Raw genomic sequence first — 231,894 nt, forward strand, 5'->3', positions numbered from 1 at the left:
TAAAGATTTCCAGAAAGAAATTGGATTAGTTGCTAGAGAGATTGTAGCAACTGTTTTTGATAACTTTCACAAGTGTTTGCTGTCCAGCATATCTACTGCATCAGACTCAACTAGCAGAGTTTCCAAATCAGAAAGAAATAGAGTCACACAATCTGAATTACCTGTTTACGACCCACACTTTTCTTTGGCTTCTATCGATAAAATAGCCAAAGAGACTGTTGAAAGTGTAATATTCACACTGGAATCATTTGTAGCCTTTCAGTTTAAACATGATTTTAAATGTAAATTTTCTGAAATAGTGAAACTACCTGTTGAAAATAAGTCTGGTGCTCAACAGAAACAATTCCTAAGACCTCTCTCAACTCAGGTAGCAAATGAAATAGAATTATCATTTGAACACAAAATGCCAGGAGCTACAAGTAAAAGAATACTACCCACATTAGAACCATTTCATAGTTTTTCTGACATCTCAAGGATCAGCAGTGTGATTACCAGGGAAAGCATACAGAGTGCGATTTTCCAAGTCCAAAGACTCCATTCAGAACTGAGCATTTACGCAAAAATTGCTGTTACCAAAATTCTGGAAATCATCAAGTGGAAACCTGAAAAAGAAATTAGCCAAAGGGAAACATCTCCATTTAGTGACATCTCTGAAGAAAACATCATGGCAAGTGAGATCACTGGTGCCATATTAGAGCAATGCAGTCAAAATCTGATGGAAATTACTTCGGAATCGAAGTTTGGAAATCTTCATATGGAAAAACCTGGACGAGCATTTGGAAATAATAAAATTCCTGGTCAGGGTGTTACAATCTCTGAAGGAATGAAAATGCCCACTAAAAAATTAAAAGTTGACCTAAAAGAAGCCTTTCCACCTATCAGTATTCCCGGAATGGTGATTAATTCAGAGGAAAAAACAGAAATGGAAAAAGAAATTCCACCTAATCTTCCAACTATCCCATGTAGCCAGTTCTCTGCACGGGATGCTCACACTACATCAGAGAGAATCAGAAAATCTATTTTCTACAAAACAGCTCCCAAGCCTAGATCTTCTAGACCAGCATTGGAAACAATAACTAAACAAAGAACACTTAGCTCCAGAATGACTCTACCTCCGATTGGAAGACAGTTTGCAAGAAAGTCATTCTGTAAAATAGGCATAAAGAAGTCTCCCAACGGGGAAGCAATGCATAGGCCAGTGTGTGAAGAGCATGGCGAGCTCATGCCAACATGTGAAACTGAGGATCAGCCAACACAGTCACAGGATGGCGTTAATTCTGCTGTTTTTTTAAAAAAAATGTGCAGTGAACTAATAAGCAAATTGATCACTTCTTCCCAAAACGTATACATCCAGGACAGAAAAACAGCTGAAACTGATCCTTCTCATGTGATGGCAAATTTAATCGATTCAATGTTACATGAGCTTTCAATCTCTCAAGCCAAAGAGCTGCAGCCTTTGGAAGGCCAGGTCCCCCCATCGCAGGTTAGCACACTAGCTGCTAAAATTATTCACTCCAGTTTATGTGACATTTTGAAAGAACGTGGTTCCGAAGCCTCAGATTATACAGACATAAGAAGTGACAACAGTGCTTCAGTAGAAACATTAGCTACTTCAGTAAGGAGAGAAGTTATTGATTACCAACTTCAGGGGCCATTGGTAAAAGCATCATCTTCTACTATATTTGAACCTCTAGAATCTGGGTTAATTGCTGAAGAGGTTTTACAGAAGGCTAACAAAATCAGCGCACAATGCCAGTCTTCCACAACACATACTATTAGGGTATCGCATGGATTTTTAGAAGACGTAATTACCAAGCTTTTATCTAAAATTCTCCCTGAACACTCCAACCTGTCTTCCTCTGCAGAAAAGGAAAATCAAATAGCAGAATTTGATTTTATTCACATGAAGCTAGTAAGTAAGGTCATGACAGAAATCACTAAAAATCAGAAACTGATTATTCAGTATGTTAAATGTTTGCATCAAAATGATGCCACCATTATTGAAAGAGTTGTAGAATCCGTCTATAATAAGCTTCTGCAACAGTTTGGATCCCTATTGACAATACAGAAGTGTGTAAAAAGTGGGTGCACGATTCTTTCTGAAGCAATAGCTGACTTGGTCTTAAGAGAGGTCTCAGGGAATCAATTGCAGACCCTTTTTTCTGGAGAATTAACGCCTCGCCAATGTGCTGAAGCTGACAATGTTGTTGAAGATATGCTTAGAGATCTCACTGAACCTTCTGATCACACAAACCCCATAACATCCGATATTAGTGAATTATCTTCTCTCATCATAGAAGAACTTTCAGCTAAACTTTTACATAAACTTTTGTCCATATTTCCCATTGTGCACTTGGATGCGCAAAATATTTCTTCAGTGACAGATATAACTTCCAAAATAATGAATTCACTGCAAGTGCTGCTTTCAAAAAATCAGATGAAGATTCATGAAAATATCAACCAACCAGACTCCTTACAAGATGACAGCAAAGCTATTGGAGACTTCATTAGTTCTGTTTACACGCGCATTATGAAACCATCTGACTCTGACATTTCTATTCACAAAGATTTAACAAGCAAGAATGATGTTTTAGCTAACAGAACATCTTCTTTAATGATAAGGGGTACTTCTAAACCTGAATTTCAACCCATTTCAGAGGAAGAGTCACCACCCAGTTCATCTTTAATGCTGGAGGCTGTCAATATTGTTAAAAAGATCCTAACCAATATGGAGATGATGAAGATTCAGAAACAGCCCTCGGCATCACATATTTCTGTATTACATGTGACATTTGTGGAAGAAATATTAAGTAGATTCTTGACTAAAATCTTAAAGTCAACTCATAGCACAAACCCAGAACAAAGAAGAAGTTTATCAAAGACTGAAGTGACTGAAGTTGCTGGGAAATTGAAACAGTCCATGGAAAACCTAATGTCCAAAAATAAAATCAGTCTTGTGGAAGCGGCGGGAGATATGGCAAATCCAGAGTACGATGACACTCTTAATCAAGTGGCTCATACCATTTACAATAACGTCCTGCAAATATCTGGATCTCAGCAAGACTTTTATAATGACGTAACAAGTTCCCAAACAAATATGCCTCAACAAATAGCTAGTATAATAATTAATGAAATCTCTAATTGCCATTTGGCACTGGCTTTTAAAGACAGTCCACCTATGGATAGCCAGAGCACTATAGCGCTTGACAGAATTGTTGAAAGAATCCGTGCACAAGTTTCCCTTAATACAGTGCCTGAGTCAGAATGGTCTAGAGAGCCAATTGGAGATGACAATGCAAATGAGCAACCAACAGAAACCATGTTACCCGTTGAAATAATCCCTCATATTGGAAACAAAGTATTACAAGTAGATCCGGACATCCTGTCAAAACACTTAGCAGTTATTTCCATAAAAACAGAGTCTCTTGCGGAGCTGAAAAAAGCATGCTTAGCTCAAACTGGACTGAGTCTAACCGACCTGAGAAGAGCATCAATGGCTGGGAAGGGTCCTGTAGATGAAACTAGTGGAGCTGAAGGAAAGAAAAAAAAAGAAATATGTCCCTCTCTGGATGTGTCAGGACGGCTGGATGTAAAATCAAAGGAGGTAAGTAAAAAGAATGAGCGTGGCAGTCTGGGGGATACGTCTGTGTCAACGTGCAAAGTCCATTTTGTTTTATGAATGTCATGCTTGTAACCTTCCCAATAACTTTCACTTTGCATTGTAACTTCCGTTTAGGCCTCCGACATCCCAGGGGTGGTGACAACTAGTCTATTCTGGGTAGTGTGTGCTCATGCAAAGAGGGTGGGAATGCCTCCTAGACAGATAGCAATTAGCCATTAGTCATGATGACTCTCCCCTGCGGGGTCACCAGGCTAGCTGCCAGTAGCGCCATTGACTTGGAATGGATTCCTCTCATGGAAATCTGTGTGGGGAGAAGGGGCAGCTGAACTCCGCCGTGCTCAGCCTACACTTGGGAAAACTGCCATTTCTCTGCTTGACCACCTGACCAAGCATGGCAGAGACTGGTGCTTTCTAAGCCAATGGGCTATTTCATCCCCAGAAAGAGGAGACCCACGTGGAGAGAGTGGAGGCTGGAGGGACCTGGCTTCCCCTAACCCAGGGACTCACAAAGGTGGTGAGATCAGACAGAGGGGTTGTGCTCAGGAGTTTGCTGTTGCATGTTATCATAGAATCCTAGAATATTAGAGTTGGAAGGGACCTCAGGAGGTCATCTAGTCCAACCCCCTGCTCAAAGCAGGACTAATCTCAGGTAAATCATCCCAGGCAGGGCTTTGTCAATCCGCATCTTAAAAACCTCTAAGGATGGAGATTCCACCACCTCCCTAGGTAACCCATTTCAGTGCTTCACCACACTCCTGGTGAAAACGTTTTTCCTAATATCCAACCTAGACCTCCCCCACTGCAACTTGAGACCATTGCTCCTTGTTCTGTCATCTACTACCATTGAGAACAGCCTAGCTCCATCCTCTCTGGAACCCCCTTCAGGTAGTTAAAGCTGCTATCAAATCCCCCCTCGTTCTTCTCTTCTGCAGACTAAACAAACCTAGTTCCCTCAGCCTCTCCTCATAAGTTTGTGCTCCAGCCCCCTAATCATTTTTGTTGCCCTCTGCTGGACTCACTCCAACTTGTCCACATCCTTTTTGTAGCAGGGGGCCCAAAACTGGACACAATACTCCAAATGTGGCCTCACCAATGCCGAATAGAGGGGAATAATCACTTCCCTCGATCTGCTGGCAATGCTCTACTAATGCAGTCCAATATGCTATTAGTGTTCCTGGAAACCAGGGCACACTGCTGACTCATATCCAGCTTCTTGGCCACTGTAACCCCCAGGTCCTTTTCTGCAGAACTGCTGCCTAGCTCATCAGTCCCCAGTCTGTAGTTGTCCATGGGATTCTTCTGTCCTAAGTGCAGGACTCTGCACTTGTCCTTGTTGAACCTTCTTTTGGCCCAATTCTCCAATTTGTCTAGGTCACTCTGTATCCTATCCCTACCTTCCAGGGTATCTACCACTCCCCTTATCTTAGTATCATCTGCAAACTTGCTGAGATTGCAATCTACCCCATCCTCCAGATCATTAATGAAGATGTTGAACAAAACCGGCTCCAGGACCGACCCCTGGGGCACTCTGCTTGTGACCGGCTGCCAGCTAGACATGGAGCCATTGATCACTACCTGTTGAGCCCTATGCTCTAGCCAGCTCTCGATCCATTTTATAGTCCATTCATCCAAACTATACTTTTTTAACTTGCTGATAAGAATACTGTGCGTGACTGTATCAAAAGCTTCGCTAAAGTCAAGGTATATCACATCCACTGCTTTCCCCACATCCACAGAGCCAGTCACTTCTTCATAGAAGACAATCAGGTTGGTCAGGCATGTCTTGTCCTTGGTGAATCCGTGTTGACGGTTCTTGATCACCTTCCTCTCTTCCAAGTGCCTTAAAATGGATTCCTTGAGGACCTGCTCCATGATTTTTCCAGGGATTGAGATGAGACTGACCAGCCTGTAGTTCCCTGGATCCTCTTTCTTCCCTTTCTTGAAGATGGGCACTATATTTGCTTTTTTCCAGTCATCAGGGACCTCCTCCAATTGCCACGAGCTTTCAGAGATAATAGCTAATGACTCTGAAATCACATTGGCCAACTCCCTCAGCACCCTCGGATGCATTGCATCCGGCCCCATGGACTTCTGTATGTCCAATCTTTCTAAACAGTCCTGAACCTGTTCCTTCAGCACTGAGGGATGTTCACCTCCTCCCCTTCTGTACTGCCCAGTGCAGAAGTCTGGGAGCTGACCTTGTCTGTGAAGACAGGGGCAAAAAAAGCATTGAGTACCTCAGCTTTCTCCACATCCTCTGTCACTAGGTTGCCTCCCCCATTCAGTAAAGGACCCACACTTTCCCTAATCTTCCTCTTATTGTTAACATATCTGTAGAAACCCTTCTTGTTCTTCTTGTTCCCTTTCACGTCCCTTGCTAGCTGCAACTGCAATTGTGCTTTGGCCTTCCTGATTTCATTCCTGCATGTTCAAGCAGTATTTTTATAATCCCCCCTAGTCATCTTACCAAGCTTCCACTTCTTGTAAACCTCATTTTTGTGTTTAAGCTCACCAAAGACTTCTTTGTTAAGCCAAGCTGGGTGCCTACCATATTTGCTATTCTTTCTGCACATTGGGATGGTTTGTTCCTGTGCCCTCAATAAGGTTTCTTTAAAATACAGCCAGCTCTCTTGGATTCCTTTCCCCCTCATATTAGCCTCCCAGGGGATCCTGCCCATCAATTCCCTGAGGGAGTCAAATCTGCTTTTCTGAAGTCCAGAGTCCATATCCTGCTGTTCTCCTTCCTTCCTTTTGTCAGGATCCTGAACTTGTCTCATGGTCACTGCTGCCCAGGTTACCACCCACTTCTTCTTCCCTTACCAAATCTTCCCTGTTTGTGAGCAGCAGGTCAAGAGGAGCACGGCCCCTAGTTGGTTCCTCCAGCTCTTCCACAAAGAAGTTGTCCACAACACTCTCCAAAAAGTTCCTGGATTGTCTGTGCTCTGCTGTATTGCTCTTCCAGCAGATGTCAGGGTGATGGAAGTCCCTCACGAGAACCAGGTCATGTGAACTGGAAACTTTCCCTAGTTGACTGAAGAAAGCCTCGTCTACCTCATCCTCCTGGTCTGTAACAGACACCCACCATGACATCACCCTTATTGTTCTTGCTTCTAAGCTTAACCCAGAGATTCTCAACTGGCTTATCTCCAGTTTCATACTGGAGCTCAGAGCAATCATAGTGCTCTCTTACATACAGTGCAACTCCTCCATCCTTTCACCCCTGCCTGTCCTTCCTGAACAGTTTATACCCATCCATGACAGTGCTCCAGCCGTGTGAGTTACCCCACCAAGTCTCAGTTATTCCAATCATATCATAGTTTCTTGACTGTGCCAGGACTTCCAATTCCTCCTGTTTGTTTCCCAGGCTTCTTGTGTTTGTGTATAGGCACTTGAGATAATTGGCTTGTTGACTTGTAACTCTCTTCTGTTTTTTAAGAGGAAACTGTGTGTGGATAAGACACGCCTTTGCTAAGTCTGGGTGTCCTTGCTTCACTGAAGGGGTTAACTAGAAACCAGAGCTTTCATGGCCAGATGGTCACCGGGGGCAACATATCTAAGCCCCGGGCGGGGGTGGGCAGGTTGGAAGACTGAGGCACTTTCTTCTGGGGTGTGGGGGGTCAGACTGCAGGGCCCAATATCCAAGAAAAGTGTCAGACCCAGGGTCTGCCCCTGGGAATGCACCTCAGAGATGCAAAGCTAGGAATCGTGCCAATCACTGCCAGCCCTGGAGGACTCCGCAGCATGTAGGGTTCAGCCGTTGGACCCCATCCCAACCGACTGGGCCCCATCCGGAGAACAGGACTGGAGCAGGCTGTGACATAGGAATTCTCACATGCAAATTGATTAAAAGATTGTTCCTCATAACCCTACCAGGGCCATGATCCCAACAGCATTTAAGCACATGCTTAGCTTTAAGCACGCGAATCCCACTGAAGTCAATGGCACTAAGAGCTTACAAGCTGTGCTGCATCAGTAAACGCCCTTCGTTTTCCGTTGTTACTGATTTTTACTGAACAAAATCCTGGGTTTTACAAAAGCCATTCTTTGGTTTTTACTGATTTTCACCCACATTTTGGAAGTGCTGGAACTTCCTGGGCTTGGCTCCCCGCTGCAGAAGGGGAGATGGCGACTCGGTAACCTCCCATTGATTTCAGCCAGACCAGCATTTCGTCCTCTGAGTGCCTCATTTTCTCATAGCCTTTGCTGTGGTACCGCCTCGCCGGCAGAGCAGATTCTTTAAAAAAGAGAGCGGGGCTCCATTTCCCATTCTAGAGTTTTACAGTTGATTGGCTTGGGGTTTCCCATGATTCTGTCCATTTAACATTTAGTTTCTCTCCAGGCCCTCCCTTGCCCAAGGGAGAATTTGTCCCTCTGCCTGTCCAGATCCCTGCCCTTGAGACATGTCCCCTTGGCACCGTGAGCTCTGAACCACAGAGAAAGTCGTTTCCATTGGAGCTACAGGCCACCTTGGGCACCCAGGCACAGGGCGCAAGGCTATAAAAGAGCCTAGGGCCCCAGTCACCCTTATTTCCTTTCTTGCTGCTGCTCCTTAGCCTGGTGTTTCTATTTTGCTGTTGCTGGTCATGTTAGTGTTATGCTGGTCTGTAGCTATTGTTAGAGGTTAGCAATACTACCTAAGTTCCCCAGCCCCTACCACGGTGCCCCCGATTGTCCTTCACCATTGCCTGACATCTAGCTGTTGTTTCAGTCCCTTCACTTGACTGTCTGGTTCTGGAGTGGTGGCCAAGTTGATCTGTTTCTAGCCCCAGCCTGCTTTTGATTTGATTCAGCTCCCTCTGACTGGTGAGCAGTTCCATGTCAATCTCATTCTTTTGACAAATGTGCCCAAAATTTCTGTTCACAAATCAGCTTGAAGACTAAGCTTGATAAGTTTCTGGAGGGGGTGATCCGATGGGACTGCCTACAATGGCATGTAGCCGATCTGCAACTGCCAGCAGCAAATACCTCCAACGGTCAGTAATGGGGCACCAGATGGGGAGGGCTCTGAGTTACTACAGAAAATTCTTTGCCAACTGTCTGGCTAGTGGGTCTTACCCACATGCTCAGGGCTTAGCTGATCACCATATTTGGGGTCAGGAAGGAATTTTCCTCCAGGACAGATTGGCAGAGATCCTGGGGGGGTTTCGCCTTTCTCTGTAGCCTGGGGCACAGGTCACCTGCTGATTTAAACTAGTATAAATGGTGGATTCTCTGTAACCTGATGTCTTTAAATCAAGATTTGAGGACTTCAGTAACTCAGCCAGGTTAGGGGTCTGGTTACAGAAGTGGGTGGGTGAGATTCTATGGCCTGCAATGTGCAGGTCAGACTAGATGATCATGATGGTCCCTTCTGACCTTAAAGTCTATGAGCCCATGACAAATGCGCCCAAAATAGCAAGTGAACGTGCATTGGATTTTTCCCATTTCTTTTCATATTCCCATGGGTTATTTTTAACAAAATATTTCTAATAGAAAAAACAGGAGTTTTCTGAGTTCTCAACTGAAGTGAAAGCAATGTATCTCAATGCAAGTCTAAAAGAACCTCCATTTATTTCCTCTCCAATTAGCAAACAGTAGAAAAAAATCATAAGAAAAATTACTCTGAAAATAAATTATCTTCCAAAGCTTTCTCTTCAATTCCAGCCTGCCAGCAGAAATTCCTTCTGGGACATGTTAAAACCTGACATAGCTCGAGTGGAACTTTTAAAAGATGTAGAAAATCAGCAGGACCTTATCATGCGACTAGTCACCCATGATATTGAGGCTAAGGCAATGCAGCAAGGAGAAGAGGGAGAGGCAGCTTTTGAAAAAATTGTAAAAGTAGAGTCCTCTCTGATTTTTGAGAGCCAACCGCTCCCAGACACTGAAGGGAGAGAGGACGCCGCACCTGCTTGTCCATTGGAGAAGCAGCGAAATGAGAGTGAAGCCTCATTGCCAGAAGTCAGGCCAAGCACCAGCAGCCAGAAGAAATTTCTGTCTTTGAGCAAGTGCTGTCAAGCTTTATCGAACTCGATTCCTGAAGATATTGAAGATATTGTCAGAGAAATCAAAGATGACCAGGATAATCTGAGGCTCGTCCCTTTGGCTAGCACACAGAATAGTGTAATGGCTTCCCCATCAGCTGGCAAAGAGGACCTGTACAAGGTAAGTGGAGCATGTGAAACTTTTCCTAGTTCCCCAGCCAAATCCCACTCCTGCAGGAGTCAATGATAAAACTCTGCCAAGCGCAGGGCCGGACACCATTATATGAAGTGCAGCTCACCTCAGTCTGGAAATGTTCATTGCAAGGGCGGTAGAGAGTTAACAGGGATCAGAGCAAAGATCTTGTTTAAGATGCCCCTTAATGATCAAGAAAAGAGGTCAACGAGCAGTTAACTTTGCAGTCAATGCCAGCCAGCACCTGAACCCATGACTTGTGGGTGGGATCCATGAAGGGGCTTAGGAGCTGCAATGCTGAGTGTCCCGGCGCCTAACTTTTTGGTGCCGAGCAAACCACAAGAACATCATTTGCAATCCACCACGCTGGGTCAGGTGCGTGAGCTCCTGTGCCATGAATGGGGAGAGGTGGGCACCTGAGAACACGATCCAGGTGGGGTGGGAAACGGCCTGAATTAGCCAGGGGGAGAGGTGCTAAGCCCCGCCCCCTCAAAGATGGCACCGGGACTCAGGCTGCAGGGAGGCGCCTATCTCTGCTTAGCGATCTGCCAACAGGAAGCCACTCCTGGAGACAGGCAGCTCTCGATGCTCAAGTCTTTTCTTGTGGGACAGGCGAGGCGCCTGCCTCTCGCCACACAGAAGAGGAAGAAAAGGAGGAGATGGAGTCCACCTTGTAACTTTTAGCTCCATGGTTATTCCGGGAGGTGGCAGAGCCAGGCTAAATTCCCTCTAGATTTGAACAGGGGCCTCCCGCCTCTCAGGGGAGTGCTCCCTCAATCCCCCCGCTCCAACTGCGCTTTCATTACCTGGCCACAGCAGAACAACTGCAAGAGGCGAGACCGAGGAAATGCCCCCTAACTCAGAGCACTGGCCAGAGAGGTGAGAGATCCCTGGTCAAATCCTCTCTCCCACTTCGGAAGGGGGGGCGGGGGAGCGAACCTGACTCTCCCACATCCCAGGCAAGTGCTCTAACCACTGGGAGAGAAGGTGTCTGCCTCCTTCTACCAGCTTCCAAAAGGGACCTGATCCAGGAGGCAGCCTCCGAGCACACCGACTGGTCTGGGCAGCCGAACGCCTGTCTTCCCCGGGCTGTGAATCACACTGGGGCTTAGGTGCCAGGACCCCTCGAGGGAGGCAGCAGTGTGAATGCTCAGAGGCAGAAACGCAGGCACCAAGGGAATTGTCACCCTGAAAATTTCAGCACCAAGTGAGTTAAGCCACCTACAGGGCTCGGTGGGAGATCTGTGGGTCAAAACCAGAATTCAGTTGCCTAAACCCAAGTTTTATGCGCCTAAGTCTGGGGTTTAGCCGCCGAAGCACTTTTGTGGATCCCACCCTGGATATCTTACTATACAATGGAGACATACAGAGCTTGTTTAGCTAGTCTAGATTCCTGCCTGTCCTCTCATCCTGCATGACCTCTCCCTCCTTCTTTCTAAGCCACTTTTTCTATCTCCTGATTATTTGCCCTTTAGGTTAAATTGATCTTTAATGCAGGTATTGCCCAGGTTATTTTCCAGCTCAGGATTAGCGCTTCCGAGGTGTTCATCCCCCTCATTGCCATATTGCTTTGTTGTAATATTGTGTAAACCTGAAAGTCCAGTGAAAAAAATTAATTTCCACAATGTAGAAGTGCTCTTAATGAGGGGAAGTGTTGTGAACACCATGGAGGTCAGAGCAATATGTGCATCACTGCTTTGGTACTAGCCCAATAATGAGATTCCTTTATTACCCTTGAGTTTCCTCTCTGGGGAAGTAACATTCAGGCGAGGTGACCAGGAATGTAACAAAAGGGGACGAAAAGAGGCCAGGGACAGAAGCAGGGCAAAGACGGGCGAACCAAAGAGTTGAAATGTTGCCTGAAATAAGTGTAATTATTCTCCAGAGCGTGAAAGACACAATATTAACTCACGGGCCCCTCCCCGCCTCAGACCAGCGAGTCCTCGGCTCAGCCTCATGCACGGATGTGTCTGCTTTAGAGGAGGACAGCAAACGTTCCAGGTAACTTCCACAGTGGAAACAAGAGAGGGTCTGTGTTTGAGTGTGGGGGTCTCCAGAGGTCCTGCCAGGGCTCACCATAGATTTGGGGGGGCTCTATGGGAGGTAACACAGGCGTCCAGCCAACTCCCAACTCTTCCCTCGCCCATGACCAGAGCCCTGCATCCTCCGCAGCTCAACAGGACCAAATGCCACAGGTGCGACCCCTCAATTCCATGGTGGCATTAATTTATTCTGTCACTGGGAGATATCGCCAGCCCCCCCCCCCCCCCCACACGCATACAAACACTCACAGTTGGAAATACTGACATCCAGTTTGTAGGTTATCACTGGAGGCTCATTTTCTTGGATCTGCTCGCCAGGGGCACTGGCCTCTCTTCCCTGGGTAGCGCTGGGCAGGGTGGCCCCAGGAGGCTAAAATGGGCATGCACGGTGGCACTCACCTTGCACCCACATCAGTCTAGCAGGAGCTGCAGTGTGGGCAATTCTTGTGAGGCCCGGAGCTTCCTCAACTGTGCTGCTTCAGGGGGAAGGGGTGGGCACAGCCCTCTCTTATGCTCTCTCCTGATCTGGGGGCTGCTATGTGCGAGACCAGTCCCTAGACCTGGGGACTGCTTCAATTTATATCAAATGCTAAACCCCCAGCGGGTATCGGTACAGCCTTGGGGCACCTGTGCCCCCTGGCACCAGGGGGGGTTCCCGTCTGGGGCTAGTTTCACCAGGTGTAGATCCAGAATCTACCAGTAGCATGAAACAAATCAGCTGCACTGTGCTGGACAATCCTGCCCTATGTATCAAACCCTGCCCCGCTGCTGCTTCCCCTCCCCATGCTCTCTCCCTCCATAGCACTTCCAAGCAGCAGCAGGCAGGATTTTGCCCTCAAGGTGAGACCCAAAACAGTAACGAGATGGAAGATCCTGGGCATATATAGGAAACAGGGAGTTCAACTTACAAGTGGAGGAGAGGCGAAGGGTTGGATGAGCCAAAACTAGACTGATGGACATTCTACAGAAGGATCTGTTTAGCTGCAGTGTTCCAAGGAAGAGCTTCAAGACAGCCTGGAAGAGGGACGATGGAGTTGAAGAGCCGACCCCAGACAGATGGGAGTCAGGCCAGAAGAAGAAGAATTAAGCTCTTGGGCGTGGCCCCTCTGATCTTTTCAATTGCTTGCAACTTTAATTTGATGAAACAACTTTCTTCAGTCCACAGGGAGGAGACCTGCCTGGATCTATTTAAAGGGTTGATCCTACTCCCAGGGATGCTACTTGTACAGAAAGGACACCTTGGACCAGAGATGAAGCATGAGAAGTTTCTATCATTTCTTACGAGGCAATGAATTAGTTAATGTGCCTGATCCCTCAGTGAGTTGTCACTGAAGTCAACAATAAGAGGGGGGGATTTTCAAAAGTGCCTAAGTGATTTAGGAACACGTGTCATCGAAAAGCTCCTAAATCAAAGCTCAGGTGATTTTCAATGGGCCCTGTGCTCCTAGATTACACAGGTGCCTTTGAAAATCCCACTCAACTATACCTAGCTCTCATGTAGGACATTTCAAACCTGTCTGAAAGTGTTCTACACAGGCAGGAAAGCAGCATTTGAGCTCCATTTCCCAGTGAGGAGAACTGTAGAACAAAGAGCCATTTGCCCATGGCCAGTGGCAGAGCTGAGAACAGAACCCAAGACCTCTGTCCCTCCCCAATCCACGTTGCCTCCCTGCGGCACTGCACCCGGAAAGCAGGGGGCAGGACTGGGCACCAAGTTTGTAAAGTGCTTGGACTGATTATTTGTTAAGCACCGACAATGCACTTGGCAGGGTACAAAAGACCCCGCACAGCTCACAATCAAAACAAGATTTGCAGATGGCACATGCTGTGTAAAAGCGAAGCGATGTTGTTATTGCTGCTATTGTTTATAACGCAAAGCACCGTTTCCTTTTGTTCTAGTGAGACTGAAGAATCATCATCAGTTCCTGTGGCACAGGACAAAGGTTTTCCTTTCCTTTATCTCAATAATGATTTTATTGGTAAAAAGCTTCCAAATAAAATAGAATATGCCAGAGGCAGATAAGCCTACAAGGGAGAGGTTCCCTGAAAGAGTGATGCTCGCTGCAGAAAGAAAAGTCACGCTTTAAAGGGACACTCTTCAGTCCTTCAATATAGTTTTCATTTTCTATTGTTAGCAAATCTGTACGGGGAATTGCAACTAACATTAATTCCCTTCCAGGGTTTCTCCTACTCTCTGTGGCAGAAAAGCTAAAACTGGACTGTGCTTCACTGCTTGCCAAAAGCGCTCTCATGATGTTCCCTGCCATTGCAGATGCCTCGAGCACTGATGCATCTCAGTCCCTCCTATGCTCTGCCTGAGGCACAAAATAGTTTCGTTTCTGAGGGCTGCAACACTTGAATCTAGTTCCAGTTACTGGCACAATACTGGGGTAGCTGGTGGGGTTTAGTGGCCTGTAATGTACCAGAGGTCAGACTACAGGATTGGTGATCCCTTCAGGCCTTGAACTCTAAGATCCCTATAGCATTAATAATGGCCCAGGTACTCAAAGGCTTTTAGGCACCTAACTCTCATTCATTTCAATGGGAGTTAGGCACCCAGATACCTTTGGGGATCCAGGCCAACATTACCAAACCGACCAATAACCTGATCAGTTGCACTGCTAATCTCTTATTGACAGCGTAGTAAGGAATCATTCGAGAGGCTAATTAAAAGGAAGTCTGGTGAGACTGCAAGTTAATTACATTGGGCAAAAGTACTGATACAACAGCCTTTCGGGGGGGTTGGATTATACTGGAGGTGGCATGTATGTCTGAGTAAAGGACTGCTTTTCACCTCCTCCTGCCGGGCTTTCCAGTTTGGGCCGCCTGGGAACACCATGCATGGTAAGCTCTGTGCACCAGGAATGGCTGTGGTGATAGAAATGGATAGAAACAGCTCCAACAATTGCACTAAAGATCTGCAAAAATGGAACATAAACTCTAAGGGTTTATTCTTCTGTAGTATCTCAGCCACTTACAAATCATTGTTATGGCAGAGTGCTTGGAGGCCAGGGCCCATTGTGCTAGGTTCTGTCCAGACAAGCCCCAAAGTAACGTAAAAACACATCAGTGCATACACAAGGCTCCTACAGTACCCACTATTTTTACATGCACATTAAGACAAAATGGTTGCAAGACCCTGCTCTATAATGACATTAAACAACACTGAAAGTGGAAATTAGCCATGGCTGAACAAACTATGTATGTCTTACAGGAATTTATGTTAACATGCACCAAGCTCGGGATACAGAAGACACTTCAGAGATTTTTGAGGTAAATATGTTCTAAAACAGCCAATAACAACATCCCAGGGGACAGAAAAGGTCTTTTTGCTTCTCCAGACTTCCACCTCCTTGCATTCTGCAGGTCTCTTCACTGCTCCAGTCCCTCTAACGTTTTACTGTAACCTGTTCTGTAATCTGTAGTGATGTTGCCTCCACCCAATCTACAGTGGTGTTTATGCCACTGTCCGTTTGATTTGTCTGTTAAAGTCTTTGGCCCCTACTTTGCTCTCACTTGAGTCAATAGGTATTTTTTCATTGACTTCAATGGGAGCAGGATTGGGCACTTTTTCCTACTCTCTATTCTAAACATTTCCTTCACTTCCCTCCCCTTCCATCTTCTGAGGTGGACGAATTCTCTTCCTTCCTGTTTATTGCTCCCTTAAAGAGATATTTATTCCCTGTGATACACTTATTTCTCATAAGCCCAGATCACATGTGCACAAAGTTACGGATTACACAGCAAGTAATAGTAAATGGGGAAATCATCATCCAGTGCGGCGTTTCAAGTGGGTTCCTGGAGGGATCTGTTCTTGGCCCTAAGTTGATGACCTGGGGAAAAACCCCCATAAAATCATTGCTGGTAGAGTTTGCAAATCACACAAAAATTGGTGGGGCAGTAAATAATAAGGGCAAGTCCTTTTCCCCTGCGTGATCTGGATCACATAGTAAACTGGGCTCACTGAAACACATGTATTTTAGCCCCTCTAAATGCAAGGTCCTACATCTAGGAACCACGAACATAGGTCACTCTTACAGGGTGCAAAGCAGTGCCTCAGAAAAGGACATTTAGGTGGAAACCAACAGGACAGGAGTGATCCCAATGAGATGTGGTGGCTAAGAAGTCAAATGCCGTCCTTGGATGTGTAAGCAGGGGGATACAGAGTAGAAGGAAGGATGTTGTTATTACTGTAGATGGCATTAGGGCGAGCACGACAGGATACAGAGTCCAGTTTTGGGGTCCATACTAAGAAAGATGTTGCCAAACTGGAAAAAAAAGTTCTGAAGGAGCTGTAAGAATGATTCAAGGTCTGGGAACCTGCCTTACAGTGAGGGGCTACAGAAGCTCAATCACTTTAGTTTAACAAAGAGCAGGTTCAAAGGTGAGTCGATCATGATCTATAAATACCGACAAGGGGAGAATATGTCTGATAGCAGAGAGCTCTTATATCTAGCACAGTGGCTCTCAACCTTTCCAAGGTACTGTACCCCTTTCAGGAGTCTGATTTGTCTTGTGTAGCCCCAAGTTTCACCTCACTTAAAAACTATTTGCTTACAAAAATCAGACATAAAAATACAAACGTGTAACAGCACACTGTTACTGAAAAACTACTTATTTTCTCTTTACCATATAATTATAAAATAAATCAACTGGAATATAAATAAGTATATAGAGCAGTGTAAACAAGTCATTGTCTGTATGAAATTCCCAGGTTGAGAACCACTGCTCTAGCAGCCAAAGGCAGAGAAAGAAACAAAGGTTTGAAGCTGAAACTAAACAAATTCAGACTAGAAATAAAGTGCACATTTTTTACAGTGAGGATAATTAACTACTGGGGACGTGGTGACTATGAAGTCTTTCAATCAAGATGGGATGTCTTTCTAGAAGAGAAACTAGTTCAGCCAGAGAATATTGGGCTCAGTGGAGGAACCACTGGGTGAAATGGTCTGGCCAGTGATCAGCTTAGATCAGGGGTGTCAAACATATGGCCCACGAACTTTTTTGCTCCGGCCCGCAGGTGGCCGGATGCGGCCCACAATCCTTTTTGGTGAGGCCCCTGGGTGCCCGATACCACCTGCCTATCTTTTTGTTCCGTCCCCTGGCAGCAGGTAAAATGCTGCGAGCTGCCGCCGAAAGGGATTTCTCGGCGGAAAGTAAGGCAGCGAGAAATTAATCTTAATTCAATGTGGCCTGACATAGGAAGTTACTTTGACACCCCTGGCTTAGATGATCATAACGGTCCCTTCTATGAAGGCTTTGTAGGATGCAGGTATTCTCTCCTCTCTTTTTTCCATCCTTGCATTCTTTTCGTTGCCTGTCTTTGTATTTTCTCTAGTTTCCCTATAGCTTCCTAAACAGTGGGGACTAGGGCTTCTCTCTACCCCCCCCCCCCCCCAAATGTATGAGAGACATACTCCTTGTGCACCACTGGGATGAGCGTGTCCTTCTGTTCGCAGCGGTGTCACACTGGGAGCTTCTAGTTTGCTCTCTCTCAACAATCAAGATTTCCTGCACTCTCTGCTTTCTAGATACAATGACGGGTATCTGTGCGGTGGATTTCCTCTGCTTGGGTTTACTCGTTTTGCAGGCTAGCATTGAAACTCATCTCATTTCATGCAGCCCTCTGCTAATCTCTCCGGCTCACTCACTAACTTGGGCTAAATGCTCAGACGGATCAGGGGCCTGAGTCCCAGTTTTGGGACCACTGCAGTGCACAAAACTCCCGCTGAAACCCTGCACGTCTTCAGCGCCTGAGCTCCAGCAGTAAAAGATCCCTAGGTGCTTATGTTTCTGCCTGTGGCGTCCTCACTGCTGCCTCCCATAGGCATGCCCAGAGGCTGCAAACCGGCTCGGGCCCCCATAGCCAAGCTTACACAAATCGGAGGGGGGTGGGGGGTCCCTCATCATTTTTCGCACAGTGGGGTAGGGACCCCCCCATTAGTATCCCCCCCACATCTAAATGGCTTGAACAGGCCTGTTATCACCCAGGTGTGTGCTCTAGCCACTGGGCTACGGGACATTCTGATATAGGGAGCCCCTCCCTCTCTCTGGGCCAAGTGAGCCTTGGAAGAGCTAGAGAGGGAAAGCACATGCAGGGGGTGAGCCTTAGCCTGCAAGTCGGAGCACTCAGCCAGGAGGAGGGAGACCCAGGGCCAGTCCTCTGCTCCGGTGATTCTTTCCTGATTTAGCCCCCGTGGAGCAGGGAGGGAGAAGGGCAGAGGTTCCTGTGCAAAAGGTGGATCCACGTCTGATATTAGGGGCTGTAATTCCATGTGGTGACTCAAGCTTCCCCCATGTCATTCACACCATCCTCAGGCACCATGGATGGAAAGACACCCTACCTCCCCCCCATTCACAGCTGCCTGTAACTCATTCTGCGGCTGCACAACCATGAAGAGCGTGAATAAAACAGAATTAGACACTGACTTTCTCTTCTCATGCTGCAGTTTGTCTCGCCCTATGAAGACGCTGGACACAAAGACTCCCCATTACCACAAAAAACAGGTATCTAAGTACTTATATGGCCCTTCTCACTGTAGGATCTGAGCACCTCCCACTCGTCAATGGAGTTTATCCAGGCAGAACTCCGGTGAGGCAGGAAGTGCTCTCTCTGTCTCGCCGAGGGGGAACAGACACAGAGGTTGGATTAAGTGACTTTCCCAAGTCACCCAGGAAGTCTGGGGCTGAGCCAGGGACTAAATACAGGCCTCCCAAGTCCCCCATCCACTACACCAACTGTCACCAACTGGCCCAGTACCAATCTGGATGGTTACCAGCCTATTGCAAACAGATCCAGTTGCTGACTCCCCCGTGCTTCCAAGCCAGGTGGGTCTGGGTCAAGTTTAGTTACAGTTCCTAGCTCTGAGGCTTTAGGGCTGAGACCTCTGATCTGATGCCTTTCTTGGGACATGGGTCGCTATCACCCTGGACCCTGAAATCAGTGTCTAGGCCTTCCTACGGCTACCCTCCCAGCCACTTACATGCGCTCCCCCAGAGCTCCACTTACGCTGTGAGAACTCAGGGACAATGTGGCAGAAAAGCAAGGAACACAGGCTCAGCAAAGGAGTTTCTTAACCATAGGGACTTCAATAGCACATGCGAGTTACAGATCTCTAAAAAGAAACCAAGCTCTGAGACACTCCTACCCCAATCTGTGCCTTCTCTCACCGGGTCACCTACTTTCCTACCCTAACTAGCATGTCATGTACACTATTTCAGCAGATGTACTAGTTGTCACACACTGAACTCTACAGAGATTGACCACAGCTGAGGATCCAGCTCTGTAGTTTATTAGTGGAATCCCTCACTTCCAATACATCTTGATAGTGCAGTTTACTCAATCCATTATAAGGTGTGTTACACCACCGTTCTGTTTTCTCCGCAGTAGCTGCTGCTGTTTCAGACTCCAGTGTTCCCCGACAACGCTCTTCATTGTTTAAGAAAGTACCTAGTGCTCTGTCCAGAGTCTTCTCCAGATCTTCTTCTATCAACCCACCTAACATGCCCCCACCAGATCCCAAGAAAACGTAGGAGATCCAGACAAGAAAGCATATATGTCAGCGAGAATAAATATTTTAGTCAAAAACGTGTGGGTTTGAGGTGGGGGGAGCCAGTTATTGCAGGGCTCACTTGTAGCTTAAACCTCATGGAGTTAAACAAAGCCCAACAGAAGAGAAGGAAGACGGCCGTGGGTAGAACAGACAAAGGGTCTAGTTATCTTGGACATAGGCCGTACAAGGAGGAGGGCCTCTGGAGGATCATAGACTCATAGAAGATTAGGGTTGGAAGAGACCTCAGGAGGTCATATAGTCCAACCCCATGCTCAAAGCAGCCCCAACCCTAACTAAATCATCCCTGCCAGGGCTGTGTCAAACGGGGCCTTAAAAACCTGTAAGGATGGAGATTCCCCCACCTCCCTAGGTAAACCATTCCAGTGCTTCACCTCCATCCTAGGAAAAAAGCTTTTCCTAATATCCAATCTAGACTTCCCCCACTGCAACTTGAGACCATTGCTCCTAGTTCTGTCATCTACTACCATTGAGAACAGCCTAGCTCCACCCTCCCTGGAACCCCCTTTCAGGTAATTAAAGGCTGCTATCAAATCCCCCCTCATTCTTCTCTTCTGCAGACTAAATAATCCTAGTTCCCTCAGCCTCTCCTCGTAACTCTTGTGCACCAGCCCCCTAATCATTTTCATTATCCTCTATTGGACTGTCTCCAATTTGTCCATATCTTCCTGGAGTGCAGGGGTGGGGAGGACGACACGACTGGATAAAATACTCCAGATGTGGCCTCACCAATGCCGAATAGAGGGAAATAATCACTTCCTTCGATCTGCTGGCAATGCTCCTACTAATGCAGCCCAATATGCTATTAGCCTTCTTGGCAACCAGGGCACACTGCTGACTCATACCCAGCTTCTTATCCACAGTAACCCCCCAGGTCCTTTTCTGCAGAACTGCTGCCTAGCCCATCAGTCCCCAGTCTGTAGCTGTGCATGGGATTCTGCACTTGTCCTGTTGAACCTCATCAGATTTCTTTTGGCCCAATCCTCCAATTTGTCTAGGTTACTCTGTATCCTATCCCTCTCCTCCAGCATATCTAGCACTCCCCCAGTTTAGTGTAATCAGCAAACGTGTAAATCCACCCCATCATCCAGATTATCAGTGAAAGATGTTGAAGAAAACCAACCCCAGCACCGACCTCTGGGGCACTCTGCTTGTTACCGGCTGCCAACTAGACATCAAGCCATTGAGCTAGCCAGCTTTCTAATCACCTTACAATCCATTCATCCAACCCATACTTCTTTAACTTGCTGATAAGAATACTGTGGGAGACTGTATCAAAAGCTTGGCTAAAGTCAAACTATATCACGTCCACCACTTTCCCCACATCCACAGAGCCAGTCACCTCTTCATAGAAAGCAATCAGGTTGGTAAGGCATGACTTTCCCTTGGTGAATCTATGCTGACTGTTCCTGATCACCTTCCTCTCCTCCAAGTGCTTCAAAATGGATTCCTTGAGCACCTGCTCCATGATTTTTCCAGGGACTGAGGTGAGGCTGACCGGTCTGTAGTTCCCCAGATACTCCTGCTTCTATTTTTTAAAGATGGGCACTATATTTGCCTCTTTCCAATCATCAGGGACCTCCCCCAGTCACCACGAGTTTTCAAAGACAATGGCTAATGACTCTGCAATCACACCAGCACCGTCGGATGCATTGCATCCAGCCCCATGGACTTGTGCATGTCCAGCCTTTCTAAATAGTCCTGACCCTGTTCTTTCACCACTGAAGGCTGCTCACCTCCTCCCCATTCTGTGCTGCCCAAGGCAATAGTCTGGGAGCTGACCTTGTCAGTGAAGCGCAAGGCAAAAAAAAGCATGGAGTCCGTCAGATGTTTCCACATTATCTGTCACTAGGTTGCCTCCCCCATTCAGTAAGGGACCCACTTTCCCTGACCTTCTTGTTGCTAACATACCTGTAGAAATCACATCCCTTGCTACCTACAACTCCAACTGTGCTTTGGCCTTCCTGATTTCACCCCTGCATGCTTGAGCAGTGTTTTATACTCCTCCCTAATCATCTGTCCAAGCTTCCACTTCTTGTAAGCTTCCTTTTTGTGTTTAAGTTCACCGAAGATTTCTCTGTTAAGCCAAGCTGGTCACCTGCCATATTTGCTGTTCTTTCTGCACATCAGGATGGTTTGTTCCTGTACCCTCAATAAGGTTTCTTTAAAATACAGCCAGCTCTCCTGGACTCCTTTCCCCCTCAGATTAGCCTCCCAGGGGATCCTGCCCATCAGTCCCCTGAGGGAATCAAATCTGCTTTTCTGAAGCCCAGGGTCTGTATCCTGCTGTATCCTTCCTTCCTTTTGTCAGGATCCTGAACTCGACCATCTCATGGCCACTGCTGCCCAGGTTACCACCCACCTCTACTTCCCCTACTAAATCTGCCCTGTTTGTGAGCAGCAGGTCAAGAGGAGCACGGCCCCTAGTTGATTCCTCCAGCACTTGCACCAGGAAGTTGTCCGCAACACTCTCCAAAACCTTCCTGGATTGTCTGTGCTCTGCTGTATTGCTCTTCCAGCAGATGTCAGGATGATGGAAATCCCCCATGACAACTAGGGCCCGTGATCTGGAAACTGTCATTAGTTGTCTGAAGAAAGCCTCGCCTACCTCATCCTCCTGGTCTGGTGGTCTATAATAGATACCCACCACAACATCACCTTTGTTACTCTTGCCTCTAAACATAACCCAGAGAGTCTCAATAGGCTTTTCTCTAGTTTCATACTGGAGCTCAGAGCAGTCATAGTGCTCTCTTACATACAGAGCAACTCCTCCATCCTTTCGCCCCTTCCTGAACAGTTTATATCCATCCATGACAGTGCTCCAGTCACGTGAGTTACCCCACCAAGTCTCTGTTACTCCAGTCACGTCATAGGTCCTTCCAGGATGTCCCATACAGGAGATGGGAGCTCTCAGCCAGCGGGCAGTGTCATGTGGAGGATGGGGAGCTATGCAAACTGGCCTGGTGCTCTGTGGGGGACACCATGAGCCCCCCAAGCCAGCAGGCACTGCCATGGCAGGACAGAAAATGCCACGAGCTAGCTGGAAGAGCTATGGAACAAGCGATAGGGAGTCCCAGCCTGTGAACAGTGCCATGGGGGAGATGGGGACCTTCTGCATCAGTATAACGGGAGATCGGGGCACCCCCAAACTGCAGGCGGTGACAGGAGCTCCCAGAGCCAGCAGAGAGAACAGAGGGTTCTGAGCTGTCAGACACAGCGGCTTGGGATTGATCAGGTCTAGTGGAGCAAACAGCCACAAAATCGGTCCCCGGCCGTAGCAGATGCCTTCATGTCATGACATTCTGGCCCCCAAGAGTCAGGACCAGCCTTTCTTGGCCTGGTAGCAAGGCAACAGAGAGTGCTGAGGGGAGGGAGGGCTCAGTGCTCGACTGGGCCTTTCTAGATGTTCCCCTACCACATCTCAAGTGGTTTTCCAGGCTTTCCCCCAGGACAGACAATGTTGAGACAGGCAGGAGTGTCCCACTGCGGCTGTGGCTAGTCCTCAGGAGCTGGTGACGGAGCAGGGTCATGGGGAGCACGCTGCGCCGGCTCAGGAGGGCGTGGGCAATCACTCTTAAAGCTTGATCCCCCCATCCCAGCGCTGCCCAGTTCACCAGTGACCCAGAGACACCCTGTGCTTGCCAAGAGTCGGCAAGATTTCCAAATACAGTAGAACCTCAAAGATACAAACACCAGAGTTACAAACTGACCAGTCAACCGAATACCATGTGAAACCAGAAGTAAGCAATCAGGCAGCAGTGGAGGGGGGGGAAAAAGAAAGCAAATACTATACTGTGCCTATATTGCATCTTAAAGGTCAGTATGCAGAGCAGAGACAGCCTGGGATCTGCGCTGTTTCCTGTAAGCCAAGGGCGCTGTTTCCCCCCCCTCCTAGCCCATCCCACTGGGACAGGGAAGTTGTTTTCACCATCAGCCCCAACCCCGGGAAAGAAAGCTGCCACAGGAAGCTGCTGATGCTGCAAGGAACTGAAGGTTGCAGTCAAAGCCTGGCCTGGAGTTGAAGTGGGAGTCAGAGTCCGAGAAGTTTTAAAGGGCCACAACCTGTGCACTGGTGCAGCCCAAGCTTTGCCCATGGTTGCACTCCTGGATCCTTCCAGCGCCTCTGGGAGTGCAAGAGGCAGGGGCGCTGGCATCTGGCTGGCATCAACCCCCTGCCACGTGCTGCCTCTGGAACACGGCGAGCTGTGCACTGAGCAGGGTGAGCCCGGGGGACAGGCAGCTGAGGGCTGGGGCTTGTAGCACCAAAGGTGCAGTTCAGCCCAAAGACAAGAAACAGGAATTGTGCAGGGAGCTGCTTGCAAACCAGGCAGTGCTGCCCAGTGCCACCTTTGCAGAGATCGCTCCCCACCTCAGCTGGGGGACACTGACTGCAGGGTGCCGTACCATACGTTTTGTTCAGAGTTATGAACATTTCAGAGTTACGAACAACCTCCATTCCTGAGGTGTTCATATCTTTGAGGTTCTACTGTACCCAAATTAAGGCAATTGTTTTGCACACAGATCGGGAGGCCCAAACCTCAGGGCAGTGTGCTGAATTCAATGTAAGGTCGTGGCTGCAGGGGGCACCCCTTACCAGCTTCTCAGTGTCCTGGGCCTGCCAGGCAGCACCAAGAGATTTCAGAATTCCCTGCTTTTTTAGCACGATTAGCAGCAGGGCAGCCAGAGATGCCCCAGCCCTGCTCCAGGAGCTCTTGTGACTGCCTGATGGTGCAGAGCATCCAGCTCCACCCCTGCCCCATCCTAATTCATTCATTTAGTGCCCCCCACACCTGCAGCCCAGCAATTCATTATACACCCCACATCAACTCTGCCCCTTGCCCCCAGCCTCGCCTCTGCTCCTTCTGGAGCTCCAGGGGTGCTTCAATCCCCTCTCCCAGGCCTGGGGCAGCTGCAGTGTGCCAGGGAGGGAGGGGAGCTGGCCCACTGCGGAGGGGGCAGGAGAAGTGGAGCTGCCCTGAGCGGCCAGGCTCCCAGGAGGTGGAATCGGGCCCTAAATAAAACTACTGTAATTATTGGGCCTGCCCAGCAGCCCAAGCCCCTCGGGCACCATGACTGGCCCAGTTCCTGCAGCTCGGGGCAAGTCCTGTTGGTGCTTCAGCAGCTAGGCTCATAGGCATTAGCTAGGGGGGGGAGGGAGTTCCAGTAATGCCCATGGCAACGGGAAGGGCATTTCCCGAGGGCTGGCAGGACAGGGGAAGGCTAAGTGAGCAACTGCAGTCCTGGGGGTTCGCTGGGCCAGTTCCGGGTTCGTGCATGGGGGCCCCTCCCCAGCCAAGCCCCATCACGTCTTTCCGTGGGCCCCTCGGCACTGGGTTCTCACCCAGCTGCTGCTGCTCCCCCAAAAGCCCCACACAGCCCTACCCCTGCTGTGCTGCCGGCACACACAGCCTGCCCCACGCACACCTCTGCAATCACTTCCTGGGGAATCTTCGCTGCCTCCAGCTTCTCTGCAGCTCCTGGCCAGCAAAGTCATCCACACTCAGCTTTCCTGCAGCTCCTGGCTAGCCACCTGGTCTCTGCATTCAGCTTCCCTAGCTAGTCAAGAGGGCTGCTGTCTTCCAAAGGGACCCCCCCAGCCACTGCCTGCTCCATGATCTTTCCCCTTACCTGGCCAGGAGGAAGAGGAAAGGGCTGTGCAATGGAGAGAGATCTGATGGCAGCTATAGCACCCAGCTCAGCAGATCCACCCGCTCAGAGCTGCAGCAGGCATCTGCACAGGAGGGAGCTAACGAGTTGCAGCTCATTAAAGCAGAGGGGAGAAGAGAAGGAGTCTGTGTCTGCTCCAGGGCACTACTCAGGCTGGCAGCTGAGGGCACAATCTGGGCACTAGCCTCCCTCTCTAGCCAGCTGGCTTCCATCCGCCCCCCCCCCCCCGTCTTTGTGTCCCTGAGCAATAGCTGCAGCCTGGCTCCCTCACTCTGCTCAGGGTGGCCCGTGGGCAGCATTTGTTCCCTCCCCAGGACCCCCACTGAGGAGGCTCTGAAAGGAAGCATCTCTGGATGGTGCTTCCCACTTTCACCTACCCATGTGGCCTGGCCTCAGCAGCAGGGGGGCTCCCAAGAACCCCTCATTGCTCAGAAAGACAGACACCTGCAGGGGAGAGGGACCCCCAGGGGACGGCAGGTGCAAACATCCTGAACGTGGCAGCAGCTGCAGTTGTGGTGCTTGTGCCCCTGCGTGCTGGGGGCAGTGATTTGCCAGAAGCAGGTTTAAACAAGGCAGAGGTGGGGGGAGAGCCCCCTCTGCCCCCTGGCCTGGGTAAGCAGCACCTCCCCAGCTCCCCCTCCCCTTGGCCTGGGTAAGAAGTGCCCCCCAACTGCCCCTGGTCTGGAGAAGCAGTGCCCCCCAAGTTTCCCCTCTGCCCCCTGACCCAGGTAAGCAGTGCCCCCCCCCCTGCTCCTACTCCTCCCCCTGGCCTGGTGCAGTGAAAGCGTCCCTGCAGCTTGTCTCCCAGGCAGGAGGGAGCTGAGGCACGGATAGTGTTACCAGGAGCAGTAGTGTTAGGAGCGCCCTGCTTAGCTCCATGCCTGAGGGCAGGTGGACATGGGGGGAGTTGCTGAGCTCTGGAGGGGGTGGGGAGACCTCACAGGACAGAGCTAAACCATCTGGAAGATGCATTAATACCCTCCTTGCTCATAGGAGCAGGATTTCCCCTTCCCCGGCTGGGTGAGTCTCCAGGATGGAGCCCAGGGAGGAGCTCAGAGCACCAGAATCCCAAGAGGTGAGGAATAAATTAAGCCAGGGGCTGGTTCTGTTACTCAAAGAAAGAAAAAAAGACAGATTCCTTCATGGACTGCACCCTCTCAACTCCCACTGCTTGGCTGCTAAAACGTTACATCCCAGAGACTAGAAAGGGCTTTGCAGGCCCTGGCCCTGGCCCAGCCCAGCTGATAGCAGCAGCAGAAGAGCCTGTGGGTGATTTCTCCCCAGGAGGAAGTGTGGGAAGGCATGGGAGGGCTCTGAGCACTGGAGTGGCTTAGCCTGCACCCTTGCTGCAAAGTGGGCAGGTTACCAGCAGCATTCAGGGTTAGCCTGTACACCCCAGCATGGACCAATTTACCCAGGTGCAAAGCATGGCTCTTGTGTGTGGATGGAAAACAGCTGAGTAAGAGCCCCAGGTAACTCTGCAGTGAAGACAAACCCTCAGTTACACTCTGTGAGTTGTGCTGTGATCCTGAGCCTTCCTCTCACCGCTGAGAGCCCATCTAGACTAGGAGCAAAGGTGATTCCCCGAAGGGAATTGCAGGTCTGTGACTAGCTGACACAGGCGAAAATACAACTTGTGCAGCTCACAGCAGGGTGTTAAAACATATTCCTTACCAAGCTTTTAAAGAACACCTGGGATCCCAATCTAGGGCCTGGCCTGCACTTAAAATGTAGGTTGGCATAGCTGAAAAACTCCACCTGGCTGAGTGCTGCAGCTATGGTGACCTCACTCCTGGGGTAACTGCAGCTAGGGCAACAGAAGGCGGCTTCCATCAACCTAGCTACTGTCCCCCAGGGAGGTGGAATCACTACAGCGATGGGAAACCCTTTCTGTTGCTGCAGTGTGTGTCTACACTGGCACTGTGGCTTCCATAGCATAGACAAGCCCTGGACATGCCCATAGGACCTAGTGCCTTCTAAGTTTAAGGGCAACAGACTAGCATGTTCTAAGACACTGCTCTGTGCAAAGAGAGCGAAGTGGTGTTTAAAACATGTGAATTACCACATCTTGGCTAATCTTAAAGCACCCCTGCGGGGGCAAGCGTAGCTAGACGCTATACGTCAAAAGCTTGTACAATGTTAGGCAGCTACAAGTGAGAAGTGTACAAAAATTCTTTGGTGTATAAAACAAACGTGTGGGGCTCTGCAAGAGTCCCAGAGGACAGGAAGAGAATGAAAAATTCCCAGGTAGGTGGATCTAAGCTGCAGGTAGGAATAGGGTGAGCAGATAAGTGTGAAAAATCAGGACAGGCTGGGGAGGAGAGGGGGCAATAGGCACCTATGTAAGAAAAACCCCAAATATCAGGACTGTCCCTATAAAATTGGGACAGCGGGTCACCCTAGATAAATTATTGTTCCAAGCTGAGTATAAATCTTGAGTGGAGTTAAAACTTCCTTCAAACTGAGGTGTAAATTTACCCTTCACTTAAAGCAATTACCAGAGACATTGAAGGGGCCACATGTAAAAGAAGGCCTACAGAGAAGCTATCCAGAAACAAGCACCTGGTGGACAGAGGTGTTGTGACCAGATGGGAGGTGAGAGAGATCACAGGGAAACTTAACATAAGAAAGATTTGTGTCAATTTCTGGTGCCATGTTTAGCCCTATTTCCATTTGATAGGTTGGGGGAGTAGCACTCCATGATCCTAGCTGGCCCACATTCAGAGAAAACTATCGAGTAGGACACAATGTTACAAATGTACAACCTGAGCTAACAGCAGTTTTGTCAAACCCGCCTCTTCTGCTTAGTCTCTATTCTAACCCATTTTGACAGGATACGCTGACTATCTGCATGATTTAAAGGTGCTGCGATTGTGCAGATATACAAAACAAGATGACCCTGTTTTGGTGGGAAGTAGTGCACAGCCTCAAAGAGGAAAAGCATTAGAGAAGGACTGTGGCTTCGTGAAGAAGCCTTCCTGAAAGTGGCCAGTCTTAGTAAGACCCCAGTAGACAGGAGTCCCCCCCAACTTTAGGTTAGATTTTTTTTTAAAGTAGCCCAGCTGCTTCCTTGTACATGTAATCCAGTATTCTAGAGTGACCAGAGTACCGTCACAGGGTAGCTTGCAATGCACTGCCAGCTTATCCGAGCCAGAGGACTGCCAGCGCTGGCATTCAGATTATGGGGGAAAGGCAGTGTTTTATTTGGTAATCATTTTATTTGACAAAGGAAACAGTGGTCTGTCTGTCCACTTTTTGAGGGTTTAACTGCTGCTCTGTTTGGCTGCCAGTCTCTTGTCTCTCTCTTCAGCAATGGTCAGGCGGATTCCCTTTCCACGGGGCAGGGAGATCCACGGCTTGTTACCCTAAAGCAAGAGGGGAGAATCACAACACGATACAATCAAGAAACCTTCACAGTATCAGTGGCTTCCCCATCTCCCAGCTACCCTCCACCCCACCCGTATGCAGTGCCTAGGAGAACCTCCCTCTTAAGGAGTAAACTCTACTCCCTTGGCAGCACTTCCTTGTGTTAACAAGCCCTAGAAAGTTGATTTAAAGGGCTGCACGGACACTCATTTCAGTTTAGCTTAAGTCTATTAGGAACAGATTTAAGCTAAACTGAAGTAAATGCTTCAAACCAGAATAAGAGCAATCATACAGGGGTTTGCATCAGTTTAACTAAACTGGTTTAAAAACATTGTTTCGACAAGGCTTGAGTCTTTCATAAGAAATCCATCAGGGAGCAAAGCAAAATTAATGCTGAAATGCTCTTAATGCTTGCTGTTTGCTCAGGAGCCTTTAGTGACTTGTGGTTAACAATTGGGCCTTTAGCTGTTATTAGCTACTCCACCACCTACTCACTGTTCCTGGGGTAACTGCACCTCTTTGCAGCCTTATTGAAGGCACCCCACTTTGGTCTCAGGCCAGGAGCCCATGAGAGTAATTAACCATTGAAACAATTTACCAAGAGCTGGGGTAGCTTTTGCCATTACTGGGAGTTTTAAAGCCAATACTGGATATTTTTCTAAAACAGGGAATTATTTCAGGGACGTTCTAGAGGTCTGACTAGAGGATCATAGGATCCCTTCCAGCCTTGGAATTTATGAAATGTGGTAAAAAGCAGGTGGGTTTCCATTAGCATAGCAGAGAGTCTCGTTGCTTTGTAAAATGACATTTGCTAGCTGATCAGAAGCCCCATTTAATCTGCTCTGAGCGAAGTTCAACTGGTGAAGTGCCACAGCAACAAGGGAAAGTGGTCTCCATGAGTGGACACGCTCAGCTTGTGCTTCACAGCCAGCACCGAGGTCACCCCTTTTCAATTTACCCCCATGCAGCGGTTTCTGTACATTTGCAAAGCCATTTGGCTTTTTTGGTCAAAAATGTTTATATTCCAACTAAAATGTGGGTCTGGGGGCAGCCACATGTGAACAAGCCATAGCCTGTAGGAGGTTGGGATCACATGGGGTGCACCCAGATGGCAGAAAGAGCTCAGAATTAGCTTGGGAGCACGTCTCTCTTGCAGAATCAGTGCCTTTTTTGCCCCTTCCCTCTACAGGAGAAATGTATCGAGCAGGCAGCTTGTTGACACAGCAACCCCACAGGCAGGAGAAGCAATACAGGTTCTAGTAGCTCACACTTACTTTGCCAATAACAAAAATGTTAGAGAGCCTGGTGGCAAAGCTGTTGCCATTGGCATCCTTCACGTGAACAACATCGAATGAGCCTGGGTGTCTCTCCCGATTAGTGATCACACCGATACGGCCCAAGTTAGCACCACCAGTCACCATACACAGGTTACCTAAGGGGAAGGAAAGCCATTAATGACAGTCTGCATGAATCTGTATCAACCACAATCCCCTTATGAGGACGTGCATATATCCCTTGTACCACATGTGGACCGCTGCTAGAGACAGCAACAACTGTATGGTCTGAGGCTGGTGCAATAAGGTAATGGCTCTGGCACAGCTTAACATTCCCACCCCCAAGCAAGGTCATGCAGAAACCCTACCAGTCAGACCAACCCACTACAAAGCCAAAAGCCATGGACAAGGAATGCTGTCTGATTAGTTGTGCTGGCACCAAAAGACGACCTACCACCATCAGGCTGACCATCCAACAAGTGAGACCACCTCAGACCATGTAATTCCATTCACAGAGGCACTAACAGCACCTGTTTAAGCTCACATCAAATGTAAACAGTTGCAGTGATGGACTGGTGTTCACTGCTTTATCCCACTGTCAGTCACATTTCATCGACTGTTTTATTCCTACTGTTCGTAGCATCATTTCTCCTACCCCAAACATTGTACTATAAAAAGGGCCCCTCAGTGCACCATCACAATTTAGAGACCATCAGGCCAACGTAAGTAATGTTTTTTCAAAGTGAGAAACATGGGAGGCAAGGGTGTATTATTTTGAGACCAGCTTTCACTGTGTTGACCTAGGTTTCTCCCCAACCCCATTACCACGGTACCACTTGAAGTGATGATCCAAGTGAAAAAGAAAATCAGCTAAAGAAATCAGAGTGCTAATTAAACTCCTGCATTGATCAATACTGAAGGCAAGAAGTAGCACATCAAATATGTGCCCCACATTTAGAAGAGCGTACGTATAACTGCACAGCGACCTTGCATGCGTTACTGCCTTAGCATGGCACAAGATATTACACGAACGGGGCTACTGTCAGCCCCCCCACAGACACAAATACATCACAGGGGAGAGGGATTATCTCAACACCAGGGATGCAGTAGGGACCAGACACCCCGTTCATATAGCCCCCCTTCCAGTTTGAGCAAGGGAAGAGAAAGAGACATTGTGCTGCTTCTGTTTTGGGGAGGGAAAACTATGCATTTTTCTGGTTGTAATTCAAGTGCAGGCACTGGGGCTCTGCCACTTACCCCTCTGAAGCCCCTGTACTCTCAGGCTGACCAAAGCCAGGTCAGTCAAGGCCTGGAAGAGTCCCCACTCCTCCCCCCAGCCACACATTGAAGGCACCTCCTCTGCTACGACAACTAGAGCACCACCTTCTCTCCTTGCGGGACTAGCAAAGGCCTGTTCCCCCTCCATTGTTACAGAGCAGCCTTGGAGACAAACCCTTACGCTGCCAATGGAGAAGACCCTAGTGACAAACAGAGCCACCACTAAAGTACAAAATTAAGTCGACCTAACTGACATCAGCATACAGCCGTTGCAGTAATTGCATCACTTATGCGTGTCTTCACTCTGTTCCTTGTGTTGGCGGCACGCATCACCAGGAACACTTGTATCGATTGTTCTTTCAGTGCAGGGCATTATGGAACGGCTCCTGAAAGCCAGTAACAGTCAACAAAAGCAAAAGAGTGTCTACACTGATACTGCATCAGCCTTTCCTCTATGCCGCTCATGGAGATGGAGTTATTAAGTCGGCATAGCAGAGCAGTTATGGCGGCGGGAGCAAAATTTAAGTGTAGACACTTCCACAGTTTGTCAACATAAGCTGCCTTGCTTTGACCTAACTCTGTAGTGTAGATCAGGCCTAAGATCAAGACAAAGTCTTTGGCAAGCTACATTTCAGAGAGGTGCCTCCATGTGAAACAGCACTAGACTCCATAAATAACATATACTGGGGAGCTTAAATCTTGAGTGCAACAAAGAAGAAGCAGTGACATTTCTATCTTTCCTAGCTCATCACAAGCCTGGAATCAAATGCTCCCCTTACAACAGTCAACTCCCTTGGGTTAACTGTTGCCTACTCTGTTCCCACATGGCAAAGGGATATATCCTGCATGTTAGATCTGCATCAGTTTTCACTCAGTAAATGCCCTATCAGTTGTAGTGCACGGGATCTAAACCCATGTAGTCAGTGTTGCCGTTGCACTTGGACACAGCCCTGTGAAACTGCTCTGGCATCTCCAAGCCCCTCTGTGCCCATCTAGTGAAATCAGATCCTGTAGATGAGGTAGTTCAGCTAAATGCCTTCTTCCCTTTGAAGGGGGATGCTAGCCTCATTTATCTGAACTCCTGGTCTCCAGATCTAACTCTCTTATTCTGGAGACAGCCAAGTGCATTGAAATGTGAGAGGAGATGGAGACACATACCTGTGTCAAACTTGATGAAGTCTGTGATCTTGCCAGTCTCCAGGTCAATCTGGATAGTGTCATTCACCTTGATGAGGGGATCAGGGTAGCGGATGGTGCGGGCATCATGGGTTACCAGATGAGGAATCCCTTTGGTGCCCACAAAGATCTTCCTCACCTTGCACAGCTTGTACTGTCAACACAAGCCAATGGCAATCAGTGCAAGCAGACTAGACTGACAGCTTATATGGCACAGGACAGGACGTGGTTACAACATAGGAAGGTAACACCTCCATCCAGCAGCATCAGCACCGCTGGATAAGCCATGTGCAGAGGACAGAGGCCAAGCTCCACTCCAGAGCAAAGTATCCCAAGAGGCTTTCAAAATACTCATTTACTCCCGAGTAAAGTTAAAGGGAGCAATTCTCCCTCCTCTCCAGCACTTCCACCATGACTGTCTTACCGCTGGCCCCGAGCAGGTTAGGCGAGAACTGCTGTTTCTGCCAGACGTGTTCACTGGCCTCCCAGCTCAGTAACAAGAGACATGACTTGAGGCCAAGTCCATTTTTAACACAAATTACACAGCACGTGAGGTTTTCAAATCTGAGTTCTGTGTTCCCCTACACAAGCTGAAAGTTTCCATTTGTAAGAGGTTGTGAATTTGGCAGGCAAGTAGAGGAGAAATTGATTTCCAGATTTTGCTTCCAGTGATGGCCCTCAGACTGTGGCCCATGACCTACAGCGGTTGCTAGAACCTTTTCATGTGGTCTACAAAGCTATTGCAGTCAGTCTTCAAGCTGTATCAGAGGCTTGTAACCCACACTAAGGACTCCGGGCTTCTACAGACTAACTTCTGAACCTACATGTCTTTGGTGTAAATTTAACCATGATCAAATTTGAGAGTCAGACCAGAGCCGAGAGGACAGCAAATACAGGAGAGAATTAGACAGCAGAGTAGTCTGGAGACGTTAGAGTATACCCATTGCTTGTAGCCTGATCAGACTCAATCCAACTGCAGCAAACCAAGTTTATATTCACCTCCTCTTAATGCTACTCTAATTTTACATTCTTAGATAACCCAAGTGCTCCAAAAGATCCAGATTAGGAGGGGAGGTGTCCATAAGCAGATTTCATCATGATTTTACTTAGAAGTATAACTAAATCTGTGAAAATCTGTCCATTGCCACTTTTAGATCAAAATTGCTTAGTTTACAAGTAAAATTGTTATCCTCTAACTAGCAGCCCTAAAATTTCCCCCTGGGATCTGGGAGTCAAGTTGAGGCCTTTCCTGCTCATGCACCATCATTAGGAGACACTGTAGACCAAATATGCCATCAGGGACACCTGTGCAACACTAAATGGCAATGAATGGGAATGGACAAGTGTCACCAATGGAGTGATTTAGCCTACAATATCTACTAGTGAGATGACATGTGTGCCAGAACTAACCCAGCAAGACCATAGGGCTTGCAGTTATGAGTAAAATGTTTGTCTTTTTCTCTAAACTAAGAACATCTAAGCAGTGTCATGGCCACACAGAGAGGACCACATGTATTTTCACAGAACAGCCACAGAACGGAAGTAAATTCTCTAATGTAAGAGTTTGAGAACCACTATTTTAGTGTGTCTCTAAGCTGGCACAGATGTTTTGGCTTCACATTTGAATTGGAGAAGCTTTGCTGAGATGCGTCCAGTTAACACCCACTCGGTTTTACAGCTCACACTGCCATTCCTCAGCTCCACGCCGACCATCAAGAGCAGATTTTGCATACAACACAAATAAGGCCGCCAGTTCTCAGACATCCTTGCGGCTTCCAATTTAAAAAGAGAGATGAAGCCACATAGCACTAGAGAGTCTGAGATTACTCCAGCAACCAGGACCCCAGAAACAACCCAATGGCCATTTCGTCTACAGATACCAACTTCCCCAAATACAGGACACTTAATTCACACACCACCAGATACAGAATATTGGTGCAGGCCTCTGAGCAATTCATTCCAGGTTTTACTGCTGCAAAATGGGCTTGAGTCTTAGAACTTGATCAGACAGTGTAAAATGGTTCATTTAAAAGCAAAAGGATCTTACAGGCAGGTTTGATATTTACTGCACCCTGAAAATTCTGCCTTGGGTTTTTGGGTTCTCCCTAAAATAAGGCTGTCTGTACTAGAACTGCACTGAATTTAAACTAAACTGATTAAGTAACAGTAACCTATATACGGGGGTTGCGCCAGGTTAACCAGAGCTCTTTAAAAGCAGTTTGTTAAACTACTGCAAGTTTCTAGCATAGACAAGGCGTAAGGTATCATTTTAGAGCCTGCTGAAAAGAAGGGACTAGTCTGACCACACATGCAGGGAGAGGAGCACGCTGCACAACCATCTGGGAGACAGCCAGACTGAACATTTGCCCACAGGTGATCCCATGTGACAGGTCTTCAGTGAAGCAGCAGACAGTTAATGCCATCTCAAGTGGTTCATTTTAGCATCAAGTAGTACAGCTAATCTGGTAGCCAACTGTATTTTGACCCTTTTCACTCTGTGGTGCTTGAATAAGCACTTTATAAACACCCCCAGGAAGAGCTGCACATCCATACCATCCAAGAGGCTCCAGGGAAGGCTTACAGCAAGGATAATAAAAAGTTTTAAACAGAGATCACTTTGGACCTCCACATACTGGACAGCAGCTGCACCCTTCTGTGTATGGAGACTACATAAGCCCTCCCCACTTCCCCTTTAACCCCACAGAGACTGCACCTGGTATGTTGAATGGCACAGATTAGCTCTCCGGGCAGTAGGACAGACATCCATGTTCAGAGTGAGGCCAAATTTTAGATTCAAGCACATTACAGTTTTGATACCCGTGGCAAAATCCAGCCTGCTGGCTACACCAAGTTCAAAAGCAAACAAAAGACTCCTGATCACTGCCAGAGATAGGGGCTCACCTTGGCTTCTTCTGCTGTGATGCGGTGAACGGCAAAACGACCCTTGGTGTCGTATACCAGGCGGAAGTGCTCACCTGTCTTCTCAATGCTGATAACATCTGGTTTCAAACAAAAATTAGAGGCATTATTAGAGGTGGCTTGAAAGCTACCCCACTCAGTAGCATTCACACTAGATGGCCCACCATTAGCGTGCAGTTCTCGTTTATACAGCACCGTGAAGTACTCAAAAATGCTGTACAGTGGGTCAGCCATGTCTGCCAAAATCCCCCACTTCTAATTCTAGCTGCTTGCCACTTAGGCCAGTAACTATTGAGAACGAGTCACGGAACAGTGGGCTATACAAAACTCAGGTCAGATAGGCTGGAAAATAGTTCCAGGTGCAAAGGACCACTTAGGGATTACAAATACTTGTTACTAATACTGGCAGCAGTACGCAGCTTAAAACGAAATCAGAACAACTACTGGCAGAGTCCAAGGCTTAAGCAAGGCTAACAACATGGTTTGGAAGTAATTTTCCCAGTACAACTGCAAGTCTCACAAAATATTGGACTTTCCTGGGTGTAATAAAAAGAATCATTCCTCATATAGTTGGTTTATTTTCTGTTTGAACAAACTGCCAAGTAGCAACAGCAAGTGTGCCAGTGATAACAGCTCTTCGCCCAAATCACTATCACCCCAGCATGCTCGGAAACCAATAGTTTTATGCAGTTTGGTCGAATGGGGACACAAGCCCCCAGTTCTGAAGACTCAGGTAGCTGCTCTCTTCGGTTTAATCTCTCTGTTGAGGGACACAGAAACTACCTTCAAACTCAGAATCAGGAACAAGAGTGTCAATAACAAACCAATTGCTGCAGCCTTTGGTTACAGACACACTTAAAACGTTAACCAACACAACCCACATTGCATAGCAGCAGCCACCCCATCCACCCAGGTGGGATAACCTCCAAGATCAAACACTTGCTTTCAGGGCATGGCGATGAAAGGCTCATTTTCTGGCTGTGCAGCATCTTACTATGCTGAGCATTTGCCTTCACTCACCCATGAAGCCAGCAGGATAGGTGATGTCAGTGCGAACTTTGCCATCAATCTTGATGAACCTTTGCATGCAGATCTTCTTGACCTCATCTCCTGTCAGGGCGTACTTGAGTCTGTTCCTAAGGAAGATGATGAGTGGAAGGCATTCCCTCAATTTGTGGGGACCCGTTGATGGACGGGGAGCCTACAAACAGAAGAAAAATTAAGTTTCTGCCAGATGTTCAATCAGGTCAGGAAATAGCAAAACCCATCTTCCCAAACAAAAAAATTGCAAATGCTCAATAAACAGTAGGTTAGACTTATCTCTTCACAATCTCAAAAAGTTTGGGTAACACTGGCTCACAGACAGCCTTGCTCCTTATATGTCAGAGACAGTTACAGTGGGGGACACAAATTAACAGTCCCGGAGTCTAAACATTTGGTGACTCGAGGCATGGAGTTCTCAATAGCGGACTCTGCTCCAATATCAACTCGCTAACCTCTAGGGCATAAAGCATGACCCATCTATTTTCTCAACTGTTGGCTGAGGGGGAGTAGAAATGAGTAGAAAGCTTAAAAAGACATTTTGGAATTGAATTTGCTACTGGTTCGAAATTGTATGTTGCATATTAAATTTTGTAAATGCACCTATAAAACCTAATGAGCATATTTTCTACATCACAAGCTAAGGCCCAAACTTTCAAAGTGAATGCACTCAAGCATGTACTTAAAGTGGGCTAAACATGCAACTTAATCTACACTTTGGGGGGCACACCACATTCTAGCAGGATGTGCTTGTTTCCCCATTGTTCCAAGGACAGCTAAAACATTCTAACATGCACCCCCTATTTGAAAATTGCAATCCAGTAAAGTTATGAAGGACTGAGAGCAATGGTGAATTTATATTTAGATTTTGAGTTTAGCGGATCTAACGTTTGAGTTATTCTGTGACAAGACAACCAAATACCTATACCCAATACCTATACAACCCACTAATGTAAAGTGCCTACCTCTCCTGCAAACTCCACTCTAAATCTCCCTGAACAACCCTTGCCAAGTTAACCAGATGGTTACCAACCAAGAGAATTTTCTCTTACTTGCCACTAATAGACAAAGTATGCCTAACATTTGGGGAAGGCAAAAAGGTGGAAACCTCACAGAAGCACCCAATCATGTACGAAACCAAACACAGGCTGATTTATCAGGGATCACAACTTAATTTATTTTAATTTAAAAAGGAAACGAACATTCCAGCTGTGAAACCAATGTTTTTGTTTTTATTTTAATCTGCAGAATTCAAGAAGTGATACTTACGAACACTCCTGTCAATTTATCCAGCATCCAATGCTTTGGAGCTGCTACACGCTTCAGGTGCTTCTTGGGACCGCGAGCCTTAGGGAGGAAAAAGATGGGTTAAGACACTGCTATGCTGCTCACCAGGTATTTGTTCCTAAGAACTGATGGTCCTGTTAACGCAGAGAAAGGTGAGTTGTGAAATAATGGGGTGGACTGCACCCTTAGCAAGTTCATGAATTACATTAAACTGGGGGGTACTGGAGGCTAGGGATAAAACACAGAGTAACCTAAGACAAATTGGAGGATTGGACCAAAAGAAATCTGATGAGGTTCAATAGGGACCAGTGCAGAGTCCTGCACTTAGGATGGAAGAATGCCATGCACAGCTACAGACTGGGGACCAACTGGGTAGGCAGCAGTTCTGCAGAAAAGAACCTGGGGGTTACAGTGAATATGAGTCAACAGCGTGGCCTTATTGCCTAGAAAGCTAAAGGCATATTGGGCTGCATTAGCAGCAGCATTACCAGCAGATAGAGGGAAGTGATTATTCCCCTCTATTCAGTACTGGTGAGGCCACATCTGGAGTATTGTGTCCAGTTTTGGGGTCCCCACTAACAGGAAGGATGTGGACAAATTGGAGATAGTCCAGTGGAGGGCAACGAAAATGATTAGGGGGCTGGAGCACATGATTTATGAGGAGAGACTGAGGAAACTGGGCTTGTTTAGTCTGCAAAACAGAAAAGTGACGGGGGATTTGAAAGCAGCCTTTAACTACCTGAAAGAGGGTTCCAGGGAGGATGGAGCTAGACTGTTCTCAATGGTTGCAGGTGACAGAACAAGGAGCAACAGTCTCAAGTTGCAGCAGGGAAGGTTTAGATTGGATATTAAGAAAACCTTTTTCGCTAAGAGGGTGGTGGAGCACTGGAATGGGTTACCTAGGGAGGTGGGGGAATCTCCATCCTTAGAGATATTTAAGGCCAGACTTGACAAAACCCTGGCTGGGATGATTTGTCAGGGTCGGCCCTGCTCTAAGCAGGGGATGGGACTAGATGCCGCCTGAGGTCCCCCCACCCCTCATCTCCGATGATTCGTGCCACTTTCTCGCCCCAGGTTACCCTCAGCCTGCACCGCTAACGCTCCCGTGTGACCCCACCCCCCACCCCGCCGCGCCCCCGTGTGCACGGGCGCTTCGCTCGGCCCTTCGCGCCCCGTGCTCGCCGCAGCCAGCCGCTTCCTGGGCCTGCTCCAGCCCAGTCCCCCGGGAGGGGAACTCGGGAGCCGTGGGGTGGCTCGGGGCACAGGCGGGGCCCAGCCCAGCTTTCCCCGGCCCCGTAGAGCGGGGCCCTCTCGCCCCCACCCCGCGGCGGCCGCAAGCCCGCGGCAAGCGGTGGATGGCAGCGGATGGCGGGGCCGCGGCCCGGAGCCTGCACTCACCATGGCTGCGTTCTGCGGAGGAAAGGGCCGCCCGTTTCCGCCTCGCCACGGATATCCGGACAGCTACGGCGGCCCGGTCAGGACAAACTCGGCGAAACGCGCGCTCGGAACAGCGCCCCTCCTGGCGAGGAGGCTACAGCGTAGCCAGGCGGACGCCTCTTGGCTACCACGTAGAGGCCGAGCCAGGCCCGGGGCGGAGGGTGGTAGCACAGCGGGGGGAGGCTCCTTGGGGTGTATCCGGCAGCTGGGGGCTACTGGATAACTCACCCCACCCCTTCCCAGCCCCAGCATCCCCTAGCAGTTATCAACCAGGGTCTCTCCTCTCCCTGGGAAATGCGAGGCAGGAGAGTTTATGTAGGGCCTACAGCTACACTTCATGGGCTGGGCCAGTAACCTGGGCTGACCCTAGCCGCTTAAAGCCCTGTCCCCTCCATGGACAAACACACAAGTCAGGGCACAAAGAGGCAGTGGTGTGGAGAAGGGGCACAGCAGGGGAGCCTTCACACTAGTGGGGTCTGATGGAGGTTTCGGGGAGAAAGGGAAATTTTAATTCATCCATGAAGGCAGGGGCCTGGGGTGGGGCAGGACTCCTGTATTCCATTCCTGGCTTTCCCCTCCTCTGCCTTGGGCAGGTCTCTTTGCCATTCCTGCCTTTCCCCCTCTGCAATAGTTGCCAGCTCCAAGCCCCTCAACAATCTTGAGGTTTGAAAGAATAATATTGGGGGGTTTGTTATTTGCCTTATGACATTGGAACCTGTGGGGATTTCAAGCCTTCCTCTGCAACCCATGAGGGCTGGGTTTTTCTGAAACAGTTAGAGCGGAGAGCCTCGATTCAAGTTACATGACTCCAGGAGCTGGGGCTTTTACAAAGCAACCCCAAAATAGTGCATGACTCGCCCTAAAATCATGAGCTTTGTCAACAGTGCTGATCAGTGGACTGAGAAGAATGGTACGTGTAAAACACTTGGAGACTGAGTATTGAAAATTTCTTTACAAGAAAAACAAGGTTACTTACCAGTAACTGATGTTCTTCGAGATGTGTTCTTAATGTCCATTCCACTATAGGTGAGTGCACACCACCGTTCATGGTTCCCAGAACTCTTTCCCCCTTAGCAGACCCCGCAGGGCCAGCTCTGGTGCCCCCTGGAGTCCCATGCGCATGCCGCGGTATATGAGGCACTGCCGGCCCTATGCCCCCTCAGTCCCTTCTTTTTGCCCTTTTTGGGGTGGGTTGTGGAATGGACATGAGCAACACATCTCAAAGAACAGCAGTTACTGGTAAGTAACCTTGTTTTCTTCTTCAAGTGCTTGCTCATGTCCATTCCACTATAGGTGATTAACAAGCCATACCTTGGAGGTGGGTAGGAGTTACCGGTGAGCTGCCCTCAGCACTGCTCTGCCAAATCCCGCATCCTCTCTCTCCTGCTGGATGATGGCGTAGTGCAACGTGAAGGTATGCACCGACAACGAGGTGGAGGATTCGCAAATGTCCTGGAGAGATTGCCCCTGCAGGAAGGCTGTAGACGAGGCTTGAGCTCTGGTTGAGTGCACTGTGACGGTTCCCGGAAGCAGCACCCTCGCCTGCTCGTAGCAGCACTTGATGCAAGATGTAATCCACGAGGAGATGTGCTGGGTTGAGACAGGTGAGCCTTTCATCCGGTCAGCCACTGCGATGAAGAGCTGAGTCGATTTCCAGAATGGCTTTGTACGCTCGATATAGAAGGCCAGGGCTCGTCTCACGTCCAGCGAATGCCATCTCCTCTCCTCCGAACCGTGCAGTTTGGGAAAAAACATGGGGAGAAAAATCTCTTGATTACAATGAAATTGGGAAACCACCTTGGGAAGGAAGGCTGGATGCGGCCTCAACTGCACCTTATCCTTATAGAGTACTGTATAAGGGGGCTCCGAGGTCAAGGCCCTAATCTTGGAGACCCTCCGAGCTGAAGTAATGGCCACCAGGAAGGCTGCCTTCCATGAAAACATGAGCAGAGGGCATGAAGCCATGGGTTCAAAGAGGGGCCCCGTGAGTCTAGAGAGTTTAGAGAGGACCAGCAGGACTTGTTGGACTTGCATCGAGCAGGCTCTCTCTCCCTCCGTCAGCCACATAGCCTCCAGGCCGTGAGGTGCAGGGAGTCCAGGTCCGAGTGCAACAGGTGACCATAGTCCTGGGAAAGAAGGTTGTGCTGCCTCGGGAGGTCCATGGGCAGGGCAATCGAGAGGTCCAGCAGCATGCTCAATCAGTGCTGTCTCGGCCAGGCTGGAGTGAAGAGTATGACGTTAGCCCTGTCCCTCTTTATTTTCAGTAGGACCTTGGGCAGGAGCGGAATGGACGGGAATGCGTACATGAGGGTCCCCATCCAGTTGATGAGGAACGTGTCAGAAATCGACCCAGTCGGGCACTTTGTGTTCCAGACCGACACGAATAGGTCCAGTTGGGGAATACCCCACTTTTGGAAGATCGTAGTCACCACCTCCGGGTGCAGCAACCAGTCGTGGCAGGATAGAAATGACCTGCTGAGGCGATCCGCCTCGTCGTTCCTCACTCCCGGGAGGTGAGAGACAGTCAAGTGGAAGTCGTGCCTCACAGCAAAGTCCCACAGATGGGTAGCTTCCTCGCAGAGAGCTGAGGAGCGCACCCCTCTCTGCCTGTTTATGTAAAACATGGCTGCGGTGTTGTCTGTCAACACCTGCAACACTCTGCCTGTAAGGAATCGAAGGAACACCCTGCACGCTAGGCGAATGGCCCTCAGCTCCTTCATGTTGATGTGCAGGCGCCTGTCCTCCCCGGACCAGAGCCCCTGAGTGCTCAGGTTGGTGCTGATGTGGGTTCCCCATCCCACATCCAAGGCATCGGAGATTAGGGTGACTGACGGGACCAGTTCCCTGAATGGGACGCTCTTCAACACTGCCCTGGGAGACCTCCACCAGTCTAGGGAGGCTGGGATGGGCGGGGGAAACTGTGACCACCCAATTCAGTGGGTGTCTGCTCCGCACATATACCGAGGCCAACCACGCCTGAAGTGGCCTGAGCCTCAGGCGAGCTAGTCTCACTACGTACGTGAAGGCCGCCATGTGGCCTAACAGCTGTAGGCAGTGCTTGGCTGTTGTCGTGGGGCATTGGTGCAGCTGGGAGACGATAGAGACCATCACCTCAAAACGTGGCTGAGGCAGGAAGTCTCTGGCCTGGGAAGCATCCACGGTGGCCCCAATAAATTCTATGCATTGCACTGGGGTTAGTGTGGACTTCTGTTTGTTTATGAGCAGTCCCAGCCTGCTGCACGTGGAGCAAGTGAGTGTCACGTTCTCCTGCACTTGGGACCTGGACCTGCCCCTGATCAGCCAATCGTCCAGGTAAGGGAAGATTTGCACACCCTTTCGTCTCAGGTGGGCAGTCACTACCACTATGCACTTGGTGAACACCCTTGGAGCCAAAGATAGGCCAAAGGGCAGGGCTGTAAACTGATAGTGGGAGCCAGCCACCATGAAACAGAGGAAATGCCTGTGGCTGGGGAGGATAGACACATGAAGGTATGCATCCTTGAGGTCGAGGGTGGCATACCAGCCTCCTGGATCCAGAGAAGGAATTATGGAGGCTAGGGAGATCATGTGAAACCTGAGTTGTTTGACATATTTGTTTAGACGACACAGGTCTAATATGGGTCTCAGACCCCCCCCTTCGCCTTGGGGATGAGGAAGTACCTCGAATAGAACCCCTTCCCCCTTCTGACTTGAGGGACCATTTCCACTGCTCCTATGTTGAGGAGGGTGTCCACCTTCTGCAAGAGGAGTTGCTCATGAGAGGGGTCCCTGAAGAGGGATGTAGGGGGAGGGGTGATGGGGGGGTAGATGTAAACAGTATGGCGTAGCCCCCAGAGACTATCCCAAGGACCCAACAGTCCAACGTAATCTTTGCCCATCCGGGGGACCTTAACCTGTTTAGGAAGGGGCGGGGCGGATCCAGGCGAGCAGTCGGGGCAGCATCCTCGGGCGCACCATCAAAACTGCCTCCTCCGGTTGCCCGATCCCCTGGGGGAGCGTTGCTGGGGTGCGAAGGATGAGCTGGGGGGCTGATTCTGTCTTCTAAACCCCCTATTTCTGTCCCTATTTCTGTAGGTTTGAAAGAGCCTAGGCAGAGGCCTTGGTTGGTGCTGCGCCTGGGGCCATGACTGCTGCCTGGAAGCCTGGGGCACGTATAGGCCAGGGAGTGAAGCATGGCCCTGGAGTCCTTCAGCCCGTGCAGCTTCGCGTCGGTTTGGTCGGAGAATAGGGCCGACCCATCGAAGGGGAGGTCCTGAATAGACTGCTGCACCTCCTGGGACAGGCCCTAGGATTGCAGCCACGAGCACCTTCTCATGGAGATGGCGGAGGCTATGGCCCTACCCGCCAAGTCAGCAGCATCACTGGACGTTTGGAGCGCTGCCCTGGCCACCGTGATTCCTTCGTCCAGGATGGTGGAGAAGCCTGCGGCCTGGTCCTGGGGCAGGGCCTCAGCAAACCACCTGAGGGAGTCCCACAAATTAAAATTATTTCTCCCCAGGAGGGCCTGATGGTTGGCAATCCTGAACTGCAGGGCTGCCGTGGAATAAATTTTTCTCCCAAACAAATCCAACTTTTTATTGTCTTTGTTCTTGAGTGTGGTACCAGGCTGACCTTGCCTGTCCCACTGGTTGGCTGCGTCCACCACCAGGGTTCCCGGCGCCAGGTGAGTGAATAGATACTGAACTCATCGGCTGGGACATAATACTTTTTCTCAGGCACCTTTGACGTAGGGGCAACCGAGGAAGAGGTTTGCCACAGGGCCTTAACAATTTTGAGGACCCTTTCGTGGACTGGTAGGGCCACTCTCGTTGGGGCAGCCGCCGCCAGCACATTGAAGAGGGTATCATCGGCCTCCACTAACTCCTTGACCTCCAGCCCTAAGTTAGAGGCCACCCTCTTGAGCAGCTCCTAGTGCGCCCTGAAATCGTCCAATGGTTCCATGTGGTCCCGGGAGACTGCCTCGTCCAGGGAGGAGGAAGAGGACTGCCAAGGCACGTCCTGTGGGTGCTCCCCTGCCTGCTGAAGGGATGCACTTGTAGAGGGTCCCTCCATGGGGTCCGACTCCTTGTCTGAGAAGTGGTGTCTATGGGCCTTCTCTTGTGCCATGGGCATGGACTGCACCCCCGCTGACAGGGTAGATTGGGACCCTGGTCCCATCTGGATACCCCATGGGGCCCAATAAGGCCATTGTTGCGACCATTGTCCCTGGGGCCAAACTGGGGCTGACTGTGCCACCTGTTGTGACGCCTTGTGGGGGCGTCGGCTGTCCTGATGACTGTCCCCCCTGTGGGACCCCGAGCCACTAGACCAGCAGTGCCATGCCCCTCCTCAGTCCCAGGTGCTGTGCCGTGCCAGGGACCGTCCTCTCGACACCTCTGATGCGGAGGACGATGAGGACCGCCTCCGTCACCATGAGCGGTGCCAATGGATGGAGGCGTGCTCCGAAGAGCTCTCAGTACTGGAGCGCCATCTTGGTACCGAGGACTTGCGGCGCCGCTTGTCCCTTGGTGATCGAGACGGGCGCTGCTCCGAACTCCGCGGTGCCGAGCCTGACTCTGGTGACCGGGTTCTGCATCGGGGACCACATGGTGCAGGGTCTTCATATGGTGACCAGGTTCCGCGCCACCTCGGTGCGGGGCGAACCCCTCGGTGCCGAGTCCTGTGACAGTGACCAGGTTCTGCGCTGCCTCAGTGCGGGAGAACTCGGTGCCAGGGATCTGGAACAGGAGCTGTCCAAGCACCACCTGGCAGACTCAACTAGTGCCGCCTCTTGTCCTGCGCTGCCTCCGGTGCTGGGGAACAACGTCGGTGCTGAGAGGGAGACTCGAAGCAGGCCAGCTCAACAACGCGGACCTGGAACGACTGCTGGGGGAATGTCCTCGCTCTACCCCCAGTGGCCATCTCCACTGCCCTTTGGGGGGACCCAATGCGGGCTTGCCCTGGGACACCGGCCCCTTCTCCCTCAGCAGGGTGGGTGGCGGTGTAGACAAGGTCAACAAGGCTCTTGCTGCCTGAAAAGCCTCCAGTGTCGACGTCATCGGCCGGGGCACTCTCCCACTTCCAGGAGTTGGGAAAGGCTCCCTGCTCGGAGATGCAGGCACTGGAGAAGACCGACAGGCTGTGGCCAGTGCATCTCTGCACTGGACCCTGCCCGTACCAACGACGCAGGGGAGTGTCCACGCTCCGCGCGCTGTCTCCTCTTCTTCAGCACCGGGGTTGTTGCTCGGTGCTGAGACAAGCCCGGTGCCAGTGGTGCGCTCTGCACTGAGGTGATGCTTGGTGCCGAGGTGGAGCACTGCCTCCATGAGCAGGGCTTTTAACCGGATCTCTCAGTCCTTCTGAGTCCACAGTTTAAAAGCCCTGCAGATCTTACACTTGTCTTTCCTGTGCTCTTCCCCCAAGCACTTAAGGCACTGATCGTGGGGGTCGCCGAACAGGAAAGCCTTCCCGCAAGAGGCACACGGCTTAAATCCCGGCCGCTCTAGGTCCCTCAAGGACTTCTTATCTAACTACACTTAACAACTACTTAAAACTAACTAAACTACTTCGAATAACAAAAAGTTCAAACAAGGGGAATAGTACTTGCAGAGAGCAAAGCTAGTTCCAGCAACTATCACGGGCGGAAAGAAGGGACTGAGGGGCGTAGGCCCGGCAGTGCCTCATATACCACGGCATGCGCGTGGGACTCCAGGGGGCACCAGAGCTGGCCCTGCGGGGTCTGCTAAGGGGAAAAAGGTTCTGGGAACCGTGCACAGTGGCGTGCACTCACCTATAGTGGATTGGACATGAGCAAACACTCGAAGAAGAAGCTGAGTATTGAAGGTTTCTTTACAAGTTTATGTTATTTCGGTAATTAATTAGAATCAATGTGAACAGTATTTGGACTCCTCTCCTGCAGTGTGTACCATCCAAATGGGTCAGCACTGCAGAGGACAGGGATTGTCATGGTTCTGTTCACAGCACACACACACAGACGTTAGATCAAGCTCTCTTCCTGGAAGGCTGCCACAGAATGTTCCTTTACTTCTCAGAGAGAGGAAACAGGCTGCTCTCTAAGACAGAGAGGAACAACAACGTCCCTTATGCTAGCCTGGCTCGCTGTAGCTTCACTGCCCCTAGCCTGAAAACAGGACCCAGAAACCCGCTGAGGAACGTAAAGGGATAGGTTACAATTTTCACACCCTTTCCAAGACACCACACACTCCCAAAGTAAATACAGCCAGCAGAGCCTGGCTTCCCTCCACCTTAATACGGAAGTGAAGCTGCGGAGACTACAGGCCCCATTCTCAGGCCCTCGGAGGGAATCTATGGGGACCAGGGTAGAAGTAGCCTGCCATTGCCTCCTCATCCTGAAGGCCTCACCCCAGGATGATGGTGTCCCAATCTGACAGGGTTTGTAATTCTCTATCACCCTCCTGATGCTTCCCAGGGAGTCTCCCCCCACCCAATCCTCACTCCTGCAGTCACTAGAGATTTACACTACTGTAAGTACAAAGAGAATCTGGCCCCTTGTGTGAGCTGGGAGGTAGAGACAAATGCTCTGGTTATCTCACCCCCACCCCCAGCTCTATCTTGAGCTGAGCAACCAGAAGCATAGCCTGCTGCCATCCAGAGTCAGAGTAGGAGCAACCCACCAATTAGAGCAAGGATCTACTCTTAAAAGTGACTGTGTAAACTAGCACCCAGCCAGAGCCAAGCAGCCCAGGGGAGCTCAGAGCCCTGTCTGCTGCTGGATTCCTACATGCAAAGCTCTGGGAGAGGGAGCCAGGGTCTAGCCTGGCCCATGCATCAGCAACAGACTTATTAACAAGCTCCAACTGCAAGACAAGATTCCACCCTGGATTACCCCGAGGCTGCCTGGGGGAGAGGTTGCTCCCAGCTTGGATGACCAGATGTCCCAATTTTATAGGGACAGTCCCAATACTTGAAGCTTTTTCTTGTATAGGCACCTATTACCCACCACCCCGTCCCAATTTTTCATATTTGCTATCTGGTCACCCTAGTCCCAGCCCACGCAAGCTGCAGGGTGGGGCGCTTCTGCCGCTTTCAATAGGCAGACAGGCCTGAGGGTGGGCTGGAAGAGGAGTTTTCAGCATGGCCGGCCAGACAACACATAGGGCACCACGTCAAGCTGGAGCCTTGGGGTTCTATTCCCAGCTCTGCTACTGACTTGCTGGGTGACCTTGGGACAGTCCCTCTCCCCCACAATGGGGAGGTGCACACTGACCCCACACTAGCACCATGTGGCTCTGCCCCCTGCCCAGGCTCGCAGAAACCTGACACTGAGGTCTCAGATCCAATTTCTGCTGCCAAGGAAGCACATGGGGTGCAGCATTAAAATACAACCCCCTGCCCGAGTGACATGCCCTGTGACTGATGGGTGACGAGTGCCACGTGCCTGCCAGGGAGGGTGGTTAGCAGGGCTCCCACTGAAGGGCTGATCTTTGAGACTCCACTTAAAAGCAAATTTCCCAGCTGCAAAGCCACTAACTACCCCTTAAGGCCTGCCTTGGCTGGCTAGCATGCAGACTCCAGTGCAGCTGCACAGACTGCTGCTTAGCCCACCTTGTCCCTCCCATCTCCCTGCTGTGCCTGTTCTCCATTGGCTACAGCTGTAAGCTCTTGGGGGCAGAGACTGGGGGTGTGATGGCATAGATAAGCCCCTACCACAACGGGGCTCTGAGCAGAGTCTCTAGCCACAAATTGTAACAAGCAGAAAGGTAAAAACTGCCCCTTCCAGAGCAGGTGAGGGACCCAGGCAGGCACAGATATTGCACCCTTCCCTGCACCGCCTTACTCACCGACAGGCTGGTGAATGTGGGGAGAGCTTGGAAAGGCTTCGAGGCTCTGGCTTTTGTTCTTCTCTGTAGCTGCCCAACCACCGGCTCTCCCCTTTATGCAACACATTCCCTTCTGCCCCCCAGCACCTTTTCCAGACAGACAGAGCTCCAGGGTGCACAGGGGGCTACTCACTAAGGAGACAAACCCAGATCTCCACCTGGGGGCTTTACAAACTGTTTTTCCCCTTTGCTTGGAAACTCCTGGAAAAGGGAGTGACACTAAACACACCACAACTCCCTGCAGCTGGGGGCTCTGCCCCACGAGGCATGTCCTGGGGCAGGGAATTATGGGAACTCTCCAAAGGCTTTATAAAGCGGTGGAGGACGGTGGGGGGCTGTATGATCATGTTCAGCTGATATATGTTGGCTGTGATGGCAGGTCAGCACCAGCACCACCTGACCGAAGATCCTGAGCCAGGCCCCCCCAATGATGATGGGCTTAAAAATCACCTGGGTTTTTTAATAAATGATTCGGGATCTTGTTGCCTGCTGGGGGCTGAGCCTCGAGGGTCCGCTCAGGTTCCCCGTTTCTGTCGAGGGGGGCTGGGCACGTCTTTAACACAAAAGAGGAGCCTCATGTAACCCCATGACACCAAGGGTGGTGGCTTTATGTAAAACACATAGGCAGCGAGTGGCAAGGGCTAATGGGGGCTCAGACCCCCCCAGTTTATCTCCGCCTTGTCACTTTCTGAGCCCCCCCCCCTCCGTTTGCATGCCTAGCTCAACCGCTGAAATGCCACATCCAGCAGTGCTGGGACCAGGAAGGGGGCAGGGCAGGAGAGGGCCCCACCGGTGTGGAGACGGCATGGCATGGCCGAATCTGTGAGTGGGGAGAACCAACAGGACAGAGCAGGGCCCAGTCCTGGGGAACAGGAGCTACCTCTGTGGGGGGAGTACAGGGCAGGCTGGCTCTCCAAATCCCCCTTGCCTGGGGCCTTCCCTCCACACCGGGCCAGGCCAGAGCCTGTACAGAGACCCCCGCACCCACACCAGAAAGCGGGGCCTGACATCCCTGCGCCCGGAAAGCAGGGCCTGTCCCCTCCATGCACCCCACAGAGCTGGGAGCCTGGCCCCATAAAGAGCTGCCCTCCACGAGCCGGGGTGTAGCAGGGCAGCTCCTCAGCCTGAAGGGCCAGGCCATGTTTGCGTCCCGATGGCCTTAGCTGGGAGTACCGCGGCAGACACCTCCGTTAGCCAGCTCAGTGTCTGGCTAAGCCATCTGGCATCTTAGCGGCTGGATCTTCTACAAATCAGAGACAGTCCTTGGGCTCTGAGCTAGGGCCAATGTGGGCACATCGGCCCTAGCACAAGAGCCAAATGAAACAGCCCCTGTTTCTTTCCCTATTTGAGCTGGGTATGACACGATCCTGAGTCTGTGGATGTCAACGGCCAGACTAGCACCAGTGCGAGGTCAGGCATCAGCCCCGCTCTGCAGAGCCTCCTTCGCACAGCTGAGCCGGAAGCACTTCACAAATAACATAGGAAGCACCCATGGTGCTGGGTTGGAGATGCAGAGAGCAGCACCGAGGGGGACTGGGCGCAAGGGGGGAGAGAGAACACTGGGGGGCAAAGGGTGAGGTGTTAAAGCGAGGTCTGAAGGGAGACCGGGATGAGGGCAGGGCAAAGGAACAGAGAGCGGAAATCTGACATGTAAGGCAGTTGCAGCGTGACATGGTCTGGAAGACAAGAGCGCTAGCCTAGGAGTCTGGAGCAGATGGGCCCAAATCCTGACTGCCGCTGCTTTCCTGTGTGACCCGCGGCAGTCACTGCCACTTGCCGTGCCTCCGCTTGTCCACCTGTAACACAGGGCTGCCAATAACCTCACCTACTTGGCAGGGCTGTTCTGAGGATGAATTAGCTCCTGTCTGCACAGCACTTGGACATTTAATGTACTAAATATTCCTATTTTATTCATCGCAGGTGGGGGAACAACTCAAGGCAGGGGCTTGGGTTATTAGTTATACGGTTTTGATCTTGCTGGTGTCCCTTTCAGTATGTTTCTCGCCTCTGCCAGGTTTTTGCCAGTTGATTTCTAAAATCCCCAGCACACCCAGAGTCTGGGGCTATCATTCCAGCCTTTTCAAGTGCTAAAAAAGAGGACTGAAATTTCCCAGGCTGGCTAGGGGCTTTAGACATGTAGCATCTAGTAGCTGAAATGCGTCCAAATCCCCCAAGTTGCTTTGCATATCTCAGCACTCAGCTGCTCTGAAGTGGATCACTGACCTCATGCTCCCTTCCTGCTCTTCCGCCCTGGGGCCCCGACGCCACAGCCCATCTCCCTCCCACGCCCAGCCTGCCCACAGCTAGCAGCTGATTCCAGCAAGGTGGGATGAGCACAACCTGCTCCATCCTAGAGCCCCTCCCCACCGGCCCAGCACTTCAGCCAGTTCCCACATGGCTTTGGGGCCGAGCCTAAGGGTGCAGAGATGGGGGAGGCCTCATTAAAGCGCAAGGGAGCCAAGGCTTCTAGCAGGTACTGCTGTGGGGCCCACCTGTGGCATCTGCAGGAGCTGTACAGGCGATTTGCCATGGGAGTAAGTGTCTGCTCTTGTCTAAGCCCAAGCTACAACCTCATTTCACAGGTGTGGACCCAGGGCAGAGTCCAAGGCCATTGCTCCAACGACATCACCCCCATTCTTTGCCAGCAGTGCTGCAGATAGCTGCCTCTTCTGCAATCCGCGACTGCCAGGGCATTGTCACAGCCACAAGCTTGGCCCCTCACTTCCAGGAGGTAGATGCAGCACCCAGTGTGCCAGGCTCACCTGTCCCTTTAGTCAAGGGCTCCACCTGAGAGAGGGCTTCCAGCCGGCGGGGCGTGCTAGCCAGCTATTGACACACACATGCAGTTTTCTTTGTGGTCACAACATTGAAATCTGGCCTCAGCTCAAAGCCTTCTCCTACACACCTGGTTGGTGAGGTTGGGCCTAGACAGTGGGATGATGGGTTCAAAATGTGCGGGTCATCCAAAGCAGACGCCTGCCCTGCAGGGTTAGCTTACGCTATGCACACCGGAATTACTCGTCTAGTGTTAGTAGATGGACCATGGGAGCCACTGCGTCCACATGGGCAGTAGAGTTGGGGGGCACAGCCACTATTGGGGGGCACGTCCTGTGTGTCTCAGCACTGCAGGGAAGCTGAGCTACACTGGGATTTCTTTCTCAGCCAAGCATGAGAGAAGGTGCACGTCCCTTCTGGGCACGCAGGAGGGCTGCCGTGGGTGCAGTGTAGACACCCCCTCTCACTGCAGCACCTTAGCAGTGGTTCTTTACACGGGTTCACCTGGCATGCGGGTAGAAAGGACAGTGGCAAGGGGGGGAATTTTCCCCTATGCTCAGTGCTGGGCCCCCCTGGAAAACCCAGCCCCAAGCCAGTTCCTGGCTTGGTCCATCCAGCAGGAAGGCCCAGTTGCCCTGGCTGGTCACCTTGCTCCTGTAAATGAGATGCTGGAGCTTTGGATCGGCTTGTTTCACCCAGTGTTTTTCACGGGTGTTACCACACGTTGCTGTTATGCCATGATCCCTCCCGCCAGCAATTATTCCTCCTCGCCCGCAGGGGTTTGGCCCTAGGCCCTGGTGGGGATGGGCACCACAGTCTGCATTACCATGGCCCTAGCCCCACCTAGGTCAGCTCTCCCTCAAGCTGCTGTAACAGCCACAGCTCACTGCGTTACAGCAGGGGAGGTCAGGAGCAGGCCCTGAGTGTGACCAGCAGAGCATGGCCCTAGAGCACAAGCTCCAGCCAGCCACTGGCCCGTTCCAGCCGCCCACCCAGGGGAGCTTGGGCAGCAGCTTCGGGGTATGACTTTAAATCAACACGGGGGCGAGACGAACCAGGTCAGCCTGCCACGCAGGCCCCTTCCTTCCATGGATTTTATTTAAAAGCCAAACAGGAGCAGCTGCATAGATGGGCCCTGCCCCCCTGGCCCAGCACCCCCAGTAGCACGGGTGTTGTCTCCTCCATAGAGTCACTTGGCCCTTGCAAGGGGGGAGAGACAGCTCAGGCCCCTGGGAGCTGCTTGAGGCACCCCTCTTTGGCAGCCCCCATCAGCTGCAGCAGGGGTGCATGTCTTGCGTGAGCTTCCGTTCCCCTATCTTCTGCTTTCTCGCCGCCATATTCTCCTGCCAGTCCCCCTCCTTCTCCAGCACCTGTTCTGGATTGAGCCACCAGCGCACCCCCCCTCCAGCGCCAGCTAGCCATCGGGAGAGTCGGGCCCTCCACAGCAAGGTGCAATCCCCGCGGGCGCCGGATCCCGGTGCTCAGGGCTGCTCTGAGCACCGGCAGAGTGGCAGTGTCTATGGCTGCACTGAGCTGCCCTGAGTGGCAGGCACACCCTCGCAGAGGGTAGGACGCGGGCCCAGAGCCCTCTCCATCAGCAGGAGGGGCCAGGTACATCACGCCAGCCTGCCCAGGGTGGCTTTAAGTCCCCTGCCAGGGTTGCCTGCGGTCGAGGCCCATCTGGCATCAGCAGCTGGACGGGAAATCTGCAGCAAAGTCAAACTCATTCTGGCCCAGCCACAGCTCCGGGAGCTCGTTGGCCCTGTCCAGGCCCAGTTCCACCACCAGCGACATCAGCACCTCTTCATCCACAGGATCAGAATCGATAATGCCAGGGCTGTGGGCTCCAGCAGGGGGAGCCAGAAGCCCTTGGCCCAGGGGCTGGGCCCCAAAGCCCCAGCTCTGGCGGGAGCCAGTCTCAGCCGGGAGCCCCGAGACGCCCATGGTGTGGTACTGGCTGTTGAGTTTCTGCAGCTGCATGCTGGCCAGCAGGTGAGGGGCCGTCTGCAGGGTGAAAGAGGGCTGCTTGGATGGCGGCGGGGTTGCAGAGGGGGCCAGCACGCCTGCACTGGCTATGTGGGGTCCCGTGCTGACCTTGCCGGCATTCATGCCCACGCCAGGGTAGTGCAGGAGGCTCACGGCGTTGCGGTCCTTCATGCCCAGGCTGGGATAAACCAGAGAGCTCATCTCCTGCGGGGTCCTGGAAGAGGAACAGGAGTTGTCACTACGTAGCACCACGCCCCAGTGCCCCTGCCTCGATCCCACCAGCCTCCTGTGCTTTTAGCAGAGGGCGCCCCAGACAACCACCCTGAATCCCTCCCCGTGCCCAGCCCCACAGCCGCCTGGATTCCTACAGGGGAGCCAGCATGCAGGGCTCTGCCTGGCCTTGCTGAGGGCCTGAACTGGGTGCAAGGGGCCGCCCCATTGCTGAGGAGCTCAGGCAGAGCCAGATGCATGGGGCTCTTGCATCGCCAGCCTGCCAGAAGTAGTACCTGTGGTGTCCCCAGCAGGATTTGCCATCCGTTCCCGCGCACCAGAGACACTCCGCCCTGTGGCAAGGGTCAGCCTCAGGCCTGGTACCGCTGGAGGCCCCTGTGCACAAGCAGAGGGACTGGAGCAGGGGGGCAGGTTACACCCAAACTCTGCCAGCAGCTAGCCAGGGCCCCACCACCCCGTGGGAGCCAAAAGCCAGCTGTGCCCATACATGCTATTCCAGCCCCATCACAGCCAGCTGCTGGCAAATTCCCTTTCAACCCAGCCCAGCCCCCACCTCCCCACTCTGCCCCTTCCTTCAGGTTTGGATGCCGGGGCAGTCACTGTTTCTTGCTGTTTAGTGCTAGTGAAAGCCACCACGCTGCTGCCCCTGGAGACTAGCGTTTAGCCCCAGACCTGGGGCACCAGCAGGGCGCATGCTCTGCCCGTTTCCCTGCCAGCCTGCCTTCAGGCTGACCTTGGGGAGAGGCCGAGGGGAGTTCTCAGGCTATGGCAGTTGGGCTTGGATGATGCCGGTCTCGAAGGGGATTGGATGACGGGCAACGGCGTCCCTTGGGATGGAACGTGCAGCGGCAGCCAAAAAAGCTAACAGGGTTAGCAACCATTAGGAAAGGGCTAGATAATAAGACAGTAAATATCACCCCACCACCAGAAAGATCCATGGCACGCTAACACCTTGGATACTGTGTGCAGTTCTGGTCACCCCATCCCCAAAAAAATGATTCAAACTGGAAAAAGTACAGAGAAGGGCAACAAAAATGATCAGGGGTATGGAACAGCTTCCAGACGAGGAGCGATTAAAAGGACTGGGACTGTTCAGCTTAGAAAAAGAGACGACTAAGAGGAGATATGATCGAGGTCTATAAAATCAGGACTGGTGTGGAAAAAGTGAATCAGGGAGTGTCATCTACTTCCTTCACATAACACAAGAGCGTAGGGGTCACCTATGAAATAGGCAGGTTTAAAACAAAGGATGCACTTCTTCATCCAGCACAGTCAACTTGGGGAACTCATTGCCAAGGATGTTGTGGAAGCCAAAAGTGTAACTCCACGTTCCGGGTGGCCCTAAGCCTCTGATTGCCAGAAGCTGGGAGTGCATGACGGGATGGATCACTCGCTAATTGCTCTGTTCTGTAAATTCTCTCTGAAGCACCTGGCACTTGCCGCTGTCAGAAGACAAGAGACATGAACCAATGGTCTGACCCACTATGGCCATTCTTATGGAGAAGCACAGAGATCATTCCCAGCATTGTCAACTCTTACAAGATCTCGTGCTCTTCTCAAAGCCCCAGCTCCTGGAGTCATAGATTAGAAGAGATGCCAGGCCTTTGTTTAAAAGAAGTACACATCTGGCCCCTGTGGCTGCAGAGAAAAGATGGGACGTGGGACCCACCCAGTACGGCCTAAGGCTCAGAACCCAGAAGACACTGGAACAGAACCACATTTCAAAGGCCTAGTCCACATCTCAGGAAGCAAGGTGGGGTAAATGCGTCTTGATTGCCTGGCCTGCAGTGCCTGAGACCCCTGGGTTGAGATCATCCCGCCAGGAGGGCCAGAGTCCTTGGGCAGGAAGGGAGCTCCTTGCTGGCTACTGCCAGACTGACCCCAGACAGCAAGGTTCTTTGACCATGAGCCAGTCAATGGGCAGCTCTTGGTAGAGGCCCCTGTCCCAGCCCCCTTCCTCGGCACCCCAGCCACAAGGAGCGTCACTCAGCTGGCTAAAGGGCATTTCGGGAAGACCGCAGGAGCATCCTGCACTGCAGGACCCAGCCAGGTCCCCCCCCCAATACACACACGCCTGCCCCCGCGCTGTTCTTATGTTCCACTTCCACTCTCTTCCCATGGCCACTGGGTGCCCCCGCAAGGGCCCCACATCCTCTGCCTCTGGGCGTCTTGGAGGGGCGCAGACACTGGGGGCAGGCCCAGGGATGGGGCTCCCAAGGTTGACCCCGCAAAAAAACAGCGAACGCAGACAAGGCGGGCCACTAGAGGGCCGAGAGAGGGAGCTGCATGCTCCGTCCGCTACAGCAGACTAGCCAGATGGTGGGACCCTGCCATTGATGCCCTTTCCCATCTCTAACTGCGCCAGTTCTCTGGCTGGAGCTTTGTCTGGACGCCCGCAGTCACCACCACTGCCCCTCCGCATCGAGAGCTGCACCCACTGGCTCTGCCACCCCGAACGGGGCTGGTTGACTAGGAGTCAATGCCCAAAAGGAAATGCCTGCAGGTCCCAAGCCAGGGACGGACAGGAAGACAGACAGATCTGGATTCTGCCTTTTCTCGGCTGCTAAAAACATGCCCAACCACAGTCGATTGTTGGTCCAGGACCCCCGGAGGTTTGGAAGCCATAGCCAAAGGGCTGGGATCTGCCCCGCCCCCTGGGGAAGGGGCCTCCCAGAGCAACACCCATCCACACCTCCCTTGATGATCATCACCACTGCAAATGCAAGGCCCATCAGTGCACCAGTGCCAGCCCCTCCTTCTCCAGGGACCAGCTGGCACAAGAGAGCAGCCGTCCCTCTAGTTAGGCCCCCCAGTAACAGCCTCCCCTCCCCCATGGAGGATCTTGATTTAACTGTCCAAGATGATGCTGGGACTGCACACGTCCTGTGGGTAGTGGAACACTTCCTCCAGCGCTGGTGCTGCAAGGGGAGGGGTGCCAGGGAACAGATGGCCAGCGGCCTGTTAAACTGACTCATGTTTCCGTTTGGACTCTGGGGGCCCAGACAACCCTGCCCCTGCCCCAAAGAGCTGGATGTAAAGGCATCTCCTTAGCCAACAGGGGCCAACACCTTCTAAAGCTCTAGTGTAGACAGGGCCGTGCAATGAATGGAACTGAGCCAGTTTTAGCCTCTGTGCTGCTTTTCGGGAGGTTTTTCATTTTGTGAAGAGCTGCTGTAAAACCCCCTTGAGATGCCAGGAAACTCCGGCTGAAAGCCGCAAGGCACAGCAGCGGCGAGGGTGGGACACGAGTGCCGGCAGGCAGCAGAGTCCAGCTGGGACTTCAGAGCCTCAGAGCCCACTGGAACGCCAGCTCGTGATGGTCAGGCGGGGCCGGTGCATGGGAGAAGCACGGCTCTCGGCAGCGGGAGGAAAGCTAGGATGAGTGCCGTCCTTTGCTGCAGGTTTGCTAGAGCGTGCCTGTGCCCACGCTGCTCACCAACAGCAGGCCCAGAACAGACGGCATGCCCCCGGCACTTTAGCAAGAGATTTGCCATTAGCTGTACAGGGTCTACTACACCCAGCTGGGCCGTTCTGATTCCAGCCAGCAGAGGGCAGCGGCAAGGCTGGCGATACAGGAGGCAGCTATAACCACCCCACATTCCTCCGTCCCTCCCCAGCCAGCCAGGGCTGCTCCAGGAAAGTATCTTGGATTCAGCTTCAGTGCAAGGCAGCTGCCCGTCCAACACCACGTCTAAAGAGCCTCCCTCCATGGCAGCTAAGGGGCCCTGGAAGCCAGGCTAGAGCAGCTTGGGATCCCAGGGTGAGCCTAGCAGAGTGCGGTGAGAGGCAGAACAGAGCAGTGGTTAGAGCAGGGTCCGAGTCGGGAGATAGGGTCACGTTTCGCCTCCTGGCTCTCTGCTAGGTGAGATGTGTCTAGCGTGCACTGACTCTCCTGGACGAGCCGTGCAACTGGTCTGTGCCTCAGTTTCCCCACATGGGGAAGGCACTGCTCACTTTCCTACAGCGGAGGGGGCTGCTGCTCACTTCACACCCGGAGACCGGGGCAGGTGCTCGCGCTACTCAGCCCGAAGCGGGCAATCCGGTGTCAGTCGCGGACCGGTAGCAGGTTTGAGGGGGTCAGCTCAGAAATGCAGCGTGTCCCGTCCCCCCCGACCTGGGAACAGCCACCGGAGCGCAGACGGTTCCCACACAGCTCCGGGCCGGCGGCCGCGAGGATGGGGATCCCTGGACCCCCAGATCGCGCAGACCCGGCCGGGGAGGGGCCGCTCACAGATGGCAGCTACCCTGCCCCCCGCACCCCCTTTGTCCCCGCCTCGCCCAGCAGGAGGGAGGCAGGCCCGGCCCCCGCCGCAAAGGGGCCAGGAGCGCGCAGCCGGCGCCCTGCTGCGGGCCCGATCCGGGGGCGCTGCCACGTGCTGGGCCGGGTCCGGGGTCGAGCCCCCGGGGCGTCGCTGCGAAGCGGAGCGGGCGCCTCGGTGTGAAGGGGCCGGGCGGGATGCGGCGACCCCGGGGCTCCGGGAGCTCCTGCCCCCGGCTCTACACTGGCCCCGAGCCGGCAGCGCCCCGGAGCCCGGCGCGCAGAGCCCGGCAGGGCAGCACAGCCCGCGCGGGAAATTGGGGGCTGAGCCCCGCCGCTCTCACCTCTCGCCGGCTCCCGGCCGGGCGCCCCGCCGCTCAGAGGCGCGCCCGGCTCCCCATGGAGGCTGCTCCGGAGCCACTTCGCCGCCCGCAGCTCAGCGCAACCCGCCGCGGCGGCCAGGGACAGCGTCGCCCCCGGGAAGGCGCAGGGAAGCCGCGGAGAGCGAGCGGGGCATCCACGGCCGGGCCGGGCCGCGCCAAACCGAACCGCTGCTCCACCGCTGCTCGCTCCCAATCCGAGTCCTAGCCAACAGCACCCGGGACGGGACGGGATCGAGCGGCGCAAACCCTGCCCGGACGGACACACGCAGCCTGCGCCGCGCTGCTGCGCTCCCCCTTTATAGCCGGTGTGATGATGCTGATGATTATTAGCACATGGCCGGGCAGGCTGGCTCTCAGCGCCGGGAGCCTGTCGCAAAACGCGGACGGTAATCCTGGGAGCGGGTCGCGTGTCCTGCCCATGCCTTGTTAGGCCCCTGTGATCCGGCCAGCAGCAGGTCCTTGTGGGGGACAATTTAATCCCACTAGTTCAGAGGGAGCTTAAGCCAGTTTCCATGGGGGCTAGGATGAGACTTTTGCTGGGGGGCAGATACATGATCCACCAGCTGCTTTCTGTGGGGCTCTTGCACCTTCCCCTGAAGCATCTGGTGCTGCTGGCCCCATCAGGGACAGGAGGTCCAGACAAGACCCTGGCTCTTAGCCTCTCTGGCACTTCCTGTGTTCCTATCCACCCAGGAGCTATCCAAGGATCTTCCAGGCCCTGGCCCTGCACCAGGACTGGAGGCAGTGACAGAAATGACACTGTGTGAGAAGAGGGGGCTCAGACCAGGTTCTTATCTTGTGCCTGAAGTTCAATAGCCAGGGCAGGCCTGGGCCTTTCCATCAGTGGCAGCAGCCTTCAGCTCAGCATGAAGCTGCCCAGGCTTCTTCTGCAGACTGGCTCCCTGACTCAGAGTAGTGCACTCACAAAATAGCAACTTGTTGCCAGCTCTCCTGATTGTATTAGGAGTCCCACAGGATTTGTTTTGTCTGAAAGTCCCAGCTCTTGGAGTCACATGATCATGGGAGACACTCAGCTGGCATTTTTTTTAAAGTACATTTCTAGCTCTAAGATCAGACACCAGAAGGCAAATATAAAGAACTCAACATTGACTGTTTAACGTCTCATGATTTTAAAGCCAAATTCATGAGTTTGGGAGCCCGACTCATGGTTTTTGAATGACTGGGGTTGGCAATGCTGACTTTGCTCCTACATCTCTCCTCCCCACATCCACTCTTTTTAGCTATTTTAAAGGTGACCTGCAAAGAATGTCCAAAAAATTGTGAGTATGGCCCTTTTTAATCTTCATACAACGTATAAAGAAGGCCTGGAAAGTTTTGTTTTATTTAAATTTTTGCTTCCCTTGTTTGTTTTTTACTGTACAGCTTGTCTATATAGGGAGTTATTCTGGAATAGCTATTCCTGATTAAAGCATTCCCAGTCAATGCCAGTGGATTTAGCTCAGCTGTATTTGTACAGCACCTAGCATGCTGGATTCCTTATCCATGAGGATGGCTTTTAGACACTGCATTAGTAAATAGTAATTAATAAGAAATGTTGGGTGCAGAACAGGGTTGAAAATCTGGTCCTTGTTTATCACAGGACAGGGCCCCTGACCTGGCTCGCTCCATGGAGAATTGGCTATGGCTTCAGGATGGTGTGATGGTGTCTTGATGCCAGGGCATAGCTGCACCCATCCTGTTGGCCTTGACACAGACTCTCTCATTCCCTTCACTGTTCCTTGAGGACCCTCGATTTCACCTTCCCCACCCCCTCCGTCGGTGAGATGTCTCCAGTAGTTCATGTGAATTGCAGCGATTTCTCTGGTACCTCTGATCTGTCCATTTCCACAGGCTAGGACCGTGACTCGGCCGAGAGGGGACTGGCTGTTGCTGGCTTCCAGCTGTGATTGCCTCTTCTCAGAGGGGCTGGCTGCTGGGCTGGACGTTGGTTTGGAATGGCTACCACAGCACTAGGTTTGTTTCCTTTGCCTTTCACAGGCCGATAGAAACTGCTAGATGGGATCACATCCCAACCCAAGGTCCAGCTCATCTGACAGTGACTGGTGCCATTTGTAAAGGCTTGTGTGGATGCTCTTCAAATGTTCGTGCCAGGCTAGGGGCAGCCTAGGCTAAATTACAAGCATCTGCAACCTGGAACACAGCTCTGGGGAGCATTCCTACTGGTCTTTACGAATTGATTAACGAGCTGGAGCTAACAGACAATCAGAACAAGCTTTGCGTTACATTTTTGTACAGCATCGCTGGACTAACACTGCTATGAGCTGCAGTGCCCGGTTTAAAATATATAATACTGCCATTGACATAGAGGTTTTTAAGGCCCGGCTTGACACAGCCCCGGCTGGGATGATTTAGTTGGGGTTGGTCCTGCTTTGAGCAGGGGGTTGGACTAGATGACCTCCTGGGGTCCCTTCCAACCCTGATCTTCCATGATTTAGTCACATTGGCCACTCTAAATCAATCTGCCTGGCTTTTTTCCAAGCACAGGGACGCTCTTAACCCTGGGATGTGTCTGAAATAGTTTTTCCATCATCTGCGCCTGGCCCTCCTCCCATGCCAATGCGTCCAACTCCGGCAATGTTGCTGGGCCTGCCCTGTGGAGATGTGGAATCACCTGCACGCAAGGAAGATCTGCAGCTCCAAGCGATGGAGTGATTCAGTTGGAGTTGATGGAGTTGATTCAGATGGAGTGATTCAGTTCCCTCCCTGCTTTGTGCTCTCTTTTCAGTTTGAGCTTTGTGGATGTCAACATCCAGCTGCTGGCGCGTTACGCTTTTCTCCGCGTGAGTAAAGAGCCCTCTAACAGCTGCTGCCTCGCTCTCAGCTGGTGAGCCGCACGTTGCTGCAGTTCCTAGGGATGGACGCGTACCGTGGATCACCGTGCTGCTGGCCAGGTACTCAGCTACTGCAAATCTTTGTAGCCCCATTGGCTTCAACAGAGCCATGCCAATGCATGTCAGCTGAGGGTTTGGTTCTGTAGTATTCATGTGCTCATTCCTGCACAGTAGGGCTAATGCCAGTGGGGCTGACCTCCTCCATCAAGTGCTTTGACATCTACTGGTGAAAAGTGCTGGATAAGAGCTAGGGCTTTTATTCTAATTGTCATTACCTTATGTCTCCAGCAGATCCTGGTTTTCCCACCCAATGTGCCTTTTCCTTCTGATAAGGGGAAGCAGCTAGCTGAGACCAGATCTCGAGTCGCGGTGCCAGGGGAAGCGCAGAGGGATGCCTGCTGTGATGCTCTGCAGCTGAACTGGAGCAGAAAATGGCAGCAGGGCTGGGCTGTCTCCGCCGCACTAAGAGAGATTCCCAGCACAGCAGCATAGCATGGCTGCTCCTTTGCTCGCCAGAGCCTCTCACGCAGCTCCCTAGTTGCACTGGGCTGCCAGGGCATGTCAGTAGAGCATTTGCATGCCGGCCCCTGGGAAATGCACCTGGGATTCAATAGGGAAAGTCCAGCTTGTTCTCTGGAAACCAGCTCTGAGCATGCAGCTCCTCCCTTGGGAGTAAATGCTGCCCTTCCTTCGGCCCTGCAGCACGCTGCATCCAGATCCAGTGTTACTCCCCTCCGGGTTTTGCAGGAGCCCTGGGAGATGGTTGGAAAGGGGCATCTGTTCAGTTTCTCTGCAGAGGTCTCCCTCATCAGTGGCTCAATAGCCCTTGAGCTCGGCATTCAGAGGCAGCAGAAAGGCCTCCGGGTGCAGCCCCTCCTAGCCCAGCTTCCACCCCCCCAGCCTGACAGCACAATGAGCATCAGGGAGATGCAGTCCTGCCCCTTCCTCAGCATCAGGTCACACACCTGCACCCAGGATGGAGCGGGACAAGGGGTGCTCCCCACACACTGTGCACACAGCTGCTGGGCCAGGCCCTGCAGGGACAGCAGAGCCCTTGGAACTGACGAGCGGATCCTTGCACCGTTACCCAGCACAGGCCTTACTGTACCCTGCCTCGTCCAGCTCCTAAGGCCGGGGTACCTGAGCCGGCCTTACAGGGGCGCCCGCGTGGGGGCAGCAGGAGGTCTGCACAGAGCGCACGGGGGGCTGGGGCCTGTGCACGTGGGAGCCCGCTCTCCTTCAGGCCCCTCGCTATTTCTGCCCTTTGTTTCTCTTCCTCCCGCACCCGCCTTTCTCGGTTCCTCTCCCTCTTCCCTGCCTCTCTCCTCCTTTCTTCCCTCTCCAGATCCTGCCTCCTCATGGGCGTCATTCGCATCCCCTGCCTCAGTCCACTGCTAGAAATAGCCAGTGCTGCCAGTTAAGGTGAATCGGGGAGGGGGGGAGAGGAAAGGAGAATAAACTCACACCTCTGAGCGTCATTGGTTCAGGCTGCCTGCAGACTCAGGCAGCCATCCCTGCATCAGCTGCACTCCACCCACATGTGGAAGGCTTCTTTGCAATTACAGACACTAGAGGCAGCTGCAATTCTGACAATGGTACCTGGGCCACATAACTACATTGTTTGGGTCAGCACCACCCAGATCTGTACGACTGACACCCCCCACGATAGCATTTTTCTGCCTGAAGGTCCCAAAAGCACTTAGCTGAAGAGTATATCCAGGAATCAGGTCGCCCTCCCACCCCCCACTGAAAGGCAGTCACCTCTGGGGTGGAACGCTGTTTAACAGTGCCCAGCAACACCCCAACATTGCTGTGCAAGCTCAGCAAGTTTAGTGCCCCTGCGCCCTGCTGTGTCTGCACTACGGAGCCTTTAGCGGTGTAGCTACACCTGCAGAGCCGCATAGCATAGATGCAGCCCACACTGGCAGACAGGGGTTTCTGTTGGTGCAGGAACACCAGCTCCCCAAACAATGCTAGCTGTGGTGATAGGAGGCCCTCTGTTGTTGGTGTAGTTGGGTCCACACTGGGGGTCATGGCAGCATAGCTATGGGGGGAGGGGAGTGTCACATCCCTTGCCAAGGTTGCGCTGTTGCTACAACGTTTCAGTGTGGACCCAGCCTAGGTCGGTAGGTGGCAGCGTAGAGCAGCTGTGACTTTAACAAAAACGTAGCTTTGCGACTGGTTAGTGCTTATTTTAGTTGTGATCTAACAGTTTTATGTCCCTGGGTCTGTCGAACATTGGTGGGCTTTTTAATCTAAAAGTTGGTACGATTCCAGCAGCTGTGAACGAGGGAAGATTTTCAGTGCAATAGGATGAGCTGAGAAGAGGGCCGGGACCGCACAGCTGGGGAAGCTCTGTCCCATGTTCCTGCATCTGAGGGGAAACGTCACCTATTGGTTGGTGCATACGTCCATGTGTGCAAGAGACACATGCAGAGGCTCCCCCCGCCGGCTACCCCAGCGCTCGGACTAACAAGCCAGGAGTTCGAAGCTCAGCTCTTGTCTGCAATCCACTGAGCTGAAAACTTGAATAGGAGCTATTAATTCATCAGAGGTGTACCTGTGTTCACATGTTTGTGTATAAACGACTGCAGGATGTGAGAAATGGAGGGCTCTAAAACTGCAGCGCTAGGAACTGGAGAACAGTCACATTCTAGATACAGAGAGTATCTAGAACAGAGGAGTATAAAAATGCTGCTCGAGCATGCAGGAATGAAATGAGGAAGGCCAAAGCACAATTGGAGTTGCAGCTAGCAAGGGATGTGAAAGGGAACAAGAAGGGTTTCTACAGGTATGTTACCAACAAGAGGAAGATTAGGGAAAGTGTGGGCCCCTTAAAGAATGGGGGAGGCAACCTAGTGACAGAGGATGTGGAGAAAGCTGAGGTACTCAATGTCTTTTTTTGCCTCTGTCTTCACAGACAAGCTCAGCTCCCAGACTACTGCACTAGGTGGCACAGAATGGGAAGGAGGTGAACATCCCGCAGTGCTGAAGGAACAGGTCAAGGACTATTTAGAAAGATTGGACATACACAAGTCCATGGGGCCAGATGCAATGCATCCGAGGGTGCTGAGGGAGTTGGCTGATGTGGGAGATGGCTGAGGACTGGAAAAAAGCAAATATAGTGCCCATCTTCAAAAAAGGGAGGAAAGAGGATCCAGGGAACTACAGACCAGTCAGCCTCACCTAACAATCCCTGGAAAAATCATGGAGCAGGTCCTTAAGGAATCCATTTTAAGGCACTTGGAAGAGAGGAAGGTGTTCAGGAACAGTCAACACGGATTCACCAAGGGAAAGTCATGCCTGACCAACCGGATTGCTTTCTATGATGAGGTGACTGGCTCTGTGGATGTAGGGAAGGCGGTGGATGTGATATACCTTGACTTTAGCAAAGCTTTTGATACTGTCTCTCACAGTATTCTTATCAGCAAGTTAAAGAAGTATGGGTTGGATGAATGGGCTATAAAATGGATAGAGAACTGGCTAGAGCATAGGGCTCAACGAGTAGTGATCAATGGCTCTATGTCTAGCTGGCAACTGGTCACAAGCGGAGTTCCCCAGGGGTCGGTCCTGGGGCCGGTTTTGTTCAACATCTTTATTAATGATCTGGAGGATGGCGTAGATTGCACCCTCAGCAAGTTTGCGGACGACACTAAGCGGGGGGGAGTGGTAGATACCATGGAAAGTAGGGATAGGATACAGAAGGACCTAAACAAACTGGAGGATTGGGCCAAAAGAAATCTGATGAGGTTCAACAAGGACAAGTGCAGAGTCTTTCACTTTGGATGGAAGAATCCCATGCACAGCTACAGACGGGACCGATGAGCTAGGCAGCAGTTCCTGCAGAAAAGGACCTGGGGGTAACAGTGGATAAGAAGCTGGATATGAGTCAGCAGTGTGCCCTGGTTGCCAAGAAGGCTAACAACATATTGGGCTGCATTAGTAGAGCATTGCCAGCAGATCGCGGGAAGTGATTATTCCCCTCTATTCGGCATTGGTGAGGCCGCATTTGGAGTATTGTGTCCAGTTTTGGGCCCCCCACTACAAAAAGGATGTGGACAAGTTGGAGAGAGTCCAACAGAGGACAACAAAAATGATTAGGGGGCTCGAGCACAAGACTTATGAGGAGAAGCTGAGGGAACTAGGCTTGTTTAGTCTGCAGAAGAGAAGAATGAGGGGAGATTTGATAGCAGCCTTTAACTACCTGAAAGGGAGTTCCAGGGAGGATGGAGCTAGGCTTTTCTCAGTGGTGGCAGATGACAGAACAAGGAGCAACGGTCTCAAGTTGCAGTTGGGGAGGTCTAGGTTGGACATTAAGAAAAAGTTTTTCACTAGGAGGGTGGTGAAGAACTGGAATGGGTTACCTAGGGAGGTGGTGGAATCTCCATCTTTAGAGGTTTTTAAGCTGCGGCTTGACAAAACCCTTGCTGGGATTATTTAGCTGAGGTTAGTCCTGCTTTGAGCAGGGGGTTGGACTGGATGACCTCCTGAGGTCCCTTCCAACTCTATGATTCTATGACTCAGACATGTAGACAGAACAGAAGATGGAACAATCTGGGCTGTGTTATGTCCTGCAGTGGTGTCAGAGAAATACGCATCCTCAGGTTGCTGAGACCAGGTGGCTGGAGACGTTGGAATTGCATCTAGGTCAGCCAGGGGATTTCTGGCACTTCTGTCAGCTCTTTCCCCACTGACTGACGTCCTGATTTAAGGGGCTGGTCCCCTGTGGCAAAGGACACACGTGAGCTGACTGAAAGGCCTGTCCAGGGAAGAACAAGCTCCAGCTGCAGGGGGGATTTAGGGAGAGCCTGGTGCGCTGGCCCAGGTTGGGTGATATGAGTTTCACATGCCATGCTTGGTGTCAGAGGGCTCTGCAGTGAAAGCGGCAACGCCTGGCTTGTGCCTCTGGAAAGCGAAAAGCTCAGTGCTGGGGTGGGCACGGCCAACAGAGCTGGGGGGATGCTGCAGGAGTCTCCTCCTGTGATGGGAATGTGCCTTTTCTAAGATACTCACCTTCATTCTGTCTCTGCAGCTGGCACTGCCCCACAGATCCTCCCCAGCTGCTGAGCAAGTGCCCGGAGCATGCCCAAGTCCCGGAGCTGCAGAGGGGCACATGTGGAACAGGAGGGGAGGTGCTCGTAGCGCTCAGGGCCAGGACTAAACTGAGCTGCAGAGCGAAGCTTGTCCTGGTTCCCTGCAGGCGCTGAGCCAGGCATCCCGACAGTGGCCTGAAGTCACCACCGCTCCCCCTGAGCTGAGCCTGCTGCACAGTGCGGCCCAAGAGGGGCAGCACAGAAGAACCTGGTCCAAGGTGCGTGTGAACGAGCCAGCCACCTCCTGATGTCCCCACGTGGCCTGAGGCTGCTCTGTCGGACATCCTGCCTCAGTTTCTTCACTTCTCAGGGCACGCTCAAATTGCCCCTGAAAGCTTCAGTGCAGCACACACCCCCTGGGGGTGCTGGATGTGCTGCATAATACATCATCCCCAAACTGAAGCTCTCCAGTCACCATCAGGTCCATTCTACCCACCTCCCCAGCTGCAGCCCCTGCCATGGGGCACCTGCTCACCCCCAGCCACCTCTGTGGTCTCCCCCAGCCTAAGCCTCCTGGCTGTTCTATACAGGAAATCAGTTCCTTCATCCCCTGCTGATTCTCCTAATTAAACCCCAGGGCAGTGCGACTGGTACAGGCCCGGTTGGTCCCTTCAAGGGGCAGGCCAAGCACTGAGCATGCAGTGGAACACCGCATGTTCCAGCAGCTGGGATCCTGTCGAGTTTCTGGGCTCCTAGGACACTGAGCCTCATGGAGGTTTGCCAGGGACTAAGGGCTGCTCCGGCTGTCCTATCGCCAGTGGCTCTGACTCCTGAGCTCTGAGCCATCAGCTTGGGTAGGGGAGGTGACGCAGGGGAGATCGTGGGTCCATTGGTATCACACTTGCTCTATCGCCTTCAGGCCTCACCAGATCTTGAATTCCCTTCAGGCACCACTTACCTGGAGGGGGTGTTGAGATGCTGATGAGGCCCCCCACAGGGGGAACCCTGTGGAATGTAAGAGAAGGAAGGTCTTTTCTAGGGGTGATTTCACCCCTCTGGAGCAGGGAAGCAGGCGATGGAATTCAAGCAGCCGCTCCAAGCACCTTGTCCCATGCTCCAGGCCAGCTGGCTGTGCCTTGTGCCCTCCTTTCGGGAGGGGCAAGCGGATCCCTGCGGAGAAGGAAGTTGCTAGAGCTCAAGGCAGAAGAGACTGTTGTGAGCATCCAGTGGAAGGCTGGACAGAGTCTCATTGTCCTGCCATTTCACCCTGGGGAGAGCGTTGTCCTCTACCATGCTGCTGGAAAAGCATCCTAGGGACTAGACCAGCTCCTACAGCATTTGTAACCACTAGATCTGACGTGTCAGTAACAGCTCTGCTCTTCCATAGCCTCTTCCACGTCCCGCCCCTCAGGGCTTTGCCAGCACTAAGAAGTGTGTCACTAACACGTGGTCTGTGCATAACTCTTTCCCCTCCTCAATGCACTTTGCAAAGGCGGGGCAGAATGGTACCACCATCTCCTTCTCAAGAGGGAAACGGAGGCCCAGAGGTGAAGGCATTTGCCCAAGGTCACTGGAGAAGCTCGTGGGAAAGCCGGGAAGAGAATCCAGACCTTAACCCTAGCTCGGTGCCGGAGGCGGGAGGCCACGATTGGCTTTAAAGAAGCATCCTTGGGAGTAGCCACGAATCTGTTGCCCAAACCATGTCCATGTCACCGAACTCAGAGCTCCATGTGGATTGAAGGGCTTGGGGTGAGGGTTGTCCCATGTCAATGGGCTCTTTTCCCTTTGCCCCTCATTTGGGGTGCCCTGGGCCCCATGTCTAGTGCTTGTTGGGGGAAAGATACGTTCAGTCCCACTGCTAGGCTGGAGGGCAATTGCCTGGCAATCTTGCATTCCAACCAATCAGCAGAATATGGGGGGGCTTTAAACTGGACACAAGTGTTTAAATAAAGACCAAAGGGAACAAATCTCCCCGCTAGGAGCTAAGGAAGGAGGCTCTCTAGCGCTCTGTGGCTGGCTGAGGCCTGGCTCCATGTCCCGTTCAGCGTGGCGGAGCACACACCAGGCAGATGGGGACACGGGAACTGCATCCAGCTGAATTAACTCCACATTTGATTTCCTGTTGTTTGCATCCAAAGGGAAAAACACCACAGATCAAAACAGAGCCCGGCCGCACTGGGAGTCCCATCGCCCTGCTAGTTATTCCTCCGCAATCTAATTAAAGCAACAGGAAATTAGCTTTCCTGGAGGAACTGCAAGAGGCAGCAACTGAAAATGCGTGAGTGGTTCTTTTTAAAGAAACGTGGCAAGAGGCACCATGGCCGGGGCGCACGTGGGGCGAGGCTGGGAGGATCGGGTCCTGGGAACACAGATTTAAAACCAGGCCCAGGGTGGGAATTTCCCCCATTCTGCCCACAAGCCTGTCCCAACCCTGCATTAACACTGGCAGCTGCCCCTAAAGCGCAACACACAGCAAGCCAAAGTCTCTAGGGTCAAGTGCTTCTGGGGACAGACACAACCAGGGCCTGCTCCAGTTGGTCCTGGGCAGGGAGCGCCTCTGCTGGTAAATCAGGCCAGCCACAGAGGAGGCTCCCGCTGTGCCACCCTTACTCCAGCTGACTGCAGGGGGGGCCAGAACCCCTGAGAATCAGCCCTTATGGCTCTGTGAGGGCTGCTTTTGAATAGTTGGCCCCACGCATGGCCAACGAGGCAGCAGGCACTAAATGCTCCCCCTGCTGACAGAGAGACAAAGTAGGGAGGGGATTTCTTTTATGGGCCCAACTTCTGTTGGGGAGAGAAAGCAGCTTTCAGGCCACAGGAAACTCTTCCCCAGGACTGGGAGAGGAAGAGGAGTTGAAGAAGAGGTATGTGTAAGCTCCAGATAAAAGAGAATCCCTCAACCACCCTGTCTCTCTAATAGCCTGGGGCTGACACAGCTACAACACTGCAAACCCCTGGGTACTGACAGAAAGGCTTTCCGCCAGGCGGTCAGTCCCTGCGGTGCCTTGCCAACCTGCGCTGAGCTGTGCCATTGAAAGCTGCCAACAGGCTCCCCCCAGCACCGCTGCTGCAAGCCAAGACCCTGCAAAGCAACCATCGATGGCCTTCTGGTAGCCGGGCATAAATCAAACTCAACGTTTCCATGCCCTTCACACCGTCCGTGAACGAGCGCACATGCAAACAAATGTACACACAGCCAAACCCATCGGCCAGCCACACCAGGACGGGCACACCGACTAGATAACCATCATTAAGCAGCTACTTGGTCCATTTTGGCAGTGCCAAGGCCCCCGTTTCTGTGGTTAAGTGGGCACCATTAGCAGAAGAGGCAAGTCGCACAGGGAGAAGGCAGGCAGGTGGGGGGGCCTCGTCTTTCTTCAGGGTCATAGATCTAGAGCAGCTGAAGCTGTCGTTTCACAGCTGACTACCCACATCATTTTGTTTTGCATCCAGACTTGAGGTATGGTTCCATCTTCCCCCGGAACTGGCGGGGGGCCTGTGGGCTGATGGGCTGGGAGGGCTTCCCCTGGCACAGCCCTGCCTTCCCACCTCCAGTAGCAGACCCAGGATGGCCGACAGTCCTGAGCCCTTGCTGCTTGGCTCCCTCTCTTTGGCACAGGCAATCTGCACATAGCACCAGCACATCGCTCTAGCAGCCCCAAGGAGGATTCATGGGTACGGCCCATCTCTCTGGTTTCAGCCAACGTTCATGCAAACACGGTCCCAGAGCTACGTAGCCGCCGTGGGCAAGGCGGCTTTCGGGGTCAGGACTGCTGCATCTTGTTAGCTGCCCCACCTCGGGACTCAGCCCCAGGGCCCAACCCCAGCTCCTGCCGTTTCAAACAGGTCTAAAAAGTTAACCCTTTCCTTTTCATGGCCTTTTCCACCTTTAAATGAAACCCAGGGATCTGCTCCCTCCCAAACTAGTTTTTCCTGCCCTGACATCCCAACAGCTTTGACACCTCAGGCTGATTTCCACGGCAGCACACTGACATCAAGCAACCCAGGATTGTGACTTCAGATCTGGGAGGGTGCAAGGGGGCAGCCCTCGCCGTCACGCTTTGATTCAACGAGAGCAAAGGAAACCCCCTGAGACAATCAATCCCCTTCCCCCTGCTGCAGGCCACTTTCCCCCTCTTTGCTGCATGCTATAGTTATTCCCTTAAGGATTCCAGGGTTAGTTGTTTTGGGGGATGGAAGGAGGTTCTCAACCAACAAATGAACCCACTAATGACAACTTGGCAGGACCCAGCTGAGTGCTTGGACCACCATGCTTCAGCCCAGGGGCAGGAGGCACTAACAGCTTTATACACAGTGCAAAAAACACTCTCCAGCTGGGCCGGGATTTGTTTTTAAAGGGCCACAACTAATTTTAAACATTGTTTCTCCCTGTTCCGTTTCCAATAACCCTTCAGAATCCACCCCCGGGGAACATGTTTTCCAGCTGAATTTCTGTCTTTCCAGATTCACAATTTGTTTTTCATCTGCTGATTCCTAGGGCAAAGGAGCAAGGTTAATGGCGAGTCCTGTCACGAGTTGTTTATCTGCATCAGGAGAGAGACCTCTGCAGGGCTGGTGTGTGTGAAGGGCACCGTTCAGAACTGGGGGGGGGGGGCAGCACACAGGATCTCACTCTTCATAGAACAGGAAGCACTTTTTAAGTGAAGTTCAGTTGTATTTGCACTAATTCTGAAACCTCCCCCCACCCCGTCTTCATCACCTTCTTCTAAAAATAACCTTCCACTGAGAGAGTTTTATAGGGGAATGCCCCACCTGCAACACATTCACTCTCAGGCCTTTGAGCCACAGCCTGGCAGCTGCCTGCCAGAAAGTCCTACACTGCCTGGCACAAAGAGGCAGGGCTCCAGGGCCAGGATTCTAGATGCCTGTTGTTTAAAGCTGGCATTGGCGAGCCACGCGGCCATTCACATCTATTTACACTGTGTTTTGACAGCAAATGTTCCTGCTGGCGCTGGCCACAGTTCATACATTTTCAGATCTGGAGTCAAACCCTGCTACATTTCGGGGTGTCTGGAGCTGGCGTGGCTGGCAAGGACACTGCTGTGACTCCTGCATGCAACACAGCCGAGGCACCTAGGCCAGAGGCCACCACACTTCAAAGGACGCTGGAGTCGCCTGGGAGTGATGAGCCCTGTCTGCAGAGAGGCCGCTATAGAGGTGCCAGCTTATTTGCAACCAGGGCCTACTGCTAACACAAGGCACTTTCTGCGGTGGGGCAGATGTTTATCAGCTGGATCCACTGCTCCAGCTGCTGGGACGATTATACAGTAACTGCCCACCCATTCAGGGGATGTGTCCCAGATATCAGTAACAGAAATAAACGGCCTCCTGGGGCTCGCAGGCAGCTTTGCTTGTCTCTCGGCCCCTAGCCAGGGTCTGAGTAAAAGCCGCCTGTTGGTTTCCTGGCTGCAGGACTGGGCTCTGGTGGCAAGGCACCGGCTATGAGGAGGGCCATGCTGGCAACTCAGGAGCCAGAGGGCTGCACCAACATGGTTACGGGTGAAAAGCACACCTGCACGTGTGTCTTTCATGGCAGCGGGAGGAGCTGTCAGCTCCCCAGCCAGGCCCTGCCACTCTGCTCACGCTACAGTTCCAGGGGAGGCGGGAATGGTCCCCAGCCAAGAGCACTGGGTGTTCAGCCTGCACTTGGCCCTACCCCATCAATGCAAGTGCCACTAGAGGAGGTGAAGCCAACCTCCTAACCTGGACACGTCACTGGGCAGAGGCCAATCCCCAGGAACGAAGGGTTAACTGTTGCATGCAGCTCCCCTAGCAGAGCACAGGAGTCTGGAGAAGAAGCTGCCCTCCTCAGGAAGCCACTTTCTTCCTCAGGCAACTACAGACCAATCAACCCCTCCCTCAGAGACAGAACAGACCCAGGGCCCAATCCCGCACAGAGGCAGTACAGCTGTAACCAACAGCCAGCAGTGCCCAGTTGGACTGCCTGTTATCTGTATTATAACAGTGCTGGGGAGCCCCAGTCATGGCCCAGGATTCCCCTGGTACAGCCCCAGGGCAAAAAAGACAGTCCCTGCTCCACTGAGCTTACAATAAGACAGCGGGGGCTGGGGTGGGGGGAGCACAAGGAAACAAGGAGCTGATATGCCTGAGGATGGACAGCCTGCAAGGACACGGGATGCAGCCGAAATATTTCAACGCTTTAATTTTTAAAAACACGGCAGTTTAAAAACAGGTCTGTGGCTCCCCAGATAAGGCCGCAGCCAGCAACACAGGCCCCATGCCCATTGCTCAATGCACCCCCTCTGGGGTTCACATCACAGCGTCTACACCTGCAGCCCAGCACAAGTGGCACAGGTGTCAGGCCGTGGAGGATTCACAGCTCAGAACGGCCCCTGGCCCAACACCTCCCTTAAAAAAAATAATTAGAAAAACCATCTGCAAGAATAAAAGCAGTTTTGTAAAAAATTAGCTGGAATCTGTTGGAAGAAGGAGCTGGAAGTTGGGAGCTCCCCCAGCCCCTCCCGCACAGGGGCCGATGTGTGCTCACAGCCACGGAGAGCCTCAGCCACTCACTGCTGCTTGGAAACTTAAAAAAAAAAAAAAAAAAAAAAAAAAACCTCACGTAATTTCTTCCAAATTTCCCCTGCAGCCACAAATTCCACAAGCTGCTCCCATAAACACACTGTCTTCTGCACAGGAAACGCTCCGCTGTTGTGGAAACATGAGCTTTCCTTGTCAGCTAAACCACATGCTTCAGATTCCCTGTAAACAAAGGGAGAGAGAAAACAACATTTACATTGAGATGAGCTGTAGGCACTCACAGGGAGGCTGACCGAGGTATTTTTTTGGCTGAGTACAGGCCAGGGCCCTTTGCTTTGTCTTCAGCTCTGCTATGCGATTCACGTCGGGTGTCGTTCCTCTCCTCCAAAAAGAAGGGATTTTCAAAGTGTGTGATGGAAAAGCTCTGAGCTGTAATCCAGCAGGGCTGCCTGCTGGGAGAGCAGAGATCTGCTCATGGCAGGGCCCTGCGCCCGTCCCTGGCTGAGCTGACGGATCAGTAAGTGATACAGAAACACTAACCGCAAAGCAGATCGAATTCCCAGCCTGCCAGACAACATCTTGTTCTCATTGAGGGCATTTGTGCAGAGTTCCACCGCTCTCTTTCCAACCCAGCGCTAAGGGGCTGCTGAGGGAAACGAATCGTTTTCATTAAACGTTCATACTGGAGACTAACAATTCATTCAGATGTCTCAGCCGTGCTGAACAGGGACCCTTCATTTCTTTATGCCCCCACTTGCATAGGATGCCCTAGAGGGCTGGAGGCATGGCAGGGATCAGAGGAGGTGCCTGGCCTCCTTACTCTGAAGACCCACCCCTAGAAGCCAATAATGATTCTGTCTGAGTGAGGGACACAGGATCTGGTTATTAACTGGAATCAGGTTGGATCACAACAAGCTTTGCATTTTTGTTCCCTCACTGATCTTCTGTTGGAATTTTAACAGCTTTGAGACAGGGGTTAGAAAAAGGTCTTAAAGATCAGGATAATTAAGAGGCATGTCAATTAAATGCCTGTGGTTTGAACCACAGGGCTGATGTGGAGAGAGTGATTCAGGAAGTGCTATTTACCCCTTCCCAGAACACAAGAACCAAGGGACACCCCATGAAATTAATAGGCAGCTGCTTTAAAACAAACAAAAGAAGGACTTCTTCACACAACGCACAGTCACTCTGTGGTACTTGTTGCCAGGAACATTTTGAAGACCAAAACTATAACTGGGTTCAAAAAAGAATTAGGTAAGTTCATGGAGGATACATCCATCAATGGCTATTAGCCAAGATGGTCAGGGATGCAACCCCATGAACTGGATGTTCTAAACCTCTGACTGCCAGATGCTGAGAATGGACGATAATTGCCCTGTTCTGTTCATTCCCCCTGAAGCATGTGGCCCTGGCCACTGTTGGCAGACAGGATACTGGGCTGAATGGACCATTGGTCTGACCCAGTATGGGCGTTCTCATGTTCACATAACCCCTAAACCTGCAGCCCAGCCAATAAAAGTGGTGATCGCAGGAGATCTGACCACTACCCAGTGTTAGGACTGGCCAGCACGTGGATGTGAGGCTGACAGGACACCTAGGTGCTACAGTAAGTGGTGGTGGTGATTCTCTGACTTCTCCTTTGTCTGTAGCTTGAAATTCTTCTCTGTCTCCTGTCAGCAAGGCTCAAAGGCCCAGGCCTCCCAACAGGAGCAGTGTGTTGCTGCCTGCCTATCGCACAACTCTGACTTCCCACAGAATACTAACTCAAGTTCCAGGTCTCGGTCCTTATCTTCAAGGTGCTCCAGGGCCTGGGCCCCAGGTATCTAAAAGATCAAACAGAGCTTTGGGATGACACCGTTGTCGACAGCTTCACTCCTCTGGCATGATGTAGTTCTCCACCATAAGGTTACAGCTCGGCTGTGCGGTCAGAGATTCTTGGGGGCTGGTCTGAGTCTGTGGAACGAACGCCTCCATTAAATAAGGCCCTCACAACCCTTCCCGCCTCCTGCTCCAAGTGCAAGGCACTTCTTTGGCCTGTCTTCTCTCATATAAACACGTGGCCACATGTCTATAATTATACAAAGCTCCAAGCCAGAGCACTGCACACTTCTCCTCCTAGGGGGTGGATGAGACACAAAACATGACAGATGTTAGCGCTGCTATTATGGAATGACTAGCAGGCACTCAGCTACCACAGCAATGAGCGTAGTAGGAGAATGCTGGATTTGCCCAGCAAGGATTAGGGGCCTGCTCCCATTGAAATCTAAGGGAGTTTTGCCATTTTCTAGACTTCAGTGGGCGAAAGGATCAGGCCATAAAATGGGGAAAAAGCCACGTGGGCTTCAATTGTGAAACCCAGGAGGCCCGAGTCCACATATGGACTGATAAGTTAATCTATTACTGGCTCGACAGCCCTACCTACAGATGGACACCCTCTCCACTGACCATGCAAGCTTCCTTCACATTGCCCTGCTGACACGCCTGATCCCAGACAAGACACTACTGGTTATTCAGTCCTAAGCCTCCATGCTAGGGCCCCAGGTTTAACAGTGGCTTTTGTGATGTGGATACCATCCACATTCATCCTCACAGCTCCCCTGGGAGGCGGAGGCAGAGCCAAGCTATTATACCCATTGCACGGATGGGGAACCAAGGCCCAGAGAAGCCAAGGGTATGGCCACATAGAAATGCTAGTAGTACAGCAGTAGGACTGCAGTTGCACTGCTGTAATGTAGACACTTACTACAGCAATAAAAGGGGATCTCCCATCACTGTTGTAAATCCACCCCTCCGAGAGATGGTAGTGGCGTCTACATCAGGCCGTGCTCAGCTTCATTAAGTCACACAGGGCATGAAGTTTTTCACAGCCCTGAGTGATATAGTTAAGCTGACCTTTCTTTGTGGTGACTTGCCCAAGGCCACACAGACAGTCTGGGATGGAGCGGAGAATTGAACGCAGAGCTCCAGGCTAATGCTGTAACTACTGAGCCAGCCTGGGAAACAGACAAACCATCTTATCTCCCTTTGATGAGCCCAGCCCCGTCAGCCATTGGATCGCCTCAAAGCAGCTGCAAGAAGATCAATGGCAATTCTGCATCTACACACAGGTGAAGCTCTGAGGTTAGACCCTCAGCAGATATAAAGTGGCATCCATGGCACTATGTCAATGTGAGATCCTCCACAAGCTGAGGATCTGGGCCTATCTACAACGTTTATTCTTTAGGTCTCAAACAAGGAGTGGCTGGGGGTTCCCAGGACTCTTGGCAAACGATCTGGCAACCCTGGCGCCTCAGTTACTTTCAAATATGCAATGGTTACAAGTTGATAAAGACAGCACACAGGTCTGTGCCGGGATTCCTTCTCTCCAATCTCAATGCTACCAGTTTCTCTGAGGACTCGCTGCTTTACATCCCAAACAGATCATAAAGGCTTTTATTGCATGCCAGAGGAATGGATGCACCACTGTGTATATTTATTGCTTTGCACAGTAGTTAGGGTCTGTTATTACCAGCACAGACTTGGTTTGGAAAAGCCGACAGCAGCCAGAACAACTGAGCAGTCAGCAAAGCAAAGACTGAAATTAAGACCAGACTTGACTGTGTTGCAGAATTGTTACTGTGCTAAGGCAGGATTCACACCCATGGTCATCACTGCCCTAAACACAACAGAGCAGTGGGACCATCTGTCTTTAACAGATGGAGAATCATGAAATTATCATCATCCTGCATCATCTTGCTAAGTGCATCACACTACAGCAGTCTAACAGTGTCACCTCTCTGGGTCCGTCTCCAGCTGCTGAGAGGAGAGAGGTTTCTGCTGTCCTCCTCCCAGCGCTGGATGTTGATTCAATACATGCCTGTTGGTATACAGGGGAGCACAGCATTTGAGAAGCTAATCCTAGTAGCATTCTGCTCTGCCTGAGCCACGTGGACACTAGGCAGCATAACACCATAACCCTGAGTTGGCGGACTTGAACCAGGATCTCACAGCGTGAGTCTCTCCGACCTGAGTTAAGAAACTAACCAAGGCTGGTGCTGGCCCAGACACCGCTAGAGGAGAACACTGCATATGGTGGGTGTTGTTACAGCAGCTCCAGGACATGCTGCTGTTGGTGGCCCAGGGCACTAAACCGAATGAGTTGAGTGCTGATCAGATACATGCACCCACGAAATGGGACAACTGCAAGTGCTTGTAAATGCTGGGCAGAGGATTGGTGCTGGAGGCCCTTTCATGGGTAGACAAAGATCTTGGCTCTGCGAAGCCTGCGTTGTTTGGCTTGCTCGTTCTCCAATTGATTTCTATTTATTAAATAATGAAATTAAAGCTCTAAAGAAGGCAAGCGCAGAAAGAAAACATTGTGCTGCAGAACAGAACGTTAGTCTGCGCTGCTCCCTGCGTGCCCTCCGAGCATTTGATGGTTCACTGTCTATGGTCTTCATTATTCTCCATTGTTCTGGGTTTTTGGCACCATGGAAAAGCAGTTTGTTTTATTTTCTGTTTCAGGCAGTCAGTTAAGCTCTCCAGGCACATTTAATCAGTGATGCTTTCATTTTATTTGTTTCAGCCAGACAGCCTCTAAACATTTGGGCAAGGCTGGTGCCAACTGGCAAGTACACGTTGCATTCTTACACCACGGCCAGCGGAGCCACCTATGTTTCAACAGACTTGCCCAAATCTAACTTCATTTAAAGAAACAAACCCTGGATTGGAACTGCAGAGAGAGGAGTGTGTTTATACACATACTACTCTCTGCTGGGAACACTGTGCCGCTCAAGACTATTTACATCCACCCTCAATCAAAAAATAATCGAAACCAGGAGTGGCCGAAGACTGGCTCACAGATCATTTATAGGATTTCATAATGTGATACATGGCTGCGTTCATCTTTAATACAGAACTACAGGCTCCCAGCATGCAATGCTCCACCTTGAGCTGCATTTGGGTCATGACAATGGAAAACTACATGGCAGGAGCTGTACTTTCTGCAGGTTGCACATCAATATTCAACATGGATTGAGCATGGATGCAAGGGGCTCCATTTGATGCAAATTAAGTGAGGTTCTCAGATTCCTGGCAAGTTACCAACACAGCTCTCAGTTGTTCTGAAGAGAGGGTTACCCACCCTATGCAGTAACTGAGGTTCTTCTTCGAGTGCTGTCCCTGGGGTACTGCATTTCAGTGACTGTAGAGCAGTGCCCCGTTGTGGACGGGGGGACTTCGGAGTGTTTTGAGTAACTGATGTTTGCACTGTAGAGCCTAACAGTGTGTCGTTGTCCACTTTAAGTGTGATTACGTAGTGTTTTATGAATGTGTGTTCAGAGGCCCATGTCACTGCTCTGCAAATGTCTGCAATAGGTGCATTGTTCAGGAAGGCGACGGAAATAGCCATCGCCCTCGTGGAATGGGTTCTGCTACAAGAGGGTGGTTTTACTTTGCATTGTTCAGAGTAAAGGTGCATGCAGCTCGATATCCATTTGGACAGTCTCTGAGCAGATACTGAGGATCCTTTGGTTGATACAAATAATCTCGGTGATTTGCGGAATGTTTTGGTTCTATCTAGATAGAACATCAGTGCTCGTCTGACATCCGGTCTGTGCCAGCTAGCTTCTTGTTGATTTTTATGTGGCTTGGGATAGAATGTAAGAAGGTGTATAACCTTTATATGAAAGGATGATGATATCTTAGGTAGAAATTTTGGGAATGATTTTGTCTCTAAAGAAGATGGTATATGGGGGATGTGCCATGAGGGTCCCTATCTCGACTATCCTTCTAGCAGACGTGATTGTGACTAAAAACAATACTTTCACTGATAGATGAAGGAATGAGCACGTAGTTAGGGGTTCAAACGGAGAGCATGTGAGAGCCTTTAGTACCAAGTTTAGATGCCAAGCCGGTGTGGGGTCATGAATTTCTAGGTATATATTCTGCAGTCTGGTTAGGAAAAATTTGGTTATTGGGTGTGAGAAAACTGATAGTCCTTCGATGTTTTGGTGGAATGTGTTGATGGCAGCAAGGTGCACCTTAATGGAACTCGTGGAAAGGCCAGCTGTTTTTAGTTCTAATAAGTAGTCTAGAACTAACAGAAGGAATGCTGAAAATGCGCTGGTACATTTTGCTTGGCACCATGTATAGAATCTATTCCATTTTTGGGTGTCGGTTTTCCATGTAGATTGTTTCCTGTTATTTAGTAACACGTGTTTGACGTGTTCCGAACAGTTCATTTCTAGTTGGTGGAACCAAGGTGGAGCCGAGCTGTCAGGTGAGGCCTGTCCAGATTGGGATGGAGAGTTCTGCCCCCATCTTGGGACAAGAGGTCTCTCTACATTGGAAGTTGTTGAGGAATACGAATCTACTTCTCATCAGGGAAGGGTACTACGGTTGTCTGGGCCATGTTGGAGCGATGAGTATGACACATGCTCTGTTGCAGCAAATTTTGTGTACTACTCTTGACAGTAGTGGAATTGGTGGGAACGCATATAGTACTGTTGTTTCCCATTTGTGGAGGAAGGCATCTCCTAGGGATCGATGTCCTACCCCTGCTCTCAAGCAGAAGTGTGGGCATTTGCATTTTTTGTTGTTGTTGCAAATAACTCTGTTGTTGGCACTCCCCATCATCTTGTGTCATTCAGTTCCCATTTGTGTTCTTGACCGAATTTCCGCTCAGCGTGTCTGCCATTGTATTCATACAACCAGGGAGGTCTGAAGCAGAGATGTTTATCTTGTGGCCTATGCACCAATTCCACAGTCTTATAGCTTCAGTGCATAGGGAGTGGGATCGAGCACCACCATGTCAGTTTATCCAGAATGTACAAGTGATGTTGTTGGTCATCACTTGCATTGACTTGCTTGCTATCTGTGGAAGAATGTGTGAACACGCATTGCGCGCTGCCCTTAGCTCATGTAGGGTGATGGGAAGACGGGCTTCTGTTGGAGAACACTGTCCTTGGATAATAAGATTTTGCACAGGGGCACCCCAAACAACTAGTGAAACGTCTGTAGTTATCACTGATGGTTGTTCTCATTGGAATGAAATACTGTTGTAGACATTATCTGGATTCAACCACCAGCGTAGTGAGTCTTTGATTTTGTGAGATAGTACCAGTCATTTGTGTAGGCTATGCCTGGTCGGTGTGTAGACCGAACGTAACCATGCTTGGAGGCAGTGCATGTGTAATCTCGCATGTTGCACTACCAATGTTGTGGCTGCAATATGCCCCAATAGTTGAAGGTAGGTACGCGCTGTGATGTACAGGTTGCTCATGCTTTCTGAAATTAGATTTGTTAGCGTAAGGAATCTTTGTGTCGGTAGTGACACCCTTGGTTCTATGGAGTCAAGGTGTGCCCTTTGAATTCCAGTTGAGGAGGTACCATGGTTGATTTCTGCTCATTTATTTGAAGTCCAAGTAGATGGCCCTCTGTGTATTTTGTAATGCCTCTGAGCATGTGGGGCTTCTCAAGAGGCAGTTGTCCAGGTATGGGAAGATGACTGTCCCCCATCTGCGTAAATGTGCTGCCACAACTGCAAGTGTCTTGGAGAAGATCCGTGGTGCAGTGGAAAGGCTGAATGGCAGTACTTTGTATCAATAGTGTTCGGCTCCCACTGTGCAATGAAGAAATTGCCTATGTGCTGGGTGTATTGCGATATGAAAATACACATCTTGCAGGTTGAGGGCTGAGAATCAATCTCCCTGTTCAAGGGCTGGAATTATTGTGGCTAAAGTGACCATCTTGAACTTTTGGACACAAATTAATTTGTTGAGCTTCCTGAGATCCAGTATTGGCCTCCAACCTCTGCTTTTTTTCTGGAGTTAAAAAATGGTGAGAATAGAATCCCTCCCCTTTGTATTATGGTGGGACCTATTCTATTGTCCCTAGTTGTAGGAGATGTAGCAGGTGCTCATGAGAGGGGTTCCTGAGGGACTGGGAGGGAGATTGGGTAGGTGGTATGGTTGTGAAAGGAATAGAGTAGCCCACTCAGATCTCTAGAGCCCATCTGTCCATGGTAATTGATGCCCAGGTATTGTAAAAAGGGCGTAATCAGTGTCCAAAAAGTCAGGTGGTGACGGTTGCTGGAGTTAAAATGGTGGGGAGGTTTCTCAGACCCTTGAGAAAAGCGTCAAAATGATTGCTCTGCCTGCGATGGTTGAAAAGATGAAGCTTGGGTTTGATTAGATCTGCTTCTCTGAGGTCTCTGTTTCCATCTATAGGCCTCAAATGGCCTTTGTTGTCGGGTAAACGAGGGTTCTCTGCATTGATTGGATTGGTAACTTTTATGCTTGTGGGTAGATGTATAGCTCCCAAGTGTTCTCAGAGTCGCTCTTGAGTCTTTCATGGAGTGGAATACGTCATCCGTCTTTTTGGAGAATAATTTATCCCAGTCAAAAGGTAAGTCTTCTATTTTTAATTGCAGATCCCTTGGAATGCCTGATGATTGTAGCCATGATGTGCAACACATGACCATGGCGGCCGCTGTTGTTCGGGCTGCTGTGTCTGTGACGTGGAGGGACGCCTGCAGAAATGTTCGGGCGATCAAATGGCCCTCAGTGACCAGGGACTTGAACTGTTCACGTTTGTCCTCTGGTAGGTCATTAGCAAACTCATTCAGTTTAGGGCAGTTATCATGGTCATATTTCACCAAAAGCGCATTATAATTGGCCACACTCAATTGTGAAGTTGCAGAATAGACTTTGCAGCCAAAAAGGTTGAGCCTTTTACAGTCTTTGCTCTGTGGTGTAGACTTATATTGTGTTTTTGTTTGTTTCTTTGGTTCACAATGTCTGCAATCAAGAAGTTTGGAGAAGAGAGGATAAATAGAAACTCCATGCCCTTGGCAGGGATGTAGTATTTTTTGTCTGCCCTTTTGCAGGTTGGTGGGACAGCTGCTGGCATCTGCCAGATGATCTCGGCATGTTCCATTAAAGCATCATTTATTGGTAAGGCAATCTTGGTGGTGGTGGATGTGTACAGTATCTGGAGGAGTTTGTGTTGATTTTCTGTTACCTCCTCCAGAGGCATTTCTTAGCTTATTGCTACTTCTGAAAGTTCTTAAAATTGCCGAAAGTCATCAGCCATGGTAGGAGGGAGTGGCATTATAGCCTCATCAGGCAATGACGAGGAATTTGGGGTGGCGAGGTCTTGCAGGTTGACCTCCTTGTCACACAAAAATGGAGTAGCAATGGGGAAAAATGATGGCCTGCTATTGTGCAGTCCAGTGATCTACCAGTACCGAATAGCGGTGAGTGCAGCGTGGAAGGTACGATGTCGTCTCCCACCTCATGCTGCTGTTGTTGCAGCTTCAGTACCGTTGAAGGCAGCACGGTTGTGTTGATCAGCACAATAGGCGATGCCATTGTCTTGTGCCACTTTTCTCATTGCCGTATCAGTTGGTACTGATGTTATCGGTGCCAACAGTGGAGGCATCGCTGCCATTTTGGGTTTTGGTGCCATTTTCGCTGGTGTAGACGGTGCCGTGGCAGACTCAGATCTGTGTCTCGGGCCTGCTGATTTTCTTAGTGACCAGACAACTTGTCGGTGCGGGTGGTGCTGGAGCATTGAAAGTGCTCACCCATGAGATGGTCAGCGTGGAGGGCAGTGACCTGGCTGGAAACGACTTCTTTTTTAGCACGTCTCTGTCTGGCGAGGTTGGGGCTCTTTTCTTTGGTCTTGTTGAGGAATGAGCCGTGTCTTTCTCACTTTTTCTGTCGGAGTCTTGGTCTGAGGCAGGTTTGAGGAATTTCTCCATCAGAATGAGCTTCAGGCAGAGATCTCTATCACACCTAGCTCTCGCCTTCAGGTTAGTGCAGCGTACGCACTTTGCTGAAATGTGCCCTTCTCTGAGGCATCTGATGCACAGAGAGTAGCCATCTCAGACAGGAATTGCATCTCTGCAGGATCCACATTTCTTGGACCCCGGGGAGCCAGGAGTATGGTTATGGGTTACTATACTATTAACTTATTCTGACTAAACTCTCTATGTAAACTATTTCTAACGCTAATTTGTTTGTGTTTGTTGTTCTGCCAGGGACAGTGCTGCAAAGCTCCGTCTCAGGCCAAGGACGGCTGAGAAGGAACAGAGGGGGTTAGGCCATGCTAGCAACAGTTGAGGCATCAATGGTGCCATAAGACACCCGCTGAGCATGTGCGTCCCAGACAGTCACTATTGCAAAAGTCTCCGACTGACAGTGCCAGGACGCACGACACCTGGAGCGGGGCACCCACAGGGAGAAAACATGAAGAACCAGCTCTTAGCACCTAAGGTGCACAAAGCAACAGTGCATTGGCGGTTACAGTGATGTTAAATAGGTTGCAGAAGGGCCAGGAAAGTTAGCAATAGCCAGTGTGTCTGGCTAGTTGTGACCGTTAGTCACCCACATCTCAGGGTGAGTTTAGTGTTTAAGAGCAGAGAGGAGGATGCACATTTTTCTTGACAAAAGTCAGGGGTGCAAGATCCCTTCATGGGGGCAGTTGGCCCCATGTATAAAGCCAGGATGTTAATCAGAGTCCCAGCAATAGCCGAGGAGAAGCCAGGCATAGATGGGAGATAAAGATTGGAGGACTTTATGTGCACTACTGTACTTTTCCATTCAGTCAAGTCCCTTCTTCAGCACTGACTCAAAGTGCAATCTCACAAAAGCAGAGGCTGCCCCCTCCAGCCTGCAGGAGTCTCTTCCCACTGACTGGGTAGTGCAATGTACCCTCGCTCCAGCAGAGAGCCAGGGCAAGCGTTTCCTTTGCTTGGAACCTGCTTGCTCAAAGGCAGCGCGCTGGCTCCTTAGATATTGTCAGGCAGGGAGGACATGAATGTCCAGGATTCATTTATGGGCTGTGTTCTATATGAGGACAGACTAGATGATCACAATGGTCGCTTCTGATCTTGGAATCTAGGAATCTTTTAACCTCTACCCCCCCTCACCCTCAGGTTCATGAACTGAACTCTTCCAGTCATAGCCACACCTGACACCACATACAGTAAGTGCAGTTCCCAGGGCACTATGGCACCTGCAGGAATACAGCTGATTCTTAAACAACACACGCTTCCAATAATGAATATTACCCACCTATCACCGGAGCTGGAGATGGTCTCTGCACGATCTCATGTTTGGGATGCACCAACGGTGCAGCTTCAACTGGCAGAACCTGCTAGCAGCAGTGCCCTCCGCTAAGTGTTCCTGAATGTCATTAGGAAGACTAGGAAAGAGGTGCTGTGCTATGGGCCCCTTCCCAAGTGCAAATCTGAAAACAGGACTCCGAGGAAGACGGGCGGGGAGTGTGAAAGAACTCTGGTTACAGGTGAGTATCCTTCAAGTCTTCTTCAAGGGGCCTTTGCACATTCCCAGGACTTCTGCAATAGTTTAATATGCAGCACTCCTGCCTCCGAACAATGGGCTGCGAAGTGCTAGTTACACAGTGACCGTCACACTGCATTATAAACCGAGCATATGATCTGGCTACCAGACCAAGGGACTAGGGTTTTGTAAGGATGTGACTCGTGCTCCAAGTGGCAGCACTATAGATCTCAAAATTGGGGTATGGCTAAGGTCAGCCAAGGAAGCTGCCTTGGCCCTTATGCAATGTGATCAAAGCCCCACTGGGATAGGAACATAGGTCTGCTTGCACCACTCCTCAACACAAAGCCTTGCCCACGTACACAGGCACTAGGATGTGACTGACTTTTAGTCTTTCCCCAGAGGAGCCGCACAGGCTGGGTGATTCCTGAACTGCTCAGATCCATCCAGCTAGAGAGCTGAGGCTCTCCTGCTATCTAAGGCATGTAACTTTACCTAACCGGAGTAACAGTGCCATCTAGGAAAATACTGGCAAGTTAATGGATTTGTTAAAGTGGAATTCTGTCACCACCTCCGGGAGGAACTTGTGGTGTGGATGAAGAACCACTGCACACTTGTGGAGGGCTGTAAAAGATGGGTCAGCCGTAAGAGCTTGGTCTTCTAGCTGATGATATGGCCCCAAGGAAGCCTGTCTCAACTGAAAAGTGAAAAAAGGGTTATTAACCTTCCGTAACTGTTGTTCTTCGAGATGTGTTGCTCATGTCCAGTCCACAGAGGCGTGTGTGCACCACATGTGCTGCTGCCAGAGATTTTTTCCCCTCAGTGGTATTTGTAGGGCCAGCTCTAGCACCCTCTGCAGTGGTGCACGTATGCACCGCTATAAGGGTGCTGCTGGCCTGCCCTCCCTCTCCATTCCTTCCTACCAGAATGCCAACAGAGGGGAAGGAGGGTGGATCATGGAATGGACATGAGCAACATATCTCAAAGAACTGTAGTTACGGAAGGTTAGTAACCATTTTTTTTTCTTCGAATGCTTGCTCGTGTCCATTCGACGTAGGTGATCACAGGTAGTGCCCTCTAGAGGTGGGCCACGAGCTCATGGACTGCTGATTGCGATACTGCTCTGCCAAAGCCAGCATCATCCCGGGCCTGCTGAGTGATGGCATACAGGGACGTGAATGTGTGAACAGAAGACCAAGTCACAGCCCTGCAAATCTATATTGGAACTTGATCCAAGAAATCCACTGATGAAGCCTGCGCTCTTGTTGAATGGGCTGTCAGGGTGGAGGAGGCATGACCTTTGCCTGCTCATAACAAGTTCAGATGCAGGTGGTAATCCAGGAAGAAATCCCCTGGGATGAAACTGGCAAACCCTTCATTCACTTGGCGACCACAAAGAAAAGCTGCGTGGATTTCCCGAAGGGCTTAGTTCTTTCTATATAGAAGGCCAGTGATTGCTTGATGTTCAAAGTGTGCAGGTGTCTCGCTTAGCTAGAGCTGTGAGGTTTCAGAAAGAAGACTAGCAGAAAAACGTCCTGGTTGACATGAAACTGCGATACCACCTTTGGCAGAAATGCCGGGTGAGAACGCAGCTGAACTTTATCCTTGTAAAATACAACACAGGGAGGTTCTGATGTTAGAGCTTTGATTTCATAAACTCACCTCGCTGAAGTAATTGCCACAAGAAAAGTGACTTTCCATGACAAGTGAAGAAAGAGAGCAGGATGCCCTGGGCTCAAAGGGAGGCCCGGTGAGTCTGGACAATACTAGATTGAGGTCTCATGGGGCAACTGGGTCCCTGACTTGTGGAAAGAGCCTCTCTAAGCCTTTCAGGATTCTGACCGTTATCTCATGAGAGAAGACTGATCTGCCTTGGATATACAGGTGGAAAGCCAAAGTGGCCGCTAGGTGTACCCTGACTGAAGATAACACCAGGCCTTGATGTTTCAAGGAAGTAAGTACTCCAAAATGGAGTGTAATGGCATCTGGGCTGGGTGACCTGAACTGAAGGGTGTATCCCACTGCAATAATATTTAGCACCCACTGGTCTGATGTTATAGCCTCCCAAGCGGGGAGGTTAGGTAAAAGGTGGTTGGAAATGAAGGGGAGGTTTGGATCCTGGGTCAGGTCTGTTAGGCCGCCCCCTGGTGCACCCTCAAAAGGCCTGCCTGCCCCTGGGTGGGTAGTGGCCCGAGCCTGACTGAGTGGTGTCGGCAGGTGGTTGACCTTGACAACGCTTGTTAGACTCTGTTCTTTCTCTTGTAGGGCTTGCTCCTGACCTGGCCCATGAATGGATGCAGATGTTGGAACCTGAAGTGTTTCCTGGAAACAGATGAGATGTACAGACCTAGGTAGCGGAGTGTGGCCCTCAAATCTTTCAGCCCGTGCAGTGTGGCATCCATTTGGTCGGAAAACAGAGCTGGTCCATCAAAGGGGAGGCCCTGGATGGACTATTGGACCTCCACTGGCAGGCCGGATGACTGCAGCCACGAGGCCCTTTGCATCGAGAAGGCTAACACCACTGTTCTGGCCGTGTCAGAGGCTGCCAGGAGAGAAGCTCAGGCAACTGATTCGCCCTCTTCCAAAATAGTCACAAACTCCTGGGGCAAGGAGTCAGCCAATTTGGCCATGGAATGCCATATATTATAGCCATATCTTCTCAGCAGGGCCTGCTGGTTCGATATGCAGAGCTGGAGGCTAGCAGTCAAATCTTTCTGCCAAAGAGGTCAAGCTTCTTTGTGTCTTTGTTCTTGGAGGTTAAGCTTGACTGCCCATCTGTCTCTTTTGTTGGTGGCTGACATGGCCAACAATCCCGGGGATAGGTGAGAGTACAGATATTCAAACCCTTTGGCGGGCATATATTTCTTCTTGACCCGCTTGGACGTAGGGGGCATGAGGCCTTAACAAATTTAACAACGGGAATGGCCACTCTAGAAGGGGCTGCTGCTGCTGCTGCCAAGATATCAAAGAGTGCCTCAATGGGCTCCATCAGCTCCTCCACTCCTAAGCCCAAATATGTGGCTGCGCTCTGAAATCATCCTGCGGGACACAGTGGACAGCTCCACCACCATCTCATCGAGTGATGATGATGATGAGGCAGGTAAGGGTAGAGTGGGTGACTGTTCCTCTGCAGCTGGGGTAGCTTCCTCCAAGACTACCAATGCCACCTCTGCAGCCTGGTCAGGCTCATAGTCCAAGTCTGGGGGCATGCGCAACACTGTCGCCAAGCTTCTCTCAGATGCCCCTGTGACCAAATGTTGCACCTGTGACCCTAGGGCAGGAAAGAATCCCCATGGGTTCCAGAACTGCCATGGTCTGGGCCAGGGGGAAACCTGCTGCTGTAGCTGGGTTCACTTGATCCCAAATTCTACAACATCAAAGCTTCTTTGCACAGCTGGCTGGAATGAGCACAGCCTGGCTTGCTCACATAAAGCACTGTTGTTGTGTGGTCTCTGACTGCTTGCACCTCTTTGCAGTGCAGTCGAAGAGAGAGCCCAGTGGATTATACTCTCATTTCTAATATGATGGCATGCAGATTCTTCTCCCAGGAATTCCAATGACCATGAATTGCCACGTTTCTGTAATGAGACACCTTATTCCAAGCTTAGCCACTGACCTTCTGAAATTAGTAGTTTTTTCTAGTCCTCTGGTAGAGACAGAATAGGTCAACCATCTCCCATAGGTGGTACTGGCACCTAAACATTACTGCTTGGTAGCTGGACACAAGGCTGAGGAGGAAACTTTTCTAGCCATGGCATCTAACTTTTAGCCCTCTCTCTTCAAAGAGGTAGCGTGGATTTGGCCTTTCTTTGATCTTTGAGCAGCAGCCACCACTACCCGTGAGTCTGGAGTGCATGAAAGAAGGGAAACCCCCCATGGGAAGATGGTAGAGCATCAGCTTTCTTCGACACAGATAGACCAGATGCTAGGTTCAATCGGATTTTTTTTCCAGGTTGCAACAAATGCTCTTGGAGCAGAAGAATCTTATTTTTGGAGGACAAGTCCACCATAATGAATACTGAGGTGCCATCTCATCCACAGTTATTGACTATAGCCACCCTTCCGACCAATTCATGGAACTGCAGAGCATCTTCTTAAGGAGAAGCTGCCAAAGAAACACAGATATTATCTGGAGAGATCTGAACAGCCGGATCCATGTTTGTCTCCTGGAGGTCAATCAGTTCATCAGTTTCTTCTCAGACAGTATGTACAGGACCAATAACGGAGGCAGTTCCTCAAGTAGAAGAGACTGACCCAGCGTGATTCCCCTTAAGGAGAAGGTTCACTGATGCTTGTCTTTCTGTAGTTGTGATCATAGCTAGGTTAAGGCCAACATGGCCGTCTGGCCCAGGGTGGTATCTCTCAGTCCTGCCAGTACTCTGTCTCAAATTATCTATCATAATATTCCAGCAAGGAAGGTTGCTGGCCTATGTGCCCTCTGGTTCATGCCTCAGGAGGCAACTTCTCCAGAGAGGAAGACAAAGGAGGAGGAACTGGCCCAACTGCCTGTGGTTTTGTCCCTGTATCTTTCTGTCCTGAGGTCACTGTGCCCTCCACATCACCCTGTGACATGCAGCTGGGTTCTGAGGAGCAAGGTGAAGTCGCAGAGCTGATCCAGCAGTGTACAAGCTAGCTAAGGTGGTACGGGGAATCTGGCAAATCTGAGTCACAGATCTGGCGAGGCCCCCAGTCTGTCTCTGACTGTGGCTGGGGGGAATGGAGGTGGCCAGAATGCAGCACCCCATTTATATCCTTACCCTCACAATGGTCATGAACAGAAGGGGGCGCAAGAGTGCTCCAACGGGCACCATTTTGAGATGGTTCAACAGGCCCATATTGCACCGTCAGTCAGCGCATCCCATGTGCAGAGTCCACTTGAAGCTAAGTGCTCAGCATTACATAGTGTGCTCCGTCGCAGATCTCAAGGGCTTTACAGAAGTGGGGAAACACTATTCCCACTTTACAGAGGGGCGAGGCCAGAAGTCCCCAAACTGTGGGGTGTGCCCTGAATGTTCAGTGGGGCACGGCCAGACCCAGGCCAGCCCCCACAGTGGGTGGGGAGGGAGCACCTCCCAGCCCTGCTCTGCTGTGGGCCCGGATGCAGCTTCTGCCCCTGACTGCAGCCACCCACTTCAGCCCCCGGGCCACGGCCTCTGGCCACCGTAGCCCTGCTCTCAGCCCCAGGTGGCGAGGAGGCACAGATGGGGAAAGGAGGGGGTGTGGGGTAAAAAGTTTGGGGATCACTGAGCTAGCCCATCACAGCCAGTGCTGTCCCACCAATCTGCCCACAAGGGTCAGTGTAGCAGCCCCCGCCCTTCCTTCTGCTCCCTGGCTGTGTAACCTGTGTTGTGGGGGGACACACACATGCAGTCCAACATGGCAACTCAGATTCCTGCCATCAAGCCAGACAAGGAGGAGGTTCCTCTCTGAGAACAGCAGGCCTGAGGGGAAACATATGAACTCATCTGGTCCCTCAGCTGCTAGCCAGGGCAGGATCACTCCTACAGTGTGTTCTCCAGTGCGCTGGTCCGTCTCATTTTAACTGACCCAAGTGATGGAGAAAATTCCACAGTCAGGGGTAGATCTCACCACTTCCTCTCCCTGGTTTTCATTCTGTTGTTCCCAGTTAAGCTTCTACACCACCTGCTATAATTTCTCTCCTTGCTGCTTGCCACCCTTCATGCACTTGTGCATGCCTGCCACCGACTGACTGTAGCTTTGTGATACGTATTCATTTATGGCAATCCTTCCTCATACCCAGACGCTGCAACTCCTTTCCAATTTTTCTGACAGCGAGGTGCCCGACGACTCATGACATACTGTAAGTTTAGAATAACAGGGCCCTTTGCAGATAGTTACTACCATCTTATGTATGCAGCCCAACAATGCTTTGGCTATTGGCTGCTATATTGCATTCTAATATCTGTCTCAACTGCGTTCCACTAACTTCCCTCATTACCTAACTGCTGCTTTCCCACGCCCTGCATCTCCCTCCCATGGAATAGTTGTGCTTTGGGTCCCGCCCTCCAACCCCCAATGCACTCACTCCTTGTTTTCCCAGGATATCATATTTTATTTCCCATTTCCTCTGTGTCCCTCTGTAAGGCTCTCTAAGTCTTTCCCTGTCTATCTGTTTGATTCTACCCTCTCTTTATATCAGCAGCCCAGGTGTAAGTTTAGTCAAGGCCAAAGAGTTCCTCAGGCTTGGTGAGTGGTTCTCTTCCTTCTACTTCTCCATTGGGTAAGCACCTGTCTTTCCTCATTGCCAGCATGGTAAGATCCCAGCCGCCATATCTAAGCCCCCACTTGCGGACCAGAGCCAGGCCCCTCCTGGTTGATGAGAGCCAGTACAGAACAACTGACACAAACTACTGAAAAGTCATCATTAGCGACTCCCTTTCTCTCAGAAGAGACCTTGCCAGCCCACTCTGAAGACACGAGTCAACATGATCAAAAGAAATCCAGTAGCTGATGCATAAAATCCTTCCAACTATCGTCCTGCCTCTGCCTTGCCTTGCCTAGGCCAGCTCGCTGAGAAAGTAACTATGACCAAGATCCAACATCAGAGGACACTGCTGGAAACCTGGGACTCTTTGCAACCAGGCTTTAGAGTGGGACACAGAACAGATACCACTCTGATGGATGTCCTCCTCAGCCACAAGAGCTGTTCAGGGATGCATCCTGCAGACCTTCCTCTTCAGTATTACATGGGACCACTTGGGGAGGTGCCGAGCAATATATCAACAACGTTCAGCTGGACATTTTGTTTTGTAGCATTGCAACCAGCACAAACCAGAAGGATGCCACAGCGCCTCCAAGAGATCAGCACCAGAAGGAGAGCAGCTGACTCAAACCAAGCTCAGACAAAACCCAATGTGATGCTGCTGAGAAGGGAAAACAACCTAAAGAAATATCTGAAACCCAAAGCAGCTCCCTCCCATCCATCTGCCTTCCATTCTTAACTGCTGCTAAGCCTCAAGGTCTGTACTAACACTGGATAACTAGGCAGTGAGTTATGAGACTTCTCCCCTTTCTCCCTAGGATAACGGGTGGAATAGAAAACCCTATTAGACAGACAGACACAGGACACATGCATACACAATTTTTCTGTTTGCAGTATAACTAGCCTGTCCTGAGGAGCTCCCTTCTGCTAGCAGAGATGCCTGTGTGTGTTTTCGGGAGATGATTACACCTAGGTGATTAGAATCCATCCCCCAAATCCTATTATAATCCAGTCAGCAATATGATTGCACCACATGGCCCCACTGTTCTCCAGCATCCTTATTTTTCAACCCTCTTTTAATTGAAAAAATTACTCTAAATAAATACATTGAAGCATAAACCAAGCCATTCACAGTTCATGCTAGAAGCAGCAGTCTTTTCTCTGGTGCAATTTCAATTAAAGCAGGCTTTAATTTAGACTGCATGTGAGACAGAGATCTGAATTTAGTTTGGCAAACGCAGCTCTGGGCACATGGCTCCTATTAAGAATGTCCATCTGGATCTTCCACAAAGGCCCCATGCTTTTTTGCATACATTTGGAATGATTTATCATGTACAATACAGAGGCACAAGTTCTTCCTTCCTTCCCCACAACTGTTTATAAGTGGTTGTAATTCCAAGGTGGTAATCATAAACTACAAGTTTGTACAGGTCTCCGGAATGCCAATATATTCCTAAAGGAAGATTCTAATCACATTTCTGGGGGAAGGATACGTTATTGAACAGAACGATGCAAAATAATCTGCTTCCCAAATTTACATCATATTTAATCCTCTTAACTCCTGTGATTTACCATGTAATTCTGTACGGAGCCTCATTTATATTCCTAGCATGAATGACTTGTAGCACTGTGTACGTTTGCGTATGAACATAAAATTTTATACTATTTGGAAGCCCCTTTCTTACAAAACAGCATCGGCACTGATCAAATAATCAAACACCCATTGTTTCCTCACAGGTCTCTTAACAGGCATTTGTGTGGTGTAGTCCGGAACACACCTGCTGATTTGTGTTTTAATTGATCCAATTGATACCAGGAGTTTTAAACGGACATTGATGTGATACAGATTTTTCTACAGTGTTTCCATCTCTACGCAAGATTGTTAAAACTGAATGCTAACATGGCCCGGGGGAGGGGCCCACGGCACCATCTTGCCCTCCCACTTTTTTCCTGCCTTAAGGGCAAGCGATGGGGGGGAGGGCAGAGAGGAGGGAGTGGCGGGAGGAGTCTTGGAGTAGAGAACAGGCAGGGCCACAGGGGGAGGGGCAGAACTTCAGGGGAGGGGAAGCCACGGTCCCGGTGGCCCCCCCACTTCTAGGGAGCTTGCAGTGCTCCTGGGCGTAGTCTCCCCAAACAACAGACTCACATGCCACCTATGGTTAAACTGATTGTATAAGAAATCATGTATGAAATCACATCACTTTTTTCCCCTTAAAAGGAAATCTTCATTTTCTCCCTATACAGAGCTGGGAATGTCCCTTTGTAACTCAACTTCTGCCTAGTTCAGAATGGCAGGGAATCTGGGACTTGAAGAAAGAGCCCTATCTGCATTGAATTAAGTACAAAACTTTGCCTGGGATAGCAGGAGGGAGTGCGCATGGGCTCAGATATTTAATTGATGCTGACAGAGTTATCATGCTTCGATGCTAGCCCCTTGGTCCAGCAGCTGTGACCTGGTCTAAAGATGCGCACGGACATCGCTGGGGCCGGTTAACCCTACTCCAAGGCATAGGGGCTTGAGAGACGGGTGGCAAACTAGTTGGATTCAGTCTCCTTTTATCTTTTCACAGGGTAGAGGGGACTGGATAACAAACTGGGACTAGAACTGGGCCGTGGAGCTTTTCATCCTTGGGTGACTGACAGTTAACATTCTATGGCTATCTGGGGTTTACATGAAATGAATTCGGGTTCAATCTAGTTCCCAAAGGACAAACATCCATTCAAACCATTTCCACTGGCCTCCTTGACATCAGACTCAAGAGAGGCCAATGACTGAATAGGTCCTGAAGAACCCTCTCACCTCTGGAGATCAACCTTCCATGTCAGGGTGAAGCACGAAGCTAAAGGGAGTGCGGGGGGAGGGTGGTGGGAGATCTGCTGCTGCCTGCGCTGGACTAGTTCTGGGGATACACGAAGGAGTGCAGTGGCCAAGCTGTTGATACAGAACCTTGCACAAAGCTTAATTTTAAATTAAAATATTTCAACAGGAGAGTGTGTGTGTGAGGCAGATATGTGGCTGCGGGGAGCAGGGAAGGAAAGAGTGTAGTGGAAGATGGTACCAAAAGCAGGTGAAGGGAATTAATGACTAAAATCAGGCCCTCAGACTAGATCCGACTGAAGCGTGCCAGGAAGCCGATGGCTGAAATCTGTGTGCGGAGCACTGGGCATTCTACAGCCACTGTCCCATTCAATACAGAAATAAAATCCAGTAAGACGACCGATGGCAGTAGGCAATGTTCTATCTTGACCTATGCAGCTGGGCCAAGCCCACTGTTCCCATATGCCACCGGACAGTTGAGAGCAGCTGAAGTATGCTCACTAAAAGTCCCAGGAATTGGGCATCTTGAGAGGTGTGTGCACAGGAGGATTGGGGGCCTCAGCTCTGGACCATGTCCCCAGTTGGTCCAGCAGAGCCCAAACCTGTTGACCTTCGGGGCCTGGTATAAACTCATTTCTCTTGGCTGGTGCTCAACAGCGACTTAGTTTCAGTGGGCATCTGAGTCTGCTTCTCAGTTGGTAACTAATTCTGTGCTCGCGTTAGTGTCTGTACAGCAGCCACAGATGTTTTTAAACAATGAAAAATAAACAAGTGCTGGCCCAGGGGTCTCTGCAGACTGCACTTCCACACTGAAGACAACGACAGCTGTGGACTGCATTTTATAGAATTTCAGGGTCTGCAGGCCTGTAGAAACGTTTCCACTTCAGAACCCACCCATTACCAAATCCAATGCTGCGCAGAAGATGGATGTCATTGTTTACTATGACTTGTCAAGCACATGGAGTTCAACTACCTAACCATGGACATAAAGACACCAGGAAAAATAGTCTCCTCTTTCATGTCTTGTATTTGGATTTCCCAGCAGCCAATAGTCTGTCTCCCAGGGCAGTAAGGTGGCAGGAGAGGGAGGAAAGCTCACCTTTGATGGTGCTGAGGATTTCTTGGACTCTGTGCGGCTCGTTGCGGTCTGGCCTGCAGCTCGGTGTGATCTCCAGCACGTAATCAGGACCATACTTTGTGAAAAACTGTAAGGAAAGAGAAAATCAGCAAAGTCGTCACTGTGCAGGGCAGAAATGATTGGGCTGAGGTTCAAGGAGAGCTCTCCTGAGAACAATGCAGTGGGGGAAGTGTTTGTGGTGGGACTTGTGGTAGTGGAGGCAGACTCCCATTTCATTGTCTACTAGGTTCCAGTTGTGCTCCTGATAACCCAAATAAAGAGCTTTTGTCTGTCTCTAGTTTAGTGGCTATTTCCCCATCTCTGTTAAGGAGACGGGTTTATTCTGAGCTCTGCCACTGATCCACTCAGCTGTAAAATACCTCTCCCCTCCAAGGCGGCTCACATAGATTGACTAATGAATGCATGTTTCTATGCAGTCTCTACTTGCTTCAATTCTACAACTGCTCTAACAATTCAAGTTTCATCTATGAGCCGTATTTCACAGCACTGCAGCTGTGAATATAATTTTTTTTTTTCATCCCCTTTGGCACACCTGGAAAATCCATTTAGCATTGTTATATCACACACATGGTTACCTGCACACCTGCCTGTATTAAATGAGAACACACAATTAAAGCAACACACTGGCTGGATTTCCTTGTTCTAGGAGTGGTGACACTTTGAACCTATCCCTTTGCACAGCTCTATTATGATACATTCTTTCACTGGTGTGATCCCAGCATGCTGGAAGATGCTACATCAGATATGAAACACGGTAAGGAAAGGGGCTATGCACGCCTCTCCATACAACATGCCACAGATGTGCACCTAAGTTGATAGGAGAAAAACTGCAGTTTTTCATATTAATACAGAATACCATAAATTACTGCATGTGTGACACTGTTTCATGAGCACACACACCGAGCACAGAACCAGACACAGGGAAGGTTTTAAAAATTCAGCTGGTTTTAAATTAAGTGTGTGCAAAATGTATATATCTGAATTTAAAATTAGCCTAAAAGTTGGCCCATTTACTTTATTTAGTGTTTCTAGCACTGAAGATGAGAAATAATTAGGCATGCAGGAATCATGCATTTTATTCTATAAAATCAAGGGAAAGCCAAATTCGCTCTCCTCCCACACATGGTTAAACGACACAGAGTTCTGGTTTTACATTGTTACCATAAGAAAAGTGTCATTTGGCAACTCGAGCGGCTGAGATCCCCCATTTATCCACTAAGAGGCAGAGCACAGGCAGCAGCCTCGGCAAGAAGTGCCAATGGTGGCACCAAATTTTAACGTGGATCACCATCCCGTCCCCTAGGAAACGAGCCCCAGATCACATAGACCAACCACCCAACACACAGCTAAGCCTTTCATTCAGGTTGTTATTGACTTGGGCAGGATGTGAGCCTGTGACAGAGGTGAAAGGTTTTGTTCTTCATTATCACTCTCCTAAAACCACCTACACACAGGTCCTATGACTGTGGGATACAAACACGGATAGCTGTGTTCTAAGAGAAGTGCTGGATGGCTTTACAGCGGGACAAAATTGGCTTTGGTCTTTATTTAATCCTCCATTAAAGGATAAATATCACATATCAGAGGAAGTTGCAGAATCTCTTTCATCACTTCATGCCCTCATTTCAAGCCCATAAAACAATACAAAAGGACCTATAGTCATGCTCACAGCAATGGAACAGCAGACTGAAATACTGATCTTCCCAGTCATTTAGACTATAATTTGAGCACTCTGCCTGTATGAACAAGACACATGGATTCCTCAGAGTGTGAGAGGAGTTGAAGGTCATGAAAATGTAAAGGTCATTTTTCCTAGGGGTAAAATTTTCAAAAGTGCTTAAATCCGATTTTCAAAAGAGACTCAGGCCTAGATTCTGAAGGGTATTTACGTGTTAAACTCCCATTGATTTCCATAGGAGTAAGAAGCATCAAAACCCTTCAGGATGTGGGTCTAAGAACCTAAGTCATTTTTGAAAATTTTAACCTAGCTCTTCAATAAAGTCTAAGATTTGATTTATGGTCCGAGTGTCATAATTCGGTAATTTCTATCATAGGCATACCGTAAATGTATACAGCACCTTCACTAGTAACATTATATTCTGAATGCTCCATGGTTGTTACAGAACGCTACTCTCCTAGTGGCTACTAAGGTTAAAGTTACAATACAGTTTCCATGCACATCTACTTTTCGCATGTCCACAAGTTTCTGAAATAGTCGCCTTTAGAGAAGTGGACATTCTCCTTGGTTGGTTTGTGTCCTGAGGTGAATTTGGAAAGGGTTTGTGTTCATGTTGTGGGAGAACTATGAACATTTTTCCCATGTAAAAATCATTCTTACCCTGCTTAATAGGGCTACAGCAAAAACAACTGGCACTGGAGTGGAACAGAGGTCTATCTAGAGCAGTGGGTTCAACCTTTTTTCATTTGCAGACCCCTAAATAATTTCAAATGGAGATGCAGACCCCTTGGGAATCTTAATCTGCAGACCCCCAAGAGTCCGCAGCCCACAAGTTGAAAACCGCTGGTCTAGAGCGTTTGATTGGTTTGAGTTTGCACAGGAGCTTAGGGCAAGGCATGCATTAGCAAGTTACTCTAAGGAATTTACACATTCAGCTGAAAAAACTGGTAAGTTCCATAAAATCTTTTAATTTCATTTCTTTAAACGAAACATAGGAAATAAAATGCCAACACTGCAACATTAGGGTTGCAGAGAGAAGTCACAAAAAGTTAGAAAATGCAAAGGTTATGGTTCTAACAGCAATGTTGCCTCAGTTGTACTATTTTCTATAAAAGTATATCACGATTTATGACAGAAGTATAACATGCCCAAAAAAAAGTCATGGGCAACAACGAGGATAGTATTGTTGTCAGAGCCTTAACTTTTGCATTTCCAGTCTTTAACACCACATGAATACACTTTTGTGCAATTAATTTCCAAAGTGCACACTGCTGTTTATTGAAATAATGCGTTTTTTTGTATTTAATAACCAATATCCCAATCCTGCAACTGGCTTCATGTGCAGACAGCTCCAAGGACTGTGTGTGGAGGCAGAACACATCAACACAAGAGCTTGCTCAACTGTGCTAAGTTATTTTCTGTTTTAGAAACAATTTGTGAATTTTAAAATAGCTTTTTTAGGTAAGCACAGAAAAGCAATGTCTAAATAAATGCTCTCAGCCACTTCTCAATTAAACATGCAGTAAACAACACATGAGAATATGCTTATTTCTGATGAGCTTTGGAGGACAAAGTGAAGGAAGACACCCCCACCCCAAAAAAACAAATTGCCATTTTTGATTCTCTTTGAGATGGGGTATTTTATGAGACTTAATGTTTCTAAACCTGGTACAAGCAACCCAGTCACACCAGCCATCTTGGGATCAATCCCTCACAGGCTGAATGATCTCCAAGGAATGGTTTTCAAGGCATCGAAAAGACTCATTTTGGTTTTTCACTTGGCACAACAAGGACAACGTTAAGAGAAGGGAACTTTGTGCTTCAATAACGACAAAAACAGATGCCTTCATTTGGCTTCACATTCATATATCCTTGGCAAAAAAAAAACCCACGCCTTTGATGTTATAAATCCAGATTTTTAAAATTGTGGGTACAAAAGCTGTAGAAATAATCAGGTGCAGAAATCATCTGGTGCACAATTCTAAAGATCTGCATGGGGAAAAAATCGGAATGGTGCCTAAATGAAATAAGAGCAACGTGTGTCTCAGTTTGCCTCCCGGAGCCTTCCTTATTAGTCTCACCGGAGAGTCACACCTATGACACTTCAATGACAGCTGTTACAATTTCATTGCTGCTCATTCTAATTGATGGAAAGTGTGGATGGAATAGGAGTGATGCCATGGGAGACTGGAAGTGGGAGCTGCTGCCAGGAAGGAAATACAGAGGGAGAAATGAAAACATTCAAAGACAAGGAAGGATGGTGAGAAACAGTGAAAGGACAATGGGGAATGGAGAAATAAAAGGGGTAGAAATAGCAGTGCCCCTAAGAGGGAGGAAGCCAAATGCGACATCAAGTTGCTGGATAAAACAACAACAAAAACCTTTAATTACTACTGAAAAGGCCAGATTCTGTCCTTGACCTTACTGCAAAATTCTCCTTGACATCGACAGAAGACTGCAGGAGATGGAGAGGAGCACAGAGTCCTACACTTACCACCTGGCCCATTATATTGCCAACCCCAAGCATGCAAAAATCATGAATCTGGCCTCTCGAAACCGTGAGATTATTTAAAACCATTAAATGTGGGTTGTTTTCATTTGCCTTCAGGTTTCGGAGTCTTTAGGGGTCACATTTTCAAGCCTCTCTCTACAACCAAGAGAGCTAGAAACTTAGTTTTAAATGAAAGCTGAGCTCCTGTCATAGCCACATGACTCCAGGCGCTGGAGGGCTTTAAGAAAAGCACCAAGTATCACAAGATTTAGCAACACTGCCGATTACAATTGAAATGAAATTTGTCACTCTCTATTGAATGAGCTGGACACCCCTGAATTATGGGGACCGGTACGTAGCCAGTTGTTCCACTTTCAACTGCTTCATGGTGATGTGCTTCAGCAAATGTTCCATCACAGGCCATGAACTCTTAACTGTTCCCTCAGAAAGGACAGCAAAGCCAGCGTTTGTATAGCAGGAAAGTGGCCCCTGGATTACATTCAGCCTGCTCCGATTAAGGAATTCCATGCTTATCTGAAAAGGCTGCCCAGCCTGACAGCTTGATTTCCAGGTTTCAGTTAATCAGAATAGGAGTTCCTATTTAAAGCAAAGAAAATAAGAAATCAGGAAGTGCCAGCCCTTGTTTCTCTGTAGAGGTGTTGACAAGCTATTAAATCATTACCAGTTCCTTGCCAGCAGCAGCAGAATAAATCTGGGAACCTGACAAATGGACAGCAGCACTGTGCACACAGACATATACACAGAGAAAGTACATGCTGTTATCTCATAGCTGTGTAAATATTTCAGATGACATTTCCATTAGATCCAAGCCAGTTTCCCACCAGTGTGACGTGGTTTTTAAATCTGCTTCCACCCGCTTACAATAAATATGCTAACCTGTCCCTGAAGTACAATGCAGGCAGCCTGGATTAGCCGACACAAAGATTACGACGCGGAGGCATGCACAGAACAGAATGGGCAGAGAGGCATGAAAAAGGACAACTCCCAGAAGACATTACAAGGTTAATGTCACATGATGAGATTTTTCTTTTTCTTCCCCCTACCATTTAATTACTGAAGAGACCAGAAGGTAAACTGTTACATATCTGCTCTAAGTAAACTGTTACGTATTCGCTCTTACACTGGAGTGAGGAGAGAATTGTTGTTATTTTGGCGACTGAATCGCCTGTGAAGAAGTTAAGTCTGCAGCGCACAAAGGGGAAAGACGCTGTCAGACTTAAGGAACAATGGAATAGAAACGATCTTGAATTATAGATTACTTAGATTACAATAGCATCTAGATGCCCCAACTAAAATCAGTGTCCCCTTGTGTGAAGCACTGAACAAGTATACAGTAAGATAGTCTGACAAGCTAATGATTTAAATAGACAAAGCACACAAAACGTGGGAGGGGAAACTGAGGCACAGAGCGGGGAAGTGACTTGCCTATAGTCAGCCAGCAGGTCAGTGGCAGAGCTGGGAAAAGAACCCAGGTCTTCCGGCCCCTGGCCAGCACGCTACGCACAAAGAGAGGAACCTGCTATGGTAAGAAACAAGAGGTAATTTTAAACTAACCAACTGAGAGGGCAAGACTGAGGTGAGTTGGTCAGAGCTTCCCGGAAAGTAAGAGGGAGTGTGTGTGTGTGTGGGGGGGAGGGGTTTGAAGATAAAAAAGACCTGAAAGAGGCAGATGACGTGCTCCTCCACCTCCTGGAGCCTCTGCATGCTTTGGAACTGCCAAATCCTCCAAGACCATAGGTGTAGTTTGACTTCTAGATTGGGGGGCAGCTTCAGCCAGACCAACGGGGCCGTGTATGGGGGGCAAATTCTGTGCCTAGCCGAGGCCTGCGGTTGGGGGGCAACACCCCCCTATGCGCCTCCCCATTAACTATGCCAATGACCAAGACGCATATTTACAGTCTCCTAACTTACCGTGCTTTGTAGGGCAAATTTTAGCCTGCACAAACCAATCTACCAGATAGATCTTTGTGGTGTAGTAGAATCTTGAAGGGGAACACTGAAACCCCTAGATTATTGGGGATATAGATTCCAGAGTTTGCTAAGCCAGGTCCCCTTATTACATGCAGCTTGCGAAGGGCGATTCCCTTTTAACAACAGGTTCAGTTCACCCACAGGAAGTAGAGGAGAATGAGGGTGGCCAGCCTACTTCCCTGAGGGCTGACAGCTCAGCAGGACTTCCGTGCATAAAGACATCTGCACATAAGCTCTTAGGTAGAGAAGTCCTGGCCACCCACACATTCCTCCATTTATCAGCGAAGTGAGCCTGCATTTAAAGAGGAACCTCTTCTCTACTCCAGCAGGGGAGAAGAGTCTGAAGCTTTATTTCGGATAAACTCAGAGGTTAGCATAAATGGTAGTTTTAAGGTCCTGTTTCCTCTAGACCACGGGGTGGCTTTGTAAACCTCATGGGAATCCATATACATTAAATCCAAACCCTCTTTGATGGTATCCTGGTGTAAGGGTGTTCAGGTTTGCTGCCCCTCTCCAAAGCACCAGGCCATAAAGCACGTCCATTAAGAATAAATCTGTATGGCCGTTGGTGGAATAAAGAACAGGAGAGTCCTTGAATTACAAACGCAGTATGATCTGAGTGCTCTATGGTGTAACGCTGCACACCCATTCCAAGTACAGGCTGCATCACAAGAGTGAGCACTAGGCAGACTCAGGGTTCAGGCATCCAGGAGATGGATCTGTGACAGTTACACACCCGGTGCTCTAAGTCCAGCCCTCCCAGTGAGCTCAGGCAAATGGTGCACAGCCATCCTCAGCTTCAATCCTGAGGTGCACAGTGCAACGCTCCTGGCTGACCTGAGCCACCTGGCCACTCTGATCAAGATGGAGAATCATACCAGGCCTTTGTGTGGAAGATGAGGGTAACTGCTCTCTGCTCCAGCTGATGTAAATTAGCTGGTGGGATGAGTTTGGCTAGCCTTGCTGTACTCCAAACAATTATGCACCGAATCCATGGTCAGTACATAAATGGAGTATTGAGTAAATTAAGGGTTAAACCTAAAAGAGCCAAATCAAAATGCAAGTCACCTCACCTTGCCTACGGAAAACAACTGGTCACATGCCACTGGAGTCTCACACAGCACTTCACTGTGAAGAGTTGGAGAAACAAGAGAATGCATCAGGGCGTCTCCTGCACTCTAAACTTTCTCCCTTTAAACGAAAGGTGGTTCTCCAGCCATGCAAGTATGGGCTTTTCCCCCTACTGGCATTTGCAGCTGAGGTGCCTCTATCTAGAAATGCATGCTGCCTACCTCTCCCATCACAGGCAGTTCCTGTAGGCACCTAGGACACTATTATTTTGCCTAGCAAGTCAACAGGCCTCACTTTTTGTCCCTTTATCTGCGCACCAGCACTACTGATATGCTAAAGCAAAAATGCACACAGCTCTGGAGACAGGGTTTCAGCAATGAGCCTCCTAGGAGAAATTAGTGCTAATATGAATTGGCTTCTATCATCTTCTGAAACTATGCTCTGACTTGCTTCCTCTTGTCAGTGCTGGCGATAAGTGCTAGATTTGCAGCCCTGGAGAATGAAATATCTGTTCTTGGGAGAAGCACCAGGTGGGCAGCAGTTGTATAAGCAGTCCCACAATGCCTCACAGCCTGGAGGGGCCATCTCTAGGGTAAAAGGTTTCTTCAATACACACGATTACTCAGATCAAGCCACAAACATGCTAGCACCTGCAGCAAATCCCCAGCCAGTATTTTATCGACAGGCCATGACTAGTGAAGGGCTGATCACGGAAGACTCTGAGCACCCAAAGCTGAGATTCTCTGCTGATTTCTCCAAACTGGGCTGAAAGTCTCATGAAATTCCCAGTGCTTTGTACTGTTGATTGGATTGGGAATATTGTGAGGAGAGAGGCTGGAATCCCTGCCCTGAGTCATTTCTGGCTGGAACCAGGAAAAGCAAAAGCAGAACAGCCATAGTGAAAGGGAAAATAAAACAGTTCAACTGTACTGTCTCAAACCTTTTGGGTAAAAGTGCTGAAGTAGGGTAGGTGTGTCTTGCCAACACCTAAACCTCACTCTCAAATCATCTCTTCCCTTGGAAAGAAAATTCAAAGCCCAGAGCATTGCTGAGTATATGTATGGAATGGGAACATTGAAAATAGGTAAGGACAAGATCTGCTAAGAAAGATGGAGGGAATGGGGCATATTCACCAGTTGAATGGACCCGCTACATTCAACAGGCAGAAAGGGGCCTTTACTTTTTGCTTTCCTATCTCATTACACTGAAGAATGTTCGAGTGACAGAGCAGACTCCGCATCTCTCTTCTTTCACAATCTCCATCAAGCCGAAACTGCCTGTACATTCCTTCGGTAAATGGACTCCATTTCCTCGGGCCTCCTGACTGGACAGTAGTTCTAGATTTCCAGCCACCTTGTGTGCGAGAATGACTGGTTAAAAGTCCTAGCCAATACACAAACCAGTCTTTCCACAGCTCCACTCGTTTATCAGTCTTGGCTATTAATTTCCCTGACAGGTCAACAATTCCAGTCAGCAACGTTTCCAGCCGACTGTTCTTCCTCTGAGTGACAGGCGGATGCATCAGTTCCTGCATTGGCCAAGGGTTTGTAAAACAATGGCTGGAAAACACCACCGAGCCACTTCCTGCTGTAAGTGCCGTGTTTGTGTTGGCTGAGGGAGGCAGCATGTGACCGTTTCTCTCGCCGGGGTTTGCAGGAGAATTTGCCTGCAGTGAGTGAGAGGAAAAAAATGAAATAAAAACAGCCCGATCCTCCCGGTGCCAGGAGGGTTTGTCTGCAGAGGTGAAGGCGATGGAACATGGGGCATTTCAGAATGACGTTTGGCTTTTTTAAAAATAAACACACGTGGCATGGTCTGTCCCAGGATGACCATCCCCAACACATGACATTTCAGAGGGGGCAGGGAACATTTACTCCACGGGATGGAAACTGTCCCCATCTTCTCCCTGCCCGTGCAGTGGACACAGCCCTGGATTTGTAGACGCTGGAGAATTCACCTTTGGATTCAGGTTGCATGTAAAGGGGAATATTGGTGGCTTCAGGGTTATAAAGCTGACAGAGAGGGAAAGAATTTGCCTTCAGGATGTTAGACTAACCAGACATTAGAGAGACGAGGTGGCTGAGGTAATACCAATTTCTGCTGGCAGGAGAGACAAGCTTTTGAGGGGAACAGAGCTCTGATGGGTGCATGGAAACTTCATGGATTGACAGTTGGCATGTGACTTATCCAGTGACAACACAGACTGGCCAACCCCAAAGCACTTCGGGATTCCAGATCTAGTCATGACATTTGGGGAACTCAACCATGAATTGAAGTCCAGGAGAACCTGTGATCTGAGAGCCCAGCCCCCAGCACAGGTAGTCGGACATGGACAATAGCACAGTCCTGCAGTGCAGGAAGCCATCCGCAGAGACGAAAGGAAAACAGGCCCAGCTGCTTCATTCCATGGGTGACGATGATCTGGGAATAGCTGTGACTGAAACCAAGTAAAACCAGGGTAAACACTGAAACCAGAACTGCACCTGCTTATGCCAGGGTGCGAACATGGCCTCAACTCTCTTGAAATGGTGGGTAGCATAAGTAGAGGGCATCTGCTTCCTCTTATGACCTCCTGCTGTTGCGCTTCCTGAGCTGACCCCATCTCCCCCACACTTGGCAGCAGGTACATTACTAATTTGGCAAACCCACTGGATGGGCACATAAATTCAAGCTGCATTTTGCCACTAGACATACACCCACTGTTTAACTTGCATCACTGCCGACCTTGGCCCAGAGACATCCCTGGCAGCTGCACACTAACATCATGTTTGAGTTTGGTCCCAGATTGAATTCCCTACAATTAAGTCAACGAACCCTAAGAAGTCTACCATGTAACTCACTATGAAAGGCAGCTGGATGTGTGAAACCATTGCCTAGAGAGAGAGCTGCAACCGCCAGCGTGACTCCACTAGTCCAGCTCACAATCACTACCCACAGGTCAGGATGCACAGGAAGCATCAGTGCAAACCTCTCATTCAGCAGTCACGTTAATAAACGCTAATCTGGCTAAACCCCTCCCCCTCTCATCGCTCAAACCTTTCTTCCAGCCCCTCCTCAACGCCCAACACCCTGCCCCAGCAAAAACGAAAAGCTCCTTTCCTTTCCAAGTTACCGTATGCACAGGTCACTTGGGCCTCGGCAACAAACAAAAGTTGCCCCAGTGTAAACTTTAAAAGTGGATTTGAGTTAATCTGGTGCAAGCCCCAGTGTGGGCACACCTCAATCAATTTGCAACTTGCTTGGACTGATTTAGGGCTTGTCTACACAAGAAATTTCTCTACAGTTAAACAGGGAGAATGCCTTGTGTCAACAAGTCCCTAGTTTACATCAGTGAGGAGCTGTCTGACCCTAGCTCTCCACCTCTCCTCCCCATGCAGTGGCACCCGCCGAGCAGAGGAGAGGGGGAGAACCGCCAAACCACCCTTGGATTACTTCCCCCTCTGTACACCCACACTGTAGAGCTAATGCTGGCAAGCGGCGCTGGGGCTCGCTGAGCTGGGTGAGAGCAGACGCTGCAAAGCCCTACCCAAGTGTGCTCATCCCACTACACCCACGCTGGCGTTGCCCTCCCCTGCGGGGCACTGGGACCACTGGGGGTGTATCCCAGGGACTTTTTAATGCAGTGAGCCGAGTTAGAATCATAGAATCATAGAATCATAGAATATTAGAGTTGGAAGGGACCTCAGGAGGTCATCTAGTCCAACCCCCTGCTCAAAGCAGGACTAACCTCAGCTATATCATCCCAACCAGGGCTTTGTCAAGCCTCAGCTTAAAAACCTGTAAGGATGGAGATTCCACCACCTCCCTAGGTAACCCATTCCAATGCTTCACCACCCTCCTAGTAAAAAACTTTTTCCTAATGTCCAACCTAGACCTCCCCCTGCAACTTGAGACCGTTGCTCCTTGTTCTGTCATCTGCCACCACCGAGAACAGCCTAGCCCCATCCTCCCTAGAACCCCCTTTCAGGTAGTTAAAAGCCGCTATCAAATCCCCCCTCACTCTTCTCTTTTGCAGACTAAACAAGCCCAGTTCCCTCAGCCTCTCCTCATAAGTCCTGTGCTCCAGCCCCCTAATCATTTTGGTTGCCCTCCGCTGCACTCTCTCCAAATTGTCCACATCTTTTTTGTAGTGGGGGGCCCAAAACTGGACACAGTATTCTAAATGCGGCCTCACCAATGCCGAATAGAGGGGAATAATCACTTCCCGTGACCTGCTGGCAATGCCCCTCCTAATGCAGCCCAATATTCCATTAGCCTTCTTGACAACCAGGGCACACTGCTGACTCATATCCAGCTTTTTATCCACCGTTACCCCCAGGTCCTTTTCTGCAGAGCTGCTGCCCAGCTCGTCGGTCCCCAGTCTATAGCTGTGCATGGGATTCTTCCTTCCTAAGTGGAGGACTCTGCACTTGTCCTTGTTGAACCTCATTAGATTTCTTTTGGCCCAATCCTCCAGTTTGTTTAGGTCACTCTGTATCCTATCCCTACCTTGCAGGGTATCTACCACTCCCCCCAGCTTAGTGTCGTCCGCAAACTTGATGAGGGTGCAATCTACCCCATCCTCCAGATCATTAATAAAGATGTTGAACAAAACCGGCCCCAGGACCGACCCCTGGGGAACTCCGCTTGTGACCGGTTGCCAGCTAGACATGGAGCCATTGATCACTACTCGTTGAGCCCTATGCTCTAGCCAGTTCACTATCCATTTTATAGTCCATTCATCCAACCCATACTTCTTTAACTTGCTGATAAGAATACTGTGAGAAACCGTATCAAAAGCTTTGCTAAAGTCAAGGTATATCACATCCACCGCCTTCCCCACATCCACAGAGCCAGTCACCTCATCATAGAAAGCAATCAGGTTGGTCAGGCATGACTTTCCCTTGGTGAATCCGTGTTGACTGTTCCTGATCACCTTCCTCTCTTCCAAGTGCCTTAAAATGGATTCCTTAAGGACCTGCTCCATGATCTTTCCAGGGATTGAGGTGAGGCTGACCGGTCTGTAGTTCCCCGGATCCTCTTTCCTCCCTTTTTTGAAGATGGGCACTATATTTGCTTTTTTCCAGTCCTCAGGGACCTCCCCCTGTTGCCACGAGCTTTCAAAGATAATAGCCAATGGCTCTGAAATCACCTCAGCCAACTCCCTCAGCACCCTCGGGTGCATTGCATCCGGCCCCATGGACTTGTGAATGTCCAATCCTTCTAAATAGTCTTGAACCTGTTCCTTCAGCACTGCGGGATGTTTGCCTCCTTCCCATTCTGTGCCACCCAGTACAGCAGTCTGGGAGCTGATCTTGTCTGTGAAGACAGAGGCAAAAAAGGCATTGAGTACCTCAGCTTTCTCCACATCCTCCGTCACTAGGTCGCCTCCCTCTTTCTTTAAGGGGCCTACACTTTCCCGAATCTTCCTCTTGTTGGCAACATGCCTGTAGAAACCCTTTTTGTTCCCCTTCACGTCCCTTGCTAGCTGCAACTCCAATTGTGCTTTGGCCTTCCTCATTTCATTCCTGCACGTTCGAGCAGTGTTTATATAATCCTCCCTAGTCATCTGACCAAGCTTCCACTTCTTGTAAGCTTCTTTTTTGCGTTTAAGTTCGCCAAAGACTTCTTTGTTAAGCCAAGCTGGACGCCTACCATATTTGCTATTCTTTCTGCACATCGGGATGGTTTGCTCTTGTGCCCTCAATAAGGTCTCCTTAAAATACAGCCAGCTCTCTTGGGTTCCTTTCCCCCTCATATTAGCCTCCCAGGGAATCCTGCCCATCAGTTCCCTGAGGGAATCAAAGTCCGCTTTTCTGAAGTCCATGGTCCGTATCCTGCTGTTCCCCTTTCTTCCTTTCATCAGGATCCTGAACTCTACCATCTCATGGTCACTGCTGCCTAGGTTGCCACCCACTTCTACTTCCCCTACCAAATCTTCCCTGTTTGTGAGCAGCAGGTCAAGAGAAGCACGGCCCCTAGTTGGTTGCTCCAGCACTTGCACCAGGAAATTGTCAGCGACACTCTCCAAAAACTTCCTGGATTGTTTGTGCTCTGCTGTATTGCTCTTCCAGCAGATGTCAGGGTGATTGAAGTCTCCCATGAGAATCAGGCCCTGTGAACTGGAAACTTTCCCCAGTTGAGTAAAGAAAGCCTCATCTACCTCATCCTCCTGGTCTGGTGGTCTGTAACAGACACCCACCACGACATCACACTTATTGTTCTTGCTTCTAAGCTTAACCCAGAGACACTCAACTGACTTATCTCCAGTTTCATACTGGAGCTCAGAGCAGTCATAGTGCTCTCTTACATACAGTGCAACTCCTCCCCCTTTCGCCCCTGCCTGTCCTTCCTGAACAGTTTATACCCATCCATGACAGCGCTCCAATCGTGAGAGTTATTCCACCAAGTCTCAGTTATTCCAATCATGTCGTAGTTTCTTGACTGTGCCAGGACTTCCAGTTCCTCTTGCTTGTTTCCCAGGCTTCTTGCATTTGTGTACAGGCACTTGAGATAAGTAGCCGACTGGCCTACTTCCACAGTATGAATCGGGAGGCCTCCCCTGCTGCCCCCTCCTCCTTCTGCTTCCATGCGGTGTCCCTCTTCCCCACTAACCTTCGGGCTTAGGTCCCCGTCCCCCGTCAAAACTAGTTTAAAGCCCTCCTCACTAGGTTAGCCAGCCTGTCTGCGAAGATACTCTTCCCTGTCTTTGTTAGATGAATCCCGTCTCTTCCTAGTAGTCCTTCTTCCTGAAACAACATCCCATGATCGAAGAATCCAAAGCCCTCTCTTCGACACCACCTGCGTAACCACGCATTTACTTCCACAATGCGACGGTCCCTACCTGGGCCTTTTCCCTGAACAGGGAGGATGGATGAGAACACCACTTGCGCTTCAAACTCCTTTATCTCTTTTCCCAGAGCCACAGAGTTGGCTCTGTGAGTGCCTTCCAGTGAATTGTGGAAATGTCTGTCCTTCTGGGCACAGAGGGAGTTGTAAAGCGCCACTAGAGGGCTAGCAGCACCCATGTGACTGCACCTGCAGTCTCACTGGAAGGTGGGCAAGTTACCTGCACCCAGGCTCTCGCCTAAACCCTCAGTTCGGCCAGCGAGGTTGGGTATAAAGCACTACCACACCTCAGGTGGGAGCTGTCCGAGAGCGGAGGGGCCAGGATAGTAGTAACACGGTAGTAAGAGCTCAAGTTCACTCAGCAGTGAAGACGCAGTGTTGCTTCTTTTGACCTTGTGTGATGAACAGGACATACAGCACGTGAAGGAAGCCTGTCAGCCCAAGTGTGGATTGCACGGGATGGGCAGATCATCTCTGCACTCTGGCCATCCTGCCTATAATGATCTTGCAGCATCTAAAGATAACCGTCTTTAATTAGTTGTCAAAAGCGGCTAAGAATCCCAGGAGGCGGGGGTGGTGGGAGGATGTTCTACTGCTCTACTTCCAGAGCTTTCCACCCTTGGAAACAGCTGCCCATCTCTTAGGGTTCAGCTGCAAAGCGCCTGAGATTTAGGAGTGGTGTTTCTTTGGAAGCCTGGTTTTAAGTTATCTGAATCTGTTAAAACTGTGTCAAGAAAGTGGACGTTTTATCGCTGCTGCAGCCCTATTACAAAACCTTTTTGCCAGACAGACTCAGCCAAGCAGGGTTGGAAATTGCCAAGTACATATTGCTAGTTAGTTAGGATAATATCATTCCTGTCATTCTGACATCACCAGGAGGTTTGCTGTGCAGTAGTCCAATTTCAAAACACTGAAGATCTTCCTCCCAAGGGAAATTCAAACACACCATTACCCACCATCCTGCAGATTAAATGACAAACTTTAGGAGGGAGGAGTCATTCCCAGACTTACCAGGAGCAGCTGCACACTTCACATTTATCCACAAAAAAGTGTATTTATAAAACCACAACTTAAATTTGGGGGGGGGGGGAGGAGGAGAGAGGGAGAGATAGAAAGGTAAAGGAGCCAGGAGGGATTTACTGGTGGAGCAAAAGCAAGTACCATATTGAACACCAAAGAGGGGGTGACGATGTCTCTGTATGCAAAGGGTGTAAACACAAAGGACAGTCTGGTCCAAGCGGGGTTGGGGGGTAGTGGGATGAAATTAAACAAAGGGAATCAAGCAGAGTATCTGAGCATTTTATGTCATGGAAATCTTTTCGGAGGAAAATTTTCCTAAGGCAAGGGGTGGAAACCTCAGTACTTCCATCATCTAAAACTGAATAAAGCCCTAGAGAATCAACTGAAGGGAACATTCGTGCAGTGGTCAAAGTTTGCTTTGGCAGGGAGGGCTAGATAAGACCTACACCAGTATGTTTCCCTCCTGATTTTCCCAAATGTCTAATTTCAGTGAGCCTGGTTTTTACAGAATCCATTAGTGATTGTTACTAGTCCAGCTTTACCTTCTGGTAACCTTTAGTCTTGCTATGCCACTCCCACTAAAATGTTTTCCATGCAGAGAGTGATCTAAATGCTACAGGTGCACTCCTAGGTTTATTTGTTTTGAAGAGTGGGCCCAATGCCACTATACTCTATGCCACAGGGCTAACTAGCCCCTCTTCAAATGCTGGCTGTATCTAGCAGCGCAGTTCTTAGGGACGGTAGACATGAGGAAGTTGCACTGGTTTAATTTAAAGTGATTCAATTAAAGTAGTGCAAACACTCATCAATTTATACCTTACTTCTATGCATTTATTTTATGGATATGATTTTTCCACAGGCCCCCTGCCTCATTCCCGTGAACAGGATGGCTGGTGCTCTGGAGATAAATCGGGTTGTACTCTGAAGAAGGCTGTTGTTTGTAAGACCCCTGCATCATTTGTTGCAGGAGCTGGAAGGTGTGTTGTGAATGAGGGAGGGGATTGTGGGAAGAGAAAGGCGTCTGATTAACAGAAGGGCTGAGTGCTCGCAGCTGCAGCTGAAATCACTGGGAGATGTGCTTTGAAGTACAAAGTGCTATATAATGCTAAGTAGTCTGAAAAATTAGGTCCTAGGAATCTCACATTGAACAGCCACAATTTACTCTCTCTGTGGCTCATAAAAAAACCTAGAAGGCAGGGGTCCTGCGGAAAAAACAACATGATCATGTAACTAAAGATTGCATCGAGTGTATATACACAAGGGGGCTGAAATAACTTTGCATAGTTACAGGACAGGAATAAGAGAGACCAGCCCTCTTCCAGTGAGCTGAGACAGAAAGGAAACTTCATTTGTAGTTCAGTAGAAGGCAAGTCACAGGCATGCTGCATTGTGGTTAGAATGAAAAGCTCTCCCAGTTGGCGGGCAAAAAAGAGGACTTCAGAAGGGGGCTCCCAACTTCCCCTCACCCTCAGCAAACAGTTTCATTTTTTCTAAATGCAAGCTCCCGGGCTAGCCCGCCTTGGAGGTAGAAGGCGGCTAAGCAACAAGGAGACACTAGAACAATCCCCAACACACACACAAGAAACACAAAAAGGGCTCCATGATGCTAACAATCAGGGCTTTGTGATGGCTTATTTTTTTGTCGTCCTAAATGCAATTCTCTCTCTTCCCCACCCCAAACCCCTTACATGCTCTTGGAAAGGCAGGCCTCCTGTTCGCTCGCTCCTAGGAGCATCGGGGCAGCTGGTGGAGTGGGGAGTGGAGTGGAGTTTATTCAGCAGGTACAAAGTCCTTTTTGTTCCCCAGACAGTGCTGAGTTGCTGCTCCCCAGGGATCTGGGAGAAGGGGCGGGAGCGCCTCAGTAAATGACTAGGTTCTGTTTGTGGTATCTTAGCAGGACCACAGCAGTGTCTCTTTGATCCCTTGTCATGAAAAGAGCACAAAAGAATGAATAAAAGAATGAAGACCTATACAAACTGGCTACAGGGACTTTGTCTGCCACAGGACCTCCTCCTGCAGGAGCAGTGCCCTGTATCATTACCTCCTCCTGTGGTGGTCACCGGTTGTCGCTCCATTTCACTAAAATGCCAACATCCCCCACTTTCTTCCTCTCCATCGCCCCCCCCATGCACAGCTCAATATGCCCTCCTAGTGCTGCTTTGTGGCCCTGGTACTGAAAGCGTTGCAGGCTTGCTGCTGCCTGAATACATGCAATCAGTAATGCAAATAATTCAGTTACCGCAGGTGCAGATTGAACACACTGTCCCGGGCAGCAAGACCTACTTTTCAAGGTTTTGTCCGGTAAATAAGCTCTGAAAGGACATCATGTAGCACATAACCCACAGATCCTTGGCTGAGAGCTCATTAAAACTCATTTGAGACTGCACCTCCCTCTGGTATATTTCATGCTGATAAAATGCCCTCTGTAATTTACATTGTAAACTCCTTAAAGCAGGGATCCTGCCATCCTGTAGGGTTAGCAAATAGCCTAGCACACTGATGCATATGTTTTCCTTCTCCACGTTTCTCTTGTTAAGCAACTCTATTAACATTACCACTTGCAGTTCTTTTTTTTTTGTTTTGTTTTGTTCTGGACCTGAGTTAGGCTAATAAATACATTAAAAAGATTCCTATGTTGGCTGTCTTACTGCTCCAAGTAGCTATACTGAGGGTGAATACAGTATGGATTGGTAAAACGGTTTGGACAGAGGATAATTAGCTTTGTGAGTCAATATTGCATGCTGAGATGCAGAATGTTTATAAACATCATTTATGTGTTAAATAGCAGAACAGGTGGTATGTGAGTTAGCCTAGGCTTATTAGGTGAGATGCCCAGACTTATAACAAGATGCCAACATGGCCCTTCAACTGGCAAGGATTGGACATCTCAGCTTCAGTGCACCTGATCTTCCACTACCCCATAAGAAAGCACAAATAGGACTTTTATTCTCAACCCAATAAATATTAGGCTGAGCATTATGAAACGATGCTGCTCAGCAGGGAGCGGTGGAAGGGGGAGGGCAGATGTTAAGAAAAACAAACAAAATCTTTTATAGTTCTTGCCGAGTCAGTCAGTTGCAGAAATTGTTGCTCTTGGTTGCAGTTCAAGAGCTAGAAGCACATGCAATCTCTGATGGGGAGAACTGAGAAAGGATATTAAAAACTTCAAAAAGAAACTATAATCATTAAGCTTGGGGTGCTCTGGGCTGCAGGATATCGTTGATGCAAACGGCGTAAGTTTCAAAACAGGATGATGCATTTCTATGGAAAAACAGCATCTGCAGTCTAGTGAGACTAAAAATAGGGGCTCTCAGTCTTGATGCTTCAGAGCAAAATAGTGATTCCCAGTAGATCACACTCCCCTTACCCCCCAAATAGCACTACACAAACTAGGTGCACTTTTTAAAGAATTCCTTCCTCTGAAGCATCCAGCACTAGCCATTCTCAGAGAGAGGATACTAGCAGGCTAGGTAGCTCATTGGTCTGTTTCTGTAGAAGAAAGATTTACTTATACCACAGCCAGCCACAGGACATGCAGGGAACTTTACAAAACACAGAGGAACTGCATTATAGTCAGCTATCCTGCCTTCAATGGTGGCCGGCCTGTGTCAAACCCTTTGGAGGAAAGGGCAAGAAACCCTGAAGTGGACAATTATGAAATAAACCTGCCCATGGGGAACTTTTCTTACAGTTTGTGCCCTAAAGCCAGATGGTTTCACATCCCTCATATTTATCCTACTTAATATAACCATAGACCTACTTAGGCTCCTGCGTGATGCCCGTCACCATGGTCTCAGAGCACTCCCAGAGAGAACGAATCCATACAGAGAATCTCTGCATCTCCCCTCCTATTCATCAAATCTCTAAACTGACCCAATCATTACAATCTCTTCATATGAAGGTCTTTCGAGTCCTCTAATCACATTGATGGACCACCTCTGGACCCCTCATTTCTGCTCTGTCTGAGATGGCGGAGACCATAACTGAATACAGTATTTCAGGAGAGAAGAGCGTGCATCACTGATTCTAAACGTTTTCAATATCATCCTAACATTGTTTACTCATTTGGCCACTGCTGTACAAGTGAGCACATACTTTCATTCAGCAAACCATAAAGATGCCCAAGTCTTTTCTGTATGATGACAGCATTGTGTAGGCACGGAATAATTGGAATGACTCGTGCATCATTCTGCATTTGACAACAATTAATTTCAACTACCACTGTGTTGCCTGTTCACTTACCTTGATTAGGTCCTTCTGCAACTCCTCGGTCGTCTCTGTTTTCAATTAACCTAAATAATTGTGTCACCTGCAAATTTCATCACTTCACAGCTCACCCCAGAGCATTAGAGATATTCAATAACAGGGGTCCTGGTATGGAACCTTGGGACATGCTGCTGTTTAGCCTTTTGCATGATGAAAATGCAAATTCTTCACCCGGGTTTCATCATCTCCCAGCCAACATTTGACCCATGACAGTACTTCATCTTTCTTTAACAGCTTCCTGTGAAGGATTTTGCCAAAAGTTTTTTAAAAGTCCATTTAAAAATTCCAAATAAAGGTAACTGACTCTCATTTATCCACTATTTGGATGACACGCAAGTGTATTCTAGTAGATTGATGGAGCTGAACCGCAGTTTCTGTACAAGTAAATCCTTTCACTCCCTACTCTGTTCACCTAAGTGTTTTATAGCTACATTAGTTATTTTTCATTTAATAAGGCATTTAAATAAGGCACCATAGTCATGTTCCGTGTCCTGAACAGTTTATAGTACAAATAGTGTAATATAAAGGTTAAGGAACAAGAAAGCTGCATCAACTGACTAGCAATGGAAACCTAAGTGATCAAAGTGGGCTTTAAGCAGAGAGGGAGACCGCTTGATGTCCAGAAAGAGAGGCTGTTCCGGACACTGGGCATAGCATGAGAGGAGACACAAATATAGAGGGCAAGAAAACATTAAGGAGAGCTAGCTGAGCCTGGGAATCAGAATGTAAGAAGGTGGAAGAACTGAGATGCTAGCAGGGCTATCAGACCACAAAGACCAGGGCACTCTCGTACTATGATCATTGATAGGGTCTTAGATTTGGAAACACAGTTTACAAAGAAACAGATTCTACACTTCATCTGCCCATGAACAGCTGTTTTACTGGCTGAACCAGCTGAGGACCACACTACACGGAAACACAAAGATGCTTTTACTACCATCCTTTTCGTGGTCTGGCAGCCAGACACGATGCTCCTGGCAGGCATCGAGATCAAAGAACTTGCTTTAGAACAGTTGCTTACAATTCTTAAACTGAGCTGATGGCACCACAGCTGGAATGGGGATGTCTGTTAGGCAGCCAGTGCAACTCTTCCCCTCACCCAGATCCCAGGCCTGTCCAGCCACTGTGGTCTGTGGTCACCTCCAAGCACACACCCATCTGGGAACACACACTCAAGACAGCTCATTGAACATCATCTTAAGGCTTGGAAATTACAGACACTGTAATGCTACAATAGGCGACTGCTCTTGATCTGGTCTGGCCAATTTCAGACTCGAAACTCAGAGCAATCCCAGCTTTGTGGTAAAGCATCCCTTTTTCCATAACCCATTCTCTGGCCTAGCTTGTTCAGATTAACGAGTCATAAGGCTTGGAGCCAAATAATGCAACGTTCTATGCATAGCAACATCTGCCAGCTGTTCCATTTTGCACTGCAGCCCCTCAGTACCGTCTGTTTAGGAATCATTAAAATGCTGAATATTCAGATTAACAAGAAAAAAGGGTAATGACTGATGCCTGTTAATTCCTGAAATAGTACCTCATTTACTCTCCAAGTATACTCAAGGTTTACTCAAATGCTCCCCAGCTGTGGTCAGAGGCTCACATTTAAATAGGGCACCCTTAAAAAGGTTTCATAAGCTTTACAATTGCTAATCATCTCTTTCGAGCTCGAGTCTGAAACCATTTCCTTCCCATGCATCTGCTCTGGACCCCATTCTATGCACACTGGTTTGTTAGATCCTCAGGTGAAAGGCACTACGTACTGTGGGGCTGGGCTGGGCTGAACACTCTGGGTTTGTTTTGGTAGGGTTGCTAGCACCGAGCTTTGATGTGGGAATGGAAGAACACTTAGGCATGTGGCTTGGAAGAAACACCTAATTTGCCGAATCCAGATAACAAATTGGAAGGTGCAAAATTTTATATAGACAGCATTCCTCTAAGTTGGTCCTCTCGCCCTATTCAACATTGTTGGGATCATGCATCAGGGGATCTTTTAATACAAGCTATCATACAAGATAGCTTGTATTAAAAGAACAAGATCTGGCCCCATGACCCTATGGAACAGCAGCAATTGGTACAGTTTGGACATTGCATCTGGAACTTTCTATGAATCGGGGGAAAACTAGGCTAAATCTGACTTGAGAGAGAACTTGCTTTTTTCTGGTGAAAATATGTGCACGTCCCAAAGAGCTCTTTGTGCAAACAGGTGAACCCCTCTGAAACAGACTGGCTTCCGAGATCCCTTGTAAAATGATGCAGATGGTCTCGGGTTTTGGGAACAAGAGCCCACTATGCTGCTGGGACAGTGTGTTATTGTTACAGGAGTGTCTCTCAACAAAACAGTATTGAGTGGCAAGGATGCCGTTTTGATTAGGTGGAATGACTCAGCTCTTGCGCTAGAAGGGATGGTTTGTCAGAGCTTTACCTCGTGATCTGGGATCTCGGAGGATAGTGTTCTCCCCAGGATGACCCCGGTCAAGTATGTCCAGCAGCGGGCTGTGTTGGCAAGGTTGTAGCCTCCTGTCTCCAGCAAGAATTGGGAAATTAGGAAGGGGAAGAGGGAAAGAGAATGAGAGAGACCGTTTTAATGAAAGGAACACATTGTTGAGAAGCAAGAGACTTTATATCTGCAGTGCACATGAATAAGGCTTTTTATTTAGTCCTCCGAAGTCATGCACAGTAACTGTATTTTGTACCTGTTGGATGCTATAGGGATAAGTCAAAGCAGTAAATCACCTGTACTAAGAAGGGAGATTTGCAAAATTGAATCCAGAGGTCATCTCAGCAATTGCACATGCAATATCATCCACTCCTCCAGATCTGGCTTCAAGAGTCACCTGAAAGCTGTAAGCCTTTGACTCCAAGGGTCAAGATTTCCTAAGATGATATGGTGGAGAGGAAGATGCTTATGCTCAGCATGGAAGGAGTTAACGTGAGTGGAGCAGAGCAAACTAATTAGGTGCTACAGTTTGGGATCTTACTTTTAACCCCAGCTTGTGACCCAAGTGAAATCAAGGATAAGCAACACTGATCATTTACTAGTCAAACCTCCATCAGTGACACCTTCTGAGCATGAATCCTGCGGGAGGGGAATTCGCATTTATTTAAAAGAACTGATCAAAATATGAAGCTAATTAAAGTGGTGAAACAACTTGTGAGCAGGTTTAGCAACAGAGCAGCCCCAAATTAACACAAACTCCCAACTGGGGCTCAGCTAGTCAAAAGCACCCACCAGCTTGCGGTTGGCACTGCCGATGTCCTTACATTGTACAAGGGGAATTTGTTGATTAAAACAACTGTCAGAGACTTTCAAGAGTTTTTACATGCAATGAAGCGTAACTTAATAAAAACTCCACTTTGGAAGACTGAAAACAGTTTCACAAACCCTTTCCCCCTTTGCCTTCCAGCAAACATCCATCTTCCCTACAACCCTAACTTCCAACTCAACTGCCACCGAGCGCTGAGCCACTGGGGGATAACTCAGTTTTGTTACTTGCCTTAAGATGATGGCTAGTTTTCCCTCATTTCTTGGCAAAGAGTGGTAGATCAAGCACAGAAAATTTTGTTTTATCTCCTCACACTCACAACAGGTTTTAACACTCAGAACATTCACCAAATTAGGTCAAATTTTAGGCCTAATCTATTATACTTGATGATATCCCTTAAATGATACAACCCAGCCCCCGAATGATAGCTGCTACTCAACCAGCTGATGCTGTGGGTAAGGCATTTTCCAAAAGAAGCTGAGGAGGTTTCCTGGGACAAAGTGCTTCCTCCTCCCCGCCCCACACACCAACATTTTGCTGACACAGAATGGCTTTATTTTCTATCCACTGGACAATAATACAGAGTGGCAGAATGTGCTACAAGCCAAAAAGCACTCACGGGCTTTCCATTGGGTATCAGAATTCTGCTTTATTGTGAATGCAGCCAATTCTTTTCCCAATTGCAGCCGGAATCCAAACGAGATCATTCACTGCCAGATGCCCAAGGTAGGTCTGGGAGCATAATGCTTACTTTTAAAGAGAAGCCCTGCAGTGCAGATCACGAGAGCCGGGACTCAACACTGGCACTGAGCAGACAGGGTCAGAGTTCACTGGGGTTAACGGCCTCTGATCTTTGGAGGAGCCAAGCAACCATTAACCCAGGATCTGAGAGTCAGGAATTGAGACTTGGACCAGTTGGTATCAAGCAGTTGAAGTCTGTGTAAAAATAGCACTGCATCAGCTCCACAGAGCCCCCCTTATGCTACGCAGCAGCTGCACTTCCAAGGATGCCGCTTTCAGAAGCAGAGGGGGTCACTTTCAAAAAGCAGGCTCAGGGGAGCAAACTGTGTTCACCTGTTACTTGTAGAGCCGAATAACCCCCCTATGTACTCACCTCCTCCCAGGATGAGAGTAGCCAGCTGCCATTGGAGAACGTACTTCAGACACTTGCCAAGCCCCTCTGGAGTCATGTTAAATGAACACATGGGGTCCCCCGCTATTGTATCCGCACCCAGCTGCAGGACTACTGCTTCTGGGTTGAACGCTGTGTACACCTCCTTCAACACACTGCACCAAACAAAACAAGAGTCACCACAAATGCTCACACCTCGACTGAACATCAAGACATAGGGATGTGGTCAGGCCATCTTATCTAGCAAAACAACAGTTACTTTGCCTTCCCAAACACTGGCTAGGTTTTAAATGATGGGCAGAGAAGTACTGTCTTATTTCCCAGAACGCCACCCGGGTCAAGGCCATGGTAGTCATTGTAGAGCTGGGCTCTGCTCTTTGGCCACACTGCATGCTAATAGGGCCTAAAAACAGTATGAAAATGGGAAGTGATTTTACAGTACCAAATATGCCAACAAAGATCTAGGCTAGAGGCACCCCCTCCCCAACCCACATTTCTCGGAAAAATCACTTCTGCCCCAGCAAACAGGAAGAAAAATATACCCAGATCTCACTTGACACACAAACATAAACCACTGTGACAAATCAGAGAGCTGGCTCTAGGAAATGGCTCCTACATGATAACCATCTTACATATCCATGACGTTCATTCAGATGTATCCCAAACATTAGCTAAACTTTGGCCCCAGTCATACTAACACTTGCTCCCCTGAGTAACTTTACCTATGTGAGTAGTCCTACTGAACACAAAGCTATCTGTCTACAGGATCAAGGCAGTGGGTTTTAGGAGCTCTGGGTTCACTCACCAGCGAGCACTCGTGTACCTGGGGTGTAAATCTACAGCACATTAACTGGCTATGCGGCCCCTGCACACCAAACGCTCTGTAGCACATTCTGATGTACTGCTACGGCTCTTTAAGTGTGCAGCAACAGGGTCCATATGGTAACATAGTGCGTGACAGGCTAGCGAGCTGTACACTCACTCCCTGGCTTGCTGCACTATGTTGTTGTGTAGAAAAGCCTTGGAGCACACCCACCTCTGGGGTGAAATGCAACGAATGCTTAAGAGTACAGCAGTGTCCAGTATTCGTTTATGAATAACAGCGAAGAATATTTATTCGTCTTTAAGGTGCCACAGAACTCTCATTGTTTTGCTGAAAACAAACTAATGCGGCTACCCCTCTGGAACTAGTGAAGAATATGGCATCTACACAGTAACAGTTTAGGACAGGAAGGGAAGAACTGTATCCAAGTCTGACTGCAGAGGGAAGTAACAGGTAATTACCACATCAGAATTTGGGAGGGGAACTGAAGCTAACACCCCAATCTTATTACATGCCATGGGATCTTTAATGGCCTTAAGGCTGTTAAAACAGGAACAAATACACACGACTATTACATAGACAGGATATATCAAGATGTTAGGTTAGAACAGGTTTGCCACTGAGGCAAACATTTGTAGTTAAGATTTTATTACATTCTTCAATAAAAATGCCCCAAACTTAGTATCTGTCTAGCATTGAAAAGCATTGGAGAAAGGCAGCACACCCTAGAGATGCCCCATATGTGCTGATTGCTTGGCCCAAGGGCACAGGACTTCTTGGGGGTGTGGCAACTGGTATAAAACGAAGAAAATGATGATTTCAGCAGATTAATAACCTGAAAGAGGAGCCTCAAAATGACGCCACCCCAAAAAGTCCAAAAGAGATAACCCCAGAGTTCTTTCTTCCTGTGAGCAGCAGACTTGTATTAATAAACACTATACCTCCCCATAAAGGGTCATGAAGGGCACTGTGAGGTTTGCAAACTTTGGCAGTGTGCCTTTTTTTCTCCTATTACACAAGAATCAGATGCCATCAATGTGCTTGACATGCTTTTTGCCACACACTGGGGATTTTCACTGATCAAAAGCACAAGACAGCCAAATCTTTGCATTTTGTAGGAACTCTAATCATTTGTAAATCTCTATGTGATAATCATGATGTGAAACTACTGGAACATCCAATCTCACTATCCACACCAGGGTGTTTCAGGAGGGGGCTGATGGTACCCAGCCAGCAAGCCATTGGTGTGAGGTTTTGTACCCCTGCCAAAGGGAAGGGATGCAGGGAGCGCAACAGGCTCCAGTGTATGAGTAACTTCCTTCTAAACACGCAAGGTGCCCATCTCACATTTGGTATGTAATCAGGAAACATGAGCTGTACAGCACGGCCGATTCAGGTTCAGCTGTTTTCAGAAGGCAGAGCTGCCCAAAGAGGAACACATCAGGGCACAGTGTAGGGAGACTGATGGTTTAGGGGATTAGCAATAGGATATGGATTCTTAAACTCTACAGCCAGCCACTGCTCCAAAGCCAGCCCAAGTCAGGTATGACCAAAAGTTGCTACCATCCAAGGACTAGTTGGTAGAAAGCATGAAGCAAGTGGTGAGGGGAGAGAAGAATCACAATTTAGTGGATAATTGGACAAGTCAACAAAATCCCACCCTCACAATTAACACTAAACTATGCTCCTTGGTTGGCAGGCTTGGGAGACCAACAACTGGATGGTCTACAGAGACTAGACTCCTCTTTCATCACTAAAGGAGGATCTTCTAGGGTTTGCTAAAAATGACTGGAGGTGGGCAGGAATTTGCCCTGTGATTGCCCATGCAATTCAGTCTCTGGGCTGTCAATCCAGAGCTAGCCTCACACACACCACCCCTGCTGTCTGTAAAACCACAACACCCCACCCAACGTTTGTCCTCTCTCCAGGACAAGCTTCTGAGAGTAACACCAGCATTCTGAGGAGGACATGCCAGGAGGCTGATGTTTGTATACCTGCAGAGCGAACGTTTCACCCAGATTTCTCGTCACACTCAAGTGGCCCCCACTATTCTCATCCTTCCCTTGAAGGGCCCAACCTGTGGTAATCTTCCCTTCTGCAAGAGTTCATTCAAACCTACCAGTGCTGCTCCTTCAGTCATCTGGAGAGGGTGTGGGAGGGGAGAGGACTGTGATCACTAGAGTGGTGCAAGACATCCCTTTCCCCAGCGCTAGGGATACTGCCTCCATTGGCTTCCTAAATCCTGGAGCTTATACACCCCCCGCCGCTCACATCTCTGTGCGCGACTATCCCATCTGCCCTTTCCCCAGGACACTCCCCTCTGCAGAGACTCTCAACTTCTTTTCGACAGACACTAGAGTGGAGCTACCTTGTTCTTTCCAACAAGGCCCTCTGCATTCCTTGCGGAGCAATCAGAAAGGGGCAGACACGCAATGGACAGTAGAAGGTTTACCTCTTACTAGAGAAGAACAGGACGGTCTGTTACAAAGGCCACTGGATCCAAAGCCAGATGGGCTGAAATTGCTGCCGACAGCCACCACTTGCCAAGACACAAATTTTGATGAAGTTTCATTTGATGGGCAATTGCATGAGGGCTCTCTAGCCCCAATGACAGAACCTGTAAAGGTTTGCACAGTCTGATTTTCCTTAATCCTGCCTTATCCTGGAATCTGTTAGAGCCCAGTGATAATTTAGCCCCATTCTTACACACAGCCTCATGCTCAAGGATGGAGTAACTCTTTCTGATGCTTGGGGAAGAGACTAGAAGGGTTGCTTGGTAGTCAGCTCCATCCACGTGGTGGAGGAATTTCTCCTGCATCTAGGCGACCTTTGATCGTGGTGCCAGATTTGGCAAGCATGTGCAAGAATGTAACAGAGACCACTTCCAAGTGGCCAGAGAGCATCCAGCCGGCCTAACACTCCAAGAATCTGTCACTATCACAGGATTCTCTCAGGTCTGGACATGACTGTGGCCAATCAAGCGAGGTGACAATGGTGACCATAGCTGGGTAGTGCAAACCAGGATAAACAGGGATCAGCACTGTGTCAGCTAACTGTTATTAAACCCCAACAGGGCAGCATCTGGGGAGAAGATGGCACTGCCTGTGCTGTGCTTTGTGTGGCTAAACAGAGGCCCTCAGTCCCAGGGCTGTCAGGCCAGCATCTTTCATCAGCTCTAAATTCACTCAAAACAAGGAAGTGGCAGAAGTATAAGTGCCCCTTTGTTACATACTGAAAGGTCAGAAGATTGGAGCCTCCTGACTGGAGTGCATCTCAGAAGAGAGAGTGGGTTTGTATCGGGGCGGGATGGGAAAGACAACTTCTCCAGTTTCTTGAGTGAAAACAAAATGGAAGTCAAAACGTTACATAGCCTTGTACAAAACGTTACATAGCCTTGCTTACCCTCAGCAGAGATCACAGCAGCACAGGGAAGGACTGGAACCATTCAAATCTTCTCTCGACTAGTGCATCTCAGTACAGTTTGTGGCTTTGAAAAATTTTGGAAGCGCTCCGAAAGTTTGGGCTTCTCTTCAAGCATTTACCTTGACCTTTGGACAAAGATGTATGGAACAGTCCCCTCACCTTCAAGTAACAGCGTCCCACCCCACCAAACTACGAACTCCCCACGACCCATTTTACTTCCCAACAGCCGCAGCGCTCAACCCTAACTGAGCCAACTTTTCTTCCCCTCCGCCCACTTCTTTCCATCTTTACAGAAACCCATTCCTCTCCAGATTAAACAAATGCATTCTTGTCCTGATTCTCTTTCCTTCTCAAAATCCCACTGATTTAAGGCTGAAATCAGCCCATGATACTCACTTAATGCAGGTCGCTGTTACGAAAGATCTTTTACTGCCTGGAGAGCTCTGCAACACCAGTGCAGAGCAAATCCATCAGCCACAGTCCAGCTCTAGTCAGTAACAACCAAACATGAACAGCACCTGAAGGCCGTTCAATAGGCCCTATGGTGGTCTCAGCCCTGTCATTGGTAGACAGATGACTGCATCACAGAACAATGTCCCCTTGGACACATTTTCTTGGCAGTCTTAGGGAGGCACCAAGGACAGAATGGACCACATGGAGGACGGACTTTCTTCACACCTCTAGAAGTCTGCAGTGCAGGTGAGAGGCACATTGAACAGGTGTGACGCCCTGCACCCCCATGTCCACCCTTACAGTATAATTGTGAATTATCCAATGCAAAAAATGTCACGTTAGATGCCTGTGGAACGCTCATGATCATTATTGTTATAGCAGTATGTTGGTTGCAATTTCATGTGTATAGGTATGAGGCTGCACTATGTAATATTCCCAGAGATGTGTCCTCATGGCTTAAAACATGTCCAGGCAAAACTCTCCAGGAGCAGAGTGACAGTTCACACCTCATCAAGGCGGGTATAGGACAAACCCAGCTCAGCCTTCTAGGACAAAGGACTGGCTTGGGCATCAACAGAGGATCAAATGGACTCTTGAGTAAGTTACCTCCCTTCCTTTGGTCAGTTTGGAAGCATGATGAGGTGGCGCTCACTGACACAAGATGTGAATGAATCCATAGAAGGACATTGTTTGTCCCCTAACCCGGGGGGGGGGGGGGGGGGAAGAAGGGGGGCACAAAGCCCTAGAGGGGAGACGGAATATTATAAAAAGGGGAGACCATTGCCATGCTCTTGCTCTTCCACCTCTATCTATGAACACCACCAAGCAACTGTAGTACTGATCAAAGGGGAGGGCCTGGCTGAAGGGAAACCAGTCAGCCTGTGGTGAGAATCACCTAAGTTTGTAAGGGTGCTGAAAGTGTTAGGCTTAGGTTAGAATGTGTTTGGCTTTTATTTCTTTTGACCAATTTTGACGTGCTATGCTTTGAATTTAAATCCTTCCATAGTTAATAAATGTGTTTGTTTGCTCTACCTAAAGCAGTGCATTTGCTTTGAAGTGTGTTGGAGACTCCACTTGGAGTAACAAGTCTGGTGCATATCAATTTCTTTGTTAAACTAACAAACTTATATGAGCTTACACTGTGCGGCAGGGAAAACTGAACATTATAAGATGGAGGTTCCTAGGGTCGCATCTGGAACTGGGGGGTATTGCTAGTGTCATTCTGTTGTATAATATAAGGAGTAGCTGGCTAGAAGCACTCACTCAGTTGGGAGCAGCTTACATGCAGGAGGCTGTTCGTGAACAGCCCAGGAGTGGGGGTTCTCGCAGTAGAGCAGAGTAAGATGGGCTCCAGGAGGGGGGGATTGGGGTGACAAAGTGATTCAACAGTCCAGGTTGCACAAGGGGAATCATAGAATATTAGAGTTGGAAGGGACCTCAGGAGGTCATCTAGTCCAACCCCCTGCTCAAAGCAGGACTAACCTCAGCTATATACTATGAATGTCACAATGGGTCGCTGTGAAGAAGCTTGTGCATCTTGGGATAGCTAGCAAGCTAGGAAAAGGCCTGAAAATGAAGCTGTCCTGGCACCCAAAAGCAAAAGGAACAGATACTTTCCATGCTCAGCTCATCCGTTTGTCAGATTCATCTTCTTGTTGCCCCCAAACCCTTGCACTCCCTACCTCACACTGTTAACCATTTATGATCTTTCCCCAAAGTGCAGCGTTAAATGCAACTAACATTCCATTACAAGAATCATAGAAGATTAAGGTTGGAAGGGACTCCAGGAGGTCATCTAGTCCAACCCCCTGCTCAAAGCAGGACCAGCCCAGCCAGGGCTTCGTCAAGCCAGGCCTTAAAAACCTCTAAGGATGGAGATTCCACCATCTCCCTAGATAACCCATTCCAGTGCTTCACCACCCTCCTAGTGAAAAACTTTTTCCTAATATCTAACCTAGACCTCCCCCACTGCAACTTGAAACCATTGCTCCTTGTTCTGTCACCTGCCATCCCTGAGAACAACCTAGCTCGAACCCCCCTTCAAATAGTTGAAGGCCGCTGTCAAATCTCCCCTCGCTCTTCTCTTCTGCAGACAAAACAAGCCCAATTCCCTCAGTCTCTCCTCGTAAGACATGTGCCCAAGCCCCCTAATCAATTTTGTTGCCCTCTGCTAGACTCTCTCCAACTTGTCCACATCCTTTTTGTAGTGGGGGGCCCAAATCTGGACACAATATTCCAAATGTGGCCTCACCAGTGCCAAAGAGAGTGGAATAATCACTTGCCTCCATCTGCTGGCAATGCTCCTACTAATGCAGCCCAATATGCCGTTAGCCTTCTTGGCAACAAGGGCACACTGCTGACTCAAGAACACTAGGCTGGGAAGCATATTTTAGTTTTTGGCATTAGTCAGTCCAGATGTGCCAGTCAGTCAGTGCAGCCAAACACTCTAGTTCCAGAGGAGAGCCAGAGTTTGCACTGGACGTACTGTGACAATAGTCACATTCATACACAAAGCTCACTTTGCTTATAAAGGAATTGGGATAGTCTTTTCTTGCCTGGCAACCAGACTGGAGCTCCTGACTTGAGCCCATCACACTGAATATAGTTTGCCTAAAGTGATGCTTAGAGGATTTCAAGCTCCAGTGCTGTCAAACTGGCACCTTTCACCAGCACAAAATTCACTGAGAATGTTCAAACCAGAAACAAATGAAAGCCTAGGTCTGGATTTCCAGCCCTCATTTCAAACAGCGTGGCCTCGGTAGGGTTTAAGTGCAAATCCTACCACTACTGCAGATGTTATTTTTGGAGGGCAGTATATATTTTAATCGTGCCAACTTTACAGAGTCTGGCTGAGTGCTTAGGATCAGTGTCATGTTGCACAATGAAATCCAGGTCAACTCAATGAAATCCAGATGGAAGACCAACCCCCTTGTCATTGTTCCCTGCCCTTTGCTGTTTGCAACCCCTACAAGCACAGGCTCCTAGCATTCCAGGATTACTCCCCAAACAGGTGCTAGGGCCAGCATTCAAGCCGTGCCCTCGCCAAACAAGCGCACTCTATGGGAGAAGTAGATCAACACATCATGGAACAGGTCATCCAGATACCACAGGAGAACCCGCTGCAATACAACACACACACTGATTGCACACGCCCAGATGTCACCCATCACCCCACCTTAGAACATACATAGGGTATCAAACTATTACATCCTATATTCGATGGGGAGAACACCCTGAAATAAATCTTTCCTAAACTCCCTCTTCTGGCCTTCAAGCAACTCCTAAACCTCATCATCTGAAGCAAGCTACCCAGAGACCCACCACCAGCCTCTAGCAGAACAACAGATGCAAAACCTGCAACTGTATCTCCACGGCTACAATCCCCTCCCCCTACCCCCAGACACCTTTCAAGTGCCATGGGCCCTACACATGCCTATCACAACATGTGGCGTACCTCAACCAATGCATCAAATGCCCCAACAGAGAAACACTATGGTCTCAAATGAATTCACACAGAAAAGTGGTAAGAAAAGAACACCTATCACCCGTGGGCACAGACTTTTCACAAAGCGATCACTCCATATCCCACCTCTCAGTCCTCATCCTCCAAGGAAACCTGCTCAAAACCTTCAAAAGACAAGCCTGGGAACTTAAATTCATAACTCTGACACTAACTAAATTCATAACGGTGGACACTAAAAACCCTGGACACAACAGACACACTGGTTTTATGGTTCATTCCACCAACTGGTCAACCACCCACCCACACTCCCTCCTGCCTGCTAACTCTGACTTGTCCAATTTATTTTAAGTACTCTCCTACAGCATGTGTGAACCCCTGGTGCTTAATAGTCTGTCCCACCTTGTATTTAGCTTGGGCACTCTGGGTACTTGCTCCAGATCAGAGGATGAGCTCTGACACTCAGAAGCTTGTCCCTTCCACCAACAGAAGTTAGTCCGATAAGAGATATCACCTCGCCTACTTGTCTCTCTCATATCCTGGGACCCCCACGGCTACAACACTGCAAACAAGTGGCAATGTCATGTGAGAAATGCACATACTGTCTACCTCACTTGCACTCTCTATCCTCTGATCCCGTTTCCTCCACGACTGGGTCCAACATCCTAAAATCTGAACTGTTTTAGACTTGTGTCTTGTTTAATAAAAAGTCAATCTGCCAAAAAATATTTTTTCCTCTCCAACTACCCACCCACCTCTCCTATGTTCACTGACTATCCAGTCTAGGCCAGCGGACAATTTATGGGCTGATATTTCTTGACCTAACACAGCTAGACATGGGCATTTTGTGCCATTGTGAAAGGGAGATTCCATTTTCCCCAAGACGGGGCAAAGCCCTTGTTTTGATGCTGAAACAAAGACTAGTACTAAGATTTAGAAAAGCCAGCTTAGATCATTTTTAAGATGTACTATAATTCTCTCTCCCTCAAAAGCCTGTACAGAAGAAACCACCACACCTGATGAGACCTGGTTTTCTAGTCCAATATCCTACCTCTGATAGTGACCGCTGCCAGACGGTTCAGAGGAAGGGGCAAGAAACATGGACAATAATATGGAATAACCAGCCCACAGCAGCAATTTCTTATCTCCAGGCAATCAGTGGTCCACACACATGTTGAAATCTAAAGATTTCTATCCTTTCCATACTTGCATCCTATGTAATGTAACTGCAAGTGTTATCAACAGGCCCAAAGAAATAAGGTACCGGACCTTCGGTGATGGGATACAAACATCCAGTTCCAACCCTTCTTTAGCTTGCTACACTTTAAATCTTCTTCCCTATTAATTAAACACAGGACACATAACAGGATCTGTGCTATCATGGTTTCACACTCACTCTTTTGGGGTGACCTGCATACCTCACTTGTGGTTTCTCCAGGCAAGAGTAATGCAACAATCCCCAACTCACGCTGAGAAAACCTTGACACCACAGCTCAGCATGTATTGCTAATATATAATCATACTCCATACATGCACAAATAGTGATATAGCTATGCACTGACAGTACATGCTAGAATTACCACTGAACAAATAGTTACTGCTTTCGCACACAACTTCTCCTCACATCATGTGTGAACGTACCATACAAATAGCTACAGCAATTTGAATAATCATGCTGTGAAATATTTGTCTGAATGCAGAAAGTGCCTCTGCAAGTTCTGGATTATTTATTAGTACTGTTTCCTACATCTTTAATGTTGTTCAGGTGCTGTATTTTTATCTTCAGAAGGTTAATATTTAAAATAGAGGTGAAGGCCCCCATCATGTTATCAGAACCTATCTGACTCACTAATTAGGGCACTTTTTCAGGAAGATCAAATAAGTTAGCTATTTTGGATGCTCTTATGAATAAGAGAGAACCAGTGATTAGCCAGAATCCATGTAACTTTTTCTTTTGACGGAGGAAATATGTAGGTGCCTAAGTTCGCAGTTTCCAGAGCAGTGTGTGTGTACAAATTGCTTGCACATCTCTGCACCGTGTCTGACTGATGCATACTACTGCAGCTGGGTATCCAGCTCTGCCGCTGTCCGTCTCAAACTTTTCATCTCTGGTTGCCTTTGTCTGCAATATTTTAGACATGGCAGACTTTTAAAAAAACCCCAAATGTTACACCTTGGCCTCCGTTCCACACAGCGGCTATTACTAACAATTACATTTAACTGGCGTCTGAGTCATTCAATTTCCAGAAACAATAGGCAATTATACACATGCCATACCACCCAGGAGCAGGATAGGAGTTTATCTGCTAGAACAAAAGCATTCAAACACAAGCACTCTTATTTATAGAGAGGCAGGTTCAAAGTGCATACACTTTAAGACTCCAGTAGCAAAACTTCCTTTTTATTTATTTATATCATTGTGCTGCAACGGGTCAGTTTCCATAGAGATGAGGAAGGCAGTTGCCACCAAGACAGAGGGAGGTGGGACGGTTTTGCATAACATCTTACTGGTGCTGGGCTGTGGGAACGCCAAAGAGCAAGTCCGTAGCCCAGCTATTTACCAGAGAGGAAAAGGCTGCCAATGAGAGAGGTCTCCTCTCACCAGCAGGGGTCACTGATGAGAAGAATACAAGGAAATACTTGTGCAGTTGGTTTACAGAATTCATTGTCACAGGAGGTCACAGAATCAAATACTGTGACCACATTGTAAATGGATGGATAATTGGACTCTATGCTCATTGTTTTAGGTCCAAAAAGAAGTCTGAGGGAAGTCTTTTAAACTCATTTAATGCTCTCCAGGCCAATGCGGGATTTCCTCATTTACAACATCTGATTTCACAATTGTTTTATTTTTATATTTTCAATGTATTTGATTTGAATAATTTTGAATTTGGGTTTAAATCCTAACTTGAATCACAAGTAGAAAGAAATCTGAGGGCCTCATCCTACTCCTGGGTGGATGTTTATCAGAATCCCAACACACTGTGCTCAGAAGTGATCCAAGCCTGGAATCATGGAGGTCGTAGGGGGAGTTGGGTATTGTATAGGTCAGGATAGACGGGTATTGACAGAGCTGGACTGGGAAGCTTGCACAATGACTGCCTATCACGCATATTGAGCTAGCAATTGTTTTAACCCTTGGCTTTCATGAGTGTTAGATTGACACACAAATGCATACAGTAGCAGTGTGCTACAGTTAATCGCTTTTACAAAAGAACAGGCACTGGATTTCATTTTTAGCTGGACAGGCTGACTTAGCGGTTTATGCCATGCATCTGTGAAGGTGCAAAATTAGACTCCCTAGAACCAACCATTCCAATTCCAGCAAAGATGGCTCAGTCCTTAATCCTGCCAAGCTAGATAAAATAGATTCAACGGAGCTTTGAAAAAAAAAGTAACCCTGCACAGCCATCTCCCTCTCTGTATGGACAGTAGAGATCCCATGGCACTTAGTCTAAGAGTAGATATTTGCCCCAGTCTGCTTGGTGAATATGGCACCCTCTGTCCCTCAAAATACACACAGTTGAGCTGGGCACTTGTCCCCTTCCACCTTAGGGGTGGATGCCATTGCTGCTCAGTGCTTCTGCATATACCATCTGTAAAGTGATTTGGGATCCTACAAGGTGAGCTCAGCAGTTAAAATATCCATGTGTCTTTAAACTGATACCATAAAGGGGTTAAAACTTAAGTTATAAAAAGGATGTTACTAAAAATCTGTACAGGTTTTGTTCTCTGAAATCCTCTGTTTTAACAAAACAGATAGAAAATGGGTCTCACGTCTCGCAGATCTGGTAATATTTCTCATCCTGAATGCCATCATGGATAGGCACGTTGACAGTGTAATACCGCCCCTTCCCCAGGCCAACATCGGACACATCTCCTGTTCCTGAGCAACAACAAAAAAACAAAACCCAAACCATCAGTCAGCTTCAGAGAAAATGGAACCAATAACATCAGCTGAACAGACCTGGGATGTCTTGCATAGGGTGGGAAGAACTGATAAACAGCACATCTTCAGAGAAGTCTGCACTCTACTTCTAACAGGGCAGGTTCTTGTATTACCTGTTCAAGAAGCATCTGCTCTGGTGCAGATCCTTCTACGATTTCAAACCCTGCAAACTACAGCCCCAAAGAGAGTTTGGGTACTTCAAAGCATTAGCAACAGTGGGAGAGGAAGCGTGTAAGCCAAGATCTACACACAGGTTGCTACAACTGATGCAGGAAACAGATAGCGAAAGGGGTTGTGGTAGTATATCACGCTAGAGGGAGACAGTTAAAGGGATATTGCCGAAGTGCTGGACAAAATGTGTTGACCTATCCGAGTGCTAAGGCTCTGCCTTTCCTAAGGCATATAATAAATATCACTTTGGGAGACAAAGACAGTCCTGCAGAAGGAGATTTGGGTTTGATTCCCACCTGTCACAGCCTTCCCTGGGCAAGTCACTCAGTCTTTGTACGCAGCTCCCCCTCTGTAATATGGGGATAATATTTCCTTTCTCTCAGCCACTGTCTGGCTTGTCTAGCAAGGTTGTTAGGTCTTTGGGACAGGAACTGTCCCTCACTATGGGCTTGTCTTCACTGCAGAGTGAACTCAGGCTAAAGCTCAGTTGTGGCCCCTAATCAGGCTCCCATCCACAGACACATACCTCTGACTCAAATGCAGTGGTGCTTTCCATGTGCAAGAGCTGGCTCATCCAGCTATAAACTAAAGCCTGAATGCTGCTTTCACTCGGGCTGCTAACTTGCCTGCTTTGCAGTGAGGATGCAGGCAACTTGAACGTTGATAGTCTTCAAATACCTTCCCACAATTCCCCCCACATGCCCACGTTCTCCCACAATTCACTGGGAAAGAACCAGAAGGCAGCTCAGCTTACTGCAGTGCTAAAAGCCATGAGATGTGCCCCAGAGTCCTAGCAACACACATGGGGAGCCCACCACCAGTGTGAACATAGTAACTTGCGTATGGCTTTGCAGTGTGGCTGTTCACATCCAGGCTAGGCCAACCCAGATGCCCATCACCTGAATTAACTCTGCAATGAGGACATATCCTCAGTGTTGGTAAAGCACCCAGCACAGTAGGTCCTGTGGGGGCCTCTCAGCATTATCGTAAGACAATAATAGATCACAGCCTGCAGAAAGATGAGGCTTGATCCTCAATGAAGCTCTACTTAGGGCTTCAGATTTTCACTTTTAATCAACAAACACCAATAAAAACAAGAAAGGCTGCTTGTATTTAAGGGCTTGTCTACACCAAGCAGCAATGAAGACTATGCAGGTGTGATTTCTAAATTATACCGCCGTGTCATGCATTGATTAGTCTGTGTGGACTCTGCTGGTACATACTAAAGGTTCCCTTGTGCGCTTTAACGTAGCACTGTTTAAACCATGGGAGGAGGCAGCAGAGGAAGGCTCTGGCAGTTGGGAGGCAGAGGGGAGACATCCTAGCTATCCTGTTACACCAGCTAAGGATCTGGCCTGCAGTTTGGAAGCCGACAGTGATCCTCGGCGCTGCGTCGGCATCACAGAAGCTGCTGGTACTCACGCAGTGAAGTTACAGCTTCAGGGGAGGTGTGCTACTTGGGCTCCATCCTGCCAGGGGCTGAGCCCCAATCCAGCAACACACTAAAGCATATGCTCAACTTTAAGCACATAAGTCATTCCAATGAAATCAATGGGACTATTCAAATGCCCAAAGTTATGCACACGCTTAAGTGCTTTGCTGAATCGGGGCGAGAGTGCCGGGCCCCTTGCAGGACTGAGACCTGCATAGGGTGCACAGGACCTAGGAAAAGGAGATGATGAAGATAAAAGTTGTCTTAAGAGGTTTCTTTGTGTGTATCACTGAAAATCAATTCCTAACACTAAACTGGAATGGATTTTAAAAGATTCACTTATCATTTATGCTCTTTGCTGGCTTTGCATTTCACTCCCATAAGAGAGTAAAACCAGACTAGTCAGTTTTCTATTTTCGATTGCATTTTCTGCACAGCACTGTTGTTTTTGGGTTGCCAGCACTGCAGGGGACAACTGATTACATTTTCAATCCGTTACAGAAGCTGATGTGAATTGAGGCTTTTAGGATTTTATTTAATATCAAACTTAAAACTGGTTAAAATAGTCCCTTTAAACAAAAAAGCTATTTTTAAAATGTTACCTCTGTTCAGATGCCCCCCTCTCTTGAAAAAGGCACAAGCAAGGTGCCTTGCATCCCATCGCATTTTCCCCCTCCCCTCAGAGGTTGCCCCCAGTGCTCCTTCTGGGCTCATCCAAGTTCTGCTGATGCTCTGCTTTTCTCTGCTATGCAGGGGGACACCAGCCCAGGCACAGAGTGGCAGCACAGTGGAATGGACCCAGCAGTGGTCGTGCCCTTAAGGTTCAGGGTCAGTAAGAGTGCATGGCCTCTGTTATGTTGTTCTCTGAGTAGAGAGAGGATGCAGACAGCCAGGTGGTGGGAAACCTGGACCGAGTGAAGGGGACACAACTTATACTAAGTGCAGAAACTCTGCCAGTTAGTGAAGCCACAATACAATTGCTTGCCTGGGAAAAATCCTGGTGAAAACTTATGCAGAGACACAGTCATGACTTTGGAGGTGAAACTAAAGGCATCTTCCACACCTATGAGAGAGAGAAAGAAACTCAGTCATCAATTACTCTCACAAACTACACATTACAAAGAAAACACAAGAGAACATCTCAATAAACAAGCAGTGAGGGTGGGGAGGGAATGCACAAAAGGCAGACATGATATAGTAAAACCATCCTTAACAAATGGAGACGAGTTCAAATGTGGTGTTGGTCACAAAGGAATTGAGTTTTGTTGTTCTCAACCTAATCATTAGTGAATGTATCTCCACACCACCAGCCATCACAAAAGTCAGCAGCACTGGCATTGTCTGCTCAGACTGGAAGAGCAAAGGGCAGCTGGTGCCCTGGCAGAGGCCTACCCCTGATTAGAACCAGAGTTACTGGTCCCTCATTGTTAGCAGCACTTCAGTTCAGTTCAGCCTCTTGAAAATGTACATGGAAACTGGGAAAGAAGTTGCAGAAGACTTAACACAAACCAAATGTGGAGGGTAAACGGACCAAAATGAAACACACCATAAAAGTTAGGAGAACAGGAAACGTTAAACAGTGTTGAAATAACGTCCCCAATGCAGACTGCAGCGTCAGTCAAGGCCCGTTCCGGCTTTAGTTTTATATAATCGTCGGTTAGTACCGACTGCAGCAACATCACAAGACTGCACTGAGGACGTTAAGCAATTAAGCTCCAGGATTGGCCGTGGCACAGTCCCGCACCCCATGTGGAAGGTGAGGGGCAGTGAGGAAATTCTCTTGCTGAAGACCCCTTGGTGGAGGGGATCAATGGAATTGGAGCGTGTTAATAGAGCTTATGGTTTTTAATATTCTAGTGCTGTTCAGAGCATCACTGTGTTTTACTAATACAGAGCAAGCACCAGGGGCTGGGAGAGCCACGCGAGGCATCTCCTAATGTGAGTTAGTGAGTAGGCCCCATGTACTCAAAGGTATTTAGGCACCTAAACTCTTTTTGAAATCAATGGGACATAAGTGCCTAAATACCGTGAAAATCTGGGCCTAAGCAAATTGAGGGAACCTCACCTTGCTAACAGGAGAAAAAGCCATTCTGTGCAGCAGGGCTGTTGATCATCTCCCATTAAGAGCATGGGCGATGGGATCTGGGCTGTGGTCCTGTCACCGCCCCAGCTCTCCACTTATTTCAAACCAACTGAATCAATTGCATGCCCTACCAGTGGTCAGGTAGAGATCGAGGCCTGGATGTGGCCTAACTGACAAGACAACGCCCTGAAGACTGCAGTGAGGGTGGTAGAGTGAGGAAAACAATTACAAGATTTGGCCAGAATTATATCAGCTCCACTGTAGGCATATGTGAAGTCTCAGGGTCTGGCTAGATCCCCAGCTGCTGCAAGCAAGACAGCTCTTTCCCACCACCATTTAGCTAGAAGCTGTGACTTTTTTGGATGCTGCTAATCCACACCTTTATCACTTCGACCAAAGGGTATTATTGCCATGCCCTCACTATGGGAGTGCACCTTAAACCAATGATCAAACCCAAGTGCGTGCAGACTGCAGCACCCCACTTGCTATGCAGGGTATATGGGCAGGACACCAGTGCTCCTGGATCCACATTGGTTTCTGGAAACAATTTCAAGGTGTTCTGACCCATTAAGCCCTGGGTGCCATGGCCCCTCCCATTTAAGAGAACCTCTCACACCGAGCTGTACGGCTGGAGTTTAGCTCCAGTGCTTCTGCTGATTCCAAGTCACCTCGGTGTAAAAGAGAAGGGTCTCGTGGCAGGGGCCTCGGCTGCACAGCTTCCTCCCTCTTCCCCCACATCCAAAACAGCCTGGATCTGCCAAACTTCTGGGCATGATGCAAATCTCATCTATTTTCACAGCCTTAATTATTTTCATCACCCTTCTCCTATGGGGTAGTGGGGCTGTTTTCTTTCCCTTAGTGGTGGCTGGTTTACAGCAGGAATGTTTTTCTAAAAGTTGTGCTCTAGTTCAAACAGCAGTTCTGCTGGGGGAGACCTGTGACCTGCGTTACCCAGAAGGTCAGAATAGGTGATCACAGTTGTTCCCTCTCATCTTGGAATCTACGCAATAACGGTAATGGGGCACGGCTAGACAGTTCATTTGTGTACATTTTGTTTGATGAAATGTATCTGTAATTTATGACTGAGGCATCAAGAGTGCAGCACAAGGGCTTGCCACATGGTTTATTAAACCCAAACAAGAACAGGCACAAAAGCTGCTGCCCACCTGCCACTTTGAAGATTAAGTGCTGCGTGTAAACTCTATTGCCTTGGTGATCCTGGCTCCCACAAAGCTTCCCTGAAGCACTGCCCTGCCAGGACTGCTTAGCAGCCGCATGGCAGCCTTACCATCCCCGTGATGCAAGTCCAAGTCGATATAGAGGACGCGGTCGAATTTCCGACGCAGCCGCAGGATGCCCAGGACGGCGTCGTTTAGGTAGCAAAAGCCAGAAGCTTCATCTCTGCAAGGAAACATTTGGGAAGTTAAATGTTCCCAAGTGGAAACTCGACGGCTGTTCACCTCAACCTTTGCTTCCAGATCCTTCCACAGCCCCCCTCCAGCAGCACAGCCCCATCTTGTGTGGGCTGAAGGGAGGAGCAGGAAGCTATCACTACTAGCCCCACTGGTCAGGAGCAGCAACGTGAGAGCCAGCCACGACACCCAAAGTGTCTGATCAGTTACACGGGACGATGGAGACCTGGCTCGATGTCCAGCTTGACCTGTTAAATATGAGGTTGCAGGGCCTTATCCTAGTCCACACCCAAAACAGCCATCATGGTCCCTGGTGGCTTGATGGACTGCGCGCACGAGGCCCAGGACTGAACAGCAGAGGGCAGCACTGAGCAGTTAAACACATTTAGCTGTCACGAGCCCCCTGAAATCTAAAACACTAAGTGAGTTTGGTGCTAGTGACAGGTGGCAGAAAGATTGACAGCCCGGGACCTAAAACTCCTCTGTGCAGAACAGGACTGAGACACTGCAGCACATGCTTGCCCCTGCCAATGCATTCAGTCCTGCCTTGGAGGGGCACACCCCTTCTTCCCCCCACCGTAGCAGGGGAGAGCAGTTTAGTCAACAAGTCCAAGCTAATCTTTGCAGGCAGTCTCAGCTGATGGGCTAAAAGTGAGCAATTTGGCGCCAGAAAGTCCCCCTGAATTCATGTGACACACAACAGCACACAGATAAAGCCTAAGCACTCAGACGTCAAAGGGCAGCAGTCAGGCCAAGCCTCTGCTGTCCTGGGCTGGATCACACTCCCACCCCCATCAGGCACCCAGTCTTCATGTGGTTGCGACAGTGGCAATCCAGCTCACAGCTGGCACACGTGAGACGCATGTCTCCCAAGGGAAGCGTTCGAATGCAGCTTGGAGGAAGAGGAGTGCAGCTTTAAACACCCCTGCCCCTCCCGAAAAATTCAGCACTGGGGTGGGAATTAAGCTGCTGGTGGGAATGGTTTCCTGCCTCCCCCCTGGAAATGAGGGCCCATGAAATTAACGTGAAACAGGCTTTCCTTGCTCATATATATCTGTCACATAGTTCCTAAATTGAGGAAATGCAAGCTGCTGTAGGGAAACAGCAGCCGCCAGCTTGTGCATGAGACTTTTACATTCCCAGTACCGCCTCTGCAGGAAAGTCCCAGGTTTCCTATCCCAGGCATTATTCATATACACAAGGCTGATTTGGAAACCACCACTAAGTAGGATCCAGCAGTCTCTGAATCTCAGGCTGAATGCTGGCTCAGAGCAGCTGTGGAAAGTGTGTTAATGATCTAATACAGAAGTCACCTAGGCGCAACTCACCGAGTTCTGTTTGAGAGGCAGCATAGCACAATGGACACCGCAGCACCAAGCAGGAATCAAGAGACCTGGCTTCTATTTCCAGTTCTGCCACTAACTGGTTCTGTGACCTTGGGGAAGTCACTTAACCAGCCTGTGCCTCAGTTTTCCCCATCAGTAAATGGAGGTAACAATAGTCACCTATCTACAAAGGCCATTAAAGGGAAAGAAAGAAGATCAATAACCTAATATTTAAGACTGAGTAGCAGGCTTCATGGGGCACAAGCCTTAATATCTTGATCCTGATATTAATGCCACTGCACTAAAGGGAAGGGCAGCTGCAATCTTCTCTGTTTTATGGATGTTATTGGCAGCCCTCCGACTTCTCAAAAACTGTCCACGTGACCATTGGCTGGACAAAGTTTGGGTGCCCATATTCCAGGAGTTTTAGGAGCATGCTGAATTCTAACAGAACAAGTAATGCTGGCTGCGCCTTTCTTACAGGATGGGACCCAAGAAAAAGCAGAAGCTGTGAAGAAAAGCCTTCTGCACTTTCAAAGCCCAGTCACAAAAGCTGACCTGCAATCCTGCCCACCTTGAGTCAGCCACACAATAAATCAAGATCATTTCTTCTCAGTTAGGCCTTGCTCTCTTTGGCAGCAATCACCAGCTCCCTGCCATGCTTGGAGCTAGCGCCTGTAAGCAGAGCACCAGCAATGCAACAGTAACCTCCTGACGCACAGTCACAAGAAGTCTTCTCCACTGCTAAGCAGGCAGAAGTTATTGGCCACCACTCATTGCAGCACGGCCCATGCAGTACTTTCTGCAGGGCTTTCTAGCCCACTTTTAAGGATACATCTACACTGCCCCTGGAAGCAAGCCTCCCAGCCTGGGTCCACACTTGCACTAGCACGCTAAAAATAGCTGGGTAGATGTTGCGGCTGGGCTTGGAGCTCCAGCTCGGGGGCTGGGAGAGGGAGCTTGAGAGCCTGAGCTGTAACAGCTCCATATGCTAGCGTGAGTCTGTGGAGCCGGGCTGGGAGGCTCGCCGAGCAGCAGTGTAGACATACCCACTATGGCTCAGGTTACAGGGCCTCCACCGGTCCCTTACCAGACTAGTCCACGATCTGAGATCTCACTGCTGGAAATGCTGCTGGATATTCAGCCTGTGGGCCTCTCTGCTCCATATTCCCCCTCAGTGTTACAAGATTGGGTGGTAGGTGGGGAACACGCTCTGGAGAATGATGCTGTAGTTTCCAGCACCCACTGCTGCCGTGCAGAGAACCTCTAGCTCCTTTAACTGAGCAACGCCTTTTCTAAAAGCAGCCAGGGAGCATTTTTTAGCTTTACTCACATACAGGCTATTTTAAAAGTTTTACACTGAAGACAATGGCTTCTGCTTAGCTTCACCTGGGTTCCACACTGAGCCGGTACATTGAGAGCCCCTGCCAGACTGTCCTCCCCCCTCCCCCCCGACTGGGGACAGAGTATTTTCGCATACTGTCCTTTTACCACAAGAGACTCCAATCAGGCCACAAGTGACATAGCTACCTGCACTCGTCTCTCGCAGACCACAGCCTGGGTCACAAAGCTACCGAGTCACAGCAAGAGTGACCGTGTTCTCCAGGATGGGCTAGCAGGATGCTGCAGTTGGGCACTCAGCTAATGGGTAAACCTAGGTACAGTTCAGGACTGGCACAGCAGGGCTACTGCAATGCACTGGAAAGGCCATGGGAGACATGAGATACAGACAGCTGGTTCCTGGGTCAGGCCTGGGGAGACACACTGGCAGGCCCGTGCAGGGAACCCTCAACGTCCACCTGCCTTGCTCGTGGCCATCTTTGTTCAAATCAAATTTATTCACATTTTTAAAAAATAATCAATCTCCCTCTCCCCAAAGAAAGCGCAACTGGCCCCTAAGCCAAGGCTGGTCTCAAACAACGCCAGCACTCTCGTGAAGAGTTACTGTCCCCAGTTACATTGGCTCAAGTTTGCATTAGGTGCTGATGGATGGAAACGCCATTGTTCTCTGTACCAAGACTACAGCTTCTACACCAGGCGGGAGTGCCAATGTAGACCAGTTGATGGGACTGTAACCACTGTAGGGTCTACATAGGACATTGGACTGGAAGGACCTCCTGAATCACAGAGTCCAGTCCCCGGCTCTCACAGGCAACCCTATCACGTAATTCCATTCATAAATGTAGGTCTAACTCTTCTAACCGGCAGAGCGAGATGACACGTGCATTAAGATGCTGGAGGCCAGCAATATCTCCCTTCACTAGCACTCCCACTGTTGGTACCACCAAGATAAAGCTGGTGCAGATCAGACCATCGAGGGAACCATCTCAGGGAACACTACTGAGGGGGCAATGAGAAATGTAACAGTTCAAAGTGCCAGGCCATGTACTTAGGGACTAAACAACCAGATTTTTTTGCAATAAGCTGGGGACGTCTCCATTGGAAGTGACAGAGGAGGAGATGACCTGGGTGTATTGCTCCATCTCAGGATTACTCTGAGCTGCCATGAAAAAGGCTAATCCAAATTGAGGATGCATCAGATGAGGTATTGCCAGTAGAGATAGGGAGGTGTTAGTACCATCATACAAGGCACTGGTGAGACCTCATCTGGGATACTGTGTGCAGCTCTGGTCCCCCATGTTTAAGAAAGATGAATTCAAACTGGAACAGGCGCAGTGAAGGACGACTAGGATGATCAGAGGAACAGAGAACCTACTTTACGAGAGGAGACTTCATGAGCTTGGCTCGTTTAGCCTAACCAAATGAAGGCAGAGGAGAGGTAGGATTGCTCTTTTCTAAACACATCAGAGGGACATACACCAGAGAGGAAGAGAAATTATTTAAGTTAAGGGCCAAGTAAAAGGTTGAAAAGAGATGGTTTCTAACCATCAGGGGAGTGAAGTTCTGGAACAGCTTCCCAAGGGGAGGAGTGGGAGCTAAAAAAAACGCCCTAAACTTGCTTCAAGACTAAGCTTGATAAGTGTATGGAGGGGATGTATGATGAAGTTGCCAACAAAGTCATGTGGCCCATTCACGATTCCTGTTAGAAAGTATCTCCAATGGCTGGAGATGGGGCACTAGATGGGGCAGGCTCTGAGTTACTATGGTGAATTCTTTCCCAGATGTCTGATTGTGGGGGTCTAACTGACTGCCATGTTTGTGGTCAGGAAGAAATTTCTCCCCAGGTCAAATGGCAGACACCCTGGAGGATTTTTGCTTTCCTCTACAAACTGGGGCCAGGGTCACTTGCTGGTTTGAACTGAATAAATGGTGAATTCTCTGTAACTTAAAACCTTTAAATCAAGGTTTGAGGATTTCAGTAACTCAACCAGCGATTATGGGCCTATCACAAGAGTGGACGGGTGAGGTTCTGTGACCTGCGATGTGCCGGAGGTCAGACTAGATGATCACAATGGTCCCTTCTGGCCTTAAAGTCTATGAGTGGCAGGCAGGCCTTCTGCCCCCATCTAAGACAAGACAGCAATATCAGCTATTTGGGAGTGTGGGGGTCTTTTGGAGCTGTAGATCTTTGTAAATATAATAGATGACAAATTTAAAACATTGATAAAAGAAAAGCAGAAGCAGCTATTGCCCCAGTGCACCTTGCAGGGTGGAGAAATAACTGCTGCAAAGATGCTCCTTTGGGATAATTTATCTCCTAGATTCATGCTGGATGAAAGATTTGAGCATGGTACCAGAGGTGAAAGGTCATCGTTTGATCAATAAAAGGCACCAACCCTTAGCCCCAAGCCATCCTATAATATTTTGAACTACGAGCCCCGAGCCATTGAAGACTATGGTTTCCATTTCCAGGTTTATGACCTCAGGAAGCAATTAAGCCAACATCCTGCTTCCCCCACAAGTAGATGATTTTGACAAAGGTGCACTTATTCTGGATACATACACATTTGACTCCATGATCGAGAGAGAGAGTATGGAGTGTGTGTGTGTGAGAATAATATATACACGTATACCCTCCTACCACCAATGGATGCAGAAAAAGCAACAAGTTAAAGAAAGATAAACGAAGAAGAGTGTACTTATTCACTTTCAGCAGAGCGCAGCAGCTCCCTGCCTCTCAGATACAAAGGATCGTTATTAGTTAATTGCATGTGCTGAGACAGTGTGTGTTGAAAAGATAAAACCCTGTTCCCTCATTCTGGTTTGCATCGTGCTTACAGTTTGCCTGAATATTGCTCATTCCTTTCAATGTGCCAAGGCCAAATTTGAGAGAGACCCATCTTAAAATATGGGGGACTATCATAAAATGCATCTAGCGATCTTACAGGACTGCTAATTATTTCTGAAGACATGGATAATTGGGGAAGTACCAATAATTAGTGAAGAGCTAGTACAGCACCAATATTCAAAGGGAAAAGGAGAGTGATCCTGACAATAAACATACAGAAGCCTAAATGCAATCCCTAAGAGAAATGATGGACCATCCAGCATGAAGAAAATAGTCACCGAAAAGGACTCGTGAGCAATAAACAGCATGAGTTTATGACATTATGTCTTTAGACAAACCTGACTTCTTTTTTTTTTGGACAGAATTACTAAGTTTGCAGCAGGCTAAAGGAACACTATATGCCACATGTATTTGGATTTAGTAAGCCGTTTGATGCAGTGTCTGACAATATCTTAACAGAAAATAATAATTCAAACTGATGTGCATCAGATCATGGTCATGAGGACTGAAAACTGGAGAAAACTAGCCCTAAATTATTCAAACTAACAGCCAATCCTGCAAGCTAGTGCTGGGATCTGAGAGTCAAGCTGAGAGTCCTTCCTTCAGCATCACATGCAATTAATTCCTGCTGCATAAATTAAGCCTCCAGTCACATCAGTGCAGCCCAGTCATCTGCAATAGGTTTGTACAGATGTGTGTAACAGACTGTACCCTTATGTTCACCACTTTTGCAAAACTCTGATAAATATTGTACAAAGTCTGCCTTGTGAGGTATTATTTGAAAACTCATCATGTGCTGATCATTATTGCCCTGGTAAAATGTGTGGCAACACTGTATGTAAAGTTATAAGATTTCACTGTATGACGTTACTAAGACATATTTGAAATCTGGGACGTCAACCCAAACCAGTTCCTCAGAGACAAAGGGCAAACTGATGCCTCAGCCAGGTGTCAACAAAATCAAATGGCCTATCTTCTGGTATCAGCCATTCTTTGGTAGGAAGAAGGGCAAGTGAGAAATTTACATCTTGGTTACAGAACAGCTGGGGGTTCCCGTGTAAACAGCCTGGCTGTTGCCTGAACCGCAGCTAGACATGATTCTCAAAAAGGGGGAAAAGATAAAAATGAAGAACAGAGGCCTCAAATCATCTCTCCCCCCTCATCTCTATTCATGGCATTAACAACATGTGAAAGACAAAAAAAAGGCATCACTGAACTAGGGACGGGTCCTGGCTGAAAAATCCAGCCAGGCTGCTGTAAGCATATGATGAGAGAAACCTGTTGCTTTAAATACACTTAACTTGTTAAATTAGGTATTAGTTTGCATTTTACATTTTATTTCTGTGTAACCAATTCTGACCTTTATGCCTCATTACTTGTAATCACTTAGTATCTTTCTTTCTGTAGTTAATAAACTTATATTATTGTTTTATCTAAACCAGTGTATGTTTGGATTGAAATGTTCGGGAAACATAATTTGGGATAACAAGATTTGTGCATATCATTTTATATTAATGAAATGGCGGACTTTCTATGAGCTTGTGTTTGTCCAGGAGGGTGCAGGGCAGGACACGAAGCATATTTGTGGGGACAGGTCTGAGACTGAGAATTTGCTGGTGTCGCTCAGTAATATAATTCAGGAGTGGCTGGCTAGAAGTAATCATATCATTGAGCTGGGAGGCACTTTGCATGCTAGAGGTTGTGTGTAAACGAACCAGGAGTGTTGTTCTCACAGCAAAGCAGTATAAAAGACTCCCCAAATGGAGAGTTGAGGGGATACAGCTCTCTAGACCGGTAGTGTCACAGTCCATCCCATTAGAATTTAATTCTACTGATGCACAAACAAGTGAGCTGGACTCTACTCTCCCAGAGCTTTGCAGGCCCTGAAGAGCTACCGGAAGTAAAAAGCAGTGGACACTTGTTTTCCTCCTTAACATCAGCAGCCGAGAGTCTGTATAATTGCAAGGAACAGCTCTTTGGTGTTAAAGCCCTGTTTTAACAGAATTTCTTTTCAGAGAAGAGCTGATCTTCTAGACCTATTTTCCCCCTTTTCCATAAGTGTACTGAGTTGAGGAAGGGTAATTAACTAACAAGCCTGAGCCTTTGATATCAAAATGGTCACGAACTGGAACTCTGGAACCTAGCCAGCCAGATTCCCCTTTTTCCAACACTTATTTTATTACTAAAAAGTCAAATCCCGGTATTTCTGCCTCCCCTTCTCTACTTTCCACCCAGCACCACAGTTCAAGTTGCTGTCAAATTATAGCTCTCTTGTGAGATCTGACTCAATGACTTTTACAGAAAAGGGCTTCTTTGTTTTTATAGCACCATTATTTCCGCTATTACAATTGGGGGATGTTAAAAAACCTGGAATCATTTAACTATTGAATTTCATAGCTCCTTCCCTACATTCTCTTTGGAGATCATTCCTCGAATGTGCACTTTTCTGGTGCTAAAGGAACCCAATCACCTGCTAAAAAGCCACATTGCCAGAAAGTGTTTGACCTATTATGGTTACAACTAGCACCTCACATGACAACAAGTGAAAGTTCAGAAAAAAGAACATTCCTCCTCCCCAGCTTGTTTACTTTTGTGCATTTGACAGTGCTTCGTGGGTTGCTCTCACCCAGGTCTTTCGCACAGCACCAGAGAAAAACATTTTAACATATTGGAAAAATGTCATTGTAAACCCGTTAAAATTGGCATGGGGAACCATCTCCTCCAACTCCATTTTGAATTGACTAGATTTCACAATGAGCCTGAAAAAGCAGCACAGACCAATTTATCTGCCATAAGGACTGGGCCCGTGGTCTCAGCCTGGATTCTATTGGAAGACATGGCAAGCAAATTAGCAGTCTGACAGCCCCAATATTTGGTTGCAGACCTAATTAAGATTTTAAAGGGACACAACTTAACTTTTTTGAAGCTCACTTTAAAAAAAAATCCTAGTTTATGACTAAGCACTATTTAAAGTGTATAGCCTGAAGTTTTTCCTTTTAACATCCTTTTTAAAAATGCTTAGGATTTTTTTGCTCCCTTTTTGTTTATAAAGGTCATTTAATGAAGAGAGAAACTGACCACATAAAGGCAAACCGATAAAAAAGCCCCAAAACACAGAGTTTTCCGTTCACAGTTATCTTGGTGTTACTTGTAACTAGCGCAGCGTCACAGCTACAGGACTGTCTGCACCTGTTGTCGTTTTGGGCTCTCTGAGCGCTACCCCTTCAGGTGTTCTACCTCTTGCCCTGATCCGCTTCACGGTGGAATCCTGCAATTCTCCCCCTCTTCCACTAGGACCCGAGTACATGACCCCACCTACACGACAGTTTATCACCCTGCAGGTCCAACTAGGTTTGGACACCTGTAACCTGGAATAGCGACCAATTGCCTTCTTGACACAGTATTTTTATTTAGTAATTAGAACAAAGATTAGAGAAAACATTTTAGAGCAAGCAGCCTCTATGAACAGTCTCATCTAATCTTATGCTTTCCTACAAGCTAAGGCCATGACCACACTAGGATCCCTTTGCCAGTACAGCCATACCAGTATAGTAGGGAAACGGGTTATCCTGGCAAAAGTGTGCTCTTACCGGTATCGCTTATTCCAGCAACCGAGCAAAACTAGCAATGTCAGTAAAAGTGCACCTTAGACAGTATAACTGCATCTGTGCAGGGACACTTACAGAATCATAGAAAGGTAGGGCTAGAAGGAACACAGAGAGATCACCAAGTCCTGCCCCCCTGTGCTGAGGAAGGACCAAGTAAACCTAGAATATCACTGACAGGTGTTTGTCTCACCTGGGGTTAAAAACATCCAATGGTGGAGATTCCATAACCTCCCTTGCAAATCTATTCCAGAGATTAATTACCTTTATGGTCAGAAAGCTTTTGCTAATATCTAACCAAAATCATCTTTGCTGCAGATTAAGCCCATTATGTCTTGTCCTATCTTCAGTGGACATGGAGAACAATTGCTCAGCATCCTCTTTATAACAGTCCTTAACAAATTTGAAAACTTATCAGGTCCCCCCCCTTAGTCTTTTTTTCTCAAAACTAACCATGGCCACATTTTTTAATCCTTCCTCATATGTCGAGTTTTTGAAACCTTTTACCATTTTTGTTGCTCTCCTCCAGACTCTCTCTAATGTGCTCACGTTTCCTAAAGTGCAGTGCCCAGAAATGGACAGTTTTCCAGCTGAGGCCTCACCAGTCCTGAGTAGAGCAGGACAGTTACCTCTTATGTGTTACATACGACACTCCTGTTAATACACCACCGAATATTAGCCTTTTTTGCAACTGTGTCCCATTGTTGACTCATATTCAACTAGTGATCCACTATAACCTCCAGACCCTTTTCAGCAGTACGGCCACCTAACCAGTTATTCCCCATTTTGTAGTTGTGCATTTGATTTTTCTTTCCTAAGTGAAGTACTTTGCATTTATCTTTCGTGAATTTCATTTTGTTGATTTCAGACCAATTCGCAAAGGTCATTTTGAATTCTAATCCTGTCCTCCCAGGTGCCTGCAACTCCTCCCAGCTCGGTGTCATCCCCAAATATCATAAACATACTCCCCCCTCCATGATCCAATTCATTAGTGAAAATATTGACGGGTACCAGATCCAGGCCAGATCCCTGAGGGATCCCACTAGATACACCCTCCCAGTTTGACAACAATCTTTTAACCAGCTGTTTCAACCCAACTGATAGTAATTTCATCTTGAACACATTTTCCTAGTTTGCTTATGTGACTTATGTGAGACTATATGAAAAGCTTTACTGAAGTCAAATTATATCACATCTACTGGCTCCCCCCCCCCATCCATTATGCCAGTAACCCTGTCAGAGAAAGAAATTAGCTTGGTTTGGCATGATTTGTTCTTGACAAATCCATGCTGGCTCTCTCTAATAACCCTATTATCCTCTAGGTGCTCACAAACTGACTGTCTAATAATTTGTTCCAGTATCTTTCCAGATGTCAAAGTTAAGCTGCCCAGTTGGTCTTTTTAAAGATAGGCAGGTCTGTGTTTGCATAATTACTAACCATTCCAAGATAGCTTCAGCTAGATTCTGAAGTACCTGAGGAATGATTTCATCAGGCCCTGCTGACTTAAATATATCTAATTTACCTCAATATTCTTTATCCTGTTCTTTCCCTATTTCTGCTTGTGTTCCTTCCCCCTTGTTAATATTAATTGTGTCGAGTATCTGGTCACCATTAACCATTTTAGAGAAGACTGAAGTAAAATAGGCATTAAACAGCTCAGCCTTTTGTCATCTCTTATTAGCTCTCCTTCCCCACTACACTCTCCTTTGTCTCTCTCTTGTTTCTCATGTATTTAAAGAACCTCTTCTTATTGCCTTGTATGTCCCTTGCCAGGTGTCACTCATTTTGTGCCTCAGCCTTTCTGATCTTGCCTGTACTCCTCTTTAGCAGTTTGTCCATGTTTCCACTTTTTGTAAGAGTCCTTTTTAATTTTCACTTCATTAAAGAGCTCCTGATGGAGCCATATTGGTCTCTTACTAATCTTCCTATCTTCCCTTTGCACCAGGATAGTTTGCAGTTGTGTCTTTTATATTGTCTCCTTGAGAAACTCTAGCTCTCATGAACTCCTTTCTCCCTTTAGTTTTATTTCCCAAAGGGCCTTTCTCACAGTTCTGAGTCTGCTAAAATCTGCTTTTTTGAAGTCCAATAGCCTCATTCTGCTCTCACTCCTTCCTTTACTCTGAGTCCGGAATAAGAAGAGTGGTCACAACAGAAAGTATTCCAGAATAGCCAGAGAGGTTTAAAATTCACAGCCTACTTTATTCCAGAATAACTCCCTCATGAAGACAAACCCTTAGATTCACCAATGAAAGCCCAGATCCTCCAGCGGGTCTGTAGGACTCTGCATGGTTCTCTCTCTGACATGCCCTGTTCAAGCTGATTTTTGGGTGCTAGCTAAGAAAGCAGGTGACACTCATTTAAATTACTCACTCTGACACTGTCTCCTAACAAACCTCTAAGTGTAAGCTATTACATAGCTGTTGGAAAGGTCTCCTTCTCTGCTGCCTATACAGGTCCAGAATCAATAACTGAGGCGCACCCCTACATTTGTCCAAAGATAGGCACAACATTTTCAAGGCCAATGAGATTTTCAGACTGATGTCTCCTAAAGCCTACAGGACCAATGAGTTTGGTTCAAATGCTTGCATGAACTCACCGAAGAAAGTACTTGGTGAAAAATGGTTCCCTGTTTACCTAGAATGTAAGTTGCTTGGGAGAATACTAGACAGACTTGAAAATGATAAAGGAAAAGAATTTCCTGGTGCTGAAAATTAAGGGTTGCAGAGGTGCCCCAAGTTAACTTTGGTAATCCATATAAAATGGAGAACCACAAAAAGATGAGTGACCCTCTTCAACAGAGTGGCGAAGAAACAAGGGCCAAAATGTCATAACTTCATACATAAACTGGCATGCACCGTTCCCATGACTGCTCTCCTAACTGGTCATTTGTGTGCACAATCACATCTGCAGAAAATGGGGTGTATTACTTGCATATGCAATCACGAAAACTTGGCCCAAACCATTGGCAGGCTTGCCTATAAATTTCTGTCAGGGACTCTCCCACGTTTAGAACCGGGTAGGGGTGTAGTGCAAGATTTTGAGCATGGTTGGAAGGGAAGTATGAAATGTTTGAGAACTCAAGCTAATGTCTTAGTTTTGGCTTAGTGAGAGGCAAAGGAAGGCTTCAGGGCACAATATGCATGGGTAGGAAATTAAAGCATAGTGGGGCTAGGTCCCTTTGGAGCTTGGGAGGAAGCCCTGTCTATAAATACACAAATATTATAAAAAGTCACAAAAGCTATTGCTAAAGGTGTGTGAATCTGAGCTATCATTTCAGTAGGACCTGACACTGTGCAAACAGCACAATGGTCCTCGGTAAGTTCAGTATTTTCTCCATTAATTATTGCCTGTTGGAGTTTCAGTCAATCAAGGATGAACTCTGAAGCCGAGGGCTAGTCTACACTAGAGGTGCCATAGCGGTGCAGCTGCATCTGTAGCACGTCTGGTGAAGAGCTCTCTCCCGTTGTCATAATAAAACAGCCTCCGTGAGTGGTGGTAGCTATCCTGGAGACAGAAGCTTAGGTCAGTGTAACTTACGTTGCTCAGGAGGGTGACTTATTCACGCACCTGAGCGACATCAGTTACACTGACATAAGCTGTAGTGTATACAAGCCCCTAGATTCGGGAGTTTTAAATGGGCCAGAGCCACCAATAAAAAACCCTACTGTATGAGGCTTGTTGGAAGGGGATAACTACACATCAGTGAAGGATGTTGACAAAGCTGTACCCACCAGCCTATGGAAACAGAGGGCCAAGGCTAGAGCTGCTAACAGCAGGTGCTGAGTGTGTCCAGGTGTGTGTGTGTGGGGGGGAGGGAGGTCATTGCTGAGGCAGTTCACTTGACAGCAGAGCAACAGGAAGAGGTTTTGTCTATGTTTAGCAGGCACCCGTAACGGTTCTGCAGGTGAACACAGACTTTGGGAGTCTTTGATACTGATTGAAGAGAAAGCCCAGTTAGGCCAGTTTGTAAAATGCATGTTGCAGACAGGAGGGCCAGAGCCAGCAGGGCAAGTCCTCATTTGGAAATGTAAATATACCGAATATTGACAGGTGCAATGGGGTGTGAGAGATACACCTATCACAGGCGTTTCCCATCAGCTCTACCGGACGGACACAACTCGGGAAACAACATTTCACAGATCAGTGACTGACAAAGGCTCCCAAGGACCCCTCCCAGCTTGCAGGAGTGAAGGCTTTTCTCCGAGCAAGGCTAACTCGAAAGAGGCAGCATTCCACCACTGTCAATGCACCTGTCCCATGAGCGTTACATGCACACTAGACCTCCCTAAGACATTTTCAGGGACATTTGGAGACTGTTTGATTTCAAAATCCCAACTACAGCCTTTTCTGTTCAACTCATCAGGGAAAAAAGGTGATCTCAGCTGACACACTGCACGCTACATTTCTGGCTAGTGAAAGGCATTGTGGCTGAGCTATTAACACCTGAGGATAAACAGACATTTATAATGAAAATACTGACAAATCCTTCAGCTAGACTCAGACACAGTACACAACTAACAGACTCCACAAACTGGCAGAAGTGGGGAAAATCCACTGAAGGGTGAGAAAAATCCTTTGACTTAACCTAGAGCTCTCCCTAGTGGTACCTTGGCTAAAACCGGAAAGGACATTTTAAAATCAGTAAGTGAAATGTGCACTTTTACCATGCGACATTTGTTCCAAAAACAGCACGAGTGACTCAGCACATCAAAGCAAAATAGTTGAGATTGTTCCTTAGTTCGAGGTAGAGACCTGCACCAGACTATTTTTTAAATTCCACTCGCATCCCACCCTGCAATACCCACTCCCAATCGCTCCCGCATTATTTCTTGCATTTTTGTCCTGCTCCCATACTCAAAAACCTTAGATCCCACAAGAGAGACAGATTCCCCCATGCCACTTAAAAAAAACCAAAAAAAAAGTCAGTTAATATGTAAACAGAATTCAGACAATTTTTACCTCTAAAAGAATAAAACAAATCTTGTTTAAATCGTGTAAAAAAATTCCTGTTACAATAGACATCAAATCTCTTTCTATCCCTCTGTTAAATGTAAGCATTAAAAGTGTTTTCCCGCAAATTACTGCAGTCTGGTTTTTCATCCTGCCCGCAACAAAGTACATTTTACCCACTATTTATCCTGCTATTATGGCAGCGGGTCCTGCGAGACCCGCAGTTTTCCAGTCCTGATGCAGGGCTCTGGCTCCAGCCATCACTGATAAGGTACATCCCAGGCAGTGCAGTTAAAAGAGAACAGAACAAGTCTTTAAAAAGCATCATCAGCAGAATAAGACAGTTCTGCCCAATGAATTCAAACTCCATCCACTCAGTGGAAACAAAATCCAAATCCAGATTTGGACAGTTCTATGCTGACCTGGAGGTTCATCTTAAACTGCCAATAGTTTTAGATGGGACCTCAAAGTGTGCACATCATCCATACGTCTTCCCTGAGTTCCCGGTCAGCTCAGGAAATGCACTGCTGCAGGCAGCAAAAGCTGCAGCTGGATTTCAAGGGAATGAGAGAATTTTATGAATGACCCCATCTGGCAGACACACACTAAACAGAGTGATCAAATGTCATGCTTCAAGGAAAACACTGGGCTGCAAAGGTCAGGAAGTAAACTTGCGCTACACCCCTAAATAAAGCATTCCACAAATGTCAAGGTGTATCATGAGGCTTTTTTTCCCCCAATGCATCAGCTACAGGTTACTGTCACAAGCACGATACCAAAACTGATATGCTGTTAAACACAGTCCTTGTGTTTCAGAAGATAGCACTTTATCTTCTCCTGAAAGTCAGAGAGCAATCAGGGTACAAGCCACAGCTAAAATACATAAACATTTTTAGTCCTGTGACCTCCTGGGAATGAGAGCAATTTAGGGGCAAAGTCCCATCTCCTCTCCTGCTGCTCTGAAATACTGTTAATGACAATACTGCCCTACCTCAGATATTACAATACAGATCTAACATACTTTCAGAGCATAGGAAGGAATATGAAGAACCAATTTTCACCTCACCTCTTGAATACGTCATTCATCTCCAAGTTTCCATTCTCTTCAGCGCTTGGCAATACACCAGCAGTTTACATTTTTATCACGAAGTATTTTACAAGCATTAAGCCTCACAATACACTATGAAATAGGTGAGGTACTATTAGAACCTGAGAAACTGAGGCACGGAGAAGTTAAGTGACTGGTCTAAGTCACACAGCAAAGTCCATGGTAGAACCAGCACTTAGATGTGGGACTACTGGCTCCCAGCCCTCCACTCTACACCACTTCTTCCCCAGCTGCCTCTTGTATTTCAACCCGCCAACCCTCTTCCCCCTTCCCCAGTAAACTTCCTATTCATTTGTTTTGGTCTCTCTTTTGGTTGCTTTTGTTTCTCCTCACCCTAGTGGTTTGTGTGGAAAGCTAGGAGCTACCAGGCTCGAGTCAGATACCAGGCTGGAAAGCACACGGTAAGAGGTTGTTTTCTTACTTCTTTGCATGATGCCACCCTCCAGGCCAGTTAATCGCTACTTTGCACTTGCCATCAATCAGACACTGGGCTGCTGTGATGGTGGCCCCTCCAACAGCTGCTGCATAGTCAAAGATCCCTTCAGTGGCTGGACAGTCATAACCTAGGGGCAAGAACCAGAGTGTCACTCAGGACAGATTTCAGCGGGAATATCACTGCATTCTTGGGGGAAATACACCAGGGAACTGCATTTTGCTTTATTCACAGCTCTGGTGCTCCACTCCGGCTGCAGTCGGGAGCCAAAGCCAGGCTGCTGAGCAAGACGACTGACCTCCTTGGGGAAGATCCCACCCTCTGGATTTCCAAGGTGGGTTTCTTTGGGCCATGCCACATAGAACAAAGAATTAAAAACCAAACTGCTTTCTCATACTAAGAATGCTCAAGGTGGGTGTACGGAGCCCTCCTAGCTCAATGCCAAGTTGCACCACAAACTCTGGTGCAGTTACCAGATGCATTGGGCTGCTTTGCTCCAGTCCCCTTCCACCTGGAGTAGTTGCAAACCCTCTATCTGCCCAACAACCACACAGCACAGCCTTAGTCTCCAGAAGCCCTTGAACACCATCATGAGAACAATGTGCATGTGGTCCTATCATGTGATGCTCTCTCTCACCTCCAGCACACCCTCACGTACTGAAGACCATTCCAAGCACATCTCAAATCTGGAGCCCAGTTAGATCCTGCCATTCCTGTGATTCATACTTGCGTGTGCAGGAGCTAAAATCAAGACCAGTCCCAGGGTGTTGGACATCTGCCTTTTCAGCTGCTGCAAGGTGCACAGGCTTGGGTGGCTGCTTTTCAAATGACTGGACCATGAGGACATGTCAAAAGACCCAGCCCCAGTGGAGAATGCAATACCCAAGAATCATGCTGAGCAACAGAGAAAGGCACTACAATTAAGTAGCCATCATTAGGTTCTCAAGTTAATGCTCCACTGAGGAGGATCACTGGTTCCAGAAGCCTGGCGTCCCGCCTCGTAAGAAACGCTGCAGCAGGTTCCCATGGAGTGCTCTCTGGCCTCTCTCCTTGTGAGACTGAAAGTGAAGCCTCAGATCTCAGGGAGCAGAGGAAGCTCTGCATGGTGGTCATCGTGTAACACACCCCCTCTGCCCCCCAGAAAGCCATAAGCTCCAGCCATACAAATAGCAGCTTTACACATCTACGCGGGGGGGCATGGCTAGAGTTATACCAATGGCTAGAATGGGAACAACGCTCTAGACAAGGTCTAAGTGGTCGGTCAGATGGGGCCACTGAAGGACAGTTTTACTCTGAAAGCAGTCCTGTCAAAACGCCTCTTGGGCTCCATGTTCATCATCTCTGGGGGCATGTCTACACAGCATGTGGCAGCATCGACTGACGGGCTTGCAGGACTCACACTAGCGCTCTAAAAACAGCTAGAAAGACGCCCCTCCTCAGGCTTCAGAGTCCGAGCTGCGACTTCAAAGTACTGTCTACACAGCTGTATTTAGAGTGCTAGCACAAGCCGCACTGACCAAGCCAAGTCTGTTGGCCAGGCTGGGAGGCTTGCTGCTGCAGGCTGTGTAGACATACCCAGGATTGCTCCAGATCAAATGCACTTGGTTTCCAAGTAAACCATTTTTTTGTGTGGAGCTGCCAGCCTGCCAACTCACCCTGTGATCAGAGAGAGATGCTGGGTTCATTTCTTGTCACATTGGCCCCAGTAATATAGATTCTGGAACTGAAACTCAGTTAGCATGACGTTGATGATGTACAAACCAGAACAAAATCTACCTCCCTCTCCTAGAGCTGCGCAGCCTCTTCAGGTTTCAAGAAGCAGTTTAACAACGGTTTGCACTGGGAAAGCTAGGAGTTCTGACAATTAACACAGGGAGCAGATCTGTGCAGCCCATTCTCACAGTCACTTATGAGAGCAGAAATGTTCTTGGTTTAAAAGGCAGAAAAGGAGAAAACCTCTGCCACCTCCTTCTGGTAAAAGCCCCTGTAAGAAAAGCACAAGACTTCAAAATGAACACAACCATCTTCCATTCGTCTTTGCTGAAACAGCTCCTTACCCAGCCCATACTCCACCGACTCCGGGTGGTCATCGTCTCCCTCCTCGCTGACTTTCTGGAGGTGCTGCAGATAGGCGTCGGTGTGGAAGCTGGCCATCTCCTCCATGGAAGCCACCTTCGGCTTGACTATCCTAGCAAGACAGACGGAACAAGATCATTAAGGCAGATTCACGAGGTGTAGCTGCAAGTTCCTCATGTCAGGGATCTGGAATTAACTAATGCAGCTAAAATAAACAAGACCCAAAACAGCCGGCAAGCTTGTCACTCTGACTGAAAAAAGCCTCCTGCCTGCAGCTGGATTATTTTGTTTCTAATGAGCTTGAGGCAACTATCATGATTGCCTTTGATTTGGAGCGTTTGCAGGCACTGGCTGATTACTTTGCAATTCATCTTCTGCCCGTGTTTGGATTCCATTTCTATTTTCTCTAATGTTTGATACTGGTCTAACGTTGGCTGTCTACAGAGCCAAACATTTTGGTCTCACGTACACAGATAGGAAACACCTGTGTCTCACAACCTGGTCTATTCCCACTCTCCGAACGGAGCCCAGGCTCTAACCTCTGGATGCCATATGCTGCTAAGGCCCCTGGGTCTGGATACTGACTGGTCACTGGTCCTAGCTCTGTGTCTTTCAAGTGCACTCCACAGTGCACAAAACACCCTTCTTGGGCAGTAGGACCCTGCAGTCTGTCCCCCCAGATTCCAGAACCAGTGTCTTAGCCCTCCTGAACCCCTAGTTATTTAGACAAATTCCACCGAGTCCACCTGGCCGTGGGAGCTCTGCTTTCTAGTTAACCCTTCAGGGACAACATCACAGTAAAGCAAGAACACCCAGGCTTAGCAAACGAACATGTTAAACACACACACTTGACTGTTACAAAGCCCAGGCGTAACAGACCAATGGAAGTCAGCAAACTCCTCGATGCACTCCCCTTGGTCTGATCTAACCAACCAACCAACCCCCCCCCCCCCCCCACTTGTGAGTCTCTGTGTTTGGTCAGTGCACCTACAGGAAGCAAAGTCCCTCCTGCCTCCACTCTCCACAGCTGGTCTCCTGTTTTTAATAATAAACTGGCCTGTTGTTGAGAGAACATAAAGCAGGGCTGAAGGACCAGGCAGTGCCACTGGTCACAGCTGCCAAAGGAAAGAACCACAGGAAGCCAAACCTACCTGAACCTGTGGAACAGTCCCAGCTCGAGAGGGGGAGAACCAGGGGTTTCCACCCAGAGAGAGATGCCACAGGGCATATCACCTGTGAGACTAGAGAGGGGCCAAATGTGCAGCTAGCCCTGGAACCATGACAATGGCGTCCACCACCTTTTCTGCCCCAAAGCTTCCACTGGGGAATATTCAGGTATTATCCCATCAGGCAGGAGGAACTGGGATTCCTTTAAAGTGCTATTACTGGGCCCTGCTCAGAGGTCCTATCATCTGTGGCATCCTGTGGCTGGCTAACAGGTGTCCAGTATGTTTGAACGCATACACCAGTCCCCTAAATGGCTGGAAGGGAAGCAAAGATCTCTCTTTCCCTACCCAATTCCCAACACCTTCCTGTCCGTCCCAGAAGGAAGGGCTCTCGAAGCCTCGGTGTGAGTCCTTTGTACCCCACAAATAGCTCCATGACCTGGCAAGACTGTTCCCAAGCAGCAGCAAGCAATTGACATGGTCTGTGTCGCTTTCCCTGTGGCCCATCAGGCTCTAATAGCAGCAGGGAAGCTAATCAGTGCTTGGTCACCGTCACTTAATGAAAGCTGATGACAGCATGGTACATTACAAAAAAAAAAAGCACAAGATACTTCGTACCTGCAAGACTTTTCTCATCAGATTCTGAGGTCTGATGATAAATCGCATCCGTCATAACTACTGTACCATTGTCCATTTAGCAAAACAAGCAAACTTTCCTTACAAATCACCAATACAAGAAGTCAAGAGTATGGGTTTTATGAATGCAAGAATGTAGGGCCCAATCCTGCACAGTGCTGCATGCCCCTGAGTTCCCTGAGAGTTGAGGATACTCAGCACCTTCAGGATGAGGCAATTAGTGTACAGTCTTCAGGACAGAGATGGCATGACTTACCTCATCTGGTCAAGTAAGGAATATGCTTTGATCAAAGAATGCACCATACTGGCCTACAAGAGAACAGAAACAAGAGCACAGGTTAGCAAATTATGCATGGGTTACCAAGTAGCATCAGCATGTGCCGTGCAATACATAGAACAACGTCCCTTGCCCAGCAGCTTGCAACTTAACCCCCCCACCCACACAGTATATATTGCAGAGATCCTACATTGAAATGGTGCTGATATGTACCAAAGGCCCTTCATTCGTCTTTGCCAATTGCCTCCCAAAATTCCAGGGTTTTGAAAAAAAAAAAAAAAGCAGTATTTTTTGTATGTATGCCGTATGTAAGCAGTATATTTTACTGATTTTCATCCAAATTTTGGCTTTTTCGGGACCCAGGAATTTTTCGCAAGGAAAGCAGACAGGTCTGCATGAAAGGGCAGTTAGAAGGGGGCTCCATATGCCAGGGGCAGGAATTATGGGGTGCAGCTTTCTGCTCCCCTCCAGTCCTCAGCCCTTCAGTGTGGCCCCATTCACTTCCTCTGCACAGTGGCAGAATGAGATGGCTGGGGAGACGAGTCTTGGAAGCTGAGAGGGCTGGAGCACTGCAGGGAGTCAAAGGCTAATTCCACATAGTGAGAGGCCCCCCCCCACCTCCCTTTGATTTCAGTTTTTACCTCTTTTCTCCTAGTTTAAAATTTTTTTTCCTTTTAATAAAAACTTAAATTCCCAGGAAATTAAAAAAACAACCACCCAAAGTGCCTTATATATACCACACAGGTGACAACACTGCGTTTATCATGCATCATTCATTGAGTATTTCTCTTGGACTCTGCCCACCAATCCATCTCCCAGGGACTATATTTTAACCAGTCCTGAACTCTGAGCAGCTTCAGACAGCTTTTTCCTTTTTTAAATTAAAATAAATCAGTCACCATAATATTTCCTTCCCCGCACCCTGATGTAGATTTTTCTCCCCAACATGACCCTGATGGGTTTTAGTGCTTGAAAACTATGGTTATAGGCATCTTTGGAGAAACCTAAACAGCAATACAGATACAAGACTTGAAAGTCCACTCTCTCCAATTCACACCTAAAATAGTTCTTCTGTAGAATGTGGCATTTGCAAAATACATTGGGGTGCAGAGTTTGGAATAAAGGTTTTATCCAGATTTATTCGGGAGCTGTCTCAAACCAGCATCCTGATTTTGGCACCACTTAAGCAAGGGGAAGTTATCCTCAAGCCTGTTTCACTCTGTCCAGTTCTGGGCGCCACATTTGAGGAAAGATGTGGACAAATGGGCAAAAGTCCAGAGAAGAGCAACAAAACCGATTAAAGGTCTAGAAAACACAAACTATGAGGGAAGATTGAAAAAACCGGGTTTGTTTAGTCTGGAGAAGAAACAACTGAGGCAGGACAGGATAATGGTTTCCAAGTGCATAAAAGGTTGTTACAAGGGAGGAGGAAGAAAAATTGTTCTCCGGAATCTGTGAGTCCAGGACCAGCAATGGGTAAAGCTGCAATGGGGGCGGTGCAGGTTGGACATTAGGGAAAACTTCCTGTCCTGGTGGTTCAGGTTACCCCAGCTGGGGACCAGGCGCCTGGGGAGGTTGCAGAATCCCCCCGGGACACACGCCTGCCGGTGGCTGAGAATAGGTGGCCCTGCCAAGAGTGTGGGGCACTGGCCTAGACGCCTGGCGAGCTCCCGCCCAGGCCTGCAAGGCGAGGCTTCTTCCAGGCTCTGGCTGCAGCTTAGTTCGCTCTGAAGCGCCCCCCGCCCCCAGCGAAGGCCGGAGCCCCACACGCGGCAGGCAGCAGCCGGCCGAGGCTCCCCGCAGGGAAGGGGAGAGGAGGGCGTGTGAACTGTCCTAGCGCCCCGGGCCCGGCCCGAGGTCCCTACCGAGCTGTCCGGGCCGCTCCGCCCCCCCAAACCCCGCCCTATGGGGCGGCCGGGCAGCAGGGGCGGCCGGGCAAATCACCGCCCGAGGAGACCGGAGCGTGAGCCCGGCCGATACCTGCCCCCGCCCCCGGGTCCCCGCTCACCCACCCGCTTGGGCACTTTGCAGAGCGAGTCGCACAGCGCCAGGTACTGCGGGCTGCAGACATAGACCGGGGGGAGCGGCGGAGCCGCCTCCATCGGGCCCCGACCCCCGAGCCGAGGTGAGCCGGCTCCGTCCGCTTCCCACTTCCCCGCCGGCGCCCGCACGCCGCACCACGGCCCGGGGCATGCTGGGAGCCGTAGTCCCGTGTGGTGTAGCCCGCCCGGCCCGGGGCATACTGGGAGCCGTAGTCCCGTGTGGCGTAGCCCGCCCGGCCCAGGGCATGCTGGGAACCGTAGTCCCGAGGCCCGGCCCGTGGAATGCTGGGAGCCGTAGTCCCGTGGAACTCCCAGCCGCTGGGAGGAGGGGAGGACGCCCGAGGTGGGTCTGACACGCCCTCCCAGAGCGGCCATGAGGGGAAGAGCAGGGGCAGGCCCTGCCCTCCTCAGCCTGGCCTGGCATGTAGGACTGGAGTCCCCGGTGGGGGGGACACGGGGGAGCGCAGACTTGCCTCCAGCTGAGGAAGCTGCGCTGGCAGCACAGACGTGAGGGTAGCAATCCTGCAACTCCCCCTCACTCCCTTGGGGCCGGGCCCCTCCCTTACACCTGGGTATTGCAGATGCAAACAACCCACAGCATAAAACTGACTAATTTTCAAATCCTAGGGCCCTGGAGTTGAGCTGGCTGGACTGTGACTTTGGCAGGGCCCGAGTTATGAGAAAGGGTAAATAACACATCCTGCTTCACGTTCACCCCAATGAGTCACTATTTCACAGAGCTCTTGTGTCCCCCCACATCTTTTTTCTAAACTGAACAGCCCCTGTCTTTTTCTTCTCTCCTCCTATAGCAGCTGTTCTATGCCCCTCACCATTTTGGGGGCCCTCCTCTCTACTTTTTCAATTCTAACACATCTTTTTTGAGATGGGTCAACCAGCCCTGGACACAGCATTCACGGGGTGGACGTACCATGGATTTATACACAGGCATTATATTTTCTGTCCTATTATCTTTCCCTTTCCTAATGATTCCCAACAGTCTCTTAAGTTTTTTGACTGCTGCTGCATATCAAGCTGGATGTATCCACAATTACTCCAAGCTCTCTTTCTTGAGGGCAACAGCTCATTTAGACCCATTCATCTTGTTTGTATAGTTGGGATGTTTCTCAATGTGCATTATTTTGCATTTATCAACATTGAATTTCATTTGCCATTTTCTTGCCCAGACCCCTAGTTCTGTCAGATCCCTTTGTAACTCTTCGCAGTCAGCTTTGGACTTAACTATCTTGAATAATTTTATCATCTGAAAACTTTGCCTCTTCACTGTTTACCCCCATCTCCAGATCATTTATGAACATGTTGAAGAGCACTGGGCCCAGTACAGCTTCTCAAAGGACCTCTCTCTTCAGTACCAATCTCTATTGTGAAAACTGACAATTATTTCCTACCCTTTGTTTCCTGTCTTTTAACCAGTTACTGATCCAGGAGAGGACCTTCCCTCTTACCCTGCTTACGACCCTTTGGTGAGGGAACTTGTCAAAGGCTTTCTGAAAGTACAAGTATGCATAGATTTCCCCACATTTCTTCTGCAGTTCCAGATTGGTGAGAGAGTCCTAGGTAATGTCACTGCTGCTGGTAAATAGCACACTAGCATGAACACCCCCTACTCGCTTTTATGACTCTTAGCAGTGTGACTCCAGTCACCTGCAGTGGAGTTATAATGCTGCACAAGAGAAAACTGGATAAAGCTGTAAGATGGGGTGTTTGGGGCTGCTGACTGAAAAGTGCTTCACTCAGCTAGTCTAATAAGGTCCTCCATAGGCTGGGACGAAGCTACTGCAGTAACTACTTCTTCAGTTACTGGTCCCTAGCCCCACTGTGGCCCTGGTGTTATTCTAAGGAGCTGAAGAAAAGATATTTCAGGGGCTGGGGTCCAGCCTTTAGCCCCTGCTGCCAGAGGCAGATGTGATCGAGTGCTTTGCAGAGCTCTATGCAAACCCCCCATTAACAAGCAGCAAAGACTGAACATCTCTTGCTCTCAGCACACGTACCGGGGCTAGCACGAATAGAGACAGCGGCTTTGACCACTGTTTGTTATACCAGGGCTGCTAACTCTCTCCAGTTCACTGAGGGTCTCATGAGATTTGGTCTTTCTCTTGAAGTCCCGCTGCCTGGAGTCACTGCTTACGTGTAGCTTTACAGATTTTAAGGCCAGAACGGAACAATATGATCATGTTGCTTGAGCCCCTACTTACCCCAGGCCAAAGAAATCTATTCAATAGTTCCTTCATCAAGACCCATAGTGCTCTTTGGAAGTATAATACATCCTTTATAAAAGACAGCTCAGCTCAAGTTAAGATAGCATGTGATGGAGAAACGCTCATCACAAAGTAAGTTTTTTCCAACAGTTAAATTACCCTCTGTTGGAAATTTGCACCTTATTTCTAGTCTAGCTTCACTTTCTCATTATGCCTGCCTCTGCTAGATTAAAGAGCCCCCTACAAGCAGAAATCTCTTCCCCCTCTAGACATTGATTGACCATGAACCAGTCACTCCTTTTTCAGTTGGCTAAATTAACTTGAGTGCAAATGATGGTTCTCATTTAGAATACAGAGAAGGAAATTTCTATCACTCCTGTTTACGCAAAAAAAGTTTGAAAATGTGACTCAAAGGCTCCAAAAAGGAGAACCACCCCAACAATTAAAAAAAAAAAAATTGTGATTTTAAAGCCACGCTTGTGATTTTTGGAACTGGACTTGTTTTTGGGTCTGCCTAGAGCTGGCAATACTGTTATATGAATCATAATAGCTGATGGGTGTCCTGTGCACCCCTTGCCCCAAACTGTTGTCACTTAAGGACTGACTTGCATCACATCTGTATACAGCACTTGGCACAATGGGGCCCTGCTCCTTGAGAATTTCTAGGCCACCCCCTTACAAATATTAGTAACAGCGGCCCAGATGATTTAAGTAGGTATGCTGCTACTCAGCCTCGCTTGCCTATGACTAGAGCACCCTCTGGTTAAGATACACATACACAGCACTCTTGTTGTTTTGCTGAAAGACTAACATGGCTACCGCTCTGGAACTCGTCAACATAAAGATAGCAGTTAGCCTCTACTAAACCCCTGGGGGCTGGGATTGAGTTTGTACAGCACCTAGCCTAGCATTTCTCAAAACTGAAGGGCCCAAGCCAAAAGGTGGCCACAAGCCCACTGTAGAGCGATCACAGTATTGCCACCCTTCCTTCTGCTCTGCCTTCAGAGCTGGGTGGCCAGACAGCAGCAGCTGCTGGCCAAAGGCCCAGCTCTGAAGGCAGTCCACCCTCAGAAGCAAAGCAGGCAGCTCGCCCCACAATTTCTCCCATGGTTCCAAAGGAGGACACAAGCCTGTTTGAAACAGAGGCATTTTATTCAAGCTTTTCAGGCTTCCGGCAGGTTTTGCCTTTTTGTTGTTTTATTAGGAAAAAAAACCTAAAGATTACAAGTAGCACAGCCTCCCACGCTGAAAACAGAGGCGAGAGCTAGGCACTGGAGTCTGAAAAGGGCTAAGTATTGGAGTGCAATTGTGTTACGGGCAGTAACCCATTCACGTGGAGTGCAGCAAGCAGCCCTCCGCTGCAACACCCTACCTACCTATGCACTAGGCTACTGGGCAGCAGCTCGGGTTACAAGGCTGTCGCCCTTCATGCTGGGTATGGAGGGATGGCTCAGCCCTGCCCTCTGTGCAGACAAAGGTTGGCACTCTCCAAAAGCCAACTTTAAGAACCGCCCCTTGCATAACAAGGCGGCTAAATGGCAGTCCCACAGCAGATGATCTGATTCCTGGCCCATGAAGTGGTTCTCTGGAGAACATTGAATTTCTGGATCCAGTTGCAGGAGGCCCCAGGCCAGACATTTAAGTGCTCAGCACCCCACAATGATGGCCTCCTTGTCAAAAAAGCCCAGTGCATGGTAAGTGCAAACCACCCCGAACTCTGCCCTCAGCAGTGGCCGTGCAGCACTTTTTCCTTGCAAAGCTTTTACAGATACCTGCTGCTCCTCACCCCACCCTCCCGTCAGCGGACCATTGGTTGGTCAGTCCCATGCCTTCAGTAGGCACGAGGAGTAGATCAGAAGCTACAAAGCCAAGATGGCGGTGGGGGGATGGATAGTTCATAGCCCCTACTCCAAAAACATCCAAGCATTGTACATTCTGTTTTGTTCCAAGAAATCACTGGAAGGCTTCAGTATCAGCCGTAGAGCTTAGCTACTCCACTTCCTTCCAGGCATTATCTACCTCCACAAGCAGATGTTCTTCCAGGACCTTAGTAAGGGGGTCTAGAGGCTTGGTTTAGTTTGTCCTGCTGCCAATGCTTCTAGCTCTTCCTCCCTCTCCTAGGAGCACCCTGTCACTATGGTTTTTAGGGTTAAGACTTCGGTGTTTCGACGTAAAGCAACTTTCCAGACACCTCCACCTTCTAGCCTTGACGCTACAAGTCAATGCAGCCAAGTTGCTGGCATCGGTTTCGTCCACCCATGCCCCAGCACTCCATAAGCTGGCTGGGCGGCTGAGGTGGGTTGCAGAGCAAGCAGGGTTTTCCCTGTCGATGCACCTCCTTTGCTAGTAAAGGGAAGCAGCCCCAGACAGGTTAGGTACAGACACTCTCCTCTTATCGTCATTCATCTTTGTGTAAGCCATGCCCACTGAGCGGCACTCGGTCTCCCTCTATTGGGAATCAGGCCACAGAGGTTAATGAGCTTGCTACACCTATGGCTCAGTCTGCCAGATGAGGCAGTAGAGGCTCATGCATTAAGATCCAGAGGTCCCAGGTTCAATCCCCATGGATACCCCTCCCCCCCCCAAATCCAAGGCAGGCGGTGTTATATTTGCAAATGCTAGATGACTATGTAGATAGAGCTAGGAGAATGTAGTAAGCTATGGTACTATACTGTGGTCTTCCTGCATACAGAACCATTTTGTATGAAGAGGTTCCCACTTAAAAAAACCCTAGCTCCTGGAGTGCCAGAAACCGACTATCACATTCTTCGAGCACCCCAGAGCAGGCTGCATGGTGCACACACTAAGCCGCTCCCGGCTTTGGAAGGAACTTGGCGTGCAGGAGAGAACTGGCCAATTCTATGGCATTCAGCACCAGTCTCTGACAGACAATTAACCCACACACTTAAAGAGCAGCTATTAGTTTGACAGAAGCTTTTACATCCCTAGTTAATACGGTGTTAGGGGGCAGGGGAAGGTTTCTGGGCAGTGCAGACACCACAGGAAGTCCCCACAGAGCAATGGTGGCTGCTGATGAGCTAAGTGGTGAAACTCACGCCCCACCCCGCTATGAGGGGTGCAAGGGAGGTCCAGCACCACCATGCACCAGGCTGCAGTGACTGGGCAGCAGTTAGGTTACTGCTGGTTTCACCTGGAGAGATGGGATGCACAGATCCGACACCAGCAACGCAGGTGTTAGCTACAGCCGCACTGGGTGACACCTGCTGGGAGTGGGGTCACGCTTGGTGAGACCCTAAAATGGGCTAAAAGCTGAAGGCCAGGCTGGGCCCTGCTCAAGGCAGATTTCAGACTGGGGAGTGAGAGGGCCTGGCGGAACTTGCTGGGTTTGTATTGCACTTGTTGTTCAGGTAATGCTGAGGGGCTCCCAGGGGAAGCCCGGAGTCGTTGCTCTGGCCAACGAAAGCCTACAAAGAAGCCGAGGCAAGCGGGGCGGAAGACGTTGGATTCGTTGCCATTATTCTGTCAGATATTATTTGTTGGGGACACAGATACCCTGGAAGAGGAGGAACTATAGCGTGGCCTGGCCCCAGGCCACTACACCACACCCTTGAAGCCTGACAGAAGAGAGTGAGGCAGTCACTGAAAGCCATGCCATAGGGGTGCTCCAGGACAGTCTGCGAGCACCTCAAATCGGCCTTCAAAACAGCGGCAGGTGGCTGTGCTACAGCAGCAACAATGGCACATGCCGGTGTGCCTCCTCCAACCCGTGACAGTCAGCAGACAGCAGCATTCACCACCATGCAGTAGTGGCAGAAGGCTCAATACCAACAACAAGAGGGGCTATGGGAGCCGCGGGGCACTAGGGAGCCCAGCTGGGTCAGGGCAGCGCCAGTCAAGACAGCTGGGCCCTGGTTTGATGAAGCTGGGCCCTAAGAACGAGCTGGAGGCTTCCTGCAGACTTTCAAGAGGGTGGCCAGCACGGCCAGCTGGTGGAGTCAGACCGGGCAGCCCTCTAGGGCCCTTTGACAGGAGAGACTCAGGCCACACGTGGCAATGTCAGTGACAGCAAGCTAGCAAAGGCTGCCACTTGGAACAGGCTAGGACGGGCTCGACGGCATATCAACGCTGGTTCTAGGGCCAACCCTTCCTGTGGGGGGCTCTGCCATGAGCAGTGGCTAAACACGTGCAGGACCTTGCGTCCTGGCTGCTCCTACGCTAGTTCAGCAGAAAAGGAAGTCACGGAGCAGGGGGTCTTGCAGCAGTTTCTCCAGGCCCTGCCCCTAGGGTGGGGTAAGACTGTTCTGGCCTGCATCCGCAGGTGACGTGACAGAGCAGGCCAAAGCCTGGGCTGCCAACCCTCCAGGGCTGTCTTGGAGTCTCCACAAATTAGAGATACGTCATGTGATGAAACCTCCAGAAATATGTCCACCCAAAGGACAACCCGATCAAAGCCTATTTTGAAGCTGAGAGGGCGAAGCGTGAACGATGGGCCAGACTGGACGAGGTGCCGCGATGTGGGGAGATGCCAGGAAACTGAGGAAGAGGGTTCCAGGGCATTCCAGATCTACTGGCCTTCCGGTCAGCCCTGAGTTGAACAGAGTTCCTCTGGGGGTGGCCAGGGAATCAGTTTGCTTCCAGGGCAGCAAGCGAGGACGGTCCATGGATGGAGCATAGATACAAGAGTTATTATACTGCAGTTGATGAAGCAGGGTCCTCCCTGGATAAGGTGAAAAAACTGCCACATGCAGGGCTAGCTAAGGGGGAGAAGTCATGTGGACAAAAGCTGGTTAGGGGAAACAGGTTCCTGGCCCAGCAGGTGGACCAACACCTGCCAGTGCCCATCTCACATCCAGTAGAAATGTGGGTGTGTCCCACGACCGAAGAAGAGGTGGAGGTACAGGGCTAGTGGTGCAATATACAGATTGGGGGGGCCGAGACTCTTCCTCGGCCAGTGATCCTGGGGAGGGATTCCCAGCCCTGGTACAGAAGAGGATGATGCAAAAGGTTGGCAGGAAGGGAAGGACTAGGCTGAACGAAGAGCTGCAATCTGGGATTGCTGGGGAGGGCTCAAAAGGTGTTAGAAACCCAGCTCGAGGCTGCTGAAGGAGGGTGGCAAGCAGCAGAGAGTCACCTGCAGAGTTTATCTGGGCAGCTGAAAGCCTGTAAGTGAGAGTGGGTGGAAACAGGCACTGCCTGGTGCCAGGTGATGGCCCTAGCAGCCAGACAAGAACAAGAAGGCAGAGGTGGAACACAGGAGGCAGCAACAGTGGCTGGGGCAGGAGCTGGTTTCCCTCGGGGCTGCAGAGCCCACAGGAGAGACTGGATAGCTCACAGTGGGGATTCAGATGCTGCCTCAAATAAAATGGGGGACGTGCAAGTGACTGCCGACTCTCAGCAGCTTGCCAGGGCCTAGGTGAAAAGAGGGAGGCCCTTGCTGCAGAGGAGCTGAATGGGATGGGGTGCGAGGAGATGGTCGCAGTGGCAGAGGACGTGCAGAAGAGGCCCTGCCAGAAAGAACTGCTCTGGCCATTGGGAGGCCTGGGAAGACAGGGACAGTCTGCTCATGACAATGAGTGAGTGAAGTGTGGGACACCTGCGTGCCCAGGTCCCACACCTCTGAGGCAGAACACATCTGCACCAGGCTGGACACAGCCTTGAGTGGGGAGCATAAGCCACACTTCACTCTGAAGGGGTTAACTAGAGCCCGAGAGCTCTATTAGCCCTGCTTTGTACAGCTGTAGGGGGCTCCAGCTGTGGGAGAAGAGAGCCAGGAGAGGTTAGCTGGAGGCCCCCATCTGCAGGAAGGACAGCACTCTGACAGCAGCCAGGCAGAGAAGAACAGTGGGAAAGGGCCAGGAGTGGAGTTAGGGCTTGCGGTGGGCCTTGGAAAAGGGGCAGGACTCCAGAGAAGAGGACGCACTGGGGAGAACCCAATATGGCTGAAAGATCAAGCCGGGGCTGGGCAGAAGTTGCTGTGTTTGTTTCATCTGGTGTTTGGGTTCTGCTGAGGGGCTCCCAGGGGAGCCTGAAGTCATGGCTCTGGCAAATGAGTGAAACTGGAGAGGTGCCCAGGGCAATAGTTCCACCTCGTTACTGTCAGATTCGGTGGGGACATGGATACCCCGGAAGAGGAACAATGGAGTGGCCTGGCCAGTGGGACACGACCCACTGCAGACCACTGACATCCTGACGAGGAGAGCGGGGCAGTCACCAATATGCCACGTCATGCCAGAAGAGGCACTCCAGGAGTATGAGTCGGCAACAGATCTGATGGGCAGGGACAGAGCCTGCCAAAGCCTGGCTGAATATGGCGTGGGATGGGGCTAGGGGAATCCCTTTCAAGCCAGCCCAGAGTTAGTCTTCTCTGTCACGGCTCCTGGCAGATGGGGGGAGTTGGTTCAGGGTCTAGATGTACCCACCCTCCGAAGGGACTCCCTGGTTTCCGAAGGCTTCACAGCTCTGTGGGGCAGAGGAGCAGGGGGTGCAGACTGGGAAGAAGCATGTAAGCAAACAGGAGCAGAGCGCAGGGACTAGGTTTGGATTGCTCAATGCATTAATGCTAGCAGGATCGGCTCTGGGCTCACAACCGCAGCCTAAGCCCAAGCAGCAGGCCAAGATACGGATCAGTTTATAAAACCCTCTAAAATTCAACTCAGATTTGGGGCTAGAGCAGCAAGAGCGTGTTGAAAACCAATGGAGAGAAACTAGGGAGAAGGCAGCCTGAGCTCCATAGCCTACAATGAGGTCTGCAGACCCCTCCTCCCATTACTCACCCAAGGTTCTGCATTGTAAAGAGCAGACAGACACCCACATGCAAGCAAGGATCAAACCCTGGGACCTTCAGCACAGGCCTTTCCCATGTGAGCCAGATCCTGGGTCCAGCGCCGGGGAGAGCTGGGATGGCTGTATGTGAATACAGCCACAGTTTAACCACACAGACTTGCTCTCTTGCAACATCACTTGGCTTCAGAAGAGATGCGCTCCCCCCACTGAGAACAGCTATTGCAGCAGAGGGGTTATTGCCCCAGCGTGGAGCTAGGAGCCAGTAGGTTCCACTGAACCCAACAGGTTGTCCTGGCACAATGGTTGGTGCAGAGACAGTCTGCCAGCAAGCTAACTTAACACCTGCCTTTGACCCCTCAACATGACCCCCGAGATGTTTGTAAACTCCAGCTGCAAGCCCAGATGGGTCTATTGCATGGTGCAGCCACTGCTGGGGAGGAACTCCTCCACATAGGTTGCCACTGCTCTGGAGAGGTAAGTCATAGTCCCAAACCTGCCACTAGGGGCGCTATCATACAGCAAGGTGCAGATGCCTGTGGCGGGATCCTTCTCCAGAATGTCGTCACCAGCACCCAAGGCTTTCTGTGTTGGTTAGAGAGAGAAGGGAGTTATTTAGCCACCAGTGCCCACCCCAGTAACACATCACTTCCAACCCCAAGCTCACAGCCCAAGGCAATCCTTCCTACACACCAGCAGTCAGCACCCCCTGCATCAAGCCCCATTATCCCCAACTCCACTGCCCAAATCCTGCCACGCCCCACCGCCGCCTCCTCCTCACCCTTAGCACCATCGCAAGAAACACGTCCCAGATTTTGGGTTCCAAGGAATCTGAGCACTCCCTGGATCATTCTTAGCCATCAGGGCTTGAGTCTTTAATGGACTCTCAGCAGAAGGTGTTAACTGCACTGCTGCTGCAAGTTCTCTGTGCCATCACCCAGGTGTATTAAGGAATGTCTGACATGTGCAAACGCAGGCCCCACACTGCCAGAGGCCAGGTTCGTCTCACTCATTCCCAATGGCGGAGGGCAGGCTCTGTACCTGTTCTTCGCAGAATAAGTCATTTGCTATGTGCACAATCTTTTCCACTGCAATGATGCCCCCGATGCTGTGTATTTCCACATCTGCCAGCATAGTCAGGACAAGAATGGCTTCTACCAGGAGCTGCCTGTATTCTGGCTGCGGGACACGGTTCAAGACGGACTCCACATGGACGGAAAACTTGATCTCCCCAGGAGTCATCTGTGAGAAATCAGAGACATTAACAATCATGCACACCCAGGTGTAGCCCACGGTCCAGGGAACCCCACAATGCTCCCAGCACACACACAGCCCAGCACCCACAATCTAGCACTTTGTAGCATTTCATATTAGATAGCGAATCTCTCTACGATAGGTGGGTATCATTAGTCCCATTGGGTAGGTGAATGAACAGAAGCATAGAGGGAAAGTGACTTGCCCAGGGTCCCCCAGCAAGTCGGTGGAATGGAACTGAGGTGCCTGGACTCAGAGCGCCCCCCCATAGAAGGCACCGGCTGCAGGAGAGACATTGACAGAGCAACTGGCTCACTAAGGTGGGGCAGCCCTGAGTTCGGCACTGAAGATCATGCTTCGCCCAGCAGCCAGCTGCAATGCGGGAGAAGCAGCTGCCATCAGACTGGGCTAGGTGATGACACCACAAAGCCACTGGATGTGCCGCGCCTGGTCTGAGAGCAGGCACTGACCAGCAGGCTCAGCAGTGTCGCTACCAGGCCTTCTCCCACCCACTGGGGAAAGCAGCATCGAGACCCTGCTGCTCCTCAGTCAGAGGGAGGGGGGTGGGGGGGAGCAGTGAGAGACTCTCACCAACCAGGAGGGGAATTGGTTAACCATTAGAGCCCCAGTGAGAGGGTGGTGGGGGAGAAGGGCTGAAGTTCTGGTAGAGCCAGGTCCTGTTTAGTCTACCCTGGAGGAGGAAGGAGATGGGCAGGGAGGGAGCAGAAGAGCTGAATTATGCAAATACCGGGGGGGGGGGGGGTGCGGGTGCGAGCAAGCACGTGATGGAGTGGAGCAATGCCTACATTAAGGCTGCCTGATGCTTCTCATTCTAACCATCCTCAGTGGTTTTGCAGGCTGACATGCCTCACTATCCAGCTGACATTTCCACCCTTACTCTCTGCCTGAGCTGGATTTATTTTGGGGACTGGGAGGAAGAGGAGGACAACGGAGTTAGAACAAAGACAGTGTGGCCATTTGAGAATGAGCCTGGGGAAAAGACGGCTTTGTCAGCAGTCAAAAAAAAAAAAAAAAATTCTGATTCTTTTGGTACAGGCAACCTTAATTCTGGCATGTCCTAACCTTGGACCACTTGAATACCTTTAATATGGATTGATCTCTCTCTCTCTCTTCTCTCCCCCCCCACACACACTTTTCCATGGATCTACCCTTAGAAGGTCAATTGATTCCCCCCACCCCCCAAAAACTCTTACCTCTTTGGTTGTTGAGGCTGGAAGGACAAAGCCCTCGATAGAGAGGCCATGGCACTGCAGAATAAGACCAAGGGTTAGAGATCACAGCCCAGAAAGGCCACTGTTCACTATCCTGAATCCCCCTAGTGCCATCTTTAAAACCCAGCAAACCAATAACTGCATTTTGCCGAGCACGCAGCCTTCAGAAATGCAATTAGCACCCACGTGTGGAGGACACGTGGTAAAGCTCCGGGCTTGTCACGGCAAAGGGACCTGACACAGCAGCAGCAGTCGTTGTGACTCACACCACTAGCTATTTCAGCTGAAGTCAGGGTGGACACTCACTGGCACAAGGGCCTTCATATCACTTTGGTTAAGTGGGGTAGGGCTGAATTCAGTTCTCTCAAGAGACAGGCTTTTCACTGAAGGAAAACCCCCTTTTACTAAAAGCGAGTGCTCAGATCCAAACTCCCAGCAGAGTAACAAAGAGCTGGATTGCAACAGTCCCTTTGCTTCCATTTACCAAGTTTGGTACTGCCTGTCCCACATCCGTACCTTGCAGCATGACCGTGCCCCTAGTAGCAGGTTTGGTACCATGACCTCCCTCCAAACCGGCAGCTCGGCCTGTGCCGGAGTTCCTCCCCAGCAACACCTGCACCAGGCCATACACCCATCTGGGCTTCTAGCTGCAGTTTACAAGCGGCAGAGGGGCATGTCTGGGCTGCACTGAGGGCTGTCCTAGCTAGTGCAGGGGGCCACATGTGCCCCTGCAGCCCCTGAACAGGAGAGGCACAACCTGCCTCCCTCTGTCCCTGTGTCAGCACAGGGGTGACAGGGGCCTCTTACACCTATGCAGCCCTGGGAACAGGGTTTAGCTGCAGCTGCAAAGCCAGCGGGCAGGCCGAGGCTGCCAGCATTAATCAAAAGCACCTCACTTTACAGGCTCAAACCTGGGCTTTGGTCACAGAGCTCCCCGCAAACCCTGGGAACCTGCCTGGCTGGCATCTATTGGACTAGGCCTTCCAAGGCAGCAGTAGGGGATCGTATCAGGGGGCTAGAATACACGAGGGTGCGGTGAGCGTGCTGCTGGGGAATCATGGGAAGCCAGGTGCACGGATGTGCGCTCGCTCACACATTCATCCAGATACACGCCCGCAGGCACACATGGAAGCCAGCTGGTCAAGAGGCAGCATGAGGCCACATCACCTTCTGCAGGATTTTCCAGACCTTCTGGTAGAACCCCACCGGGACCCTGTTGAGTGCTCCATCCAGCCGCCTTCTCCGCTGCCACTGGCCATGGCGGCTGTCTCTGGAGACCTGATCTTCCAGCATGCTAGCAAAGGATCCCCCGGCGGGCAAGATGGAGTGTCCAGAACTCTGAGCACAAAAGAGTTACAGTGAAGGCAACAGGACAAGGATGAAGCCCCGGAGAGAGCACCTATTTGCAGCCCGGTTGGCTGGTCTTCCTTCACTCCCTAGCTCTATCTGCAGAGATGCACTTGGCCCTGGGCCCCCTGTGCTGGGATCTCAGCAACCCTCAAGCTATGCAAGAAGGGTCAGGCCAGGCTAGTACTTGTAGGGGAGACCAAGAAACGTAACTGAGTAGAGGACGCTGTCCCCTTCCAATCAACTTTAACCAATGTCCTAATATGGGCTATGGCACACAGAATGCTGTCTGATGAGGTAACGCTGCTTGTGGACACTAGAGACCCCCTTGGCAATCTTTGCCTGAGTCAGGCCCGTAGACCAGTGCCCTGGGGAAAAGCCAGATGGGGTTATTACATTCCACCTCTCTAAAGCCCCACAGTTGCAGCTGGAGATGGGATTCTCTGCCTCCAAAGCTGGCTTTGCAGTTTGTAGGGTCCCAAGCACCACATTACCTTCTGGTCCCACCCAGCCTGGGGTAGGGACAGGGCAGGAAACTGACCAGACAGTGCCATTTCCTTCTGGCTGGCTTCCCTGAGGAGAGCTACCTTCAGCTCCAAGTGGCAGAGCCTGCTCTGAAAGAGGCTTCCTAAGTGGCTGCATTCCTAGTTTGTACTTAATGCTGCCACAGCTGGCTTCCTGCCTTAAACAGCTATGGCTCTCCAAGCCACTGCTAAAGGGCTGCGGTATTCAACCCCAGAAGTGGCTGCATTTCAGTGATGGGTGAAGCCTCTAGCTAGTAAAATGCTCGCTGCAGCTGCGAGGACAGACATACTGCAAATGTCAACATAAGATGCAAGTTACCAGAGGAGATCCTGAATCCATTTCCAGAGAGTGGAAGCCACAGGACTGGAAAGAAGAAAAGAGACAGTCAAAGACTGATGTGATGGAGCAGGCAGCAGCAGCATTAGCAGAAGCATGGGAAAAGCTTGGTGTCATTGAGTGGCTGCCCCAGATGATTGTGGCTAGCCAGAGACTTTAGAGTCAGTTTAGGAAGCTGCACCACAGAGAGAATCACATTAAACCAAAGCTGTAAGAGGGGAAGGAACATACATGGGTGGAGGATTAAAGAGCCAGGTGGGCGCCTGGAGAGGCTGGTTAAAGAGCTTAGTTTTTACAAGGGGACACTGCAAAGTGCGAAATCGAGGAGCTGGGCTTCCCTTCCAGACTTACCCCGTGCGAGACTGTGGGTGGCTTTAGGACACAGCAGGTACAGGCAGGGCACATTCAGCCCCTCAGCCTGGCTAGGATCTCAGGAGGGGGGTCCTGGAGCTTCTAGATCTATTCAGGCAGAGCCCTACACCACCCCAACAACTATGCTGATGTGGGATAGGGGCCCCTTATCATGGGGCGTGAAGAGAGCCAACAAGCTCATCACATCAGCACTGCAGTAGCCGCTAGCTAGTCCCAGAGTGACCGGAGAAGGAAGCGAATTCAGTGTTGCCTACTGCTCTATTAGGCAGCCGGGGAAGGGAGAGCAGGGGCTGAATTGCATGGGGGTTTATCTGATCATTTGCTAGCAGGGCACCACACAAGTCCTGCAATGTGTCTGGAGGCAACAATATAGTTGTGCTGTATTCCACAGCACAAGGCCAAGTCTGGCTTGCGAGCACAGCATAGTGATCTGCTGTCTGCTTCACTTCGCTTCACTGCACTGCACTGCAGGCCTCTGACCCAGGGAGTTCTAGCGGTTCCATGGTTATGCAAACAGCATGGAACAGAGCACCATCGTTTGGTTTGGTTTCCGTGGGTCCCCATCTCTTCTCCCACCTAGGACTCTGCCTGCATTGCTAAGGGACAGATGAATAAGACAGAGGCCTTCTCTGGCCAAAGGGTCTCCCCAGAGGGGTCCTGGGAAGAGGCCTGCTGAGTGCGCCTCACCACTGATCCTTCATAACTGCTATGGCAGGGCTGTCCTTCCTGTTCCTCTCCCAGCCCCACCAGGAACCTGAGCACCCAGGCCCTGGGCTAGTGGCCTGAGAACTGGAATAGTTTCCAAACTAGGTCCCAGAATGGCAAGGCTATTAATCTGGCTTAGAGAGACGCAAACATTGGGTCCCACCCTTTCGTCACAGCTTCCCAGGCCAGAAGTCCCCACCAGTTGAGGACCAGAACCCAGTCCCAACCCCACCCCAGTCTCTCTCGTTCACAGCCCTGGACTGGAGTTTGCTGGTTGGTCCTTTCAAATGACCCAACTGTAGCTCCCAGTAGCTCAAGCCAGAGAGCCAAGCCCTGAGAACCCTAAGCTATCAGAGGGGAAAGCCAGCTCTCTTGCTATGGTTTGAAACAAGCCCATTAGCTCATGCATGCTCAGAAGCTTTCTGGGTGCACAAGGTTGCTGAGTAAGCTGAGGCTTGAAGGGAATATTGGTGGTTTCACCTTACTCTCCCTCAGAGACTGCCTACGTTTATCCAGTTGCTGAAAGATAAAAAGGAGATCACGATATAGGCAATGCGACTGGGCTGCAATACAGCTATGCTGCATTTCACAGCGCACGGGAGAGTCTGGCTTATAAGCACAGCACAGTTAGATGCATAACTTACACCTTCCAGTTCTCTACCACCCCCTTTACGCTGAGGTCGGCATCTGTCTAAGGTACTTCTATGGGCCGCCGGAGATCACCACCAGCTCTGAAGCATTTATCCGCACCACAGCCCTCGGCAGCAGGGCAGGGCTACATCCCCGTCATAGACATGGGGAACTGAGGCCCGGAAATTGAGTGACTTGCCCTGCCAGAGCAGGGAACGGAGGCAGGGTGTCCCATGGCTCAGTGCCCTAACCACTGGGCCGCCCTTCCTCTCGTGACCCCATCTTCACCAATACAGTCCTCACCACTTTTCCACCCTCGCACTCAAACAGCAGACGCTTTCATCAGAACAACAGATCTAAGGGTTCGTTTACATGGAAAGGCAATGCAAACCCCTGGATGGACAAGCTTATTTCAGTTTCACTTAAGTCTGTTCCCAGCCAATGTAAGTTAAAACAAAAGGAAGCCCCCAAACTGAAATCTGCATGCACACACCAGAGTGCTCAATATTGGCTCAGATTCACACGGTGGGCTAACCTGGCTTTCCACACAGACCAGCCCTATAACAGAATCACTAGGAGAACGCATGTTGTGTGCCCCCCGCCCATGGCGACCTGCTCGGAGAGGGGCACAGCATGGCTGCCAGTCTGCCGAGTTCAGAGTTCAAGGGGTACAGAAGACAGAAGCACCACAGGTTCCATAGCGAAATATATCCCAGGATGCAGCATTCCTAGTTTTCTTTATAACTCAGCTGCAATACTGGAGCCAAGGGCCTGAGGGGAGGTGGGGTTAGAGAGTAGCCCCAGCAATGTCTTCTCAGTGACTCATTGCAGCCAGCACCATTTCTTGCCTTCCTCAGGCAACAGGGCCCCTCGTGCCTCTCAAAGGAATCCTAAGCTTGGTTCAGCAGCCCACTAGCAAGCGTGCAGGGGAAGATACAGGAGTGAGCCTGCAGAGCCAGGTGGACAAGGAAAAACTACTGGAGATCTTCTGGAGAGCTACCAGGGCGTGCCAGGAACCAATGCCCACACCATGCCACACACTGGCTACTGGGGATTTCCTGCCAATGGTGGACATCGAGCTCTGAAGTGCGGTCCCTGCCCCTGTCACTTGAGCAAAAAGTGGCAACTCTCACTAGCTGTTAGCAATACAGGGCCCATGACAGCTGGGTAGTTCTCATCCCATCTGGCTTTAGGCAGTGGGGTGCACACCTGCATTGCTACTATACCGCTTCTCCACCTATTGCCTTCTGAAACGTCAGCAAAACCAAGATACCAGTAAAATCAGCCAGCCCCTGCCACAGCCCATCCCACACGCGCCTGCCCACAACTACCCCCAATCAGTGCCCCCCCAGCCAGCTCTCACACAGCCTGACCCCCACCCAGCACTCACCTGTTTGATCTCGCTCTTCAGCTTCACTATCCCAGCGCGCTCGGTTTTAGTTGCTCCGACAGCGCCAACCTCACGGATGGAAATAGCAGGGGTTAGGGTTGAATCAACAGAACGCACTGCAAGGGAGGAGAAGGGACAGGCCTGTCAGAATTCACTGCAAGAGCTCCCAGGACACAAACTCGGCGACAGCCAAGGCATCTCGCTCTCCAGAGCCCAACGCCCCCAAGGCACCTCCAGTGAGCAGGACCCGCCACTGGACCGCTCCCAGGACACCAAGACCTGGGGTGACCCTGCTTTAACATTCTCAGAAGCCCATAACTACACGAAAGAGTGGCCCGGAAGGAGGAGTTTCCTCTGTCACCAGTGCTCTCCTTTCATCCCTGACTGATGCCTGCTCCATGCTCTGGCAGTGTCCATCTGTTTCACCACCAAACAAGGGGGGGGGGAGGGGTTCTTTTAATACTGAATTCTGGGCTGGGCTCAGAACACATCTGTATGTATTCAGACAGCTTGAACTGCAATGGAAGATGCGGCTGAACGACCAGGGTCTCTCAGAGTGCCAACAGCCATGGCTTTGGTGTGTGAAGGACATCATAGCTCAAAATAAGTTATGGCAAGATGCACACGCCTGGGCTGTCAGAGGAAATGGACAGTTCTGAGTGGCTGGGAAGGAGGCAGACCAGAGCAGAGTGTGTTTATGGTGCAGTTTCACCTCTAAGATTCTCTCTCATCATTTTAGAGGGAGCCACTTACAGATTTCAGCTTCGTCAAACAGACTCACCGCTCTTTTCCACCCCGAACTCCTTGCCAGAAAGGATGTGGTGTAGAAGACTCTTCATATCTGAAGGACTGAGGTTCATCAAGCTCTCGGTGGCTTCTTCAGCTAGAGAGCAGAGATTAATGGGAGTGAAAGGAGGGAATCATGTTGGCAGCCTCCCCTCCAAGGTGACATTCAACATCATTAGGAAGAAGGGAGGATTCTTAGAGGAAGTTCTAGCACGAGAGGTTCCTGGCTCGAGGGGCACATGTTAATCCAGGTGTTTCCATACATTAGATACACACCAGGATTTATGAATGAAGAGCTTGAGTCTCCTCCTGCCCTGCCTTCCCAGAAGAGAGCAGATATGGCCAAGTGATACTGTCAACCTGGGATCCAGTCCATTACAAGCATGGGACGGAAGAAGGGTGTCAGGTGCAACACTTGCCTCATGGCCCCTGGCCAAATCTGGCCCAACTCAATCGCTCCACTCCCTCCCCGCCCGCTCCCCCAATCACTGCGAAAAACCCACCAAAGAGTGAAACTGACTATGCTGTTAAATGTGCACATACTTAGAGAAACCTGTTCTCTTGTGATCAGTCTATCCAAGGCACTTCTATGCCTCCCATTACCACCGAGCATCTCACAATTTTTACTGTATTTTTCCCCATGACACACCCTACTTCACAGGTATTTCCCCCATTTTACAGATGGGGAACTGAGGCAAAGGAAGACTAAGAGCATGTCTACACTACAGGGTCGATAGCAGCACAACTACAGCACCATAGCTGTGTTGGCATAAACCCATACCGTAGACATTGATGGAAGGGTCTTTCCATGGCTGTAAGACCACCGCCTGCCCCACTCGCTCGGTGGATAGAAGCATTCTTCTGTAGACCTAGCTGTGTCTATGCTGGGGGTTAGGCTGGCGTAGGCATGGTGCTGAGGGGGTTGGATTTTTCACACCTCTGAATGATGTAGCTATGTCAACCTACAATTTAAGTGTAGACCTGGCCTAAATGACCTGCCTAAGTTCATACAGTGAGTCTGTGGCAGAGCAGGAATTGAACCTGGTTATCCCAGGTCCCAGGCTAGTGGCCTTTGCTCTGGGCCATCCCTCCACTCTGATCCAAGGCGTTTACTTGTAGCACTTGCAGGGTCAATTGGTCCCCGATCCAAGCGTGACTGTGTCCCTTCAAAGTGAGGAACAGTTTCACACCACCCCAAAAATCAAACATTCCAACAACTCCCCTTGGCAAAGTTGTTCTCACACCTCAGCATCTTTCAGGATCCCTGCTCCAACAAGCTAGTGCACAGAGAGGATTTGGACCTTTTTGAGCAGGTAGCCAAGTTTTTAAACAGAAAAAAAACAACAACCCACTAACCCCCCCCCACCCACCCACCCCCACCAAACTAAAAGGGGCAGAGCTGGTGAAGAGGGATGTGCTATATTTTTGGTACTACTGAACACTTAGTGCTTCTGCTAGTTAGGCATCTGCCTTGCACATTTTCCCCAGGGGTTTTATTTTATAGGCCCCATCTATTCAGCAAGTTTGACTATACAACCACATTACTCAGACACAAGGTGCCCACATACAGGGGCCCATAGAGATTCCCATATATTCCAGAGGTCTTGCAGTGGAAGTCTGAGGGACAGGTTGTGATCACAGCCCTGTCCTATCTGGGGAAGGCTTTTCTGGGGTAAGAAACTGTGCTGGACACCTAACCCACCCAGTCTGTGTTGGACAAAGGCAGCCACTATGCTAATCTGCCAGTTGTGGTGCAACATGCAACACAATCCCGCTGTTCCATATTCCAGGGGCCCTGGTCATCCAGGAGCAGGCTGGGAGGTTAGAGGGATGCTGCCATGCTTTGTGTTGTCTGTTTAGACTGTAAGTGCTCTAGGGGGAGGGACGGTCTCTAGCAATGTAGAGTGTTTAGCACAATGGAACCCCAAAATGCTTCTAGATAGAGCCACCACCCGTTGAGACTGGACACCAGACTCGGGCTGGTACCTGAGCAGTGCAGGGAATGTGCCAGCTCCGTTGCCATCACCTGGATGATGAGCCCAATGCGCAGGCGGAACATCTCTGCGAAGAGGGCGGGCTGGGTGCGCATGTACATGGCCAGGTAGACCATGATTTCCTGAACAGAAAAGCAGGGAGACCCAGGTCACAAGACAGCCACTCACAGGAACAGACACCTCCTCTAGCCTCCGAGGGCACCAACAGGCTCCAAGCCTCCCAGGGGCCGGGAGCTGGCTGGGCTCAGCCCTGTCACCTGAGTCAGGATCGAGACGCTCATGTTCTTCTCGCTGGCTTCGTCAATCAGGCGGGTGAGTTCCTCATACGGAACGGGGCTGAGGAGATAGTGGGAATGAAGGTGAGATCCCAGCACACACAGCCACAGGGCAGGCACGATCTACAATCCCTCAAAGCAGGGCTGATGCCCCTTTGCCTGCCTTTAAGATGTCTCTCACCTGTTTCCTCACCTGCTTTGAGGTCACCATGTCCAGCATGATGCACACAGCTAGTGAGGCCCAGGGGAGAGGGAGCTGGGACAGCCTTGGCCTCTTTCCTACGGGCAGGCAGAGGCGCAGCCTGGGAGAGTATTCGCCATCTGTTGTGTTCCTCTCCCCACCCCCTCACCCCAAAGTTGACCCCTGCATCAGGCTGACTAATGCAGTTGTATCAGCCCCTATGGTACACGGAGGCAAAAGACCCTGAACTCACGCAGAGATCGTCTTCTCACGAGGCTCTGGAGGCAGCCCCACTGTCAAGTGCTTCTGATGAGACAGGAGGTCAGTGCAGGCCTAAACAGAGACACCACCACACACTTGGTTACGGATGCTCAACAGCCAGACCCGCCCCAGCCTCCCAGCAAGAGCTTCACCCACGCCTTGCAATGGGGCTTATAGGATTATTTTCTGGAGCTCCATCTTCACTGCAGGGTTTGTATTGGCACCACCTTGATGTGAGATCTCCCCCACCCCCAGAGCAGGATTTTCTGTACCGTCTGCAAATCTCCACCATGATGGGCCTGGCTTTTAGCAGGGCCCAGTGCTCCCCGCTCCAGCTGTCAGAGTCATGGACATCCAGGCCACATACTCTTACGTGAGCATGTCCTCATGGTGTCTCAGAAATCTAAGAGGACTGTCACAGATAGGACATGCCTCTGAGAAGACTGCAGTCGGGGTATTTCTGAAGGCGGGCATTGATTTGCCCTTTCGTTGCCCCTTCCCACAGGGCAGGGATCAGAGCAAGGCCCCTGTGCCCAGGGCTCACCTCATCGAGAGCTTCCACCTTCTTTTTCAGGATCCCGGAGATGTAGCGGATCAGGGCCCACTGGCGGGTCGCCCCCACACTGACATACAGCTCAGTGAGCAGCTCCTTGACTGTTGCACCAGGCTGGCCATCGATTTCCGTGTCCCAGTCAGGCCCCCTGCATTCAAGGAGGTCCCAGGTCACAGCCAAGACTATGCGAGCAGGGCCATTCACCCAGCCCCCCTCAAACTCCTCTGCAGCACCAGCACCCTCGCACAGAGCAACACGTGACTGTTCAGAATCACCACGGTAACACACACGGAGGTGGCGGCTCTCCTCGCCAGCAAATGCTGCGCTCACCAATGCACAGGGCCGAGGGAACCCAACGGGGCCGCCAGCTCTTGAGAACTGTACCCAACTAATTCCTTTAGAGGCAGCAAATTCTGCATCTCTTATAACGTGTGTACTGCCCAGAACAACAAGGCCCAGATCCCATTAGAGGTGCTATCACAAACCCACTGGGCCAGGTGACCCAGGGAGGTTGTGGAATCCCCGTCACTGGCGGTTTTAAGAACAGGTTGGACAAACCCCCATCAGGGATGATCGAGGTTTATATGGTCCTGCCTTAACGCAGGGTGCTGGACTAGGTGATCTCTCAAGGTCCCGCCCTGCCCTGCAGTGCTAAGAGGTGGATCCATGCTAACGGCATTATTTTGGAAACTCCTGTCAGGGTCACATCTGGCAAACATTTCCCAGCCAAGTTATAAAGGCGGAAGCACAGGGAACCAGTCATCTTGCCTCTCCCGAGTGGGCAACACCTAAGCGTCTCACTGGCGGTGGGAATTTTAGGGTCAGGGCGATGAAGCCGAGGGCAAAGCGATATAAAGGGCTTCATGGGTAAGGGAGGGTGAGGGTCGGCCAGGCTCCTACTTGAGGGTGTGCAGCATGTAGAGGAGGTCGGCCTGCTCCTGTAGGGTGGAGCACTCTCGCAGCTGAGCCACCAGGGCCCTGCAGTCCACGTTCCCAGCCTTGTCTCTGGGGAGGTTCACCACGCTGTGGAGCGAGGGAATCTGGAGGAGAGAGGTCATTTGGGTTTCATGTTAGAGCTCTAGCTGACGTCCTGACTCTTGCCCTAGAACCCCAGGGCACCCCACTTGGGGCAGCTGGCTTGGCCTTTGGCTCTGCTCTGCCCTGGTTAATGCCAGCTCCGAACGCTGGCCAAAGCCATGGCACCAGCTAACAGATGGACAGTCACTGCAAAGCAAGAACCAGCCCACAGCTAGGAGAGCACTCTGCTTGCAAGGACCCCAGCTTGGGGCTGGTTCACGAGCCAGGATGCTCTGCTAATAACCCCGCTCCACCCTATCCTCTCTGATGTGGGCAGATTCTTCCCCAGACCTGCTCCTCACAGACCCACCTCCACTGCCCCATCATGTTGCATGGGAGAGCAGCAGCACTTCCCTTCTTCCCCAGCGGCCTGACTCTGTGGAGGCCGGTGGTTCATACCTCACTTGCCTGTCTGCTATAGATAGCCTCCCCCAAGCTGCCTGGAACTATCCAGGAAAGCAAGAGCCCACATCTCTAGCTGCTCCCAGGTGACACTTAGGCCATTTCCCCACATTCACTCTGCTGCTCCACCCAGGGTATGTCCTGGCTGGGCAGACACACTAGACAAGTTTAGAAGCCAGGAAGTTGGCTCTCGAGGCCGGGACGCATTCAGCACCCCCAGCACCTGCCCTGCTCAGGTTCACCTGGCCATCCTGGTGGGGCTTGTGTGTGGAGCCCAGCAAGTGGACGGAAGGCTGGGAGGCCTGGAACAGCTTGGACGGGATGTACATGTTGACATCTGCAAGAAACCAACATTCGTTCTGTTCAGCATTAAACTTCAGCAGGTTGCAATTCACCCAGCAGCATATGGAGACCTGCCCTGCTCTCAGCTGCTTGGGAGAGTTTTAAATCCTTGTTTACCTAGCCGCCAGCTTTGCGGGCTGATGTGCTTAGAAGGGATGGGAGTATCCTGGTCCCACCTTCCAGGTGAATGTGACTGGGAGGGGAACTGCCTATTTAATAGCTTCTAATCTCTCAGGAATTTCTATAGGGGCTGCAAGGCACCGGAACCCTAATTGACACGGGTTTATACTCAGGAGGATATGCTGCAGCCAAGATTAATTACTTGAGCCTTTAAGCACTGCAGGGTTTTATACACTACTTAATTGCTTGATTAACCCAGCACAACAGAACAGGGGTTAATGCTCCAGAGATTTCACACACAGGCCTCACAGGGAGAGCAGAGGGGGCAGTGCTCTGCTGCCTTCTCGCAGTTACCACGGGTGGCTCTTTGGAAGCTTGACAAGAGGATCTTCTTGAGGCAGCTTTAACAAAGGGCTAGATCAGCAGGAGAAGAGGGCAGGAGGAGAAGAATGGCAGCTGGGACCTGCTGGCCATGACACAGGGAGGATTTACTCGGGGGGTTTTATCAGCAGCTGTGTACCACTGCAACCAGGGACTCACTAAATCTGGCTCTGACACTGACACCCTCTGCAGCCTTGGGGAAGTTTCTTCCCCTTATTTTACAGATGGGGAAGCCAAGCAGTTAATACTTACCCACCTTACCTTGATGGGTTAATTTCTGTGGAGCACTAATAATGCTCTAGAAGCAGATTAGCTTCACCTGCCCACTGTAGTACCACCAGCCTTGACAAAGGAAGGGCAAACGCACTGGTGGGGACAGGCAGATGTTTCTTTGCAGATGTTTAACCCCTTGTATCCGTCAGTGAACGCTGACCCTGGGCAATGGCCCCGTGCCTCACGCAGACGGCACAGTTGGTCTTCGGTCAGTTGTAACACTGGTGTCCTCAAGAGCGGAGAGGACCAGTGCCCTGACCTACTACACCCATATCAGTTAGGCCCCGCCACTGCCATGACTTGTAACCACATTTAACTTCGCCCAACGGCTGTAGCCCAACAGGATTGGAACAGTTAAACAGCTACAGCCAGTGTCCTGGCAGCATGCTGTAGATGATGCTCACAGACCAGTCCTCAACCTTTTCCGTGCCAGGACCCTGCTCCCAGTTAGCCATATGGGAAGGGCATGGTGCCACAACTACAGCTGGGCAATTTTTATTTTTTTTTGGTTGCCATGCCAAAAACATCTGAAAAAATATCTATATCTATATACATATAGGTATGTAAGTTTGGGGTCAAATAAAATATTTCATTTAACCTGAAACAAAAATTTCCTTGTCATAGAATCATAGAAGATGAGGGTTGGAAGGGACCTCAGGAGGTTCAGTTAGTCCAACCACCTGCTCAAAGCAGGGCCAACCCCAACTAAATCATCCCAGCCAGGGCTTTGTCAAGCCAGGCCTTAAAAACCTCTAACAACCGAGATTCCACCCCCTCCTAGGTAACCCATTCCAATGCTTCACCACCCTCCTAGGGAAAAAGCTTTCCTAATATCCAACCTAGACCTCCCCCACTGCAACTTGAGACTATTGCTCCTTGTTCTGTCATCTACCACCACTGAGAACAGCCTAGCTCCATCCAACTTGGAACCCCCTCTTCAGGTGCTTAGAGGCTGCTTTTCACTGTTTTTCATTTTGTTTTGTTTTCAGGAATTTTCCGTTAAAAAACAAGTTTAAGCTACATTTCTAAACACTTTTTCTTTGCATCTGACGAAGTGGGTTGCAGCCCACGAAAGTTTATGCCTGCAGAAATGTGTTACTCTTTAAAGTGCTACAGGACTCTCATTGTTTTTGCTGTATGCAGACTAACATGACTACCCCTCTGGGTTTTTTCTTTTTAAAAGTCAAGTCTTCATTTTCTTTTGTTTGAAAGTATTCACCAAATGCCACCCCAATTTGTGAATAGTGATTGACCCAGAACTTAATCTTGTGGCAAATAAACTATGCATCTGAAGGATTTTGTCCAGCTCTATTTTTGGCACCTGGTTGCCACTCTCAGAGTGAGAGCCCAGATCAGACTCTCCACTTGCCCACCTCGGTGAGTGGTCAGTGGACCCGTCCCTACTACAGATTTCAGACCCATTGTGAACACAACCTAGTCTTTTCTGTCTAGACTGGACCCAACCCACATTCTAACCATGATACTGAAATATGCAACAGCCCTGATCTTCGGAGGGCTGGAGCACCACTTGGCAAAAGAGTTGCACACAATTTGGTCCCAAATGAGAGGCGTGTTGGAAGCAGTATTTTGTAAGGGTCCTGAGTGAGATTTCAGAAGGCTGCTGCCACCCTTTCCTTTCTTAAAGCAGAAAGAGCTGGCATCTAACACTAGAAGTTTTTGTTCCTGCTTTTTAGCAATGGTGCATCTGCAGAGACATAAATACTAAGGTCACCTGAGGCCCACGTGCACAAGCATTTACATCAGTGCTAGCGCCAGCGTGGCCGCATGGGTGCTGAAGAATGGATGCTGCAGACAAGCTCTTTGTGTGAACTCTGTTCTAGGCAAAGCCACACAGGATATCAGCAGGCGAACAGGTCCAGTCTACACAGACAAGAGGCAGTTGGTGGAGGGAGAGGGACGCTTGCAAAATGGTAACATCTGTAGCATAGGCAGGGCTTTTTGCATGGTTTGGTCAGTCTGGACTGGCAAACAGCACTACCACCACGGTAGCAACCACAGCGACGGATACACACTGTTCCGGCAGCCGTGTGCTTCACTGTGTCGTGACACAGTTGTTGCCAATCACTCCACGCCACATCATGGGCAGGGCCGCACAGCACACCTCTCGCAATGACAGACAAGTGGTGGGAAGACAGACGGGTGGGATGGAAATGACTGGAGCGTGGAATGTGCAGGGAAGGGGATGAGGCGTCTAGTGAAGCAGCTTTCTCTGTTTGCAGCAGAAATATGAAGTTTTAGAAGTGAGAGAGAGAAATGAAGAGCCCCATTCAGAGAATGGGGGAAGCCCCAACTGCCTTGCCTCTAAGGCGAGACCCTAAGAAACACCTTAGGAACCTACAAGGCACCTGATCGGTGACCATCTCCGAGGGACAGCAGAACCCCCACATCTAAGCTACACTGTGCCAGCCATGGAGGAACTCGAGAACAGAGCGAAGGGAAAGGGCACTGGGGGCTGGCTCTGCTCCTGGCTCCATCCGGACTTCAGGCTCCGTCTATACCGGGGGAACAGAGAGCCCCGATTCCAGCCATTAGGGACCAGCCACCAGTGCGGACCCTCCAGGCAGACAGGCAAAGCTGCTGTTTGCACCGGGTCACTGTACCCCTGCCTCAAGCTAGGCTAGTTGCACTGGGTGTCCGTGATCTGCACCACCCATGGCTGCAACATGAGCAAACCCCCAGGGAACCCAAGGCTCAGGATGCTGCCTGCTCATGGCGGGAGCTGGCAGAGGGTGCGGAAGAGCTCCGGGCCTAAGGAGGCTTTAGCAGCTCACTAAAGAGGCCAGGGCAGGGGCAGGAGTGGGGCTAAGATGCCACCTCCCAATACAAGCAAGAGGACAAGGATCAACACCAGGCCACTTAGCGTAAGGAACATGCCCAGTATGGGCACTTCCAAGCATGATTCCAGCACCTGGCACAGCCCAGCCAAGCTGCGTCTAGGCCGGTGCCCCATCCAGACACCACCCCTGCACATCTGCTGCGGGAGGACTCCAGCACGTGCCGCAGGCGCTCTGCCATGTCAGGGCAAGAACCTTCCAGGCAAGCCAGAAGTGGCAGAGACTTTTAGTTCCCCTAGTGAAATTTGGGTTTGCCCCCAGCCAAGGCAGGAGAACTCCTCGCGGCCCGTTCATGAGTGTCTGACCCGGGTGGTGTTCGCTCTGCCACGGGAGGTGCCGTGCTGCAAACTTCCCTCCTGTCTCAACAGTATAGCACCACCAGCCCTGCAACACTAACGGACCAGCGGCCGGAGAGGGTCACTACTCCAGAACCCAAAGTTCAGTGGGCACATCTTTCTAACTAGCTCCCAGCTACAGCTACTACGCTCCCCTGCCGCAGACACACATGTGATGGGGCAGGCCCAGTACCTGGGCTTCTAGGGAAGCAAGGTAAAGCCAGTAGCTTCCCAGCTAAATTAAACAATGCGACACCAGTGGGGCTGCCTGACAGACATTGGTCTGCACTGCCCAGCGCTGCGACTGGGCTCATGGAACTTGAGGGGAATCCACCCGGGGAAAGATCTGAAAATGCAGCTGACCCATTTCTCTCTCTTATCCATCCCGCCTGCTCCCATCATTCACCTTCACCCCCTCCCATTACATCCCCTCTTCCTGGCTGCTCAGTGCCCCTTGCTCACCTGTGTCCCAGAGCTTTTCTGCTGCCTTTCCCACCCCCCGTGCCTCTGTCAGGCACACTAACACTTGGTGAACATCTGTAATGAGCTGCAGAAATGCCAACAGCCATGAGACGGGAACAGTCGCTTCCCCCTCTAATCTGGGGAGAATAACGAGGAAGGGTAAGTATTCTGGCCAAGGCCCCAGAGGAAATCAGTGTCAGAGCCGGGACTGGAAGGCAGAAGCCCACTGGACCATACTAGTGCTCATATCTGAGGTGCCCTTCCTTGTGTGGAGAGGCCCCACTGGCTGCTAGCAGAGGAGACAGCCAGCCCTACCACCTTGGCTACTTCTCCACACGCTGCCCCCCCTGCCATGAGCAGATCTTGGTCTTCCCATCATATTCCACGAGGCTGTGAAGCCTGCAACCTCTGGCCCAAGGGAAAGCTCTGGGTGGCTGAGAAGGGTCGCCTCGGGGAGGGTTTCACATCTTCATGGCAGTGCTGTAATACAGGTCGGCTAGAATCCTCACTCCAGGGCAAACAAGGGAGAAAGATTCACCTTGGCATTTAGAGGGCCAGTGCCATGGGCACCAAGGGCTGGCTCTCCCATGGCCCACCATGCCACACAGCTCCCCAACCTACCTCGTGCCTGAAATGCAACCCCTGCTGCTCCAGATGTGGCACCTGCTTGGCAGAGGCTGCCAGTCGTGCCAACCTGCCCCAGAGCAAGGTGTGGGGATGTGGACAAACCTCCATTGGTGGTGGAGGCCTCACACATACAGCTGGCTCTGCAAAGAGGAAGCGTCAGTGCACGAGCCCAGCCACTTGGCTGCTCCCGGGGGCAGCACCTGGTGCGTTACTCACTCTGCACGTGCAGCTCTTTGGCCTGGGACACCAGGGACATGAGGTCACGGGTGGTGTGCACTGCGGCGCGGAAGCGATGCAGCCCTCCCTTCCGGGCAGCCTTGGGAGCCGTGTGCTCCAAAAGGTGATCTAAATACTGAGCAACTTCGTCACAAACATCAGCTGGAAGAGCAGGCAGAAGAGAGGGGGTTAGTCACTGGATGCCTAGGCTCCCCTGGGTTTTCCTTGCTGTGGGGAGAACCCCCGCTGCCCCAGTGCGCAGGTAACACGGAAAAGGCGCAGTCCGCCTACATGATGTGGCAACAGCACGTCCAGCTTACTCACTAGGCAGACACAGGCACAGCACCAGCCGCAGGCTCAGAGAGCAGTGACCGTGTCTGACATGGTTCCTAGCCCCTCCTCTCCATACCTGCAATGCCCAGCATCAAACCCAGCCTCCAGCTCCAGCAGGGTTATGCTATCCGTCCCTTGGGTTTCATGAGGGTCCTGCTGCTGTTCTCCTTTCTGATGTGGGGCGAGACCCTCAGCTACTGCACACAGATGCCCCACTGAAATCCCTCGACTCCGTCTATCTGGGCTTCGCCAGCCCCCTCCCCGACTGCATGTGATTCTAGTGGGAACCCTGATTTATCCATCATCTGGAAAATGAGGTGGAGTCTCTCACTGTTAGCCCAAGTATTTCAGGTGCTTTTTTGAATGCTGTTACTAAACTCAAGAGCGGTATCCATTTAAAAGGCAACAACACATGAAATGGATTCAGTGCTTCTCAAGCATTTGCCATAGACCTAGACCTGCAGCACCCAGCACAATTCAACCCTAGCTACTCCTTGAAACAGCACGTGTAGGGTTACTGAGATCACAGCAGGCTTAAGTCTAGTCATGCCTTTCAGTTCCTGTCTGTACGTTTCTCCAGACTGGCTCTTGGTGGACACATGCCTGTGTTTTCAGAATGCTGCCTCACTGGGCTCCTGCCGGGGTCACCAATACCCTTTGTATCTCCAGTCTTCGTAGTAAAAGAAATGGGCTCAACCCCTACAGGCCTCACACACAGCAAGTCTGCTTAACCCCATGGTCCTCATCCTTCACTCATCCCACTGGTTTGATACATCCCCTTGTGACTACAGCACTTCAACCAGCCTGGGAGCTCTTCTGAGCAGGGACTGTCTCTTCCTAGCTGTGAGAGACCCAGCACAGCAGGACCTGATGGGACACAAAATGCTATTTCTTATTACAAATCAATAATTGCTAATAGATCACCAATAACCATTAGGCAAGGTTTGCCTCCAAGCCATCACAAAGGAGAATGGAAACCCCTTCCCATCAGCCACCTCTTTCCCATGCCACGAGCTCTGCCCTCTATCATCTCCTGGCTGGGGTCAAACTCCAGAGAGCCCCAGAAGCTCCTCGCTGCCTGCCCAAGCCCAGGATCAGCAGCAACCAAGACGTCAAACAATCTGGTGTGGAGTGGAAAGGGCTTACATGAACTTGGACTCCTGCCCTGTGATACTATGCGCCTTCTATGCACCACTGTCACCTTGGCATTAACACCACCCTGTTAACAGAACCGGTACTGCAAAAGATGCTTATTGCGCTGCCCAGAAGGCCCAGAGCCTGCAACACAGACAACTTGAGCATTGCCACACATGGAAGCACAGTGCTCACAGGGCTCTCAAGAGTGCACTTCAGATGTTTTCAACACACTCATGCCACAGTGAAGCGAGCCTGTTGTGCGATTTACACCACTTGCCTATGCAGTCACATGCATGCAGCAGTGCTCTCTCACTCGCTCTCTGCAGCAGCAATTGGACATCATTGGACGGCAGGGTCCGTGTCTTTGCAGATGAGGAGTGGCAGATAACTAAGCAGGGTACTGCCTGGACTAGCAATTGGCCAGTCATGCATCATGGAGAACATGGTACAGAGTTCCAGGACAGTGCACATGCGATAATGACAGCATTCTGTCCCTGCAGGAGAACATTGATAGAATCTATCTATATTCTGCTATACTATGTAAATGCAATGCCGTTAGGATGAAGGCCATGACACTTGCATGCCAAGGGCATGCTGGGGCACCCTTGCTTTGACTACGCATTAGCACAGCCACACAGCTCTTATACAAGTACTCTAGAGTGCAGGCAGCTTTGTTCAATTTCCTGTACAGACTATCTAGCCAGTGCTGGGTCTGGGCACCCATAAAGGCAGAGGTGCTTCAACAGCTGCCTGGTGTTCAGTTCTGAATGAAGTGCTTCCCTAGCACCATAGCCAGCAAGCATGTGGTGGGCTTTCAAACAGGGACTCTTTGCAATAGCCATAAGCAGAGCAGCCACTCAAAGGCACAGTGCAGGGGATTTTTAAAGCATCTTCTGTGGGGCTGTGAGATGCTTCAGCTATCTGGACTGTAGCCTGGATATTTGAGAAGCTTCAAGAGCGCTCATCTGTTCTGCTGCCTCAAGAGGTTTCAGTTAAAAGAACACATTTGGGCAGAGCAGAGGCTACAATTCAGCCCTACAGCTGCTGAACACAGGCAAGGACACAGGTATGTTGCCAACAAGATGCAGACATCACAGCAAAGAAAATTTAGATTAGCAGCATGCAGCCCCAAAAGGTGCAAAAGGAGAACTTAAAAGGAAACCCCCCATGCCAAGTCCACAGCAGGGATACCAGCGATCTGGGAGTGATGATGAAGATGCAATTACAAGCAGGCTACAGGCACAGTTAATGGGTTAACAGATGAGTCAAGAGAATAGAGGAGAGGTAAGCAAAGGGATTGGGACAGACATTTGATTCTGAGAGGTCTTTGGAAACAGGAGATCAAGGACAACAACTTCACAGGAGAGGAAACAACCAGCCTCAGCCAGCTACACTGGCCCAACCTGGGAGGAAGCACAAGTTACCCTTTGTCTTTTAGGGGCAGGGTATGTGTTCTGTAACAGGGCAACAGATAGCCAGCCAGGTCAGTGCAATCAGGACATACAGTCCAAGAGACCAGAGCCCTGACTCAGCAAAGCACTTAAGCACATGCATAAGGCCTTACACATTTTCCCATAAAACTGGCACCTTGGACTCTACATGGAGCTAGAAAACTTTCACTCTCATCGGTTCTTAAAGACTTCCTTCCAGACTACTAACGTTGCTAACTGGATGCAGACAGCATACAGCGTATTATGCTTTCATCTCTTCCTAAAAGAGATCCCAAGAATTTAATCAGGTCCTTTCCAGGTTCTTTCAAATTCAGATGCTAGTGGGCACCATCCCCCTCTGTACATTTCCCACACTAGCCGACAGCAGAAAGTCAAATTCCTCAGCTTCCCATCTGTGCTCTCTCACCTTGTGCTTGGCTTTGGTGTGCCACACCCACCATAGCAAAGACTCAACATCCAGCCCTCAATTCTCCTATCACCACCAAGTTAATTAATGGAGCATCACGTAAGAACAAAACCAAGTGGAAATCTAAGTACATTACATAAGTGAGTGAGTGAGGTACCATCCTGAGAGCCATGGAGTTAACCAGTTTACAGATAAGTGTGGCATTCCTGACCACAGCCTATTTCGTGCACCAAGGTCACCCACCCATTGCTGCTTACCATCATCTGCTAATTGAAAGCCATGCAGCCACTCCTCAGGATCTAGCTCACTGTAGCTGTCAATGCTGAGCCCGTAATCATCGGCATAGAGCTTACCCTCCGGCCCAGGATCCATGAAGCTGAGGTGTGTGCAACACGACGTTGTCAGGAACTCAGACAACTTACCCGTTTGGGTCCTGGGCAAGGGAGAGAGGGGAGATCAGGACAGAAGGGAAGGACCATGGGTTTGTTCTGCAAGCTTTGCATCGGGCACGATGAGTCAGCCTCTTCCCGTCTCTAACCAGGGGCCAATGGGAAGCAAAAGGAACCGTAGCACTCTGGCAAGTGTGTCCCCACACGCACTGCCTGCTACTGGCTAGAGCAGGAGACTACTCAGTAGCCCAAGACTGCTACAGCCCTGAAGGGGGATGTTATGCAAGACAGTGACCACCACGAAGTGTGGTTGGACCCCAGATCTCTTACAGGGGCACAGCTTTAATGGTTTTTAGACACTAGTGGGAAAAGCCACCTAGGGACCGTTACTCAGGAGTGTCCTCTGCAGGCCTGGGGAAGCAGTGACCAAAACCGACCCAGGGCTGCACCTGTTTTTTTGGTCTCCAACCTTGACCCTGCGACAGGGAGCCATGCTGACGTCTGCTTAGCAGTCAGGGGCAGGAGAGGGGGAGCAAGAGCAAAGGCCCCTGGGGAAAGATCTCCACAGCCCCCAGAGTAGAATGGGGCATAGACTGATGGAAAGAGCTTGGTTATCAGGAGGTTAGGGCACGACACAAAAAGGACACAGAGTTAGAGCCATTTCCTCCATTCAGCTAAGGGTGCAACGGTCTCTTTAAACCTCAGCGCTTGGACCACAGCCACCCCCTCCAGCTAGGAACTGGGGCTGCTGAGGAATCCGAGGGCTGAACTGAAATTCACCTTGCCAACAAACAGGAGCCAGATACGTAATGCCCTCGGGGGAGGGAAGGTTGATGACAGTAGGGATCAAACTGGGGACCCCTGGATCTAGACATACTGGCCTCCCCTGCCTGAACGAAGAGCCAGCTCTGGCAGCACAAAGGATGTAGCAGACTCGTGATCCAGCCACTAGAGGGGGACAGAGTGCCACACGGAGTAGCCTGGGTTACACAAACATGGCTGGACCTAGACTCTGGGAGCAGACATGGGGTGGGAACAGAGGGCAACTCCCACAGGTCACTCAGGGACCGAAGGGAAAATTTAGAGACAGAATAATTCTTGCAGTATATGGAGCCAACCCTACAAGCTGTCCCGCCATGCATAGTGCTTACTCCCTGATGTAGTGAGACTGCCTCCCTCAGCAATCTATACAGTGCCCCCCACTGCAACATCGAAGCATTGGACACCAGGAATGGGCATAGGGGTGTGTAGGCACTGGCATGGCCATGGCACTGATCTCGGGCAGGTTCCCAGCTGATACGTTGGTCCATGTCCCGGTGCAGACTTTGTAACGGAAGGTTTAGTAAAAACACCTCCTGTTGCAAAGAACTTCAAATCTCCTGGTCTAGGACCCCTTCTGCCCCATGGGCAGGAGTAGTGCACCCCTCCCCTCCCCCCGAGCTGAACAGGGGTAAAATAGGGCCGCTCTCTGAACTGGAAATTATGCCAATCCAAGCACTCTGCCCCTAGGGCTCTGGAGGTCTTGGATCATCCCAGAGGAGAACGACAGAGGGACAAGGTTACTACCAAGCAGGAATGCTCTGAAACATCACCATGAGGAGGAATTGCTTGGGCCATTCATTAAGCCGTGGCTGCATCACCTCAGACCAGAGCTGGCTGGCAATGCGTTGCCACAGGAGCCTCACTGCAAGCCTGCTTCATGTGTTCCTTGGAGCCTGCCAGCCAGCCGTATGCTCATGGAGACCAGCAGCTCCTGCTTACCTTGCCCCACCAAAATACCCGTCCTGCAGCTTCCTCAGCATTGCCAGCACTGTCGGGTGGACGCTGTCTCCAGTTTCATCTTTCATAGATAGAAAGAGACAGGCCATGAGAATGACTCGGGGGAGACACATGCATTCAGAAACCCACTGCGATCCAGACAGGGCACTCTGCTGGAGAGCGTTCATGGTTCTCTCCAGCCCCTGGAGGGCTGCTGAACTCCCCGAGGACCCTCCCCCACGCCAACATACACAGACCTTCTCCCGCCTCCCCATTCTTCTAAAATATGGGTTTCCCAGCTCACCCAATGGCCTAGCTGTTGTGCTGAGACACGGTAGTGTGGACCAGAACTAAAGAGGTTCCCCATAACCCATCGGTTCTCAAACTGAGGGTCACTATGTGGTTATGTGGGGGTTGTGAGCGGTGAGACCCGACCCCAGCTTGGCTGTGTGGGACTGTGAGCTTCCCTGCTTACTTCCTACAGGCAGAGGCACATGGGGGGAGGGGGCAAGTGGTGACACACACATACTGCTCACACACACCCCAACACTCCTCCACAGCCCCCTAGTGGGCTGTGTGGGTGGGAGCGAGGAGCAACACCAGGGCTCCCAGCATCCATCTGGGCTGTGCTGCGAGACAAGCATCAGGAGGTGCTGCTCTCTGCCCTCCCCTTACGCAGCCTGGGTGGGGAAAGGGACCTGGATGCAGGGAGCTAGGACGTTGCTCCTCACTCCCCGTCCTCCCCCCACACACAGCCCCCTAGGGGCATGCAGAGGAGCAGCTTTCAAAGGGGAGCAAGCAGCAACATCAATCGCACTGTGCCGGCAGGTCAGTTTCCCCAAGTGGCTGCAGAGGGAGGCAGGGCAGAAGGGGGGGGGGGGAGGGTCCCACGAGGAATGGGGGGTGCCCATGAGGGCCGGGGGGGATGGGTCACACTCAGAGGCTTGCTGAGTGAAAGAGGTCATCAATACAAACATTTTGAGACCCACGGTCTAACTCTTCAGCAGGCTTCCTTCCACTGAAACACAGAGCAATAACAAGGTCCTTTAACATCTAATACCCACACCAGCCCGGACTTCTTGGGAATCCCAAGCGTGAGCAGTTGTGTGCTGTGCTAGGGCTGGCCCATACCCATGGCCGGGGCTCAGAGGGGTAGTCACACTCCAGCTTACACACGCAGTGGCAAGATGCACAGTGTGAGACAGAGAGAGAGTCGGGCAAGGAGATCAGTCCTTCAGCCTAGCAGGCAGTCTCCCCTACCTGAGGTAAGTGATCATAAAGGTGAAGTACTTGGGTACCTTTTAAAATGACCGAACATTTCCTAATCACCTTAGGAGAACAGTGGTCATGTGAGCTGCAACAACAGACAGCGTATACTGCCTCCCACCACGAGTGATCCGAGACTGACTAGGGCAGCGAGGAGACGTGAGTGAGTTACACCGAATGGGACAGAGGGAAGTGCTCTTAGGCCATGTCTATACCACCGCTTATGGCATGCAGGGGTGTGGGAAAAACCACTCCCCCTTAGTAACAGCTTCGCCAGAGTAAGTGGCAGCGTGCACAGCGCTATGTTGACGGGAGAGCTTCTCCTGCCGACACAGCTACCGCCGCTTGGTCAGGTGGTTTTATGATGTCGACGGGAGAGCTCTCTCCCATCGGCACAGAATGGCTACACGTGTGATCTTACAGTGGTGCAGCTGCATCGGTGCTGCTGTAAGCTCTCTAGTGTACACATGGCCCTTGTCACCTTTTCCTCTAAAAGAGGGACAAAAGAGGCAGCCAATTTAACTGAAAGGCAGCAAATTCAAGGATGATAAAGGGAAATACTTTTCTACACAATGCATAACATGCAGAACTCATTGCCACTAGATACAGAGTCCAAGAGCTTAGTGGGATTAAAACAAAAGGGTGAGACATTTCTACAGATCAGCAGGGAGGAGAGGATGCCATTACCACAGTTGGAATAAAAATGAAGAGCAGATATAAGCCCTTGTATTTCTCAGCATCAGCCAATCCTTAAGGCTAGAAAGGCACATCAGCTCGGACAGGTTATTCCACAGTTGTCTGTCAAGTTTTCTTGCACCTCCTCTGAAGTAGATGAAATTGGAGCCAGGATCCTGGGCTAGATGGACACAGACTGATCCAGTCTGGTAATTCCTACTTCTCCTACAGAGCTACAAGCTCCCAAAGGGCTTGTCTTTTGCACCGAGTCTCCTTCCCAGTTGCTCTTCTAGAGAGACATCCAAGAGGAGAGTCAAAAAGCATCTACCTAAGGGACTGAGTGATGGGAATGAGCTTGAACGTCAATAGGAGAAAGACAGACATGAACAGAGAGTGGGTGACAGAGTATAGGTGACCCCACCCCAGCCTCAGCAGATGATCCATCCTGTCGTTAGATCAAAGGGATTCCATGACCTAGTAGAACCCATTTCACCAATGCAGGATTGTTTCCTAACATACATGGGCTGGCTTGGATTTCGTCCAGGCAGATGATTTAAGATGTACCAAGCAATGGGGTTCCCTCCACTTTCCCCAAGCCAAGAGGGGGGAACCAATCTAGCAACAGGGCCCCAGGGGTAAGTTCCTCCCCCAAATGGAAAAACACTGGGAATGTGGTAATGGAAGGAATCCAGCCCTGGAACAGGAATGGCTTTTTCTCCCTGTCAGCACAGGCGAGATGTACTCTAGCCAAATCTCAGCTGTCTGAAGGGAGCGTTTGTTCGTTACAGAGTGCACCTGGCAGGATGGAGCAGGAATCAGGGAGAAATGTCCATGTGGGAAGGAAGCAAGGGCAGCCAGTCTCCAAAAAGGAAACAGAGTCAGTCTTCCCCAGATGCCAGTCTGACAGGGAATCCCAGCCAGCCAGCCATGGGATAGCCATGGGATAGCAAAACAAAGCATATTCTAAGCACCTGCGATTTATATGGACAAGACCTGGGCTGCAAGCACAGCCAGCCAAACTCGGACGCTTCCAGGGACAGGCCAACCACAGGGGTTGAGGTATCAGAGCGCTGGAGGAGAGCCATGGGATGCCACAGCGAGGAGCACATTAGAAATACCCAGACTGGGACAACAGTGAAAATGAGAGCGGCAGTGTGATGAAAGAGTCCCGCTCTCCATGTAGGGCCCACGGCAGGGCAAGACCAGTTCCGTTCATTTCACTGGGGTAGAATGGAGCCACTCCTCACTTTGCCAATATTTTATTATTTCTTTTTCCTTCCCAACCATTTAAACAATTTTTTCTTTTTTAAGTGACGAGGGCGGGTGGCGGAGAAAAGGAAAAAACGAAAATGAAAATTCAGATGGAAATTGTTGCAAAGTACTATTTCCAAGAAGAGGCCATTTTCTCTACAAAGAAGCGTTTCATTCATAAAAATTCAACCAACTCAAGCCAACTGCAGAGCTCGAGGCTGGCATGGACTCTGTGGATACCCACAATGCCTGAGGGCAGAGGCACTTCCTACAGGCGGGGAGGAAGGAATCCAACCCTAATGTTTTGCCAGTATTGCACCAGGCAGCCCCTTTAGCAAAGATCTGCGTTCCAAGGCAGCCGTGCGTTGGGTGTGCCCCCCCCGCACCATGGAGGCAGTGCTGTTCACAGCAAGGCAAGCTCTTCACAGGTCAGAGCACAACAGCGCCGCTCTAACTCCTTCACACAGATCTGCTGGGACTTTGGAGCAGCTCCACAGAGCTTCCTAGTGCAGATCTGTTGTGCTGGCCAAGGTGCTATGCAACGTTTAAGGGCTGCATTGACTGTGCCTTTCTAGATACCCAGAGAGAGACAGGCTAGAGGGTCTTTACCGAGCATGGTTTGTGAGATGGGGAAGGTGATGGTCGGCCGCCCAGTCATCCTCCAGCGGCTGCACAGGTAGGAGAGGTCTGTCCGCAGCATCTCCACAATCATCTTGTTGTCCAGGGCCAAGTAAAATTGCTGCTGATCAATGAACTGCAGAGGACACAGGAGCAGAGGTGAGCAGGAGAGGGTGAAAGCCAGGAGGACTCAGATGGCTACTGCAGCACAGGGGGAGCTGGGTGTCATACCATGAAAGGGGGAAAGGAGCAAAGCTAGAAAGAGCTTCCACAGCAGCAGAGTAAGCGGGTCAATCCATGGCCAGGGATTGGGTCTGGGGCATCTGCAGGATTTAGGGGCCTTATACGTGGCACGTTTTGTTCGCTGCATGAGTGCAACTGGAGAATCACAAAGGCTGCATGGGAGAAGCTAGTTCTTGGCTGCGAAGGCCTACCGGAAATCCTTTCTATATTACCTGCCTGGAGATGGACAACCCCAGATCCAAGACTCCTGCATGGCTGCCAGCTGACAGACAGGGGCAGGAAGGTGCAAATACTGTCAAAGATGGGAACCTGCTTGCTGCCACAAAGTCATTGACTAGTGAATATGTGGCAGTGACACCGCAGAAGAGAACAGCAATGGGCACCGCTGAGCAGAATTCTGCTGGGAGGGTGAAGTGCCCTTCCACTGCTAGCAGTATCGTGGTGGCAAACCTCGTGTGTCAATACAGAGCCAGGCCAGATTCCAACAGCTCAGTAGCAAAGCATTTAAAAGGCAGGTACTGCATACACGGAGACCCAGTTAAATAGCTGTTAGATGAATAACCTCATGGGGGAAGAGGGTCACTTCTTTCCCCACAGTCTGCTTCCCTCCCTGCCTCCTTACCCTCCTGCCATCTGTACACAAATCATCAGCCTAGGAGACACAAGCGTGGTTGCTATATCATCTCGGTGATGGGAGCTCTGACTGTCCTGTGCTCTCCTAACAGCCTGTGGATTTCCGGCTGGGCTGACAGCCCTGGAGAACGAAGCCCTCTGTTTGTCTACACAGTTGCAGATGGTGCAAACGTCACAATCTCCCCACTGAGCACAGCCCTGATGGAGAGAAGGCGCTTGCCCTGCCACAGCAAGAGGAGGAGCTACTTCTGTGCCCATTCGGGCTCTCTGCCAAGCCTGCCAGCATGGAGGCCAGTTGGCAGGAGATTTTAATCACCCAACTATTCTCTGCCCATCGGAGTCCTGAAGCAGGCTGATGCACTGGCTTTTGATCGCTGCACCTGTAGGCTGGACTGGAACGTGGGACACAGAAGGTGGAAATCTCCCTGGTCTATTACCAGTCCCTCTCAGTGTTCTTAAAAAGGAGGAAACCAAGAGATTTTTAGTGTCTCTTTAAAAGCCAGATTTTCCACCTTGCCCTAGTCAAGGACCTTATTGCTCCCTATTCACAGCAGCCTCTAGAGGGCAGAGCTGGGCTGCCCTCTTTGTAGAAAAAAGGAATTGCTTAGAGGGGCATTTTCTCCCCACTCACCCTGGATGCCTTCCCAACCAGGAGGCTCTGGCTGTTCCCCCTTCCCTTTCCGTGAAGCTTTCTCCACAGATTGCTTTGTTGCTACACCCAGCTCCAGACCCTTGTCCAGCACAGCACCACAGGCAGCCATGCAGCTCCCAGACATGGAAGCCATTTCCTTCCATTACCCATGCACACACTGGTTTGTTATGGTAGGGTCCACACAGGGGCTGGACTGCTGCCGTGGATCGCTTCTTTTAAAAAAACGGTATTGAAGCATCTGGTATGGAGAAACTGGCAGAGGTTTCCATGGACTGGGTCAAGATTGGCAGGCCCCAGCTCTGACCTAGTGCCTCAGAGACACAGTCGGGGAGGGAATCTCTTTTATGGGACCAACCGCAGTTGGTGAGAGACTAAAGCAGAACTCTGCATGGCTCAAAACTTTGTTTCTTTCACCAACAGAAGCTGGTCTAATAAAAGATCTCCTCCCCCACCGTGTCTCTCTAATACCTTGGGATTGACACAGCTACAACTGTACTTAGGGTCTCTTTGCAGTTTGCAACATCCTTTAAAAAGAAGCCCGTGCTTCAAGCCCCGGCGAGAGCCGTACCACTTACATAGCATGGGCAACACACACCTCCCACCATGAAGCGTGACTCAGCTGCCACACCACCCAGCAGGCACCCACCTGGGGCGTGAAGGTGAAGATGTTCTTTCTGATGTCATAGAGTTTGGATGTGCCCAGTACCCCCATGTACCGGAAGGGCCGGCCACTCAGGTTCATGCGCTTGTTGCGACCTGCAGGAAGCGAGAAGAGAAGTCAATGCTCTGTGTTACAGAAATGCTCTGAGAGGAGATCTGCGACAGGACACGTGGGCAAAGAAAGACTCAGGCTCAAAGGCTGTCCACTTGCAAGGAAACCACTTGATACAAGACACATACGGAGCAAGAGTGTTTCCAGGAGTGACAATCTTATCCTTAGAACGAAGCTTTGTCCGGAAACTGACAGCTCCCCCTCTGGATGTGCTATGCTGCCCCTCAGGCATTACAGCTGATCATATCTAGGCAGTGTTGCCCAGTGGACAGAGCACTAGACTGGGACTCCAGAGACTTGGATTCTATTCCTGCATCTGCCCCTGACCCACTGGAGGACCTTGGGCAAGTCACTTGGCTGCTCTATGCCTCAGTTTCCCCATCTGTAAAAAGGGAATAATGATACTGACCTGCTTTGTAAAGTGCTTTGCTGAAAAGTGCGAGATAAGAGCTAGGGACTCATTTTTACACCCTGCTCCAACATGCTTCTTGCACTGGAGAGGAGTTAATGTTTACAGCCCTTTCCTGGATCAGGCGCCTCTATTATCCTTATGAGAGAAACAGGATTTGTAGCTTAACTGATATCCTGCTGCTAGGACTGCCACATCCTTCCTACTTACACCAAGTCCAGGTTCCCATCACAAGTGATGCTGGGATCCTCTGAACTCCCAGGAGTTCAGTGCAGGTGTAGGTCCCACACTGCTTGTACACGGGATGTTTGCCCAAGAACCTTGTTAATATATCAGCACCACATCATGGACTGAAGGAGATTTCTTGCTAGCATGTAGTGAATCCCAGGCACTGGGTGCACAGAGATGCTCCCCCCCCCCCCGACCACACACACAGTGGGGAAGTTATTCACTTGTTCTTCCATTTAAATGAAGATGTGCTCTCAGAACAGAGGAAGGAGGCAGATTTCAGGAAGTTGAAGACTGTGCTAACAACTCGCTCCACAGGGCTTTCAGGAGCTATGCAGAGCAGGGGTTGGGACGGGACTTGTGCGGTCTCCCTTCCCCAGGCAATCCCTTGAGAATCCCCAGCACCTGGTGCAGAAACAGGTCCCTTCTAGAGAACAAGCAAACCCCATAAGAGGGGCCTGCTGAAGAATGAGTAGCCTCCAGAGGGGGAGGGAGCATTAATGCACAGCTGCATTCAACAGGCTGTAGGGAGAGAGGGCAGGTCAGGCACTTGGGATCATCAGGGGCTGTCTTTTTAAAGTGTTCCCTTATCTAGATAACAAGGGAGTTGAGACTCCTATTGACCTTTTGCCCTCCATGCCCCTTGTCTGACGTCTGCCCCAGGAAAGCTGTCTGGCCAGTCTGACTATTTGGAGGTCTGTGTGCAGCATCCCAGCATCTGGGCTGCAGTCTCCACACCAGACAGATCTTTCCAAAAGTTGTGGGTTTTTTAATGAGCAGAAAAATGTTTCCCCTGCTCTGTGGCTCTGTCAATGCTCGTTTAACAAGATCTAGATTTGGAAGTGAGATTGACCAACATGATCACACTGACAGCAGCCTGGGCTCACGGTCAGCAGGCTGGGGACTAATGCTGGTGCTTGAAAGAGGAATTTGGGGAGGGAATGGGGAAGGGGGGAGCTCTCTGAAGCTGCAAGAAATAGGAGATCCCCCAAGAGTCCTTTGCCTGCTAAAGAGGCAGGGTGAGAAGATGCAGAGGGACTGCTAGAGGGGTGTCAATATAAAAATACACCTATGTTCAGTCAGGAAGGGGTTACCTGGCAGCCTGAGGACATTCTCCAACAAGAAATAAAGGGGGGGGGCCCACAGGTGAGGGGGAGGACTGACCGTGTCAGCGCACACTGGAAAGTCAACCACCAGGAGGATCAAGTAGTTTCCCAAGCTGCCTTTCCCTGTCCCATCCAGATGTTCTACCACCCCTGCCGCATGTGCCTAGGCAGAGCTCCAGCTCACACGTGATGCCGCTCACCCAGTCTGGCATAGATGTGGCTGAGGATCCGGGCCGGCTGCACTCTGATGGGGTAGACATCAGCCACTGTTTCCACCTCGATGCCCTGCTTCTTCAGGATGGCCTTGATGCCATCTGTTTCAGCGAGGATGCACACTGGACAAGAGTGGAGAGAGTAGTATCAGCAGCTGGAGAGCTCTGGCCAGAAACTTCACTGCCCAGTGGCCATTCCTCCTTTGTGGAGACTGCTCACAGATTAAGCGCAAGTTGCTTGGCGATGACTGTTTGGGCACCATCACCATTAGGTCACCATCCATCCCAGCTAAACCGCTGCCGGGGGGGCAAGACTGCCCCTCTGCCACCAGGGTGGGGGTCTGAGAGCCACCCTCCTTGCAGCAACGATCGCCACATGGAAGGTGAGATGTCCAGGTTAGCAGGTGACAGGGTCTGAGTGCGAAACTCATCTGAACATGACCAGCAGCAGCACCAATAAGAGGTTGTGGTTTAAAGGGAGCATTTACTTTTCTGTAGCATCTTCCATCCTGAACGACGCTTAAGAACTTTACATACTTAAACCGATTCCTTTATGTAGCTCGCATGTCACTTCAACCACTGCTGAATTGCAGCCACCTCTGGGGAATAACATAGCAGCTGTCTCCCTTCAGTTAAACAAGGAATCTTTAAACCAGAGTCCTGGCCCCTTCGTTCTCCGAATGCCATCCAAACGGACAGCGTCCCAGCTGGGGCACTGGCTCAGAGGGAAGAGTGCCCACGACAGACACCCACACCTGGGAGGTCTTCCAACCAAGTATTGACCTGAGTCAACCCCTGCTTAGTCTGAGTGATTTCACAGATCAGAGAAGCTGTGAGGGAAAACGTTATTTTTGCTCCCACCTCATGGCACTGCTCACCACCTGTATGAAGCCTTTCAACCCCCTGAAAGGGTGACCAGCTGCACCACCCATTTTCAGACACAAATAACATCTGCCAAATCAAGTCAGTGACCAGATCCGGTGTGGTGAAGCTTTCAGCCTGGTGTCGGGCAGGAAGCCATCCTGCATTTTGCAGACAGAGGTGGTTTTCCCTCTTCTGTAGTGTGCCTACAGCAAAACTGCAACATCAGACTGCCATGCTCACCTTGGACTACCACATCCGGCTTCGGGACAGTAGAAAACCTGCGATTCAGGGGATCAATTTCACCTGGAGCTAGAAATCCCTGTGTGAAGAAATAACAAGAGAGAGGAATTGCCCTCACAGAAAAGACAAACTGCTTGCAGAGACCCTTGCTAACATGACCCTAGCAGTAGAACACATCTCACACACTGGAGATCAGATAAGATGGGGAACCCCATCTGTCAGGTTCAACAGCTGATCAGCATTACACAACAGATCAGCATTACACTGGGCTTCTCATCAACATTACACAGGAAAAAGATACCTTGAAAAAAAAAAAAAAAACCTCTTCCCCATTTTGTTACTCAAGGATGAGCCAATTCAGAGCCAGGAGTGGCAGGGCCTCTTTTACCAAGAGTTATTTTGCTTCCTTGGAGGGACTCTGAGTAATGAATGCACTCTGGCCAGAGAGAAGATTTAACTCTTTAATCTCACCAAGGCCCCATTTGCTATAATCTGGCATTCTCCGGGTTTTAGCTCATCAAAGCTTAGAAGACAATGGTGCAGAAGAAGCTAGCAGCATTAGAAGCAAGAAGGGGGCTCACCAAGACTGAGTAATTCCTAAAAGCAAGCCTGGAAGATGCCTGAAATAGCCACAGGCAAAGCTGCAGTGGTCACAGTACAGTGCACTGCTGTGCTGAATAGCAGCCTCTGGATGCTGACTCAAAGATTTCACTACTCTGGTGAGGGATGTTTTATTGCAGAGGGGATGATCAGGTGGATGATGTTATTTAGCAAGCCTCCAGGCACTGGTGGCACATTGCAGAAAAGGCTGCTCAGCTGACAACACCAGCCAGCAAGCTGGAGTGGGAAGTGGGCAGCGACCAGACGAAGAAAGGCTGGAGATAAGCCTTGGCTAGAATGCGAGCAAGTGGGCAACAGAACAGCCCCATGTGTTTGTCAGAAATGGCAAGTGCTGCTCAGAGCGCGCCTAGGCCTGGGGCACTACAAGGAAAAGCCACAGATTCCCTGATGTTATGGGCAATTATTGCAAATGGAAAGTTAATCAATTGAAAGACCAGAGGTGCTGAGCATCCCCAGGTCCCACTGACCACAGGGGAGGCAAGAGTGCTTAGCACCTCAGTGTTTAATGCAAGATGAACCAAGATTGACTCCGGAGCAGGCAAATACCTCAGAGACCAGAGCTGCTGGGCTTAGACTAAACAGCAGCCCGGAGTCACAGGTGTGATCTCACCTCTGCCAACAGGCATCCCAGGATGTAGAGAGACTGGCCCCACATGTGGGGCAGCTTGCCCATAGGGACCCGATCAACGGTGTGGGGATTCATATACTCCTCATCCACCTGGAAGAAAAGTTTGAGAGATCAGACAGCCTACAGCTGAGGAGATAGGTGGGCATTACCCAGGCAAGCTTCCCTTTCCGCACCTGGATGGGGGACTCCCCCGTCCCTCCCCCATTAGCTAGGTGAGGCCAAGACCACACACTCAGGGCCTCCCAATGCAGATCTAGAGTTTCCACACAGCATTGCAGCAACATTCTCCTGGCTCTTCCTGTTGAAGAGCAGCCGAGTTCTTAGGCCACCAGAGGATCCCAGCGTGGCTGCGGCACCCTTTCACTCTTGGCAGCCGGATGGTGACTTTCAAGGCTGCCTGCACATTTTAAAGAACCCACCCCCAGGAGATCACAGCTGTCCCCTGCATGCATGTTGCACCCTGGCTGCATTCAGCTGTGTGGTTCGTTGGGGTCAGGCAGCCAGACCTAGAGAAAGGAAGCAAAGGGCAGCAGCAGCAGAGCTCAGCCTGAAGGGCCAAGTGTCTCAGCAGTGAGCCGTGCCCTGTCTGAAACCAGTCCTGTCCACACAGCGAGTGCAGCAAGCAGTGAGGGGTGTGGAGGTGGAAGGAGCTGTGTTGCCCAGCTGGACATACTGCCTGCAGCCACGCTGCAGCTGGGGGTGAGCCTCCCAGCCCAAGCAGGCAGATTTCTGCTCAGCTGCAGCCTAGAGGTACCCACTCAGTCCTGAAGAGGGAAGACACGGGGGCAGGGAGTTCTGGAGCCTGCTGGCTTGGCATCAGAGGGGAGGGAGCACATAGCCCTTCCCCCCAGGTGCCTCCCACACTGGTTGGAAAAGGGCAGCCTTCACCAGAGAACTGGCATGATTGACACCCCCTCCACCAACAGGGCAGGATTCATACACTCCTCATCCACCTCCTCCCGTCTCTGCCCACTCTGGTCTCCAGAGGTCTGCCTTCCTGGCCAGGGCTGAGACCTACCTAGCACAGGCATCGCCCTGCAACAACCCAAGCACCCCCTAGCCATGCAGAAGGGGAGGGGGCAGTCAGCAGGTGGATTCCTGCAGGGATCAGCCACAGCTGTTCTGAGCCTCCACCCCACATGGCCCCAGGCCAGGCAGGTGGACAGCGATGGCACAGGTGCCTCGGATAACAGCTGTCACCACCCCGCCCACCGGGAGAGGGAGCATCTAAGGGGTCTCAGTGAGAGCACAAGGAGGGGGAAGGCAGCTCGTATACATGTGAATTCCTGCTACCCCTAACGCTTTAAGCAAGAGCCTTGGGCCCCGGGCATAGGTGCAGCCCCGAGAGCTACTGGCTCCTTCAGAGGGAGCAGGCTCCAGTGACTGCGATGGGGCAGCTGCAGCCCAATGGGGCTGAAGAGAAAGCATGTGGGCCACAGGCAGAGAGAGTGGGCAAGGCCGGGCAGGCGGGCACTGCCTGAGGCCAGGCGACAGTTGGAAGGAGCAGGGAGTAGCCTGAGGGGAAGAGGTGCAGATCCACCAGAGGAAACCTGTTGGGAACACTGGCTAGAGCGGCGGGCTCTGCCCAGGGGCCGGAGAGCTCCGGGCACAGCCAGCTGGGCCCAGGTGCAGTGCCTGATTCTGGAAGGTGGATCCAGGAGCAGAAGCAAACGCACAAGTGGGGAGGCCTGGGGGACATTAACGCCGTGGGGCACCCTTTGAGAGGAGCCCAGGAGCACAGGGCTGGTCCTGGAAGGAGGTTCCCATGAGCAGGGGAGAGACACATAGGCAAGAAGCCCTGGGAGACCTGATTTGGGGGGTCAGCAGAAGGCTCACGAGAGAGCAGCGGGTCTGAGAACTCAGATGGGGGCCTGGAGAGCGGGGAGCTGCGACAGGAGCCGTGTGGTTAATGACTCTCAGGAGGGAGAGCTCTGAATGGGATGGAATTGCTGCTGCGCCGTGACAGCGTTTTACTCAGGGGGTTGGGAGACGTGGTCTTTTTACCACACAGGCTCAGCAGACCATGGCGCTTCATATGAACAAAAGGGTTTTAATTTACTGCTGAGAGAGAATATTCCTTTGCATGGGCAGATGAAGGGGAAACTGAGGCAGGCATGTCATGCCACAGCCTGCCACTAGGGAAGTGCTGGCGATGGAGGCTGCCCTGCTACACTCACCTTATTGGGAGGGACACTGTACAGCTCCGGCACCAGGCGAACTCCGTTCTTCCCCTTGATAAGCACCCCTTCGAGGGCCTCCCTGTACTCCTGGACCTGAGGGGGAAGCCCCACAGGGAATCAGCCCCTGACACAGCATCCCCAAGGCAGAGCCCCACAGACCCCACCCACCAGAGCAGTTGGGATTGGCCAGTTCCCACAGGAGCGCACATGTAGCAGGCGGCACTGATGTGCTCGCCCTCTGGACACAGGCATGCGCAGAGCCTGGCCCCATGCCCCCACTCCCAGGGCAGCAGTTTATTTGCTTGTAAGCCACGGGGGGGCAGGGGCTGTCTTTCCGTTCGGTTCATATAGGGCCCAGCACAATGGGGTCCTGGCCCATGATGGGGCTCCTAGGCACTGCAGTAATGATGAACATGAAGTCAGCCCAGCAGTTCTGAGACCCTATGATAACAAAGCAGGTGTGCTGCAGTGACAAGATAGAGACAGAGCAACAAGGACGCTCCTGGGGGACTGGGTGTTTAACAAGCAAGCAATTCGCTTACTTTTCCCCTTAAACCCAGGCTGCCCTCCCCAACACAAGTGCCCCCTCCTCCCCACACCTTACTTGCTCTATGTTGCCGCTGAAGATCCCGTCGATAATGAAGTAGGTCCAGAACAAAGGCCACTCACATTCAATGTTCTCAAAGAGCTTCAGCTCAGCAGGCTCGTAATAGAGGCGACGGGGGTCCTGCGCAGACGGAGGTTAGATCAAGTCACACGAAGCTACACCTCGGGGTTTGTTCCGCCCTGTGGCCCGGCCCCACTTCCCCCTCCCAGCTATCCTTTCCTGACTCCTTCTGCAGCTGGGTGTTCATGGCAACCACCTGTCCACGAGCTGCTCCAGCCCTGGGAGCTGCATCAAAAGGCAGGGAGTAGCTAGCCTGACATCGTCCATGACTGCATTACCCACGTTTGTATGGCAACAAGTGATTTGCAAATCCGAGAGAGAGAAAGATGAGCGATGGGGAGGAGACCTGGATTTTTGGTTGAATGCTGGGTCTTTGCACATGAACAGAGGAAGGCAGGGCAACTCAGCTAGAAGGGCCAGAGAATCAGGTGTGGTAATTACTGGACATGCTCAGTAGCAGTTTGTGAAGCTGTATAGAAAGTTTCCGTTAAGGGCAAGCAAGTCTTCAGGCCCCACACATTCACCATCTGAGATCGATGCCTAGCAGACCTCTGAGTATGTTATAAATATAAGCAATCAAGGACTCGGTGGCTTGGAGCAAGAGAGGTGTCTGCTGTGAGGGCTTGCCCCAATCTCTGTCCCATTTTGGGATACAGGCAAGTGCCACTCCAGTTTGTTTGCTAACAGCTTTGAACTGGGATTCTGCCGCTGCTAAAGAGAATGGGGGCAGAGCAAAGTGAGGGCAGGGTTTGTAACTTCTTGCCTGATATAGCTAGGCTTCTGGGGAAGTGCCCCCTAGAGAGAGATCCTCAGAGAAATTCAGGGGGTGATTATTTTATATGTTGATCCCAACACCTGTATCATTTTGGATACAGGCTACAGCTTTCCTGTCACCAGAAACTGAGACCAGTCAATACCTAGCTCATATATAGCCATATAAGCTGCTATTACAGAACTATTACTATAGCTTACATAATTATTAACCCAAGCGCTGGAATGCTGCTAGCTGGAAGGATCCCCAGACTGCTATTTGCTGACAACGCTCTCAAGTGCTTGCTTCTCAGGCTAGTGACACAGGCTACATTTTATGGCCATGCTACAGAGAAGAACTCAGCTGTGAAAGAAGATCAATGGGGAATGTGCTCACACTGGTCTCATCCTGAAATATACATAACAGCAGCAGAGCAATGAAAGTCAGGGCAAGGAACACCAGCAGATTTACTACCCAACAGCTTTTGTTTAAAAGCTGTACATGTTCCCAGTACTGTTTGCAGTGTGAGTGTACTAAACGTTTACTAAGAAACCACAAGATTCCCAGGTTCTGCATAGCACAGCGCTGAGTCTCACGCTGTACAATGTGTTTCCAAGAGGCCTTGAAGAGACACCTCTGGTCTGGGCTTCAGAGTTAAGCTGAGGTGCAGGAATGAGGAGCATAGGGGAGTTGTACATAATTTACCCCCGACACTTGCTACACAATGGCACCTAAGTGGGGCTGCCACTGGTTACAAACGCACGTAGCTTCAAATCAGAGGCACAGTGGGGAGCCAGAGGGTCCTACGGAAACCCCAGGGTTGTGAAGAGTAGGGCTCCATCTTGCACAAGCACCCAGCTGTGTGAAGGCAGACTGGGGGTGCTGGGAAGGGAGAGCAGGAAATGGCCTTCTCCCATGCAACTCTCCCCCTCCTGGAAGGTTGGATTTCCCAGGGGGAAGGGTCTTCACAGCCATAGATCCGTCAGACTGGAGCTCAGAGTTGGTCACTGCCTCCTCCCAGGAGGCCCATCCACAGTCCAAGTGCAGCTCATGTGGCCCAAGCGTAGCAGAGCGGTGGACAGATCAGGAAGGGGCTGACAACCTGACTGTGCAGGACTCTTGCAAGAGATGACAGGTCCCCTCTCCCTACCATGGGGACACTAACCTAGGAAATATGCCACGTCCCCACAGCAAATCCCAGCACCAGATTGGATAGATACTCCCTAGCAGCACTGAACAGCTAGCATGCCTCTTCTCCTCCCATGGCCACCAGGGTTCCCTTTTGTGACCCAACACTGCTGCTCTGTCATAACTGCACACTGGCTCTTGGCCAAGTTCCCATGTGGAAGCTTTAGTGATTCCTGAATTAAAGGACCCCTCCATCTTCTCCTCTCCCTCCCCTGTGTGCGCTGCCCAACAGCCTTACATGGGCTTCCTTTAACCTAAATCAACTCAAGGTTGAAGTTTTAAGTGTAGAAGAAGAGACTCAAAGCGCACCCCCCCCTCCCATCAGGCAGCTGCCTGGTGCAAAGCAAAGGCAAAGCCAGCCAGCAAACCACACACCACACACCTCTCGGGGGGTCCTGTACCCATCTCGGAGAAACCGGCAGCAGCCATAACGCCCCTGGAAGAGAAAGAACAGGGATCCATTCGTCGCTTCCGGATCCAACACAGTTACAGTGGAACTGGAGAGTCACTGAAGAGCAGCGCCCAACATACAGCCCGCCCTCACTGCCTGAATGAAAACCAAGCCCAGGGCTTCCAGGCCCCTCCTGCTCACCTATTTTCTTCCCACCACCCCCGGTTTCACTGTCCTCTCTCCTTCAGTCAATGTCTTGCTGTGCACCAGCTGACACGGCTCACCTCGGCGTGCGTGTCACTGTGGGGGTGGAATTACTTCCCTTACGCCACCTCTGCTGGCTATTTGGTCAGACTACAACAGCAGAGCTCAATGACTTGTAGGTCCTAGGAGAAGGCACAGGTCTCGAGGATGTGCCTGTTCCTCTCAGTGATTTCTCTGTTGGGGTGAGGCCTTAGTGGCTAGTCCCTGCCCGACCAAAGATTAGCAGGGCCTGCCATTCTGGAGAGCTCTCCTTGAAAAGGGCAAGATCAGAAGACACACACCTACCTGCAGCTTTGTAATGATTTCTTCCTTCGTTATTTCCACCAGCTCGCTGTCCTCCACAGCGAAGGCAGGATATGAGATGACTGAGAGGAGGCTGGCATCAATCTCCTTGGAAGTTGAAGCCCTTGGCAGCATTGAATGGAGAATAGACTAGGAAGAAGGAAAAACAGATACCAAACACTGCTGCCTGCAAACTTAGCAGTGCCAAGGCAATGGTGTCAATGTGTCCATGTGCCCCAACACTGCCATGGGAAAGCATTGCTACCGTCGAGGTGCGCGCCATGGGGTCGCAGGGCGGCTCGGGGCAGAGAGAAGAACTAGGGTTATTCCAGAGATGGACCTGGGCCAGGAGGCTCAGATCCAAACTCACAGATCTAAAGGGCTGTGACCTGGAGCCCAGTGGTGCTGGAAGGACTGCAACAGCGCGGAGGAGGAAGCAACCAAAACGGGCCAGATTTGAGTGGTGTGGTGACCCCATGTGCCAGGCTGCAATGCCAACCACTCAGATGTGGTCTGGCTGCCCCCCCATCATGCTTGTGGGTCTCCCTTTGTTGCACCCCTGCCAACTTGATCCTCAAAAATGGGGCATGCTCCTTCCCACCTCCCCTACCACCAGCACTCACGGGGGGAGCCACATGCCATGGGCTACTGCTTCCTACAGCATAAATATTCTGCCTCAGCAGAGCACCAAGCTGGAGGGATCCTACAGGACAGAGACAAATCACTGGAGTGAGACCTATTGGATCATCCACTCCACCCCTGCCAGTACAAGGCTGCTGCCTAAGACACATCTCCCAAGCCTCCCTTCCATTGACCAACCGCAGTCAGCTGAGACAAGAGCAGCCTGGTCTGGGATCAAGCCTCTCTAAACCTGGAGGAGTAAAGGAGTCAGGCAGCTTTTCCTTGCTGTAGAGCGAGAGCAGACTCCAGGCTGCGGGACTGGTGGGAGGAAGCGCTGCCTGTCATACTGTCAGAGCTGCATTCGTACCTGGCAGTGCTGCACTTCATCCGTCAGGACATGGATCACTGACTGAGGGCCTCCTTTGGCACCAAAGAGGTCGAGTTCATCCAGGGCTTCGAGGGCTGCCTGTGCCCAGGGATGGGGGAGGAAGCCAAGCAGAGAACAGAGCACATGAAGACAGTTGCTGATTCTGCCTCACCACATAGTAGATCTAGCAAGACAGCTACAGATCCTGAAACCAGAGCGTACCTCCCACCCCAGCCCCAACCTCTGCAAGCATAAGGGGCATAAAGAGAAGATCTAAGTGGGGACCACAGGAGAGCCAAGGGCTCTCTCTGGGTCCGGTCACACCCAAGAGACAGCTTCTAGTAGCAGAGGGCATTTTGAAATAACAATGGCCAGAAATCTAGGGGCTCTGCCACTCGATTTTAAAGGGTGATTTTACAGCAGTTATAATAGCCTACACTCTGTTCATCACATGACTCCACGCAGAGTGCCATTGAATGGGTGTCTTTACAAAACATGAGAACTCCTTTTTGCTGATGGGGAAACTGAGGCACAGAAAGCTATGCCTTGCTCAAGGCCACACAGCAAAATTCCACTGCGGGAGTAGAACCTGCTGGACCACACTGCTCCCAGGATGGGCAGGCTGAGGCGACAGAGCACAAATGCTATCACCACTGTTGCAAACGGAGGAGCCCACCAGCCTCAAGCCAGAGAGATCAAACCTTGGAAACCCTTTCCCTTTTAAAAACACCAGGGACAAGAGTTCGGAAGCAACCCAAATGATACCAGGAGAGGAAAGTCTGGCCAAGCATGAAGATGTTCTAGCACAAACCCTTCAGCAAGACTGACAGGAGCTATGACAGACACCTCTGTATACCAGCTTGTATGAACCAAGGTACTTTGCATCTATGAAACTCACCGGCTGTACAAAGGACCTCTCCTTGCTAATCTAGTGATATTGGTCCAACAGACTTGTGAAGAACAATAGGCCATGATAACCTAGGGAACGATCCACACCTCCCCTTACACACTCCCTGGAGATGAGCTTAACACCTTCTGGAGATTCAGGTTCTCATGAATAGCTCATGGGTGCTGCTGCTGGTGGGTATTTTATGCCACTCTCACAACCAATGAGTAGCTGCATCAGACCGGCTGGAGAGCACAGCTCGTCAGTGTAGCCTGGAAGGAATTTTATTTGATCCCCCTCCAAAATTCATCTTAGGTGATGAACTGCTGATGGTCACCAGATGTCCTCCCAGCTCCTTCTCCAGGCTTACCTTAGCCATGCCGATTGAGCTCACATTCAGCTCCGTGATTCCTTGGTTCGTCTTGTCTCCACGTTCCCATATCCCGAAATCCTGCCATGAATCAATATCAACGCATCAGTGCAGCAGGTGAAACAGCAGAGTCAGCATCTAGATCATGTCCGGGAGTCACTGCACAAGGGAATGCCCTGGCGACTCACACAGTAGAGTCACAGACCAGCTAGAGAGCAGGAGAAAGAAATCCCCTTGGTTCCCAGCCAATAGGATGGAAGTAATAAATACTCTCTCTAGAGCACAGCCACACAAGGCAGACAGAAGAATTCTGCAGGGCCCCCAACTCCTAAAAACACCTTTCCAATAGTCCCTAGCTCTTCCATAGTGATTTCCATCAGTAGATCTTAAAGCACTTCATCTTTGACGTTTTTCTCCTCACACGGCCCTGGGAGACAGGGCAGAACTATTCTCCCATTGTACAAATGGAACGGAGGCCCAGAGACCGACTTACCTAAGATCACAGAGGGAGTTTTATGGCGCAGGGAATTGAACCTGGGTCTCCCAAGTCCTAGGCCAGTGCCCTAATTACTAGGATATCCTTCCTCTAACAGGGACAAGCAGCTGGGTCTCAAGTCTTGTTTTAAACATATAGTCTTGTTCAAATATGAATTTTGTCCATTGAAAACCACTGCTCGAGGTTGCTGTGCTGGCTGGAGCAGCCACCCCCAGGAGGGACTACAATTAAAGCTAAGTTCTGTTGGAACTAGCAGACCACCAGGTTTTGAGTTTATTATTTTTAAAGTGACAGCATCCTAGATCTGAAAAACAGACGCTTACATGGGACTTCTCACTTGTAGATCTCAGATTGGTGGATCCACATAACAACCCTATTTTACAGGTGGGGAAACCGAGGCACAGAACAATAGTGGCATGCCTAGAATCACACAGCTGTATCGGCGGCAGAACCAGAGAGCACTCTGAACTCCTGACTCACTCCTGTGCTCCAGCCATGCATTTCAATCATTTCACCCTCCAGCCATTGCTCTTCAACGTAACATCGGGGGTTTGTTTGTTGCTAACATAAAAGTTTAAAAAGAAAAAAAGTTTCAAAATAAACCACTTCCCTTCAGTGGGTGCAATGAGGACGCCTCAACTGTGGCACAGATGCTACCCAACAACAGCAATTCCCCTTTGGCTCACAGTGCTGAGGGTTGTACTTTTAGCAGAGTCAGGAGCAGGGAGTGGAGCTTAACATCCCTGTGCAGAGACTCTGGCAGGTGAAAGGCTCCTCTGGTGCAAACGTCCCTGACACATGGAGTCAGCGGCTCCTCCAGCCCCAATGCCCTGGCATGGAGAAGCTCAGCTCCCCCAGTGCTGCTGTGACAACAAGGAACCACTCAATACGTTTCCTATTTGCTGGTTGACCAGCCCCCAGTAAGCTCCCTGCATTGACTGGAAAGCAGATCATTGTGGCAGTACAGGTATTTCGCACCATGGCTAGGAGGAAACCAGTAAGCTTTTCAAGCTGCGCCAAGGGCCCTAACAAGTGCAAACCAACTCCCCCAACACACACGCCCCAGATGCCAAACCACTTTTCCCTGCTCAGAGTCCCCAAAGGCAGGAAAACCAGGAATGATCTTGTTACTCAACCAAAGCCTGTTTGTGGAAGGGCTACTCACTGCAGTTTTATAAGCTGCTTCGATGTAAAACACGACATTCTGTATGAAATTGACCTCATCCAGACTGTAGATAATGTGAAGCCCTGAAACAGAGATTAAAAACCATGAACACATTGATTGCCTAGTCAATCAGTTGTTAGAGGTTCATTACTCTTATCCACTTATCTTACCAAAACACACACACTAAAGCCTCCAGATCACCCATTTAGCTAAGAATTCAAACAGCATGTTGCCCATCTCCCCCCCGCCCCCATCAGACTTAGTGGTGTTCTTCACACACACACACCCACCCCACCCCACCCCGTAGAGGTCTCAATCCTGCAATTAACTCCACACAAGCAGCATATGTGGAATCCCACCAACTTCCATGTGCATCCTCCCATGTGCAGTAGTTTGCAGGGTCAGGGCCATGGATTGTAAGCCTGTGCTCCAGAATTGCTATCTTTCGCTGTGCGTTTGCATGTTTCACAGGTGCCAGTCATGTGATGTACTTGTAGGACAGCAGATTAAAGGCTGTAGGCACTTCATCCAGACACAGGAAACCAGTGTGCAGCTAACAACTGTTATCTGATCTGTCAGCATTCAGAGAGCACCATAAAGGTGCATAGAAGCCACAATCCAGGCATCTACTGGAGAATGAAGCACAGGATTGATTTCGCCAACATTCCCAGCATCCTGTACCTCACAGAGACGGTGACAGAGCTGAGATAACACTCTTCAGTTCCAAATGAGGGTTACATGTACATACAGAGTTGAGTCTACTTCAAAGAGTTCCACTGGTTAACTAAAAGGTGGGATGTTAAACCAGTTTAGCTAAACTAGTGACACTGCCCCTGTGGATGCTCTCATGGCAGCTTAAACCTCATTTATTAAACATCACCCATTTAGTTTAACCTGTGCAGCATCTGTGTACAGACCAACCTTAGATGAGAACGGGGAGTTTGAGCTGTGTTTGAAAACAAAGTGAGTTTCACCCTGGTGAAGGTACCAACCTGAGACCTCTGGAGAACAGACATCTCCATCCCTCCATCCACCCCCAGAACAGGTACAGATCAGGCTGCAGCAACATAAGCTGCCTCCACACACGTGCCCCTGCCAACATGCTTCAGCCCAGATTCAGACAGCCTGCAATCTAGGGAGCCTGGGCTCCATGGCACACTCAGGCTTGGTCTACACTTACCTTGGAAATTCGGCAGCAGTCTAAAGGAGGTACGCAAAGTACACAAAGAACTTGTGTAACTCCCATCGACTTGCGCTTCACTTCTGCACGCCGTCTTCACTGCACTGCACCGACGGGAACCACATTCCCGTCGATGCAGTGCTACGCCACTTGCAGAGGTGGTTTAACTGTGTTGATTTCTGGATCGAGTGGGCAGGTCTTCACTGACCGCTAAGTCGATCCAGGTAAGTCAATCTGATGGCGGCAACTTTGCCACCATCAGTGTAGACATAGCCCCAGCCCTGGATACATCTTCTGAAGTTGCCAATTGTGCTGGTGTCTTTTGTGCACCTGTCTCCTCGGAACTGATCCAAGGCTAAATGAGCCAGCACCAAACAGCAACCAGAGCAGTACCGGGCTCGATCTGTCCCCAACACCCACCAATCCAAACTGCAGTGTTATGGGAACAGCCAGCCCGGTCTAGCCTGGCGTAAGCATGCACAGCTCGACTGGCTTCAGCCCTGTTGCATCCACTTACTCCAGGGCTGACTGGTGTTGCCAGCAGATGTTAGTCACATGCTGGTACTCGTAGCACAGCAGATTAGAGGCAGACAGACACAGGGAACCAGTGCACAGCTAAGTGAGGTTATCTGATCTGTCAGCATTCAGAGAGCACCAGCACATACATAGTAGCTACAAGCTGGGCCCTTGTCAGTTCAAGAGGCAACATTCCCTGTTAACACTGTCAATTCCATCTGATTTCCCTTCATCTGCAAGCATTGCCTTTGGAGGTCCTGGGTCAGCAGTGTATTCCGGCCATCTCTGAACAGTGGCTCTGCATGCTGACCTCAGTCCGCCACGAAGCCTATGAAGGAGACAACTATGTGTTCTTTACAAAGCCGCCTGTAGACAAGCATGAGCTGGTTACCCGAGCTGTCAGGCAAGTTGCACTGTCACTCCACTCAAGAGACACACACTCTTTGAAGTTAAGAGCTAGTGAGGCCAGGGCAGAGAACTTTAGGGTCCAAGACATCCTCTGGGAACAGTTCCTATTCCCAAACCCGTATGCACCAGAAACACGCTGCAAGGGGCAGAGGGTGAATTCCCTCAGCACAGGAGCAGCACATGGCTGCTTGAAGCCGTCCCCACCCTGTCCCTGACTGCGCCTTCACGATAAGGTAGCTGGTGGTGCTGGATAACACTCAATCCTTCTTCAGTGCCTTCCAGCTGAGCACCTCAAAGCTCTTTACACCCCATCATCCATGAAGCCTCCCAAATCCTCTGAGATATGTCAGTATTATCACTCCCATTTTACAAACAGGGAAACTGAGGCACAGAGGTGTGACGCGAGTTGCCCTGGGCTGCACAATAAACACTGGCTAAGCCAGGAACAGATCCCAGATCTCCTATCTCCAAGGCTTTACTTCAAGCACTAGACGTGTTACCCAGAACATGGATAAACCCAGGAGCAGAATAACTTAGTCAGGCTCGGGAGTAGTTTAGGTATGGACACAGGGCACAGGACTGATGTCTATAGATCGGCGTTCTCTTCCCAGCTCTGACATCAACCCCTGCCTTGGCCTTGGACAAATCAATTCCTTCTCCCCGTCTGCCTCAGTTTCCCTATCTGTACCACAGGGATAATACTTCCCTGGCTCTCAGGGAACTGAGAGGCTTAATTCATTAGCACCACAAGGTGCTGCAATACCACAGCAATTAGCACCAGAGAGATGCCCAGAAGTAAGTATTACCAGAGGCTGTCATTTGTGCCAACATGAGCAGGTAAATTGAAGTGGCATCTAACTGCAAGTGACCCCACTGGTCGTCTCCTACCACAGTGGCACAGGTGTGGGTGTTGTACTTGGCATGGAAACAGTCCTTGGGGCTCTGGCTGTACTTGAACGCCTCCACCTTATCCACCTGCAGCATTCGGTTAAAAAAAGAAAAACCCGTTAGCTTCCACCGCGCCATGTTCACAGCTGGGGCTGCTGGGAAGGCAGGGGACACAGGAGGGATCTGACAGTGTCTGCCAGCCCAGCCCAGCCCAGCCCACATGCAGCCCTGGAGGCAGGTTAGGAGACACTGCAGAGCAAACAGCTTCGAGTTACAGCTTGCTTGGAACTGCTGCCTGCTCGGACCCGCGGGGAGGCAGAGACTTGCCCTGTTCGGGTAGTCAGGGGCCAGAGTGAGGCTTCAGGATAGCTCCAGGGCCCACATGCAAGGGACACGTGTGCACATTTCATACATGCAAGGACTAACACAAAGAGGGGACATGGCTAGCAGTTCAGGGAATCATGAGTTCATCATATAAACCATGCTAGTTATATGGCTGTCCCATGCCCCCAGTGGAGTGCGGCAGAGGTTGGGGAGCTGGGATATGGAACTATTACAACAGCAGCAGCAGCCCCTCTGGTCAGGTGTGGGCTGGCTCGGAAGGGAGCTGGGTCCAGCCTTCCTGGACAAGGAGGGCGGTTAACATGAAACAGGGTCTTTGGAGAGGGGGAGGAGCGGCTATTCAGGAACCCAAGCTCTTGAGCATCTGCCTAGCACCCACAACCTAGAGATTCTCTTACCCTGTGCCCACTCCATCCCTTCCCAGGTCACAGGGAGGCCCCCAACCCCCATTTCTGGGACAGACAGCGTTCTAGGTTCACATGCCCGTAACCCAAGTGGCACAGGCACTCTGGGCCGCGTATGCCCACTCCAGCCATTTGCTGGACAGCAGCGTGCAAAGCCGAGACATTTGGCTCAGTGTTTCATGCAGGCTGTAACTGTTTGTGGTGTGACTGTCATGCAAGGACACAAACAGTCTATTCCACTGCTTCTGCCACCCGCCCCTATGGCAACTGACCCAGCGGATAACACAAGAGTGGGTTCTGGGAGACACTGCAGCATTTTGTACTGGAAAATAACTCCAGAAGGCACCAAAAAACCTCAATCTAGGCCACGAATGTTCTGAGAATGAAGGGGTCCTGAGCTCTGGCACAGCACGTACAGGTTCAGGGGAAAGGAGGAGTCACATTAGAGCTGGTATTCTTGTTAGCCTGGTGTCTGGCTGGGGCTTGGCACAGCTGGCATTACTACTGAGTGGAGAAGATCTGCCCGGAGGGCTTAGACTGTGGATAGCAGCCTTTCCCTCCCGCTAGCTGGTGCGTGTGGCTGCTCCTTTTGGAGGCAGCCTGCTGGAACACGCTGGGGCCCAAAGGGAACACGAGCTGGGAAACAGCCACCGTGTGGTTCAGAGAGTCAGAGAGAGAGAAAAAAAAGCAGTAAAAGGGAAACAGTGATTAAGAGAGGAACAAGAGCAAAGAAGGGCAGCAAGAGAGAGCAGGGGACTTATGGGAACGGAGTGGTGATTCAGCCACACTTGGTATCATTGAACCATTAAATCAGGGCAGAGAGGCTGAGATTTCAGTCCCATTGGAGACAGGACATTCCAAACCCATTGGACGTTACTGTCGTGCCTCAACGGGAAACACAGCCACACAAAACCCCACTGACACGAGGGAGGAGTTCTGGCAGCAGAGGGAACCTTCACAGTTGTGTCTGCATCATGCGCACACACCTAAAGAAAGGGATCACTCTGATCTTGTCTACACAGGGCATTGCCTCCGTAAATCGCTCCAGGTGGGCATTGGCGTTGGCAGCCCGGTGTACCATACCTGTCTCATCATGCACTGCAGCAATCCCCGCATCAGTTTCACCACGCTCTGCAGAAAGGAATGAAAAAGAGGCCTGTTAAACCCATTGCTGGATAGGAAGAGCACTGACTCAGCAACGGCAGCTGGCCCGTGACCTTTCAAAAGCCCTGTGGTCTGTAATCGTACCCGCAGCTCACATTCTCCATGGCATTTACTTTCTGAGCAAGTGCATGAAGGAGGAGCTGGTGGGGCACTGTAAACTATCGCAAGGGATAACCTGATCTGCTGCTGCAGGAGGAGAAATCCCCAGGGTTGCATCAGCCTTGGGTCAGTTAAGGATAAGGACTGAGTCAGAACATTTAAGCCTACAGAAAAAGAGACCCAGGATTGAGGGCAGAGAGAGAGGTCAGCTGCCATGTGTGGAGCCAGTCTGTCCCCCACTGCACAGCACACCTCTTCCCTTACTTGCAGGACCCCAAAAAGGAGTGGGAGACACCACTACGGAGGTTCCCCAGGGAACAGGACTGGGCATATCACACCTGCACCCCTCCTCAGTAGCCCGATCCCACCTGGGGCAAATTCATCAACTGCTCATGTCCAACATCACATGGTGGCAGCATGAACGGAGTACTGCTGCCGCCCGAGTCGCAGGGGGTAACCCCTGGATCTCCCTGGGGAATCAGGGCATCTTTGCCTAGACCTGGTGGCCCAGACTGGGCAAGACCCCCCCTCCCCTAACAGGGGAAGAGGAACAAGGCTGCACACGGACCTTGTGCACTAGCTGACCAGTAAGTCTGGGTCCCCCTGCAAAGCTTGGAACAGGCCGGAGGAAGATCCAGAAGGCAGGGCATGAACAGGGATGCTTCACTGAAAGCAGCAATTACCAATGGGCTCTGGGCTTGGAGCATCATCAACAGTTCCCGCCACCCCCTGTTCAGCACAAACCCCCCAGCCAATCATGTCCCTCAGCCAGATGGACACTAACCCTCTCATCAGGAAGACAAGCCCAGCTCTTTGGCTCTCAGCAATTTAATTTATAACATAACACTGGTGGAAGAAAGTGCCTTATTGTAGTGGACTCTGTTGTTCTACTACTGCAGAGCTCTGGAATAAACCAGAAAGGGTCCAAGGGCCCTAGTTTTTGTACTCAGAGAAAGGCACATGCCTTAGGATTCCCACCAGGATATCGGGATCCAGGAGTTAAGTTTGGCCAGCTGTGAAGTTAGTGTCTAGTGTCAGATGTACCCTTGTGTGCGTGCATGTGGTGGGGGTTTGGTCAGCCCTCCTCCTCCAGTCAGTGGTGATAGAGACATTCAGCATCCAAGCTACTCACCAGCCCAAGTAACACTGGTGTTAGCTTCTGGCATCACTTGAATGATTCCCCACCCGACATAATCCCACTCAGCTCTGTATCTTTAGCCCCGGCACACCAGCTGCTGCCACTCTATTACCAATACCAGCTCTGTGCCCTACCTGTGTCTTCTCGTCCCACTCCCATCCCTGGGCCTTTTCCACATTGCCCCCTCACAGGGTTTGCAATTCAGGTTCTTAGGCGACTCCCATCTTGCTGGTAGCAGGTTACCACTGTCCTGCCTCAAACCCTCGCCATATTCAGGGCCCTCTTCTTCTGGGTCAGCCACAAGATGTGAATAATCCAAACAGTAACTCAGATCCTTTCCCACTGCATGCAGAACTTCAGCTACAATGTACCACTGCCCTGTGCCACTGCAACTTGGTAGTTAGTTATTCTCTCTCCCCTAGTCAGTGCTCAGGTTTTTCACGTTGCCCAAACATCAAAATATTTCTGCAAGCTCTATTGAGTGTCTCTCTCTAGGTGGGTTAGCACTGAGCTGTAACCAATAGGCCATGCATTTTTAATGCACTCTTCCCTGTAATGTAGGCTTTACAATGCAACACAACATACTAATCCAGGACCTGCCTTCCATTCCTCACTAGGCTGGTCCAATTGATCCCAGAGCTGAAGGAAGTATCGAGTCCTGCCTTCCTGCCCAAAGGAACCAACCATCAAGACAGCAAAGGAAATTGAAACCATCCACCAGGGGCATGTTGGTAGTGCACATCAAGCTAGGAGGACAGGGTCTGGAACGCCAGCTTAGTGAGGCAATCAGCTCCCCCTTTAGACTATGTGTTCCATGTAGAAAGGTGCAAAGATCTCATCTGTGTTTTTCTGGTTGCAGGTTCACCATGGAGTGGATTCAACCTCGAGTCTGTGGCTCACGTGCTGTGAGAAATAGCCCTGGCTCCATAATGTTTAAGTCATCAACTGTTTCTCTGATGATTTTTTAAATGATACAAATACAGATTCTCCAGATTTCTCTGAAGCACTGCTTTAAATCACACCCACCCCAGAGCTGTCCGCACTCCCGAGTTCTCCTCTGATCCTAGTGAGGTTTACTCAAACTTCTGGGGCTCATTTGGAATTTTTCAGGGAGCTCCAAGTCAGAGAGCAAAGCCTTTGGCAGAGAACAGTTTCTGGATCCCTGACTTTCCCCATTTGGGATCTTAAGATGCTATCAGCAGTTTGAAGAGCACCAGGCCAGAATGGCTCCACATTTCTTTCGGATATTGATGGGGTTAATTCTGAATGCTAATAAGACTTGATTAAAAGATTGAGGGGAGGAGTCTCTGTTAAGGTACTTCTATGGTCCACCAATACCATGGTATAGAGAACCTCACCATCTTCAATACATTCATCTTCACAGCACTCTCCAAGGCAGGTCTTGGCTATCATCCCAATTGTCCAGGTAGGGAAATGAGATCCAGAGAGACTAGGTGACTTGTCCAAGGTCACAGGGTGTCTGTGGTACAGCAGGGAATTGATTGCATCTCCCAAAGCCCAATCTAACACCCTAATCACTGGACCATCCCTGCCTCGCTTCTTACACCTCAGCTCCATGAGAGAGAGCAAAAACAATATTGGAACTATGGCATGGAACTTTGACAGCTACACAGCACAGCCATGATATACTGATCTCCCCACGGAGAGGTTTGTTACAGCATAGCTTAAAGGACAAGTGACACTTCTGATTGCAAGTTTGCTTTTGCCTGAATTTAAGCTCTCCCAGGAGGTTAGGTGCAAGGGGAGAGAGCGTGTGCGGGTGCTGGTGGCCTGTGATATACAAGAGGACAGACTTGAAGATCTGGCCTTAAACTCTCCGGGTCTGACACTACGCTGTTGCTGTATTGCCAACGAGACACCCATTTGGGGTTTGTTTATTTTATGCTAGCCTTACAAGCAAGGCCCCATGGCAAACAAACTCGATTCTGTACCCTCAAGTGCAGAGTAAAGATTCTTCAGCAGCTTCAGAGGAACAAAGAAAGAGGAGGAGGGAATTTTATGGAATTAAATATGAAAGTGATGAAGACATTCAGAACAGAATTCCTTCTCCATCTGCTGAGTTAGGACTCTTATACCAGTGCCTCTCATTGTGGTATCAGAGTCCTAACTGTGTAATTCAGTACTAAGTTCAGGAGTTTTGCTGCCCTTACATTTCCACCAAGCTGCAGAATTCTCTGGTGAAAAAAGCCATGTAGAAAGGTTTTTTGTTTGGGTTTTTTTGGGGGGAAGGGAGACTGGAGGGTTCAACAGCAGAGTCAGTTAGGACTTCTGGCTCCTAGGAAATGTTTGGGGATTGTGGGCTATATCCCGTGGATAGAAGCTACACCCAAATGGAGAGCAATCACATTAACTCAGAAGCCGTATGGTAACAAACACCCTAGTGAGTGGAACTGTTGCAGTTCACTCCACGCAGACCTATCGTTTCAGGCTATCTGCAGGCTCAGACATTGGTGCACCTGTTCACCTTAAGCATCAGAGTCAACTATAAGGGTTAGAAGCCTTAAGCTTGAAAGAAAAATCAATAAAGTGATTCTGGAGCATGATTTTGAGAGTAAGATGGGACTCTACAGAAAATTCCTCTACTACTGTGTGATGAAATACAAGGGACCCTGCTCATAAGAGTTAAATCTTAAGTTCAGCCTCCAGTGTTTAGAAAGAGCTAAAGCCTGTAGTTTAAAGGGTTTTTGTTGCACGTGAATCTTGGGATGTGAGTTGTGAGCTTTCCAAGCCATCCCTCCTGTAGGTTTCTCTTACCTGCTCCAGTTCGTATGCCTTTGCCTTGTCCTCATCACGGTCTGCATTTTTGCGGTATGCCAAGCCCAGGCCCCACACTGACAGCACGCTATAGACATTATCCCGGACCCAGGCATCTTTGTGATCACAGCTGGCTGGGAGCAGTCCTGTCACCGGGTCCTGCAGCACCAGGGAGGTCAGGCGAGGGGGGAAAGAAAGACAGGAAGTCAGCTTTCCAACCCTGAAGATTTGGGGGAATGCTGGCCTTTAGGCAGATAAACACATTGTGAATGGGAGGAAACTAGAGGGTCTTGTTTATCCATGAGTAAAGCAAATAATAAAAGGGAAAACAAGGGCTCTTAGTATTATATGCCAAGGCAGACTCAGCATACCTACCTGACCACCCATCTGGCCCTCTTAACATAAGGTCTGAGCACCTCACAATCTTCTAGTGGTCTTACTTTACTTTTTTAATGTCTCTTTATCCTACAAACCCCCCATGAGCTAGGGCAGTGCTAATATCCCCATTTTACAGATGGGGAAGCTGAGGCATGGCATCTCAATGACTTGGCCAAAGTCACACAGGGAGCTGTGGAAAAGTGGAAGGAATTGAACCTGGGTCTCCCAAGTCCTGTGCTGGTGTCCTAGCCACTGAACATTCCTTCCTCCCTAAAAACCTCACACTCTCTGAAGTGCAAGACATCTCATTTTTGAAAAGCCACGAACCCGCAAGCACTGCAACAGACCGAACGCTGTAAAGGCAGATGTTTTACAAGGGACATCCAGCAAAGGCGAAGACACCTTAGGACTGCAGAGTGCTTAGGCAGATGTTCTCAAAGTAGGTCTTAAGAGATCTACACTCTGCTCCGGAAGCATGTTCTGTAGGAGGTGAGAGTCAACTGCCAACTTCCCCAGGGTCTTCTCCCGAAGTGACTTGTGGCCAGTTGTGTGTTGTGATGTGAGCACAGGGGACTGGGTTCGATACACTGTAGGACTCAGGCTTGAAGTTTGGGAGAAGAAGGTCAAACTTGGAACAGCTTAAGCCCCTTTGCTGCCAAGTCTATCAGGCCACTGCACTCCTCAGTGCAGCAGATGCCCCCAAGGTGCCCAACGATCCACTGAAGTTGTGCCAGAACGCATGCACATCCCAGCAGCTCTGTAATGATCAGTTTCACTGCTGGTCCCAGAGGTGTGGATCACAGCATGCATCATCCAAATCGTTCAGCTCAGCCCTGTTGGCTGTGCTGTAGGGACAGTCAAATTCCAGTCTCAGTGCCCTCATCCTCTCTGACCATTCCAGGCCAGCCAGCTGGCCACCAGCCACGCATCAAGTGCTTGCCCCGCACAGGAGCGCCACCTCTTCCTCTCACACGTTTTTGAGCTCCATGGATCCCATCACCTCCTCTGCTCAGGAATCTGCCATATGCAGCCAACCCAAGTATTGCTGCACTGCAAAGATAAACTAGGATACGTCACTAATTGCCAGAGCCTTGCCTGGAGTCTGAGCAGCAGCAGAGTTGCCCCTCCAAGGGGGGCAGCTAATATGTCATGTGGGCATTGCAGCTCTGTGCCAGCCTGGCGTTCGCAAACATCATGACTGACACGTAAACCGACACCACTGCATTTGTACCAAGCTCCTGATGAACTCCCGCCCCCAGCCCTATGAGCTCAGTTCACCCAGCCTGGTTTTAATCCCCCATTCACTAGATCAGTTGCTCCAGTGCAACACAAACACTCATTGTTTGGGACCCGTTTCAAGGGCCCGGTGGGGAGGGGACTCTCTCAACTGAAGAGGGCAGGCTATTTCCCACGCCGTCAGCTAGAACAGTTATTCCAGTCAGCTTCAGAGCTTTCCATGGGCTGACTCACAACTGGCCAGAAAGGCAGAGGAATACTTTCAGCAATGGGATGCTCTTTATTTTACATTACGGACACCTATCCCTCCCCCTCAGTACGCAGCCCCCGAACCCCAACACTGTTTACAGCACCTGCCACCCCAGGGGGAGAACAGGAGCCAGCTGGACACCTTCAGAGAAGGGAGTTACTCCCTTGCAAATCTGCTTCTCTGGAGACTCCATGTGACTCAGTTCCCACCCACTCGGCTGCCTTGTCTCAGAAGTGTGCATTTCTCTCCCCGATGGCCTCATTCCGTTTATATCCAGACTCTTTGGGGACCTAGACTAGGACACTTTGAATTTGGGGAGTTAGCCACTCAAAAGTCTGAAACCGAATGCTCCAGAGGCCCCCGCCCCCTCAGGCCTGGCAGTTGGTCTCAAGATGCAGCTGAATGGCCTGTGCCTCAGATGATCAAGAATTTGAGAGCTCTGGGAGCTCCAGCCTGTTATGCACTAGGGAGCTGAGAAACAGGGAGGTAAGATCTGCTTCCATAATCAAATTGTCTCTACCCCCACCCTTGCACTCATACATTACTGCAGAGTTATCCATGGGTGCTGGCAGTTTTGTAACAAGCACTTACCCTAGAACCTGAAAAGTTGGCCAGGACACCTACCAGTTGGAGGATGATCTGAAAGATGAAGGGCACCTCCCCACCCAGACCCCCCACCACACTGAACTGCTCTGGTGAGAAGCACTTCCCTCAATTCCTAGGATTCCCAACATGGTGCTGCCCTTGGACCCTGAGTGGGGGCTCCCTTCTTCATAGCAACCTCTGCACAGTAGATGTTAGAAATTTGAAGCCTTCTATCCAACTATATCCCACTACCCCAAAGCTGCCTGACTTGTAGTGAGGATCTCCATACCCACCCCCTGCATCACACCTCTTAGCGTACATCTGCACTGGAGCTGGAGCTGTAATTTCTAGCTCAGACAGGCATACCCAGGCAAGCCCTGAGCCAGCCGGAGTACAATCCCGTCTGAGACCCTAGACACATATTAGGGCAGATAGCTGTCCCACCATTTGCACTGCTGCACCTACACCACTAGTCATAGCTTAACATGCTAATTCAATCAGAGCTGGAGCCGGTATGTCTATTGACACTAGCAATCACATCTTCCAGCTCCAAGGTAGATGTACACTAAGAGGCATGATGGAGGGGATGGGTATGGCGATCCTCACTACAAGTCAGGCAGCTGGGGGGGAGGGGGAGGGAGACGGATTTTCTCCACTACTCCATCCCTCCCTTAACCTCTGCCTTTTGGATCCTCCCCCAGGAAAGCTCCAGTACCTACCTCAGCTGCTGCTCATACCTCTCCAAATTAGATGCCAGGTGAAATCAACAAAATGCTCAGTTTTTCACTGCTGCCCACCAGGCTCTGAATATCAGCAAGTGGAACTGATCAGGCATGTTAATTTCACTCTGCTTCAGACTGGGGAAAATAAGAGCAGCAGCAGTCTTGGAGAAGTCTGTCTGCTGATTCAGGAAGACAGTGCTGTATGGTCACAGCTGGAAAGTTTTATTTAAAAAGAAAAATAAATAAATAAAAACCCTGACTTTCAATACAACTTTAAATGAAGACTTACATCCAGCAGGAGATGATGGCTTAGAAATGTTTCCTATTCACTAATAGCAAGTATACTTTTTATAATATAATTGCTGACATATAATCCTTTCAGATACAAGGTGGGTGAGGTAATCTCTTTTACTGGACCAACTTCTCTGCTGGTGAGAGAGACACGCTGTCAGAGACCTGTAGAAAAGCCCTATCTAACTCAAAAAGCTTGTCTCTCTCACCAGCAGAAGTTGGTCCAATAAAAGACATTACCTCAAGCACCTTGTCACTCTAATATTCTGGGACCAACATAGCTACATTGCATACATATGCTTTACATTTTTAAAATGCTGCGGAATTAGTCCTCCTAATACCCATGAGGCAGGTATTATCCTATATTACAGAGCAGGAAAGGAGGAGACAAAGAAATTAAGTAACTTGTTTAAAGCCAAATAAAGTCAATGGCAGAGCCAGATTAAAATTCAGTTGTTTGTTTCTGATCTCCAGCTCCAAATTCTAATGGTGATGCAATCTGCAGAGAATCACATGGATTTAAGAGGAATAAGAGAGGTGGGTAGAAGTTTGGGTTTGGAGAACCCAAACAGCTTCTTTAGTTTCTTGAGGGTCTAGTCAACAAGCAGCATGCTTCCATAACTGCATTAAATAGACCACCAAATATGTGGCTCAGCTGCAGGTTTCTTCTTGTCCTAGGATTGTGAAAAAAGAGTGCACCCTCATTTTATGTGAGAGAAGGCTCAGTACATACATGCGCTCTAAATCAGATTCATTTTACTGAAGATTAGCTGTGTTTCTGCTCTCATCCATATGGTTTGCTTGCATGCTCTCCACATTTGGTCTATGCCTTTACAGACCAAATGCGGATGCTCTACTTTCTGAATGCGAATAAAAAAGATCCAAACCCCTTAAAGAAAATCCACAATAAGAAAAACTTCCCAAGATACAACTTGAGACACCCAGCCAGTGTACAGTTATAGTGAAAGTGAAAAGTGGTCACTTGGATTGGCAGGCAAACACAACATTCACAAAAAGGCAAGACAAGGTAGTGGTTTGAACACAGGACTGACTGTAAGCCATGGGATGCCAGTTTCTAATTGCTTTCCTCCCAGAGAGGAAGGCTGGTCCAATGGTTAAAGTGCTAGCCTGGACTCAGGAGCCCTGGACTTAATTCCTTCTTGGGTAACCTTGAGAAAGTCACTTAGGCCCAGACCATCAAAGATATTTAGGCACCTGACTCCCACTGATTTCAGTAGGAATCAAGCCCCTAAATACCTTTGAGGATCTGAGCTGTAGCATCTCTGTGCCTCCGAGCCCCATTGGGGAGAACAGCACTGCCCTACCTCACAGGATGTTGTGAGGCTATGCATTAGAACATGAGGTGCTCAGACACTACCTTAGAGGGAGTTAGACAAATATCAAAGAGATTTGGATAATCCAAGCTCCAACACCGACTCAACATGTGGACTCGAAGCATCTCTCTGCCTCAGTTTCCCCATTTCCAGCCTTAGCTGACCTACCCAACCGGGGGGCTGCAGTGATCAGCTAGTAGCCCGTCTCCTAAGTGTCATGCAATGGAGCAGCATGCTATGAACACCAAGTGCCACCGTCCCACCCTCCTGCCACCCCAAAGCCCCACGCTGAGCTAGCAGCCTCCAAGCCAGCGCAGCGCCCACCTCCCCTTGGCCGCTCACCTGGTGACAGAGGATGGTCTGCTGCAGCAGCCTGGCATAGCCGTCCAGCCTAACCCCAGAGTTACTCCTGCTCCTCATCGTCCGAGCGAAGGGATCTCAGACCGCCCTGGCCAGCAGCGGCCGCTCCAAGCCACCAGCAACTAAAACCAACAAGCGGCTGCTCCGGGAGCCAGGCGAGCCCCAAACACACGCGATCGCCCCTCCCAGGGAGCCCGGCTCCGCTCAGAGTTCGTGGGGGGAGGCGGGGCGCGGGGCGCAGCTCGCCGGGCGCTCGGGGTCCTGCAGCCACTCGCAGACTCCAGCTCGCCGGGGCCCTGCACGGGCGGCGGGGCCGGACGGGGGGAAACACCTTCTACTCGCCGGCCGGCGGGGCAGTAGGCGGTCGCTCGGTCCGGCAGCAGACTAGACCCGGCCGAAGCCCAGTCCCCTCCCCGCGCCCGCCTGTCCCAGCAGCAGCCGCCGCCGCCCGCTCCCAGCAGCGCGCCGAGCCTGCCCCTCGCCACACCGGCACACGCTGATTGGCGGAGAAAAGAGAGGCGGGGCCTCACCCCCCCCCCGGTCCTGGCAGCACCATAACGGCCCGGAGAGCTGTTTAAGGATGAGAAGGCCCCGGTGCGGAGCACGGTCCGGAGCACGCAGCCGGAGCTGACCGGGCCAGCCCACCAGGAGCGGGCGAGACTCCCCCGGCCCAGAGCGGCTGGAACGCCGCGCTCAGCAGCCCATGAGCTACCGAGCTGCCAGGACCCTGCAGAGGCACTTCTCTTTCGGAAGCTGAGTTGGTGTATGTGTGTTGTTGTTGTGTGGGGCCGTGGGGAAGTTCTGGGTCACGCGCACCCCTTCCCCGCCCCGCAGAGGGGGGACAGCGCTGTGCGTGCCTGCCTCTCTCTCTCTCTCTCTCACACACACACACACACACACACACACAGGGCGCTACACAACCGCCGTGTCTGCTCATGTTCCTGCTGCCCGCGGGGAGTTGCGGTCTCTGCAGCGCGCTCACAACAGCGCCCAGCGTTACTATGTTAGGGCAACAGCTGAGGCCGGGTGTAAAAGACGCGGAACTGCTGAAGTGAGACGTGTCCGCTGCACAGGCAGCTCCGCCGGGCTAACTCACAGCACAGCACTCCACGCATCCGTGGAGCCAGCCCTGGCTTTACTGGCTGAGGCAGGTGGAGACTTGAGCAGTAACACAGCTCTCTGAAGAAGGGGTACCCTGGGCTAAGAAACCACCTAGGCAAGCAGAAGAAACGGCCCCAATTGTTGGCCAGTACCCACGCCGCCTCCTGCCAGCGGGGGTGTCTCATGAAATGGGGTACTCATTTCTTTGGACCGGCCCCGGAGGCTGCTGGGAGGAAATGGTTTCCAAGGCCAAGGAGGACTGGGGCCCAAGCACAGCCTTACGCCAGTCACTTCATTCTAATGATCTGTTGCCTTCCTAGGGCACCGTTCACCAGAGGCTCTCCGTTGTCCAGGAGTTGAGACAAAGTGTGTGAGGTAATATCTTTTATTGGATCAACTTCCACCTCACCCATCTTGTGTCTCTGGCATCCTGGGACCCACTCGCCTACATGAACACTTATTACTGATATAGTACCTTAGGTACACATAATGCTTTACAGATGCCAGATAAGCCAGCGACCTGCCCAGGGGAGTTTACAGTTTAATTGGGACACATATACTATTAGCAAGGCAGGAGGTGCAAGAGAAGGAGCCAGCATATCTGTAGGGGATCTAGGACTGGAAAGAAATGACTTTTAAGGAAAGGCGGGGACGAGGGGAGAAAAGGGGATTAACTCACAGATCTGGGCCTGTTGTGGGCTCTTCACTTTCCTCACAACTCTGGCAGGCAGGAAGTGATATCTAGTGCCCAGAGAAAGAGACTGGGTTCTGTCTCCAGCTCTTGTCTGGGCAGGTCATTTCCTCTGTCTCTCTTTCCCCATCTGTAAAATAGAGATAACTAGAGATTTGCTCAAACCACTCCTGCGTCTAATCTTAGAGGCTGTTCTGATCCAGGTAAGGAACTGCTACCAATTTTGCAGCTCCCTCCTCTGGTATAATGGGCTGACCCAACACCATGGATCCATACCCAATTCTCAGTTACTCCATTCCTGCACTGGGGGCCTTGGAGCTGCTCTAATTTGCAGCCCCTGGGCCCCTCTGTGTTCCAGGAGACAGAGGATAGTATTAGCAACCATCCAATGAATATCCTAGATCTGTCCTCTGCACCAAGGGCTGGGTGCAGGGCCTGAATAAAGCCTTTATCCCAGCCATACACTCGTGTGGGAGGGCCCTTGCTCATGGGAGATTCGCAGGACTGGAGGCTGTTTGCACCCACTTTCAGGTCCCTTTTTGTTGCCAGAGTGGGAATTAGTGTATCTGAGAATTAGGATATTGGATTCATACATTCCATTTCAGCCCATTTAGAACAATGGTACTTCTCTGATGACCCATGGTGGGTCATGAAAATTAGCAAATGTTCATTAATTTGACACTTTGCGATCCATGGGGAGAAGAGATCTAGAAAGGCAAAGGATCCCTATTGATCTAATCAGGGTTGTGATCTACTCCCCTAATGAAGCTCAGACTTTTAAATGAATGAAAGCTCAGTTTCAGGTTCCAGTGAAAGGCGGGAACCATAGAATCACCGCAATGTAGGACTGGAAGGGACCTCAACAGGTCACCTACTCCAGTCCCTTGCACTGAGACAAGATTAAGTATTATGATCATCCCTGATGGGTAACTGTCTAACCTGTTCTTAAAAACCTCCAATATGACAGATTTCACAACCTCTCTAGGCCATTTGTTCCAATGGTTAACTATTCTGACAGCTAGGAAGTTTTTATTAATGTCTAACCTAAGTCTTTCTTGCTGCAATTTATGCCCATTCCTTCTTGTCCTGTCCTCAGTAGTTATAAAGAGGAGAGTGATAAATTATTCTCCATAACAACCTTTTATGTACTTGAATGCTGTGATCTTGTCCCTCCTCTTCTCCAGGATCAACAAACCCAGTTTCTTCAATCTTCTGTCATAGGTCATATTTTCTAAACCTTTAATCATTTTTGTTGCTCTCCTCTGGACTCGCTCCAATTTGTCCACATCTTTCCTGAAGCATAGTGCCCAGAACTGGACACACTACACCAGGTGAGGCCTTATCAGTGCTGAGTAGAGTGGAAGAATTACTTCTCATATCTTACCTATGACAGTCGTGCTAATACATCCCTGAATAACGTTTACTGTTTCTGCAACAGTGTGACACTGTTAATTCATATTTTGCTCTTGATCCACTATGACCCCCAAATCCCTTTCCACAGTACTCCTCCCTAGGAAATTATTTCCCATTTTGTAATTCTGCAGTTGATTATTCCTTCCTAAGTGTGCTACTTTGCATTTGTCCTTATTGAATTTCAGCTGATTTATTCCAGACCATTTCTCCGGTGTGTCAAGATAATTTTGAATTCTAATGCTATCCTCCAAATTGCTTGCAAGCCCTCCTGGTTTGGTACCATACACAAACTTTGTTAGTGTACTCTCTATTCCATTACCCAAATCATCTATGAAGATACTGAATGGAACCAAACCCAGGACAGATCCTGGTAGGACCCCACTTGATATTCACAGTCAAGCTGGAAGGGCATAATTGATAACTACTCTCTAAATATCTTTTCCAACCAGTTGTGCACCTACTTTGTAGTAGATTCATGTAGACAATATTTCTCTAGTTTTCTTCTGAGAAGACCATGTAAGAGTATCAAAAGCCTTACTGAAGTAGAGATATATCACATCTACTGCCTTCCCTCATCCACAAGGCTTGTTACCCTGTCAAAGAAGGATAGTAGGTTGGTTTGACGTGATTTGTTCATGACAAATTGATGTTGTCTGTTACTTATTACTTCCTTTTTTTCCTAGGTGCTTACAAATTGATTTTTGATTATTTGCTCCATTATCTTTCTGTGTACTTAAGTTAAGATGACTATTTTATAATTCCCTAGGTTGTCTTTATTTCCCTTTTATAGATGTACTATATTTGCCCTTCTCTTTTCCTCTGGGATCTATCCTGTCCTCCAGGGGTTCTCAAAGATAATCACTAATCGCCCAGTTCCTTAAGTATTCTAGAATGTATTTCATCAGCCCCCCACTGACTTGAAGACATCTAATTTGTTTAAGTAATTCTTAACTTGTTCTTTTCCTATTCTAACTTCAAATCCCACCCCCTTTACGCTGATGTTCACTACCTTGGTTGTCCAATCACTGCTAACCTTTTTGATGAAAACTGAAACAAAAAGTCATTTATCACTTCAGCCATTGCTGCATTTTCTGTTATTGCCCTTCCCCCCTCCCCTGCCTCATTGAGTAATGGCCCTACACTGTCCTTGATCTTCCTCTTGCTTCTTATGTCTTTGTTAAATACATGAGAACTCTTTTTCCCTTAAGCTGGCTTCCCAGGGGATCCAACCCTACCAATTCTCTAACATCTTCCTTCTCGAAGTTCACTGTCTTTATTCTGCTGTTTTCCCTCTTACCATTCCATAGGTTTCATGAACTCTGTCGTTTCATGGTCCCTTTCACCCAAGCTTCCTTCCACCTTCAAATTCACAACCAGTTCCTCCTGTTTGCCAGACTCAAATCTAGAACAGCTTCTACCCTAGCTGCTATCTCCACCTTCTGTAATAAAAAGTAGTCTCTAATGCATTCCAAGAACTTGTTAGATAATCTTTGCCCTGCTGTATTTTCCTAACTGATGTCTGGATATCTAGAGTCCCCCCATCATAACCAAATCCCATGCTTTGGATGATTTTGTTAGTTTAAAAATAGCCTCATTACAACTCTTCTTTCTGGTTAGGTAGTCTATAGTAGACACCTACCATGACATCACCCTTGCTTTTTACTCCTTTTATTCTTACCCAGAGACTTTCAACAGGTCTGCCTCACACTTCTATCTTAATCTCAATGTAAGGATATACATCTTTGATATATAAGGCAACACCTCCTCCCCTTTTCCCTTGCCTGTGCTTCCTGAACAATCTGTGCCCTTCTTGACCAATATTCCAGCCATGTGAATGATCCCACCAATTGTGATTATCCATTAATATTTCTAGTTCATCCTGTTTATTCCTCATACTTCTTGCATGAATATACAGACATCTAAGATGTTCATTAGGTTTCCCCTCTGTATCCCCTCCTGTCTCTCCTCTGTCCCTGCTATAATTGCCCATATTCCCCCCCAGATTCTGACCCTTCACCCATGTCTTCATGTTTTGGCCTTACGTGTGGCATTTTGTCTCCTGCGCCTATTGAACTTAGTTTAAAGCCCACCTCACTAAGATATTCTTCCTCTTTCTTGATAGGTAGGCCCTATCACTTCTCAGCAGTCCTTCTCAGAGTAGCATCCCATGGTTGAGGAAGCCAACGCTCTCCTAGTGACACCACACAGCCATACATTTACTTCCAGAATGTGTCTATCTCTGCCTGGGGCCCTGCCCTTAACTGAAAGGATGAATGAGAACACCTCATATGTTCAGGACCCTGTAGTCACTTCTGATCTATTCAGGGTCATACCTCGCAATATTGTTAATGGTCACATGAATGAGCAGCATGGTGTAGTAGTCAGAGGGCCAGATGACCCTCAGCAATCCTTCCTTATGTAACTCAGGTGTGACATACTAGGGTATAATCCAGATTAGTGGAGAACTGTGTCACCCCTTCCCTGCAATCTTGCTGAAGTAGCTCCCACCTTGGCCGCTCAAGCAGCCTTCTAGTATCCAAACCACTTCCTGAGTGTCTGTGTGTAACCGCAGCCAGCCAGTTACACCCTGGCTCTCTCCATCTTTGGCTACACTGCAGAGTGAACCCAACACACCCCCAGTCCCAGATTTTCCCCCATCCCTCTCCTGGACAGTACAAATATTTTAAGTCAATTATTCCTTTGAGGGAATAATACCTGCTAATTATCCTAAACAGAGTTACCCAGAGACTTTAACTTAAACACTGGATTAGATAAAATGAAAGAGATTTGTTAACTACAAAGAAATAGAATTTGAGTACAAGTAATGAGGCATAAAAGTCAGAAATAGTTGCAAGAAAAATAAAGATACAATGTTTACTAGTGCCTAATTTAACAAGCTACATTAAATTCAAGCAAAATTTCTCGTCCCCTGCTTCCAGCAAGATTACTGACTAAACTCTTCAAGTCAGGAGTCAAGATCCCTCCCACAGACTCTAATGGCTCTTTTCTTTTGTCTTCCTAGGTGCAGAGAATGTGATGACAGGGAGAGAGAGAAATGTTTTGGAGTGTTTCACCTTCATTTTATAGTTTCAATCACCCTTTTGAAAAACAATTCCATCTGGGAACTGGGAGACAGAGTCAGGGTGGAAGGATGTTTCCTGCTGTTTCTTTTTCACCTGTTCGAGCTTCTTTTGTTTGCCTCTCCTGCTTGATGACTCTGATTAATGCTTCTATGCAAATTAAAGCAAACATACACTCCCTTGTTTAAGACAGACCTGTTGGACTAGTTGGCACTACATGAGTATTGAACATCATACAGGGAAATCTTATAACTTCACATACAATATTGCCACCCATATTTGTTGTCTCCCTGCCTAAGAGGAGTGCAGGAGATAACTTGATTGTCTCCCCCTGCCTGAAGGGAAGGTGGACGATCCCCCGACTGTCTCCCCTGTCTCAGGGGAGCCCAAGCAATCCCCCCAGAATCCCTCCTGTCTGCGGGGAGCCTGGGAGATCCCCTGACTGTCTTTTCCTGCCTAAGGGGAGTGTGAGTAATCCTATGACTGCCTCCCCATGCCTGAGGGGAAGGTGGGCGATCCCCACCCGTCCCCCTGCTCGAAAGGAGTACTGGCGATCCCATAACTGTCTCCCCGTGCATAAGGAGAGCCTGGGTCATTCAACAACCGTCTCCCCTTGCCTGAAGGGAGTGCGGGTGATCTTCTGACTGTTTCCCCATTCCTGAGGGGAGCGTGGGATATCCCCTGACTCTCCCTGCTGTCTGAGGGGAAGGCAGGTGATCCCCCGTCTGTCTCTTTCTGCCTGAGGGAAATGTGAGTGATCTCCCCACTGTCTCCCCTGCCTAAGGGGAGCGCAGGCAATCCCCCAACTGTCTCTCCTCAGCCTGAGGGGAGCGCCGGCAAGTCCCCAACTGTCCCCACTTTCCTGAGTGGAGTGCAGGCGATCCCCTGATTGTCTCCCCCTGCCTGAGGGGAGTGTGGACAGTCCCCCCGACTGTCTCTCTCTGCCTGTGGGAGGGAAATATTTTATAGCTGAGGCTGTTTAATCCAGCAAACAAAGGAAGAATGGAATGGCTGGAGGCTGCAGGTAGACAAATTCAGAGTCAGAATAAGTGCAGATTTCTGAGAGAGAGGGTGTGATGAAGTGGGAATTTTTTGTAATATTTTTATGAATGCTATATACCTGAATTTCCCCCATATTTTGCCTGGCTAGCCAGTGTGGAGAAAAGGACCAAGTTTGCTTTTAGAGCAGAGCAGGCTAAAAGACGTAGGGGTAAGAGTGTCACCCTAACCTAAATGGCTCATTAAAAGGGCTGGCTGATGGTGACCCCATTATCAATGGAAAATTTGAGAAGACTATGGAAAACCCAGTCACCAGGACATTGATACCTAGCAACCAAGGACCCAGAGGGAGATTGATTGCCCCACGTCTCAGCATGGAAGCCATGCAGATATCCTAGCTTGAGAATAAAAGACTATTGAGCTTGTCTACACTCGTGGTTATGCTGCAAAACTTTGTGACACTAGGGTAGGGGAAAAAAACAGCCTCTCTCTTCCCCCAGCAATATAAGTTTTGTCCACATAAGCGTGAGTGTGGACAGCACTGTGCCGACAGGAGATGCTCTCTGCTGGCATAGTGGCCCCTGCTCGTTTAGGTAGCTTTATTCTGTTGGCGGGAGAGCTCTCTCACACCAACATAACACGGCTACACTCGCCCTTATGCTGGCAAAATTTGTATCACTTGCGGGTGGGGTTTTTTCACACCCCAGAACAACAAAGTTTTGCCAGCATTACAACGAGTGCAGACAAGTCCTAAGAACTAGTCTACACTTAGACGTGCAGCGGCACAGCTGTATCAGGACAGCTGTGCTGCTGTAAGAGCACTTGGGTAGCCATGTGATGTCAGCGGGAAAGCGTATCCCACCAACATAGCGCTGTCCACACAAGTGCTTATGCTGGCAAAACTTATGTCGCTCGGGGGTGTGTTTTTTTCACTACCCTGAGTGACAAATTTTTGCCAGCATAAGTGCTAGTGTAGACAAGACCTGAGAGGTAAAGGGAGGGGGTGGAGTGTTTTCTTCGGGAGGAAATTGCGGACTCTCTCACCTAGGAACTGGCTACAGAGGTGCGACTGAGAGAGACATACGGAGCCTGACCACGGGGTTCACTACAGCTGGCTGGCGCTCTGGGCTGACCAGAATGCTCTGTGCTTTAACCTTCGTTCCTCGGGACTAACCTAAGGACTCCCTGTGCCAT

General features: G+C 49.9%; 5 protein-coding genes and 2 long non-coding RNA genes across 14 annotated transcripts; 2 read left to right on the forward strand and 5 right to left on the reverse strand.

Moving 5' to 3' along the window:
• The first annotated feature begins 1,411 nt into the window (after positions 1–1,411).
• Positions 1,412–11,367, forward strand: FSIP2 (fibrous sheath interacting protein 2). Its single transcript, XM_067549848.1, has 3 exons — positions 1,412–3,604; positions 9,266–9,766; positions 11,254–11,367. Exons 1-3 carry the CDS (start codon positions 1,412–1,414, stop codon positions 11,365–11,367), a joined length of 2,808 nt encoding a protein of 935 aa, XP_067405949.1.
• A 3,380-nt stretch (positions 11,368–14,747) lies between these two features.
• LOC137154033 (uncharacterized) lies at positions 14,748–24,964 on the reverse strand. Its single transcript, XR_010920034.1, has 2 exons — positions 24,816–24,964; positions 14,748–15,653 (listed from the first exon to the last, which is right to left on the reverse strand). It is a non-coding gene; the product is annotated as an uncharacterized lncRNA (long non-coding RNA).
• A 3,292-nt stretch (positions 24,965–28,256) lies between these two features.
• RPS4X (ribosomal protein S4 X-linked) lies at positions 28,257–38,865 on the reverse strand. 2 transcript variants are annotated; one of them, XM_067548518.1, is made up of 7 exons: positions 38,798–38,865; positions 37,382–37,459; positions 36,092–36,272; positions 35,054–35,151; positions 32,135–32,306; positions 29,699–29,856; positions 28,257–28,423 (listed from the first exon to the last, which is right to left on the reverse strand). In XM_067548518.1, exons 1-7 carry the CDS (start codon positions 38,798–38,800, stop codon positions 28,322–28,324), a joined length of 792 nt encoding a protein of 263 aa, XP_067404619.1. In that variant the 5' UTR covers positions 38,801–38,865; the 3' UTR covers positions 28,257–28,321. The 2 variants fall into 2 exon arrangements, with proteins under 2 accessions (XP_067404619.1, XP_067404618.1); XM_067548517.1 differs by lacking the exon at positions 29,699–29,856 and having other exon boundaries at positions 38,798–38,846.
• An 11,720-nt stretch (positions 38,866–50,585) lies between these two features.
• On the reverse strand, positions 50,586–57,594 carry CITED1 (Cbp/p300 interacting transactivator with Glu/Asp rich carboxy-terminal domain 1). The gene is made up of 2 exons (XM_067549784.1): positions 57,271–57,594; positions 50,586–52,651 (listed from the first exon to the last, which is right to left on the reverse strand). Exon 2 carries the CDS (start codon positions 52,636–52,638, stop codon positions 52,138–52,140), a length of 501 nt encoding a protein of 166 aa, XP_067405885.1. The 5' UTR covers positions 52,639–52,651; positions 57,271–57,594; the 3' UTR covers positions 50,586–52,137.
• Positions 57,595–71,360: 13,766 nt separating this feature from the next.
• Positions 71,361–156,062, reverse strand: HDAC8 (histone deacetylase 8). Of its 6 annotated transcripts, XR_010919757.1 has the most exons (12): positions 155,909–156,062; positions 153,876–153,928; positions 151,799–151,929; positions 149,730–149,871; positions 134,007–134,119; positions 131,621–131,698; positions 128,861–128,969; positions 116,907–117,079; positions 114,952–115,046; positions 93,142–93,247; positions 73,481–73,669; positions 71,947–72,362 (listed from the first exon to the last, which is right to left on the reverse strand). XR_010919757.1 is itself a non-coding variant. In XM_067548520.1 (11 exons), exons 1-11 carry the CDS (start codon positions 155,996–155,998, stop codon positions 71,916–71,918), a joined length of 1,113 nt encoding a protein of 370 aa, XP_067404621.1. In that variant the 5' UTR covers positions 155,999–156,062; the 3' UTR covers positions 71,361–71,915. The 6 variants fall into 6 exon arrangements, 3 of the variants coding, with proteins under 3 accessions (XP_067404621.1, XP_067404622.1, XP_067404620.1); XR_010919758.1 differs by lacking the exons at positions 71,947–72,362; positions 73,481–73,669 and adding an exon at positions 71,361–71,938 and having other exon boundaries at positions 114,952–115,050; XM_067548520.1 differs by lacking the exons at positions 71,947–72,362; positions 73,481–73,669 and adding an exon at positions 71,361–71,938.
• An 8,297-nt stretch (positions 156,063–164,359) lies between these two features.
• Positions 164,360–223,859, reverse strand: PHKA1 (phosphorylase kinase regulatory subunit alpha 1). 2 transcript variants are annotated; one of them, XM_067548523.1, is made up of 33 exons: positions 223,399–223,859; positions 218,261–218,419; positions 214,168–214,215; positions 212,257–212,425; positions 209,347–209,429; positions 207,686–207,766; positions 206,430–206,528; positions 205,445–205,591; positions 204,887–204,940; positions 202,503–202,625; positions 201,896–201,991; positions 199,701–199,808; positions 198,470–198,548; positions 197,354–197,488; positions 195,285–195,394; positions 193,102–193,246; positions 189,304–189,382; positions 187,411–187,586; positions 183,827–183,988; positions 178,458–178,552; positions 177,637–177,776; positions 176,728–176,884; positions 176,176–176,255; positions 175,724–175,802; positions 175,459–175,588; positions 173,468–173,569; positions 172,687–172,802; positions 171,147–171,185; positions 169,572–169,616; positions 168,549–168,719; positions 167,364–167,417; positions 165,937–166,137; positions 164,360–165,480 (listed from the first exon to the last, which is right to left on the reverse strand). In XM_067548523.1, the coding sequence occupies exons 1-33, from the start codon at positions 223,474–223,476 to the stop codon at positions 165,307–165,309; spliced, it is 3,714 nt and encodes a 1,237-aa protein (XP_067404624.1). In that variant the 5' UTR covers positions 223,477–223,859; the 3' UTR covers positions 164,360–165,306. The 2 variants fall into 2 exon arrangements, with proteins under 2 accessions (XP_067404624.1, XP_067404623.1); XM_067548522.1 differs by lacking the exon at positions 171,147–171,185.
• Positions 223,860–224,431: 572 nt separating this feature from the next.
• LOC137154036 (uncharacterized) lies at positions 224,432–229,891 on the forward strand. The gene is made up of 2 exons (XR_010920035.1): positions 224,432–224,892; positions 229,644–229,891. It is a non-coding gene; the product is annotated as an uncharacterized lncRNA (long non-coding RNA).
• Positions 229,892–231,894: the final 2,003 nt, after the last annotated feature.

This window comes from Emydura macquarii, unplaced genomic scaffold (genome assembly GCF_026122565.2).
Source record: "Emydura macquarii macquarii isolate MOO-44397 ecotype Brisbane River unplaced genomic scaffold, CSIRO-AGI_Emac_v2 contig_1253, whole genome shotgun sequence".
In the NCBI taxonomy this organism is placed as follows: domain Eukaryota; kingdom Metazoa; phylum Chordata; order Testudines; family Chelidae; genus Emydura; species Emydura macquarii.

What these genes read in the sequence shown, in the direction of transcription:
- RPS4X (XM_067548518.1), bottom strand. An exon ending in ATAAATTGACAGGAGTGTTC is followed by an intron (nt 36,273 to 37,381) that starts GTAAGTATCACT and finishes TTCTGTTTGTAG; the next exon opens with GCTCCCCGTCCATCAACGGG. An exon ending in CTTCATCAAGTTTGACACAG is followed by an intron (nt 29,857 to 32,134) that starts GTATGTGTCTCC and finishes CCTTCCCCTTAG; the next exon opens with GTAACCTGTGTATGGTGACT.
- FSIP2 (XM_067549848.1), top strand. Translation starts at nt 1,412, where the DNA reads ATGTTACATGAGCTTTCAATCTCTCAAGCCAAAGAGCTGCAGCCTTTG. An exon ending in TGGATGTAAAATCAAAGGAG is followed by an intron (nt 3,605 to 9,265) that starts GTAAGTAAAAAG and finishes CTTCAATTCCAG; the next exon opens with CCTGCCAGCAGAAATTCCTT. An exon ending in GCAAAGAGGACCTGTACAAG is followed by an intron (nt 9,767 to 11,253) that starts GTAAGTGGAGCA and finishes TTTGCCCTTTAG; the next exon opens with GTTAAATTGATCTTTAATGC.
- PHKA1 (XM_067548523.1), bottom strand. Translation starts at nt 223,476, where the DNA reads ATGAGGAGCAGGAGTAACTCTGGGGTTAGGCTGGACGGCTATGCCAGG. An exon ending in GCTCAATCGGCATGGCTAAG is followed by an intron (nt 206,529 to 207,685) that starts GTAAGCCTGGAG and finishes CCCTGGGCACAG; the next exon opens with GCAGCCCTCGAAGCCCTGGA. An exon ending in TCTTCACCTTCACGCCCCAG is followed by an intron (nt 193,247 to 195,284) that starts GTGGGTGCCTGC and finishes TGTCCTCTGCAG; the next exon opens with TTCATTGATCAGCAGCAATT.
- HDAC8 (XM_067548519.1), bottom strand. Translation starts at nt 155,998, where the DNA reads ATGGAGGCGGCTCCGCCGCTCCCCCCGGTCTATGTCTGCAGCCCGCAG. An exon ending in GTCGGTGGAGTATGGGCTGG is followed by an intron (nt 149,872 to 151,798) that starts GTAAGGAGCTGT and finishes TCTTGCCCCTAG; the next exon opens with GTTATGACTGTCCAGCCACT. An exon ending in GGGTGGCATCATGCAAAGAA is followed by an intron (nt 134,120 to 149,729) that starts GTAAGAAAACAA and finishes GTTTCCTTGCAG; the next exon opens with AGATGAAGCTTCTGGCTTTT.
- CITED1 (XM_067549784.1), bottom strand. Translation starts at nt 52,638, where the DNA reads ATGAGCTCTCTGGTTTATCCCAGCCTGGGCATGAAGGACCGCAACGCC.